The sequence below is a fragment of the Artemia franciscana genome, chromosome 4, assembly GCF_032884065.1.
Source record: "Artemia franciscana chromosome 4, ASM3288406v1, whole genome shotgun sequence".
Classification (NCBI taxonomy): Eukaryota; Metazoa; Arthropoda; class Branchiopoda; order Anostraca; family Artemiidae; genus Artemia; species Artemia franciscana.
Genome location: NC_088866.1, coordinates 17,670,147 through 17,926,213, shown reverse-complemented (window position 1 = coordinate 17,926,213; position 256,067 = coordinate 17,670,147). Strand labels below are relative to the sequence as shown.

At 35.6% G+C, this 256,067-nt stretch overlaps 4 protein-coding genes across 17 annotated transcripts in view; 2 read left to right on the top strand and 2 right to left on the bottom strand.

The window, feature by feature from the left end:
* The first annotated feature begins 13,199 nt into the window (after positions 1–13,199).
* Positions 13,200–160,774, top strand: LOC136026083 (paxillin-like). Of its 13 annotated transcripts, none has more exons than XM_065702282.1 (12): positions 13,200–13,335; positions 36,960–37,067; positions 80,374–80,468; positions 85,526–85,622; positions 89,905–89,956; positions 100,134–100,230; positions 106,245–106,430; positions 108,359–108,532; positions 110,142–110,372; positions 120,081–120,201; positions 122,650–122,748; positions 160,713–160,774. In XM_065702282.1, the coding sequence occupies exons 1-12, from the start codon at positions 13,323–13,325 to the stop codon at positions 160,757–160,759; spliced, it is 1,320 nt and encodes a 439-aa protein (XP_065558354.1). In that variant the 5' UTR covers positions 13,200–13,322; the 3' UTR covers positions 160,760–160,774. The 13 variants fall into 13 exon arrangements, with proteins under 13 accessions (XP_065558354.1, XP_065558352.1, XP_065558355.1 ...); XM_065702280.1 differs by lacking the exon at positions 160,713–160,774 and adding an exon at positions 139,606–139,813; XM_065702283.1 differs by lacking the exon at positions 160,713–160,774 and adding an exon at positions 136,896–136,954.
* Positions 126,756–154,641, bottom strand: LOC136026082 (uncharacterized). Its single transcript, XM_065702279.1, has 8 exons — positions 154,621–154,641; positions 149,757–149,820; positions 144,481–144,548; positions 140,088–140,184; positions 138,487–138,657; positions 134,632–135,394; positions 133,159–133,911; positions 126,756–127,425 (listed from the first exon to the last, which is right to left on the bottom strand). Exons 1-8 carry the CDS (start codon positions 154,624–154,626, stop codon positions 126,822–126,824), a joined length of 2,526 nt encoding a protein of 841 aa, XP_065558351.1. The 5' UTR covers positions 154,627–154,641; the 3' UTR covers positions 126,756–126,821.
* A 27,237-nt stretch (positions 160,775–188,011) lies between the features above and the next one.
* On the bottom strand, positions 188,012–219,779 carry LOC136026081 (ubiquitin-conjugating enzyme E2 G1-like). The gene is made up of 5 exons (XM_065702278.1): positions 219,601–219,779; positions 211,346–211,448; positions 206,645–206,742; positions 204,360–204,538; positions 188,012–189,843 (listed from the first exon to the last, which is right to left on the bottom strand). The coding sequence occupies exons 1-5, from the start codon at positions 219,644–219,646 to the stop codon at positions 189,766–189,768; spliced, it is 504 nt and encodes a 167-aa protein (XP_065558350.1). The 5' UTR covers positions 219,647–219,779; the 3' UTR covers positions 188,012–189,765.
* A 144-nt stretch (positions 219,780–219,923) lies between these two features.
* The window catches only part of LOC136026080 (serine/arginine repetitive matrix protein 2-like), a 77,509-nt gene continuing 41,365 nt past the window's right edge, over positions 219,924–256,067 (top strand). The window contains exons 1-4 of one of the 2 annotated variants that reach the window (XM_065702275.1): positions 219,924–220,073; positions 226,054–226,321; positions 227,948–228,058; positions 250,683–251,009. In XM_065702275.1, coding sequence (XP_065558347.1) covers positions 226,080–226,321; positions 227,948–228,058; positions 250,683–251,009 — 680 coding nt within the window. In that variant the 5' untranslated portion in view covers positions 219,924–220,073; positions 226,054–226,079. Of the gene's footprint in view, positions 220,074–226,053; positions 226,322–227,947; positions 228,059–244,167; positions 244,415–250,682; positions 251,010–256,067 lie in introns of those variants that run through there. The other variant, XM_065702276.1, reaches the window with a different exon arrangement.

Sequence of the window (256,067 nt, the reverse complement as noted above, 5' to 3'; positions counted from 1 at the left end):
CACTAATTCTTCCTCACACATCAAATCTTCTTTCACATCCAAGGAATCATAAACTTTTCAATTTTCCTCTGAATCTTTTCCTGTCACTCTATCCCAATTTAGCACATTCTCAAAATGTTCTTCCCACCTCTCTTGAACTGTATACTTAGCACTAATTGTGGCCCTGTTCCTGTCTTTAACTGGATCAAATCAAGATTGACTGCTCCCTCTCAGTTTATTAACATGCCAGTACAATATTTTACTAATATTCCGTCTAGCTGCATCTTCCACATCCCCGATAATTTCATCGATAGCCTACAATTCACACTTCCATAGTTCGTGTTTTAAATCTTTCTCCACTTTCTTTACATTCCTCTTAATTTCGTATGATCTATGACTGAAATAATTCTTGTCCAAGCCCCTACTCTCTATTAAATATGAGCTATTTTCATTAATATCCTTGCTGTGTTTCTAACTTTCTTCCCTAAGATACCATCAGTGACTTCACAAACTATTTTCCTAAAATTATTCCATCCATCTTCTACATTGTCAAATTTTTAACTCTCCAATTTAGTATTCAAATGTTCCTGGAAATTTTCTCTCAGCTGCTCATCCTGAAGTCTACCAAAGGCATAGCTTCCTGGGAGGTAGCTGCCCTTCCGAAACTTCACCTTTAAATTAATCCTAGACACGTCTTGATGGTAATTTCTACTTTTAACATGAATAACAGCACTTCGGTTTCCAACAACTTATTCAATAAGATTAGTTGTCTTACCATCATGTGAACATCATGTTAACTTGTGAGCCATTTTATGACCATATACTGTATTGGTTATAACTAGATTGCTATGCCTACAAAATTGCTGCAGTTTGTAGCCGTTACTGTTTTCTTTTCCTACAGTAAATTTACCTTGGCTAGGATACCATCTAGCACTATTTTTACGAACCTGGGCGTTAAAATCTCCTAATAAAATACCACTTCTACCAGGGACCATGTTTCTTTGTCCTTGTAACTGCAAGTAATGTTCTTCTGAGTCTCTACTAACTCCGTCAGTCAGTTCTACATGGGCATATATATTATGACTGATGCTCTGCATTTTTTATTCATAAAATGTACGCTTAGCATTCTATTATTGATGTCTTCCCAACTAAACAGGAGTTAGCAGCTTCTTTAGTCATCATGAACCCACTCCCTGTCTGTGTATTCCGTCCTTCCTGTCTGAGTAACTAAATTCCATACCACCTACTTTTATGTTTCTTACCCCTGGGATATAAGTTTTCGAAACTCCTATTAAGCCAGTTCGAAGCGTCTGAATCCATCAATCAAAATGTTGATACGATAGTTATTTTTTAACGTCGTAACAGTCCATGTTGCACAAGTCTAATACCTCCGACTCATTATATATTCATGCTTGCAAATATTAAATATTATGTTATTACGGGAAGTTTTTTAAATATATATACATATGTAAATATATATATATACTAGCTGTTGGGGTGGCGCTTCGCGCCACCCCAACACCTAGTTGGTGGGGGCGCTTCGCGCCCCCCCCAAGCCCCCCCGCGCGCGTAAGTCGTTACGCGCCATAATAGTTACGCGCCATTGTAGTTGTGTCCCTATGTCCCACCTGTGAATATAGATATATATATATATATATATGGTTTTAACTACGTAAAACTTGCGAATATACAACATTCTTTGCTGTCCCATTGTCTTTGCATATAAATAGATTGTCAGGTTATCCCCCTGTTTCCCCCGGTGTCCCCGTTGTAGTTGTGTCCCTGTGTCCCGGTCGTCATTTATATTCCCTGTGTCCCGGGTCCCGGTCATCATTTGTATCCCGGTGTCCCGGTCTGTATATACATTCGTTTTTTAGTTTTGTTTTTCTCCTTTATTTTTTTCCTTTTTTTTTCTTTTTTAGCTTATTTAGATTTTTAGATTTTTTAGTTTTTTTTATTAGTTTTTAGTTTTTATTTCTTTTTAGTTTTTTTGTCCCGGTCGTCATTTATATCCCCCTGTTTCCCCCGGTGTCCCCGTTGTAGTTGTGTCCCTGTGTCCCGGTCGTTATTTATATTCCCTGTGTCCCGGTCGTCATTTGTATCCCGGTGTACCGGTCTGTATATACATTCGTTTTTTAGTTTTGTTTTTCTCCTTTATTTTTTTCCTTTTTTTTTCTTTTTTAGTTTATTTAGATTTTTAGATTTTTTAGTTTTTTTATTAGTTTTTAGTTTTTTTTTCTTTTTAGTTTTTTTGTAGTTTTTACCTTCTTTTTAGTTTTGTTAATTTTTTTTTTTTACTTGTGTCCTGGTCGTCATTTATACTCCCTGTGTCCCGGTGCTTTGTTGATTGCTAATCGAACATTCCTTTTGTCCTGGTCGCTTTCTCTTTGAGTGTCGTCATTTATTTTTTTCTTTTTTAGTTCTTTTAGTTTTTACCTTTTTTAGTTTTTTTTTAGTTTTTAGTTTTTTTAGTTTTTTACCTTTTTTTAGTTTTTTTAGTTTTTTAGCTTTTTTATTTTTTTTATTAGTTTTTAGTTTTTTTGTAGTTTTTGCCTTTTTTTTTAGTTTTTTGTCCTGGTCGCTTTCTCTTTGAGTGTCGTCATTTATTAGTTTTTTCCTTTTTTTTTTTAGTTTTTTATTGGTTTTTACCTTTATTTTAGCTTATTTTTCAGTTTTTTCCTTTTTTTTAGTTTTTTTTTATTTTTTATTTTTTTTAGTTTTTTACCTTTTTTTAGTTTTTTTAGTTTTTTTAGTTTTTTAGCTTTTTTACTTTTTTTATTAGTTTTTAGTTTTTTTTTTGTAGTTTTTGCCTTTTTTTAGTTTTTTCAGTTTTTTTTTTAGTTTTTTATTGGTTTTTACCTTTATAGTTTTTTTAGTTTTTTAGCTTTTTTATTTTTTTTTATTAGTTTTTAGTTTTTTTTGTAGTTTTTGCCTTTTTTTAGTTTTTTCAGTTTTGACGTCACCTAATCCAGTTTTTTCAGGTGACGTCACCTGACACATCCATCCACACATCCATCCATCCATCCATCCACAGACAACTTATTTTTATATATATAGATATATATATATCTATATAAAAATAAGTTGTCTGTCTGTCTGTGGATGGATGGATCAGGTGACGTCACCTGAAAAAACTGGATCAGGTGACGTCAAAACTGAAAAAACTAAAAAAAGGCAAAAACTACAAAAAAAACTAAAAACTAATAAAAAAAATAAAAAAGCTAAAAAACTAAAAAAACTAAAAAAAGGCAAAAACTACAAAAAAAACTAAAAACTAATAAAAAAGCTAAGAAACTAAAAAAACTAAAAAAAAGGCAAAAACTACAAAAAAAACTAAAAACTAATAAAAAAGCTAAGAAACTAAAAAAACTAAAAAAAGGCAAAAACTACAAAAAAAACTAAAAACTAATAAAAAAAAAAAAAAGCTAAAAAACTAAAAAAACTAAAAAAACTAAAAAAAGGTAAAAAACTAAAAAAACTAAAAACTAAAAAAAACTAAAAAAAAAGGAAAAAACTGAAAAATAAGCTAAAATAAAGGTAAAAACCAATAAAAAACTAAAAAAAAAACTGAAAAAACTAAAAAAAGGCAAAAACTACAAAAAAAACCTAAAAACTAATAAAAAAAGTAAAAAAGCTAAAAAACTAAAAAAACTAAAAAAACTAAAAAAAGGTAAAAAACTAAAAAAAAATAAAAATTAAAAAAAACTAAAAAAAAGGAAAAAACTGAAAAATAAGCTAAAATAAAGGTAAAAACCAATAAAAAACTAAAAAGAAAAAAAGGAAAAAACTAAAAAAAATTTTCATCTAAAAAACTAAAAAAAACTAAAAAAGGTAAAAACTAAAAGAACTAAAAAAGAAAAAAATAAATGACGAAACTCAAAGAGAAAGCGACCAGGACAAAAGGAATGTTCGATTAGCAATCAACAAAGCACCGGGACACAGGGAGTATAAATGACGACCAGGACATAAGTAAAAAAAAAAAACTATCTATATATATAAAAATAAATGACGACCAGGACATAAGTAAAAAAAAAATTAACAAAACTAAAAAGAAGGTAAAAACTACAAAAAAACTAAAAAGAAAAAAAAACTAAAAACTAATAAAAAAAACTAAAAAATCTAAAAATCTAAATAAACTAAAAAAGAAAAAAAAAGGAAAAAAATAAAGGAGAAAAACAAAACTAAAAAACGAATGTATATACAGACCGGTACACCGGGATACAAATGACGACCGGGACACAGGGAATATAAATGACGACCGGGACACAGGGACACAACTACAACGGGGACACCGGGGGAAACAGGGGGATATAAATGACGACCGGGACAAAAAAACTAAAAGGAAAAAAAACTAATAAAAAAACTAAAAAATCTAAAAATCTAAATAAGCTAAAAAAGAAAAAAAAAGGAAAAAATAAAGGAGAAAAACAAAACTAAAAAACGAATGTATATACAGACCGGGACACCGGGATACAAATGACGACCGGGACACAGGGAATATAAATGACGACCGGGACACAGGGACACAACTACAACGGGGACACCGGGGGAAACAGGGGGATGTAAATGACGACCGGGACACCGGGACAGGGAATGGTCGATTAGCAATCACCATCAACAAAGCTCAAGGGCAATCATTAGAATCATGAGGTATAGATCTGAATACAGATTGTTTTCCCATGGACCATTATATGTTGCATGTTCAAGAGTCGGTAAACCTGACAATCTATTTATATGCAAAGACAATGGGACAGCAAAGAATGTTGTATATTCGCAAGTTTTACGTAGTTAAAACCATATATATATATATATATATATATATATATATATCTATATATATATATATATATATATATATATATATATATATATATATATATATATATATATATATATATATATATATATCTATCTATATTCACAGGTGGGACATAGGGACACAACTACAATGGCGCGTAACTATTATGGCGCGTAACGACTTACGCGCGCGGGGGGGCTTGGGGGGGGCGCGAAGCGCCCCCACCAACTAGGTGTTGGGGTGGCGCGAAGCGCCACCCCAACAGCTAGTATATATATATATATATATATATCATGAAAAGAGAAATCACCAATGCAACAGCACAAACACAAAAAAAAAAGAGAGACAGAAGGAGAAAAGGAAGACTGTTTTCCTAAATTAGTGATTAATATAGACCAGCACTTGAATGAGGCCTTAACCCTACTCATCCATACAATCACATAGGTCAAACAGCATAGCCATACACAATCAAACATAAAGAATAATCCATGGACAGGCAGTCATGTCGTCAATAAGTATAAGTCGTCATTTACACATATAGTTTTCAGTAGGGCAGTACTAAAAAAAAAAATCACTAGAGCTAAGGCTACTACTATTAATCCTAATGGTACTACTACTACTACTACTACTTACAGATCAAGAACAAACTGTGGTCGCTATAAAACGTAAAATAATATTACGAATTATACAAATTTTCTTTTGTTACAACATTGAAAATAAACATAAAAATGATAGCAAAATTAAATTTTGAACTGATAAGCTTTCAGCAATTAATATCATTACGTATCAAATATTCAGTTTAATTTTTTTAGTTCTTTCCAAGACTATTCAAGACAAATATAGTTTCGCTACAAACAAGATTTTGGAAACTGCCCACTTCCCTTACTACAAAAGTCGAAAGCCTACTGCGTCATTGGCACTTCACTGAAAACGAATTATATTGCAAATATTTTCTTTCCAGTTACTACAGCATTGAAAATGAAAATAGAAATTACAGTGAAAAAAAAATCTTGTCTTTTCAAATATTTCCTTTTGTAATTATTACAACATTGAAAATAAATACAGAAATTACGGTAAAATTAAATTTTGAACTGATGATCTTTCAACAATTAATATCATTATATATCAAATATTCCCTTTGATTTCATTTGTAGTTTCCATGGCTGCTCAAGACACATATAGTTTTCAGTAGGGCAGTACTAAAAAAAAAAAAAAAAAAAAAAAAACACTAAAGCTAAGGCTACTACTATTAATCCTAATGGTACTACTACTGCTACTGCCGCTGTTAAGGGTATTAAGTTGAAAACTTTAGAATGTATTAAAATTGTATAACATTATATCAAAACATATTATGCCCACACAAATACCACCAAGGGTGGTACCAAAGCCGTCTTTCCGAAACCAAAAAAACTCAGGTTTGGCAATTTCTGAGAAAACCAAATTTTCAGATAGAGGGATGGTATAACACATGCATCTTTGACAATGATGTGACGTCATACTGCATTACATTTCTTACCCGATTCCCTGAAATGCCCTTCTTTTATTTTTAGATGACGTCATGTGGTAGACTATATCACATTGTAACTAAAAATCATGATATGAAAAGAAGATGACGTCATGTGCTATATAAAACGGATGCACTAACACAATTCTCCTTAATAGTGATTGTTAGCAATTGGTGAAAACACTCATAAAAGACATAATGCTGTCAAGAGAGCAAGCTAAGCAGAAGACAAACCAAAACGAGCCTCAAAACAAAGCAACTAAATTTTGGTTTAATCTTAAGCAAAGAGTGATTGAATCAATGCCAAAGATTTCTGCCAAAAAACGAGAAAACAACTCATCAGTGGAAGCAATTCAGAAATTAAAAGAAGCTGAGAATATACTTGCTGCAAGACAAAAAATTTTGGAAAAAAAAATTGAAGAAGAACATATTGGCGCAAAGAAAAATTATGCGAAAAATAGGGAAGCTGCTCTGCTAGCACTAAAAAAGAAGAAGTTATATGAGAAGCAGTTGCAGCAAGTACTTGGAACATTGTCAGTAATTAAGCTTCAACAAGAAGCCTATAAATTAGCTTGTGTAAATAGATTGTGTAAATAAAGATTTTTATAAAATACTAATCTAGTTTACAGATATGTAGAATACCTCCACAGAAGGCACGAACCAAGGGGGAAATCATCCCCGGGGGTCCACAATACAAACCGGGAGACCCCCCCCCCCACCCGAGGCTGTAAACGCAGGCGGAAGAAGAAGAAGGCCCCCCGAACGCACACCCAGCCGGGTATATATATATATACATACATATATATATATATATATATATATATATATATATATATATATATATATATATATATATATATATATATATATATATATTGAGCTGCAAAATTTCATATTTCATTTTCCCCTTATTTATTGTGCGTACTTATCTGGTAAAGATACCTGACGAAAACATTTTTCCTGTGCTTAGTTGTTGCTCGTGGTATAGCTGTTTCTGAATCTGTGCCTTATTAATAGTTATAATTCTTAATCTGACGTTTATATATATATATATATACATAGCATTTGACCAGTTACCAACTTCCAAGTGTGTTGCATGAAATGCCCAATTTTCTTATAGTTCCTTATACATAAGTTATCGATATTCTTTGGTCTTATGTAAATTTTCAATAAGTTTTTTAAATTCTTGTAAATTTCCAAAGAAACGCTGGTCTTGGGGGTTTCACTAACATTTATACTCGAAAAAAACTTAGGTGGTTGTGTGAAAAGTAAGCTATATGTGCCAGTGCTTAATTCTTCTGCGTCCAAGATCAATAAACGTAATGGGGACAGTTACATTGACCCAAATTACAAGTTGTTTTACTGTGAAAAGAAAGAATGAGTCTGTTTATAAGGGGATCAAATCTCAATTTGAACACGGCTATGACACAAAAAATTCAAGATATATTGACAAACAAGTTTCTTCTAAAAGTACCTCTTGTCTTTTTGGTTTTAATTTAGATTATTCGTATTGGAATTGTACATACAAAAACGGGTTATTTGAAAGCAAAATAGACACCTTTTTGATTGATGCCAAACATAATCTTATCTAGGACAGTTTAGGTTTACCTTGGCTGTGGTGATTCGAAAGCCGTTATGTAGTTTTTTGGGTTAGATTTATAGTTCAATCTCCTTGAACAGACCAGATTTACAAGTTAATCTAACTTCTTTTCTCTTGTCTTATTTAATTCTCGATTTGTTTAGAACTTCCTCTGTTGTCTAAAATGAGTTATATGCTCTTTAGTTACTCCGCAAAAATAGATGGGAAATGGAGCTTTTGATATTAAAGCGTTTGTGATGTATCTTAGATGCCTAACAAGCTTCCCTTGTACAAATTCCTGGTCCTTAATAATAATAAAAAAGAAGATATATATTTTCAAGCTTTTCTGTTCTGCCGTAAAATCAATGTTGTGCAACGTAATGGCTTTTGAGTTACTGAGGCCTAACTCTTTTTACCGTACTGTGAAATAGCTGTTTCTATGCACTGAAACTCAGCTTTAACCCTAACCACCCCAAAATGTGAAATCATCCTCTTGCGGCACTCTTGCATAGCAAGATGCCTTAATTTGGTTGAGTTTTTCCGTCTGAATTTAGGTTTCTCTACAGGTCTAATGTGTTACTCCAAAATCATTCTAGAAAGAATGTTGTAGTCCATTTTTTCGTATCTAATCTGTTCAGCAGGATATCTGGAGTTTTTTTTCACAGACATTTCGGTATTCCTTTTTCACTTCCAGAAATGTTCATGAAAATAAAGCTTTCACGAAATTTTCAAAACTTTTGCTAAATTTTTTATCCCTTCTTGGGGGCCTTAAAAAACTTGCTTGAAAGTGATCTCCAATAACGTTTAAAAAAATGTCAATGTCTTTTTTCTATTTGGTTGCATTCCTGTGAAGCATTTTCTTTCAGTAACTGATCAAGAGAGGAAGGGGTGGAGTTTTCACGTAGCCATTGACCGAGGTCATAAAAAAAGTGCGTGGGCTTGTGAAAACACATAGCATGGGTTTTTAAATGGTCTTCCGAATTACCCACTTTGATACAATTTTTTAATTTGATTTGGCTTTTTGCTTAAGTTTTAATCGGGAGGGGGACGCTGTAAATAATTTTTCCCAGGGCACCACTAAACCTAAGAACGGCTCTGGGTATTATGAATGACTCCGAAAAACTGCGAAATCAACATGTACTATGGAATGCGTAATGGGAAATTTTAAATGGACACTTTAAGATGAATGGACCCTTCTGCAGCTAAGAACAGCACAACACAAAGGATGCATTTTTTTCACGTAGGAATGTAAATATTTGCTACATATAAAAAAAAAATTACCAACAACGTATCTTTACGTCTTAGTGAAATTGATCAAGTGAAAAAAGATAAATGTATTCGGTTGACTAAAAGCAGTGGTGAGTGACGGAAAAAAAAAAGTTGAATTTAAACTACCTACTACTGCTAAAAACTCACCGTAGTACCAAGCCGCTCCAGGCCAACACAGCTACGCACTATCCTCCTCCATTCCAATCTATTTAAAGCTTCCCTCTTTCCACCCTCCCAGGAAGTTCCGATTTCCCTTAAATCTTTCTTTATGACATCCTCCCACCCCAACCGTAGACGACCTGCTTTACGCTTAAACCTTGACGGTTGGCCAAAACCGACAATCTTCGGCAGTCTGTCATCCGCAGAACGTGCCCAAGCCATCTCAACCTTTCTCTCATTATAACTCTAGAAAGCGAGATTGAACCGCATTTTTCGTACAGCCGACTGTTTGAAATACGGTCAGATGTCCGGGTACACAGAACAATCCGTAGGCAATTTCTCTGGAAAATATTTAGTATATCTTCATCCGCTTTTCGGAGCGCCCATGTTTCAGAACCTATTCTAGTCTTGATTTGCAGATTTGACTTTCTATTCTTCTAACCTTCTTTCAACTGTGAAAAAACAACCTGAGCGTTGGCTATTCTACTTTTAACATCTTCACTGCTCCCACCGTCTTTACTAATAATACCACCAAGGTAATTGAAGCTGTCCACCTGATCAATCTTTTCGTTACCCAGGGTAACCTTCTCATCTTCACTTATTCCTAGCCTTAGGGACTTAGTATTCTTAACATTAATTTTTGAACCTGTTATAGAGCCCTGAACTCGCAAAACCTCTAAAGGTTCATTTATTTTTCTTACACTTTCATCTAGGATACTTAAATCATCAGCATAATCTAAGTTCAGGAGAGTTTTTCCTTCCCATTTGATTCCGTGTTTTCCCATGGTCTTTCCTGTACTCCTTAAGACAAAGTCCATCAAAATGATCCATATAAAGATGGATAGAACACAATCCTACTTAACTCCTGATTTAATACAAAACCAGCTGCTAACCTCATTTCCTACTTTAACCACAGCAGTGTTATTGTCGTACATAGCACTAATTACTTTAATGCATTTGTCTGTTATACCATACAAGGATAAGACCTTCGCTAAAGCTCTTCTATCAACAGAATTGAATGCTTGCTCATAATCTATAAAACTAAGGCAAAAAATACTGATTCTTCTTTCTGTATAAGATTATGCACGATTCTTATGCTGACATCATACTCCAGGCCAAAAACAAAACTGATCATGTCCCTCATATATATTATCAGTCAAAAAGAGTTCAAGTACATATTCAAAAAATTTTTCAGAAGTCTTTTTCAAATTTTTTGCGAAGTTTTACTATTCTTAATTTTTGTTAAGGATTTTCATTTCTTTCAATTTGTGTCGTAATGTCTTAATAATTTACGTTTTTTGTCGAGAAAATTCACTCTCGAATTCACTTCTGTCGAGATATTTCCAGTTAAACCGAAAAGGTCAAAGGGATTTGCCTCAGCTGTTGCATTGAAAAAAATAAGAGGAATAAACTATATGTAATTAGTTTATTAGGTATAAATTTTGTTTATTTTTATTCATGTCTTTTAGTTTTACTGCTGTTGATGAACACTGTATATGTGTTCGAAATATCCAGTTAAATAATTTTATATCTATTCACTGTCAATAAAAAGGTTTCATCCCTATTTTGAACTGTTTAACTTTCTTAATGTATCGAGGCTAATAGTTGGCGATGGACTGCCAGACGCTATTGGGCTATGTGAAATCTTTTGGATAACAGCAATGAAATGTTACTGGAAATACCCAGATATAGGATGGAACGACAAAGCCGGCAGAGGATGGCAAGTGTTGGCCCTGCGTTTTGCATAATCGAATGACTTGTACATTTTCAGGAATGATCTATAAAAGAATCCGAAAGAGATCTTTGGAAAAAATCGGAAAGAGATCAGTAATGTGTACCTATTTCCAAGTGGTTCCATCCCTTTATTTTTTTAAAAACCCTTGGTTTTGTAGACAGTATGAACTCGTCCGTGTGAGTTTATAGTGATCGGAAGGTTTAACCTTAATTTATCTGATCTTGCATTTTCAGTGACAGTGGGTTTTCTATCATCTCTTCTCACAGCTGAAGCCTTACGAATAGTTTGTATTCTGACATATGTGGCTGTGACTACGGCATTCATAACAGATAATGTTTTCTCCTCTCTTAATTTGGTGCAGAACTTAGTACCAGTAAATGATCTATCGGACCATTTTCCCGTCTTCCTGTATTTATTACTAAGAAGCTGGTGAGTTAGTGGATCCCTACTTTGAGCTTGGCTTCCTTTAAATAAGGTCAAGCCCGTTTCTTAGATTTTGATTAGCAGAGGTGCCATGGGGCATATTTGACAGAGATATGGATTTTTGTTTCACAGTTTGACTCCTTTTATGAATCCGTCAAAAGTTCTATTGTCAATGTGTATACTGCAGCCACATGTGGATCCAGATCTAAAAGATCTAGTCCCGTGAATCCATGGATATTCCCAGGCCTTATGAGAAACTGGAGAGAAAAACTAGCCTTTGGAAATTTTACAAGTCAACAAACTCATCGTCAAGTCACCTGTTGCTCGCCTTCAATGTTTCAAAAACTACAGATAACATTTACAATTTACTTATTCGGAATTCTAAACTCCTTTATAATTTTCAGGAATTTTCAAATTGCAGAAAATGTTTTTTGGAGAGTATTGCAAGTGATTAATTTTGACCTCCATCCTTTGCCTCCGCCATTTAGTTTCTCTCCCAAGTTTTATGATTGATGGCTCGTAGTTCAGTAAGAATTTAATTTTCAAGAGGTAAATACTTACCTCCTATTTTACAAAAGTGGGAAAGGCAACTGCTTCTTCAGTAAACTCGGGTCTTTCTAAGCCTGATTTCAAATCTTATCTTGGTCCACCTTAATTGAAATCAATAGCTCTGGGGCCTGTTTCTGATGCTTAGACAAGTAGACTTACCAATGGGTTAAATGATTCAGCACCTTCTAGTTTTGTTTCTGATGCTTAGACAAGTAGACTTACCAATGGGTTAAATGATTCAGCACCTTCTAATTTTAATTGTATGCCCATCTAGGTAGCAAAATCCATTTGTCCTTCAATCATTTGACACGAGCTGTAGATCTCTTTTTGAGACTAAAATTTTTCCTAGTTCGCTCAGACAAGCTTTAGTGATTACTTTATATAAAGGTGAATCTCAGAAAGATCGAGATGATTATATGTCGATATATTATTGTATGTATTTAGCTAAATTTTTGAATAGGCTATACTTTACCGTGTACTTTCCTTATTAAAATTAAATTTCAGAACTTTTTTAGAACAGAGTCTTACATTTTAAAACCTTCTGTTTGGAGAGTAATTCTGGGGTTCGATGCTAATTTTCCTGATTGTCCGAGCTTCCTGATTTTCCCGCAAATTTCTCAGACTTATCCCAACTTTCGGGAATTCATCTTTCAAGAGCTCGTTACGTTTGGTATTTTGATTGATGAGTCAGGCATCATATTAGCCAAATTAAAATTAAGATATCAAGGGATCTCGGTATTCTTAGAAGGTTCAAACACATTTTCTCCTGGACTGATTATAAAAATTTCTCGTATGAATTCACTATATGAATGTCAACTCTTTCTTCCTTTCTGATGCCTCTTTTAGCGTATATGAAAAGCAAGAAACCTTAATCATGATGCAAATAATCTTATGAATTAGCTGTTACTTGATTTGAAGTCACATTATGTTGCTTCATGCGTTTGTTGCTGAATATTTTTGACCTTTATTGCTCGATATTTTAGTTTTTGTTGTATTGGTAAAATCTTATAATTACAATTATTTTCTTGAAATACCCATTAATTTGAGAGGGCAATGTCCTCTTGATACCCCTCTGCTTACGTCAGAAATGGTAGAGCTAAGCCACCTGAAGCCAACACAGCTGCACACCCTCCTCTAACCCTATTTATTCAAAACTTTATCTGCCATCTATATTCTAAAATAAATAGATCTTATCCAGATAGAAAAACACAGAGAAATATTTTTTAATTTTTATCTTTTGTGGTTTTGTTTTCAACAAATTGTGGTTTAATTTTGTGAGAAAATTGCGTGAGACGAGCTGATAGACTTTATTATCATATAGGAACAAATGGATGAAATTGGTGAGTAATTTTTTATTGTCATGTAAATAGCTTTATCCACTGTTGTTGGCTAGCCTACTCATAACATACCCCTTCAAGATTCTGTAAAGCTGTTCCCTATTGAATACTTTTTCAGGTAGTAGGCCTGAATGCCGCAAAATATAAGGATCTAGGAAAGTAGCTCTTCAGACAGAGATGTGCTAGAATAAAAAGAGAGACACTTTTAGATTTTTAATTCCATCTTCATTTTTATGGGATACCACCAGATGGCTGATATATATATATATATATATATATATATATATATATATATATATAAATATATATATTTATAAATTTTTAAATTAGCCAACCAGTAGGCCTATTATAAGCCTAGGAGCCCAGCTGGACATAAGGAAACTTGTTAAGAAAACAATTCTTACTCTATACTATAGAAAATAATCATCATTAACACGTTTTGTAGGTAGAGAACCTTTATCTTCACCTTCTTCCAGTTTTTCTAAAAAGTTCATGAATTTCTTAGAACCTATATATTTACAGAGTATATACCCCACCCCTAATGCACATCCATACACCCCAAATTGCTTCCTGAATCTAAAATATAACATATTTACATCACAAATGAACTTTACTCCCATATCAGCCATGTGGTGGATATCCAGCATAGACCTGTCATGTAGGTAAATTTCAGGGCTCTCTTGAGAGAGAAGAAGTGGATATAGGCTCTTCAGAATGTGTTCCCTACATATACTATAGCCTGTAAACCTTAAATTGTATTTGCCAGCAAGATAAGGTGGTAGATCCTCCTGCTGGTTCTCACTGGTGGTGAGTGATGTAATTTTGTTGGCTTAGCTTCCCAGTCCAGCCTCCCCTCAGCCCTCTCCCAAGCCTTCAAGGCTAGAGTCCCTGTTGACTCCAGCCTTGAAGGAGTTGGGAGTCTCAGCTTGGGTGGTTGACTTGGATAGGCTATTCCAGAGGGGGACCACCCAAATGGAAAAGAAGCCACATTGTTTCCTTCTCTGACATCCAGGCAGGTGAAGCTTCAGACTGTGACCTCTTGAAAAACCCACCTCTGAAAGTTTCATTTTCCTAATCTAGCCTCTTTCCAAGATAGCCAAAAGTAACTAACATAAAATTTTACCAGCAGTTGATTAGAAAACAGGTAAAAATGTCAGAAAAAAAACAAGGACAATATAATTCATTGGTTCTTGTTGCATATTTTAAAGTAAAAATTTTGTAATTTCTTTGGTTAGTTTTTTAATATAGCCTAAGGCTAGATATTGCTTAAGCATAGACTTAGGGCTGTTGAGAAGGAAATATGTCAAGAAAGCAATTTGTACATGTAGAAAAATTGTAGGCCTAGTTGAAACTTTTTGACTGTTAATTTCACTATACTCTACCCCCCCCCCCCCCCCCCAGTGTGAAAATATAAGCCTATTGCCCAAATTGTGTATTTACCATGTGTCACTCTTGTTTCAACTATGTACCAATAAATTGAATCAACATGTGGAAATATAAAATTTGAGCTATATATTTGTACATTGGGGTAGGGCAGAGGATAGTAGGATTGGAGTCAAAATGTGTTAACTACAATTATTTTGCATATTATGAAGCTAGTAGGTATTGTTTTACAAACATGTTTTGTTCTCAACAGCTCTAATTCTAGGCTTACATCATAGGGCTATTTGAGACTATTGGAGGGGGACTAAAGATGAATTGGCAAAAACAAAAGCAAGACCATAAAATTGAGCATAAAATCAGCAATCTAAAATGTCTTTCTTTTTGTTCTAGCATGTCTCCTTCAGGAGATGTTACTTCAAACCTTTACCTGCCAAATTTCTAGTGTAGAGGCTGCTTGCTATCTTGGAAAGTAATTGACTTAATGAATAAAACTTTCAGGAATGAATCCAGGGCTTAGAACATCCACTTAGAAGGTATTGTCAAGCTGAGGGCCATAGCTCTAGCATGTATATTGGGGGTGAGTAAGAGGAGTCCATATCTAGATAGTCAAGGGGCATGGGCTATATAATGATTGCTATCCAAATTATTGGGGGGAGGGCAACAGGAAGCAATGTGAAACTCTCTAGATTATGAGGGAGATGGTGGCCAAATGATCCCCCTCCTACAAACATAAGACTCCAAAAAATTTGAAATTCAAAAGCAGGTTGAACATACTTAGGGAAAGAGATTATATCCAGTAGCAGGGGTGGGTGGCTAGGATAATAAAATGAAGATATATAATAATGTATTTTAAATCTAAGGGGGGAGGGTCTTTTTTATTTTTCAATAAAGATGAAAAGAAATCAAAGTTAAAAGGGGGGGGGGGGAATTACCTATTACCTTAAATCATAGCTTGGATTAAGTTAAAAATTTCTATCTGTAAGATTAATTTTTTGTCCAGTTGTTAATTACTTCCTGGTTGAGGATCCACCTACCTCTCAGTTGAATAGGAACCCTTGATGTAGCCATTCATTTTCAGTTTTGCAGTTAAATGCATGATTTGTATCAGCTGATACTGTGTCTTCTGACAGCTGGTTCCATAGGTTAGCAACTCTGGCTGAATAACTGGCTTCTTTCTCTAGTGGTGCAATGTTATGTTGAAAGTTTTCCAAATGTCCTCTAGTCATATAATGCAAGGGTTGGACAAATAGATCAGGAAAGGTATTTTTATATCTAATTTTATGGGCTAGAATCATATCTCCTTGCTTTCTTCTATATGTAAAAGTGGGGTGTCTAAGATAGTGCCAATGCTCTTCAGAGACACTTGGTGTAATCTACTGATCATTTTAGTTGCTCTGTACTGCACTTTCCCAGGACTTCTTTGTCCTTGTTAAAAAAAAGGATACTACAGACATTTCAGCCTAAAGTCATGGCTAAACCTATGCCTTACACAGTTTCAAGAACCCTTTAGGATACTGGTTTGAGGTTGTCTTTTTGATAATGGAAAGATATCAGAAGGCAGACAATGATTCAGTCCTGGCATGGGTGCTGAAATTCAATATGTTGTCAATGATAACTCTAAGGCTTCTTTCTTCAGAAATTGTATAAAGAAGATTATCTTAGAGGAAATACTGCTGGTGAGGATTATGTTTCCCAAAATGGGGCATGTGAGATTTATCGGTATTGAAGGCAAGGAGCCATGTATCAGCCCAACTTACAAGACTCTCAAGGTCAATCTAGATAAATTGTAAATAAGGAGTTGTGGCAGCTTTACCCTCTAATTTAGAATCATTGACATTAAGAGTGATGAGGTTTGGTAGAAGATTTAGAACATCATTTGTCTAGAAGTTAAGGAGGCTTTGTCTAAGAATAGAACCCTGGGGACACCACTTAAAATTGTTGCAGGGGAGGAAAAATGAGGAACACCATGAGAAGTGTATCCATGAGGGTGTATGCGCAGCACTTTTTATTGGAAGATCATCAGCTTCTTTTTTTTTGGTTCATTGAAAGTAACCATCCAGGCACCAGCCCACTTTAGATTTCCAAAATATCTGTATGATAAGGCAGGGAGACTTGGATTGGGATAACTACAAGTGTTGTGGCATCATGAGCGAAGTGATGCAGATGGTTCACAAGATTGTCTCCCATGTCATTTATGCAGAGAATGAAAAGTGTAGGTCCTGATACACTGCTCTGGGATATGATGGTCTTTATTGTACATTTGGGAGAGTAAACCTGTCAATACAAAAACCTAAAAGCTGATACCATGAATTTTTTTCTGGAAAGCTATCATATTCATTTCAATTCACTATCTTAATTATGTTACACTGGGGCTCTAAATATTTTTGCAGAATTCTACATCTATTAGTAGGTATCTTAACTCTGTAAATTAATAACTTTGTGTGGTAAGACTATAAATAATGAGGACAAAATCAGAACAGCTTTAAAAATGAAACAATATATGGCATTTATCTTCAACTACCTAAACAGTTTACAATCATTTTATTTCAAACTAAGGGTTTTTATTTCTTGGAAATAAAGACATTAATTGTACTCTCACGTTGGAACTTTTGCATATTAGAACTCCAAAAATATTTCTGAATAATAGAGTATTTTCTAAGAAATTTAAACCTAGTTGTTTGAACTAGGTTTGAACAGTTATTTGAAAACTTTACAGATTGATATGATTATGTACAAAAACTAATGTCAACCTTAAGCAAGTTATCTGTAGTTAGAAAAAGAGTTTTTTTTACACCTGAATATCTGGGTCATACACAAGCTATTTGAAAAATCCAGAACATAAAATTAATTCTACTGCCTTTTAATGTCGGGCAGGGGTTTACTAAATTTATTTTAAACCAAAAACTGGCAGCATTCATACAAGATACCATGTTATATAGGAGATCTGTTCCTCATCCTAAAAGTAAATCATATCTTCAAATAGGATCTACAGTTGATTTCCTGCTGAACTTTACGAAGGGTAATTACCTTTGAGGCAGTTATGACAGTGCTTTAGACTCCAGCGTGTGAATTTGAGAGGAGCTTTAAATAACAGCCAGATATGGATATGAGAGTTTACCATTTGATAATTTAGAAGATGGATGGATAGATTTGGCAAATAGTTTCTAAAGTAGCCAAAGGTGTATTAAGAAGGAAGCAGCTAAGAATATTGATTTAAACCCTTTTAAGCTTGGAAAAAGGTGTATTTTGCATGAGACATTTCTGAACAATAGATTCTATGAGAGTAAGTGCAATGCAAAGGGCAGTAGTGAAGGGATTAAAGTGTGAGTTATGGAGATGTGAAATTGCTAAAAATTATATAGAAAAGAAATAATATAGAAATACTGTTCTCTAGTGTCCTTACAATTACCTTAAGTCTTTATAGTGACAGTGATCAGTTAATAATGATAGGGCACTAGGACATCTGCTGCCTGCCATCATAAGAGCCTTTTCAATTGATAGGATATGAAGCTGTCAATCATCAGTGAATTCACAATAATCTTGCTTAGACCATTCTACACACTTTTGATCTAATTGAGGAGAAAATGGTCTATCAATTATGTGCTGTCAGTCTTGTAGAGCAGGTTTGGTGAATGACTTGCGTTTCTTGACAATTGAGCAGGCTGGAAAGGTTCTTTATTGTTGCACCAGAAATGTTTGTAGGTCATTATCATGTCACCTCTTCATTGACAGTATGCTAATTTTGGTTGCTTGAGGCTCTGCTGTGGATACACATATTTTTTAGCTTTAAAGACTTTACATATTTTGCTGTCCATCTTTGGATAGGTTTGAGAGCCATCTGGTCCATTTCATTAATTGGCATGACAACACACTTCCTGAGCTCTAATCTTCATCTCACCAGGATCTTGTAAAGCTTAGTTACATTTGCAGGAGATCTACGTGTATTTGCGCGTTTGGTGATACCAAGTTTTTGGTTTTCCTTCGCTACTGCAGCTTTGGTGTGGCAGTTGAATTTAAGGTCTTCATCTGCAACGTTTCCCAGATATCTTCTTGAAATATTCTTGGGAAGAGGCTGTCTCACACCACCATCTCTTGCCATTGAGTATGGTAGTCCTAAGTTTTTTGTTTTATTTTCCAAAGTAGAGAACCTTGCACTTTTCAGCATTAAACTTGAGCCTTCACATCCTAACATTGTCGAGATTTTATTGTAGAGTTTGCACCTTCCTGAGTATCAACAGGCCTGATAAGTTTTGAGTCGTCAGTATAAAGGCCATTTGTTGTAACGTTTCTTGGAACATTATCAATGCATATATTGAAGAATGTAGACCCCAAAATAGTTCTTTGAGGGAACCTGTTATCACTTAAGAACCCTGTTACTCCAGAAATGTAGGGCATACCAATCTCACTATTAACTCTGACCCGCTGCTTTTGTTGCATCAAGGCGAGCATAGTCCAGTACACCACACCCCTTTCAATTCCTATTGCCTTCAGTTTCAAATAAAGACTATGTTGGACTTAATCAAATGCTTAGCAATCTACCTGGCCCATGCCTACTGGAAGACCTTGGTCAAGGAGCTCGGCTGTTTAATTTTACGAGCAAAACAGATTTGTTTCAGTTTATCAACCTGGACAGAAACCATGTTGTTGTTTGACTGTTTATGGCCAAACGCTTGAGAACGCCAGTATTTCCAATCGTTTTTAAGGATTTTTCCTACAGTAGACGCGGTGCTGATTGGACAATATTTGTAGGCATTGCTCTTGTCTCCTCCTTTGTGTTTTGGGGAGATATTTGCTACTTTCCAATCTATTGGCTTGACTTTCGTTTCGATGGATTTTTCAAATAGCAGTAATAATTCGGTACAAGCTTCCTTTAGTAGTTGAGAGTGTGTGCCATCCATCCTAACGTATTTTTTGAGGGATTTCCAGATGAACAATGATTTATTTTGCAAGACCAATGCTGATGGGATGGTTGTAAGTTTTTGAAATATGGTGGCTTTGAGCTTGAAGATAAAATACGGAAGATTACAGTTGCAGTTTCTGATAGAAGGGAAGAGCCTAACAATATTTGGAAAGCCTGAATTAAACATATATTTAAGATTGAATATAGTCTCTATCAAGGCTTGATATCTGTAGGAAGCAGATAACTTAGTGGGGATATTTATTAGATTTAAATATAGTGTGATTAAGGTAGTAAGAGAGATTAATTCTTGGTTTGGTGTGGAATCAGCAGTTAAGCAAGGTTGTATCTTATTCCCGTTTATATGGATTATTTTGGTAGACTTTGCTTTAGGGAACATAGAAAATGGCTATTGGAGAACATGGTATCTATTGGGAAAGTAAAACTCTCATAGACCCAGAGATTGCATACATGGCTTTACAGTCCTAGATGAAAATGCTTGTGAAATGAATGAATTTTCAGAGTTTTTTTTTTAGCTCACAGGGCAAGCAAGTTTTCCAATGAAGAGCAAGGAAGACAAGTTGCTTAGACTAGGAATCAATGAGGACAAAGTAGGTAAATAAAAAATCTATGAAGTGGATAGCTTCACTTACCAGGCTAGCCCCATTAGTGAAAATAGTGGATCAGTTGAAGAGGTAGCAAGCAGAATAGCCAAAGCATAGAGTGTCTCTTTGTAGTTGAAAAAAAGTTTGGAAGAGTTGAAAGATAAGTGTCTTTGATGTAAGATTAGGATAGTGGAAGTCACCATTATGACAGCAGTCACGTATGGCACCGGAACGAGAAGCTTTTGGTAGGTTGAACAAGATTATGGTAGATATCTTCAAGAGAAATCTTCCCAGGATGGTTTTAGAAACTTGTCTCACTGACCTTATATCAAGCTGTAATATGAACAAAAAAAGTTCGATCCTGCTTTCTAGGGTCATAATTAAAGAAACAATAGGAAAGATGGTAAGTTACTAAAAACTGCGCCTTTTTGGTCCAAATGAAAAATAGGGTCGTCTTCCAATGGAGTGTGAATCATATCTAATATCTAAGATGTGAAAAGAAAGGATATAAGGGGAATTGGAGCTTAATGGGTGAGAGTTATGATTGAAACTTTAAACAGGTTGGCTTGGAGAAGGCACAGCTGTGTTGGCCTCAGACCGTTGGCTGCTGTAATGAGCTGTTAGTAGTGTTAGTAGTTGTACCCTATTGTTGGTAAACCGATCCATTAGTGAGATCAAAGTAAGAAAACTCTTGTCCACTTCCCCGAAGATTCTACTTTGGCAGTATGACTTGGGAAGCTTTCTAATTTGATAGCAATCTAATTGAGATAGCATTGGGAATGCTATCTCTTTTAATCATGATAAAAGTGTCTCGCATCACAAATCAGGATTTGTTTTTTACCCTCAAGGCTTCGTTAAGCAAATCTCTGGCAAGGACCGCTTGTCCTTTTGATGCTAGATCTTTACCCCCTCCCCTACTTCTAGCTATGTGCACCTAACAATTCCAACAAAGAATACAAATAAACATAGACAGAAGAAAATGAGGATGAAACATTTCCTAATGGGCGTCGTAAAAATGATTGACGCATTTCCAAAGTTTTACGGGCATCTAAATGGCCTGGTAGAAATTCCGAAAAGAAACGAGAAATGTTCCCAGGATATTATTTATCGATGCATGAAATCACCTCTATTATCGAGCGTGAATGGATATACTGTTATTGCCTTAATTAAACACAGAGCATTTTTGTCTTGTTGATAGAAGCAGTTAATTGCACAAAAGTAGGACAGACACTTGAGTTTCGTTAATTTACGGCTGAAGAAACGCTGAAGTAATGTTAGAAATTTTTTCCGTGTGGGGGAGGAGCTCAGGATTAAAGGCATTATAAGCTGTATATACCAGTGTTTTGTTTGAAATGAAATCAATGAGAAGGGTTGGAATATTCTATGGAGACCTCATTTGCCACCATGTGATTTAAACTGTAAATCAACAAAAGTAAAAAAAAAAGCAAAACTCTTCAGCTTTGTTTGTTCATTGATTGCAGAAAAACTAAAATGACTGAAGATGAAGTATGGCCAGTTGGCATTGTGGAGTTGGACTCCTGCTGGCACGCAGGAGTAAATGATGCAGTTTCCCTCTAGGCTGGTATATAGGACCCTTCCTCCCGAAAAATTTAAATGGGGAACATTTAAGCTGACTTTCTGGTTTGACGCCCGAGTAAAGACCTTGCACATCCTCCCTCCCCCCAACGATTGAACTTTCGTGCGCCTGTGTTGAAAAAGACTCTGATTTTGTTCCCAGGAAACATTGATGAAACTTAAAATTTTGACTGGCCTTATGTTTGCTTGTCAATATTAAAAAAAACTTGATTAATTATAGACATTGGAATACAAGAAACAAGGTGTATATTTTAAGTGAATCAGCTATAATAGTTTTTTATTCCTTATATTGACTTTTAATTATAATTTCTTTCCTTTTTTTGTGTGTCTATTCCTTTGCACCTGTTGATGACACCGATTGCGTTGAATTGTGTCTGGATTTTGGAAAGCTTTCGAATTTCTAGTTTTTAACTTCATCTATTTAGTCCCCACCTTGGCACTTGTGTTTCTATCTAGGTCAAAAAATAAATCTTATTTATATATTACCAGTTGCAGCTAGTGATTCTGTTGTTTGTGGTTTGAAGGAGAGTTAGGCGTGGTATTGAGAGGAGGCCTAATGACGTGAAAATCCTTTTAACGCGGCAAAGGTGTTGAAAGGTCCTTCAATAGCTGTAAAAATAGTTAGCTTTTAGAGTATGAAAAGCGAAGATTGATTTCAAGATTTATGAAAGAGTATCATAAAATTATTGAAAACAAAATTATTGAATTTTTTTTCTCCAAATGAACTTAAAGATAAAAAGTATTAATTACGTAACGAAGTGAGCATCCTTTTAACAGGGTAAGGTCTTAAAAGTTTCTTATATAGTTAAATTTTCGGTTACTATCGGTCTTGGTTCGTTCTAAAATAACTTTGGGAGTATGAAAAGGCAAAATTGATTACAAGATTTACAAAAGAATATAATAAAATTATTGAAAGAGAAAATAATGAAAACAAGCTTATTTCTCTAAATGAACAAAAAAGTAAAATAAAAAAAAGTAATGTTTATTCCTATTACCGGAAACATTCAAATTTTTGAAGATTAAGATTGAAAGCATAGGATGGTCATGACATTAAAATTCGTCTTTGAGTATTTTTTAATGTGTCATGATCAATCCATGCTTTCGTAAGGGTAAGGGGAAAAGGTCTTAGGTGAAAAGTTTTCTGCTCTGCGCTTTTGGACGTAAACATTCTTTTTTAGGTTTTTGTAAGTTTACTTTGTGGGTTCGTTCTATTAGTGGTTGAACAAACTGCCAATTTACTTACAAACATCTCGTATAAAAGGTTTCGTTGCTTAGAATTGACATTGATTACAAAGATCATGACCAACCTTGCTCTGCCGTGTCCTTAGAAGCCACAGTTTCCACAAGAGAAGTTTTTACTTAGTAGATATAATGTCTTGAGTTCAAACATGGTTACTGTCACTTTAGCAGATTTTTCATCCTTGCTTCTCTCTCGATTTTAAACATTTCCACAAAGGCATCTCTTTATCCGAGAGTTAACAACAATTAGAACAATAGGACAATTTTTATATAAGACAGTGGAATGCAACTTTCAATGAATATTTCGATTCTATATCCAAGGGCCATCCTCAGCAAAACAAATGAAAAAGAAAACAAGAATATATAAGAACTCACATTAGAACATAATCTTTAAAACTGAAATAATTTCTCAAAATAGTCCTAGCATCATTACTTGTAGAAAATTCAACCAGGACTCTGAAGTCCTGGATATAGGACGGCCCTTGGATATAGGGTCGAAATATTCATTCAAAGTTGCATTCCACTGTTTTATATTGAAAAACTTCCCTATTGTTCTACTCGTTGCTTATGATGGAAAGGTGGTGCGGTTTTCGTTGCCATCCGAGAGTTCAAGATGATTTTATGTTGAAATTAAATTAATTTTTGACCTTTTATTGAAACCCTCATTATTTGTACCATTTATTGAAACCCGCTGCTCATTGGTATTAGATCTGTGATGACATGTTCAGAGAATGTGACATTCAACCATGAAACTTAGGATTTCACCCATATTGACTCGCCAAAATACGTTTCTTACAAGTGTGACTTAGCCGATGTACCAATGTGGAAGAATGCACAATGCACATGGTTTTTAGTGACAAAGGATGTTTTGTATCAGCACCGGTCGCTACAGCTTCAGAAAGCAGGGCTTTCACCCTGCTTTCTATTCTGGTCTGAGGGGAACTCTTTCATCTTTGCACTTTCTTTTACTTTTATGATAAGTTCGCCCAATTAAAAAGTCGCAAACATTTTCGACTATGTATTAAAGTAGGAAATTTGGACTATTTGAAACAATTTTGCTATCTAGGACTAGTACACAAAGCTAGCGAAATACAGAGTTTTCTTGGGGGTGAGCGGACTGCAATCTTTTTTTTTTTTTTATACCAAAATGAAGTTCCCAGAGATGAATTTAGTTGAACTGGACCTGGTTTAGCTAAGATTTGTCTAGCTATTGAAAAATCAGTTATCCAGAGGATGACAGTAAGTAGAGGTTGAAACAGATCCATTTCTAAAACTTTCGCTGACTCAGTCCTATAACTTTGCGGGTTAGCGACAAGTTGCTCCACCACACGTTATATCTGCCTTTTCAGACAAACCTGGCTTAGTATAAGAAATATTTTGTATTTGATACCCACTGAGACTTAACCCCAACGATTTGGAGGGCCTTGGGTACTAGAAAGAGACTTGGCGTAGTTTCTTAGGTTAGAGTTTACTGCCTTCTCTGCTTCATCACAACACCAACCCTATCGCAGAAAATTAAATGAAACAAGAGCTAATAGCTCATATGGAACTTGTGACGAGAGATTGGACCCGGTTCGGTTATGTCAATCACACATCTAGAACTTGTGCTTATTCTCGAACTCGCCAAAGCACTAGAAATCCCCCCAACTTTCCCAAAGAAATCGGATCTGGACCGGTTATGTCAATAACGTATCTAGAACTTGTGCTTATTCTTCCCATTAAGTTTCGACTCGATCTCTCCACCCTAAGTGTTTTCCAAGATTTTCGGTTTCCTAGATTCCTGTTTCCCCCCTCCACCTCCAATGTTCCCGGATCCGATCCGAAATGAAAATAGAGTATTTGAGACATGACATCGTTCTATATATCAAGTTTCATTAAGATCCGATCACCCATTAAAGCACCGAACTTGCTAAAGCACTGGAAATCCCCCCCCCCCCCAACTCCCCCAACAAGAGAGGGGATCCAGTCCGGTTATGTCAATTACGTATCTAGGACTTGTGCTTATTCTTCCCACCAAGTTTCATCCCGATCCCTCCGCTCGATCTCTCCACAAGCGTTTTACAAGGTTTCCGGTTTTCCCCTCCAACTCCCTCCTATGTCACCGGATCTGGTCAGGTCTAATTTAGGAGCTCTGAGATACGAGGTCCTTCTAAATATAAAATATAATTAAGATCCGACCACCCGTTCGTAAGTTAAAATACCTAATTTTTTCCGAATTAACCGTCCTTCCACTCTCCTCCCCCCCCAGATTGCCGAATCGGGGAAGGGGCTATTTCAAATTTTATCTGGTCTGGTCCCTGATACGCCTGCCAACTTTCATCGTCCTAGCTTATCTGGAAGTGTCCGAACAAACAAAACCAGGACTGACAGACATACAGACAGAAATAGCGATCGCTATGTGTCACTTGGTAAATACCAAGTGCTATAAAACCGAGTTTTTTTTTAGCTGAAAGTAAGGAGTAACATTAAAATTTAAAACGAACAGAAATTATTTTGTATATTAGGGGATTTGCCCCTTAGTCAATGCCTCGCTCTTTACGCTAAAGTTTGAATTTTGTTCCAATTCTTTAAGAATGACCCCTGAATCACAAAGGCCTTTTATTAGAATGAATAGCTCATATGAAAGTTCTAAAAAACTTTAGTGTAAAGAGCGAGTTATTGACTAGGGGTTAACCCCCGTATATACGTAATAATTTCTGTTCGTTTCAAGTTTTAATTTTGCTCCTTACTTTCAGTTGAAAAAAATTGTTTTTTTTTATTTGATTTCTGACCATTTTTTCTTAATAATGCTAGGAAATCTGGCGCCCCTTCATAGAAATGTCCCTTCTCTCATCAAAACTTCCATCGTGGAAAGATCCTCTTACGTAACCCCCTCCCCTCCTGCGAAAACGTCTGTATACTTTCCAATAACCAATACTATATGTAAACAATGGGCAAAGTTCATAACTTGCAGCCCTTCTCCCGAGGAGTGTGGGGAAAGTCATCCTCAAAGACATAGTTGTTTGATTTTTCGACTCTGATGAATAAAATAGCTGTCTCAAAATTTTGATGGGGGAAAATGAGCGTGGGAAGGGTCCTAGTTGTCCTCCAATTCTCTGGTCGCTTAAAAAGTGCACTAGAACTTATAGTTTCCGTTCGAATGAGCCCGAATTTCCGTTCGATTTTCTCAGACTCGTAACTTTGATGAGTACGACTAAACTTGATGAAACATTTATATTTGAAAGCAACATAAAAATTCAATTCTTTTGATATATCTATTGGTATCAAAATTCCGTTCTTTAGAGTTTCGGTTACTATTGAGCCAGGTCACTCCTTACGCTCAGTTCGTTATCACAAACTGTTTGATAAAACGTCTTATTGAGCTCAGAAGGATAAGAAGATAAGAAGAATCTTAGTCAGTCTAAAAAATGTGCCTTTCCGTGTGTTCTCAACTCAATTCTGTGAAAAAGACATTACAAAATTGCTTTACAATTTATTGGAGAGCTAGTATAAAGACCCCGGCCCCTCCTTTGGACTAGCAAGCAAACATTAGCCTATTAGAAAATAATGTGTTTGTCTGTTGAGTACTCTGAAGGATGCTGACTTGTGATTTGGCTTTGGAAGCAATTATTATAGATAAAGAACTTGAATTTGCTGAAGTTGAGCCCGTGAAATTGAAGAGCAAAAACTGACTAATGAGAATAGTTTTGTTGACGATGTAGATTTTCAAGGCTTTTCTTTGCGATCAAATAATTATAATAATAATAAAGAAGTTCAACCGAAAGTAAGTAACAAGATTAAAACTTAAAGCAAACGGAAATTATTCCGTATATGAGGGGGTCTTCTACCTTCTTATCCCTCACTTCTTATACTGAAGTCTGAAAATAAAAATACTCATCATTCAAATTCAATAGCCCTTGTGTTTAGAGCGAGGGATGAGGAAGGGGCAGCCCCCCTGACATACGAAATGATTTTTGTTTGTTTTAAGTTTTAATATTGCTCCTTACTTTCTGTTGAAAAGAAACTTGTTTTTTTTTTAATTTCTGACCGTTTTTCAGATCATGCCAGGAAATCCCCCTCTCCCATTTAAAACTTCCATTGAAAATTCCCCAAAATCCTATCCGTAGAAAATCTCTACCCCCCCGGAAAACTTCCGTATATTTCCCAATAACAAACACAATATGTAAACAATGGGCAAGTTGCGTAAGTTACAGCCCTTTCCCCAGGAGCTATGAGTGGTTATTTCATCCCCAGAGGCATAGTTATTGGACCTTTCAACTGTGCTGAACCAAAATTTTCGTTGATATGTCTTTGGGGAAGAAAGTGGCGTGGGAGAAAGGCTAGATATCTTCGAATCTTTTTGGTCACTTAAAAAGCTTGACTTTAATTCTTTAAAAACTTAAACTTTTAATTTCTTTTTGAATGATTCGTCTCCCAATCTTCTAGGACTATTGGTTTGGTACGATCGTCCCAGTTGTTTTCCCCCATGGAGAAAACAAAACAAATAAACACACATAAGTGATCTTTCTTCTGGCAAAAATAGAAGAATTTCAAAGTTTTGTTGATAGGAGCTCGAATCTCTACAGCAGGTTTTTTTCATGTGCTGAATTTGATGCGGGATGTTCATTAAAATCCCTTGACTTCTTGAGGTTGTTTCTCTCCTTTTCAAAAATCAGGCAAATTTTCTCATTCTTGTAGCTTTTGATGACTAAAATGGAGTTTAATGAACTATATATTTTGGAATCAAAATAAAAAGCCATCACTTTTGGTGTATCTATTGTTATCGAAATTCCTTTTTTTAAGAATTTTGGTTAATATTGAGCCGAGCTCCTTGCTTACAGTAACTTACTTATAGTCGCTCCTTACTTTCAGTTCGTTATTACGAACTACTTGATAAGACGCCGCCAATCGCTGATTAAGTTCTTACATCGGTGTTGTATTCCTGGGGTGTAGAGGCTGACTTGGTCACGGCCAAAGAATTCCAAAGATCACCCCGCAGTACCCTTATTTAGGCATAATTTATATATATTTATATACGTTTTTATATATACATCTTTATATATATATACACGCGAGATATTAATTTCTACCTCCATCCTTTTCTATTTTTTGTGAAGGCTCATGCAGAGTTAGACAATTTGGACATTGAAATGCCCTATTTGATACGTCTGCCCCCCCCTGCCTTGAATATGATCCACCGTTCCTCCTTAATAGTAGCTGATGCGCAATTATATATCAATGACCATTTATGAAGAATCAAGAGAATCAACTTCGTTAAAAGTAGTATTAAAATAAACGTCTATATTACCCATTTATTTTGTTTGAAATTCAGGACTTTTTAGGAAGGAATATCATATAGTTGTGTGTAGTCGTATAACATTTCCAAGTAGTCGTAGCTACAGGTAGTTAGAGTCGCAGTGGCAATTAGCCAGAGTTTTAATTGGTCAAAGTCCTAAATATTCGTAGTCACAAATAGTCTCAGTCGCTATTAATCAAAGATGAGAGCAGTAACAAGCAGTTACAGTCATAAATAATCGCAGTTGTAGTCATAATTAGTCACAGTAGCAGTAGTAGTTGTAGTAGCCCTGGAAGTTTTGATTTAGTACCCTTTGCCGTTCTTGAGATATTGTTGATATACCCTTTTGACAACCTGCAGACACAGTTTGTGTTGGTTTAGTTCAACGTCCACCTCACCATCAATTAAAAGATTCACCTTATAGCCCTTTGCCGTTCCAAAGATATTGCCGATATGCCCTTTAAAAATACCATTGAGTTAAACATCCCCTTCATCACGTCCTGAAAGTTTCAATTTATTTCCTTTAGCCGTCCCTGAAATATCGCAAATACGCTTTTATGACAAACTCGGATGCACATAGTAAATTTTGATTTCAACATCCCCAATGTGGCTCTGAAAATTCCACCGTAACAACCCTATCTGACCGGGATATTAAAATACGCCCTTTTGACAATGTGGATGCAGATAGTATCTTATGGTTTAGTTTTATACCCCCCTCTCAATTTTTCCTGAAGGTTAAAACTTAATACCCTATTCTGTTCTTTAAATATTGTATCTACGCCAATTTAACAACCTAGATTCACTTAAACCCTTTGGATCTAGTTCAATAGAAGTAGTTTAGTAAGAGCATATGTAATAGTAGTAGCACAGAGAGTTTCAACTTAATACCCCCAGCTGTTCCTGAGATATTACTGATACACCCTTTTGACAATCTGCATGCCCAGAGTGCCTTTCAATTTCGTTTTATATCAACATGAACTTTCCTTGAAATTTTCTACTTATTATCCTATTCTGTTCCTTAGATTAAATAAAAAAAACAAGTTTTTTTTAACTGAAAGTAAGGAGCGACATTAAAACTTAAAACGAACAGAAATTACTCCGTATATGAAATGGGTTGTCCCCTCCGCAATCCCTCGCTCTTTACGCTAAAGTTTTTAATTGTTTTAAAAAGTAGTTTTATTGTTTTAAAAACTGTGGCAAAGAGTCATATTTTAGCGTAAAGAGCGAGGGATTGCGGAGGGGACAACCCATTTCATATACGGAGTAATTTCTGTTCGTTTTGAGTTTTAATGTCGCTCCTTACTTTCAGTTAAAAAAACTTGTTTTTTTTATTTAATTTCTGAATGTTTTTGAATTAATGCATGTTTGATTTTGGCTCTCCGCACATAAATTATTAAAATGAAATTTGCATATTAATTCTTTTTTTGGCTAAATGGCTTTCTTTTAGTTTTGATCAGACGATTTTGAGAAATAAGGGGTGGGGAAGGAGGCCTAGTTGCCCTCCAATTTTTTGATTACTTAAAAAAGCAACTAGAACTTTTAATTTTTTACAAACGCGTTTATTGGTAAAAAATATACGAAACTTACGAATTAACTTATGTAACGAACTTCTATATTCGTATGTTTTTATTGCGTATATGAGGGGGTTCAACCCTCGTCGATACCTCACTCTTTACACTGAATCTTAAGTTTTGTCCCAATTCGTTAAGAAAGACCCCTGAATCAGAAAGGCCATAGAATAAATAGTTGAAATTACTAAAAATACTTTAGCATAAAAAGCGAGGTATTTATCTCCTCCTAAATACCTCGCTCTTTATACTAAAGCATTTTTAGAACCCCTCATATGCGTAATATTCTCTGTTCGTTTTAAGTTTTAATGCTACTCCTTACTTTCAATTGAACAAACTTTTTCATGTTTATTTTTTCATTGTTTTCTTTATAGTAATGCTAGAAAATTCCACGTCTTTTTCATTGAATTTCTCTTCCTCCATGACATATTCCTCCAAGGAAAGATCCTCCCACATTGCCCCCTCTCCTAAACCCCACCCCAAACCAAAAAAATCCCCCGGAAAACGTCTGTACACTTCCCAATAACCATTACTGTATGTAAACACTGGTCAAAGTTTGTAACTTGCAGCCCCTCCCCCAGGAACTGTGGGGGAGTAAGTCATCCCCAAAGACATAGTTGTTATGGTTTTCGACTATACGGAACAAAATGGCTATATCAAAATTTTGATTGGTTGACTTTGGGGAAAAAATGGGCGTGGAAGGGGGCCTAGGTGCCCTCCAATATTTTCGGTCACTTAAAAAGGGCGTTAGAACTTTTCATTGCCGTGAAATTTTTGCTATAGGGTTCTCTGATACGCTGAATGCGATGGCGTGATTTTCGTTAAGATTCTATGACTTTTAGGGGGTGTTTCCCCCTATTTTCCAAAATAAGGCAATTTTCTCAGGCTCGTAACTTTTGATGACAAAGACTAAATTTGATAAAACTTATATATTTAAAATCAGCATGAAAATCTAATACTTTTAATGTATCTTTTAGCATCAAAATTCCGTTTTTTAGAGTTTCGTTTACTATTGAGCCGGGTCGCTCCTTACTACAGTTCGCTACCACGAACTGTTTGATATCGGATCTGTGCCATTTTGACAACCTACATGTACTTCAAATCTCTTTATTTAGTTCCGTAGTAGTAATCACAGTATTAGTTGTATTAAACCTGGAAGTTTCAACTTAATAGCCTCAGTCGTTCCCGAGATATTACTCATCCGCCATTTTGACAACCAGCGTGCACGTAGTGCCTTTTCATTTAGTTCTGCGTGCCCCTCAACTTTCCCTGAGTTTCAACTTAATGCACTATTCATTACCTGAGATTTTGCATCTATGTCATTTTGACAACCCGGATGGACTTAAACTCTTTGGTTTAGTTCTATAGTAGTAGTAGTAGTGGTGGTAGAAGCAGTAATAGTAGTATTAGTTGCAGTAGTAGTGATAGTATAAGCCGTGAGAGTTTCAACTGAATACCCTTAGCCTTTCCTTGGATATTTCTGATACACTTTTTTGACAATCTGCATGCATATAGTGTTTTTGATCTAGTTTTCCGTCCCCATTATCTTTTCTTGACAGTTTCAACTTAATGCTCCATTCCTTTCCTGAGATATCCCACCTTTGCCATTTTGACAACTTGGATGCCCTTAAACTATTTTGATGGTTCTGTGACATTATGCCGCATAACCTTTCAAACTTGCATGACTTCAGACTTTATGTTAGATTATGTAATCTTACGAAGCAAATTATTGTCTGTAACACTGGCAGTGCTAAGTAGACTCGAGCTCTGCTTGCATTTTTACGTTACGTAAGTTTTGGTTAGGTTATCAAATTTAATACTGCTGGAACAAAACGGAATTTCTGGATAACTAATAAATTTTGAAAACAAATTCGATAAACTTTCCCTAGAAAGTCTTAGGCACTTAACCAGAGCTTGAATCCCCAACTCAATTCCACGTTTTTAATTGCTTGCTGATGATGATTTTGATGATATAAAACGATGATTATGATGGTTTTACGGATTTTTTCATCGGCCTAGAGTGAAAGGACTTGTCTGAGTGTGATTAAATAAAAAAAAAACAGTTTTTTTAACTGAAAGTAACGAGCGACATTAAAACTTAAAACGAACAGAAATTACTCTGTATATGAAATGGGTTGTCCCCTCCGCAATCCCTCGCTCTTTACGCTAAAGCTTTTAATTGTTTTGAAAAATAGAATTGTGGCAAAGAGTCAAACTTTAGCGTAAAGAGCGAGGGATTGCGGAGGGGACAACCCATTTCATATACGGAGTGACTTCTGTTCGTTTTAAGTTTTAATGTCGCTCCTTACTTTCAGTTAAAAAAACTAGTTTTTTTTTTTAATTTCTGAACGGTTTTGAATTAATGCATGTTTGATTTTGGCTCTCCGCACATAAATTATTGAAATGAAATTTGTATATTATTATTTTTTTTGCTAAATGGCTTTCTCTTAGTTTTGATCAGACGATTTTGAGAAATAAGGGGTGGGAAAGGAGGCCAAGCTGCCCTCCAATTTTTCGGTTACTTAAAAAGGCTACTAGAACTTTTAATTTTTAACGAACGTTTTTATTAGTAAAAAATATGCGTAACTTAAGAATTAACTTACGTAACAAACTTTTATATTCTTATATTTTTATTATGTGTACGAGGGGGGTTTTTACCCTCGTTAATACCTCGCTCTTTACACTAAATCGTAAGTTTTGTCCCAATTCTTTAAGAATGACCTCTGAATCAAAAAGGCCGTAGAATAAATAGTTGAAATTACTAAAAATACTTTAGAATAAAGAGCGAGGTATTTATCTCCTCCTAAATACCTCGCTCTTTATGCTAAAATATTTTTAAAACCCCTCATATGCGTAATAATCTCTGTTCATTTTAAATTTAAATGCTATTCCTTACTTTCAATTGAAAAAACGTTTCCATGTTTATTTTTTCATTGTTTTTTTTTTATAGTAATGCTAGAAAATCCTGCGCCCTTTTCATTGAATTTTTCTTCCCCCATGACATATTCCTCCAAGGAAAGATCCTCTCACATAGCCCCCTCCCATCAACCCCACCCCCCAAACCAAAAAAATCCCCCTGAAAACGTCTGTACACTTCCCAATAACCATTACTATATGTAAGCACTGGTCAAAGTTTGTAACTTGCAGCCCCTCCCCCAGGGATTGTGGGGGAGTAAGTCATTCCCAAAGACATAGTTATTATGGTTTTCGACTATGCGGAATAAAATGGCTATCTCAAAATTTTAATTCGTTGACTTTTGGAAAAAAAATTAGCGTGGGAGGGGGCCTAGGTGCCCTCCAATTTTTTTGATCACTTAAAAAGGGCACTAGAACTTTTCATTTCCGTAAGAATGAGCCCTCTTGCGACACTCTAGGACAACTTGGTCGATACGATGACCCCTGGAAAAAAAAAAAAAAAAAAAAAAAAAAAAAACACGCACCCGTGATTTGTCTTCTGGCAAAAAATACGAAATTCACATTTTTTTAGATAGGAGCTTGTAATTTTTGCTATAGGGTCTGATACGCCGAATGCGATGGTGTGATTTTTGTTAAGATTCTATGACTTTTAGGGGATGTTTCCCCCTATTTTCCAAAATAAGGCAAATTTTCTCAGGCTCTTAACTTTTGATGACAAAGACTAAATTGATTGAAACTTATATATTTAGAATCAGCGTGAAAATTCGATTCTTTTGATGTATCTTTTAGCATCAAAATTCCGTTTTTTAGAGTTTCGTTTACTATTGAGCCGGGTCGCTCCTTACTACAGTTCGTTACCACGAACTGTTTGAAAGGTTATACTTATGCGAACCTACCAAATAGTAAAACATTATTTACGTTGCGTGAAAGATGCTTAACTGTGGCTCTTTTCTCTCCTCCCCGTAGTATGCGGTTTGGCTATATTTGTTTTGATATATTTTACTCAACTTGATGCAACTTTTTTTACTAATTGATTTTTAATGGAATGGACTTTGTGTATCTTAGATAAAGAATTGTCGCGAAATCAGGAATACATTGTTTTTTTTTATCATATGCTTTTTAATGTCACGTCTTTTAAGACGAGTAATTGTTTGATGGAGAAAAATTCAGCTTGATGTGACAGTTCTTTTTTTCTGACGGTTTTCTCATATGAGAGTCAGACGCTCATGGTGCATTATGCAAAGTTTGTTATTAAAGTGATGACCTTCAGTTTTGTGTGGTAGTTTGTACAGTTCGCTTTTAAAAGGTTTGTTGTTTTCTTTTTTTAGCTTTGTAGATTTTTAAGGGCTCATTAAGCTATTCTGATATAATAATAATCTGATATGAATACTGGTTGGCGTTAAACAAAACTTAAAGGATTTTTATCCTTATACTTTAAATTAAATGTAAACCATACTGCCTTGCTATTGATAGGAATCATATTATACTAAATAAAAAGATAAATGTTATTTAGGTTTTATCCTAGATTGCGCGAGACTAACTAAAAATTATATTTCGTTAAATATAGCCTAATATGGATGCTGTTTTGTAAAAAAAAATATACTTTATTAAAAAAGTTCAGTAGGTAAATTTTTCGCTTTTGTTTTAAGATAAATGTAAAATCATGCAGTGGCACCAACTAGGGGAGAGGGTAGGAGGGGAATTTGCTTTTTCTGGATTTCGAAAAACATTTTTTTGATATTTTTATTGAAGAATACCTTTTTTTGTATTTTCATTGAAAAAAGGCAAAAACAAATCCCCCTGGATTACGAGAAATAAACTACCCCCCCATATTTTTGGGAATTGGTGTCACTGAAGTCAATTAGATTGGCTATTAAAGGATTTAAATTTTACTAAGTAAAAATGCCAAATATTAAATCCTAGATTTTGTGCTTCTTGTTTTCTCGCAAAGCAGTCGGGTTAGGAGAGTGAAACTAAGTTTTAGCCCAAAATCACCTTAAAGGTCTTACCTTAAGGTTATTTTATTATTTAATTTATTTTTTTTTGTTCGGAGACTGTACTAGCTTAAAATCATTTCGACACAATAATTCAAATTATTGAACAAATACAATAGATAGGTTTATTTTTTTGGAGGGTTTTGAAAATCATAATTCTGTTTTTGAAATTTGGAGGAAGGGTATGTGTCTCTCAATTATCACTGTTAAAGTATATTGTGACTTAAAACTAAGCTTTAATGTTTTTTACTGAGGACGCTTGCATTCTCTGACACCCAGTGTTGCCAAGTAAGACTACTTCTTTGTTTGACTTACTGTAGACAAATACAAAAATATAAATATAGAATATAAAATATAAGTATCGAAATATACATTTATATTTCTCTACAGTAGTTTGATCAAAAGATTTTTTACCAAACAAACTGGTAAACTGAGTTTTTTTTTTGTCGAACATGCTGAACAAAAATTGTAGAATTTTTATTAGTTTTGTGTTACCTAGCCTTTTTGAAACCATAAAATGAAGATATACTATAATCAGACTAGGTCAAGCCTAGAACTTCAAATTGACACAAGTTACCATAGTCTAAAGGGGAATGCAACTAGCACGTGCGTAGCCATAGGTCTTGCCTTGCATTTTCAAGTGGCAGGGCGACTACCAATTTGCTCTAAAAGTGTTCAAATCTGCCTAAAATTGTCCTTGAATTTATTTTTGGCCTTTAAAAGAAAGGCCAGAATCTAAATTTAGAGTATAAGAATCTTATTAAAATAACAATCCTTAAAATTCCAACTTAAATGCCTCTAAACTAACAGAAGTCTCTGAAAATATCTTTTGGTAGATATGATAAGATAATATTAGGATAAGATAATATTTATTTTCAAAAAGGCTATCACAAGCTCTAATAGAGTCGAATTCGCTTCAAAGATCAAAATAATCATAAGCAAGCTATTGGAAAATTAAAGGGATTTTTGGTGACGAAGAACTTTATGTAGGGATTTCTGATTTCTTTGAATTGTTTCTCTCTTTGTGGGCAATATAGTTAATCTATTTCCTTTTTGGGGAGCTTTAAACTCAGATGTGAAAATGCCATTCAAATGGAACAAACTATTTGAAGCATCAATATTCCTATTTTCCACATTTTGTGGTAAGTTCTAACTCGGTAGTAAAACGGTTTGATCTAAAAAAAGGGCAGTTTACAATTGGTTTCCAAGACATGTATTTTTCATTATTTTGAAGAAAACAGTAGAGCTAGTATCAGCTCAAATTTATTAGCAACTGGTAGAATTAGCAATTTATGGAATTAATTAAGAATTGGCAATTTATAGAATTAGCAATTTATGGAAATCACTGAAAATTTTATTCTTGTTGATTGGCTACCTTCTTTAGAATATCAAAGAGAGTAGCGACCGATAATTGATACATCTGAAATTAGAATAGGATATGCCATATAAGCAAGTGCATTTTGCACTGCAGGTATGTGTTCTAATGCAATACGTGGCTGATTTGCTATCTTCTTCTTCTTTTATATCCACATTTTTTTTCAAAACAGAGACAGTTTAGATAATTGCAAATACATTGTTGAACAGTGGTTACTATGACCTTGTTTTTATTTGTAAAAAAAAAAGAAGCAAAAACACATTTTACCGGGATAAGCAATGGTTTTTACAGGATGGGAAACTGTTTACTAGTGTGTCTGAACTAACCCCTAATTTGGTTCAAACATTTTCTCCTTACCTTTTATGGGATCGTCCTGTGATGAATCGTTGTGGAGGATTGTTTCTTCCTTCCCCTTTTTGCGCTGAGATTTCTACTGGCTTCGCTGGTTATTCTAAGCGGAAATTAGGGTTTACTAAAAATTCGAATACTCGCAGATTAATTTTTGACGGATTAATTTTAGACTAGAAAATATAAATTCTCTTTTGCTACATTCTTAGTAATGACCTGGCTAGGCCTACCTTGAAGCTCACATAATTAGGCCACATTTCTCATTTATCCCATCTGATTACCTATATATTATTTGGCAGGTTACATGTTGTTTTTTCCTTCTTATTGCCTAGGCTTGTTTGTTTTCAAAACACGGAGCGAATATAGAATTAGCCTTTGGAGATTAGGACTGTAGGCTGATAAAAAGTCTTTGCTTATTGGCATTCTTTTAGTGTTTGTGAACAAGATGGCTATGGATAGGACAATGTATGGACATTTCGATCCTTCTTCAACTTATCAGCCTTATAGGCTTACTAGGAAGGATTGTCAAGCACCCGGATGTAAGTTCGTCAGAGTTTACTTAACACTTTTGGTGGAATGCGCTAACCCTCACCTGGTTTTATGCCTATTGCAATCGTTTTAATGTTTCCCGAAGACCTTCAAAACAAGGATCATTAAACTATTACCTGTAGGCTGGATATGACCTGTGATACATTCCATATCGAGAGCATGTGTCCGGTCTATCTTTAGTCTACTAGATTGTTTTTTCCCTCAACTTTCAAGCATGCTGCGAGTTTTTCTTCTGTGATACAAAACGCCTCCCTCCCCCTCCCCTATGTTTCCTTTAGCCTTCGGTGTGCGTGAGTTCGCTTACAGTGCGGCCTCTTATTAGAACCCAGCTCGTTTAAGCCTTAAGAGGTTGTTAAATGTTTGGATTTTATTGAAATATTGTGAAGAAATAATAAACCGAATGCTTGGGTGGCTGCACGCTTCATTTTCTTATAGTCTCGGGCTGGTATGTTATTGGTGGATGGAGGACATATATTCCTAATTTTAAAGTAATTAAAAAACTTGTGTCAAGCGACAAACATTTCTTGAAAATGGCGTAGCCTATAACATGCTTTGTTTGTAGTCTTTTCCGAATTTAGAGAAATTAACCGATATTAAACCCCATAAAGAAGATGGAACTAGTATTTCTGTGTTCAGACGGCAGTCCACTCTGGTTCAAATGTAAAAAGTTGGGGAGACTTGCTCCAAAAGAGTACTTTCTTGTTATTTTCTTACTCGCTTTTCTCTGTTGTCGGTCCTATGCTGTGACGAATTGAGACATTTTTCCAGCTTCTCTGTGGTTTTAATGTAGTAGGTACCGGAATTTGGGCTCCCGCTTCCTTGAAAATGCCGAAACATAAGAAATTATTCTTCGTGCATACTTGCTGGTTATAATCCATCTGTTCATCCTCATTTCTCCAGTGAATTATTTATGAACAAGGTCAACTTGTGGGGAAATATGAAAATCATGATACCTCGTGGAGAAGGGGGACAAAGGTATCCTCCCTATGCTTATTGCCTATGTTTGATAAAGCTTTATTATGTATTTCATGTAGTCACGATTAAAGAAAGTAACTGAAACATTAAAAAAAAAATTTGGTTGGTTTTTGGTTGCGTAACTGTAGAAAGGTCGAGGAAAATGACCGAAAAAGTGACGACAATCTTGATGGAAATTTTACTATCAATTTCTACATGTCTAAGAACTGTTGTACACAAGGTTCTACCCTTTATCTAATAAAACCTAAAATGTCATATTGTTCTTGGGAGTAACGGACAGTGTTTATTTTTCTAGTTCTCACCAAATCGAACCGGTGTCAGGAAAATATTTGGGGATCTCAACCGAGGGGAATAGTGAGTTCTAGTTCACTTTAAGTAATAAGATTTCGTACTGCAGTGAGGGGTTGACTGTGGCATAGCCCTACTTAGCCAATGTGAAAGAGTCGTTACTGAAGGCAGCCCTTTCAAACAGCTCGTGGTAACGAACTGTAGTAAGGAGCGACCCGGCTCAGTAGTAACCAAAACTCAAAAAAATGAAATTTTGATACCAGTAGCTACATCAGAAGAATCTCATTTTAATGCTGATTTTAAATATATAAGTTTCATCAAGTTTAGTCTTACCCATCAAAAGTTACGAGCCTGAGAAAATTTGCGTTATTTTAGAAAATAGGGGGAAACACCCCCCAAAAGTCATAGAATCTTAAAGAAACACCATCAGATTCAGCGTATCAGAGAACCCTACTGTAGAAGTTTCAAGCTCCTATCTACAAAAATGTGGAATTTTGTATTTTTTGCCAGAAGGCAGATCACGGATGCGTGTTTATTTGTTTGTTTGTTTTTGTTTTTTTTCCCCAGGGGTGATCGTATCGACCCAGTTGTCCTAGAATGTTGCGATAGGGCTCATTCTAACGGAAATGAAAAGTTCTAGTGCCCTTTTTAAGTGACCAAAAAATTAGAGGGCACCTAGGCCCCCTCCCACGCTAATTATTTCCCCAAAGTCAACGGATCAAAATTCTGAGATAGCCATTTTATTCAGCGTAGTCGAAAAACCTTATAACTATGTCTTTGGGGACGACTTACTTCCCCACAGTCCCAGTGGGAGGGGCTACAAGTTACAAACTTAGACCAGTGCTTACATATAGTAATGGTTATTGGGAAGTGTACAGGCGATTTCAGGAGATATATATAGATTTTTTGGTTGGGGGAGGGGTTGAGAAGAGGGGGATAGACTGAGGGAACTTTCCATCGAGGAATTTGTCATGGTGGAAGAAAATTTCCATGAAGGGAGCGCAGTATTTACTAGCATTATTTAAAAAAAACAATGAAAAAATAAATATGAAAAAGTTTTTTTTAGCTGGAAGTAAGGAGCAGCATTAAAACTTAAAACGAACAGAAATTATTACCATATGAGGGGCTCACCTCCTCCTAATACCCCACTCTTTACGCTAAAGCATTTGTAGTAATTTCAACTGTTTATTCTACGGCTTTTGTGATTCAGGGGTCATTCTTAATGAATTGGGTTACAATTTAAGCTTTAGTGTAAAGAGCGAGGTACTGACGAGGGGGCGAACCCCTCATATATGTAATAAAAACATGAGAATACAAAACTTCTTTACGTATAAGTTACGTATATCTTTTACTAATAAAAAGATTCGTAAAAAATTAAAAGTTCTAGTTGCCTTTTCAAATAACCAAAAAATCGGAGGGCAACTAGGCTTCCTCCCCCGCTCTTTTTTCTCAAAATCGTTCGATGAAAATTATGAGAAAGACATTTAGCCCAAAAAAATAAACCTACAAGTTTCGTTTTAATTATTCCTCTGCGGAGAGCCAAATTCAAAACATGCATTGATTCAAAACGTTCAGAAATTAAATAAAAAAAAAAACAAGTTTTTTTAACTGAAAGTAAGGAGCGACATTAAAACTTAAAACGAACAGAAATTACTTCGTATATGAAAGGGGCTGCTTCCTCACCAACGCCCCGCTCTTTACGCTAAAGTTTTTTACTGTTTTAAAAAGAAGAGTTGAGAGAAAGAGTCAAACTTTAGCGTAAAGAGCGGGGCGTTGGTGAGGAAGCAGCCCCTTTCATATACGAAGTAATTTCTGTTCGTTTTAAGTTTTCAATGTCGTTCCTTACTTTCAGTTAAATTTTTTTTTATTATTTAATCATTTTCAAAGCCTAACAGTGGTGTCGCGATTGCTAAGTAAACATATTGACTAAGGCTCGTAATAATGCAAGCTTGATTGTGATCGGTGAATTATTTTTAGCTAATTAGTCCTAGATCATTTTACATTCTTGCGTTAAATAGGTTTTAATTAGTAGTTGGTTACTTTTGTTGTTATACATTTGGAATAGGAGACAGTTTTTATGATGAAAAAAGTTATACTTTTTCGCAAAGAAATGGGGGTTGGCCCGGCAGCTCCCTCGTATCTAGATTCCTCATAAAATGTCATTTGTAAAATAGGATGCAGTTCCTTTATTGTGTGTATGTTTTGTTGCTTAATTTATACGAAAATATGGTATGACTATATATTTTTTTGATAAGGATCCATATATGGCAACCTCTGGTGCTTCATTGAAGAAATGAAACGTGTTTTGTCTACTATATGCACAACCATATAAAGTAGTTGTTGCCTTAGAAGGATATCATGTGAGTCACATGAACGTGATTCTGGTCGAATTTTCTCCAGCGTACATATTTAATTATGCCAAGAGATTAAGGCTGATTAGAAGATTATTTGTGAACTGTCTAGTTTAAAGCATTAAGAAACTTGGCAAAGTTTATGAATTACAAAAGCTGTTTATGTGTTGGCAGATTGATGGGCACATGGCAGGTACTGGAGGACATATTGGGGTGAGGCCTCGGAACACTTTTCCTTGGGGTCGGGTGTTTAAGAAAATAGCATCTTCTGTGGGTTCTTAGTATTTTTGACGCTTTTCAGGGGTGGATGAAGGGCTATTCCTTTAAAGCCATCGCCAACCCTATGCTCTGCCACGCGATGAAATATTCAATCTAATTTTAAGCTTTTTCGTGGAGAGAGGAAACTGGTAGTATTAATCCATATCCAAAGGCGAAGCCAGAAACAAATCTTGATGTAAGCAACTAAGCGATGGCTCTTCATTTATTATGAACACTTTGGTTTAATCCGAGTCTGTATACGACCTGTGTGCCTTCACCGGGCGAACATTTATCTTTAGATTACGATTAAGGCGTATACCCAGGAATTTATTTGGATGGGGGGGGCAGTTCGAAAAAGAACAAATTTATTTAAAAAAAATAGAAAAAAGCGAGGAAAGACAGGAAAGAATAGGGGGAGGAAGAGGAGGATAAAGTTGTTCAGACTTGGCTAGATTATACTATCAAATTGACTTTAAATCTTTGGGATTTCTTTGTCAAAGCGAAAGTGTTAAGTAGGATGATGTAAAAATTAGTGTCCGCCTGTCTTATCAGTCTCAAACGACTTACTAGAGCTTGTAGTAACAGATGTAGTTTTCAGAAAGAATTTCATCGGGTTGTTATCCCTTACCCTCGGATGCTCTGAACAGGCACATTTGCCGTAAAAATTTACTGATTATTTGTTATTAGTTTCTTGCAAGTCACTTCACGTTTTGGAGTGCCCACTCCTCTCAAAGGAACCTCCGTCCAATTTAGTTGTATCCCACGCTTTAAATTGTTTCGATTTGTTATAGCTTAGAACAACAATGTATAAAATCTGGTCCAGGCTCATAATCTCCTTCTCTTAGAATGCTGCTCTTCCAGAATAAAAAAAAAACGTATAACTATAATAATCTAACAGTTCGCGGTAAAGTAAGGAGCGACCCGGCTCAATAGTAACCGAAACTCTAGAAAATGGAATTTTGACACCAATAGTCAAACAGTTCGTGGTAACGAACTGTAGTAAGGAGCGATCCGGCCCAATAGTAACCAAAACTCTAAAAAATTGAATTTTGATATCAATAGCTACATCAAAAGAATCTCATTTTAATGCTGATTTTAAATATATAAGTTTCATCAAGTTTAGTCTTACCCATCAAAAGTTACGAGCCTGAGAAAATTTGCCTTATTTAAGAAAATAGGGGGAAACATCCCCTAAAAGTCGTAGGATCTTAACGAAAATGACACCATCAGATTCAGCGTATCAGAGAACCCTACTGTAGAAGTTTCAAGCTCCTATCTACAAAAATGTGGAATTTTGTATTTTTGCCAAAAGACAAATCACGGGTGCGTGTTTATTTGTTTTTTTTTTCTTTTCCCCAGGGGTCATCGTATCGACCAAGTGGTCCTAGAATGTCGCAAGAGGGCTCATTCTAACGGAAATGAAAAGTTCTAGTGCCCTTTTTAAGTGACCAAAAAAAATGGAGGGCATCTAGGCCCCCTCCCACGCTAATTTTTTTCCCAAAGTCAACGGATCAAAATTTTGAGATAGCCATTTTGTTCAGCATAGTCGAAAACCATAATAGCTATGTCTTTGGGGATGACTTACTCCCCCACAGTCCCTGGGGGAGGGGCTGCAAGTTACAAACTTCGACCAGTGCTTACATATAATAATGGTTATTGGGAAGTGTACAGACGTTTTCAGGGGGATTTTTTTGGTTTTGGGGTAGGGTTGAGGGGAGGGGGCTATGTGGGAGGATCTTTCCTTGGAGAAATATGTCATGGGGGAAGAAAAATTCAATGAAAAGGGCGCAGGGCGCAGGACGAATCTGGTCACGTTAGAAAAAAAACGTCAAATTCAGAGCTTAATATACAATGCTGGGTGTTCGGAGCCTCTCTATTATGGAGTATAATTTGAAAATAACACAACTATACGAGCGATAAAAAATATATACCACAACCATAACTCAACTAACGAAAGAACTGCTAAGAGATAACACAACTATAAAGCGAAAACGGGTGAAAACTAGCGGGAAAATAAACGAACTAAGAGGTGGAAGGGGCCCAGAGAAAAAATATAATCCTTTTCCAATTTTGAGCCTAACTTTAGCAAAGGAGTAATAATGTCAGAAGCCCCGAAATACCGAATTATTTTCTTTCAAACAGTTCGTAGTAACGAACTATAGTAAGGAGCGACCCGGCTCAATAGTAAACGAAACTTTATATAATAGAATTTTGATGCTAAAGTATACATCAAAAGAATCGGATTTTCATGCTGATTTTAAATATATAAGTTTCATCAATTTTGGTCTTTGTCATCAAAAGTTACGAGCCTGAGAAAATTTGTCTTATTTTAGAAAATAGGGGAAAACACCCCCTAAAAGTCACACAATCTTAACGAAAATCACACCATCGCATTCGGCGTATCAGAGAACCATATAGCAAAATTTTCAAACTCCTATCTACAAAAATGTGGAATTTCGTATTTTTTGCCAGAAGACAAATCACGGGTGCGTGTTTATTTGTTTTTTTTTTTTTTTTTTTCTTTTCCCCAGGGGTCATCGTGTCGACCAAGTGGTCCTAGAATGTTGCAAGAGGGCTCATTCTATTGGAAATGAAAAGTTCTAGTGCCCTTTTTAAGTGACCAAAAAAATTGGAGGGCACCTAGGCCCCCTCCCACGCTCATTTTTTCTCCAAAGTCAACAGATCAAAATTTTGAGATAGCCATTTTGTTCAGCATAGTCAAAAACCATAATAACTATGTCTTTGGGAATGACTTACTCCCCCACAGTCCCTGGGGGAGGGGCTGCAAGTTACAAACTTCGACCAGTGTTTACATATAATTAAATAAAAAAAACAAGTTTTTTAAATGAAAGTAAGGAGCGACATTAAAACTTAAAACGAACAGAAATTACTCCGTATATGAAAGGGGCTTTTCCTTTTCAACGCCCCGCTCTTTACGCAAAAGTTTGACTCTTTCTCTTAACTCTACATTTTAAAACAGTAAAAAACTTCAGCGTAAAGAGCGGGGCGTTGAAAAGGAAAAGCCCCTTTCATATACGGAGTAATTTCTGTTCGTTTTAAGTTTTAATGTCGCTCCTTACTTTCATTTAAAAAACTCGTTTTTTTATTTAATATCTGAACGTTTTTGAATCAATGAATTTTTGATTTTGGCGGTCCGCAGAGGAATAATTAAAACGAAATTTGTATATTTATTTTTTTTGGCTAAATGGCTTTCTCATAATTTTGATCGAATGATTTTGAGAAAAAAAGAGCGGGGAAGGAAGCCTAGTTGCCCTCCGATTTACGGTTAATTAAAAAGGCAACTAGAACTTTTAATTTTTTACGAATCTTTTTATAAGTAAAAGATATACGTAACTTATAAATTAGCTTACGTAAAGAACTTTTTTTATTCTCATGTTTTTATTACATATATGAGGGGGTTCGCCCCCTCGTCAGTACCTCGCTCTTTACACTAAAGCTTAAATTTTGTCCCAATTCAATAAGAATGACCCCTGAATCACAAAAGTCCTAGAATAAATAGTTGAAATTACTAAAAATACTTTAGCGTAAAGAGCAAGGTATTAGGAGGAGGTGAGCCCCTCATATGGGTAATAATTTATGTTCGTTTTAAGTTTTAATACTGCTGCTTACTTCCAGCTGAAAAAAAAACTTTCATATTTAATTTTTCATTGTTTTTTTTTAAGTAATGCTAGTAAATCATGCGCTCCCTTCATAGAAATTTTCTTCCCCCATGACAAATTCCTCGATGGAAAGTTCCCCCAGCATATCCCCCTCTTCAAAACCCCTGCCTCCAACCAAAAAATCCTCCTTAAAACGCCTGTACACTTCCCAATAACCATTACTATATGCAAGCACTGGTCAAAGTTTTGAACTTTTAACCCCTCCCACGGGGACTCTGGGGGAGTACGTCATCCCCAAAGACATAGTTACAAGGTTTTTCGACTATGCTGAATAAAATGGCTATCTCAGAATTTTGATCCGTTGACTTTGGGAAAATAATTAGCGTGGGAGGGGGCCTAGGTGCCCTCCAATTTTTTTGGTCACTTAAAAAGGCACTAGAACTTTTCATTTCCGTTAGAATGAGCCCTCTCACAACATTCTAGGACAACTGGGTCGATACGATCACCCCTGGGAAAAAAAAAAAAAAAAAAAAAAAAAAAAAAAAAAAAAAAAAAAAAAAAAAAAAAAAAAAAAAAAAAAAAAAAAAAAAAAAAAACAAACAAACAAACAAATAAACACGCATCCGTGATCTGCCTTCTGGCAAAAAATAGAAAATTCCACATTTTTGTACATAGGAGCTTGAAACTTCTACAGTAGGGTTCTCTGATACGCTGAATCTGATGGTGTAATTTTTGTTTAGATTCAATGACTTTTAGGGGGTGTTTCCCCCTATTTTCTAAAATAACGCAAATTTTCTCAGGCTCTTAACTTTTGATGGGTATAATTAAACTTGATGAAACTTATATATTTAAAATCAGCATTAAAATGCGATTCTTTTGATGTAGCTATTGGTACCAAAATTCCATTTTTTAGAGTTTTGGTTACTATTGAGCCGGGTCGCTCCTTACTACAGTTCGTTACCACGAACTGTTTGATAATGGTTATTGGGAAGTGTAAAGTCGTTTTCAGGGGATTTGTTTTTTGGTTTTGGGGGTGGTGTTAAGGAGAGGGGGCTATGTGGGAGGATCTTTCCCTGGAGAAATATGTCATGGGGGAACAGAAATTCAATGAAAAGGGCGCAGGATTTTCTAAAATTACTATAAAAAAAACAATGAAAAAATAAACATGGAAAAGTTTTTTCAATTGAAAGCAAGGAGTAGCATTGAAACTTAAAACGAACAGAGATTATTACGCATATGAAGGGTTCTAAAAATACTTTAGCATAAAGAGCGAGGTATTTAGGAGGAGATAAATACCTCGCTCTTTATGCTATAGTATTTTTAGTAATTTCAACTATTTATTCTACGGCCTTTCTGATTCAGGGGTCATTCTTAAAGAATCGGCACAAAACTTACGATTTAGTGTAAAGAGCGAGGTATCAACGAGGGTACAAACCCCCTCACATACATAATAAAAATTTAAGAATATAAAAGTTTGTTACGTAAGTTAATTCTTAAGTTACGTATATTTTTTACTAATAAAAAAATTCGTTAAAAATTAAAATTTATAGTTGCCTTTTTGTGTAACCGAAAAATTGCATGGCAACTAGGCCTCCTTCCCCATCCTTTATTTCTCAAAATCGTCTGATCAGAACTAAGAGAAAGCCATTTAGCCAAAAAAGGAATTAAAATGTAAATTTCATTTTAATAATTTATGTGTGGAGAGACAAAATCAAACATGCATTAATTCAAAAACGTTCAGAAATTACATAAAAAAAAACTAGTTTTTCTAACTGAAAGTAAGGAGCGACATTAAAACTTAAAACGAACAGAAATTACTCCGTATTTGAAAGGGATTGTCCCCTCCTCAACGCCTCGCTCTTTACGCTAAAGCTTTTAATTGTTTTAAAAAGTAGAATTGTGGCAAAGAGTCAAATTTTAGCGTAAAGAGCGAGGGATTGCGGAGGGGACAACCCATTTCATATAGGGAGTAATTTCTGTTCGTTTTAAGTTTTAATGTCGCTCCTTACTTTCAGTTAGAAAAACTAGTTTTTTTTTGTGTAATTACATAAAAAATCGCATTTTAATGCTGATTTTAAATATATAACTTTCATCAAGATTAGTCCTACCTATCAAAAGCTACGAGCCTGAGAAAATTTGCCTCATTTTAGAAAATAGGTTAAAACACCACCCAAAAGTCATACAATCTTAACGAAAATCACACCATCAGATTCAGCGTATCAGAGAACCTCATTGTAGGAGTTTCAAGCTCCTATCTACAAGAATGTGGAATTTCGCATTTTTTGCCGAGTTTTTTTTTCAGGGGTGATCCTATAGACCCGGTGGTCCTAGAATGTCGCGAGAGGGCTCATTCTAACGGAAATTAAAAGTTCTAGTGCCCTTTTTAAGTGACCAAAAAATTGGAGGGCACTTAGGCCCCCTCCCACGCTCGTTTTTCCCCAAAGTCACCGAATCAAAATTCTGAGATAGCCATTTTATTCACCATAGTCGAAAAACCTAATAACTATGTCTTTGGGGACGACTTACTCCCCCGCAGTCCCCGTGGGAGGGGTTGCAAGTTACAAACTTTGACCTGTGTTTACATATAGTAATGGTTACTGGGAAGTGTACGGACGTTTTCAGGGGGATTTTTGGTTTGTTAGGGAGAGTTGAGGTGGGGGGGGGTTACATGGAAGGATCCCTCCATGGAAAAACTTCTCAATTGGGAAGAGACTTTCAATGAAGGGGGTGCAAGATTTTTTAGCATTAATAAAAAAAGAACAATGAAAAAATAAATATGAAAAGTTTTTTTCTACTGAAAGTGAGGAGCAGCATTAAAATTTAAAACGAGCAGAAGTTATTACACATATGAGGGGTTTACCTCCTCGTAATACCTCGCTCTTTATGCTAAAGTTTTTTTTAGTAATTTCAACTATTTATTCTACAGCCTTTGTGATTCAAGGTTCGTTTTTAAGGAATTGGGCAGAATTTAAGCTTCAGTGTAAAGAGCGAGGTATCGACGAGGGGTGAACCCCCTCATATACGCAATAAAAACATACGAATATAGAAGCTCGTTACGTAGTTAATTCGTAAATTACGTATATTTTTTACTAATGAAAATGTTCGTAAAAAATTAAAAGTTCTAGTTGCCTTTTTAAGTAATCAAAAAATTTGAGGACAACTAGGCTTCCTCCCTCGCTCCTTTTTTCTCAAAACTTCCGATTAAAACTATGAGAAAGCCATTCAACCCAAAAAAATTAATATGCAAATTTCGTTTTAATTATTTATGTGCGGAGAGCCAAGATCAAAACATGCATTAATTAAAAAACGTCCAGAAATTAAATAAAGAAAACAAGTTTTTTTAAATGAAAGTAAGGAGCGACATTAAAACTTAAAACGAACAGAAATTACTCCGTATATGAAAGGGGCTTTCCCTCTTCAACGCCCCGCTCTTTACGCTAATGTTTTTTTTACTGTTTTAAGAAGTAGAGTTAAGAGAAAGAGTCAAACTTTAGCGTAAAGAGCGAGGCGTTGAGGAGGGAAAGCCCCTTTCATGTATGGAGTAATCTCTGTTCGTTTTAAGTTTTAATGTTGCTCCTTACTTTCATTTAAAAAAAAACTTGTTCTTTTTATTTAATTAATAATAAACCCGTGTTCTTACCGTTTGAAACAAATGAATTATGCATCAGTAAGACTAATTGACTAGAGCAGTGGTTCTCAAACTTTTAAGGCCGCACCCTCCCCCGTTTTTTGGGGGGATTTCCAGGGGGAAAATTTTTGTGAGGAGGGAGTTTTCGGGGGTGAATTTTCCATGAAAAATTTTGCGTAGGGGGAATTCGCCAGAATCTCTGTACGAAAGTCCGTTTATTTATTTGTCTTTCCTTTTGGTGACTAAATTTTAAATGTGAGGATGCTCCGGGGGAACTTTTCAGCGGGGTTTGATTGTCTGAGAGATTTTTCCGTGGGAGGATTTTCTGTTGGAGAAATGCTCCATTGGAGAATTTTCCTCGGGAGAAATTCTCTATAGAGGAATTTTCCGCAGGCAAAACTTTCCATTTGGGGGGGGGGGGTCCGGGAAAAATTTCGGTTTTGAAAAAAGATAAGAAATTAAATAAAAAAAAACAAGTCTTTCTACTAGTGAAATTAGGGTAAGGAGAATTTTTACCGAGCATGGAATATCCGGAGGTGAAGGAGGTTACGAGGGAGTAGGGTTCCATGGACGAATTTTCATGGTAGGGGGAATTCTTATGGAAGAGGAAGGAGAAATTCCAGGTATTATTTGAAAAACGATCAGGAATTAAACTAAAAAATAAGTTTTTTTTTGTTACAACTGAAAAACAACTGAAAGTAAGAAGCAAAATTAAAATTAAAAACGAAAATAAATTATTCCTTCTATGAAGGGGTGGCTGCCCCCTCTTCGATACCTAACTCTTACGGTAATGTTTGACTTTTTGTCCCGATTGTTTAAGAACAACTCCTGTAACGCAAAGGCCGTTTAATCAGAGCAAGAAGCTTTTTTGCAGTACTAAACGACTTTAGCATGACGAGTGAGGGATTGAGTACGGGGCAGCTCCCCCTCGTTTTCGGAATAATTACTACTTTAGTTTTACTACTGTTCCTTACTTTCAGTTGAATTTTTTAAATTTAATTAATTGATCTATACCCTACATAATTGGCACATTTTTAATCTATGCATTTTCGGAAAGTATTTGCCCGCTCCAAAACTTCGTACCTGCCTACACGTTCAAGTTTTACAAATATTGATGAAGTCTAATTATTTAGCTAGAATGCGACGAATCTGGTCCAACTGGCATCCTTCCCAACTTGGAATTTCAATATCGTTTTTACTTCTCGTAATTTGAGACTAAGTTTATTTGCGTCATTTAATTTTGTGTACCGATTCTTCAATTACTTTCCTTATACGTAGCAGACTAGGAATCATGTACCCTTTGGTGACTACAGGGAGGGGGTAGGATTATACACAGATTTACCTTCATCCTCCCGGGAAAACCTAATCTATCCCCATTGCCAAGTTTTGTGACCTTCAGAAAAAAAATGATGTGGCCCAATAAAAAATCTTGACAAAAAAAAGCATTTTTCAGGGTCCCTTCCCTCTTCTCTAAAACTGTCAGGCTTGCCCATCCCCAACAAAAAAGCTTTTATCGTGGCCATGGGTAAACTGAAAATAGTATTGATTTCATCAAAATTGGATATTAATATGATGTTTGTGATTGCTTGCGTCTTTTAAAAGCTTTGATTATACCCTTTCTCTAAGTCGAAAATCATAGAAAATCTTTTGGAATGGAAGGGGGGGGGGTGAGTGGACTTTAAAGGGATAAAGTTTATGTTAACAAAGTTATGCACTATTGGCTAGGTATTTGTGTTCTCGTGTACTTTAATGTGTTTTCTTATAATTTCCAAGAGAATGTCTGATGACCCATTTTAAGGGAATGGTCACTCTTAAAGGGTAGGAATATATACCTCAGACCTTTTTTCTGAACTTTCTAATATTCAACATTTTGAATTAATTGTAAAAGTTTATGAATTGTAATAATTTTAATTTATTATAATTGGTCGTTTGACATAAAGGTTAGAAGTTAAAATAAATCACTTGACCTTCTTAGATTTTATTTTATTGTAGATCCAAACTCGCCCAGAAAGAGGAGAACTTTTTTATTATTAAAAGTAGTCATTACTAAATTTATGTACCTCATTCCTAAATTTTATGTTTTGGATTTTTTTTATCAGTTTGCTGAAGAACGTTTAGCATATTCATCTCTTCTTTCCTTTTTACCACTGTTTCTGTGCTTGACAACACTCATTCCTCTGTCTTAAGAAAAAAATTTCCTGGTGCTCTACTTGTTGTTTGTTTTCATAATTATCTTCCCGAATATCTTAGGTTTTAACCTTGTTCTCGTATGCTCCTAAGCCGAGTGAACACGCATTGTTCTAAGAAAAATGTAGATGGGGGGATAGAGTCAAAATGTAAAATGAAAGGAATTTTTGCTAGTATCTTTTTAAAAAGTCGACTTTCGGAATTGTCTCAGAGGGGAAATCTTCTCAGCTGCGAACAAACATAGATGAGAGCTTAATGGACCTTTGTTTAATTTGTGTCAAAACTATAATGACCACTGTAAAAATACGACAAATATACCTTGTAAACACTTCTTACCTCAGTTCCAAATTAACGCCGTAAAATGAGCTATTTTGTGTGTAATCACTATTTTTGATGAATTTTCTACTTTTGTTTAGCACATTTTATTCAATTTCGAAAAAAAGAGTTTAATTTAAAAGTTAAAGTTTTGTGCTGGTTTATGCGTTGTGTATGCGTTGAATGCATTGTATGGTGACTGAGTTGTTTAGACACCGTATCATAGCAATGAAATTACATTTCAATATTTTTTTTCGAACAGTTTGCGGCAACGGAGTTTAATTATGGAGCGAATTGACCCAATAATAACTGAAACTCTAAAAAACGGAGTTTTGATAACAATAGATAATACATGAAACTTATTTTCTTCTTGTGTTGGTTCCAAATATCAAAAGCTGTGACCAAGGATCCATTCTGGACTTTTGTTCGGTGGTTGGGGTGAAAATGGGTCAGAAGTTCAATGAAAAAATAATTTCTTTGACTGAAAGTAAGTAGCAACATTGAAACTTAACGAACAGAAGTCATTCCGTATTTGAAGCGGGGCTACCCCTTCCTTATCCTTCACTTTTTACGCTAAAGTTTAAAGTTCTTTAAAATGATTTTCATTCAGATTCAATAGTCCTTGTGTTTGAGCAGTCTTTCTTAAAGAATTGCGACAAAAAGTCAAACTTTAGCGTAAAGAGTGAAGGATGAGAAAGGGGCAGCTCTCCCCTTAGACGGAATAATTTCTGTTCGTTTTAAGTTTTAATGTTGCTCCTTACTTTCGATTGAAAAAAAAAACTTGTTTTTGTTATATTTTATTGCTAAATTAGAGTACCCAAACCTCTTTATTTAAATCATGTTTTATTGAAATTGTAAATGCCTCATGATTTTAATATCTTAAAAAAATGTTGGTATGTAAAATAACTTACTTGAAATATTTTTATATTCATTTTTCGTAAAGTTTTTGAATTTTTTTTCTGTCCTTAGATCCAAGGGAGATTGGCTCATTACGAGTTTTATTACCTGCTTAGAAGAGCAGGTTCAGAACTTTAGGGATATGTAAGAGAATTCTGACCAAGGGGTTAGGATAGGCTAAAAATGATTTTTCAGCCATTTGAGAGAATAGCTCAAAACGGGTTTTTAAGTATTATTATCCAACCTCCCTAGAGGCTCCTCACATCAATTTGGAGATAGGGGAATCTTCCTGTTTATCCCTGTGTGTAGTTGCATCCACTGCTTAGGGAGTGGGTGTATGAAGAGGATTTTTCTAATGAACAGATTGTTAACACAGAATATCTTTTTATGCCGTAGGTTTTTTCCTGACTAAAGTTCTTTTAAGGCCTTTTAAATTTGAACATTTGGCACAAAAGCAGCATTCGCTGTACCGTCAGTCTTCATAGAGAATACTTAATCCTTTGTTAAGTTTCAATCAGTGCCACCCATCATTTCCCGGAACCGAAAATATTGATGGCGTTGTACTTGAATGTTCACTTTTTCGAAACAGCCTTTATGCCACTCGTCATTTTTGTCTTTAAGCTAAACCAGTCTAAGAATTTTAATTTTGAATTCCCTAAAGATTGAGAGAAGGGAACAGAACTATTGTTCCATACCAGAGAGGCTGGTCAAACGCATTTTTGGACATGTTTATTATTTCTCCGAAATTGTAAGTTTGGGACTTGAGAGCTTTAGCTAAGCTATTGCTCAGAGAGAACAAGTAACTAATTAGAAAAAAACATTCGAAATCTTATCGAGGCTTTAATAGGAATTAAAACTACCTGCATCACCAACTGTAGCGTTATCCAGAAGAACAAAACGAATTCAAAACAACCTTCACTTCAATGCATTAAAATTCGCATTTAATTATGGTCCAAGTTCATTTGCATCCAACCCGAAATTTATTTTAACCTAACCGCGTACAAATTTATAGCACCGTTTATGAATAAGTACTTCTTCATCTTCTGTCTAATGCAAATGACAAAATAAAAAAGAATTAAAGGTGATATTTTTATTTAGGTTTTTAAGATTAGCTGGTTTTTGGGTAATGCAACTAGAATTAATGAATTTGTTTACTCAATTCAATGCAATAGACATTGCAACAGGTTAAGGCCCCCCCCAAACCAACAGAGACCAGAACAGAGCTTGTAATTGTTGGGTGTTACGAACAGAACAATTTATCTCTTCAACATGAGCAGAAAGGTTAATTGAATAAATAAAGAACAAAACCATAACAGTAGAAAAGGAAAGACTAACAAGAAAGTAATGCTGGGCAAATAGTGCACAGAAAGGCAACTTATAAAGTGTCGACAGAAAAAAACTATTAACACCATATAATATGTGATGACACTTGGCCCTTTTTCAAGTTCTGTAACCATATTTCTTTCAGGAACTGAAACTAGATCTTATTACTGCCCTAATTTTACCAATTACACTGATTAGATTAATTATTCTTATTATTACGCTGGTAAAAAATACCAAGTATCGCCAAAGCTAGACGGCATTGATAATTTTTTGTCGGCACTAGCGTTGGTTTCCACTACTATGTATGCTAAGTTTTGCCACATGCTAGATGGCGCTGACAGTTTTTATTTTGTCAGCACTAGCGCCAGTATCCACTCTTGTAAGTTACCCAAACTCTTTCCTCCCTTATTTAATGCTCAATAAATAGTACTTAAGGTTTTTTTTCAAATTATATTGATTATTTTCTCTTGATTTATATTTGTTAGAGATTACCGTTCTTTGATGTCTAATCCAGAACCTTGGTCGTCAGGAATTCAGACAAGAAAGTCGATATTCTCTAGAATGCCTAAGAACCGAAGAAAGAGGCCGAATCAACCGAGATCTCTTGTAAAAATACTTACTTGGCTTTTGTATTTTAAAATGGCGCTGGTTATTTTTTGTTCAAATGAAAGAATCTTCTTCAAGGGTGGATGAATGGAGGAACTATGGTCTTCTTGCAGATAGATTTGAGTGTGAAATTGTCCCCTATTGTCCTGCATTTGCTTGCCTTTGAGCCATTTCCGTCCCTTTTTTCTCCTATTGATATAAATCTTCAGCTTTTGCCATTTGCTCCATACCGAAAGAAAGAAAAAGGGAATGGTGTTGCTTCTTCTGAGCACCCTCTTCATGCTCATCTTATATCACCATCACACAGCCAAACATGACGTAATCTAAGTCATATAGAACGATATTGGCGCAGTGTATTATTTGGTGCTAAGTGTCTACCCCCCCCCCCTGGGGATTACCACCACGGAAAGTACCACCCGGAAAATACCCCTCCCCCGTGTGGAAAATACCCCCTCCCGGAAAATACCCTCCGGGGAAAATGGCCCCCGGTGAATACCCCCCTTGCCCCGGAAAATACCCCAATGGAAAATAGTGCTTTTCAAATTTGAGCATTTATTTGAGTTTTGTTTCTTTTTTAATTTTCTTAGGGGGAAGGAATTTTGGTATTTGTATATTATGCGTTTACACATAATACACTCACTCAAGTTTACGGTGTGTAAAACTCGACAACAAACCGGTTTCTTCGTTAGTTTCTTTGAGCTTAGCGCGAGACAAGAAAAATACAAGTGATATATGTTTGCTTATTGGGGGGGGGAGTAAAGTATTTGGATAGTTTGAAGTAAAAAAACATTTCTCACTTCATAATATGCAGAATAATTGTACCTAACACATTTTGCATTCAAACCCACTATACTTTATCCCCCCCCCCCCCTATTGTTCTTAATGTTACCCCCTACAGTTCAAATTTGTTTCTAAAGTAACGAAGCAACTAACGAAAAAATCGGTTTGTTCTCGAGTTTTACACACAGCGTAAACTTGAGTGGGTGGCGCATAATACACAAGTACCAAAATTTCTTCCCCTTACGGAAATTTGGAAAGCCATATTTTCCACAGAGGGGCATTTTCAGGGGCATATTTTCGTCGGGGGTTATTTTCAACGGGGGGTATTTTCCGGGGGGGGGGGGGGTAAATGCTGGCCACTGTATTGTTTAATTTTTTTTTAGACCAGGGCACTTCGTATAGGAGTTGTCGTAGAATCTTCGAAAGAGACTCATTCGATTGGAAGTTGAAAGGGATAGTGCTCATTTTAGTAGACGAAAGTGATTGGTGGGCAAACAGCCCCCCCCCCCGATGCTAATTATTTCCCCAAACACATCCAATCAAAATTTTGATATAGCAATTTTATCAGCGTAGTGGAAGGCCCCAGAAAGTGTATCTTTGAGGATGACACCCCCCCCACAGACCTCAGGTTAAAGGTTATAAGTTGTGCCCTGGGGTATATTAGGTTTTTTCTATAGAAAGGGTGGTCGTATCTGCTACAGAGGGGCTCATCGGATTGGAAGTCAGACGTTCTATTCCCCTTTTTAAGAGTCAGAGTGATCAGAGGGCAGCTACCCCCTTCATCCCACACGGCGTCTTTTTCCGAAATGCATCCTATGGAAATTTTGAGATGATCATTTTGTTTAAAATAGTTTAAAGATCATATATCATAGCTTTTGGGGCTGATACAAACCACTTGAGCTGGGGGGCAAAGGCTGTAAGTTATGGCCTGGGGAATTTAAGGTTTTTATGAAAGGGATGGTTGTGTAAACTGTAGAGCTGGTTCATTTGGTTGAAAATTCAAAATTCTAGTTCCCTTATAGGAGTCAAAAGTGATGCAGGGCAACTAGCCCCCCTCCAGCTACCCCCCTCTTTTTCAGCAAAACCATCTGATTGAAACTGTGAGATACATATTTCGTTCAAAATAGTCTAAAGAACATATAACTATGCCTCTAGGGTTGACATAGCCCCCCAGACCCCTAGGGCAAGCGCTGTAAGCTATACCCTGGGGACATATAAGGTTTTTAAAGGAATGGATGGTTGTATAAACTTTAGATGGCGCCCATTTGATTTGAAATCGGAAGTTATAGTGAGTCAAATACTCTTTTTAAAGGTTAAAAGTGATTTGAGAGCAACCAGCCCCCTCCTCACGCCTATCATTTCCCAAAACAAACATTTAAACAAAGTTTTGAGATATCTATTTGTTTTCAGCATTGTTTAAAGGTTCAGTAATTATGCGTATGGGGATGTCCCCCCCCCCCGGTCTCAGGGCAAGGGCTGTAAGTTAAGGCAACTTGTTCGTTATTTGCATATAGTATATGTTTTTGAGAAAAGGTATGCATGTTTGACTTTTAATTTCTCAAAATACAAAGGGTAATAAGGTCAGTCTTTCAAGGAATGTTAAGGGGAGTGTTTAACCAAGTCAAAACATGTGTGCATATGGGTTGTCAAAAGGGCGTAACTCAGAAGTGACAAATTGATCAAAAAGTAGTATTTGCACGCTACTACAAATACAACTACCACTGTTTAAACTGCTTCCACAACTACTACTACTAGCAATACTATCACCAAAACTACTAATTCTGTAGTGAGTACTACTGGGGCTGATGATATTGAAATAAACATCTGAGGAGGAATGTTGAGGGGAAAATAGAAAATAAATCTAAACGTGCTTTGTGCATACAGATTGCTGATACGGGCGTGTCAGCAATATTTTTGGAAAGGCTTATCGTGTCAAAAGGAAACTTCAGTGGCATCATGAGTGGCATGTTCAGTTACCAAAAGGCAAAACATACCTACCAATACTGCTATTAATACTGCTTCTACTGTTGCTACTACTAATAATAATGCACCATTACTGCTACTATTACCACTACTACTATGATACTTGCACAATTAAAGTTACGCGTATGAAGGTGAAAATTTGACAGGATATTGAGGGGGAATTTGAAATAAGTCAAAATACACTGTGTTTATGCAAGTTGTCAAAAGGGCACATCTCAAGAATGAATTTGGTTATTAAGTTGGAACTCTTAGAGAATGCTTAAAGGGGAAGATTAATTGACCAAAAAGCAATATGTGCACACTGCTACTAATACTACTATCACTGCTACATTTACTAGCTCTACAACTTCTAATATTAATTCCCCTCCAACTACTACCTCTATTGCAACTACTTGTAAGGCGAAGAGCACCAAGGTGAAAATTTCAAGGTAAACGAATATACCACTACTACTACTAGCACTCACCGCAGCACCAAGCCGCCTAAGGCCAACACAGCTTCGCACGCTCCTCCTCCATCCCAATATATTCAAACACTCAATCCTTACACTCTCCCAGGAATTTCCTGTTTCCTTTATATCTTTCTTTATGACATCCTCCCACCCCAACCGCGGACGACCTGCTTTCTGTTTTGTTCTAGACGGTTGGGAAAAAAGACAATGTTTGGCAGTCTGTAATCCTTCATCCAGAGAACGTGCCCTAGCTATCTCAACCTTTCTCTCATTATAGCCCTAGAAAGCGGGATTGAGCCATCAACAGTCATCTGGGTACTCAGAAAAATCCCTAGGCAATTTCTCTGGAAAATAGCTAGCAAATCTTCATCCGCTTTTCGGAGCACCCGTGCTTCAGAGCCATATTTGACAACTGTCATCACTCTAGTTCCCAATATTCTAATCTTGGTCTGCAGACTTATCTTACTATTCTTTCAAACTTTTTTTAACTGTGAATAAACACCCTGAGCCTTGACTATTCTGCTTATAACATCTTCACTGCTCCCACCACATTTACTAATAATACTACCAAGGTAAGTCAAGCTGACCACCTGATCAATCTTTTCGTTATCCAACATCGCCTTTTCATCTCCATTTATTCCTAGTCTCAGTGACTTATTCTTCTTAACATGAATTTTCAAACCTAGTCTAGGCCCCTGAACTTTCAAAACCTCGAAAAGTTAATTCATTTTGCTCATATTTTCATCTAGGATGCTTAAATCTTCAGTATAATATAAGTCCAGGAGAGTTTTTCCTCCCCATTTGAATCTGTGGTCTCCCATTGCCTTTCCTGTGCTCCTTAAGACAAAGTCTATCAAAATGACCCATATAAAGATGGATAGAACACAACCCTGCTTAAATCCTGATTTAGTACTAAACCAGCTGCTAACCTCATTTCCTACCTTAACCGCAGCAGTGTTATTCTCGTACATAACACGAATCACTTTAATGTATATGTCGGGTATACCGTACAAGGATAAGACCTTCGCTAAAGCTCTTCTTTCAACAGAATCGAACGCTTGCTCATAATCTATAAAACTGAGGACCAAAGGTGGTTGATAACTCAGGCACTTCTCAATTATTAACGTAAGAGTGAAAATTTCGTCGTCACATCCTCTACTTTTTCTAAAACCGCAGTGTTTTTCTCTTAAAACTTAGATTGCAGCATCTCTCAGCATAAAACGTGTTATATTACTAAGTAGTTGGCTGCCTACAGAGAACAGACTAATGCCTCGGTAATTACCACACTCACTCTTATCACTTTTCCTATACAGTGGTTTAATTAAGGTTTTCCTAAAACTGCCAGGTTCTTCCCCTTTTTCAAAAATCATATTCATGATCTTCAGTAACTTATTTCTAATCTCAGAACCACCATATTTAAGAAACTCATTTACCACACTATCAGCACCTGGACCCTTATTATTTTTTAATCCTTTTAGGACTGTCGCTAATTCTTCCTCACAAAACAAATCTTACTTCACATCCAAGGTATCGCAAACTTTTATTTTCCTCTATATCTTTTCTTGCAACTCTATCTCGGTTTAGCATATCCTCAAACTGTTCTGTCCATCTCCCTTTAACTCTTTCCTTATCTTTAATTGTGGCCCCGTTCCTATCTTTAACTGGGACAAGTCCGGATTGACTACTCCCTCTCAAATTATTAACATGCCAGTACAATATTTTATTATTATGCCGTCTGGCTGCATCTTCCAGGTCCTCGACAATTTTATTCATGACCTCGACTTCACACCTCCTTAGTTCATATTTTAGTGCTTTCTCCACTTTCTTTGCATTCCTTTTGTTTTCATTTTACCTGTATATGAATATACAAGTTATCAAAAGGGCATATCGACAATGTCATATTAATGACTAATTGTATTAAGTAGAGTCCTAATACTACTTCTGTGACTACTATTACAACTATACCTAAGGGTATGTAGGCGAAATTTTCAGAGAATTTTTCGTGGGATGGTAAACTGAATGACAACATGCCATCCGTATGCAGGTTGTTAAAAGAGCATATCAGCAATATCTTAGGACCAATTTTTGTGTGACTTTAAAGCTTACAGCGCTTGTTGTGGAGGATGTTGAACTAACCAAAAGACAGTATCTGCATCATACTACTGCTTCTACTACTACTGCTACTATTATCATTACTGTTACTTCTACTACTACTACTAAAGCCAAGACTGCTACTATTAATTCTACGACTACTACTATTAAAATTTTGAATAATATTGAAATTGTATTGTATCAAATCGACGAACACTATGTCCGCATAGTTTTTCAAGAGGACGTATCAGCAATGCTTCAGGAATGGTTGATGGTATAAGGTTGAAACTTTCATCGTTTGTTGAAGGGGATGCTGAAAAAAAAAAAAAAAAACAACAACCAAAGATGCTATGCTCATACTGCTACTGCAACTATTGTGACTACACAAGCTAAGAGTATTAGGGTGAAGCTTTCAAGGAATATTTAGGCGGATGCTCAACTAAATCAGAACGAACTATGACCATGCAGATTGTCAATAGGGTGACAAAGCAATATCACAATAGCGCCTTACATTATTAAGATAAACCTTTCAAGGTAAGTTGTGACAGATTTTGGAGTAGCCAGAAGCAATGTGTATACTTTTGATAGTACTTCTACAGTTACTACGACTACTGATACTTAAGGGCACTAAGTTGAAACGTTTAGGGGAATTTCAATTAAACGATAAAACTATACCCATGCAAGTATTAAAAGGGCATACAAACAATATCATAGGCAGCTCTGCTCTATCATAGCAAGTAATATCATTGATATATTGAAGGAGCTAATTTGGTTGGAAATTGAAAATTCTAGTGCCCTTTTTAAGCGTCAAGTGACTGGAGGGCAATTAGTCATCCTCTTTAGCCCATAATTTTCCAAACTCTAACAATCAAAATTTTAAGACAGCCATTTTGTTCAAAATAGCTGAATGGTCTAGTAAATACATCTCTAGGGTTATTGAGTAAGTCAACCCCCACAGTTTTGCAATTTGCCCATTATGCTTACAAACTAAATGTTGCTTCAAACTTCAATCAAAACGCACTGTGTGTATGCTAGTTCCCAATAAGACATCTCAGTAATATACCAAGAACGACTTAGGGTATTCAGTTCAAACTTTTGGGGCTACTTCTATTGCTACTTCTGCTCTTAAAATTTAAATAAATCAAAAAAGTGTATCCAGGCTAGACAGAATTTTTTAGGAATGGTATTAAGTTTTTTCTGGTCATCTAGAGGAGGTATAAAACTAAATTAAACATTACTATTTATGTCAAGATTTTCAAAAAGGTGTATGTTGTTAAGAATTGCTGAAAAAGTTTCTCCAGCATACAAATATTAGGCGAAACTGTAAATTCTTAAAGAAAAAAAACAAAAAGGTTCAAACTATTAGTTTAATTTTCCCTGAAAAAAACGAGCATAAATAACATGAGTAGGGCTCACAACCCCTGGGCCTTCTCAAGACCAGATTCTATTATAATTTATACCAGATTCTATTATTATAATTTATAATTTATACCAGATTCCATTATAATTATTTGTATAATTTGGAAAAATACGTAACTTTTCTGGAAAAAAAACCTTTCCAAACTTTAAACCTGCAAAAAGCAGTGGTTCCAAACCCGGTTGTTATCATATATCACGTTAAGCTCTCTTTCATTGTGCCCCCATTCCAATTCATTAGGACCCTTGATTCAGGAACATACAGGTGGAAGTTTCAAGGCACTCTAAAAAAAAGAAAAGATTCTGGTTTTTCTGTGAAATATTTTTAAAACTGTTTTCTTTTGCATTGGTGTCCTCTTAGCCAAAGAACTTAACGATTTAAGTTTGAAGCTGGCCAGAATTTTCTTTTATATTTTTCTGATCCATTTTTTTTGCGGGGGGAGAGTGGGGCATGCCCTTGAGTTATTGCTCTTATCAGGGTCCTCTTGGCTCGGGGACTTATAATTCCAAGTTTCAAACTGATCAGGGGCTGCAAGGTTTTTTGGCCCATTTTCGGGTCACCTAATATAATTTCACCTCCAAACAGGAAATTTATGGTCACCTTAACTAAGGCATCGATCTGTGAAAGTTTCAAGCCACTCAAAGAAAAAAACTATTTCAAGCCCCAATATTGAGGTGGCTTGTGCTTCCAAACTAATTTTTCTTTGAAAATTAGAGCCCACTTGACTAGGAACTTAAAGTTTTAAGTGCCAAGCCGTTCGGACAAAATTGCTATCGGTCCTTTTTAAGGCCCCATTTCCGTCCGGATCAATTTCGTTCCAAAATGGGTTCCCCTTGACCTAAGGACTTTCAGATATAAGTACCAAGCTAAAAAAATATATAATATGGACATTAGTTTTTTTTGGGAGGGGGGCTTGCTCCAAATCTAAATTTTCTTTTTTGTAAGAGGGTTCCCTTGGTCCAGGTACTTACAGATGTAAGTTTCAAGTCGTTCTGAGAAAGAACGTTTTATGACCCTTTTCGTGGGGAACCACAATGTTTTTTGCCTCTTTTCTCTTTGAGCGGATCATAAAAAAAAGTTCTTGCTTCTTTTTAGACTCCATTTTTTGGTGGGTGTGTTCATGGCCCCAAATGAATTTTCTTTTGTATTAGGTTACCCTGGTACTAGGGTTTAAAGCTGAAAGTTTAAACTGTTAATAAGCAACAAATTATTCAGGGCCTGAATTTGTGGGGTGAATTACCCTGAATTAAAATTTCTTTTGCAGATAAGTTTTTTTTGGCCCAGCAATTAATGGTTTTAAATTCAGACCCGTGCCCACAGTTTTTTTTTTATATTTTAGGCTCCTCTTGAGCCAAATTATTATGGCTGTAAGTTTCAGTTTGATCAGAGACAAGAATGTTTTGGGCCATTTCTGGTCCCCCTAACACTCCTTTCGTCCCAGAGAACGATTCCTGAAACATACGACCCAGTCACGCACCTAAGATCGACTATGTCCCTGCTTTCCCCTATATAGCCTAACCTATTTGTAAACATGTGACAAAATGTATTATCTACGCTTCTTGCCATAGGGGCTGTGGGATCCTGTCGTCTTTATTTGATTTTTCTGCAATTCTGAATAAAATGGTTATTTAAAAATTATAATTGGATGTCTTGGGAGGTTACATGGGGACTGGGTAACAAAAAAGACCACGAGAGGGGTAGTGATTGGCTGCCCCCAATCACTTTTGAATCCTGAAAAGAGCAGCAACATCTTTATTTCTAGTCGAACAAGCCCCCTCCCAAGTTTCTACGACCACTCCTTCCAAACGAAGGGGCTGGTAAAAAGAGAAGGAAGAAATAGTAGACTGAAGTCACATAGCTTTTTACTTAAGTAACGCTATACCACTGTCTCCGATGATGTAAAATTGGGACCGTCTTCCTGAATGTTTTTGTTATAATTGTACGGCAACACCGACAACAATTTTAAGTTTTTGCAATTCATTTTACGATTGTTATTACCCATTGTTTTGCTAATATTCAAAACCACGCCAAGGATTTGGTCGCTTCTGTATGCAAAAAAAAAAAAAAAAAAAACAACAACAGTCTTTTTGACTGTATGCTGGCAACACTGGAATCAATTTGGCATAAAAAGTCTACAACTGCGCTATTTCCAACCTTTTATGGAAATGTTGCACACACCGGGTTTTTTAAGAATCGTCCAACTTCTGTATAATCACATCCGCATAGTTCTTCGGTTACTTTAATGTTTTGTGGCCGAAGAATCTTGTCAAAATTCGTTTCTGTGGGTGTTCTAAAGTAGAGGAGGGAAGGGTGGCCGAAAAGAGATTAAAGCAACCGAGAAGGGTCACTTTTAAGTCGGATAAAGCTAACTCTGAAATTGGCCTTTCCACTTTAGTTGAAATGATCGGTCAGGCTGATCAAACTACAAATCTTGATTCGGGTAAGTGAAAATTGTGTTTATTTGGTCATAGCCTAATCATTAATTGGAGGTACTACTCTTAAAGGAAACCAAGTCCAAAAAGCTTGTCAATTATCTAAACACTGTAACTGATATTTCTCCTCAAATTTTGTCTTACTACATACTCTTGTAATTTTTTGAATATCTAGCCTGAAATAAAGTCAGACAAGGCCGTATATAGGGGGGAGGGGGGTTGAATTTTGCTTCCACAATTTGTGTTCGATTTGTAAAAACGTGACAAAACGCATATAAGCAAAATTTTCATGTTTTTGAAGTTTTTTTTGTAGTCCTCTTCCCGAACAAAAATCCTGGGTACGGCCTTGAAGTCAGGACTTGGAATATCAAATTAAATACCTTTCACTCACATAGATTGATTCTTACTCTAAGAGCTAAACCTGAGATAGCATCTATGGGGGAGAGTATAGAGGGACTGCTTCAGTTTGTTCGGCTTGTAGCTTAATTTAGTCCACGCGATTATGCCAAAATCCCGGTCGCAAAGGTAACGAACCAATCTATAAAACACAATTGGCTCTCTAAACATTTGGATATGTGAGTTTGACTCGCAAGTAGAACTTTATAAAAAAGGGAACAAATTTAGACAATCGGTTTTCGTTATGGTCGCTATAATGATAACGTTACTAGGCCTACTTAGATAAGGTGTTAATTTAATACCCACAACTGTACAGTTTTATATTCAATTTAATAAGGATTTCGAAATTCTTTTCTTTGATTTAAGTCCCATCCTTTTTAAATATAGACTTTTGGATAAGATTACTTAAATTACTGGTATTGGACAAAAAAATTAAAAGAGAACTTGGAAATAGAGACGAATATACGAATAGAGACCTACGTCAATATTACTCACAGTGCAAATTGTGATAGTATAACTAAAAACCTGTTGTTAAAACCAAACACTGTTTTTCTAATTTGACATCATATGGAAGACTCTTTCTTTAATAATAAACATCTTTGAAAACATAGAAATCTTTTTTAAAAACCTTTCTGTTATTGTGTCTTCATACTTAGGTTTAGATGGTGGAGATCCAGGGTCACTGTTACTACTATTACTGCTGCTACTAACAACTCACCGCAGCACCAACCCACCTGAGGCCAACACAGCTACACACGCTCTACATCCATCCTAATCTATTCAAAGCCTCCCTCTTTACACCCTCCCAGGAAGTTCCCATTTCTCTTAAATCTTTCTTTATGACATCCTCCCACCCCAACCATTAACGCCCTGCTTTCCGTTTATCCCTTGGCCAAAAAGGACAATCTTCGGCAATCTGTCATCCTTCATCCGCAAAACGTGCCCAAGCCATCTCAACCTTTCTCTCATTATAGCCCCGGAAACCGGGATTGAACTGTATTTTTCGTACTGCCTACTGTTTGATATTAAATAAAAAAAAACATGTTTTTTAAATGAAAGTAAGGAGCGACATTAAAACTGAAAACGAACAGAAATTACTCCGTATATGAAAGGGGCTTTTCCTTCAGTACAACAGTAAAAAAATTTAGCGTAAAGAGCGGGGCGTTGAGAAGGAAAAGCCCCTTTCATATACGGAGTAATTTCTGTTCGTTTTAAGTTTTAATGTCGCTCCTTACTTTCATTTAAAAAACTTGTTTTTTTTAAATTTAATTTCTGAACGTTTTTGAATCAATGCATGTTTTGATTTTAGCTCTCCGCAGAGGAATAATTAAAACGTATTTATTTGTTTTGGCTAAATGGCTTTCTCATAATTTTAATCGAATGATTTTGAGAAAAAAGAGCGGGGGAGGAAGCCTAGTTGCCCTCCAATTTTCGGTTAATTAAAGATGCAACTAGAACTTTTAATTTTTTACGAATCTTTTTATAAGTAAAAGATATACGTAACTTATAAATTGCCTTACGTAAAGAACTTTTGTATTCTAATATTTTTATTACATATATGAGGGGGTTCGCCCCCTTGTCAGTATCTCGCTCTTTACACTAAAGCTTAAATTTTGTCCCAATTCATTAAGAATGACCCCTGAATCACAAAAGCCGCAGAATAAATAGTTGAAATTACTAAAAACACTTTAGCGTAAAGAGCGAGGTATTAGGAGGAGGTGAGCTCATATATCACCCCTCATATGAGTAATAATTTCTGTTCGTTTTAAGTTTTAATGCTGCTGCTTACTTCCAGATGAAAAAAAAAACTTTTTCATATTTATTTTTTCATTGTTTTTTTTAAGTAATGCTAGTAAATCCTGCGCTCCCTTCATAGAAATTTTCTTCCCCAATGACAAATTCCTCGATGGAACGTTCCCCCAGCATATCCTCCTCTTCTCAACCCCTGCCTCCAACCAAAAAATCCTCCTGAAAACGCCTGTACACTTCCCAATAACCATTACTATATGTAAGCACTGGTCAAAGTTTTGGACTTGTAACCCTTCCCACGGGGACTGTGGGGGAGTATGTCGTCCCCAAAGACATAGTTATAAGGTTTTCGACCACGCTGAATACAGTGGCTATCTCAGAATTTTGATCCGTTGACTTTGGGAAAATAATTAGCGTGGGAGGGGGCCTAGGTGCCCTCCAATTTTTTTGGTCACTTAAAAAGGGCACTAGAACTTTTCATTTCCGTTAGAATGAGCCCTCTCGCAACATTCTATGACAACTGGGTCGGTACGATCACCCCTGGGAAAAAACAAAACAAATAAACACGCATCCGTGATGTGCCTTCTGGCAAAAAATATAAAATTCCACATTTTTGTAGATAGGAGCTTGAAACTTCTACAGTGGGGTTCTCTCATACGCTGAATCTGATGGTGTGATTTTCGATATTATTCTATGACTTATTAGGAGGTGTTTCCCCCTATTTTCTAAAATAACGCAAATTTTCTCAGGCTCGTAACTTTTGATGGGTAAGACTAAACTTGATGAAACTTATATATTTAAAATCAGCATTAAAATGCGATTCTTTTCATGTAGCTATTGGTACCGAAATTCCATTTTTTAGAGTTTTGGTTACTATTGAGCCGGGTCGCTCCTTACTACAGTTCGTTACCACGAACTGTTTGATACGGTCAGTCAGCCGGGCACGCAGAACAATCCGTAGTCAATTTCTCTGGAAAACATCTAGAAAATCTTCAGCCGCTTTTCGGAACGCCCATGCTTCATAACCATATTTGACCACTGTCATCACTGTAGCTTCCAATATTCTAACCTTGGTTTGCAGACATATCTTCCTATTCTTCCAATTTTTATTCTGTGAAAAAAAACACCATGAGCCTTGGCTATTTACTACCAAGGCAAGTGAAGATCCTCTACCTGATCAATCTTTTCGTTACCCAACGCTACCTTGTCATCTTCACTTATTCCCCTTAGTGACTTAGTCTTCTTAACTTTAATTTTCAAACCTATTCTAGCACCATGAACTCACAAAACCTCTGAAAGTTCATTCATTTTGCTTAGAGTTTCATCTAGGATACCTAAATCGATGCCAAGATTCGTGGCACAAGTAACTCCGATTTTATGATTGCCGAAACCCTTCTTAAAGAGGTTTAGAAGCGCCTCTCTAATGATTATCTCTGGAAGTCTGTTCCACCACAGCTGATGACCGACTAAACCTTTTTAATGAATATACCTGCCCATAAATACGCACAAGAGGAATACCTCATCCGGAGGTTGACTTCGATGATTCCCTTTCAGGAAAATCGAAAAATCTGGTTCAATACTTAATTTTTTTTTATGTTTTTGACCCCAGCCCTCAAGGGTTGGATTGATATTTTTTCCTGCTCATTCTCGGTTGAAGGAATTATTTTACGAGTGGCTTAACGAGTTGGACTACTGGCCTTAGCTCTGCAGGATTAAAGTCGAAGTTTTGTTCCTAGAAAAAAATCATGTACATATATAATACTCATATTTGCAACGTTAAAAAGCTCCTGAAGTTAGTAAGAAGTTAGTGAGCAGTTGCGGTTCTGGCCTCTCTTGAGCCCGGGGCATAATCTTGATCCCCCCCCCCCTGCCTCCCAAAATTTTCATGCCAAATTTTAACAAAATTTTCATTTATGAACGAAATATTTGTTTAAATCTGACTTTTCTTACTTTATCCTCTACAAAATTATTAATTATCTCGTCACAATTTTTGCTTTTGACTCTTCATGTTTTATGCTCATTAACGCCAAATCATTTAGTCACTCCTGGCCCATAGTCGATCTGACTTTTTTTAATTGATGTACGTGCTTAACCCCCCTCCCCCCAAATACCAAAGAAGTGAAGACAACTGTGAACAGTTTGAAAAATGGATTTGCATATGGAGTCGATCGGATAACGGTAGAGATGCTGAATACATAATTTTGTGTCTGCATAACTGTTTAGACTGCTCTCCTAGTGGTTGTCTGGAATAACAAAGCTATCCTAAAAGATTGGAACAGGGGCATACTGGTCAAAATCTCCTAGAAGGGCGATGCGCTAATCTCTGACATTTGAAAGGGCATCAAATTTTGACCTGGTGGGTTTTGCTCTGATCTTGTTTTCATTCTTGGACTAATGGCTGCACAGTTTCCGACAATATATATATATATATATATATATATATATATATATATATATATATATATATACAAGCTTCATTGATTTTGAAAAGGCATTTGATTCTGTTGATCAGAAGATTCTATTGAAGATTTGGATTATTACGGATTGCCTGATAAACTAGTCAAAATGAAAATTCACTCTATGAAGATACTGAATCTTTTGTGCTCACAGAAAATTGGGATGTCCTTTCTTTAAGATAATGTCTGGTGCCAAACACGGATGTTTCCTATCCGCATTCCTGTTTTTTATTGTTATGGACTACATTCTAAAGCAGTCTTCAGACTCGACTGAATTTTTGCAGCCGACAAATCTCTAACCTGGACTTCGCTAATGACATTGGTTCTTCTCGGAAAAGTGAAAGATTGACTGTAGGAAATATTCTATGCGCTTGAAGTTCCGCCTCATCAATATCGATGTGATGTGCATTCTCATCTATTCAAGTGAATGCTGGAAACTAAATGTCCAACTAGAGAAACGCGCCTTACCCTGTGAAAGCATGTGCCTTAGAAGAATACTGAACATATTATGGCAGGAAAAGGTCACTAACACAGAAGTTTGTCAGAAAACCGGTCAACCATAAGTAACTGACCCCTTGAATCGTTGGAGATGGGCGTACCTTGGTCACTTCCTTTATATGCCAGAAAATCGACTCCCGTGTACATGTACATTTTATGAGTGGTGCCCTGAAGGGAGGCGCAAAAGAGGTCGTCCGAGACACACTTTGTGAGGACAATAGGAGCAGGACTTGACTTTAGGGGAGCTGTTTCTTCAACCCCAGTAGGATGACGTTAGGGCTGCAGCTCAGCTCCGTGATGTCTGGCCAGATTTCGCAGATGCCCTGTATGCCATTCCTGGATCTGAAGGGTCTTAGGTAAAAAACCTCTCATTACTGGCCACCGACACAGTAATCACTGATACTATTTGATTGGTAACTCTTACGTTTGCGAAGACTCCTTCATCTCCGCATTGCGGAATTAATTCTAACAGATCTGAAGGTTTTTTTTAATGAAATGTGTCGATTTCGAATTATTTTCTTCCTGTCTTGGAGTTTGTGGAATAACTGAAAGGGATCTAAATTATCGCAATATTTACTTTTACTGCTACTTACTTTTATTTTCAAGGAATGGTGACGAAGATATAAAATTGCTTATATTTACTTATTATTACTGCCAACTTATTATTATATTTACATTATTATTTACTGCCAACTGCGCCGTCTGCTTTATTGTAATAAAAATAATACTTCATCAATTACAAAGTAATTGCAGCTGGTAGATTCAATTTGCAAACGCTTGATTGTAGTTTATAAGTCAGTGGTGCCCCAGCAGAAGAGGTTATTCATGCTCGATCATTGGCTTGACGCAGCCGATGTTCAATGGTATTATTATAAGTATTAATAATAATTGTAAAATAATAATAATAAAATAAATGAATATTAAGAAGACTAAGTCACTAAAGCTAGGAATAAGTGAAGATGAAAAGGTGACGTTGGGCAACGAAAAGATTGATCAGGTGGGAAGCGTCACTTACCTTGGTAGTATTATTAGTAAAGACGGTGGGAGGAGTAAAGATGTTAAAAGTAGAATAGGCAAAGCTCAGGGCGTTTTTTTTTCAAAGTTAAAACAAGTTTGGAAGAAAAGGAAGATAAGTCTGCAAACCAAGATTAGAATATTAGAAGCTACAGTGATGGCAGTGGCCAAATATGGCTCTGAAGCATGGGTTGTCCGAAAAGTGGATGGAAATTTGCTAAATGTTTTCCAGAAAAATTGTCTACGGATTGTTCTGGGTACCCGGCTGACTGACCGTATTTCAAACAGTAGGCTGTACAAAAATGTGGTTCAATCCCTCTCTCTGGGGCTATAATGAAAGAAAGGTTGAGATGGCTAGGGCACGTTGTGTGGATGAAGGATGAAAGATTGCCAAAGATTGCCAAAGATTGTCCTTTTTGGCCAACCGTATAGGGCTAAACGGAAAGCAGATCATCCTCGTCATGGGTGGGAGGACGTCATAGAGCAAGATTTAAAGGAAATGGTAACATCCTGGGAGGTTGTAAGAAGAGGAACTTTGAATAGATTGGGATGGAGGAGGAACGTGCGTAGTTGTGTTGGCCTCAGGCTGCTTTGTGCTGCGGTGAGTTGTTAGTAGTAGTAGTAATAACAACAGTTTATTTTAACTCACTGTAGAGTATGTGTAAATAATGGACTAACACTAAAAAGGAAGAAAAGCAGTCACTAATGAAAAAATCTGGATTAGATTTTGATTTTGGCCCAACCGAAAACTAGCATCCTGACTGATCTTTACTTGCCAACTTCAAGCAAGGACGAAATTGCTGCTTCACCATAAAGACCCGCAAGGTGCCTAATCCGCTAAACAGGCGCCAAATAGTAAAAACTCGCAATTTCTAAAATAATCAACCCTCATTTGTACAAAATCTTGCTTAGTAAAAAGTGCATACAGCCAAGAAGCAGATAAAATTGGTTGATTACAAAGACTGCATTATAGTTTAGCGAGACCGTGCCGATCAAAACGGTCATGGTTTACAATAATTATTTTCCAATCACCAGCTTTAAGCTTATCGTTTGAAAAACAAATGAAATTACATTGAATGTTGTCTACAGATATCACGTATGGATATACCAAGCTATTTAATGAGAGGGTCACTAGGTATCATAAAAGTAGTATAAGCAAGGGGAATAGCAGTAGCACGTCAAAAAGTAACTTCACATTTTGAAGAACTCATGACAGGTCTAGACCTTCTTTTAGAACGACTAATCAGAAGGTCATCAGCATATGCTAAAATATAAGCATTTATTAGCCAAGGTTTTGCAACGTATGACAACTTCCGGCTTAAAAGTCAAGATGATCTCATTGTAATCAATTGACAAGGTGAGGAAAGATTTGGGGATATGTAGCAAGTTTAGAAGGCCTGAAATTCTGGTCTTACCAATGGATTCGGTTTTGAAAGTGAAATTTTTGGTTAATTTCTCACCTGTTCTGCATTACGGAGCTCTATCTTAGTACCCAGGCTTTCTTTTGGCATATATCTGGTTTCTTAGTCAAACTATTTTAGTTTGATGGCTCTGGCTCACCTAGTGGACTTCATTAAGCCATAGCAGCCATTTCTTACTGCTGAGGGGTTCAGACAACTTCTTCCAGAACGACTTTCTTTTGGCACCCCATCACGTAACTTTTTTATATAAAATTATTTCTAAACATTGTCTTGACGGTGTATCTGTCTGTATCTAAACTTTTAGTATATCTGCCTCTTCTTATTTTAGCCGTTATGGCTCTGTGCTGTACTTAGCAGCCGAAGGCCTTATGTTACTAGTCCATAATTGTGAATAAAGCTACATTATTAAATACGAGATTATATAAATTCTCCATGGGTAGAATGCACAACCTTGGCTTTATGCTTATTCTGTCGTAGATATTGTGTGTCCTCAATCTTTTCTCTTCTTATCTTATGTTGTTTTCTATCAATAAATAGAAGACGCGTGGAGATCGGTCATAAGAGCTTTATTTGGTTTCTTGTCACTAGTGCCCAATTCTGTATCCAGAATTTTTGGTCGGGAGTGGGAGGTACAAGAAAATGCTTCAAAAACTTATTTATATGCATTTTTATGGGTCGGAAAACATTTCGGGGGGGGGAGGTTCAAGCTCCCAAGCCACCCCTTTCGATACGGTGTTGTTGGTGCCTTAAAAAAATAAGGCAATCCATAAGGTATTAATCAGAAAAGGTATTTTAATAAGCTCTTCGCAATATATATTGCATTTGAAGCTGATTTAACATGTTATCTGCTCGCCTAATGATATTCCCATTTTTTTTCTTTTTGGCTTTTCTACGTGGCAAATCACACTGATTGTTACGTCGAAAATAATTTAGAATTTCTTGAATAGTTAAAGCACAAGACTTAATGTTGTCTTATTTCTATACCATTTGTTAAAAGAGTCCCATCGATTAACTCCACTTGTTAATATGTGATAGATTTTAGTATCAACAAACCGTTTTTAACTTCTTGTAATCTCGAGGAAATTTCTTTCGAATTAGATTTAATTATTTAAAAGTGCGAAAAAATGGCAACGGAAAATTAAATGGCGTTATTAGCTATTTTGACTAACACTGCAGCGAAAAATTAAATGGTGTTATTAGCCAATTTGACTAACTCTGTACTGAAATTTAATAAAGATCAAATTTACTATTTTACTACTGAGTTTAAATTTGAATCAAAGTTTGCTTAAAATTTAGTCCATACCCGAATACAAAAAAACGAAAAACACAAGTCTAATTTTTTTTCTAGATTATTGACACGGCATAATGAATACAAGCAATTTAAGGTCTTTGTCCATTTTCTCTAATATTTGCTTTAGAGACCCGATCGATTTTATATTGTACCCCATGCAATATCAAAGAGGGGGCCACGGAGTTTGGATCCCCTCCCCAAAACATCCTCTGACTTGTCAAACCGTAACAAAAATGCATATAAACAAACTTTTTAGGTGTTTTTAAGGTTTTTGAAAACACTTTAAAGACAAGTTTTTTTTATTGCCCCCCCCCCTTTCCTCACAATTTCTTGGTAGTTCTAAATAATTGTACTGCTTATGAATAGGGTATATTCTTGTATGAAAATCCTTTTTTTTTTGCTCTAGAAGTAGAAATATTACATCCTCAGGTAAACTATTTTGCCTCCTACCTCTACCTCTTTGCCTCCTACCTCTTGAGTATAATTCAGAAACGTTTTTTTGGGGGGAGGGTAGGGGGAACTTGCTTGGGGCGCAAATTTTAGAGGAGCAAAATTTCAAATAAATAATTTAACGGTTATAATAATTTTTTAATTTTTTAAATTGTATTTTTATTAAATAAAGTAGAGGGCGCAGTTATTAAATGAAAATAGTTAATAAATTATTAATTAATTAATAAAAATAATTAAGTAATGATAATTGTACAATAATTAAAATAATTAACAGCGATTTATAATTTAAATAATAAATTAAAAATAATCAGAAATAATTTATTAATTAATTAATAAATTGAAAACGGTTTTGTTAACAAATGTAAATTTTTGTTAAAATTCGGGCTGAAAATGTTGTGGGTGACAGGGCAGGGGTGCTAATCAAGATTTTGCCCCGGGTGCAGGAGATGTCAGAACCGCCACTGGTATAATCCTGCCTGTCCTCATGTATTTGAAGAACAGGAATCATGACATCTACTTAATTTGTTTCTTTGAACTTCTGAAGCGTTCCTTCTAAGGCAATTGAAGCGCAAAAAGAAACAAACTCATGGGAGGAGTCAATTGATTAGAACATTTAGGTAGTTTAGAAAAACATTATAAAATGCAGGGGTGTTGTCTCGTTTTTTTTTTTACGACTTGAGATCTGTTTTTGGATGTGAAAGCCATATAGTTTTCAGTTGCATCCTGGATATCTTATAAAGAGTGTCTTGTGTTTCAAAAAGTGGCATTGTTGAAAGAAGTTACTGAAGGTTTTGAATTAAGAGCCGTTTCCATTAGGGGCACTATTTTAGATGAAAGGGAGTGGATCTACGAGAAGTCTTCTGATCAGGCCTGATTTCATGGTTACGTGGATAAATCTGTCCCTGGGGGAAATTATCATGAAAAAAACATTTCCAGGAGGGGAGGGCGTTAGGTTTAGAAACGTTTTGTTTTGCCAGAGAAGTGACAAATCCTTCTCGAATTTTACCTAATACTACACCTTTTCTATATTTTTAGTCTTATGGGCCAACAACTGGTCTACCTTACCCTCTCCTTTTTTAGTGCACAGTCCTACTTTGATGTATTTATATGCTCTAATAGCTGAAAATCGCATTTCAGCTTCTTTTTTTTAGTAATCATTACAAGGCATACTATGAAATTAAAATATTTCCCAACTTTGTCCGTTGGAGACTTCCCCTCGAACAGGGGTGTACTCAATGGCTGTTAGGACCGGGTCCAGCCCCCAAATTCTAAATTTTCCTGATTTTCTGGGCACCTCTTATTTAAATTTGTCAAATTTCTTATATTTTTATTATTGGATCTTCAATCTTTTACTTGCCCCCTCTCCTTCTGAAAAATCCTGGGTGCGTGTCTGCCCTCCCAGTGCTTATATTGTTATGATTCTGTCTCTATTTGCCGTATATTGCACTAACTTTAGGGGGGTTTACCAATATGATCCTTATCCCCTAAATATGAGCTCCCCTCCAAGGAAAGCTTATACACAAAAACTTGAATGTGTTATAGTTAAATGCTTCTTTTATTTATTAAATTTTATTATTCGCAGATTAAACTTAACTCGACAGAGTGCATTGACAACCCAAAACCCCCTAAAACCCTAGGAAAAGGCTTCATTGTCCCAAGTCCGTAACTACGGTTATGGGAAGATAGTTTCCACAATTCTTTTTATGGCACTTGGTATTAACCAAGTGACAGATAGCGATCGCAAATTCTGTCGGTCTGTCTGTCGGTCTGTCTGTCCCGGTTTTAATACTTTAGGCACTTCCAGGTAAGCTAGGACGATGAAATTTGGCAGGTGTATCAGGGACCGGACCAGATTAAATTAGAAATAGTCGTTTTCGCGATTTGACCATCTGAGGGGCTGGGGGAGTGGGGGGTCGGTTAATTCGGAAAAATAGAAAAAATGAAGTATTTTTAAATTACGAACGGGTGATGGGATCTTAATGAAATTTGATGTTTGGTTGGATATCGTGTCTCAGAGTTCTTATTTTGAATCCCGACCAGATCCGGTGACATTGGGGGGAGTTGGGGGGAGAACCTAAAATCTTGGAAAATGCTTAGAATGGAGGGATCGGGATGAAACTTGGTGGGAAAAACAAGTAGAAGTCCTAGATACGTGATTGATATAACCGGAATGGATCTGCTCTGTTTGGGGGAGTTGGGGGGACGGGGTTAATTCTGAAAATTAGAAAAAATGAGGTATTTTTAACTTACGAAGGAGTGATCGGATCTTAATGAAATTTAAAGTTTGGAAGAATATCGTGTCTCAGAGTTCTTATTTTAAATCCCGACTGGATCCGGTGACACTGGGGGGAATTGGGGGGGACCTAAAATATCGGAAAACGCTTAGAGTTGAGGAATCGGGATGAAACTTGGTGTAAAAATAATCCTACGTCCTAGATACGTGATTGAAATAACCGGAACGGATCTGCTCTCTTTGGTGGAGTTGGGGGAGGAGGGTTAATTCTGAAAAATTAAAAAAATGAGGTATATTAACTTACGAAGGAGTGATCGGATCTTAATGAAATTTGATGTTTAGAAGGATATTGTGTCTCAGAGCTCTTATTTTAAATCCCGACCGGATCCGGTGAAGGGGAAGTTGGGGGGGGGGGTGGCGGAACCTAAAATTTTGGAAAACGCTTAGAGTGGAGGGATCGGGATGAATTTTGGTGAGAAAAATAAGCACAAGTCCTAGATACGGGATTGACATAACCGGAACGGATCTGCTCTCTTTGGGGGAGTTTGGGGGGGGGGGGAGGGTTAATTCTAAAAAATTAGAAAAAATAAGGTATTTTTTACTTACGAAAAAGTGATCCTATCTTAATAAAATTTCATATTTAGAAAGACCTCGAAACTCTGATCTCTTATTTTAAATCCCGACCGAATCCAGTATCATTTTTTTTGGGGGGGGGCGGAAAACTTGGAAAACGCTTAAAGCGGAGAGATCGGGATGGAACTAGGTGGAAAGAATAAGCACAAGTCCAAGATAGGTGACTGACATAACCGGACCAGATCCGCTCTCTTTGGTGGAGTTGGGGGGGGGGGGAGTAATTCGGAAAAATTAGAAAAAATGAGATATTTGTAACTTACGAACGGGTGATCAGATCTTAATGAAATTTGATATCTAGAAGGATCTTGTGCTTTAGAACAATCATTTTAAATCTCGACCAGATCCGGTGACATTGAAGAGAGTTGGAGGGGGAAACCGAAATTCTTGGAAAACGTGAAAATCGAGGTATCTTACGAATGGGTAATCGGATATAAATGAAACTTGATATATAGAAGAATCTTATGTCTCAGATGCTCTATTTTCAATTTGAATCTGATCCGGGGACGTAGAGGGCTGGAGAGGGAAACAGAAATCTTGGAAACCGGAAATCTTGGAAAACCCTTAGAGTGGAGAGATCGGGATGAAACTTAATGAGAAGAATAAGCACAAGTTATAGATACGAGATTGATATAGTTAGTACAGATCCGTTCTCTTTGAGGGAGCTGGGGGTTGTTAATTTGGAAAAATCAGAAAAATTGAGGTATTTTTAACTTAAGAATAGGTGACAGGATCTTAATGAAATTTGATATTTAGAAGGAACTCATGTCTCAGAGCTCTTATTTCAAATCCCGACCAGATCTTTAGACATTTGGGGGAGTTGGAGGGGGAAACCGGAAATCTTGGAAAAAGCTTATAAATATCGTAGATACGTGATTGACGTAGCCGGACTGAATCCGCTCTCTTTGGTGGAGTTAGGTGGTGGGGCTCAGTGCTTTGGCGAGTTAGGTGCTTCTGGACGTGCTAGGACGATGAAAATTGGTAGGTTCAAAAATTACTTCGTATATGAAAGGGGCTGCTTCCTCATCTACGCCCCGCTCTTTACGCTAAAGTTTTTTACTGTTTTAAAAAGTAGAGTTAAAAGAGTCAAACTTTAGCGTAAAGAGCGGGGTGTTGAGGAGGAAGCAGCCCCTTTCATATACGAAGTAATTTCTGTTCGTTTTAAGTTTTAATGTCGCTCCTTACTTTCTGTTAAAAAAACTTGTTTTTTTTTTTTATTTAATATTCCTATAGGTCAATCCTATTTAGAGACTCAAAGTAACATATAGTGGTTCTCTGATATTTTTAGATTTATAATTGTGTTGAAGTTCATTCAAAGAAACTGACTCAGAGGAAATTGTTTATCATAAGTCCTATCTGGCACGTGCCTTGTCCCTAGGAATTCCTGGCACATAATCTTTTTCAAAACACCTCAGTAACTTTTTCCATTTTAATGTCATCAGTTATTTTGTTGTGTTACGTTCTTTTTGTTAGAATATACCTTGTACGTATTGTGTATAGACCATGAATGGGTGTAAAATGACCGAAACTTATGCTGATCCAATGGATGTACTTTGTAGTTCTCCGTTTGAAAAGAATCTTAGTAAGAATTTTTCTATGATTGGTTGAACTTTTTTCTTTACTATCGTACTTCAATGCGAAAGGCTGCTTTGTCAGAGACAAGCACCATACTCTACTTCATCTCCGATCTTGTATTTGATTTTAATTCAGTTTCGGTGCAGTCTTAATATTTGCGCTCAAAAATAATATTCGTATAGCTAAGTGACTGCAATTTGAATTCTAATGATCACCAGGCACGTTTTCGGAAGGAAGAGCCTACCATTGAAGTTGGTCTTTTTTATCGTCCAACAGCAAGCAAACTGAGGTTTTGGTTTCTTTCATTTAACCCTTGATTCACTCTGCTGCGTTTTCGCGCAGAAACGGTCGTTTTTGTGCCACCCGTCAAATTTCGTCCGTTTTTTTTTTGCTGCAGGTTTATGCGTCATAACTGCTCAACGGCTGCCCTGAAATATTTCTACTGAGCTGTTGAAAACGCATCCGTTATTTTGAATTGAAAGTTCTTTTGAACCTTACAATACACATAACTGAGAAACTAATTGTATTTATGAGAAGTCATCCATTAATATATGGCCGAGGACATGGGGATCTTTCGAAGAAACATTTAATCCTCAAGGTCTTGGGACCTAAATTAATTAAGCGCAACTAGCCTGGGTTATTACAAGCTAGCATTTTGAATACTTTTCTTGGTTTCTAGGACTTGATTTAGCATTTTCCTATGCCTGTGTTGTTTAAATATCTCTTAATAGTTTCCACGCTTCAGCATAAAACAAGTAGGAATAGTCACCCATTAGAGCTTTAATTAAACCTTAAAGCGCTATTTGTTGAGGTTGTTTTTCTTGTGAATGAGGTGTTTTCTTGACAGCTAAAAATCATCAAGTTATCAAGTTGTAACTGTAGATAATTATTTGTATAAGTGTTTGGTTTGTAATTATTTTTCCAGTGAAGTGATAATTTCTCAAATTTTCGAATTGACCCTGGATGAATGAAATATAAAAATAATGATTGTAATAAAATTTTTGCGGCTTGGATTTATTTTTTGACGTAAATGATTTTTTTTTTCATTTCTTTAATGCTTCTGTACTGCTAAAAATTCTTAAATATTAAACTGCTCTAAGTTAATGTCAGTAAGTCAGAATTCCTCAATTATCATATTGTAACTTAAATTTCAAATACATACAACCGACATGTACAAATTATCACATTGTAACTTATTTTTACATAATTTTAAATGATATAGCTTGTAATTTCTTTTCTGTGGGTTAGATACTTCCTAAAATTTCTTTTTTTTTGTGACTGTATCTGAAAAGTGAATATTCTTTTAAATTAATATTTCAAGCACGATAATTATACATAGATATTTAAAGCTTGTATGTTTTTTGTGTCGGAGGCTTTCTCTAAAGCTAGAATTCACCAAATTGTACCATGTAGTTTGCAGTAATTAAACAACAGAATGTCAGAGCTATTTTTTGGTTATTTTTTTGGGGGGGTGGTGGTGGTCAAACTTGCCCCCTAGACACGGTCTTGATGATTAGCCAAGTATAAATACTTTATAGTCGGTATTTTTTTTTATCAGAGAAGGAAAATAAAATGTTTCCCTGTTTTGTTTTTATGGGCTCCAGCTAAAAGAAAAATTAACGAACGGGTCTATTAAAAAAGGATCCATTTCGGTATTATGAACTTTAATCTAAAAGAACATGTTTTTTTTCTTGATCTTAAATTCTTTAAATTTCCTTCGGGTTTCTAAAATTTATGCATATTCCATATAGGAAAAAAATTCATAAAGATTTGAATTTTTGGCTTGTTTTCCTAAATTCACTGACTTTTTTGATTGAATCTTAGTTTGTCAAGTTAGTTTTTGGTATTTATTTTTGCCAGGGAGCAAAACCTCGGGAGGGCAGCCAATGTGATAAAGGTGCCAATAATTGACCAAATTGACAAATTTATTCTAAAAAAAATAATAAAAAAAAGAATGAGTGCGCCAGAAAAATCTTGAGGGTCAAGACTCCTTTTCTTCAAATCACCCAACCATTTTTTTTTTATTAATGCAACTATGGCTTAGATCAATTTGATATCTATAAATAATAGTTCGAGTAGCGATATCTATGCTATGTAAAGCCCAGTTTGTTTTGCGCCCCTTAGATATACGTATAACAATCTAATTCATAAATTCCCCCAAAAAATATACTTTTTAGTATATTTTTATTGTGAAAACGAGTTTAAAAAAAAACACATTAATTATTAGTGACTTGAATGGTTTCTTTATAGTCCCACTGTCTAGTGTAATAAGAGTCTTATACATTCTACATTTTTGGAAGCTTGTATGTAAATTACGGAGAAATGCTTTTGCTTTTTCGCGATTTATATATTAAACGAATAGGAGAAACCACGCCTCCTTATTCTTTGTTAGTCCTCCTGTTTGTAGCTGATGTAATACGGGTAGATGAGAACACGCATTCCCATCCTTCCAAACCTATAACCATTTTGAACCTCTTGTCTGGTATGTCTTCAATGCTAAGCTGTAAAAGAAAATAGAACTGCGATTCACTTTAGTGTTAGTAGCGCTATTCAATTTATTCACACAACTGTTCAAAAGTGAAGAACACGCATTATTGTTGGTTTCAGCTGAGACAAGTTACTACAACAAGCCTGGGACTCGCTTCATAGCTATGAAACGGGAATTCCTTCCTCTTAAAGCTCGGAATAAAGTGGTCAGTCAACTAACGAATTATTTGTTGAAACTCCTCCTACTAATGTTCAAGGCTTTCAACTTTGAAGGGTCTCTAATTTCAGTAATCAGACGATTGATGAAAAATATTAAGGGGACTGGTAGATGAAAACAAATTTTCTGAAAATCATTGCCTGTCTAGATCATTTTTCTCACGGGAAAATGGTAGCATACCAATATTCAGAAAACTATTGAGTGCTGTTTTTGACAAAGAAACTACAGATAAATACACAATTACCGCTCGTTTAATAAGATTAATAATCACCTCTTTCAACTCACACTCAGAGATCATTTTTTGGGACTGCCCTCTAATGATTAAATGTTAGTCATGTATATTATTTCTATGTTTAGTTATTCCTATTTTATTCTTATTTCTATTCTATTCTTAGCTATTCCTAATTATTCTTATTTCTATGTTATAATTAATAAGATTAATTTGTAACTATATTTTGCAGGAATGAAAGTTTTCTGTATTACTAATTACCCAATTTTTGAATTGCAAATAAGAATAACTAAACATAGAAATAATATACATGACTAACATTTAATTATTAGGGGGCAGTCCCAAAAAATGATCTCTGAGTGCGAGTTGAAAGAGGTGAAAGTCTGATTTTGACACAGTGAACTTCTTTCGATCCTTCTATTGTAAAACGTTTCCTTGATGGCTGTTTTTAAACAATCTATTTTCCCTGGGGCTACACACTATGTGTTACTTCAAGAAAAATTCTTTTAAGGGGCTTTTAGCCGTTCCCTATTAAGATGAGTCTCCTCAAATTTATACATATTGTAACTTGGGGTCATATGTGTGCTTAGGATAAAAAGGGTATTAGAGTGCCCTCCGCGACTGTTTGAGGCTCAAAACAGAACTATATCTCATAAAATGCGTTCGATCGAGACCTCTCTCAAAATTCTGTATAGTGTGGCGTGAATGTAGCTAAGAACGGTGGAAAATGTTGCTGCGTAGTGGGATTTGGCGTAGCGTGATGGAATGCGGCATGGAATGGCAAGGCGTTGGAGAGTGTAAAGGTGGCAATCGGAAGATGTGTACCAATTTTTGGAGACAGGGCAGCCCCTCTTATGGATGTTAATAAGCATTTGATCATAAATTAACAATTGGCTTGCATAACTATAGTTAGAGACCTGTAATTATTTCTCACATTTAAAGGTACACAGTGATTTTCAGAGGCTTTCCTGGTAAACCCATAAACCAAAATAGTTTTTCTCCGTGGCTTATTATATTTACTCAATCTTAACTTATTTAATAATATTTTAGATGCATTACTTGCTGATCTGCAGAAGACAGTTGAGCCGAACGTAAGTGGTAAACATGTCTTATCGGAAACGTTTGAGTACCGAACCGGTGAACAGGTAAGTTTTTTCCTGTTTTATTGCGGTATACTGGTCATGCGCTCGGTTATTCTGTAACATATTGTTTGTAAATGACGACTTGTATTTATTGACGACATGACTGCCTGTCCATGGATTATTCTTTATGGTTGATTGTGTATGGCTATGCTGTTTGACCTATGTGGTTGTATGGATGAGTAGGGTTAAGGCCTCATTCAAGTGCTGGTCTATATTAATAACTAATTTAGGAAAACAGTTTTCCCTTTCTCCTTCTATCTCCTTTCTTTTTTTTTCTTTTTTTTTTAATGTGTTTGTGCTGTTGCATTGATGATTTCTCTTTTCGTTATATGATATAGCATGTCTTGATTAAGTGGAGATAAGAAATCAGGGATCATGTTTACTGTACCATAGTGTGCCTTACCGGCTGATCGGATTCCTATTGGATACGAAAGAAAAAAGAAGACTTTAAACTCTTCTTCTTTTAACAATAGGTCTTTTCAGAGTGTTTTTGTCTGTCATCGCCGAGAGCAGTGGTTCGCAAACTGTGATATGCGTACCCCTTGGGGGTACACGAAATTGTTTAGGAGGTACGCGACCGGCCAACAAAAAATAAAACAACCCTTTAACTCTAAGACTGGCAAAGTTGTCAAAATTGTTCCTTTCTGACTCTCAAGCGGTTTCAGTTGGGACACGGTGACGTTTACGTCCCACTGAGGCTTAGTCATCAGAGTGGCTGTGCAGGCCAGCCAGTCTCTCGTATCACTGTATTGCCTGTTGTTACAAGCTCGCTCTCAGTATTATGCTATTTCTGTGTTGTGTTGCGTTATTCTGCGGACAGTCAAACCTGTTCAAACTCCACTCCAGTGTAATTTAGGTACGTAAGTTAATTTTATAATAAAGATTAACAATGGATAAATGACTCCTGATGAAAGTAGTCCTGAACGCCTTGTTACTAATAAGCAGTCCAATGGAAAAAAAAAACAAAAAAAAAACTGGCAAATGAATCTAAAAGTAAAACAAGAGAATACGACGAGTTGTACTTAAAATTAGGTTTTACTTGGACTGGAAACTAGGACGAGCCTAATCCGCAATGTGTTGTTTTTTTTTATTTTTGTACATCAAATCTATGAAACCTTCTGTCTTAAAACGCCATTTTGAAAGCAAACATGATGATTTAATAAAAAAGGAGTTACAGTACTTTGGACGTCTTTTGAAAGACTTTAAAAGAAGGAAAAACACAATAAAACAGTTTTCTGGCGCAGAACAAAATGAAAGTGCTGTGAAAGAGTCTTACAAAGTTAGTCATTTGATTGTGAGGGCTGGTAAAAACCGTATTATTGGCGAAAACTTAATCCTTCCTGCCGCAGCAGAAACTGTTTCTTGCATGTTTGGAGAAAAAGGGGCGAAAAGAATTGAAACAGTTCCATTATCAAATGATACAGTTTCAGGGAGAATTAGTGATATGGTGTATGACACAAAAGAACAACTTGTCGAAGAAATTCGGGGTAGTCCTTGCTTTTGTATACAACTCGATGAAACCACGGATATCGCTGGCATAGCCTAAATGATCGTTTTTGTACGTGGCATTTTTCAAGATGAAATATTTGAAGATATTTTATTTTGTAAGACATTTAAAACATGGACAAAGGGTGAAGATATTTTCAAGTTGTTAGGTTCTTTTTCTCCCAAAAACCAGCTCGAGTGGAAAAACTGTCTGTCAGGGTGTTTGAATGGTGCCAAGGCTATGAGCAGTCACATCACGGGGCTTGCAAGTCATGCTAAAGAGGTTTCAACTGAATGTAAGCTAACTCATCGTGTTCTTCATTGAGAGGCTTTCATGGCTAAGAACCTCTATGATGAACTTAAAGATGTCCTTTAACAGTGTTAAAATTGTAAACTTCATAGAAACTAGGCCTCAAAAATCTTGTTACTTTAAAATTCTATGCCAGGAAATGGAGAGCCTCCTTGATAACTTACTGCTACATACTGAGGCACGATGGCTTTCTCAGGGAAACATTTTGCCCGTGTATTTGAACTCCACAAAGAATAATTTTTTTTTTTACCGAACACAAATCTCATTTGTCTTCGGTACTTACTGAATTTGATTGGCTTTTGAAGTTGGCTTATTTAAGTGATATTTCTGAAAAATCCAACATCTGGAATTTTTCCATGCAGGGCAGTGTTTCTGATATTTTTTGTGTAGAGAAGGAAACTGATGCAATGGTAAAAAAGATCACTCTGGGAAAAACAAATGGAAAATAACAACTGCGAGCCGTTTGAAAGATTACATGCATTTTTGCAAGATAATGAGAAAAACATCGGATTTCACTGAACTCAAGACTCAAATGAGCCAGTATTTGAATGCATTGAAGACCCGTATAAAGAGTACTTTCTGTCGTTGGAGAAACAGTTAGACTGGATACGTGACCCCTTTTAATGCTGTAACTATGGACACAAACCTGAATACCTTTCAAAAGGAGCCCCTCATTGAAGTCTCATGGGATCCCACGCTGAAAAATAAATATTTGACTGCCGGTATTATACTGTTGGATTTCTCGATCGGTATTGGGAAGGAATACAAAGAACTGTCAAACACTGCTGTTAAATTTCTTGTAGGGTTTTCCACCAGTAATTTATATGAAAAGGGTTTCTCAAGTTCAACCTTTCTGAAAAGTAAATCTAGAAACAAATTAAATATTGAAGATGATTTAAGATTGTTTTTAACTAATTTAGAACCCAATTTCGAGCTCAATGACCAACAAGCTCATCCTTCTCACTTCTAAGAGATTACTCTCTCTCAGATATTACTATTAGCGATTACTATTACATTCGAGAGATTTCTCTTTGAAAGTAAGCACATTTTGTTCTTAAAATTTTGTGTGTTTGTTTTTAAATAAAAATGGTTAAGAAGGATATTTCTATGTTTTTATTTAAAAATGATGCATAATTGAGTTTAAAAGGTTAAGGCTTTTAGATGTGTTTAATATTTGAGCTGTAGTTTCCTTAGTACCAGTAACTAATAAGGGGTACCTAAAATGTTTAGTGGGTAAAAAGGGGTACAGTGTCTAAATAAATTTGAGAACCACTGGCCTAGGGATTGAACGTGAAGGCCTAGCGAATGAAGATCATCGCCCTGTAAACGAGCATGAATACCGATATCTGGCCGAATGTCTTTTAACTCGCTTTCAAATGTAAATTGTGTCCTAATTTATGCATATTGATGTTGGTCACAGTTTTTTATCCGTATTTCTTAGTATACACGCAATGAATGCAATTTAGTGCGATGACTGCCATCTATAGAAGATGCTGGTGTGAGAAATTTTCCAGTTTATATAAATTCCAAATATGCATTTTTCATCAAGGTCAGAGCTACCAGTAAAAAATCAATTGCGTAATATAATTTCCTTATATAAGGGATTCCCTTCACTATCTTTGAAAGCTTTTTTGGAGACAATTCCAAACAAGTATTTCCTATCTGATACAAGTTGCCCATTTTGAATTAGCGGAAATAGCGAAATTTTTCGCACTAAATCTTTTAGGCGGGTTCAGCGTCATTCGTTTTATTTACTCAGTGAAAACATACACTTGAGATTCACAAGATAAATTAAATTTAGACGAACGTAGTTCAAAGGTTAAAAGGAAACAGTCTCTTTCTGTCTGCATTGAGGAAACAAATTAGCAATATTTTAGAACGAAACATTTTTTGAGCTAAGGAGATAAAACACTAAATGATGGAACAATATTTGATAAGCCCTGTCTTAATTGGTGAAATAGGGGCCTGGGGTGGACTAGGGGGACAGGTTGACAAGGGTTACATTTCTCCCAGAAGATCGGACATTGGATTAATTATAGGAGTAGAGGAATAATAAATTCCAATAGGGGAGCCCAAGCTTTGCTGGTGCGCACCGCAAACGCAAATTTTGTATCTGCCCTCTAGGGGTCATAAGAATTCAAAACCTTACGCAAAACTTGAGAAGAGTAGATTATGCTTTGTCGTGATTCATGAATAAGACAGTTAGGAGAGACCACGTCCCCCTCTCCCTCTGAAACAGTAGCCATTCTAAGCCTGTATCTGGGCATTGCTTCATTACTAAGATGGATAAGAAAATAGAACGGCATTCTACTTTACAATTTTTGGCACTGTTCGTCCTCTTCACTTTAATGCTCTAAAACAAAAAATCTTTGCTATCAAAAATTTCCTGTTATGACTAGTCACTACAACAAAAATTGATATTAAACTTTATAAGGAATGTAATAGCAGAAACTATAGCTAAATTAGTTTTATTTGTATTTACAAATTCAGTCGACGTTAGTCCCTAAATTAAATCAAAGCTTAACAGCTCCTAAACTAGCAGAGATCGGTGGATCTGCGTAGGAATGAAATTAATCTTCATTGTTCCCTCCTAGCCAAGTGGTTAGCGCTCCAGACTGGAAATCCTGAGGTCAGGGTTCTGAGTCCTGGTTATTTGGTTTGGAACGGGAATCAGTGGTGTGAATCTGTAAGCTCAGCCAGGGTCGATCCAGCTCTAAATGGCCACCTTGAGAAATCTGTGGTAAAACATGGGAAGCGTCAGATAATGTCCCCCCAATCATGTATTGAACGTTCGGTCGTAGACATTGAATCAGGAGATCGGTACCTTTGCAACGCAGACCATTGGTCAGCATGCGAAAATTTTAAAAGGTTTAAGTTCCTCTGTCATCCCGCCATAATTTATCCTAGTTGAAAGGAAGAGATCTAAGAGCGTGGGTAAAGTATTAGAATAGAAACTGCCACTCGTGCCATAAGAGATCACCAACGTCATGCACTGTTTGGCATTTCTTGAAATTTTTTGGTTATTCGTAATCGCATTACACTTGAACTGAGATCAGACAATGAGCTTTGCTAATGTAATTTTGCCAGCACCAATTTTGCCTTTATATTCTATTAAAAAAAAAATCAAGTAATGCCAAACTTTAGATGGCGTCGCTCTTTTAAATTACCTATACCCGTTGGAAAAAGACTGTATAATCGAAGCATCCAGGTTTTACATATTCATCTATTCTACAAGGAATTGGTCATTAAAGTTATATTATTTCAGGCCATCTATGAAAACACTCACAGAGCAAGAGGAGGCAATTATTCTTCAGAGTTGGACACGCTCCTAAATGACCTTGACAACGTTAGACGTAGCAAGGGTAAGTGCATGTCCTGAATTTTCGTTCAAATATGGTAAGTAATCGTTTCACGTACCGTACTTTCTTTAATATTTAATCAAATTCATATAGCTAGGCAAAGAAAAAAAATGAGAAAAAGATTTATATGCCCGTACTACAGCCTCTAACATCCTCTATAATAGCACAGTTTTTATCTCCAACACTTTTAACAGATTAAACCACTTTTTAATTTAAAAATACTCGACGAATAATTTAGCGACTACTCCGGATTACGAAAAAAAATGGACAAGGGGAAAAATTTGGAGATTCTTTTGGACAAACGAATTGCGGTGTGGCTATGCTTCGATGTATTAAAGTTATCTGGTAGATGGTTGAGTGTCTTTCTGCTGGGTCTTCAGTGTGTGGTATAGTGGTCTCTAATCATTGATTATCTCAAGTTCGCCTGTGGCTTCATAATCCTTTAATCAGCTTCAGCTTCGTCCTAAATGTATTGAGCCAGGTCTTTGTTTTGCTATGCCCAATTCTTCTTCAAATAAACCAGGGATTTTGTAGTCCAACGCCTGCTCTGTCAGCGTGATATCTGGCCTCCGAGTAAGGTGAGCAAACCAGGTTAGATGGTATTTATTTTACTAGTGTCCCAATGTCTTATTTCTGGCGGCAATATTTTCGATTCTTGATGTCACTGCAACTACCTGATTTTTCAATTCGAAAACTTAGATACTTGAACCGATCTACGTCTTCTAAACGAGTGCTGTCGAGAAAAAATAGCATTTACCAGCATGTCTTCAGTGCTCGTCAAGATTGTGGTTTTGTCCTTCTTAATCTTCAGCACAAGCGTATCTTCCCTGACCGCTACAGCTCACTGCAGGACTTCTCCATCGTCTACCTAATTTACCAACAGGATTATAGTGTCTGCGTAGTCAGGGTTGTAGGTGAAACAATCACGACTGGCTTCGACGCCTTGCATGTTACACTTCATCATTTAATCAAAAACCAAAATGAACAGCATGGGGACAAGCATTAAAATCTCAGAAGGATAATTTCGCGACGACTGAATAATGAAATATTTTCTATTTTCAAAATTTAAAGTTAACTTTTTCAAGAAAACGGAGATCACAATTTCTGTAATTTTTTTCCTGTAAGTTTTTGGATTTTTTCACAATGGAACTTCTCAATGAAAAAAAGACTTATAACTGCTTTCTGGATTTTGATTGGTTTAACATTCGATAAATATACCTATGTATTCAAAGGTTCCTTTTTAACTGTTGCTACACCTTGTTGTCTAAATAGCTTACTATGTTACTTACTATCCTGCTAAATTTTGCTAAAGGTTCATTTTAAATTGTGCTCGGATGTTGCTATTCTTTGTTTGAAGCTATCCTGCTAAATTTTGCTAAAGGTTCATTTTAAATCGTGCTCGGATGTTGCTATTCTTTGTTTGAAGCTTGTTTCTGCCGTTGTCCAGAATATGGTTGCGTCATTTACGAATGCCACCACAAAACTTTTTTCGTCGATAGTACGGATTGGTCGCACTCGTGGCCGGAAGACGGTTGCATCCGAAAAACGATTGTTTACATTATTCGGCTCTAATCCTAGTCTCACAAACAAAAGAATTGCTGCCATAACCAGTATTTTTTAGTAATTTTATAAGCAGGCTAGTATCAATGAACAATTGTGGATGCCTTTTTATGTTTACGCAGTGTTTTTAAGTAATACTGTTTTTATTTGTCTGTCCTAAGGCCGTTGCTGTTGTTTTGAAAAAGAAACTGCTCGACAAAAATCAGATCTAATTTTAATCAGTTGCTTGACAGAGCAACTAAAATCGCTAAAGTTGGCAACATAGCAACTAAATTATTGCAACAAGAGGTTATTAATCGTATATGAACATAGGCCTTTTCTACTCACACAACGGAGTGTAAATTCATAATCTGGATTGTAAAAACGTCATTCCATTGACAACATAGATCGTGGAAAGCTATCCCACTGACAGTCCGGATTGTGAGTACATAAGCTTTATTGTGAATTCAACAACTTAGCTCGGAGACATCTTGTTTATTAGGATTGCTGATTTTGCTGTTTTGTGGGTTTTGGATTGCGGGTTTAATAATAATTGGAATGTTTAATTAACTAGGGAATATACCTGTTGCCAACAAACTGCTGGTTATGTAACCAAATCGCATATATTTATATATTATCGTTAATTATTAGCAGTATTTCGAGCTTTTCAATGGTTGCGTGTAGATAATGAGCAGAGAGCATCTACTTCGGGGCAATTAAAAATTAGATGGCACTCTTGTTTATATAGAAAATTTAAATTTCACTTCTAGTATGTGCATTTTATAATGGTATTTTTTTTTTTTTTTTGTATTGGATCTTAGTAAAGCATAAGTCAAAGTCAAGTCAAAATATCTTTATTAACCATCGAAACCATATTTTAAGTTTAACTTACTAATTACCTTATGGATATTGAATTATACTATTTAGATTTGATCAATAAATGGCAAAGAAACTAAATAATTTAAGTTTAAAACGCTGGAATTGTAATTTGAAACATTTAAGTTTCTGTTTTAAAATAAAGGTAAAGGTAAAGAGTATGGTATTAGACTTTACAGTCCCTACCGGCGGTTCTGATCTCTGTTTCTTGGCCCTTCACTCAGGAAGTGCAATGGGGGGTTTGGGGCCAACCATCCTTTGCTTTCGCACACCCTTCCTGTTTATCTTCCCCAGATTTCTCTAGGTACCCATTTAGAGCTGGGTCGACTCTGGCTGAGCTTACAGAGTCACGCCACTAACCCCCCGTCCCAAACTAAATAATTGGGTACACTAGGATTCGAAACCTCGCCCTCTCAGTTAAAGGATCCCGAATCCAGCGCACCAACCCACTCAGCCAAGATGGTTTTAAAATAGTATTGTGTAAATTCTCGTGTACAAAGTTTTTGAGGTTTTTGAACTAAAGCAGCGCATTGTCGTGTTCTCTTTATGAAAAGATATTTTTATATCAAAACTTCAATTAGGTGACAGTTTCTAGAAATGCCAGTAAAATGTATTTCTAAAATACTTACAAGGGCTTATTAATTAATATGTGCAGATATCTCTCGAACAAAAACTTCAATTATGCTGGAAATATTTGGCGTCGCTAACGATGGAATTGTATTTCATCTGGTTTCTACGAAACTGAAACATTACGACCTGGGACCCCTCATTCCTCCCTCCAAAATTTCTGGAATTTAGATAATTTGGCTGTGAATGTTCCATTATTTCCGTATAAACCGCCTTTTCTTAATATTTTTTCTAAACAGCCCCCCACTTGTGTTTCTTTCTAAATTCTATTATACGTGCTTGTGCTGTAAACCTTCTATTTTCTATTTTACTTTTTTTACTTTTTACTTTTACGATTTTACTTTTATTATTTTCTATTTTACTTTGACTATGTTGTGTGTAGTTTCCCTGTATCGCAGTCTTGAATTTCACTATTTCTGCCTAAAAATTAAAGAAAAGAAAAAAAACATTCCTGACAGCTTGTGAACAGGTTATATATGTCGAAGGAAGATTTGTAAACAGCATAGTTGCCATGTATATATTTCTTTCATAGCTTAAAAATTAGATGACCTTGTTTTTTTTTTTTTACGTGATTTCGCAGTAACTTCGGAAATAGGCCTTTCCGTAAATTACAATGTGTACTTTAAATTGACAATAACCTTCAAGAAGAAGTAGGAAGTTGGAAATGAAATTATTCTGAACTATAAAGCAAAAATAGATAAGTGTGCTTAAGACAATTTATTTATTTAAAAGGACCCATATAAATAGAGCTATCTTAGGAAAAAGAAATACTGACTCTGTCTTTGTTAAATTCTAATGCTGGGTTTAGTTTTTTTTTCTAACACTTTTGTCTTTTCTCCAGAAATCCTGGAAAAAACAATGATTTTGGCATAATCTCTAGTTTACCGAAAATTTCTTGGATTTAGTTGGAATTTGAGAATTTACCTAGATTATCATGTCGCTGACTAAACAAAAATTTCAAGCATTATTAGGTAAAACCCTTGACTAATAGAGGATGTTTTTGAATCTAAAAATCAAAATTCTATTTGGAGAAATATCCTAAATAATTTAACATTTAGAAATCCTAAACTACAAGATTCGCAAAAAAAAACTGTACAAATTCCAAAAAAATACTAACTTTTTGAAATAAAGAATAACATGTTTTCATTGCAATAATTTAAATCAATTCATCTTGTTTTAAGGAACACATCTATTCGATTAACACTTTGAATCTATTGATTTCTATTCATTTATTCTATTTTAGGCAGTATATCTGGCAGTGTGTATGGAGGGGGAGAAAGACTTAGCGCAGGAAGGTAAGTTTTGGTCTTTATTTTACTTTTCCTGATGCTGAAGCCCGTGTATTTGATATTTAAAGGTGAAAGATCCTACACATGAAAACTTTACAAGTTCATCAATAGTATAAAACTACTGCTCTCACTTCTAGATTTTCTGTCCTAACTTTCTTAAGTGCCAATGACAGTAAAAAAGAAATCTGATTCGTTAAATTTGTTAAGAGGAAAGTTACACAACCATATACGTCTTGAAAAATTAGGGAGTTCCGGAAACTCAATTTTTAATGAATTAAATAATAAAAAAACTAGTTTTTTTTAACTGAAAGTAAGGAGCGACATTAAAACTTAAAATGAACAGAAATTACTCCGTGTATGAAAGGGGCTGTTCCCTTCTCAACGCCCCGCTCTTCACGCTAAAGTTTGACTTTTTCTCACAACTCTACTTTTTAAGTAGTTTTTAACTCTCTACTTCTAACTACTTTTTAACTCTACTTTTACGTTCCTTTTAAGTTTTAATGTCGCTCCTTACTTTCAGTTAGAAAAACTAGTTTCTTTTATTTAATTTCTGAACGTTTTTGAATTAATTGCATGTTTGATTTTGGCTCTCCGCACATAAATTATTAAAATGAAATTTGCATATTAATTCTTTTTCTGGCTAAATGGCTTTCTCTTAGTTTTGGTCAGACGATTTTGAGAAAAAAGCGGTGGGAGAGGAGGCGTAGTTGCCCTCCAATTTTTTGGTTACTTGAAAAGGCAACTAGAACTTTTAATTTTCAACGAACGTTTTTATTGGTAAAAAATATACGTAACTTAAGAATTAACTTACGTAACGAACTTTTATCATCTTATATTTTTATTATGTATATAAGGGGGTTTGTCACCTCGTTAATACCTCACTCTTTACACTAAACCAACTCTTTAAGAAAGACCCCTGGATCAGAAAGGCCGTAAAATAAATAGTTGAAATTACTAAAAATACTTTAGCATAAAGAGCGAGGTATTTACGAGGAGATGAACCCCTCATATGCGTAGTAATCTCTGTTCGTTTTAAGTTTTAATGCTGTCCTTACTTTCAGTTGAAAAAACTTTTCAACTTCCTCCATGACATATTCCTCCAAGGAAAGATCCTCTCACATAACCCCCTCCCGTTAAACCCCCCCCCCAAAAAAAAAAAAAACAACAACAAAATAATCCCCCTGAAAAACGTCTTTACACTTCCCAATAACCATTACGGTATGTAAACACTGGTCAAAGTTTGTAACTTGCAGTCCCTCCCTCGGGGACTGTGGGGGAGTTAGTCATCCCAAAGACATAGTTATTATGGTTTTCGACTATGCTGACTAAAATGGCTATCTCAAAATTTTGATCCGTTGCCTTTGGGAAAAAATGAGCGTGGGAGGGTGCCTAGTTGCCCTCCAACTTTTTTGGTCACTTAAAAAGGGCACTAGAACTTTTCATTTCCGTTAGAATGAGCCCTCTTGCGACATTCTAGGACCACTCGGTCGACACAATGACCCCCCCCAAAAAAAAACAAAAACAAACAAACAAATAAACACGGACCCGTGATCGGTCTTCTGGCAAAAAATACGAAGTTCCACATTTTTGTAGATTGGAGCTTGAAACTTTTACATTAGGGTTCTCTGATATGCTGAATGCGATGGTGTGATTTTTGTTAAGTATAAGTCATTCTATGACTTTTAGGGGGTGTTTCCCCCTATTTTCCAAAATAAGGCAAATTGTCTCAGGCTCGTAACTTTTGATGACAAAAACTAAATTTGATGAAACTTATAGATTTAAAATCTGCATAAAAATCCGATTCTTTTGATGTATCTTTTAGTATCAAAATTTTTATGGCACTTGGTATTAACCAAGTGACATATAGCAATCTCCAATTTTGTCGGTCTGTCTGTCTGTCGGTCTGTCGGTCCCGGTTTTGCTACTTTAGGCACTTCCAGGTAAGCTAGGACGATGAAATTTGGCAAGCGTATCAGGGACCGGACCAGATTAAATTAGAAATAGTCGTTTTCCCGATTTGACCATCTGGGGGGGGAGTGGGGGGCCGGTTAATTCGCAAAAAAATAGAAAAAATGAAGTATTTTTAACTTATGAGCGAGTGATTGGATCTTAATGAAATTTGATTTTTGGAATGATATTGTGTCTCAGAGTTCTTATTTTCAATCCCGACCAGATCTGATGACATTGGGGGGAGTTGGAGGGGGGGAACCTAAAATCTTGGAAAACACTTAGAGTGGAGGGATCGGGATGAAACTTGATGGGAAAAATAAGCGCAAGTCCCAGATACATGATTGACATAATCGGAACTGATTCGCTCTCTTTGGGGTAGTTGGGGGGGGGGAGTAATTCTTAAAAATTAGAAAAAATGAGGTATTTTCACTTACGAATGGGTGATCGGATCTCAATGAAATTTGATGTTTAGAAGGATACCGTGTCTTAGAGCTCTTATTTTAAATCCCGACAAGATCTGGTGACGGGGGCAGGGAGTTGGGAAGGGGAAACCTAAAACTTGGAAAACACTTAGAGTGAAGGGATGGGGATGAAACATGGTGGGAAAAATAAACACAAGTCCTAGATAGATGATTGACATAAACGGAACGGATCCGTTCTCTTTGGGGTAGTTGGGAGGGGGGGTATTTCTGAAATATAAAAAAATGAGGTATTTTTAACTTACGAACGGGTGATCGGATCTCAATGAAATTTGATATTTAGAAGGATATCGCGGCTCAGAGCTCTTATTTTAAACCCGACCGGATCTGGTGACATTGGGGGGGGGGGAGTTGGGAGGGGGAAACCTAAAACTTGGAAAACACTTAGAGTGGAGGGATCGGGATGAAACTTGGTGGAAAAAAAACACGAGTCCTAGATACTTGATTCACATAACCAGAACGGATCCGCTCTCTTTGGGGTAGTTGGGGGAGGGGGGGGTTAATTCTGAAAAATTAGAAAAAATGAGGTATTTTTAACTTACGAACGGGTGATTGGGTCTCCATGAAATTTGATTTTTAGAAGGATATCGTGTCTCAAAGCTTTTATTTTAAATCCTGACCGGATCTGGTGACATTGGGGGAAGTTTGGGGTGGGGAAACCTAAAATGATGGAAAACGCTTAGATTGGAGGGATTGGGATGAAACTTTGTTGGAAAAATAAGCAGAAGTCTTGCATACGTGATTTACATAATTGGAACGGATCCGCTCAATTGGGGGGGGGGGGGTAATTCTTAAAAATAAGAAAAAATGACGCATTTTTAACTTACGAAGGAGTGATCAGATCTTCATGAAACTTCATATTTAGAAGGACCTCATAACTCAGATATCTTATTTTAAATCTCAACCGGATCAAGTGTAATTGGGGGGGGGCAGTTGGGGGGACCGGAAATCTTAGAAAATACTTAAAGCGGTGAGATCAGGATGAAACTGGATGGGAAGAATAGAAACCTGTCTAAGATACGTGACTGACATAACTTGACCGGATCTGCTCTCTTTGGTGGAATTGGGGGGGGGGGTAATTTTGAAAATTGAGGTATTTGTAACTTACGAAAGGTGACCAGATCTTAATGAAATTTGATATTTAGAAGGATCTTGTGCTTTAAAGTTCTAATTTCAAAATCCGACCAGATCCTGTGACATTCGGGGGAGTTGGAGGGGGAAACCGGAATTTTTGGAAAACATGAAAATTGGGGTATTTTTATCTTACGAATAGATGATCGGATCGTAATGAAATTTGATTTTTAGAAGGAATTCATGTCTCAGAGCTCTTATTTCAAATCCCAACCAGATCTTTTGACATTTGGGAGGAGTTAGAGGTGGAAATCTTGGAAAAACACTTGGAGTGGAGGAATCGGGATGAAGCTTGGTGGATAGAATAAACAAATGTCCTTGATACGTGATTGACAGAATCGTATTGGATTCGCTCTCTTTGGGGGAGTTGGGGGGAGGGGTTCAGTGATTTGGCGAATTCGGTGCTTCTGGACGTGCTAGGGCGATGAAAAGTGGTAGGAGTGTCAGGGAGCTGCACAATTTGACTTGATAAAGTCGTTTTCCCAGATTCGACCATCTGGGGTGCAAAAGGGAGAGGAAAAATTAGAAAAAATTAGGTATTTATAACTTAAGAGTGGGTGATCGGATCTTAACGAATTTTGATATTTAGAAGGACTTTGTGACTCAGAGCTCTTATTTTAAATCTTGACCGTCATCAAGTCTCTTATCTTCCTTTTTAAATCAATCTATTGATTCATAGACTTTTGTTAGAGCTCATACCATATGATCTCTTGGCTCTTAGCTCTTCTCGCCTCGTCACAAGTGTCATATGAACTCTTAGCTCTTGTTTAGAGTTTCGTTTACTATTGAGCTGGGTCGCTTCTTACTACAGTTCGTTACCACGAACTGTTTGAAAAGACCTCCATATGTAGTTAAGTAGTTTGACTACCTAGCGAGCGCCAAGTTTCAAAAAAGGAACGTTTGTGTAAAATCAGAAGAAAATGAGCGAAAAAAAATTGTCTTGGAGTAAATTTTCTAATTGCTACAGCAAAGACAAATTTTTGATATAAATCTAAGTTACGTATTACTATCTATATTATTAACATTATTCAAGATTGAGAACTTCAAATTAATATCTACTTGACTTACCTACATTTTTTTTTTATAAAGACCAATTAGGCTATCCTATTCTGTTATATGTCTGTAATAGTCCTTTTAGTTGACTATTGACAGATCAATATAATCCTTATTTCCTTCTGATGTAAAAATGTTACTTTTGTTCCTTTATTTTTAGATATTCCCATTTGCGTGCATATAATCAATAGCGCAACTGAAAATAATGGCGGTATAACCCTGTTTATTTTTGCATTGCTTGACGATCAGTTGCACGTAAATTGGGTGTTATAAACGTTTGGTCGGGCTTGTTTGTAAACATGAAAAATTTCTGCTTGCCACTTTTCACCGTTCATTTGCGGCAACAACGTCGAGAATTTATGCATCAATAAAATCCAAATAGTTGTATAACAGCCAAAAGAATAGAAAATCCCAGTTTTCAGATATGGATAGACGAAAATGGTACCGGCAAGCAAAATTTTTTTCCTTTAATGTCCTTGGTACTCTAAGAAAACACTTTTATGCATGCACTAAAAATTAACCCACTACCCGGGAAAAAAAAATCAATTTAAAAATGAAATAATAGGATAGCCAGGCTTGTATTTTTAGTCCTAAAAAACTGAAATTTTTCCTGTTTAAGGTGGGGGAGGAGAATTTTGTGCTTTTGATGCATTTAGAGATAAAAGTGTTTTTAAAAAAGTTATTTCTTTAAGGCTTCATTGTATATGATATGTTTCGATCATAAATTCTATTCTATCTCTCTTTTTTGGCGACCAAACAGATTTAATGATAGTAGTAGCTAGGAAATGACGATATTTTGGTGGTAAATTTATCTTCCAAAATGATCGTTTACGAGACACAAAATTACGAGACACAGACATCGTTTACAAAGACACAAAATATATTCATCTATATTACACCAAATTTATCTATACCAGATAGTGCAGAAAACGCATTGCAATTGGCGAGCAGATAAACAACCACCAGCAGTGGCGGCTCTGGCTTCTCTTGTTCTCGGGACAAAATCTTGGTCCCCCCCCCTTGTCTCCCAACAATTTGCAAGCCACATTAAAAAAATATTTATTAACAAAATTTTCATTTATTTAGGTATGACTTTTCTTCCTGTGTATTTGAAAAGATATGGGAAACATGAAATTTTTGTATTCAACTTGCTTATACTTACTACCAATTGCGACCTTTGCTGTATATTAATAAAAATAAAATTACAAAAATTGGAAAATGATTACAAATGCTGCATTATTAGTTTAAATTTTGTGCCCCTAAAATTTTTGTGCCCGGAACAAGTGCCCACTTCCCCCTAAAGTAGCTTCTTACCACCACGAATCTAACAATCAATGATAGTAATAGAAAATCAGACCTAAACAACCATTTTCATGGGTTTCAAACTTCGTGCAAAAACTTTTGCTGGTGATGAAAGAAAAAAGTGTAAGAAGCTTGCCAAAACTCATGCGTGTTGTAGCTCACTTCTATGATGAGGGGCCAGGAAGGAAATTCTTTTCCTCTTCTGTAGCCCAGAAAATCTCAAAGGTTTCAGTGTGATTCTTCGCATCCGCCCCAAACACGACTAAAACAAATGTTCTAGTTTCCCGCTAGGTTACTTGTTTACTTCTTAGTCGGTAATTGAGCTAGATTCGCTTACCTTCGTTGGCAACCCTGTTTGCTGTTTTATCACAAATAATAATTCTGATGATTTAAATGAAAAATACCTGAACAAGGAAAATAATAGCGAAAAACATTGCAAATATTTGGATGTGAGTATTACAATCCGTTCCCAGCACCGACAAAAAAGGAAATATAGAAAATACAAGATTTAAAACACAAAGAATACATAACCATGAAATAAAGACTGAGACTGAAAAGTCTTAGCTGCTTAGACCTAAATTAAGGTTAAATGATTAATTTTTTGGTGGATTTGGTGGAGGGAAGAAAAATGTCAATGATAACAGACTACTACAATTTTGTAGGTGCTATAATCTAACTAGTAATAACTAATGTGGCATTTAAAACATAGTAAGTTTAGCATAGTACTCGTAGTAAGATAAGACGGTGAACCTAGTCGTATTCCTTTGCCTCTAGATCAGGGGTTGGCAAGAATTTTTTGCTGCGAGTCAAAATCAGCCAAAATACAACTATTAGAGGGATATTTGGGTGGTGAATATTTTCATTTATTCTTTTGCTGAAAATGTTTTCATCAACTGCACTGCTAGTTAAGTTTCTAGATAACAAATTATCATTGACTTGTTTGTCAATATTTTTGGTCATATCTTCAACGCAACTCTGAAATGTTATAGCTAACAACGACACTTCTTTGATTCTCCCATATTTTTTTTATTTTTTTGAATTTTTTTATTATTATCTTTTCGTTTTGCAACGTCATTAAACAATCGTTCAGAGCAATTTATAAAGTCATTTTTGTAAACTCGCTGTCTGTATATGGTTTATGTTGGTACCAAGGCTGAACTGCAGGACAGCTGGTAGATGTATTGTGATTGTAATCGGTAATCAAATTCTTTAACAATTTATTACGTTTTCCATAATTGAATAGACGTTTAGTAATTTGTAAAGATTTCTCTTTTGTTATTCACTAACATTTTTATATTTTGAAAAGAAGTACCGTTCAATATTATAATTTCTAGCGGTAAATACATCTGTAAATGAAATACATGTTAATTTTTCACCATTTTTGATGCATCCTTACTTTTCTGTCCGAACATCTTAAAACGATCTCTTTGGCCTTTTTTTTAATAATGTTAATTATTTTTCTTAGGTACCCGCGTAGTAATTGTTCAGTTGCGTAACTTGATTGCTGACATAATGGATCCAGCCGCTTTTTGCTCAAAACCAACTCTAAGGTATGGACCCAATACAAAGAAAGCGTCCATGCCAAGTCCAAAAATAGATTTACTTAAACTTAAAATAGGTAAAAACTGCGAACCTTATGTCCTTGAACTTTCTAACCGCTTCGTCACCCTCCAAGACTATGTCCAAGGTAATGATCAAGAATCCAACTCATGCGCTAACAAGATACGGAGAAAATGGAAAAGCAATCCACCATCCTTTTGTAGAAAGCAAAGGACAGGGAGCTGGTCACAAGCAGGGAAGAACGTATTCAGAGATGGCGGGCACACTTCCAAGTGATTGCTGAGACCGGGAGTTACTAATAGCAAAAAACAATACTAATAATATCACTCAACCCGCCAGAAAATCTTTCTTAGGAAAATGTGTGTAAGGGCCTGCCAACTAAAGAGAAATTAGTCAAGGCAATCAAACTGCTTAAAATCAAAAAGTTCCTGGAACATATGGGGCTCCTGCTGAGCTGTTGTGAGCTCTGCCCAAGTCAAGTGCAGACGAGCTCGTAAATTTGTTACGGATGTATAGAACAATTCCGATGGGTGGAAGATATCGATAATTGCCTCCACCAGGACGCCATATGGTTAGCAAATTCTCGACTGGCCTCCAAACAAGTGTGCCGAAGACGAAAACGCTGCGGACGAATGGGATGAATGACACTTTTATGACCCTAATCGAAATTCAAATCGAAGACGTTCAATCGTGTTTATCCTTTGCTCAATGCTCAAAGTTCAATGATAAATGCAATTGGGAAGTCCTCAGAGGAGATCTGGAGTTTGTGTATTCTCTGAATGGAACGTATTGCTGTGACTGAAGGAGTCTGCGAAGCCTTTGTGCTCTGCCCTGCTTTACGAATGTGAATCTTAGCCATTGAAAGCAGTGGGAGCGTCCAACTTGGACATATTCAATCAGAAGTGCCTGCGAAAATATACTAGCCTTTTGCCTTCAGACGGAGTTCCGAACGATGAAGTCAGAAGAAGATGTAGGGATCGCATACTTGCTACTGTTGTGGTCATAATAACTCGTCTGAGGTGTTTTGGCCACACCCTGTGGAGATCAGAAGAGTATACGAGCCAAAAATTCGTCGAATGGCTTTCACTACCATCTTGGGAGAAGAAAGCAGGAGGACGGGAGAAAACGTAGCTCGCGCCAGTCATGTCCTACCTTAAACCTATTGGTGGCTTCCAAAAATTTGAGTGACGCTGGGATCATCACTGGCTTGAGATCAAGGGGCCTGTCACTCTCGAGCGAAGTCTATGGAAAGAGGCATCTTGGCCACTGGGCACCACAATGTATGTGGATACGATTGGAATATGTAACGGGTACAAGTACAGTGAATATAACGGAGAGAGTGACATACTCCGCGCGCCTAAATTAGTTTGGAGAATGCCACTGTGTTCCGCCTATTATTGTTTCCACAACTTTTTCATTGGAATAATGTATCGTTTTTTCTATCTAGTTTTGTTTTTTATTATACTCAAACTATTTATTTACACTTATGCTTTTAAATTCACTCTTATATACTGTAATTTTCCTCGAACTAACGTGGATCAGTTTAAATTAGCAAATGGGCTCTTCTCAAGATGTTTCTACACCTAGTAGTATCTAGACTTATTTGAGGAGCAGAGCTGCTTACCAGGTAGTCATGATGTCGTTAAACTTTAGGAAGGGAATTTAGAGGAATGTTCTAGAATCTATTGGATCTGAAATTTTGATCGTTTAGGATTTTATTATGTAGAAGATTCTATTTCGTTTGTCTTGGTAGTTTATTTTAAAGTTAAAGTGTTCTTGGTAGCTGATTTATTTTAGCAAAATGTTCTTTTTGTGAGTTTTATTGCCTAATAAATTCGATCAGTGTAGAAAATAGATGAAATGCCTTTATGAAAGAGTCAAAATTTGGTGTTGATATCATGACTTACCCTGGATTTTACAAATATTTTTCTTGACTTAAGTAATAATACAAGAGTTTTTGATGAAAATGCATGCATCAATAAAAGGAAAGAAAAAAACAGCTTTTACTGCTGTATCACAACTGCTTGTCAGTAAAATACTACGTTGATAGTGCGTGTACACATAGGAAATATAAAAAGATATAGCATCAAAGGTGAAGTAAGTAGTCGAAATTTCATTTTCAAGCTTCGGTGAACCATCAAAGAAGCGTCCTTTTTCAAGCATAACCATAAGCATAACATAGCCAGACCCCACTAAGTCGCTCCATTTTTAGCAATATGAAAAAAGCAAAACCTTCTACCTTAAGAACAGCCTGGAACAGATCGGTTATAGTGAATGGAAACTTTTTTCTCTATTTATATTTTTTTAAATATAAATAGTAAATATAAATAATTTATATTTTTTAGTCACTAAAAAGTCTTGTAAAAACTGGTGTAAGTCACGAAGCGATACCGAATTTTCACCCGAAAATAAATTTTGAAGCAGCAAAATGTACCTCCGGGATTAAGAGATTAAGAGAAAAGGGGGTTTGTTTTTTATTTCTATGAGAGATAGATCTTGCGAGAATTAAACGAAAATAATGGGAGTAGAGAAGGTACTACGGTATGATTTAACGAGCTACAAGTCCAGGCTATGGATGAAATTGTTGACGATCTCAAAGATGCAACCAGATAGAATAGTTATATCTGTTCTCTGTCTGCTCAAACATTATAATTTTTTATTTTTCCATTCAAGTCATCTCAAATCCCTAATCGCCTTATGTTTTCTAGGGATATTCTTGACAGTCTTCAACGAACTAGTGCTACAGCGGCATCAAGTGCCACCCAAGAACTTGACGATTTAATGGCTTCACTTTCGGATATGAAGGTATTCATTAATTCACATTTTGCTATGGTAGAAGAGTATAGGCTCTTGTTAGATAGCAAAACATTGATTTCGATACCCGTTTAAATTAAGTTAAGACTCATCCCCAAACCGCCACAAGGTTTGCATTGTAAGCTAACAAAACGTCTGACTCTAGTTTGGTAAGTTAAAGCTGTTAGACAATAGAGACACATTCATGCCTTTTTAACCCCTCAAATCGTATCTAAAACTATATCTGGGGTAAGTTTAAGGCCAGGGCCATTTAGAGCCAGGGCTGAAAATTTCTTGATGTCCCATCCTCTTATATTTTCTGCAATGTAGTAGCAGTGCAAATGAATGTGACAGGTCCTAGCAGTAGCTCTGGGTACTGGAAGTGAAGAACTACTTCAATCTTTTGGTCTTCTCTCGAAAGTCATTATCTATGTTGTATTTAATAGGATAAACTGCTTGAAGTGTTTTGATAGCAGATGCCTTTTGATTTTCAGTTTTCTATTTACTATAAAAAAGAAACCGTAAAGATTTTAGATAAAAAATGCTCTCTTTGCAACTTAAATTAGAGAGAAGATTTAACATAAAGTGCTACATTAAGGAAAGGATTTGCACTTTGGTCTCTTTGAGGCTCAGACTCCAAAAACAATGTGGTTAACCTGATATTGTGGTAAGGACCGCTTTGAGTTCAGTGGTATGTATCACGACAATAACATCTATGTATTTGCAGTCACTTAGAACATCTGTGGTCATACTTTATAAGTGCTCTAGATAATATTTTCAATGACAGAAACTTGCAGAAAACAGTTTTTTTGGGGGGTGGGGTGGATTTTCACTTAATTTCTGTACTCCGGAAAGCAGTGTTAATACTAGACATAATACTGCTCAAATATCTTCCTCGTCTTTCTTCCAAACGGTTTATTTATTTCATCAAAAACATTTTGTTTTATAAGGTCAGGTTTTGATTGATATTCTACTTTTTGAAAAAGTCGCGTTTGTGGTTGAAACCATTCTGATCAAATATCGTTTCCCCTCTCGTCTTGCCTCATAAAATGGCCCTATTTAGCCATTTGGTCAAATAGGACCAAAACTATTTGGTTTCAGGAGGTGGGCTTGGGTTTTCATCTACAACCTAATTATTAGAAAAGCGGCGTTTACGCTGAATACAACACTGTTACCCTCCTAAGCTTATTTCATCTAAACAGTTTTATTTTAGCGATTTCGCTTTTGACTTGTGCCGTACTTTTTCTGAAAAGCAGTGTTTGCGCTTGAGGTAATACTGTTCAAGTACCCTCAACCCTCTCCTTCTCCCTCCAAAAAGGGTCATTTCATCAAGCCCGTTTTCAGGAGGTGTGTTTGGGTTTTAACTTCCAATCTGCTTTTCAGAAAATGAGTGTTTGCACTTGATATAACGTTACCATCCTTTTCTTGCCCTCAAATAATGACCGTCTAATCAAAGTCTTTTTAGGAGGTGGGATCGGATTTTGATTTCTGATTAGTTTTAAAAAAAATTCTCTTCGAGAGATAGTTTATTTCAATCAACAAAATAATTATTTTTATCCTTTTTTTTTTACAAAGAAGAACATATGCAATAGTGATTAGAAAGGATATATTAAAATGAAATTGGAATGCTATTTTTGCATCTGTCAATAATATATCTCATCTGACTTCTATTTGGACTGACAAGTTTTAAAAACAGTTATAAAGATAAATGGCCAGCAAACCTTTTTTTTTCTTATTATTTTAACTTGGAACATATACTGGCAAAAATGCGCACTGGGAGATAGAAGACATTCTCTCCTTAAATGGGGTAATCCCCAAAAATTATATATTGCAAATACTTTTTAAATGTAAATATTTGGCTCTATTTGAAGTTCTATACAATAGTTAGCTAGCTAGCTAGAATCTACCTAGTTTGTGCACCTATTCGTCATTTTTGTAGGGAAGGGGGATAGGACATAGAACGAAAACTTGTTTTATGTTCTTTTCTCTCATCATGGTTACAGCAGTGCTGCAGGGGTCATTATTTAATTGAAAAAATATAGGTAATAGCACAAGAATAACGAGATTTTGGGGGTAGAGGCAGATGGATTTAATTATGTATACTTGTGTATCTAAAAACACAAATATATCAAAAGTGTCTTTAAAACACATTTTTGTTTATGCTGTGTAAAAATTAAAGCATTAAAGAATGTTTTGTACCAAATTTCGTTCATCATATCCTGTATTTCGTTAATTACTTAGTGTATATAAAAATTTTGAAGGAAGTAGGACCTCTGATAGGAGAACTAGACCCCTCTCCAACCCCTCGTAGTACATGCGAAATCTCTGGTGAGAGGTTATAATGCATAGATGTACAATTTTCAACGTCACAGGATAAGAAACCTACTAACTACCTAAGCAATGATAAATACTCCATTCAAGTGTATAATGTCACGTGGTTGTTTTCATTAGTGATTAGTTGGAATTTACGGACACTTACTAAATTATAGAGGTAGATATGAGCTAGAAAATGAAAATTTTGTTCGTACCATTACAGGACAAAATATTTAGCCAGGGTGGGTGGTCGAAACAAATTGCTTCAAAAGTGACTTTGTATGTTGAATCAATATTTTTCTTATGGGTTTTCAGATGAGTTCATGCAACGAATTTTGAAAGAAAATTGAGACCTGAAACAGGAAACTAGGTCTATTTTTGGTCATATGTTTTCTCTAAGGATGTGGAATTAGAATCCTCCCTACACCCTCCCCCTGTTTATGTCTGTGACTTCTAGACCCGCAATGTTTGCAACGAATTCCGGTGAATCCAATCTCAAATATTTTCCACGTATTCTTTTTAAGTCCAAATTAGAATTAAGGGTAGACACCTTCAAACACAAATTAAAATAGGGGTGGACACAAGTCCAATTTGCAGTGGAAGACACAGAAGATTCTTTCCTGAAGGTTTCTAAAATACATAACATAAGATTTTTCTTTGGCCAAAATTTCTTCGAATGGGTGAGTCCTTTAGACCAATATCAATGTCATCACCTCCTCTATTCTAAATTGTTGAAAATCAATTTAATTTTCTTGAATCAGAATTTGCTTATCAAAATTACCTGTTTATAAGAATTTGCATTCCAAAAATTATTCAGTACTGGAATGAACAGTAGTAATTCCCAGTTGGAATTTTACGTTTATTTGATGATTATTTTTTTTAATAATAAACATATTGAAAACTACTTCTAGGTTGGTTGATAGGTTTTCTAGGTTGGTTCGCTTTTTGTGCATCAGCCTCCGTCTCTAAACAGAGATTCTCCAGGTTACCTTATGCTTAATTTGTTTCCTCCAAGAAATCACTTTTTAGGAAAGTCAGCACATCTTCCACTAGGGAGATTCTTTCTAAAGTCTATCGATAAAAGTATTTTTTAGTTATTAATTGAACCATTGAATTTTACAGATTTTATTTTGTGTGCTATTTATAGATAATAGTTATACCTTTTTGTTTAAGGTTTTTTGTTTTAAGTTCTTAAGGTTTGTTTACTTTTCATATGTGTTTATTGGCTATCGTTTCTTTTCAGAGCTATGCATATCAGTTTATTTGTGTTGAAATACACCTGCTGTGTTATATATTTACTTCTTACATTTCAGATATCTTCGTCCAAAAGAGCTAGAAATATAGATTATTTCAAAATAGATTGATGAATCATATTTTTTAATTCTCCTAAAAAATTATTTAACTTTGAAGAGATGACATTTCATAAATCCCTCTACTTTTTCCGATATATTTAACGTGCCAAAAATATGTCTTTCAATTTCACTCCAGCCACTGTTTGGAAATACTAACAGTTGTCAAATAAATACTAGGAAAATTGATTTTAGAACGCATGCCCTAAATGCTGGTCAACTTAGCAAGTATAAATTTGTGAATTTCTGATTTGAGAGCCTCAATTAGTTAGAGTTGTCTTGTCTTGTGCAATTCGAATACTGTGTTTTTGATATTTCATGCTTGAGAAGGTTCAAAGTGAGACAAATATTGACTTTCAAGAATCATCCTCATCATATATATAATATTTGAAAATAAGATTGGAGGAAATAGGGAGTATATACAGAATCATGACTGCAAGGGAGGGGCTAGACTTGTTAGAGCTTGTAGGCAGAAAACTAAAAAAACGGTCGTTTTGGCATCGTGAGGCTAGGAAGGGGGGGGGTATTTTAGTCAAAATGAAACTGAGTTTTGGTCTTATGGCCCCAGAGTTCCGATGCATTATTATTTAGTAATTGTTTTTGTTAAAAATTATTAAATTTTAACTTTTCTTCACTAGTAAGTAAAACTAGGATATGGTTACAGTAAAGAACATATAGTATGTAGTGTAGTTGTAAAAGACATAGCATATAGTTGCAATATAAAGAATTTGGTTTGGGTATTCAAAAGGTTCTAAGTTGATTATGTATCATACTGAGATTTTTACAAGTTCTTTTTGAACTATGGGTTTTTATTCCTCATTTTCGTTGATTTCGTTGACAACTATGGGTTTTTATTCCTTTATTTCTCCATTTTCGTTGATTTTCTCGTTTCTATAATCAAACTTAGGGTTTTGTGGGCGTGAATAAATTTTAAATGTGACTTTGGGGGTGTATATATATATATATATATATATATATATATATATATATATATATATATATATATATATATATATATATATATATATATATATATATATATATATATATATATATATATATATATATATATATATGTTTATATATATTATAAAACACCGATTCATATTTCTATTCAGTGCACATTGTTTATTATAGCTTATCATGTCTTTATGTAAATAATTTTTTAGACCACACTGCTCTTCCATTTATGAAAGATTAAGAAAGAAAAACGGGTTTCATTTCATTGTCATTGTTTTATTTAAAGTAAACCCGTTTTTCTCTCTTAATTTTTCGATCATGTTTTTACGTAAATAATAGCCTACTTATCACTGAACTTCTCATGTCCTTTGAAAGATCAAAATTTGCACCCCTCTAAAGTAAATTTAGGGTCTAGGCTATTGTAAACCAAATGATTATATCAATTGCAATGTAATAATAATTAATGTAATTTAAATAAATAATGGCATGCTACTTATTTTGCCCAGAAGAAGTGTACACATCTTGACAAAGGTGAAGCTGGAGTCAGTTGCACCACCTCCCTCCATACTACTGATGATATTGCTCCTATTAATCGTTGGTTGAAATTTTAATTTATGCTTAAGATCCCTCCCTCCACCTTCAGTCATTAATTGTATGAATCCATATCTGTGCGTTTTTACCCTTGTTTATACTCCAGATTTGCAGAGCCTTGTGCCTCACATTTTCCAATGGTTTAATGCAGATCATGTAGCGAGTTTTAATGTCAAAATTTCTTAGAGTGCCAAGTTTTTTTGTTCTGTATAATTTTGATATGAGTCCAAGATTGTGTCATTTTTTTTATTGTTATTAATATTTAAATTTTGCTTCCAGTGTCGCCAACTTTCCTATATTTTGTTTAATTTTTAGGTTGAAATGGTTTGATCATAGGAGAAAAGCTCAAAGCGACATGGGACGTTTATTTTATATCATGGTTCTAGTATTGTCTTTGTTTCTCTCGATCCTCTGTAAGATCCTGTTTTTGCTTGACTTAATACAAGAATAACTACACCTGTAAAAAAAAAGAATGCTACTCTTGAATGGGTTGTCATATTAGGGAAATATGCTGTAAATTGAATGAGCCTTGGTGTAAGTAGCATCAATTCACAAAAAATTAGGGACGGGGGGGGGGCAAACAAGTTTGTCGTTTTTCAGTTCTTCCAATGCAAATACCAGAAGACGGTAATATTAAATGAAAAGACCCCGAAAAAGGTATTTCCTGCAAAACAGGTAAAAAAAAAGGTGTAATGCTATCTATTTGAGTTAGTCTAACTTGGGCTTTTTTCGCTTTATCTCTGACTTTACCATGACCAGGACTAAGGCCAAAACCACTTGAATCTTAAATTTCATTGCTTTTTTTCTTTCTAGGTTGCCAGCTCGCCATACACTTCAACTCCAGGTGGTGACTACGCATTGCCAGTTAAATCTCCTGTGGCCCGGTCCGATCCCCTAGACTCAATGTTGGGGAGTCTCACTGCTGATATGCACAAACAAGGCATTGTAACAACTCAGAAGGGATGTTGCAGCGCATGTGAAAAACCTATAGTTGGCCAGGTACGGTTTTTTTTTTTCATGGTGGTTTGATCCTCCAAACCATTGTATGGCTGTCATTCGGTGGTGCAGTATATAGGGACTGCAACATGGGTTAAGACTAAACCATACTGTTAAAAATCTTTTTTCGTCCGCTTTTGCTTTTTGCATTTCTTAGTTTAGTAAATATAGAGTAAGGACTTGGGACGGTAGTTTAGAAATCAGTATTTGACAAATGATTGCCTCTAAAATATGATTATCTTTTCTTTAAGTCATTGGTTTGCAGTTGAAATTTTGTACTAACTTCTTTTTACAGACTGCAAACTCGAGGTAAGGATTCGATATTTCCCGTCATGCTACAATATCCTGCTCCATGTCTTGATGCAAATTGAGTGAAAGCCGAAACTGGACGATCTGATCAGTAATTTTTTTAGGCAAATCATAATATTTTTTTGATGTGTATGCAGTGGGGTGTATATCCCATGCAGTACCGCCCTATCTCCCACAAAATTTTTAGGCCAAGTTTTAACAACATTTTTATTTGTTAGCGAAATTTGTTTCAATTTATTAATTAATATTTTTATTATTATTTATATTGTTTAATTACTATTAGTTGTTTTAATTTAATTATTTTAAATATAACTCTCATTTAGTATTTTAAAATTTGTTTTAATTAATTAATTAAATAGTTTATTAATTATTTTCATCTATTAACACTTTATTTCAAAAAATTACAAAACGATCATAACCGTTAGATTATTTATTTGAAATTTTTTGTCCTAAAATCACTGTGCCCAGGGCACAGAGAGAAAAAAAAAACTGAACCATTTTTTTTCTGAATAGACTTCAAATCAGAAGCAATCGAAAGTCCAAGGTAGCTAAAATATGCCTTTGAGCTTTTAATACAGCTCAACATTTTTGGATGTATTTGAGCGTGGTATTACTTAGGGGCTAGTCTAATCAGGGTCTTTTTAGAAGCTTCTGTTGTTTTTTTTTTTTTTTGAAAATGTGTTATATCCTCTTTTGCCATTGAGTATTTTCCAAGATCTCACAGCCTTTCCATGACGTTTAAATAACAGTACAATAGGGAAAATCCTTTTATTAGACAATGAACCACAACAAAATAATCTCTGGATATTTTAGTCGCATACACTGTGTGACCAAAAACGGTCATATGTGACCAAAATTTCTAGAGATTATTTTGTTGTCGTTCATTATTTATTAAAAGAGTTTCTCAATTGGATTGTTCTTTATACCCTTAGGGCGCAATAAATCATCAAAAGTAAACAGCTCCAAAGTAAGCCCACCCATAACCATGAAAAACATGAGCATGCTTATTACAGCATGCTTAGCCAGTGTATATGTAAGGCAACATTGCTTCTGTCTTGATTTCATTCTTTTACCTCGTCTTGTAATTCGAAAGTGATTGCTTAAAGCAATTTTTTTATCAGTCCAGTCAAGATAAGAAAAAATAGATAACTCCCTTCTAAGACTGTTAGATAAACTGGTTAACGGAAAAGCTTTCATTTGGCGGTATTTAGCCATTGTGGGTTGTCAAAGCAACTTGCTTCAAAATTGAGTTTTAGGTTGTATAAAGATTATTCTTATGCGTTTTCAGACTGAATAAAGATTATTCTTATGCGTTTTCAGACTGAACTCACACAACGACTATCGAAAATGAAATGAGACCAGAAACTAAAAACCAGTTCGCTGACTTTGTAGAATTTTGTGTGTGAACTGTTTCTAATAAAAATTTCTTGAATGCATTGTATACGACATGCATCAATATGTTGATAGAAAAACAAAAAGTAGTTGCTCAAGTTATATTTTTAAAGTCTGTCAGATTTAAGGTAACCTAAATTAGGCTTCAGACCTGGGCATCCTGTCAATTGTTATTCTCTGTAATCATAACATTTTTATTTCTGGCCAAAACTAATACATTTGGTTTACAGGTGGTCACTGCCCTTGGACGAACTTGGCATCCTGAACATTTCAGCTGTGCGCACTGTCAGAAGGAACTTGGAACTAAGAATTTTTTTGAACGTGATGGCCAGCCATATTGCGAGCCAGACTATCATCATCTATTTTCTCCAAGATGTTCTTATTGCAATGGCCCTATTCTAGACGTAAGGCAGTTTTATCTGAACAATTGTCGTCTTTTTGCTCTTTTAAAAGCTGGGCAGACATGTTTTTTGTCTTTTTAGGGGGGAGGGGGGCTAAAAACAGTCCTATTCAATCATTAAAATTGTTCTTGGCCAGCTTGGCATCTAGAAAATGTGTCTAGAAAATGTGTATATATATATATATATATATATATATATATATCGCAGAATGGAGTGCGTGTGTGTGTGTATGTTTTAAAATATTTTAGGGTGTCAGTTTCCCATAACTGCTATTTTAGGGCCAAGGTGATAAGAAATAATTAAACTAGTAATGATGATTGGGTTCTGGAAGAAACTCAGTGGTCACACATGGTAACAAATTTGTTGCTCTAGTAGATAAACGCAATAATTTATGTCTCAGAAAAAATGCTGACTCAAAAAGTGCTTTTTTTCATTTAGTAAAAATATAAAAAGTTCAACCAAGTCCATCAAGAACAAGCAGTTGAGAAAATTCGAAAAGAAAACCTATTGTTTTGCTTTAGCATGAATGCATCAGTAATCTTTTAGAAACAATTTCCAGAATTTTTTTTTTATGTATGCTGACTTGCTTGAATACTGATCGTGTTCTTGAGTGGACTCAAGAATGCGCATGGATGATTTGGATCCATTTTTTAATCATTTGGTGAAAAACAATTTGTTTTGTCATTTGTGTTTATGACTGCATGGAGATTTTTAAGGCTTCATCGAGTGTTGGACGCTCTAAAAAAATATTAGAAGTGGACTTGGTAAGTTGGCTTGTGAAAGGCTCAGCGTCCCAGTTGCCTATTCGGTTCAGACGGATATAAAGAGAGTTTAGCCAGGAGACTTATAGGCTGTCCAAACAAAACATCTTAAGTTGGATGCAAGTCGTTCGATGTGCAATACTATTAATCCATATGATTTAAGCAGAATCCAATTCTTTCATCCCTTAGTTCTATGACTATATGCCTTAGTTCTGCCCTAGAAATGACGCATGGAGGAATGATAGATAGACTTGTCTATCTACAAATGAACTGATATCATTTTTTACAGTCCTAATAAGAGCTTATTCCAGATTTGCCCCTATCACTCACTCGGACTATCTGTCTTGGCTTTTTCTACAATTAGCCATGACTTGATGCTCATAACTACTTGATTTTAATTCAAAATCATCTCGAAAACTTGACGCTTTTGTCCTTATATATTTTGGATTTAACACTGGATTTGATATTTGAGCTGGTGAATTGTAATTTTGGTGCTACACGGAACTTTCTGAGATGCGAGATTAAACCAAATCTCTCCTACTTTATATGTTTGTAAAAGAAGACCACCAACTTCGAAGTGGATTTCCCGGAAACCAATCTTGTATATAGGGCTTGGTCTCAAGGGACGAGCAACTGTAGATAAAGGTTTTTTATGGTTTCTAATTGTTTTCCAGTTTTTTTCCATATCGTATATTTATTTAGGGCCAGATAGCTAAATGTACAAAACATCCCTACATTTATTTTTTGCTAAACTACGTGTCTCGCTGGTTAGTTTGTATGTTTTATAGAATTGTTCTATTTTACAATTGCTTTAATCATTGTCCAGTCATAATATCAGTTTTCATGAATAGAAATGTGTAACAGCGATGGAACGAACGTGGCACCCTGAACACTTCTTTTGCTCCTCGTGTGGCCAACCTTTTGGTGACAATGGTTATCATGAGAAGGATGGAAAGCCATACTGCAGAACAGATTACTATGAACTGTTTGCCCCAAAATGTGGCGGATGTAATTGTCCAATCAGCGATAACTATATTTCTGCGCTAAACGCTCAGTGGCACGCTGAATGTTTTGTATGCAGGGTAAGAATCTTAATATATTCTCATGATCATTTTATTGCTGATGCACTATTGTGTATTTGTGTATATTATTCAGATTGAATATCTGACGCAAGTATCATGAATTTTTATTTGTAGCTTTCTTAATGTTTTGTTCATAAAGATGGACCTTTTCTATAATATTGGTATGCTCAAACGTAGAGGTGTATGATACTCTAATGAATTCACTTTTAAATTATAATCGATCCTTCATAGGGGAAGTATTAGTAGAAAAAGCTGAAAGACACAAAAAGCCCTATTGTATGTCACGGTATTGTATGGCAATGCTAGGCTCCAAGAATCATGTCTTTTTTCATCTAAAACACTAAAGAGCAGTTCAAACAGGAGTAAAATTTTCCTTTGATAATCTACTTAATAGAAACACAAAACGTAGCCATGAAGGTTAAACGGACCCAATAAGCAATACCATCTTGTTGAAAATTATACAGTGAAATTAAACATGTTTGATAGCTACGAAGTCAGTGTCTTTAGAATATGAGATTTGGTATTTTCCCAGAGAAAGATGTCACGAATGTGTGTTTGGTTTTCCTCTAAGTGGTGGTCATAATCAACTAGCAGTCACAAATTATTGCAAGAGGGTTCGCTCGAATGAAACCTTTAAGATTTAGTACCCTTATAGGTGAAATTCCATGTAAAAGTGATAACTTGCAAATCATGCCCATTTGGCGGATTCAATAAATATTCCCTATATTTTCAATTTAAAAGGCAGATAAATTGCCTTTTAAGTAGATGAGGTGCCATCTCTTATCGTCTAATAGGTGATCGCCCCAAAAATTGATGCGTTTTTGCACTCCTAGACTTTTCCTCCTGCACGAATCGATACAATAATCGATTATTGATTATTTCATCAAAACCGCATGGTGACACGGAAACACGAAAACACGTGTTTCCATGCATCGTCTAACCGCACTATAAGAGTTCCTTCAAATTCCCATTGCAAAAATTGAATTGAAATCCTATTACAAAAACCCACACAATTATGACCGTTTAAATTAACGCAGATGCCGAGTCGGTTCAATCAAAATTTAAATATGTATGTAAGAGAATTTGTCAAACTAAAAAAAAGCTCAGCAGAAGATTTTTTTTAAATTGCAGTACTCTTTAGTGCTATTGATATTAAAAACTGAAAACGAACAGAAATTATTCCGCACATGAGAGGGATTTTCCTCTCCTTAATCTGTCACTCTTCACCCTAAAGTCTTTTATTACTTTTAAAAAAGGTTCTCATCTTAATTAATAGGCCCTAGTTTTTCAGGAATTGTTCTTAAAGAATTGGAACAAAAAGTCGAACTTCAGCGTAAATAGAAAGGTATTCAGGAGGGGACAGACCCCCTGATATGATAGAATAATTTCTGTTCGTTTTACGTTTTAATGTTACTTTCAATGTTTTAATGTTGCTACTTACTTTCAGTTGAAAAAAAACTTTTTTTCTTTAATTTCTGGTCGTTTTTCAAACAATGCTGAAAAATCCAAATTACTCCATGGGAACTTCCTCCCATGTGAAATGCCTCCCCTCTCCCAGGACAATTCCATCATCGCTGAAAGTTCTCCCTGAAACATTTCTTGCTGACGATTCGACCTGAAAAATTCTCCCTTGCATACTTTCATTTGAACAAGACGGCGTTTTTTAAATCGTGCTAAACCCTTCCCCTCTGTGGAAAGTTCTCCAGAAATCCACACTCGGGAAGTGAAGTTCGGTGAATGCTAATGCAATAAAATAAAATATAATGAAAATACAATACTTTAGTAACAAAAATATAAAAACTACCACAAAGAATTATGGAAGGGGGCCGCCCAGAGCGCATTATATTAGATACATAACCTAACCTAACCCAAATACCAACTAAATATTTAATTAAAATATAGCTATAACGTAGTTTCCCAAAGAGCCGAAGGTAATTGTCTAATATAGGCAGCGTGAAAACCGGGTATTGTCACATCTTCGCGTTGAAGTTCTCCAGTGTGTATATAGACAAGTACCTACTTTTCTTGTACTTCATTTAAGCAGAAGACCTATTTTGCAAGGTTTCACTTTTATAACACAGAGATTTTTAAAGGTCATCAAAGGTCAGTGCCCTTTAGGGGGAGAAAGAGTGGATGTAGCTACTTCAAAATATCTTCACAGGACATACTTTAGCCTTGTAGATCCATCCCTAAAATTTGCATCTTCCTAACCTAACTCCTTTCCAAGATAGCAAAAAGTAGCTTATTTGAAACTTTAGTTCTTCAATAAGTTTTAATATCAAACTTTGGTTGGTTTCGTTAGAACTGCCTTATCCAGTATTACTATAGGGTCATACACGCCCATTAGACAGCACTAGTCCACTTCATTACTAACAGTTATCAGCCCCATATAGTCAAGTGACTAGGATAGCTGGCTCTCTCCCAGCAGGGCCGGGTTTGATTCCCAGTATGGGAGATTTTTCTGGTCGAAAACAATTAACTTGAAATTACTCAGTTTCTCTTTTTTAACATATGCAGCTAATCAGTGAATCATTTATATGTAATCAAAAGTAGTAAGGAGCGACCTGGCTCAATAGTAACCAAAACTCTAAAAAATTGAATTTTGATATCAATAGCTACAGCAAAAGAATTGCATTTTAATGCTGATTTTAAATATATAAGTTTCATCAAGTTTAGTCTTACCTATCAAAAGTTACGAGCCTGAGAAAATTTGCATTATTTAAGAAAATAGGGGGAAACACCCCCTAAAAGTCGTAGAATCTTAACGAAAGTGACACCATCAGATTCAGCGTATCAGAGAACCCTACTGTTGAAGTTTCAAGCTCCTATCTACAAAAATGTGGAATTTTGTATTTTTTGCCAGAAGACAAATCACGGGTGCGTGGTTATTTGTTTGTTTTTTTTTTTTGTTTTTTTTTTCTTTTTCCAGGGGTCATCGTATCGACCAAGTGGTCCTAGAATGTCACAAGAGGGCTCATTCTAACGGAAATGAAAGTTCTAGTGCCCTTTTTAAGTGACCAACAAAATTGGAGGGCATCTAGGCCCCCTCCCACGCTCATTTTTTTCCCAAAGTCAACGGATCAAAATTTTGAGATAGCCATTTTGTTCAGCATAGTCGAAAACCATAATAACTATGTTTTTGGGGATGACTTACTCCCCCACAATCCCTGGGGGAGGGGCTGCAAGTTACAAACTTTGACCAGTGTTTACATATAGTAATGGTTATTGGGAAGTGTACAGACGTTTTCAGGGGGATTTTTACTTTGTTTGGGGGTGGGGCTGAGGGGAGGGGGCTATGTTGGAGGATCTTTTCTTGGAGGAATCTGTCATGGGGGAAGAATAATTCAATGAAAAGGGCGCAGGATTTTCTAGCATTACTATAAGAAAATAATGAAAAATAAACATGAAAACGTTTTTTCAAATGAAAGGAAGGAGTAGCATTGAAACTTAAAACGAACAGAGATTATTACGCATATGAGGGGTTCTAAAAGTACTTTAGCATAAAGAGTGAGGTATTTAGGAGGAGATAAATACCTCGCTCTTTATGCTAAAGTATTTTTAGTAATTTCAACTATTTATTCTACGGCCTTTCTGATGCAGGGGTCATTCTTAAAGAATTGGGACAAAACTTACGATTAAGTGTAAAGAGCGAGGTATTAACGAGGGTACAAACCCCCTCGTATACACAATAAAAATATAAGATTATGAAAGTTTGTTACGTAAGTTAATTCTTAAATTACGTATTTTTTACTAATAAAAACTTTCATTAAAAATTAAACGTTCTAGTTGCCTTTTTAAGTAACCGAAAAATTGGAGGGCAACTAGGCCTCCTTCTCCACCCCTTATTTCTCAAAATCGTCTGATCAAAACTAAGAGAAAGCCATTTAGCCAAAAAAAGAATTAATATACAAATTTTATTTTAATAATTTATTTCCGGAGAGCCAAAACCAAACATGCATTAATTCAAAAACGTTCAGAAATTAAATAAAAAAAAACTAATTTTTCCAGCTGAAAGTAAGGAGCGTCATTAAAACTTAAAACGAACAGAAATTACTCCGTATATGAAATGGGTTGTCCCCTCCGCAATCCCTCGCTCTTTACGCTAAAGTTTGACTCTTTGCCACAATTCTACTTTTTAAAATAATTAAAAGCTTTTGCGTAAATTGTTTTTTTTTTGTGTGAGTGTGTTTATGTGTAGGCTGCAAGCGAGTACATTTTACCAAATGAAACAGGGGCCTTGTTATAATTGAATTTATTCTATTATAATGTCGTCCAATAAATGAAGTAGTTAACAAGATATAACAATAACTATTTTTCCGTATATGGCAAATACCTTACCAATGTTCAAATCGGATGTGGTAACGCGAAAGGTGATACTTTAGACAAAGTTAATTTTACAGGTGAAGGAAAAAAAAACAACCGAAAATACGTTTCTTTTTTTACTGTTGGTAAAGGCTTCATTTTCCTACAAGTTAGGTTTTTCCAGGCATTGGCGCTAATTTATGAAAAAGTAGAGTATTGGATGGTTCCTTTGAATGGCTGCCGCTTTTTTTAGGTATCCAAAATTTGCAAAAAAGAAAACGATTTGCTCTAAAAATTTTATATACCATGTCTGTAGGTGAGGACTGCACTATTGCTGATGATTCATGGGCAATAGTGACGTCGCAGACTGTATGGTTTTATACCATGAAATGGGTGTGCTCTACCGTCAATCTAGATTGGAAATTATTGTAGTGAAGAATTCCAGTATTAAAATCAAATATTACCTTCCATTTGTAGTTTCAAAAACTTTTCTTTCGAACAAGATGTGGTTTTAAAATTGATGGCTGATGAACTCATTGATGATCCCGTTTAGAAACAATCTCCCAGTCTTGACTACAGCTTAGTCAGTCGCTTGATTAGCCGCAACAAAAAAAAAATGATACTCCAGAGGACAATCTGAGCCTGTTGCGGTGATAAATTCGAAAGTAAACTATGCTAATTGAACTTTTGACAACTTTTCTTCGAAGTAAAATTCTGCGGTTTAAAAATAGACAATGCGCATGCTTAGTAATCTTTTAAAATAACCTTATTAGTCGTTGAGAATATCTTTAAGAATAATAGATTATATGAACATGAAAATAAAATGGAAATGGTCAAGCAGACTTTTTTCTTTACTTAAAAAAAAAATGTGAACAGCAACGTTTTACTGGTCAGTTGAGTGTTTTTCTAGGCCTATAGGTGGTTTTTCTGACCTGTCATTCAATACCCAAACTCTTTAAGAAGATAACACATGGCTGCGTAAATATGGCTGCGTTGTCTGTGAAGACTATAGCTGAGTTGGAAAAGTAACCCTATGGTTACTTTATGTTGCGTTTAAAAGTAGTTCTCTGTGTGTTAGGACTCTAACAGACTTTTTATTGTCAAATTACTAATTATTATTGCTGGTAAGGCAATCTGACTCTAAAGGTTCACTATAAATAAGGATGATTTTTTTGTGATAATGAAAATTTTCAATATTTCCCTTAGGACTGTAAGGTAACGCTGCAGGGAAAGGCATTTTACACGATAGACACCAATCATGTTTGTGCTGACTGTCTTGGAGTAAGCAGCGGTGACGAAGACCTTTCAGATAGCGAATAGAGCTTCTATTATTTTTGCTCTTTTTCTTTCTTTTTTTCTTGCTGCTACTCATCACTACCACTGGTCAATTTTGCATCATTTATGGCTGTATGTCCTTTTCTCTAACCTTTTGATTTTATAGATGAGTTATATCTTAAGCTTGATTGCATCCTTGATTGCATCCACCTAAACAAAGGGAAATGGGAGACGGAAGGCCCTTACAAGGATCACCTAAGAACATATGAACATATATTCGAAAAAAATTCATGAAAATGGAGTGGGGGGATGGGTAAATGTGTTTTTCAAAATCTAAGGTAGGGAAAATTTGTCGATTCTTCAATTTTATCAATAAAGAAGCCAAAAAAGGTATCTTCAGTGAAATCCCCAGAAAAGATGTTTTGAAAGTCTAGAGTGGGTAGGGCAAACAAAATAGGACGCCACATGCCCCCAGCTGATGCCACTAATAAAATGAATACTAGGAGTGTTTGGAAGGGATCAAGGAATTGGTTTGGACTCTCGGTTTGCCGTAACTTTGTCTCCCCTTTTCTTTGTATATTCTTTTTCACTGCTGTCTAATTGTACTTTTCACGGAGGTACGCTCAACTCATAAAGCATGAAAGATACAATGAAATCTTCGTTCTGTCAAAATTCACTGCTTCTAACAGAAACACTTCAGTCTGTAAAACTGGTTAACAAAAGCTTGAGATTAATTGGATATTTCTTCTTGAAGCCTAGTGATATTATATCATGCTTTGTAAAATCGGTTTTTGTATGTTGAAATAAATTATCTCTTTGTTGGTTTTGAACCTTTTAGGTTAAGTTAGAATTCGAATGTTTGTTAATTTGGTAATGTTGGCAAACTTTGACGGAAATTCATTTTGAGATATCTTGGTAGTTAGTGACGTATGTCTGGTCCCTTTTGGATGGATCTCAACTCGTTATGGAGAAGAATCAGTTTTAGCCATTTTTATCTGAGTGGGGGAGGGGATATAAGCAAGGGAAAATAATTGTGTAGCTATTAAATCCATTATAAACAAAAATTACAGTTAACTTTACATTTGAGGGTATGGGGGGGGAGAGGATTTTCCTTAGCCCAGCTGACTGTGTTACTGCTGCCTCTAAGAGGCTAAGAAGGGGCCAGGCTGATCATTATTTTGAGCTGACCATCTTGGGAAAGGAGTTATGCTTGGTCAACTAAATACTCTTAAACCTCCGAATCAGAAAAAATCAATAGGGAAAAAAGTACGTATTGAAAGAAAGAATCAGTACACTTAGTAATAAATCCCTAATGACTTCCAGCTTATTCCAAGGGAGGACTGTGATATAATGGAGGAAAGCTTAAGATGGTGTTTAGTTTAGGTCACAGCTTGCAAATGAATGAAGGTTTGCCAGAAATAGTATTTTAGCCGGTGTCGAATGTTCTTTGGCTATAATGAAAGAAAGCTTAACATGATGGCTGGACTACGCTTTACGAATGGTATTTCTGCTACTACTACTAGCAGCTCTCCGCAGCACCAAGCCGCCTGGGGCCAACATAGCTACGCACGTATATCCTCCACCCAAGCAATTCAAAGCTTCCCTCTTTATCCCCTCTCATGGATCTCCGATCTCCTTTAAATCCTTCCTTATTATCTTTATACACTCAATTCGGGTTTGGCCTGTTTTTTTGTTTGGCCACAAGTGAATTGTCAAAAAGCACAATCTTTTACAATCTGTCATCGGTAAAATATGTCCTAGCCAGTTTTTTTTCTGTCACTATATCCCTAGAAATGAGGATCGAACCACATTTTTCTAAATAGATCTTTCTCTGCCTTTCGAAGTACCCACGTTTTAAAACCACACTTGGTCACTGTTATTATCATAAAAATTCCCTGCTTTGCTCTGTCGTTTACGAGGCTATAATTTTCTTGAGGGCCGCCACTTCTCAATGTCACTTGACTGCTGTTTGCAGTTACGGTTCTAATTAGGCAAACTCGTCAAAGGTCCACCCTAAGGGCATGTCAACAGGTTTCCTTCCATGGATAGGGACGGAAGAAGGGGCCAGTGTATCTTTGTCAGGGGTAGGTTACCCAAAATCCTACCTTTTCAGCCATCAAGCTGGGGTCAAACGAAAAGCAGGACGTCCTCGTATGGATTATGAACAGGAGCCGCAAGGGATGGAGCAAACAGTATTGTATTGACCTCATGGATCTTGACCCTGTAGCGGGTTGTCATTAGTGGTAGTAGTAAAACGACATATTTGATTCATCTTAATCTTAGCTCATAAAGTAAAGAAATTGATTCGTGTTGCTTTTTGGTTAGAATCTTCATCTATCTGTTAAAATCATCATAACCACTATAATGCTAAAACCACCAAAAGACTATTGTTAACATCGTATGTATTGTTAATATCGAAGTTAGGGTTCCTTTGAAATCCCCACCCCTACTGGCTAGGTCTGTACCAGTGTTGTGAGATGATTTTGGGTCTCCAGCTTGTCGTAAGCTCCGTCGTCCGTCCCTATCCCTGGAAGCGAACCCTGCTTGTATAGCCTCATAGTGGCACCGATTTCGACCTTTTACGAGCTTGCCGAATCAGAAACCGAGACTGCAAAAGCACTGCAGGGTGGCCTTGAGGAGTGGCCACCCTCGAAGAAGTAGTGTGTGAGAAACGACACAGCATTGCACTGGATTTCGACTAATGGGAAATTCTTTGTTTGTTTGTTTTGTTTTTTGGTGGGCTTTTTGTTTTTTTTTGGATTTGTTTGTTTTGGGGGGCTTTTTTGGGCTGAACAACTTCTTTCTACTCAATTTATTTACAAGGAATTGTCTCCTTATTGTAGCATAATATTTGCAGCCAAAACGTTTTGTGAGTTGGTGGTAATAGACTTGAGATAGCGTGTGTAGAATGTTGGATCTTTTTGATAGGGGAGCATCGACAAGTACGGAAGACTATTTAGTGAACAAGATAAGTACTATGCTTGCACAGTTTCTTCATTCAACTGGAGATCCCGGGGACTTCTTGGTGTCTGGTTCTGAGCTGGCTTAAGTGCTTTGTGCAGACTTGAGAAGAAGTTATCAGTCTCTGACTTGCACTGATGGAATATATTACTTTTCTTGAGTTCAAACAAATTCTAATGATTAAAATACGTTGGATGACGACTTGGAACATTACGAAATTGAAATACAACTACTGTATCGACATTTTGACTGCTGAATTCAAACGTTTTCAAATAGACTTGATAGGATTTTCAGAAACTCATCCCCTAGGGCTAAGAAACAAGAAACTGAGTGATACAAAATTTATTCGTTCACTTAGAAAGGATGTGGTACTTAGACAAGAAGGAGGGCTCGTGACGAATAAAAGAGCTTCTAAGTCTTGCTAGTGTTGGGAAGGTATTCAATAATGGAATGATATTTGCTCGCTTTTTGACAAAAAACACCAACAAGGTATCAGCCATAGTGTTATATTGCCATGTAGAACCATCTAACAGAGACAGTAATGAAGAGAAGATAAATCTGCATACGGTTACTGGAATTAATCGGCAAGACGCAGGTAGAAATAGGTATTATTTTTAGATACTTCAATCCGAGGCTGGCACAGTTAGGAGTAGATAGTATCCTAGCTTGGGGTAAATTTTGTTTTTTGGAGGGGTAATAGTAATAAACTGCTAAAATTCTCTGTGTGCAATAACCTGGTGTAAACAATACAATAAATAGGTATAAAATGGCCCATGAGTTTATATGGCACTCACATGATGGTAAGATCGGCAGCTTAATTGATTTTTCATTATAAATCGAAGAAACTCAAGCATTATAAAAAATTGTAACTCAAAGTATTGTATGAAGAAACCGCATTGTAGAACTCAAGCTGTCACATGGTCAAACAAAAATATTTACAGTCCTACCTTTAAAATAATACATCTATTTTAACCGTTATAATCAATACGCCTCTATTAGATGCTTTCAGTAGTGAGGTTCTTAACCTTTTCTTTTTAGATCAAATATCTAATTAAACTCCAGGCTACTGATATACCTGAATAGGAAAACCGTCAATTTGAAGCATAAAGTTTAGCGCCTCCGTTTTATTTTATTTATTTATTGAAAGCTGAATATTTGCTTGTATTTCAGGATTGTCGTCTACCTTTTGCTGGTGGATCATTTTATGATCATGAAGGTCAACCTTATTGTGAAACACATTATCACGCCAAGAGAGGATCTCTTTGTGCCGGCTGTCACAAACCTATTACAGGTATTTGTTCTCTAATTTTGCTCAAGAAAAAAGAAAGTTCCATTAAGGTTTGTTTGCTGTATTCATCGACGCTAACTTTGGAGGAGGGATGAATAGGGTGCCAGAGCCACCCTTATTAAAATAATTTCGAACTTTCAACTTAAGTTCATAAATATTTGGTATATTAGGACACTATAGGTTTCAAAACGAGTCATCCTATAGCCAAATTGATTGCGTCCACTTTTTTTTTTTTTATATATATATTTTTTTTTATAGAAATAAGTTTTAATGTGCAATTTCATAAAGAATTTCGCTGGGATGGTACTCCCTTTTTTAAAAGGGTTATGAGTAAAAAAAAACATACAGGAATACAAACTTCAATGTAACCTACGTTTCTTTTAGAGGTGGGGATTGAAAAGATGACAAACTGCAAATTATATGAAAATAAATTGAATCATAAAGATTATGGGGGGCAGGGAGGGAATAGGGTTATCCTAATATAAGAGTCAACGCAAGCCCAAAATAATCCAAATAGTCACGGAATGATAAGGATTTTTTTTTATAATTCAATTTGACTATCTCTATATTAAAATGGTCTAAAGCAAATTTTCCGTTGTGAATGCATTAGCTGAACACAAACACCCTTAAAGAAATTTCACATTCGATATTTTCCTACTGCAATATATTTGTACTGTTTTTGTGACTTGCCAGCTTATGAAAAGAAGAAGCCCTAAAAGAAGAACCTTGACGCTCATGGTGATATCCATCCAACTTTTCAGTTTAAAAAAATTAGACTCAGCTCATTTTAAACACACTATTAACAAAAACAAAGAAAAAACACAATGATTGCAGAACTAAAATCTGAAACATCAAAAACAAGAAGAACAATAGGGAATTTCTCAGGATAGTAGGAAACAAATTAGAATGAATATTTTGGCCTTGTGTCCAAGGGCCGGCCTCAGCAATACAAAAATATATAAAAAGAACAAATTTACAACTGGGTAAAATCAATAAAACTAAAATAATTTTTTTTTTTCAAAACGGTCCCAGCATCCTTACCTCAGCGAAGTTCAACCAGAACTCTATTTCCAGGACTTTGTCGCTATTTAACAAAAATATGCTCCTAATACTCTTCTAAAAAGGAAATGGCATTGGTAATAGCTGGAACAAGCTCTTTGGTAATAGCGTCAAATACAGAGGAAAATTACAGAAGAACAGAAAATCGAATTTGTTACTGAAACAGAAGAAACGCTCTACAATAAAATATGGGCCGTTCTTTTGGCCCAGGAGTGAATTTATCCTTTTCCATACATTCTTCATATCATAGTAATGTTTCATAAATTCGTTTGGCTAATATATTTTTAGGCTTTTTTTTCAATCCGGTTTAAAATATCTCATTAGCTTTTAATTTGCTGAAAATTGATAACAAATAAGATGGTTCATCTAAGTATGTTTTATACGGTTCATATAGAATTTAGAGTACCCTGAATAATCCATAGTAAGTTATATAAGATGGGTGTATACAACGCATATAGGAGAGTGATTATATAAAATTACTTCTAGTTTCATTTGACCGAGTTGCTTCGTCTGATGCTTCATTAATTTCTGTGCAGTAGATTATAGTTGTGGACCAATTATTAGAGAAGACGTCGATGCTTGATGCTCTGGGTGGGGGAGGGCTGGTGGAACCTCAAAAGTGTATTTTCTAAATTTCTAATTTTGAATGAGAGGTTAATTAGATAAATGTAGAAGGAAAGGGGAGTTTATCTCCTAACCTCTGATTACTCTGAGAATAACATTTCAACTAAATCAGCAATATGAGTGCAGTGGCGTGACGGCTACCTTCTTGCACTGGAAAATATGGTCCAGCATTAAAAATTATAATCATGGTTGGCTGCAATAAGGATAGAGGATGTGTGTTGTCTCCTAAAAATAAGATTTATCTATAGGCCTCCCTTAGAAACGTAAAAATAACGACCTTAAGTATTTGCATTAAAGATACCACTCCCTTCCTCCTCGGTGTAAGAAATATTGTAAGGAGTGTAATTTTTTAGGACGGTTTTCATTCTCAAAGCGTTCTGATGCAAAATTTCCATTACCCCTCCTAGTTTTTATTAGGGATTGATTTGATCAGAACTAAGTGTTCAACAGGTAAATAAAAAAGGAGTTCCGACAGGTTTCTATGAAAATGTAATGAAAAAAAATGGGATCTTTAAAACAAATTCCACATAAAATAAAAAAGAAATGCATTGTGGAGTTTATCCTAAATGTGAAATTTTTAATTGTGGCAGCTCATTTTGAATACTGCAAGAGAAGGTTTTTAATTTAAAGGCAATGGAAAGAAAAAACAAATATAAATTTATTTTTGGTTCTTTTCCTCTCCTATAAATTTATTCTAGGTAATTTTTGAATTATCCCAACCATTAAAATAAGGTCTTTGATTTTATTCATTTGAACTCTTTTTTTTAGGTCGATGCATAACTGCCATGTTTCGGAAATACCACCCAGAACATTTTGTTTGCACTTATTGTCTTGGCCAACTGAACAAAGGCACATTCAAAGAGCAAGGTGATAAGCCTTATTGTCATACATGCTTTGAAAAGCTTTATGGTTAGGTTTTTTCTTTAAATTGTTTTCTTATCATGAAGAGTAACATTTGCTTATACTTTATTATTTGGATGTTTCTGTTTGCTTTTTTTATCACTGTTGTGATATAAAAGCTTTTATATAAAAGCTTTGGTATCTAGATAGACTAAAGATATTGTGCTAAATAAATTGTCTTATGCTAAAATAATTGGATTAATTTAATTGGAAGTTTAGGCAGTTTTCTGGTGGCTAAATGTATGGTATCGTCACATGTAGATGCAGAGTCGGGTTAGGATTTTTTCATGGGCAAATGTAGACTTTACCGCCTCCTGCTGCGCCATCAATGCTATAAATAATGCAATTTTAACCCATAAATATTGTAAATTTAGCCTGTTTTGCTTCCTCCCCCCCCCCCCGGGGAGTGTCATCTGGCTTCATTTAATTGCTCATTTTACGATAAAAACAGCAAGGTATCAGCCAACGTAGTATATACCCCTGTGAAGTCAACTGTTGGAGATAGTGGTGAATCAGGGGAATTTTACCTAAAGTTATTTAAAGAAATTAATAGGGTGTCAGGTAGAAAAATGGTATTTTTATAAGGTGATTTTAATGCTCAGACTGGTAGAAGTAGGGATAGATGATAATGCAGCTTAGGTAATTTTGTGTATGAAAAGACAATAGCAACGGGAATATGCTACTGCAATTTTGAAGGTATAATAACCTAATTATAACCAATATAGTATTTGGTCATGAAATAAGTTCATATCAAGGTAAAAATTCAATAGCATGGTGGGAGGTGGGGGATCAAGGGGACCTTGAACTTGAAATTCCTGGGAAGGGGCCGAGGTAAGTCAAAAGATTCCATTTTTACCCTCAAAGTAGGATTAGATGGGGAAAAAAGCGCTCATTTCTCCAATCAGCCCGAAAGATTTACACTATTAGCCGTATTGGAACTTTAAATTTGTTCACTGTAAAATAGTGAGGTAAATCGAAGGTTTTAGGTTTCTTCTATTCATCCTTTGATTTGAGCCAGTGTTTCTAAGCTACTGAATGGAAACAGGGTCAAAACAGTCGACATATGAAGATATATGTTATCTGAAGGATCCTTGACTGGAGCGAATAAAGCATAATGACATCCAAGTGGAAGGGTAAGGGGATGACTTCCTCTAAGGAAGATGAAAAGACATGTTTAAATCGAGTTTAGAATACTGTCTTTTCTCCTTAGTAAAAATGCGATATTTTAATTCCACCCGAGAGACATTAGTTTGAAAACTTTTCAACCGCTTTCAGTATTTACGCTAGGGCTCTTAAGGAATACAATGCATCATGAAATAAAATTTAAATGACTGTTGGAGCACACATAATTTAATATTTTGCTCCTTTTTTGTTATCTTGTAGAATCGCATTAAGATTGTTTGTGAAAACGTCTTTTCTTCCTTTAGGAAATAACTAGCCCCATTGTCTTCAAATTCATTATATTATAAAACAATAGCTGATCATTAGAAGTGATGGACTTCGTCTTTTCTTCCTTAAAATCTGCCAAATAGGTTTAATGGAGACGGATCTTCTTTTTCTCTATATGCTCCAAGGAATTCCCCTAAGGCTTTCAGCAAGTATTCCGTCGTTATTACAAAACGAAAATGTCAGCTACAAAGAACAAGCGAAATTTAGCTTGATCTACCGGCTTTTTGGCCTAAAGCTTATGTGGGTCCCTTTGGCTGACTCGTTATTTCTATAAAATTCTGGAAGACGGAAATCATGGCTCATTCCTGTTCAACATGTACTTGGCTTAGCGATGATTGTAGTCTCAGGCCAGAGTCATTTATTTTTCTGCCAGGAGAATACCAATATTGTTGTGCTGACATTGGCACTTTTAGTGCTCAATTTTTCTCACTGCTACCCAAGACATTGCTGTCGATGGCTGGGCAATTAATATGCTGAAAAAGGAAAATATTGGATATGTCTGTATTTTGGACAGCATTGGACATAATATTTTATATGTTTTTGTATATGTGCTGTTCATTACCTTAGAATCTGCTGAATTTTATTATAAGTACTTGAGAAGTGAGCCACAAACTGTCGGAATCTTGACGCTCCCATCTGTTTTATCATTTTGGGGGATATTTTCCCCCAGAATGATCAACAACTTTAACGTGAATTATTATTTTATCACATTTACACGATTAGTTGTATATACATCAAGATTTTCATGACAATTCTCTTACTTATTTATTTTTAAATAAGTATTAATTAAATAATTAATTAATTATTTATTTAATGAAAATAAATAATTATTTATATTATTAAATAATTATTTAAATAATTATTTATTTATTTTTAAATTCTCTTACTTATTTATTATTACTTATTTATTTTACTTATTTATTACTGTTAAATCTGAGCGGAATTTTAATTTTTTTTTTTTTTTTGTGCTCAACAAACATATCGAGATTTGAACGTTTGAACTGAATATCCGAAAATTTCAAGACTAAAAAAAAAAATCAATTAAAAATCTACCACATCTTGAAACCCTGAGAATTTAAATCACCTATTTATACCTATCAAATACGAAAATAACAAACACATGAATGTTAGTTTTTTAAGAAGTATTTCGACTCATATACGTAGTTTGAAGTGCATCCTACATGCTTCTTTAGAGTTCTCTTTTCCTGACGATTTTGTTCTTTATTTGAATATTTTAAGATGAAGAGACGAGGAAATACTAACGAAGAGCTCTAAACTGATAGGACTCTAGACCGACAGGACTAGCCATTATAAACGTTCACCGAAATATTGAGGTAGTCATCGGCCGTGTAACAAATATATATGGTGGGAGTAGAAAGAGAAAAACAGACTTTTTCTTATAATATTGTAAATTCAGTGATTTAAGCAAAATATATCGAACTCCAAAAAATGGAAAGATTCGCTACATTGTTACGAAAAGTGAAATTTTGATCATAAAATTTTGGGATTTCGTCGAAGTTGGTACTGTTTATTAAAACATTATTTAAAAAAAAAATAAAATAAAAACACTATTTTAATGGTTTATTGCCTATACTTAAAACCCTCGATTTAAATGTCTTTTATTTATTTCTGTCTTTTAATTCTATGTTTCTTGTTACACCCCTAAACGAACTAGTATTTAATGTTTAATATTTTACGCATGTATGAATGTATTCTAATTCCATTTCCTACTCTTTATTACCATTCTAATTACTAAACGATGCCATATAGTTAGGCGACATGCTAAACGGTTTGACCTATACAAACAGTAATAAAGAATGTATGACTACAAAAGATGGTTCAAGATGAATTTTTATTTTTACGCTACAAAGCTTAACTCAGTTGCTATAGTGGTCAGAAGCGCAAAGGCTAAAAATTATGCAGCATATTTTTTGGTAGATGGTTTTATTTTTGTATGGCGGGGTGGTTCTTGTAACTTACTATTTGTGCATCAATATTTTTACATCATTTTAATTTCAACAGATTTATTAGAATTTTATTCCTCACCAGATTTTAGATTAAATTTACGACCATTTCCACTTCCTACCTACGACGTATAATTTTTGAGATTCCTTTAAATTACTGGCATTTCTTTGTTTGCAAGTTTATCAGAGCAACGTGTAAGACGCCCCCTACTAAAAAAAAAATAATCCTGGATCCGCCCTTGTCCAGATTAGAGGTCCATCTTGAGTAGCGTTAAGAAAAAACCCAAGCTTTCTTTCTGCTGTCTATGAAGATACAAACACGGAATAAAAATCTTAATTACATTAATTAATCAATTAATCAATTAGATTAATGTTAATTAATTAGAATTTGTTGAAAAATTAAAACCTGTGTATGGTTTCAATATATGACTGAACAACACCAGTAGCTTTTGCGCTATATCCTTTTGTCTCTCTTATTGTCTTCCTTTTTTTCATTATCAACGATGCTACCGATAACGACTCTGGACCTTTTTTCTGCAAATGTATGAATATTTATTGAAATTAGGCTAAATATTTATTTTGAACAATATAAAAAAATAACATATTTCTTAAAGACATATAACTTCTCTAATAAGATACAACTGGAGGTTCAGCATGACTGGATTGTTGGGGAACTGGAGCGGGGTAGGATGGTACTGGTGCATGATATACAGGTGCTGGGGCATGATAAACAGGCGCTGGTGCATTATAAGTGGGAGCTGGGGCATGGTAAGCAGGTGCTCTCTGAGCTTTCATTGGGGCTGCATAGTGAGCTTTTAGAGCCTGATTAACTGGTGTCTGATATGCGGGTGCAGCTTGTGCATGATGTACTTTCATGTGAACTTGTGCTGGTGCATGGTAAGTTGGTGCGGGTACGTGATAGGTTGGTGCTGGTTTATGGTAAGCGGGTGCAGGAGCAGAGTAAACGGGTGCTGGTGCTTGGTGAACGGATGCTGGTGCGTGGTGAAGGGGTGCAGGAGCATGATAAGCGGGTGCTGGTGCGTGATGAACGGGTACTGCTGCTTGGTGAACGGGTGCTGGTGCGTGGTGAACGGGTGCTGGAGCATGATAAGTGGGTGCTGGTGCGTTGTAAGCAGACGGGGCTGCTTTATGGTGAACTGGAGCAGCTTGTGCAGCATAAACTGGTGCATGAAGAGACTTCCCTGTTTTATGTGACGGTCCTGCAATTGGTCTGAAAAAAAAAATATATATATATATTGTATATGTATATATAAAAACTAGATATATCATTTGGATGCGAATTTTGTTGAACGTGCCATTTAGCAAGATAGATGGTTGTGAAGATGAAAGCATAAGTGTTTTCAGGGTTTACTTCCAGCGTTGAAAGAAAAAACCGAAAAAAGAATCTGTCGCATCACAAGGCAAGAGCAAAATCCTTTAAGTTTGCCGTTGATATAAGTTTGCCTTTGGAGAAAAAGTTCTTGATAGCAGTGGTGATAACCCTTTAAAAGGTTTGGAGGTTTACAAGGTAAAAAACACCTACTTAGTGCCAGGTATTTACAATAAAAACTAGGAAATTACAAGCAGAATCGACAATTCCACTTTTGTAGGTACGTTTTCAGCGGCAAAAATTCAATTATTGAACCTACATTAAACAACTCTTTACGCCACTTTGCCTTTCCTTTAAAAAAAAAGTATGAAAAAGACGATTGAATGGTTAGAGTTGGTGCTGGAGACGGTTATTACTTAAAAAATCCAGTTAAATGAAGCTTCAATACAGGGCTGTGAAGTCGTAGTTGAAGTTTTCGGAAATTTTGCTGAATGTAGTCGGAGTTGGAGTCGGTGTATTAAAAATGTCTAGAAGCGGAGTCAGTTATAACTTAAAACCGAATCCACAGATCTGGAGAAAACAAAACAATTTTAAGCATCGTTTTCAGCAGCATTAAATAAAAAAAACAAGTATTTTTAACTGAAAGTAAGGAGCAATGCTAAAACTTAAAACGAACAGAAATTATTCCGTATAAGAAGGGTTGTCTCATCCTCAATACATTGCTCTTTACGCTAAAGATGTTGGCACTTTTAAAAAGTTTCCTATTCTAATTAAACGGCCCCTGTGCTTCAGTAGCCGTTCTTAAAAAAATAGGATAAACAATCAGACTTTAGCGTAAAGAGTAAGGTATTGAGGAGAGGGCGACCCTTCATGTACGGAATAATTTCTGTTTTTTTTTTAATTTTGCTCCTGACTTTCAGTTAAAAAAAATTGTTTTTTTATTTAATTTCTGTTCGTTTTTCAAATAATGCTGGTAAATCTGGCTTACCCTCCAAGAAATATACCCCCCCGTCACGGGAAACTTCTCCGTGTAAATTTCATCCAACGTGAAGTACACCCCCTTCCCGCCAAGTTCCTTGCAGACACTTCCATTCTTGTTGAAAATCTCCCCTCCCAGTAAAATTTATTCCGTATGATTCAACCTGAAAAATTATTCTTAGCATACTTTCATTTGAAAACGACTTAATATCAGATCCGTGTCTTGATCACTCCATAAATGCCCCCTTCCGTAGAATTTTTTTCTGGGAATTAATACACGCAGAAAATAGCCCCTGGGGTGTTTTCTCCAGTTCCATCCGGAACATGAAAAATTGAGTTGGAAAAGAGAATGTAAGACAATTAAAAAGAATTTTGTATAGGATTTCTGTCAAATCCCCCCCCCCGTGCAGTGGCAGATCTAGAGTGGGAGCGTAGGGCACCTCCCCCCTCCCTGATGTAGTGGTGGATTTGTGGTTGGATGCGATTGCTCTGGTTTGGGTCGGGACGAAATTTGTTTTTTTGTAATTCGTTTTTAATAGTTTAGTTTTTAATAAGTTTTTACTTATTAATACTGTTTCCTTTTTGCAAACAAGTTTGAAACAAGGTTTTAGTTACTTTTTGCGGTCTCTGTTAGATTTTACTAATGACGCATACTGCCAAATAATATTTAATCAAATTTAGGTTTATCAAGGGAATCTGTCCGTTTTACCACAAAAGCCAACTAGGAGGCAAAAATCTTCATTTCGTAATAACAATTTAAACTTTAAAATCCTAACTTCTTTAGCCTGTCAAAATGATATTTCAGGATTGTGTTGTCACAACGGAGCTGAAAAGCAAAATATTTAATTCCTTTTACTGTCAAAAATCTGTTTTCGCGTCTTGCTATGGCACTGAAACAATAAAATTGATATCATTACTTTTTTTGGTTGTCTGTTTTGGTTTTTTGGGTTTCCTTTTTTTGAGGAGCAGGGTGGTTTTAGGGGATTTGTATAATAGAAAGTAAATGTTTGTCAAAAAATTATTAATTTAAGTTTTGGATTTTGGTGAGCAAATGGTGGCCACTTTACTGCCTATTTTCATCTAATTAAAGCTCTACATTATATGACATACCACCTCTGATCATCATAAAATATTGAAATAAAGGCCATACTCTTTAGAATTTTAATAAAGGTTCGTATAAGTATATAATTAAAACTAAGTATATGAGGCAAAATACTCCTTCAAAGTTTGGAGTTTAAGAAGAATAGATTTTCCAAAAATTATTTATAAACGAAGGCAAATAATTATGTGTTTTTTTTTTTTATCTAGCTGGAATAGATGGGTCTCTGAATTCTAAGTTTAATCAGTGGAATGGCACTGATTTATTTCAAAATTAAAAAAAAATGATAAAAAGGGGAAATTCACACAACTTGAGTTAACCGCGGAAACAGAATTCAACTGTAATATTACTTCACAATTTATCACCTTCTCAATACCAACCAGTCACAAAATATAGTTATATTGTTGTATAGGGGCTGGATATATTTTTCCATAAAATTGTCTAAACTGCTATATATACCGCTAAAGATTATTATACTTATTTTAACACATACCATCCAATCATATTTCCATGACTAGTTGTTTATAAATCAAAATTTGACAGGACAATTCTCTTACTTAATACTAAATCTGAGTCAAATTTCAAGTTTTTATTTTTGTGCTTAACAGACATGTCGAGATTTAAACGTTTGAATTGGATTTCTGAAAATCTCAAGATTAAAAAAAGAATTAATTAGAAATCTCTATAGCTTGAAACCCTGAGAATTTAAATCACCGATCTATACCTATCAAATACAAAGATAACAAACACATAATTATTTTTTTTTAAGGATTATTTCGACTCATATGCTTAGTTTGAAGCACATACCTACATGCATCTTTATTAGAATTAATATTTTTCTGACGATTTTGGTCTTTATTCGAATATTTTAGGATGAATTGAAGAGGAATTGGTAACGAAGAGCTCTAAACTGACAGGACTCTCGACTGACAGGAAGGGCCATTATAAACGTTCACCGAAATATTGAGGTAGACATCGACCGTGTAATAAATAGATATGACGGGAGTGGAAATATAGAAATAGACTTTTTCTTATAAAGTTGTGAATTCTGTAATTTAAACGAAATATATTGAACTTTAAAAAGCGAAAAGATGCGCTACGTTGTAATGAAAAGTAAAATTTTCATTAATAAATTTGTGAGGTTTCGTCGAAGTTGACACTTTTTGCTAAAACACTATTTTTAAAAAGAAACAGTGATTAGTTAATGCTTTATTGCCTATACTTAAAACCCTTGTTTTAAATGTCTTCTATGCATTTCTATCTATTCGCTCTGTTTTTCTTGTTACACCTCTAAAATAACTAGTATTTAATGTTTAATATATCTTTTATAATATACAAGTTATGTCTTTATCCTCATTTCCCACTCTTCATTATTGTTATAGCTACTAAGCGATGGCACAAAGCTATGCGACATGCTAAATGTTTGACCTATATAAATTTTCACAAAGAGTGCATGACCCCAAAAGATGGTTCAAGACCTTTTTTTTTTTTTTTTTTTTTTTTTTTTTGATAATAAAAAGCTTAACTCAATCACTATAGTAATCAGAAGTGCAAAGGCAAAAATTATGCAGAAAATATTAAATATCATATTTTTTTTATAGTTGGTGAACAGCTTTTTTTTTATGGTGGGGTGGTTTTTATAAATTACTATTTTTTGTATCAATATTTTTATACCATTTTAATTTCAACAGATTTATTAGAAATTTAACCCTTACCAGATTCTAGACTAAATTTACGACCATTTCCACTACCTACCTATGACACATAATTGTCGAGGTTCCCTTTAAATTGCGAGTATTTCTTTGTTCGCAAGTTTATCGAAGCAACCTATTATGCGCCCCCCGTAAAGAAATCCTGTATCCACCCCTGCCCCAGTGTAAAATTTTCCCTGGAAAATTCACCCCCTCCCCCTTCAGAAATTTCCTTCCTCAAGGAAGATTCTCCCAATGGAAATCTACATATCTCAAAATTTTGATCAGAAAACTTTGGGAAATAAATAAGCTTGGGAGGGGGACCAGTTGTCCTCCAATCTTTTTTTCACTTAACAAGGACACTAGAACTTTTTATTTCCGTTCGAATACGCTTCTCCCAATCTTCTAGGAGCATTATTTCAATACGATGGCTCCTGGGAAAAAAGCAACAACAAATAAACATGCATCCGTGATCTATCTTCTAGCAAAAATAGCAAAATTCCACATTTTTGTATATAGGCGCTTGAAGCTTCTACAGGGTTCTCAGGTACGCTGAATTTGATAGTGTAATTTTCATCAAGATTCTTTGAATTTTAGGTGGTGTTTCCCCCCTATTCCAAAAATCAGGCAGATTTTCTCAGACTCGTAACTTTTGATGGATAAAACATAATTTGATGAATGTTATATATTTGGAATCAGCATTATAAACTGATTCTTTTGATGTATCTATTGATATCAAAATTCTGTTTTTTAGAGTTTTGGTTGCTATTGAGCCGAGTCGGTTACTATTGAACCTAGATTAAATAAGTGTTTACACTATGATGTATTCCATTTAATAAAACAAATTTATATTTTCTATTTAAAAAAAGAAATAAAAAGTGATATAAAAAAATGAATAATGGTGAAATTTTTAGTATAAACAACAAACAGCTTCTATATTCGAGATGTCGTCACATCTCGACATCTGGAAATTTTTTCAGCCAGAAAACAAAACATAAAAGGAAAAACAGGGAGGCCAAAGGATTTTAAGAAAATTAAAGTAAAAATAAAAAATTGAAAAGAGCAATAACACTCTTATCTGAACTTCCATAGCAGAGAATGTCGGTACAAAAGAAGTTGAAGATATTTATGAATGCGACAAGACTGCTCGATTCTTTCTAATGAATCTAAGGAATTCCTTTAGTTCTAGGATAATTCTAGATTCCCTAGAATCTTCTTAGATTTTTTTAAGAGGAAATACAAATATACAGCAGCCAAAGCATTTAGGCTTATAACATCAGATCTTTCTTGAATTTTTGAATATAGATATTTCCTAACTTTTTGGTGTGTGAACAGAAGGCAAGAACATGTAAATTCTCTTCAGAAGGAAAGTGGTAATCTAAAGAGAGAAAAGGCAAATTATAAACACTTATTGTAGATCAGGGGTGTAATTTCTATGAGACATGGGGACAAACCCCACGCCCCCGACCCCTGTTTGCCCTCTTTCCAGATGAAACTTAGCATCTTTAAAAATCTTACCAAAACTAATAGTACTACATAATTCAAGCATCCACAGAAACAGATCAGTTTTCTATTGTATACCTTTGCGTTTATGGTGCTATATGGCTCGTTTTTTTACTGTCATTTTTACTTGACTTCGGAAAATCAGCTCCAACTTTGCCCCCCCCCCCTCCCAAAGGATTTTGACAAAATTACGTCACTGTTGTGGATACATTGTTGCTTTCATATTTTAATTGTTTTAGTTCATTTGACTATTTCAAATGTTTTAGATTTGTATGTGCGTCTTTTTTTCAATTCGGAGCCACTCATTCCAAAGCCTAATGTTATCTAATAGACTAAAAACGGTATTAGCAGAATTTGTCTTACCTGTATACAGGCTTGGCATGAGCATAAAGAGGAAGTGGTGCAGCATATGAGGCTGGCTTCTGAGCTGGAGGAGAATAATAATTTTGAGCTGGTGCTGCATGAGAAGCTAAAGTTTGTGTAGTATGAGGGGCGGGAGCGTGATGAGCTACTGGGGCAGGTGCTGAATATGCAGTAGATTGGACTGGGGCATTGTATGTTGCTGGTGCAATATTGCCTCCATAGGAAGCTGTAGGAGCAGGAGCTGGAGCGTGATGGGCTACTGGGGCAGGTGCTGAATATGCAGTAGATTGGACTGGGGCATTGTATGTTGCTGGTGCAATATTGCCTCCATAGGAAGCTGTAGGAGCAGGAGCTGGAGCGTGATGGGCTACTGGGGCAGGTGCTGAATGTGCAGTAGATTGGACTGGGGCATTGTATGTTGCTGGTGCAATATTGCCTCCATAGGAAGCTGTAGGAGCAGGAGCTGGAGCGTGATGGGCTACTGGGGCAGGTGCTGAATATGCAGAGGGTTGGGCTGGAACATTGTATGTTGCAGGAGCATGATGGGCTACTGGTGCAGGTGCTGAATATGCGGTAGATTGGGCTGGAGCACTGTGTGTAGCAGTGGGTCCTCCATAAGAAGCTGCAGGATTTTGGTGTGCTACCGGTGCAGCATGGGCTGCGGCAACAGCTGATGATGTAGCTGGGGCAGTATATGGTGAAGGCTGTGCAGCTTGAATCTGTGTCGGCAGTGCAGCGGGTAAATTGCTGAAGCTGAAATAAAATACATTCAGTTTAATATAATTTCTGATAACTATCAAGGTTAATTATTGAGACGATTTGATAATTTTTAGACGTACCAGTAGTTTGGACTTTTAGATTCCAATTTGTTGAATGATGGATTACTTTCCAAATTATAAGAATAATACATAAAGGCGATGGAGTTGAGATTTCATGGAAAATTTCATAGGGTCTAGTCTACTTTAGGTTCTCCAACTTAAAAGCTATAGCCTACTTTTTATTGTGTTTCATTAAATTCAGCCAATAATGCCCAAAAGATTAGTCATTAACAACTAAAAAGTTGTGTTTCTTAGAATAATAGTGCTGCCAGCAATATGGTTGTGACTGAACAATCTTTGGTTGAACTAAAAATTGAAACTCAAATTTTTCTTACAGTAATTTGCATAAAAAAATAGAACGCAAGTAAAATAGGAATAATAAATAAAATGCATCCGGAGAATAAAGCCATTGATAACTCAAAAGTTATGTCTGTTAGAACAAAATGTTGATCGTTATACGGTTTTGACTAAACAACATTTAGTTCAACATATAGGTGAAATTTTAAATACGAAAACAAAAACTGAAACTCAAGTTTTTCTATAGAAGTTTTTTATGGAACTTTCCATAAAAAAGAAGGCAACTAAAACAGGAATTTATAATAGAATGCATCAAATGGTGTTCAAGAAAAATATATGGAATTTGATGTTTTCTTACCTTGTTGCTGCATTGCTGACAGTTCGGATATCTTCTTGGAAAATAGCAGTGGCAGGAGCATTAGAATTTGGCAATGCTGGAGCGGCACTCTGAACCTGAGCAAATGAACTAGATGTCTGTTGTACAGGTGCAAAGCTTTGAGCTTGGACAAAACTAGTAGCATCTTGAGGTTGTATTGGGGCAAAATTTTGGACTTCCTGAACAGTAGACACAGGCTCAAAACTCTGAACTTGCCCAAAGGAAGCAGTTTCCTGAGTTTGTACTGGAATGATGTTTTGAGGTTCCTGAGCAGGATGTACAGCTTCTTGTACAGTGTTAAAAGTCTGAACTTGTGCAAAAGAAGCAGTTTGCTGTGACTGTACCGGGGCAAAGTTTTGGGGCTCTTGGGCTGGATGTACTGCTTCTTGCGTAGTTTTGAAGGTCTGAACTTGCTCTACAAATGGAATTTCTTGAACTTGCTGCTTGATAACAGTTTGCTGTTCGATCACCGAGGCTATGTTTTGTGGTGCAGAGCTCTGGAAAGTCTGTGCAGGCTCATTAAGATGGGAAATAGAAAGTACTTCGGGAGCAGGAGCTGCTTCTTTGACAACAGCAGCAATGGCTGGTGCAGATGTTGTTACAGGCACAGTTATGTGTTCTTCTACAGGTGCATTAAAGAGAGTGGCGGAATTCTTTACTGATTGTTCAGCAATTGCACTGGAGCTACTAATCGAGAACGCCCCTTGTTGAGCAGGAGCAGCATCGTTGCTTGCTAAGTCACAACCTGAAAACAAAAAGTGCGGGATGAAACAACAGTTGCATTTTCAGATCAAACTACATGCCATTTAGTAGTGTACGAAAAAATTGTATTAAGGTTTCTCTCCCTTGTGAAACATGCGGCTCTGGGGTAAGTCTGTAGCTATGACTTGCACCGACAGGGCAAGACATTTAAATTATAAAAAATCATTAGTTTCAGGTCTTCCTATTTACTGAACCGTAATCATGATATCTTAGATAATTGTTTTAGCACTTGCTTTAAAAACAAAATAGATCCTTAGTTTTGCATGTTCCAACGTTTTTTTGTAGTCTGAAACAAAAGGCAATGCAAACGTCAAAAATGTAATTCGGTAGATGGATCGCATTGAATTTTAATGTATTAAATGAAAAAAAAACAAGTGTTTTAACTGAAAGTAAGGAGCGACATTAAAACTTAAAACGAACAGAAATTACTCCGTATATTAAAGGGGCTTTTCCCTCCTCAACGCCCCGCTCTTTACGCTAAAGTTTGACTCTTTCTCTTAACTTTACTTTTTAGAACAGTAAAAAACTTTAGCGTAAAAAGCGGGGTGTTGAGGGTGTAAGCCCCTCTAATATACGGAGTAATTTCTGTTCGTTTTAAGTTTTAATGTCGCTCCTTACTTTCAGTTAAAAAACTTGTTTTTTTCATTTAATTTCTGAACATTTTTGAATTAATATATTTTTTTTATTTCGGCTGTCCGCACATGAATAATTAAAACGAAATTTGCATATTAATTTTTTTTGGCTAAATGGCTTTCTCAATATAGCTATCTCAAAATTTTGATCTGTTGACTTTTGGAAAAAAGAGCGTGGGAGGGTGCCTAGGTACCCTCCAATTTTTTCGGTCACTTAAAAAGGGCGCTAGTACTTTTAATATCCGTTAGAACGAGCCCTCTCGCGACATTCTAGCACCACTTTTTCGATACGATCACCCCTGGAAAAAAAATAAAATAAAAAAACAAACACGCACCCGTGATCATTCTTCTGGCAAAACATACGAAATTCCACATTTTTATAGATAGGAGTTTGAAACTTCTACGTAGGGTTCTCTCATATGCTGAATGCGATGATGTGATTTTCGTTAAGATTCTATGACTTTTAGAGGGTGTTTCCCCCTATTTTCAAAAATAAGGCGAATTCTCTCAGGCTCGTAACTTTTGATGGGTAAGACTAAATTTGACTAAACTTATATATTTAAAATCATCATAAAAATTCGATTCTTATCATCATCAGATTAGTATCAAAATTATGTTTTTTATAGTTTCATTGACCATTGAGCTGGGTCGCTCCTTACTACAGTTTGTTACCACGAACTATTTGATTACGATGGTGAAATTGTCGTCTTCTGCAATCATTAAAACTGTAAAACCGCATGAAAATAAATACAAGAGCACAGAGAATATAAAAATTCATTCGTAGTTGACTTTTTTATCTAGTTTAATTGTTTGTGAATGACTAGTTATTTTACTCAGACATTATGATTGAAGGTAAAAGTGAATCCAAGAACCATAGAGGGAATAAATTGCAGTAAGACGTTCTCCCCACTAGAACGAAATGCGAATATTGTTCACTAGTCTTTTCCACACCCAATGCTATTCAATTAGCCTTTTGCCAATTGGTTACTTATGACTCAAGCAATTTGAGGAAATCCAGCGCCATGCTGTTCAACAAAGAGCAACAGGGAGTTTACAAAGGTTATGTCTAAAGTTTTCCTTTATATTCACTTACTCAATATTTTGTACAAAAGAACCAATTGGGTTCTACAATGTTTTTACATGCTCGCAGTCTTATATAGTTCCAGCAAGTAAATAAAACAGTGGGGAAAAAGCGGGGTTATTTGACCTCCCCTTTTAACATACGCTTAAGGAACAATGTGATTAGATAAAGAATGTAATATTGACGTCGCAAAAATAAATGAATTGAGTCGAAGCACAATTTTTGACACGAAACTTTGCTTCTAATCAAGCCTAATCAAGCCTTTCAAGCCTTCAACATAGAAGTAATCGGAATTGACCTACGAGAGGACGATATTTTCGGTTACTAGCATAATTTTTTGTTTTTTTTTTGTACCAAATCAATATCTACCAATTTGGATCTGACTAAATTGGCTAGAATTGGGTTGAAGCTAGCTTCTTCGCTCTATTTTTAAACAAGCCCCAATTACAGAAAAAAAAACATGTGGAGCGACATTTCAAAAAAAACATCTCTTTGAGATTGGATACCATACAAGTTTGGTTTGAGAAAGGAGATCAAATCCAAGAAAAAAAAATTCTTACTCACGTTCGGTAATTTTTCTTCATTTTTGGTACACATTTAATTTTTTTTTTTACTTTAAGAGGCTTCTACAGTTCTACACCCTACATTTTACCATGTTCTTCACCCTTGATTTCGAAAGAATACCTTTGTTTTTCATTTCTATCCGACGGCATTTTCGAAGGGTTTCAGGCACATTTAAGATGAAGCGAAATAATAGTTACCATTCTTGTATTGGTATTTACGTATTATCCAGAACACACCTAAGAAGCTTGCTTTATTTGATTTGAGTAAATATTTAATATATAGAGGTGGTCAGGCTAGGCATTTAATATAATGCGTTCTAGGCGACATGCTTTCCATAATTCTTTGTTGTTGTTTCTTTGTTGCAGTTTCCGCAATTTTGTTTCTAAATTATTTTATATACATCGTATTTTGGTATATTTCATTATGATTAAAACCTAACTTCACTTCTCGAGTGTGTTCTGGATAATACGTAAGTACACAATATCTACAAAGGGTAATTTTTTCCCGTTTTAATGTTGTTTTTTTTTCAAAATATGAACTCTTAAACTTTTTTTAAACTTTAGGCTACTAAACTTTAAACTTTTTAAAGTTAAAGTTTTTTTTAGCTTTAGGCTGCTGTGGGCTGGGATTTGGTCTTTACTGGATTGCAACTATCCCTGCTACCATGGTTTTTAGGTTCTATACGGTATTGTAGCATAATGAATATTTTCGCATCAAAAATAAATTCAGCACCAGACCTTGTTGAGACTCGAGCGTTCTTCCCCTCAATAGCCATGTGCACATGTTTTTCTAACTTACCATGACCGTTTCCTGAAGAGCATCCTAAATTTTGGACCACTGGTTCTTGAATTGCAGGAGCAGGAGCTTCTTCATTCAAGGATTTAGTAGGTATGTTATGCAAGACCGATGGAACTTCGACAGGCACTGCTGCAACGTCAGCTACAGTCTGATCAGCTGCGTTGATGCAGTCTATTAAGAAGCACATATTTAGAACGATAAATATTAAATGGTATTTTAATTCAGAATAAAGTGATATTTCGGGCCAAAATCGATATTTGCCAAATGAAATTGCAAGATCTAGCATCTCGAGATGATCAAATATTATTATCTAATTAAGGGTTACAGAAAAAGTGTAGCAAAACATATTTATTTTTAGCTTAACTAAGTTATTTAGTACATTGATTCATTGGTATAAAAATGGTGCATAACTTTGTGGAACATACTCCATTATTTTTGAATTAATGTTCTGTGATTTAATATCCGTTATCCGAGAAAACCAACTTAAAAGCAAAAAAAGGTGGCGGAACGAAGAGGATTTTGATTCCATTAACAGAAGAGAATGCGTTCATTCTGCCTTACTTGAGACCTACTAAGTTCTGTATCCTTATACCCTCCCCCCTGCAAAAAAACTTACTAACAGCATCAGTAATAACTGTGTTTCTCCGAGCTATTGGACAGTTGTTGCTACATTAAAAAATTTTAACAGTTTAAAACCTTGCTGGAGGAAATTCTAAAGATTACTGGTGGGTCAGAGCACGAAATTAAAATTCGCGAAAAAATAACACTTGAAGTTTAAGAAATAACTGCGAAGGACTTGGGTGTTTTACAATTTCGCGTTTCATTTTTATGTCAGAGTAGACCCGGCTTTGAACGGGTACCAGGAGAAATCTGGAGAAAAACACGAGAAGCGTCGGGTGATTTGCCCCCAACCATGCATTGCACTCCCGACCGAAGGCAGTGGATCAGGGGATCCCACCAGCGCAACGCAGACCATTGGTCAGCAGGCAAAAACAGTTTAAGAATTTTTTATGCATAAAGGCCTAATGAAAGACATGATAAACTAAAATCACTTATTTTCACAAAATACCCTAAATTAAATCCCCATTTCTAATCTGTTTTTCCACTTGTCATCTTCAGATGAAGTTTGCCGAGTGTCTTCAGTGTTGATTCAACCAATGCGCTCCATGATGAGGTAAGGCTAGAACAGCCTTATTTGGGTTCATTCTGATTGGCTACATGTCGGAGCACTAATTTGGAGGCAGGAATGCAATTACCCTCTCATTATTTTCAGATTACTCTTTTTGTATTTCTATTGAAGAAAAAAAACCTCCCAAATTTTGAAAAATTCCTTTTTCGTTTGCCAGGTATGACATGATGATTTGTATAATGAAAAAAAATTAGTAATTTCCAATTTATTTTCATAGATTCACTTGTCTCTGATATTTTCTTTAATTAAGCGCCTCCCCCTTCAGCTTTCGAATGTATTCCCATGGACATGTTTGGCTTCAGTAAAATAGCAAACGTTATTTCGGGTTTCCCTCTGTTAGCTCATCGAATAACCCAAAAGTAAAACAAAATAGTGGCAATAACTCTACCTTGTTACTAAGAAAAAGACTTACCACCTCCATTTAAACCACCGCATGGCAAGGGCAAAGGATTTTCAGGAACAGTCTTGGGATAAGCAATCTTTTCATCAGCACTGGCAGAAACGTCGATCTGAAATCAAATTCGATTTTACTTATAACAGACTTGTTCACAAGTCCACATTTGCAATTAGAACAGTGCTTTTTAAGATAAATGGTGAAACTATCGTGTATTTATTACAGAAAATTGATAAACAAAACGTATTGTATGCATTTTACAAAATGGGTAATTTTTAATTCCCCAAAAATTTTTAATTTTTAATTAATAATAATGAAGAATCTCCAATATCTCGGTTTTCACTAGATTATTTGGCTTTGTGTTTTAAATTTGTACTCCCCCTCCTCGAAAACAACAGCTAAAATGATAATTTGTTGTATAAGCTATTTAAATACATACAAAGCAGAAGCTATGAATCAGGGGGGATGCTGGGAGAACGCTCGGGCATAATCAGAGGTACAACAGGTTATAAAAATATGTATAGATGTTGGAAGTCTCCATAATTCTTGACTATAAAAATTTATTATCAATCCATATTGTCAGAAATAAGTAGCATGGGTAAAACTTTTAAGGGTGGCAAATATTTAATGAAAAATAGCTTGGATAAAATCTTAAAATAAACTGTACGGATAAAAATTTTTAAAGGGGGGCAAATATTTAACGAAAAATAGCATTCCTGTCATTATTTGCCATAGATTGGATAATTATATTCTAGAAATGTTGTAAGTACCGACAACAGTGAGGAACTTGAGAAACACTTCCAAATTAAACCACAAATGGCACTGATCTTGTCTAGGGTAAATAAACGCTTCTTACAGGGAACAGGAAAAATATAAGACACAGATAGATTCTTAAAAACTGAGATATAAAACTGTCGGCAACTGCCATATACCTAAGGGATAATGTGGGTTACCTTCTCCCTAAATAAAATCTTGGATAGGCTAATTAGATCCTTTACAACCTTGGCCGAGCCTCACGTAGGAATGGGTTTATGTGAAAAACGCGGGGTTAAGGGATGTTTACTTTAAAATGAACTCTCTAAGTAACTGACCTTAATTGTTATTTAGAACTAACAGTTAGTTGAGATCCAACAGCCCTTTTGGTGGATACCTTAATGACTATAGTTCAAATTCGCTAACTTTCACATAGGTTAGTTTGGTTCCTGACTCAGAAACAGATAAACTACGAAATCAGCTATTACCTCTTATCTAGTTTATTCAGATTAAATAGCCCATTCCGGTACATATTCTGAATTGAAAAACATAGTGACATTCCTCCTTGTAAAAACCCTTTGGTCGTATTTCAACCCCAAAAAGCCACAAAGTGGAAATCAACTTTCTATTTTCACCTTATTTCTTTGAAATCCAGCAGCAAATTCTGGTAGGTGTCCCTATTGAAAGAATCCATCACTCCTCCTTTTATTCAGAACTGATCTACTACTAATTTATTTACAAACTACAGTAAAATGAACATTAGTCAACGATCACCCAGAGAAAGCAACATTGTGCTGCTATAAGGCAGCTGTAACTCTTTGACTCTCAAGTAAGAGAGGTTGCCTCGGCTTTTAACCACACAAAAGCTTACATAGGACACTAGACTCTTTCTTAACATCAAAGATTTATTTTCATCTGGCCGGTTGTTTTAATAACCTCACAATGATAAGACAAGAGGAGCTTTAACAAAAGCTGATTTACGTTGGACAGACTCTTACTGTTAGCCATGTTTGATTGGAATTCTTCAACGCGTTCTGGTATATCTAGAAACGAAAAGGATTTAGGTATCCTGTCACCCAAAGAGGGGCCAAAATGGGTCCATACTTGTAAAAACGCAACCTTAACGTCTAATTCTACTTAAGACCTAGTTCGGCTGAGATCTAATGACATCTTCTAGATTTCCTAATGACGCGAATTTAGCGGTCAATTCTCTTCCCTTCTCCTATATTCTATTTGTTTTCAAGGGCTTGAATATCAGGTTTTGTTATTGTTATACACCAAATCGTTTTTATACCAAAATATTAAATTGGTCTTACCAGCTATGGCTTTTTGGCAAAATTTGTCAAAACCCCCCAAGTCTATTTGACTTAACCAATCCCAGAATTGGGGTTAGTGCATCATACATATACACAAGCTCCTATCCAGTAAGGGGAAGGCTCTGGGATTAAACCGGTAGTATAAAACTACTTAAGTCGATACTTTTTGGCTATGTATAATTTTTTCCAACTCCTATTCATTTTTTCCTCCTCTGAGATCAAGATTACAGATACAGCCCTGTTCTTAAGTAACTAATCATCTTGCCACCGAAAGGTATGTTGGTCAGTGTTAAATCCCATGTATGCACAACGGAATATTCTACACGTCTCCCGCACCGGTGATCTCTGACCTTCGATTTTCAGCCTGTTCGTCAACTATCTACATCTTCCTGTCCATGTCTGAAACCCGTTTCTTCTATATGGTGTGGTTAACATTGAAATAATATCGACGTTGCCCATTATAACCAGCTACTAATTAAGCATTATCCAAGACACGTGCACAGAAAGCGACTAAGGGATCGACCATTTTCAAAAATTCAATAAAAAAAGATGAAAAAAGGGAGTCACACCGACTGGCCTCACATTTTTGAAAAAATTCAGACCACACTGAAATAAGGTTAGTGCGAGAATATTTAGTGATTTAAGTTTCCTAACTAGATTTAAGTTTGCTCAACTCAAACTATCTTCCTTAATGGAATTCTGTTTAAAGTCCTTACATTTTTGGATACAGCTTTTAATAGTATTGCTCAGCTTAGTGGGTCCTATTTCTAGATAATGACAAGTTAATTTCTGCTTTTTCTTCAAGTTCTTTGGCACCAAGTTTTTTTTTCATTTTTTGTTTGTTCATTCTTGTATGTTGAATTTGGAAGGTTTTTCGACCGAACTCCGATATTTCATTTTTTTTTTCTTTTGCAATTCTAATAGGAGTTTTTAACCTAAATTTAGCCTCGAGTTTACTTCTCATACCCTCAAACCAATTTGATTCTATCGATTGGTTTAATCCGATTTCTATTATCGTATTTGATTCCTAAAATGTTTATAATTTCCCTTTCTTCATACATGCGCTATGCTTTCTTCTTTTACTCATGGATATAGTTGGAAATTTCAACGTTTTTCTCATTTTGGATTTCTGATTTAAGAAGCTTAAAAAAATCTTCCTTTTACAAACAACAACTACATTTTATTAACAAAATTGATAATTTTTTCATGAAGGTTCTTCCCTCCGACAAAGATAGAGAAGGGGTGCAGCTCTTTATAACCTCATTTATAGCTCTATATAACAGTCGACTGTTAACATGCCTAAATTGTTAACATTCCTTGACAGTCACCCAGACGGAAAGACTAGAACACTTACAAGCGTATATAATCATGTCAAAGTATCCAAGTTTTAACAATGAAGGACTATGGATTTGATTTCAAAATGAGGCATAAAATTTTTAATAGCAACAAAAGTGAGAATAAAATTTTGTTTTATTGTCAGTTGCGGTGTTAAGGTTTCTTTATTTTAATCAGATGTTCGTTATGCCGTCGTCTGGTTCATGCATTTTCTTTTAGAATTATTGAGTCAATCTCCCTTTGGCACTACAGTGAGAGAATACTTTATTTGTCAGAGTAAATATGTGTCAGAGTATGACCAAGTTGATTTTTGAATTAAATTGGTCAAAGTGATGAAAGGCTTCAGAGCCTAATTAGTGAAAAGCCAGGACAGATAGTCTCTGTCAGAGGGAAAGCTGGTATAACTTTTTCAGAGTATAATAAAAATGGTTATTTATAGTTCTTGATGATAGCCTATTATAGTGCCTATACTTAGGATCAACACGGAATCCACACGGGGCCCGGGGATCGATCCTTGGCAAGGGTGGGAAGCTTAATAAGGTTCGGTGACAGGCTTGACACTTTTCTGTGTAAAAGAGACCCAGCAACTTAAACGTTAATTTGAGACCCTATGCACCAGGAATGGCTCCTGAGAAGCTCTATTCCTTATCATTTATCCTCCATACGAGTCTATCTACAGATTCTGGCACTGGAATCTACAAGGACGATTAACTTCCTGAGCATGGTATTGAGTGTTATAAGTTAAAGAAAAAGAATCTATAAAAAAGCCTAAATCTAATTTCTTTGAAAAATTCGGTTATTGAGACGACTGAATATTATCTAGGCCTTTTTTTCAAGAAACCCGTTTTTAACAACTTTTAGACCCTAAAATTAGGAAAGAAAATCTAAGCTGGAGCTAACAGAGATAGCCTCTTTTTTAGACAAAGATTGGGTTTTTCGGCTTTTGTAGAGTGAATCGCCCATGCTTGCATAAAAAGATTAAAGAATAAAAAGTGAGTAGCTCATACCTCATTGTTGTCATTATGATCTCCATGATGGCTTGCATCATGATGGTGGTCATGATGATGCCCATGTTCTGAAAAAGAAAATTTATTAAAAAACTGTAAGCGTAAAAAAGAAAAAATTAGGAAAATTATTATTTTTTATCTAATTTCAAGCATCGTCACCTGACGATATGGCACTAAATTTAACAATTATAACTTTTTTCTTATGTTTAGTTTACCTAGTAGCTAAGAGAAGGTTCTTTCTGTGATAATGTCTGCTGAATGGATTTTCCACAAGGCAGTATTGCGTCAACAAAACCCTCTTTTAGGTACACTTACGGGAGGTTCACTGCTGTAGGTGGTCCTTGCGAGCAGCACTACAGCGAGTGAATCTTCCAGGTAGAAACCTGGAGCTAGCTGGATTTTTGTTGCGGAGAAAAGGCAGGGTAAGATCATCAGCCAAATAGACACGGCAAGAACAGCGCAGGTTCAGGAAAATCGTCTGAAACTGAGACCAATTGTTAAAACTGCAATATTTTATAGAAGGCAGCAGCTTGTCCTTCAGGGTATGGACGATTCTGGTCCCATTTCACTCACATATCCAGAACCATCTCAAAATGATGGCAATTTTGAGCTTTTTTGCGACTAAGTGCAAGGATTAGCGACAAATGTTTCGTGAAGCATCTTACTTCCGGAGCAGCAAATGCAACGTATGCTTCACCAAAGATTCAGAATGGCGTGATTGCCATTTGTGGAGAAATTCTTCAACAGTTCATTATCGAAAAAGTAATTTAAATGTTAATTTAAGTAATAAAATACTTTTTGGTGCTTTCTGACGAAACGGCAGACGTTTCCAATATGGAACAGCTATGTTTTTGCGTCAAATATACCTATGATGGAAATCTTCACGTGGATTTTCTTGGTTTTGTCCCAGTTACGGATCTATCCGGACAAGTTCTCACTTCGGTAATTCTGCATTTTCTGGAAAGCCCTGGGCCTGACCTAGACAAGATGGTTGGCCAGGGATGCTGGACGTCATGAACCAGTCAAAGTTCGTTGTATGTCCATGTTGTAAATGAACTTTTCTGCCTGACGCTGCCTTTGCGCAAGACTTCAGTCGGTCGATTGCGACTCGGCTGCCACTTGTAGGCACGTAAAAACTGTTTTTCTAGAACAATGTCAGTGCTACAAGATTCTGATGGTACCTTCGCTCCTCTTTTCGGCAAGGCTCAGTCATTTGCAACTACTTTAGGGCTTGACATGACTCACCTAAGAACAAGAGGTGGAAAGAAATCTCATCTTGACGTTCCTGATCTTCTCACTCACTATAGAACCTCACTGTTTATTTCTTTTCTAGACCACTCCATGTCGGAGCTGAAACAACGCTTTGAACTCAACCAGAATCTGTGGTCTCATCTCAGTATCCTTGTCCCTTCGAAGATTATATCAGTTGAGCCCACAACCATGAAGTTGTAGTCTTTGCTTGAGTCATATGGCAACATTCTTCCTCAGCCAGACTGCTTGAAGCAAGAGGTTGAGCTTTGGCGCAGAAAATGTGAAAAACTTCTTCTTACAAAAAAACCTTCTTGGGCTGTATCTTCTCTTCGCGAACGCGACTCCACCTTTTTTACAAATATTTTTCTTCTATTGACTGTCCTTGCAATGTTGCCTGTCACTACTGCTTCTCTGGAAAGAAACTTCTCTACACGTAGAAGGTTAAAAATCTGGTTAAGAAATTCCACGGGACAAGAAAGGCTGAGTAGCATAGTAATCCATAGAGACATTGATGTCTTCCACGAAAAAGTCATAACTGCCTCTTTTTTGTCCCCCCCCCCTGAACGAAAATCCTGGGTACGACCCTGATGCCTTTGTCCTGAAAAAAAGATTTATTTAAGAAATTGGATGGATAAACTAGAAGAAAAGCATGAAACTTCCTTTTTGTCAAGGTTTAACGGCACCCGGCGATATGGCACTAAATGTGCAATTATAATTCGTTTTTTTAATATCTGTTCTACGTAGAACCTAAGAGTAGGTTCTTTTTGCGATAAACTCTACTGGAAGGTTATTTCACGTGGCGACAATGTGTCAACAAAGCCCACTTTTATGTGCTTTTGGCGGGGTTTTATCCACTGTAGGTGGTCTTGGCAAGCAGCATTATGGCGAGTAGATCTCATGGGCTTAGCTCTTCCAGGTCGCTTAGCTTGCAGCAGGGTCAGAATTTTGGTGAGCACCGGCAATAAAAGGACAAACATATTAATTCAAATGAATAGTACAAGAGGCTTTTCAAGAGGTAACGTGCTAATTTTTTAGAACCAATGAAAGTGGAAGGCCAGGTTCCATAATCTAAATTAATACCTGGCAAGATGCTCTGAAGTTAGGAACTCCACCTCTTTCCTATTTGCAAAGCTTCGAAGATTATGTGAAAACATGTATCTTAAGAATGAAAATAAAGAGACATCAAGTTATACTGAATCTGCTTCTACCAGACTATGGTCCTTTGCCAAGATATTTTTAGGATAACTTTGATTTTAAGCCCAGATCTTCATTTCCATTAAAAATTAAAAAAGTCATTTCCAAACCATAATTTGGGCCTCTGATCAATTTTTATGACGCCTGAAATAGCGGTTAACGATGAAACCTTCTCCCTTACTACTACTTAGTCATAAATTTAAATCTTTCACACTCATACGCCATCACCAATCGGAGGTTTTATTTCAGCAGGCAATGGTAATCAATTCAATTCAATTCATTTCCAAAACGGACAGCGGACAAGCCGAATATTCGTTTAGTCGTCAAAACATAAATATAAATATATATATATATATATATATATATATATATATATATATATATATATATATATATATATATATATATATATATATATATATATATATAATCTATAGTCAACACTTTTGAAATAATTAAAAATAATTCTAATCATCCACTTAAAATCAGTACACAATAACTGACTAGTCAAAACATAATAAAATATAACTAACGAACTAAAGCAGCGGACAAGCCAAATATTCGTTTTAGTCGTCAAAACACAAATACATGAGGTAATCTCAGTGATTATATGTACACGAAAAATGAAACTGGAATGAAAACATAACTGAAGTTGTACAAATTTCTTTTAAATCCCCTATCGTTGGAGATAGTTAATCTTATTTATAAACCATCCATGGCAGCAAGCAATTAAGTGAATCAGTAAAAGTGAAAACCAACCAAGCAGCTTCGTTTAGTTTAGACCCTAACCGGATTGGAAGTTCGAAATACTTGTTTAATGAAACTTATCAGTCAAGAGAAAATACAAAACATTCATGAGCTACGCTTGCCTTCTAGATTTTATAGATGTAGATACAGAATTCGGTAGTAGTTATTCCAGATGCCTTTCTTTCCCGTCTTTTGACACCCTATTTTCTATTCGAGGTAGATAATAGGTTTTCTCATATGTCTGTGCTGAACTTTAACAATAGAAACTTGTGAAATCTGTTCATACCCTTTTAAATACCGTATCTCGGAAAATATCTAATAATAAAAAACATGTTATTTGATATTTGGATTAAGAAGTGCCAAAAAATGCATGAAGTTTATGGATCTTTTAGGGAGGTTGTGCCCCCCCCCCCTAGCTATAAACATTCCGGCCATAATTCCAGATAAAAGTAAGGAGTATGGATTACATTACATCTTTATAACAAGCCAAGAGCTTTGCGTGACAAACTAACCTATAACTTAAAATGAAGAACGTAAAATCTCAGTTTAGTTCCAATTTTTCGGTAGAAGCTCTCCTGAATGGTATTTTCTTCCCATCTTTTGCAGCTCCATTTTTATATTGGAGGTAAATGCTAGGTTTTTTAATGTTGGCATGTCTGTGCTCAGTACTAGTAACAAAAAATCCGTGAAAATTGTTTATACCCCTGCAAATTCCGTGTCTCAGGAAATATAGTTGACTAGAGACGGTTTTAGTGGGGGGACAGGGGGGCTACTTTCACCGGGCCAAGAAATTTTAGGGGTGTGACATTTCAAATAAATGGTCTAATGCTTATAATCATTTTGCAACATTCGAAATTTTTCTAAAATAAAATAGAGGTCGTAGTTGGCAGTAAGAATAAGCAAATTGAATCCGAAATTTTCATTTTCCCATATCTTCATCGCCATTCCTTGAAAATAAAAGTATTTAGACCGAATTTAATTATTTTCAGTTTTGTGTTATGTTTTGTATTCTAATTTTGTTATTAATTGAAATTTTTATTAATAAATGAGAATTCTGTTAAAATTTGGCCAGAATTCTTAGAAAACAGCAGGGGGAGGGTGGGCTAATCAAGAGTTTTCCCCTGGCGAAAGAGATGTCAGAACCTCCGGTGTGGTATACATGAACATTCTGAATTCGTCATTTGCTCTGCGTGAGTAGATTTGGGGAATCCATCTTTAACTTGAACACTAATTTTGTTTGGATACAACGATTTTGCATAGGACTGGTGCAATACGGTGCTATTTGGAGATAAAATCACAATTAGGTTTGATCACAGCGCCCTGTGCCTTATTTGGAGAGTTCCGTCATTTTCAAATTTTCAGCGTATTCTGTAGGACTGACTGATTAGTATGCAGGTTCAAGACATAAATTCCTATAAGAATATTTTATATCGGTATGATGGAATCTAAAAAAAAAAAAAAAAAAAAAAAAAAAAAAAAAAAAAAAAAAAAAAAAAAAAAAAAAAAAAAAAAAAAATCGAAAGACATGGCAAATTCAGAAACAAGTTCATATTGATATAATATTTTAAAGTAATACAGTTCATATTGATATAGGCTTTCAAACTAATTCCTTACTACTCAGATTTTCCGCTCCACGGTAGTGTTAGCGAAAAACACCACAACATACGTAAATGTGAATTTATCAACCGGTGTGATCATGGTGTGGCAAAGGAAGAAAAGTATATGGGTGCTATATTTTGAGCTGTAAGAAAAAGAAGTTCTTCTTTTTCAAAGAACAAAAATTTGCAATATATATATATATATATATATATATATATATATATATATATATATATATATATATATATATATATATATATATATATATATATATATATATATATATATATATATATATATATATATATATATATATATATATAATATATATATATATATATATATATATATATATATATATATATATATATATATATATATACATATATATATATATGTATATATTTATATATATCACGTTAAAGTAGTACTTTTGTACTAACCGTGGGGACAGCGTTTGATATATAAGTAATATAGGTACATACCGAGATGATCGAGTGTGCTTGCAGCGCATATTGCTAGAAGTGCTGAGCCCAACAGAAAAATCCTCTGAAAATAAAACAAAAAAATAAGAAAACGCACTTAAACTCGATAATAATTTGGTTAAGAGGAACAATTCTACATCTACGGGAGTGGTTTCAAGGTTTTTAACACGCCCTCCCCCTCCCCCAGAAAACAAAGAATTACTTACAATTTTGCGCTTTTTGGCTATTTAATAGCTAAAACACGCTACCCAAAAATGATATTTTTATGATTAAACCTTTTTATTCTCAAACCAGCTGACTGACATTCAAAAAACGACATCTTATTTTTTCTTCTTTTAAAGGTATGATATAAAATAGCGACACTCGGACACACCAGCTGAGCTTTCTCCCGGAGAAGGGGGAGAGCGCTTGGTTCTGTACCTAAGAAGAACTATCAAAACCGTATAGAATGATCCAAACATCTGTTCTATAATTAGGTCCTAGACTCTCTTTACTGCGTAAAACATACGAACATTTTATTCAGATTTTTAAGGCCCAGGAAAATTACGTTTGTGTATAATCTGCAACCATTATTTCAGTTCATCCCCAACCCCAAAAGCGAAAGTTTGCCTCAAATGTTTCTTATTCAAAGCAATGCTAACAATGAAAAATGCTGCTAGTTCAAAATTAAATCCTTCCAAAACATGGTTATTTAAAATTATCAAACAGTTCGTGGTAACGAACTGTAGTAAGGAGTGACCAGGATCAATAGTAACCAAAACTCTAAAAAATGGAATTTTGATACCAATAGTTACATCAAAAGAACGGCATTTTAATGCTGATTTTAAATATATAAGTTAATCAATAAGTCATCAAGATTACTCTTACCCATCAAAAGTTACAAGCCTGAGAAAATTTACCTCATTTTAGAAAATAGGGGGAAACACCCCCTAAAACTCATACGATCTTACCAAAAATCACACCATCAGATTCAGTGTATCAGAGAACCTTATTGTATCTTCCTCAACGCCCCGCTCTTTACGCTAAAGTTTTTTACTGCTTTAAATGTAGAGTTAAGAAAAAGAGTCAAACTTTAGCGTAAAGAGGAAAAGCCCCTTTCAAATACGGAGTAATTTCTGTTCGTTTTAAGTTTTAATGTCGCTCCTTACTTTCATTTAAAAAAAAACTTTTTTTTGTTTAATTACACACAAAAGCAAAGTTTTTAAATCAACGTAAGGTGACATTAAATTTTCCTATATACGAGGAATTTTAAATAATTAGTTTTTCGATAATTCTAAGTTGATTGACTCTAACAACCACTCAATAGCATACTGACCCTAGTTGCACGGAACATTTTATTCTGCAGCACACATTGGCAGAAATTGTCTCTCTGCAACTTAAAGGGGGCTCTAAGACTTCGAGTTTCCGCTTGAATGAATGCTTTCTCGATGATGTTCGACCATTGATTTGATGTGAATACTGAGATTAACATCTACGAAGTTACAACAACAAGTAAGCACGAATCTGTGACCTAGCTTCTCAGGAAAAAGACTTCTAAGAAATAGTGGGCACTATGTTAATTAAATGCATATATAATTCTAAATCCCATTTCTTAATTTCGGTTACTATTTTATGCGGGTCGCTTTTTACATACAGTTCGTTACCATGAACTTTATAATATTCTTTATTTACATCAACTTGATTTGATCAACTTTAAACTGAAAATGAGAGAGCAATGTTTACGCACAAAGTTTGCGTTTGGCAATGACACGCGCGCAATGACGCAACAAATATCTCTTCATTGTTATTTGCCATGAAAATAACGTCGCTATCATAGCTAAAGGTTGTACATAACATCATACTACTTGTGGGATAAATTGCCGAAAACTTTTTGCTGGGTTGTTTTCAGAAGTAGAATCAACAGGGCAATGTAGATCAAATGGATCAAAGTGTCATGCCCTGCCCTACTGCCCAGCATACACTGCACTCCTGCAACAGACCATACATTGCCCCCCTGATCAGGGGCGCAGCTCCAGCATTTTATTGGGGAGAGGTGTTTACATCCAGTCAAGGGGCAAGGGCTGTATTAAAAAAAAATTCTCCAAATTACTGGGGGATAAATGACCCAGCTCCGCCCTCAAAACGAAACCACTGCCCCTGATCCTCCCTTTGTGGACAGCTTAGCAAATGATTTCTGCGTTTATCTCAATCAGATCTTTAGTTTGACAGATCTTTAGATCTGTCAGCTTCAAAAAGCTCTTGCGTGTTAGGTTAAAGTTACAATTAATAACGAAACATTAAAATTAAAAAAAACATTGATATTTTTAATATCTTTGTTTCGTGAGGTAAATTGTTACCTTCTTCATTCTAACACAGCAAATGCGATTCGAATTGGTCATTTCAGTTAATTTTAAATTGGTACTTTGAATCTAGCTTTTGAAATGGAAAAACTAGAAAAAAGGAATTGTGTAGAAAGCCTTTAAGAATATTTAGCGGGTACCTTTTTCAAAAGTTCAGTTGAAATATTTCAAAGAAGCCAATTAACGAAGAAGCCAATTAAGAAGTCTCTTTGCATTTTTTTTCTTTTATTTATGCTTGCCCCCAAATAGTCTGAGCATTTGCTTAATAATTATTGTGGTGAGCAGCATATATTCATAGTTATCGATCCCACAAAATTTCATACTGTAAATGTTTACATCAAAGTACCAAGTGCCTGAAACATAAAATCAGTTTTTGCCCCCTGGACTCATCTTGGGTCTATTCATGCCTAAAAACGTCAATTTTCTATAATTCTTGGTTTGGCTATTTCAAAATTATGAGCTTAAAGGCCAGTACTACATTCATTCAGTATTGTCACGTTAAACCATGAATTGATTCTCAAACGACTACTATACCTTCAAAAGGGAGCTATACCTTCTTACTCTGTTTGGTACCATAAGTTGTTGCAGTTGCGAATTTGTCATCTAAGTTTTTTTTTCTTTTTCTTTTTTTTTTTATTTCGGCACCGGCTACTATCAAGATCTACATTGCTGCATATGGGTATCTTTTTAATTAAAATTAAATCACTGATCTTGACAGATAATTTATGACTGCTCATATATCTTAGAGGTACCAGGTTCTTTCGTTGGTTTTCTACAAATATATGTGAATTGACGAGCCTAGTAGGCTGTGCTGAATTTTTTTTCCAAATCTTGTTCTTACTTTTTTTTTATTATTTTGCACCTAATTAATCAGTTTCAGAGAATTGTTTGCTCGAATTTTTTTCTATGGTAACACTGTAATTCTCACAATTTGACAGAGAATTTTTACCTAAAAGCGGGTTTACCAGCGGTAAACCGTGTCTAGACGGCGAAAAAAAAAATCCCAGCCGTGAATATTCAATTGAAAGCCAAGATCCGTTACATAACCACTATGAAGTACGACTGAAAAAGTAATATATTTGAAAAGTAGCCTCGCATTTCCCATTTAACTTATCCCGAGAAACTGGCATTGTCAAAGTAGATTATGTAAAATGACTGGACGAGTTTCAAAAATACTATTTATTTTACGAAAATTGAAATTCGTTTTCACGAGTTGACACAGTATTTTAGCCAAAATGGGGGTTACTTAAGGCAAGCTGTGTCTAGTCGGCAGAAAAGTCTTACCCACAAATGTTCAAAGGACAGTGAAGATTAGTTATATAAAACCATTACGAATATCGATTAAAGAAGTAATATATTTGAAAATTATCCATACTTTCAATTTCCCAATTAACGAATCCCAAGAAACTGGGATTATGAAATTGGATTTGAGACATAATTGCATGATCTTCAAAATACTGCTCAATTTACGGAAATTGACTCACAAAAAAATATTGGTATTTGTAGTGTTTTTTTTTTTTTTTTTTTTTTTTTTTTTTTTGTTACGGCCAAGAGTGTAAAAACTTGGATTTTGCGCTAAAAACCACTAGCAACAGCACATCCCAATAGCAGGCTTTTCATGTCTAGCCAATTATTTTACACGAAGATCCATCGGACAGTTTTCTGACAGTCATGAATGTCAGATGGAAAGCTAAGCTGTTTTGACTAGCCTGCCGTATTGACAATTAAACGACAGAAAAATTCAAGCTTCATGCAGGCACGTACACAGTGTATATCCTAGATTTTCAGGATCTTCTTGGCACTTCTTATTAAAACTATAATTCTTTTTTATTATTAGCCTAATTATTAGTCTAAGAAAAAAAGCGTATGCCTCTGGCCTTGTGTTCTCCTGAAAAAGTTTGAAAAAACACAGATACACCTTAAGCAAACTAAGCTGAAAATTCTGATCGGCTCAAACCGGCACTAGCTAAATTTGGTATTTATTAATTCTCACTGCGAATGGGGCTCTAGCTATACAATTATAAATATATTTCACGTGAATATCCGTTATTGGCATCCAAAATATTGAATAACAAGAGGAACCAAAACAGATTTGAAATCATGGTTTTGTGCTGAAAATAAAGTAGTATTTTCCCTAGACCTCTAATTTCAGCGAGAGATGCAAGACACAACTCGCACAGGTGGTAGATGACTTAATAAACTAAAAAAGGGTAATGGATGTCTTGTGCTATCGTGACAATCTGTTTTTTTCTTCGTCTACAAAATTTAGGTATAACATCCGTTATAAAAAACGCCTAGCTTCATCATCACGAATATCAAACATTTGTGTATGACCCATCCTTAACATTCAATTGTAGCACGAAAATAGCTAAAGAGCCTTGTCATCACTATTTACAGTTGTTAGAGCAAAAAAATGGGTGAATTGTAACTCACCATCTTAAACCAACAGAGACTTAAAATCCACTGATTACTATTAAGTTTCTGAGTAGCTAATAAACTATGTTTTCTTTCTACAGGCTACTTACCTTCATCTTGCCTAGTTTTAGTGACCTTCGAATTCCAGCTACCCATCCCTGTACCTAAAATACTCCTTTTTATTGGCGAAAAACTTGATTATCGGCACAAAACTTGATATAGGTTTTTGACCCGGCGGTGCGGGGATTACGCATCTCTTTTTTCAATCTCTTGCAAATTCCTATGAGGACAATGTGAAACAAAAAGAATTTCTCTATTACTAATGGAAAAGCCTGCACTCTAAATTGAAAGAAATTCCAGAAGAGGCAAGGATAAAGGAGTATAAAAAGAAAGGCTAAGATGGTCAGTCTCCAGGCTAGAAAAATCATTATCCCTACTCGGAAATATCCTCAAAATAGAGAGTAAAACTAGGGTCTAACAGAAAATAGAGCACCCATCCCTTCCCCAACTTATTGGTTGCCCCCCATCCTTTGAAAAATCTATTGATGTGCTCATTAGGTAGTGTAAGAGCATGACCATAAAAAACTTAATTTGAATTCATTTAACCCGTTCAATGGTGAAAAAATTTCACATGGTAGTTCAAATCTAATGATAGCATAGAACAGTGGAAAAGAAATTGCAACAAGATGTATAGGAAAGGACAGGCATGCAAACATAAGCTCATTTCGGGAGTAAAGGGTAGCAAATTCGCGAAAGCAGCAAAACTGTTGGAAAATCCCAGAAATCCTATGATTGGGAAGGAGGGCCTGGCCCAGCCAATTTTACGATCATTGAGCATTGGAAGGGGTTTAGTGAGTATTTTCTAAATTACCATATCTGCTTTAAACTCGTGGGATAATCAAGTTGAGCAGAATATAAACTGGCTTCCAACACCTACGCCCTGATTTCCCATAATTCCGATTTTGAATGATGCTCCAGCTAGGCTTTATTTACATAGGCTTTATGGCATTTTTTAAAGTAATCTGTTGTCTGTGGATTATGAGTTATACTAAAAATTTTAAGTTAGCCCGAAAATGAGAAGCAGATCAAATAAAAAAAGTCTAAAACGTCTTCAGTTATATAGGCTAAATCAAGTCGAACAGAAGATATATTCACAAATGAGAAATCAAAAAAAAAAAAAAAAAATTGAGAGGCATAAGGTTTGGGCTGTTTACGATTCCATAAAAGATTTCAATGAAAGATTCTTCTGTTGAAGGTGTCATTTAAGGGGAGGAAAGTGGGTAGACGGGGTATTAAAGGAGGGAGAGGGGCTAATTTCTAAGATTTTCGAAATAATTTGTCTACTTTTGCTATTTTTTGGATTTGTTATCTCCTACCTTTCCAAAACGGTAGCCCTCTCCTGAAATCCATTTATGTGTGCATGCGTAATTATTAGGGCGAATTTCGGGACGGAGGTAACTAGATTTTGTAACTTTTTGATGCGTTAAAATTTCAGTTGCAGGGATCCTCTAGCACAAGGATCATTCCTTTCCTTCCATATTTGCAAAAATGTTCCCGACCCATTCTACATTATGCCACGAACATGTAGATATGCTTTTTAGATTGTTTGAAATTTTATTACATAATTTTAGAAGTCACTGTACTCAAAAATGTAGTGGTCAGACAGGAAACGGATTTTTATTCAGTTTTAGGATTTTTCCAGACTCTTTCTTTGGCATTTTAAACAGTCAAATAGGAAAATTTCTTTTGTTTAAATGAACCTGCACCTGAATACTAATAATACAGCTTGAATAGAAAATTTTGATACTACCAATCGTCACAATTTATTCTAGCTGGAACCTATTAATTCAGTAAAAGTTTATTTAGGGAGTTCACCCACCCTTCTTCCGCATATCAAATGTGAAATAACTGTCCCAGTTATATGATTATGTGACTTAGGCAAATTTTTAAAGCGAAATCAGTCCTTTCAGAGGCCAATCTCACCATGTCCACTTTTCGCAATTTTAGGTAGTACCCTGCCAAGGCTTCATTTGCTATTGGCGCCAGGACTTGAAAACCATATTATATTTTTGATATATTTCCGTTCAAATGATAATTTCATTCTTGATTCCGTTCCGTATTTATATATTTCCGTTCAAATGAGCCAGCTCCTGATGTTCTACTATCCCTGCTTTGACGCGATCATCCCCAACAAAGACAGGGCGTCAATTCTATTCATGATAAAATTGTTTTTTCCTTCTTGTTAGAGATGGAGTAGTATTACCCCCTCTGGCTTATACGGTGATTTATACGGTGTAGATCATATTACAATTTGACTTCATTTTTGAGCGATCTTAGGCACTTCTTCAAACCTCCTAAGATTTCTTTTTGTAACTGCAAAATACTCTTCAGTTGAATTTCAATGGAAATTATATTTTCAAAGTAGTGTCACATGGAGAATACTTGTCAGTAGACAATTTGTTTAAAAATAGATTTTTCAACTTTGCCTACTACTCTTCGTAGTTTACTCCTCACTTTTAGCAGCCATTGTTGCAACGATAACACATTAACAAGTTGTTCGTTTAAAAACAAAACAAAAGGTTAATGTTAAAAAGAAACTACAAAACCTTATTGCCAGCAAACACCCAACACTTTTCTTAGCAGTCAGTTTGATCAGTCAGTTGAGTCAGTCCATGCTAAAATCCATGGTTGAACTGATCTGTGGTCAAACATAAATTTGTGACGCATGTTGTTTTTGCTAACGGGAAGATTGACCAAGTGGATAGCTTCATTTAGCCATGTAGTATTATTAGTAAAGATGGTCGATATAGAGAAGATATGTAAAGTAGAATAGGCGATATCCAGGGTATTTTTTCACAGGTGAAAAACATTTGGAAAAATAGGAAGATTAGCCTTTAAACCAAGATTAGAATACTAGAGGCTACAGTGATGATATTTGTTGTCAAGTATGGTTCTGAAACGAAGGCACTGCGAAAGACAAAGGTGGATTTATCCGAGGTTTTCCAGAGGAATTTGACTACGGTCTGACTGACCGTATTTCATACAGTAAGCTGTGCGATAAATGCGGGTCTATCCCGCTTTCTAGGGCTATAACGAAGAAAAAGTTGAGATGGCTTGGATACACTCTGCGGATGAAAGATTGTGAAAGATCGTCCTTTCGGCAAACCGTCTACAGCCAAACAGAAAACAGGTTGTCCCTGAATTAGGTGGGTAGAGGTCATAAGGAAGGATTTAAGGAAAATTGGACTTAGAAGGGTTTAAAGAGGGACGTTTCGAATAGATTTGGATGAAGGAGGAGCAAGCGTTGCTGTGTTGGCGTTAGGCGGCTTGGTACTGCAGTGAGTTGTGAGTAGTAGTAGTAAAACTATTTGTAGCAGTAGCAGTAGTATTGCATTTTGGATTGATGTTTTAAAATAAGAGCATGGACCATACTTACTTGTCACATTGTAGCCAAATGTCACTATAACATAAACTGAAGGAAGTTACGCATACGCCAAAAGAGATGAATCACCGTTTGCAGCTTTTTACTTGTTAAGCGATTTCTTTGCAGATTAGCGAAATACTACAAAGAAATTTCACAATCGAAATTCTCTCATGTTACTAACTTTTGTAAGGACGGTTGGAATTCAACGAAATGAACAAACTTGGAAACATCATAAAGTATTGACAGATTATAATGACCGTCAACTGTTTAATGTCAAGTAAATCTGAGGTGAGTTAAACTTAGATGCAATGGTTTCATAGTGGCTAAGCGAGCGTAGTGTATTGGTGTAAAAAGGTCAATAAGAATGAGAATGGTGGGCTGCTTTTAGCTGACCATCCCGGACCACTTTCGTTCTTACTTGAAGTAGCTTTTTTTATGGAATAGTAATCTGAAATCATAGTACTCTAGATTATGCCTGTATACAAGTGGAGCGGAGTTGTCGCCCCTCCCACCACTGAAACTAGTGAAAAGGACTCATTGTTTGGGATCCTATTTATCCTACAAATGAAATTTGGATATCACTTTATGTACTTCAAAGGTATATTCTCATAGGCTGGCTCAGATTTTATTATTTTATGTTCTCCAATCTTTAGGTTAAAGTGAATTTTCGAAATTGTGTAAGGTGGACGCTTGGAACCTGGTGCTATTGGAAAACATTTTAGGACAAACAGTGCACCAAATTGAGAGGAAAGGGTTTACAAACCATGTTCTCGCCAATAAATTCAAGTCAACAAAAAACACCGTCCATTTAGAAATTTCACTGCATGTTCACTATGGCTTAGCCATAAGGGTCCTATACGTAATCATAAGTCGCCAAATGCGTCATTAAAGATTTAGCTAAAGCTTCCTAAAAATGCCAAAGAATTCTGGCACAGTGGATTTAGGACTTGTAATTTAGCTCATCCTACTGTTACAATAGGTATTGCTAAACTGCGTTAATGACCTCGTCGTGCATCTCAACCAAAGATGCAATATTGCCTATATCTCTTGAATCAAAACCAAAAAGGACAATTACTCATAATTTGAAGGCGAAATAGTCATAGTGCTTACACATATTTGTTAACGCTGGGAGGTTAATGGTCCAATGAGTATTAAATTTAAATATCTTGGGTCAAAGGTGATTCGATATCTTCTTCCGGGTTAATGTCAGTCTACTTACGTAAGCTTTCGGCTATGACAAAATTGCAAAAAAAAGATTTTCTTGTCTATAAATGAAGGAAGACGAGTGAAAAAGTGACAAATGCTTCGCAAACTCTCTAATATTTTGAACGTATTTTGAGTCCGCTTCGCCCCTCAAATCTCAATGTTTACTGTTGTTTCTTATATTCCTAACATATTTATGTTTTACTTGTTTAACTTTTTCAACATTGGCTTTTAAGAGACATGAGGGTCCTAAAGCAGCCCTAGCCAAGTGGTCAGCGTGCTAGACTCGAGACCCTTTGTCCGTCAGGACAGGGGTTCGAGTCCTGGTTATTTCGTTTGCACTCTGGTCAGTGGCGTAACTCTGTAAGTTCAGCCAGAGTCGATATAGCTCTCAATGGGTACCTGGAGAAATCTTGGGAAGGCAAACAGGACGGGTGCCCGAAAGCACAGGATGGCTGTCCCCCAGACCCCCCCCCCATTGCACATTCTGGATGAAGGGCCATGAAGCGGAGATCAGCATCGTCGGTAGGGACTGTAGAATCCATTCCCGTGTTCTTTACCTTTTACCTTATAAGAGTATACCAGACCACACAGAAGGCCCCAAAGATCAGATCTGGCGATCCTCTCGCCTTCCAGGGCTAATCGACAAATTAGGAAAAGATTTACTGTTTTGCGCTTATTTCTAAAAAGCTTAAACTTAAGATAACAAAAAGAATTGAATAGCTTTAGCACGTTGGCAATGATGGAAGGGCTGTCAAGATAGTATTTTGCTTTATCTCTCTTGGGTTATTATGTAAAAATAATTTTAGGCGATGATTCTGACTAAAAGTACAGTGAAATACGCCGTTAAATTTTCAGATCTGAGGTTCGAACATTGATTTTGAAGTGACAATTGTGTCATCACCTCCCAATGAATTTTTTCATTAGAATCAGTATTTCAGAAATATGGAACAAAAAGGTTGAAACTTTTAGTTTTACCAGGTGATACTACTTGGTTGTTTATTTGCTGAATACTTTGGTGAATTCTTAAAACGGTGAATTTTATTAACGGTTTATTTGGTGAATTTTATTAATTCTTAATAAAAAAAAAAACTAAGGTTTCCTTGCGGAAGTAAATATCAAACCTGAAATTTAGAATGAAAAAAAAGCTGTAGCTTCGCAAATTACACAAGATATATCTTGAAACTTGCTCAAATAAACTTACTCGTAATATCTTTCCAATAATTCTAAAAACTAGCACTCTACTGAAAACACGGAACTGATCCCCCCAAAAAGGATCTTTTCCTAGGAGTATATAATTCCACAAGCAGCCAAAAAAACAAAACCAAAACCCGCTAATTCCTAAGGCTGTATTTTAAAACCCAGGTAGGCTAACTACTGATCATGATATCAATAATTTTTTGTCAGCAATTATAATTATCTAAAAAAATCTAAAGCGAGCCCAGTTTCAGTATAGTGCTAGTTTTTAGAATTGTGTAGATATTAAAAAATATCGCCAGTCAGTTTATTTGAGCTAGTTTGTAGATATAGCCTATCTTCTATAATCTACAAAGCAATAATTTTTGTTCGTTTTAGGTTTCAACTTTGCTCTTCATTTCCGTAAGAAAAGATTTGTTATTTAATCAATTTTGTTCATTTTTATTGTTATTGTAAATATTGACAATAAACCTGACAAAACGATCCTTGTTTAACTTAGGCGAAAAACTAAGAAAGTCAACATGCCTTTTTTAATGGGCGTTACCCATTGGTTTTACTTCTTACATTCCTTGAATTTTCGTAAGAGATACATACCACTTGGCGATGTAAATAGAGTCAGAGGGGTATGTTGCTGTCGTTATCCTTAAGTATTTGCCAATAAGAAATTCTATTATTTTCATAAAAATCAAAATAAATAACTGGCTTCTCATTCATTAGATAGTTTCTTCCAAAGTTTATTTTAAGTTTTCGCTTACTAAGGGGTGGGGGTAAGAATGGGAGAGGGAGTTGATAAAGGGATGGATTGTAAACCTCTGGTTAAGGTTGTTTAATCATATTGGTTACAATAGTCCCCTTGTTATACTTTCCGGCCTTTGCAATCCAGAGATGCCGCCGTATTATTTTTTTTTTTTTTTTTAATTTGAACCATTAAACATCTGCTGGTGATCTTGCGGTAAGCAGTTAGCCGTAGCAAAAAGAAAAAAAAAACAGACCTAAATAACCATATGATGCTAACAGTAGCAACATATTGTTTTTTTACTTACGGTTAATTGCCACGATCTCTTTAACAGTCTCTTCAACTTCAATACTTGATGCAAGTTTAGCAGAAATAGCCACCAAGCCACAGTCATGTGGTTTGAAACTCCGCCTACTTTGATCATGGCTTTCAGTCGTCAGGGGTACCTAATTTCAAATTGATTGTAACAGGTTACATTAACAAAAATTCTCATTTTTCAAGATGGGGTGTTCAAACCTGCTTTTCAAGGATTTTATGCCATGAAAAATTGATTGGCTCTATTAAAATTTGCATTCCCCGGTATTTTGACTCTCTTGGGGCAAGAAACGATGTTTTGAGGAAAAACGGCGGAAATGCCATTTTGTTATGAGTTGTTACAAAGGAAGAAGGCTCAAAAGCTCCTTTTTGGTGTTTTACGCCATGAAAACTTGATGGAACTGCCTTAGAATTTCTAATCTATGACGTCTTGACAATCTTTGGATAAAAAAAATTGATGTTTGGTGGCGCGAAATGGAAGGAAAAGCGACCTTTTTAGAGTACGATCTCTTTTTTTATAATTAAAAAGGGTCACACATATAACGCTTTTAGTTCAAAGGGGCCCTCTCCCAATATTTTTCGACAACTGGTAGGACACTATCATCACTAAGAAAAAAAGGAGACATATCAGTGCTTCTCATGCAAAAAAGGGATCAAAATGTTTGTAAAATTATTTTGCTAAATCGATTGGCTATGAAGCTGCATTATTATTTTTTGACGAGCAAAAAAAATCGCGTTGATAAACAAAGAAAGAAAGTTCATTTTTTAAATGTAAGAAAATGAGTAAGAAAATGCATTTATTTATTCCCAAGAGGCTCGTTTTGCTCCAAAAGCGTTATTTTTGCACAAAACCAGTCAGTTAAAAATCTAAAAAGTAGCAAATTTCTTGTTTGCTAAAAGTTGAAGCCAAGTTCAAAATACACTAGCCGAATGGTTTTATAGAATTGTTAGAGAAGCTTTATCTTCCTCTTGGTCTAGTACGATTCTGCTACTTCTCTAAAGTGTAGAGACTTAAAATCAAAGAAAAGCCTTCAAATAAAGTGTTTCCAAACAAAAGTGACTTCTTCAGCAGGAGCCTCCTGCATGTCATCTTTCAACTACCTCAATATGGTTTAAACAATGTTGAAAATAATAACTTTCATAACTCGTCATATACTGTTTTATTGCTGATCCCACAAAAGTTTCCTTGTTTTTCACGTTTTAATCATGGTCTTCTAAGGAATGCTTTTATTTGTTTTAAGTTTCAATCTAACGTATCTTAGTGCCAATCTAACCTAAGTGCTAATTTAACCTAACTAAGTGCTAATCTAACCTAACTAAGCGCTAATCTATCCTAAGTAAGTGCTAATCTAACCTAACTTAGTTAGGTTTCTTCATAACTAAGTGCTCCATGTATTTCGGGCTGGTTCAAACTTATTAGGGGGTAGAACAGGTGGGAGCCCAGCCCAAAGATTCTCCGTATCTAGGTAAGTCCTAGCTGTAATCAGATCCCAGGGCTAGGGTCAGTTGGGCCTGTGATTCTCCACATGAAATCTCTGCGCAACAGATAACGATGACATGCTCCAACGAACTTTTCGTCCACACCCATGTCCCAGTGGGAAAAGCCGCGAGCCTAGAAAGTGTTAGCAAACCTGGGACCATCATTTTGGTCTCATCGTTCTTTATCCCATATCCTTGGCAATAGTCATAAGTCAGGTCAAGTAAGTCAACGGTTTAGGAATGTTTAAATTAACTATATGACACGTAAGGCTCCATCCATAAGCAGGTGTCCACGCTTTAAATGGTAGGAATTTTGTGTCGTAAAGGTGGGGACTGTTTAAGTAAGGCTTACATGGAAAAGTAAAGAATAACTTGATAAAACTGGTTCAGACGCAAAAACGCGTCAGTAAAAAATTGAAATGCCACATAATCCATTAATAGCCCTAAATTTAAACTAGCGACTAGAGAACTGTTGAGCAGTTGTTCTTTGTCTAAAATTTCGAATTCAAACTTGTTTTGATTGCTCTTTAAATTTTGAAGAGCAAAAGTTCAGACACGATAAAATATAATTCTAATTTTTAACTGGAAAGTTCAACGACCACTTAATTCAATATTGTCTACTTGTTTTGCTTATCATTTAGAAAACTGGTTCAACAAAATTTTGCACGTTGGTGAAACAGGTATCCAGTCAAAACAACTATATTGCCTCAAAATCATTGCAAAATACGGCTGAACCAGAGGTTTTGCAAAATCAACCAAAGATGTACATGGATTTACAACCCTAGTCCTGTGTATGATCTCATCATACGCATGATGTTTTGATCTCATCAGGGGAAGGAGGTCAAAATTATTCATAAGAGAAAAAAAAATGTGAATCATATGTTGTCTTCTGTAAACACAAGATGTTATACTGGCTATCTGCTGGATATGGTGGATACCCTTGGTTGATGTCGATTTAGAGGAGGTCCTTAGCTATGTCGAGGGTTGCAGCCCCGAGTATGGGAGTACTACTACTACTACTGCTACTACTAAGAACAGCTCATCGCAGCACCAAGCTGCCAGATGCCAACACAGCTACGCACGGTCCTAATCCATCCAAAGCTATTGAAAGCCTACCTCTTTACATCCTCCCAGGAAGTTCCCACTTACCTTAAATCTTTCCTTACGACATCCTCCTACTGGATGGATTAAAATGGTTGTGGGCATCAAGTCATGGCTAATTGTAGAAAACGCCAAGACAGATAATATAAAGACAATATAAGACAAGGTAAATTTGTATAATATAAATCTTATATTATAAAGAAAATATGAGACAGGTAATATAAGTCAATAATTAAACTTTAATAATAAAAGCTTTTTCGTTTTCAAAGAAAAGAGAGATATTAAAACTTAAGACGAGCAAAGTAAAGTCTTAAGAGAGTAGTAAAGTCGTATATTGATTGGAACTTAAACCAGCCAGAAGCAGCTAACAAAGAATAGATGGAACTCAAAACGAACAGAGATTAAAACAAATAATAGGATAAATATAAAACAACTAAACCCTCCACCCCCTAAATCTTCTAAAGGCCATTGCTTCATTCACGTGGTGCTAATAACCGAATATATTAAAATAATATAGTTAAACATCAGAAATTAAAAATTCTGTTAAATAAAATCTTGAATTGCAGAAAATTCCAGGAATTCCTGTCATTATATGTTAACTATTCAGTTTTTTCATTAGTTATTTTTTGGCTTTTTGTCAATATTTCGAAAAATTAAACATGTTGTTCAAAATACACAAAATGTTTTCAGTTTAAAAGTGTTAGTTTTCAATAAAACGCCAGCGACACAATAGCAATTAAAAGGTTTACGGGTAGGGAGGGTTTAGGGGGTAGACAAACTCCTATTTGTAGCAATTCCTGTGCGTTTAACGTTTGACTTAGCATAGATTTTAATTTCTACTCATTTTTGGAATTATTGATTCAACTAAATCAGCATCTGTTATAAATATGTTCGATGTGACTATTGATTTCAATCTATGGTCGTTTTGGGTCTAGAAGAGCGACAGAGAGCTCATTTGATTGAAAATCAAAACTCTAATGCCCATTTAAGATACAAAAAATATTGGAGGGCAGCTAGCCCCCCTTCAACCCCCTTTTTTACACAAGATTGTCCGATCAGAACTTTGAGATAGGCATTTTATCCATGATGGTTGAAACATCTAATAACTATGTCTTTGAGAATGACTTGACCCCCGACAGCCCTCAGGGTAAGGGATGCAAGTTCTGAATTTTGCCCATTGGTTACACCATGCATTGGTTATTGGGGAGTATAAAGATAAATTTTGGGAAGTGGGACGATTTCCTTTTTTGGATGCTTACGTGGGAGGACCCTTCTGTGAAGGAGTTTTCGTTAGGGAAGGGAATTTTCCACGGGCAGGAGAGCTGGATTTTTTCAGCATTAATTAAAAAATATTAGAAACTAGATATAAAAAACAGATTTGTTTCAACTAAAAGTAAGGAACAATACTAAAACTTAAAACAAATAGAAATTATTACGTTCATTTGGGGGCTGCCCACTCCTCAGTACCTCCCTCTTTCCACTAAAGTGTTTTTGAATTTGTAAAAAGCTTATTATTCTAATTAAATGGTCTTTGTGTATCAGGAGTAGTTATTAAATAATTGGAACAAAAATTCAAACTTTAGCCTAAAGAGCGAGGTACAGAGGAGGGGAAACCCCCCTCATATACGTAACAATTTCTATTCGTTTTAAGTTGTAATGTTGTTCTTTACTTTCACTTGAAAAAACTTGCTTTTTCAACGCAAAAAATGAGCCTTCTGGTGCATAAAGCGTTATACTTAAGGTTAATTCAATTGTGATTTTGTTAGTAACATGATTTAAATTGACATAGTGTAGCGGACAGATGCTTCTAGTCTATCAAAAATCAATAGCTTTGCTGGACACAGCTCGGAGATAATGGTTAGAAAACAGATGAACCATAATTTTTTCGAAACGTTTTCACTAGAAAGTATTTTTGGAATAATAATAACAACAATAATAGAATAGCTTGTTGATTCAGATGTCCAAATTAAAGCTACATTGAGCCGGCACTGTGTGCCATCCGTAGTGTGACATGGGTCGGGAACTGTTTGAAAATAATTTATTGGAAATAAGGAGAAGACTCGTTCAAGAAATGTCCTAATTCTAAGTGGTGTGCATTGCCTTAGACTATTACATCCTAACAAAGAAATCCTAAGTCCCACTGTTCAAATAAAAACAATGTTCAATTTTAGATTTATAAGCTTATTTTTGTGAGAAAAGGTTGAAAATATCCTAGGGGTGATGACGGATGCCACGTGGAAGCCACGGGGGGGGGGGCAACCGCGTCATGCCGTATTTTGCCGTATCATGAAGTATTTTGAAGGCATCACAAAAGGCTTTATTTACGAAAACATGAATCAATGTACTCTAAGCATAGTTTTTTTTTTTTTTATCAAGAAATATCTGGAAATGTCTTAAGAATGATAATGTGTATCATAGGGTTGCCACGGGGCAGCCTCATATTGCCACGGTGGCGTGAATTGGCGTGTGGGGCCATCATATTGGGGACCATCATACCTCCGTATCTGAAGTGTTACACGGGTTGTGAATTGTCGGAAAATAATAGTTTGCATCTTTTAGATTCCCTGTTTTAGGATAAAACTTCGATAAATTGTTATTTACGTCATGGAATATCTAACACTGAAGGTATGCCATCTAATTTATTCAATAGCTATCTTAACCTGTTTAGGCCCTGTTAGAACACTAATAACCCTGTAATAGGCAGGTGTAATTAATGGACCAAAAATCAATAGCATCGTAATACTTATGCGCTCTCATCCAGAAAGGGTTGGAAATCCTTTAATACAGCCAGTGAACGAACAGGAAGTTATTCTTGCGTAAAATGGGTTATTTCGGATCTATTTCCTGAAACATAATATTAGAAAGAACTATATAGTCCAGATGTCCGGGGCATCGTTCCATTGGATCGAAATGGCCTTTTCGAATCCTAACGGGAACAAAAATCATTAAAATATAAAGGTTCTCTGAGATAAACACGTTGAAAGAAAATGAAAATCCCGAAGAAAAAATCTCTTAGTAATATGTAACACCGATGTGTGTACCGTCATTACGTAACAATCACGTGTGCGCCCTCCTCAGTTACAAGTGGGGACGTCCCCACGGGTCCAAAGTCTAGCATGGCACATGTGAAGATAAGTAAACATCCCATTATTGCACAAAAACTAAAGAAATCATGAAGAAAAACCCCCTGAAGAAAAAAATTTCTTAAGAAACCGTCTTGAAACGTCTTAAAAATGTGGTGAAGAAAAATATGGCGAAGAAAAATGCCTTGGGATGTCTTGAAACATCTTGAAACCTCTTGAAGAGAATTGTCTTGAAGAGAAATGTCTCTTGAAGAGAAATGTCAAAATATCTGGGAATGTCTGAAAACATCTTTAAAAGGGACTTGATGGTGAAATTGGATGCTAGGGGCCCCAGTGGAATTGGATACTAGGGCTCCTAGGACCCCCGGTTGAAATGGGTTCTAGAGCCCCTGTTGGTTAGGTTAGGGGCTTGATGAAATTGGATGCTAGGGCCCCATTGGAGTTGTATGCTAGGGTACCTCGGCGGTTAGGTTAGGGCCAACGTTGGAATTGACAGCTAGATTGAAATGGTTTCTAGGTCCCTCCGATTGTTAGGTTGGGCTAGGGCTCCAGACGACATTGGATGCTAGTGGCCCGGTGGAATTGAATGCTAGGGTCCAGCATCTTGAAGGTCCTCCACACGGGGCCCTGAAGCCTAGCACGTCACGCGAGATTGCGTCACATCCCACGAATATACCGCTACTATGTAACACACACGTGTACGCCGTGCTCAGTCACAGGCAGGACTTCCTTATGGGCCCCTGAAGTCTAGCATGTCACGCAAGATTGCGTCACTCCCAATAAATCCATCAAATCATGGATGATTGTGTCACCCACCCTCAACCCTTATTACGAAGCAAACACCTGAAAACATTCCCTATGACGCGCGCCTGTTGGCTGTCATGGGATTACGGGATAGACGGCCAGAGGGGTACTGGTCGCTTGTATTCCGGGAGTACTGATCACTGAAATTTGTTATGCCCCCATTACTAGTACAAATTAAATTGTAGCATAAAGAGTAAAGTTTGTTCCCCGAGCGGGGTGATTTTTATTTGTAATGGTTTGTATTTTTGTTTATTATTCTAAATAAAAGCAAAAAAGTGGTCTGTTGAAGGTAGCCTCATCATATTTAGGACAATTTCTGTATGTTTAGAGTTGTAACGTTTTTGTATAGGTAGTTTGCACTGTATAAGTTTTGGCATACACCTTCATTTCATGAGAAAGTAACTATATTTAATTTCTGTTTGCTCTATTTTTTTTTTTAAATATTCTCGTCTTAAATTAGGAAAGGTGCATCTCTCCTAGGTAGATGGTGTCGTCTTCCCATCTCTGAGAGGTCGCTGGTTGTTTAGTTTGGAGCGGGGGTCTGCGGCATGACTGTGTAAGCTCAGCCAGGGTCGACTCAGCTCTAAACGGGTACCTGGAGAAACTGAGGGAAGGTTAACAGGAAGGGTGTATTAAAGCACAGGATGACTAGTCTCAAGCGCCCTATTACACTTCTTGGCTGAAGGGTCATGAAACGGAGACTAGCACTGCCGGTAGCGACTGTAAAGTCCCAGTGCCGTATTATTCAATTTTTTGACCATCTCTCCACTAAAACCCTTATTTTTATTCCTAAATTTGCGGCGCCAGGTATAATTGAGTATCGACGTTTTTGATCGTTTTTGTTTATCGACGTTTTTGAATGACTATTGAATCTTTTTTTGAAAGAGTCGACAGAAAACTTTTAGGGACAACTTCCTCAGGAAGATCATTCCAGATCGAAGTCCAACGTAGGATGAAGCTGCTTTTCAAGCACTCTGTGTACTTAGACTCAACCCTTAGACTCCTCCCCACAATATTGAACTGAAAGATTTTTCAGAAAATAGAGAAATATTCACAAAAGTTAAAATGCCAAAAATGACATAAATAGCAATTAAAACACTTTTTAACGCATCCATCTCACAGAAATTTGGTGACAAAATTCTACCACAAGGGCCCCATACAAATGCTATTAATCGTCTTTGTTTCCATTTGAAAAAATGATTATGAAAAGCCGCCGAACGATACTTTGCCTAGAAGGGCAACAGGCAATTGGCCGGCCTTGTACCCACTGGCGGATCAAGAGTAAAATATTGGGAGGGGCAATGTGACAAGAGCGCCAATAATTGACCAAGTTGATCATCGTTTTTAAACAGTAAAAAAGAAGAAAAGAAAGAACGGAATGAGGGCTCCAGAAAAATCTTGGGGACGGGTTTGCCCGGCTCCCTGGATCCACCCCTGTCCTATGACTGAATCTGTTTTGATTTCAAATTTTCGCTACGCGTTAGCAAAATTAAAAATTTCCCTAACATACGTTCGTTATATACCTGTAATAGTTATACTTTTGTTTATTGTGTTAATAAAAGTGAAAAAAAGTCAAAAGGTGAAGTCAATCATTTTTATCGATTACAGAAAGGCATGATTCAATTTTAACATTCCTTAAGCCTCACAGATATCTTACTGTCAAATTGTAAGTGGAAACGAGATTGATTAGAAGACGGCAGTAAAATACCGAACAAAATGTATTTTTAAGTTACTTGACGGGACAAAAAGGAAATTCATGTAGATGTTGAAGGTTAACAAGAGGCCAGTTTTGGTGCTCTTGTGCAATAGACTACACATAATTAAAACACAAAATAAAGGTGAGGCAAGCATAGAAGTGTCTTTCTTAAACGAACGGGCAGGGGATGAAGATTCGCCAGAATTGCTATATCAGTAAAAGCGATTTATGTCAAAATCAAGGGAAAGTACAGAAAAGGTGATTTTTCACAATCTCTGAAATCTCATGCATTGCGTGAATTGGATTTCCTAGGATGAATCTTTAGATCAAATTACTCCTGTTTCCAACAAGTCATCATAGCAATGTTCCAACTTAGACAAACCCAGCACACTACTCCTCCCCCTTCTCTTCATTACTCCCTCATATAATATTCCAATATTCCAACTTACGATATCGACTAGGGTTGAAGAATATGTTTTAAGGTCCTTACTTCCTTCCTTTTCCTCTTCAAAGCATTAACTTGTCGCAAATTTGGAATCTTCGTGCTTGGGGACTGAAACTTCAAGGAGTAAATTTATCCCCAGAATTATGCTTCGCCAGAGTGTTTTCATACTCACTGAAATTTTTTTTCGAGGTTAAGATAGGCATAGCTCTCTTCGCCAAATCTGTCCAGTACAACACACAGGAATGGGATGGGGGGGACTTGAAAACACCTTTTGAGTCACGACAAAGTCTTTAAAACCCTTTTGCAAAAATTATATCAAATTTCTTTTTGTCAACTAACGAGCATCGATTCAGTTTTGTGGGTTCACCCATAATAGTAATAAAAATCTTAAGGACTGCGAACGCTCCTCCTCCATATCAGTCTATTCAAGGCTTCACAATTTACCCTACCCTTCCACATGCGAATACAATTTTTTAAGCCTTCCTCATGACCTTATACTACTCCATTCAGGACGACTTACTTTTCGTTTGGCTTAAACTCTTCGCTGGATCCACCATATTTAATAATAATACTGCCCATAAAGGTGAACCTATCCAATTGATTGAATTTCTCGTTACCTGATATCACTTGTTCTCTCTCATTTATTTCTGGTCGGAGCGACTTTGTCTTCTTAACTCGATGTTCTTAATTCTTCCATTCCGAATTCCCAAAACCTACAAATTCATTCATTTCATTAACATTCATATCTAGGGCACTCAAATCATCGGCAAAATCTCAGTCTGAGAGAGTGTTACCTATTCATTGAATGCCATACCCTCCCATAGCTTTAAACACGTTCCTTAAGACAAATTCCGTCAAAATAACCTACATAAATGGGGATAGAACATTAACCTGCTGGATTCCTGATTTCACAACAAGCCAACTACTAGCCTTGCTTCCTGCTCTCTTTTATTTTACCCCCCCCCCCCATGTTTTTTAGTATCTTTTTTTAGTATTCCCACTGAAAAAATGACCCCTTCCCCTAAATTTTGAAAATAGCTTCTATGTCTTCATTAAAAAAAAATCCTTACCCCTTCCTCCCTAAATTTTTGTTGAATAGAGCATCTGGATAGGACCTTCACTAAAGCCTTTTTGTCAGCTGACTCAAAAGCCTGATCATGCTTTATAAAACCAAGGACTGAAGAGGTATGGTGACAAAGATACTTATCAATTATTAATCTAACTCCACCTCCGCAAAAAAATTTGAAGTCCCTCTATTCCTTTCCCTTTTATCTCCTACGATACCTGAAAGTTTTAACCTCAACTCCTGAGCTGTTCCAAAGGTACAGCAGACGTGATATTTTAATAGTCTGGCAATACACTACGTCTTTGATTTGCCTTGCTACTTAACCATAACAGATTTTAAGTCTCATAGAAGCTCCCCTTGGTTCTCCTCAAGCCTTCTTCTACAATACATAAAAGTTTCAACTTTATTCTCGAACGACTCCCGTAGTATTACATACACTATTTTTTCATAACTTAGATACTCATAGCATCTTTTGGTTTAACCTTATTCTCTCCCTAGGTCATTGTTCAACATAGACTTTTCCCCCAACTCTTTCTGAAAGCTTTAAGGCCTAGTCAAAGTCCAAGCATTTTACTCCCTAGTCACTTCTTTTTCTTAGGCGGCAACTCGGTCAAATACAAATGTATCAGTTTTCTTCGTCGTTTCAACTAAACAAACATAAGAAGGTTGAACTTAAGGGGTTTCTCACTCAAAATTACGATTAGGCGCAGGCTATCCTTAGTAATTCTTCTTGTAATTGTTTATACAATATAATTTTTTATATGTATTTATTAACCGACAATTTGATGTCTGCGTGCTACTTATTCTATACCCTCTGTTTAAACAGGTTGTAACTAACTGATACTTGACTGAATCGCTCCTGAACAATCCGAGTGGTTAGTCCCTTGGTGTAATTTATGCATTCTCACACGCTCTGATTACACCTGGATCTAGTCTTTTGAGGGCATTTTTGACTTCGGAGCACAAATATGTAAAGTATTTGAAGGGACTGCAGCCAGGAAGTATATATTGTAGAAATAAGTTTCTGATTGTTGAATAGAAAATTTTTTGCTCTATTTTCTGATACCCCACAACAACAGTGTCAAGTATAGCAATCTAGATTGCAAACCTGAAACAGGTTTTATAATTATTTTGGAATCACCAAAATGATAATTGTCGGCTTTAAGATTTGATACGATCAAAATATTCAACAGTTTTTTTTTTATTTCTATTCATATGAAAACCACCGAAATCACTAATTCAGGAGCGTCAGGCAAACTCCACATGGTTAACATGGGAGGTATAGAAAGATTCCTTGAGAGTCCGTCCTGCCTTAACTTGATACACCAAGCTGTTCCCGGAACAGCTTGGAACAGCACAATTTTGAAACACCTCGTCCCTCACTATTCGCGTGATCTTGGACATCAACACGGCGGTGTCGTCCACGTTGTCCACAGCTGCTTCGACATATCGGAGATCAGAATCAAAGAACAAAAATACATTCCTTCCTCACTTAACTGATGTCAGTTCAGGTACGTTATGAAGTAGTCTTGTCTTCAGTTTAGACACATTCACAGAACCCTCTATACCAAAGGAAATCAAACGGGTATTGTAGATAGATGATAAATTGCAGATACGCTATTTTCCTTATCTAGCAATACATGTCATTTCATTTACCTCGCAACTTGTTTGCACAGATTAAGTCCTATAGGAGCAAATGGTATCAAAATGCTTTGATGGATCGGAGAACAATAAAAAATTGAATCCCCTTCCCCCTCGCCTATATATAATTTGAAGTCACCTTGGCCTACCCTTCCCTAAGAGTGCCTGAGATTTTCAATCATCCCTAAACCCGTTCCTGACATATTGCATATAATTTGGAAACTCTAGAGCCTAATTACCATTATGTATCTGTAATTAACTTTTCAAAATAATGTTGCTGCAATTACTCTTGACTAGACACATTTGAGGCTATTGAGACACAACTGTTTATATATAAAAGCTGCGTAACTGTACGGAGACAAATTTTATTACTCTAAAATCTATCGGAAGAAAAAAAAATCTTTAAAAATTACTTGTATTAGCCTAATATGCATATTAGAAACCAGTAATAGAAACACCAATTGGGAAGAGGTGCCAGGTCTTGAATGACAAACATGGCCACGATTTAACAGGCGAATATCATTTTTAAGCCTCTACATTGTCTCGGACTTAAAGTCCGATTTTTTCTTTCAATGTGTACATCAAAACTGAAGTTGTTATCCCTTCGAAAACTATTAAATGGTGTGTCCGATGAAAAATCTTAAAACTGGGAATACAATCTTGTCGAACTTAATTGGTTCTATAAAACTTTAGCGTAAAGAGGGGGGGGGGTTGAGAAGGAAAAGCCCCTTTCATATACGGAGTAATTTCTGCTAGCTTTAAGTTTTAATGTCGCTCCTTACTTTCAGTTAAAAAAACTTGTTTTTTTATTTAATCTAACATATATCGATAAAGCTAGTGCAAGTAAACTAACTGATTATATTTCCCTATGTTTGTCGAATTATAGAAAACTTGCGCTTGACTCAAAACACAAAAGGCAGTATAAAAACAAGAATATTGATTTAGGAGTCAAAAGTGAGTATATAGCCTCACAACAACAAACTAGTTTATAACACTTTTCATAGTTTTACACAATCTGTAATATCAGTAACTTTCAGCATAAAATTAAAATTACCTTAAAGACTTAGGCACGAAATCAAATATTATCTTCAGAAGTGCTTAGTCATTAAACACTGTACAAAGATAACGGATTGATTTACCAGGTAACATCTTATTCTCACCTAGTATTACTCGAAATGAAGAACAATTAAACCCTAATATGAACTCTAGAAATTCGATTATTTCATGTAACGGAGAATTTTAAGTTATGATACAAGTCCTAAGTGAGTCATTAGTCCTTATACTACCAAGATTGGTTCACTTCGAACTTTCTACAAAATAATCACAAAGCATCCTTTTTAGATCCAAAACGTCAGTCAATTATTGGACAGAGCTCATTGTGATGTCAAATTAAATGAAAAAGAAAGAAAGCAGAAATCCTGAAATGCTTTATTTTTATACTCTTAAAAATTTCCTTAAATGGTTAATCCTAGGACTTGATACAAGTCCTAAAGTTAGTCATTAGCCCTTAAAAACCAAGATCGGTTCACTTCGAACTTTCTACAAAATAATCACAAAGCATCCTTTTTAGATCCAAAACGTCAGTCAATCATTGGACAGAGCTCATTGTGATGTCAAATTAAATGAAAAAGAAAGAAAGCAGAAATCCTGAAATGCTTTATTTTTATACTCTTAAAAATTTCCTTAAATGGTTAATCCTAGGACTTGATACAAGTCCTAAAGTTAGTCATTAGCCCTTAAAAACCAAGATCGGTTCACTTCGAACTTTCTACAAAATAATCACAAAGCATCCTTTTTAGATCCAAAACGTCAGTCAATCATTGGACAGAGCTCATTGTGATGTCAAATTAAATGAAAAAGAAAGAAAGCAGAAATCCTGAAATGCTTTATTTTTATACTCTTAAAAATTTCCTTAAATGGTTAATCCTAGGACTTGATACAAGTCCTAAAGTTAGTCATTAGCCCTTAAAAACCAAGATCGGTTCACTTCGAACTTTCTACAAAATAATCACAAAGCATCCTTTTTAGATCCAAAACGTCAGTCAATCATTGGACAGAGCTCATTGTGATGTCAAATTAAATGAAAAAGAAAGAAAGCAGAAATCCTGAAATGCTTTATTTTTATACTCTTAAAAATTTCCTTAAATGGTTAATCCTAGGACTTGATACAAGTCCTAAAGTTAGTCATTAGCCCTTAAAAACCAAGATCGGTTCACTTCGAACTTTCTACAAAATAATCACAAAGCATCCTTTTTAGATCCAAAACGTCAGCCAATCATTGGACAGAGCTCATTGTGATGTCAAATTAAATGAAAAAGAAAGAAAGCAGAAATCCTGAAATGCTTTATTTTTATACTCTTAAAAATTTCCTTAAATGGTTAGTCCTAGGACTTGATACAAGTCCTAAAGTTAGTCATTAGCCCTTAAAAACCAAGATCGGTTCACTTCGAACTTTCTACAAAATAATCCCAAAACATCCTTTTTAGATCCAAAACGTCAGTCAATCATTGGACAGAGCTCATTGTGATACCATACTAAATGAAAAAAGCAACAATCCTAAAATGCTTTATTTTTATACTCTTAAAAGTGTCCATAAATGGTTTACTTTTAATGTACCAAAACTCCCATATTCTTATGTGTTTTCATTGAGGTAGTTTACTATAATCTCACGAAAATAGGGAAATATCACCAGTTGGCTTACTTGCATCGGTTTTATTGATATAGTTTTATCCATAGGATGTGAAGTAATCATTTTTGTTTGTTGTAAGTTTCAACTTTGCCCTTTACTTCCCTCAGAAAAGCTCTGTTTTTTAAATTAATCTTTGCCTGTTTTTAATAAAAAAATCAGATAGAAGGCACAAAACAATGATTAAAAAAACCGTCACAGACACGCTTGACACCGATACACGCAGTGCCAATAGTAGTGACCTATCTTCAGGTTTAAATTCAGCCATAGGGGATCTACTATTGGGCTAATAGCCCCTCAAGAGGTTATTACATATACCTGGGTCTTACGCAATACTTAAGTACACCTGTAACAGTATAGTACGCCTGTGTGTTACGTAATAGGGTTTGTTTACTTTTGGTTATTACGTAAAAGAGAATGTTTTCTTCAAGATATATGTGCTTGTTACGTAAAAGGACTTGTTAGAATCCGTTATTCAAGTGGGGGGGAGCCTAAATAATACAGATTGTTTACTTCAGGATGTAAGTGCCTGTCACACAATGGGGCTTGTTTTTTTCTTTGATTGTTTAAAAACCCTGAGATGACCAGGAAAAAGCTTCAGAGGGCCCCAACCAAAACATGATTTCTTTGGTTGTTAGGTAATAGGGAATGTTTTCTTCATGACATTCTTCAAGATATTTCAAGACGTTTTTACAGACATTTTTCTTCAAGAAACTTTTCAAGACATTTGAAGATGTTTTTAAGACATTTTTCTTCAAGACATTTTCTTCAAGATTGTTTTGGTTGTTGCGTAATAAGGTTTGAAGGTAAATTTAAAATTTCAAAAGGATGCAGATGCATGTTACATAATAGGGTTTGTTAGAGTCCACTAGTCTAGCGGGGGAGCCTACCTAATAGGGAATATTTACTTATTTTGAGAGTGATGTAACCTTGCGTGACTTGGTTGATTTATTGGGAATGACGCAATCTTACATGATATATTAGATCTTAAGGTCCGCTAGTCAAGCGGAGAGAGCCTGTGTAATATGGAATGTTTATTTATGTTAAGGATGATGCAATCTAGCGTGACTTGGTTGGTAGATTCATTGGGAATGACGTAATCTCACATGACTTGTTTCTTCAGGGCTCATGGGAAACCCTTGCTAGTAACTCAGGAGGGCACATACGTGGGTGTTACGTAATGACGACACACATGTTATTGTTACGTAATGCTGACACATAAATGAGTGTTAAGTAATATCGTGGCCTGCGTGGGATGTTACGTAATGACGGTGAACAAGTGGGATGTTACGTAATGATAATGCACAAACGGGTTGTTACATAATACTTTCAGAGATTTTTCTTCAGCATTTCGTTTTTTCTTCAAGGTGTTTTTTCTTCGGCGAGACATTTTCTTCAAGATATTTTCCTCGTGTAACCTTTATATTCCAAAGATTTTTGCCCATGTTCGAATTCAAAAGATATTTCCCCTCATTAGAATGGAACGCTAGACAGTTGGAACAAGAAAGTCTTTTGAATATATTTGTTGGGGAAATACGGTCTATGTGAAATGTTTTTTCCTCTCTTTGAGAATTCCCTGTCCGTCACAATAGAATTATTAAATGGATCATGTGTTTTCCAATGTCTGCAATAATGGACATTCAGGGGAGAAAATCGATTACTGAAAGTTGGTTACGTTTGATATGCACCAGCTTGTTCAGTAATGCTTTAGAGGGTATTATCAGGTAATATTAGGGATTGTTCTTAGGGCATTTCTTAGTATCAGAGTCTTTTACTCTATCGGAACTTGATTGTGCTATAAGAGATGAAATAAAAGCAAGATTATCAGTTTGGCTAGAATATGGTACATCCTCCTATCTATCAAAAGAATGTCTTTGCCTCTTCACTATACTGAAGTTTACACTTATATTAGAGGCAATCTCGAACGAGCATACCTATGTACATAGGCTACAAGATGTTTAAATTGCATTAGTGAAAAATATTGAAGTTTTGTCCTGGAACAAGAAATCTGAAAGACACAAACGTTTTTGTTGTACTTACAGTTTTTATCATTAAAAACAATTCATGAAATCACACGTGTTTTTCCGGAGGAGGGGTACTGATATCTAACACTTAGTCAAAGAAACGGAGACATTTTCATTCAAAGCTCTCAAAATATCTTTTTATGTGGGTTAAATTTAGCTGTAATGAAATTATGCGAAATACGAAGAAGAATATTATTCAAATGTGCATTTGTCAACGAGGAATGTTTAGTCTTGGTTCAAAGAAACAAGGCATTTTCATTAAAACTTCGGGAGTTGTAAAAATATTTTTCGATAGAGGGGACGGAAATATAACACTCAGTAAAAAAGCGGGGTATTTTCATTAAAAGCTCTAAAAAATATCTCTTAATGTGACATTTTCAAGTCACATTAAGGTATGTTCAAAGAAACGATGTATTTTCTTTAAAAGCTCAAAAGGTGTTAAAAGATTTTTGATCAAGGTAGGGGGAATGAAATCTAACACTCAGTCAAAGAAACTGGGTATTTTCATTAAAAACTCCCAACAATTTTTCTTAAAAGGGTTAAATTTAGCTCTAACGAAATTAAGTGAAATACGAAGAACATTATTCAAACGTGCACTTGTCAACCAGGAATGCATAGTCTTGTCTCTAAGAAACAAGGCGGTTTTATTTAAACTTTGAGAGGTGTTAAAAGATTTTTTTTGACGGAGGGGGACTGAAATCTAACAATTAGTCAAAAACAGGATATTTTCATTAAAAGCTCTCAAAAATATCTCTTAATGTGGGTTGAATTTACCTCTAAGGAAATTATGTGAAATATGAAGAAGAATATTCTTCCAATGTGCGCTTGTCAACCAACCATAGCCTTGGTTCAAAGAGAAGATGCATTTTCATTAAAACCTCGAAAGTTGTTAAAGGAATTTTTCTCGAGAGAAAGGAGAATGAAATCTAACTTTTAGCCAAAGAAAGGGCGTATTTTCATTAAAAGGTCTAAAAAATATCTCTTAATGTGGGTTAAATTTACCTCTAACTTGATTATACGAAATACGAAGAAGAATATTACTAGAATGTGCGCATGTAAACCAGGAGCGCATAGTCTTGGCTCAAAGAAACGAGATATTTTCATTAAAACCTTGGCAGGTGTTAAAAGAATTTTTTAATGGAGGGAGACTGAAATCTAACACTCAGTCAAAGAAACGGGACATTTTGATTAAAAGCTCTCAAAAATAAGTCTTAATATAGCTTAAGTTTACCTCTAACGAGATTATGCGAAATGCAAAGAAGAATATTATTCAAATATGCGCTTGTCAACCAGGAAGGTATAGTTTTGGCTCAAAGAAACAAGGTATTTCATTAAACACTCTCAGAAATATCCCTTCAATATGACTTGAATTTACTTCTAAGAGATTATACGAGATACGAAGAAGAATATTATTCAAATGTGCGCATGTCAGCCAGGAATGCATATTCTTTGCCAGAGAAACGAGGCATTTTGATTAAAACCTCACAAGCTGTTACAAGAATTTGTTCGGCGGAGAAGATTGAAATCTTACACTCAGTCAAAGAAACGGGACATTTTCGTTAAAAGCTCTAAAAAATATATCTTAATGCGGTTTAAATCCACCTCTAACAAGATTATGTGAAATACGAAGAGAAATATTACTCAAATGTGCACTTGTCAACCAGGAATGCACACTCTTGGCTCAAAGAAACGAGGCATTTTCAATACAACATCGGGATGTTTTAAACCAACTTTTTTTCGATAGAAGGGGACTGAAATCTACTCAGTCAAAGAAACAGGGCATTTTCATTAAAAGCCCTCAAAAATACCTCTTACTATGGCTTAAATTTACCTCTAAAGAGACTATGCGAAATACGAAGAATAATATAATTTAAATTAGCGCTTGTCAACCAGGAATGTATAGCTGTGGCTCAAAGAAACGAGGCATTTTCATTAAAACCTCTCAGAAATATCTCTTAATATGACTTAAATTTACCTTTAACGAAATTATGCGAAATACGAAGAAGAATGCTATTGAAATGTGCGCTTGTCAACCAGGAATGCATAGTCTTGGCTCAAAGAAACAAGGCACTTTCATCAAAACCTCTCAGAAATATCTCTTGAAATGATTTAAATTCACCTGTGATAACCCCCCTGGAATTGGTTGCAAGGTTTCCCGCCTCTCTTTAATTCATGCTTGTTCTTGTTGATATTTATCTTATATAAGCTTTTTTTCACGTTTAGTTTTTCCGTCTGTTGAATTTTAATTGCTTTTTTTCTGTGAATTCATGGTTTTACAATGTTTTAACTTGTATGTACAGTAAAAAAGTTTATGGCTTTTAGATTTCTTGTTCCAGGATAAAACTTCAATATACTTCACTAGTGCAATTTAAGCATCTTGTAGCCTATGTACATAGGTACGCTCGTTCAGGCTTGGTTCTAATATAAGTATAAAATTGTTTTTAGAGAAGAGGAAAAGAAAAACTTTTGATCATATATGAGAGTATACCATATTCAAGCCACAATGATACTCTCGCTTTTATTTTATCTATGATACCACGCTCAAGATCTAATAGAGTAAAAAACTCTATTACTAAAAAGTGCGCTAATAGCAATCCCTAATATTATCTAATAATACCCTCTAAAGTATTGCTTAACAAGCAGGTGCTTATCAAATGTAACTAATTTCTAGTAATCAATTCCCTCCCCTTCATGTCAATTATTGCAGACATAGGAAACCACGCGTCTCATTTAATCATTCTAGAAAGACGGGCAGGGAAAAACTTGTTGTTTCCAAGTGAGGAAACAACGTGTCACGTAGAAAGTATTCTCCGCATACAAATATTAGAAAGACTTTCTTGGTGCAGCAGTCTAACATTCCATTCCGTTGAGGAGAAATCTCTTTTGAATCCTAATGCGTATAAAAATTTTCAGAATATAAAGGTGCCCTGAGGAAAAAATGTTGAAGAAAATATCTCGACGAAGCAAAAAACGCTCCGAAGAAAAAAGCACCTCTTAAAGTATTATGTAGCGTCCCCCGTGTGCACCATCAATACGTGACATCCCACGTGTGTACCGTCATTATATAACATCCCTCGTGTGCGCCACCATTATGTAACACTCACTTGTGTGCCGGCGTTACGTAACACTCACGTGTGCACCGTCATTACGCGACATCCCCCATTTGTGCCCTCCTCAGTTACAAGAGGGGGTTCCCGTGAGCACTGTAGAAACAAGTCACGTGAGATTCCTTCATTCCCAATAAATCTACCAACCAAACCGCGCAAGATTGCATCATCCTTAAGATAAAAAACAGTCAATATTTACAAATCTTACAATGTTAAAAACAAATCTTGAACATTTCGTTCAAGATTTGGCCATTCCCAATAAATTACCAAGTCACGCAAGGTTGCGTCACTCTGAACATAAGTAAACACTCCCTATTAGGTAGACTCCCCCGCTTGACTAGCGGACTCTAACAAGTCCTATTATGATACAACCAAAATTGAACAAACCCTATTATCCTATTTATTATTTATTTATTATCCTAAACAATATCCTATTAAGTAACAACCAAAAGTAAACAAACCCTGTTAAGTAACAACCAAAGAAATCTTGAAGAAAAACGCTTCGAAGAAAAATATCTTAAAGAAAACATTCCCTATATTATAACAATCAAAGAAATCATGATTTAGCGGGGACACCCTAAGGTTTTTCCTGGCCCTCGCGGGGTTTTTAAACAATCAAAGAAGAAAACAAGTCCTATTACGTAACAGACACCTGCATCCTCAAGTAAACATTCCCTGTTACGTGGGCTCCCTCCGCTTGACTAACAGACTCTAAGAAGTCCGATAATGTAATAAGCACCCATATCTTGAAGAAAACATTTGCCATTACGTAACAACCAAAAGTAAACAAACCCTATTGCGTCAAATACAGGTGTGCTATACCCTTAAAGGTATGCTATGGTATTGCGTAAGACCCAGGTGTGCGTAATAACGTCTTGAGAGACTAGTAGCTCCAATAGTATTACCCCTATGGCTAACTTTAAACCTGAAGATAGACTGTCCAAATTACCCTAATTCTACGACTATCTATTTTAGTTCTGATCTATGATGATAGACTATCATTAAAAACTGAATATAATCATTTTTATACAACCCTGAATATGTTATGCCAGCTTTTCCTCTCACAGAGACTATCTAGCTCTCAAGCCTATCTATATTAAAAATGAACCACAAACTAAGAATTAACTTCTAAGATTGACATTTCCCATTGATTTCCTTGGTATGTTAGAAGTATTTATTTGTCTAAAGAAGATTTTCAAGGTTTTCAAAACTTAAGCATAATTTCCGTATCTATCATAAAATTTCGTGAAATTGTATCGTATAACCTGTCATCAAACCAAAAAAATATCTGTTATTAATTTCTAATGGACTACCATTACAGCTTTGCACGTTCATTGTCTTGATCATTCAATTCTGAAGCCTGAGTCCGAATTTACCTTCCCGGTACCATAAAATACAATAGTACGAAGGGGGCATTTAAACAATACGTGAAATTTTGTCAAAAAGGTATTGGAAGCAGTTTTCTATGACTGTGAAGGAGTTGTACTTGTGGACCTTTTAGAAGGTTGAGGGGAGCTCAAGATTTTCCTAAAAATAGTCTAAAAGGATAGAAGCATCACCCGACGAAGTTATTGGACATTGAGGGAGGTTATACTGAAAAATCTATTGTAATAATAGATGATGTGAATCCATTGTACACTGAAAGATCCACTATAATAGAAAAATCAATAAACAGTGATATAATTCTGTTTTTTTTTAATACTCTTACACTAGCAGAAATATGAACAATATTCATATGAAACTAGCTGAGTATCCCTGCAAAATGTCAAGTTTAAAACAAAAAGTGCACTATCTATACTTCACATAGCAACGCATGTTCAGGCACAGAGAAGAGGAATGTAGTTTGGAACTAGCTGATTCCAACATTGGAACCGAAATTGGCTTCGGTTTCACGTTTTAAATAAGTTGAATTCCACGCAGAGCAGGGAAGAAAACATGGGCTCTTCTATATTAAAAATCAACTACACACTAAGAAATAATTTCTAAGATTTACATCGCGCATCGATTTTCTTGGCGTTCTAAAAGTAACTATTTTTCTAAGTTTAAAAAACAAGTGCATCATATTTACAAAAATAGTGAATTATCCAAAAAATAATCATATAGAAGGGACGAAACCGTGATTGTAAAAATACCCAAGCAGGATCGAACACTTGAAACTCTGATTAGAAGTCCGACGCTCTACTAACAGAGCTACAGCTTTAATGATCTAATTGAATCTATTGGTGTTTTTAAGACCACAATTGTGTGGCTCATTAAGGGGGCGAGGAGGAGGAACATACGGGAGGTGTTCTTGCAAACCTCCAGTTAAGAGTTTTGGACCATAATTATTACAATGATACCGTTTTATACCTCCAAGCTTTTCCACTTAAGAAGTGACACTAAAAGTGCTGTTTTTAGTGCTACATCGCACTTACGGATGGTAGAATTGATAAAAATCACGCAAATATGAGCAATAGCTTTCAAATGATCCATTAAGAATCACCCTAAAAAGTTCTGGTAGCCCACTAGCCCCAGCTTTTCCACTCGAGACATGACACAAAAAGTGCCGTTTTAATGCCATTTAGAACTTGCCGCTGGTGGAATTTACAAGACGAACGTAGATTTGAGTACCATCTTTTATATGAGCTATTAAAAATCTGTCTACATTCCGGTAGCCCACTAGCTTCACCCCTTGAGGAATTGCAGAAAAAAGTGCCATTTTAGTGCCATATGGCACTTGCAGATGGTGGAATTATAAAAAGAACGTCGACATGAGAAATGGCTTTTGAATGAGCTATTGAGCATCTCTCCATGACGTTCTGGTAAACCGTCAGCCCTAAAAAAAAAAAAAAAAGAAAAAAAAAAAAACGGAGAAAGATAAGTGCTACCCTTGCAAAAAAGTTTATTTTTCTTGTTATTCAAGGTAAGGGACTGTAATTTCCCTTTAGAAGGTTTTCGAATATACTTACTCCAATAGTGCATTTTTCATTTTGATCTGACACCTTTTTCGAGGGGTTTCTGGAATTTTTTCGATATTTCCGTGAATTTCTGCTCGCAATAAACTTAGACTTATAAGCAATCACTAGGCAGTATTTTTTTTCTAAACGTATTTTTAAATTTTAGTTACTATGAGCTGTGGTTCGCTCTTTAATATGTTGCAGGTACTACTACAATCGTGATAATTTGAATCAGATTTTTTTCTTACGGATACCACAACATTAATGTTGTCAACCCCTCGAAATTTCTATGATGATGTATCGCACGAACGAACTTTAGTTCGTTAATATCTTGCTTGTTAATAATAACACTTGCTACCGAGGCAGAGTAGATACAAACTTTTGTGAGACGGCTGATCTGGGGTTTGTGAAATATTGTTCTCAGAAGGCGGTCGATACGGCGTTCGCCTTTGCCACCCTTGCTGATATTTCTGCATCCAGATTTCCATTTGAGTAGTCAACTGAACCAAGGTATGAGAACTGCTCTTCTTGACTACTTCAACGTTTTGGGCACATGTTTTATAGTTGTCAGGGGGCTGCATGGTGTCTTGTCCACGGGCTTATATTTTGGTCTTGGTCCAGTTTACATTTAAACCAAGTATTTCTTCAGCAGATACTAGCGTTTCCAGGGCAGTTTTAATGTCAACAAGATTTTCACATACCAATGCAACATCGTCAGCGAAATCAACATCTGGCAGAACTCTTCCAGCAAAATCGACGCCAAGCGGATGCACCGGCTGTGTTTTGTTGAGAACAGGGTCCATGACACAGTTGAAGAGTTCGGGAGCAGCAGTGCAACCTTGCCGAACACCGTTTCTAATTTGAAAGTGTGATGAGAGATGGCCATTTACAATGAAAGCACTTTCAGTCTTATTGTATAGTTCTTTGAACAGACTGACAATTTTCTTAGGTACATCAGCAGATTGAAGGATTAGCCAAGGTGAACTCTAGAGTTTTCTCTATCAGCAGTCCAATTGTATGGATTTGCTCAGTAGTGGACCTACCCGGCATAAACCCAGCTTGCTGGTGGCGATGAAGGGAACGGAGGTACTTTGTTGCCCGCTTGAAGAGCAGCATGGCGAAGAGTTTGCCGGGTACCAAGATTAGAGTTATGCAACGATAGGTATTACATTTTGCTTTACTTCCTTTCCTCTTGTAGACTGGCACAAGTAAGCCTTCTAATGTTAGGCCACATACCCCGGTGCTTTGTTGTTCTTCAGCTTTCGTACTGCAGCTTTTATCTGGTCGGGTGGGTCTGACTTTAGTAGCTTCTTGAATTAGTCTTCCAACTGGCGGAGGCACTGTGATTGGTCGTAAATATTCTCGCCACTGGCGCTGCGGAGATGCGATATAGTTTGAGTGTATTGATCTGAGAGCTCACGGAAGATCTTAAATGTGGCTCCAATGTCCTTTTTTTGAGGCTTCTTGAAGCTCACGTGCTGTTTCGTCTATAAAGGTTCTACGGTCTTTGTGCAGCATGATGTTATGCTTTTTATTTAGTTGCATATACGCTGTCATGTCCCCGCATAGGCGGGCTTCCCGTCTACGATCAATAATGGCGGGGGACTCGTTGCTGACCCAGTCTTTTGTCTTACGCTGCTTCATTCCAGCAGCGCTAGTTACAGCTACAAGAGCATTCTCTTTGAAGATCATACAATTTCATATCATCGTACTGCGTAATGACCTGGAATCTGTTGGATATTTCAACCTGATACTGCTTAGCCAAGGCGGGGTCCTGCTGAATACAGTATGTATCAATTTTCCGAGGTGTTTGGCTGGCTTTTATAGCTTTTAGGCGAAGTCTGATTTTGGTTGCAACAAGACGATGGTCGGCGTTCCAAAGTTCAGTGCCTCGGTAGATACGACAGTTCTGTATAGACGACAATCATCGCCAGCGCATGATGATGATGTAATCAAGCATCGTCTTCGTTGATCCATTTTTGCTATACCAGGTATATTTGGATAATTTTGGGTCTCAGAAACCACGTGTTTGCAATGGTAAAATTGTGGGCGAGACAGCAGCTCAGCATTCTCTCTCCGTTGTTATTTAGGGTATCTGCTGTTACGGGTCCAACAGCGAAATGCCACAGGGCAGACTCATTTGAAACGCTAGCATTCACATCTCCTAGAAGGACGAGACAGTTACTGACGAGTTACAGGTGAGGTACTGACGAGAGCTCAGAACATAAAAGGGTATAGAAGTCATCTTTATCTTCTTCCTCGGTTTCATTTGTGGGGGCGTTACAGGTGAAGAGGGTTATTTTTCCTTGTTTACCATCGAGCCTTGCTCTCAGGAGCCTGGGTATTCTTGGTGCGAATATCAGGAGGGCTTTGAGTGCGGCACTATTCAGCACTAGACCAACGCCTCCTTGTTTCTGGTGACCACCAGACCGGAGCAGTGTACACCCTTCACCGATGTACTCCTCACTATCCCCAGATAGATGTGTTTCAGTAATTCAGCAATTATAACTTCATATTTCTTTCATTCTTCGGCTAACAGAAGCTTTGAACTGGGTTGGTTCAGAGTCAGGACATTCCAGGTGGCCACATTGATGCCACCTTGGTCAACGATATTCAGAGGGAATCGTCCTTGGGCGCTCCGGGGTCGAGAAGGGGTTTGAGATGATATATCCGAGGCTGAATTTCTAGTTCCATTCATAGCAATATAAGTTTCAGGAGGAGGGCTGCCAACCCAACTGTCCCTAGGTAAATTTGGCTCTCCAGTGGCCAACCAAATATCCAGAGGCACGTCAAGGTCGTTCTTGATGCGCCAATTTGCATGGGAAGTAACTCACGATAAGCATCTATTTTCAATAAAGTAATTATATACAGTTTCTTTTTCTAAACTATTCAATGAATATGGACAAGCCAATCAAATTGTTTTAAAATTACAAGTTTTTGCATTTATAATTTTATTCGTCTTTAATTTTATTTATCTGCTTCGAGAGCAGCGAATCAGAAAAGCAGACTTTATCACCAGCATCAGCAAAACCAAGTATCGGCTTTAGTAGAATCTCCTCGTGAATACATTATTAGCTGCAGAGACTTCTTTTGTCTCAAATTTTTCGATAATTCCTTGTTCAAATTCTAGAAAAATCTTGCAACAAAATAAGCACATTAATAGCTGATAGTAGTTGTTTAACTGACGATTAATTATCTGATAGTTTTTTTTTTCAAAAATTAATGTTCCATATTTATCTAAAGTTGATTTTTTACTCGGTACAAATCTCGGTATAAGCATAATCTATAACTTCCTGAGTTTCTAATGAATAATATGCTAATTTGTTTTTCTCTGTAAAGTTTTGTAGCTTCTCCTGGAGATGCAAAAGAAATTACGTGCGGAAATACAAAAGACTGTACGTTAAATAATGTAAATTTACAGTATGGCAGAAAAATCTTAAACCGTGTTTCAGTTCTACAATAGCTATCACTCAGCTGCTTGTGCAAGGAGGCTTTCTTAGCCATCCAGGATAAAGCAAAAACAATTTTGATACATCTTTAAATCTAAAATACTACTACTACTAATAACTCACTGCAGCACCAAGCCGCCTGAGACCAACACAGCTACGCACGTTCCTCTTCCAACATAATCTATTCAAGACCTCCCTCTTTATACCCTCCCAGGAAGTTCCCATTAAATTTAAAATACTACTAATTGAAATGTATTTTAAGTTTTCTAATGAGCCCATTCCCCTTATTTTGCGTGGAAAAATATTGTGAAAAAGAAAGATAGTATATTTAGGAAGTTCATGCCCTTATCTTATTCGAGTTATTAAGAATCCCCTCCCAAAAAAAAAGTAATTTTGGAACTCACTATTGTTTCCTCCTGCATCCAAGATGTGGTAACAAGAATTATGATGTTAGTACTCTAATTTACAACTATTTTCGTAACCTACAAAAGCAGATGTGACGAAGCTGTTATAAGTATATGAGAAGTACGAGTAAGACTGTAGCAGCAAACACCAGGGGCATCCCGAAGGAGTAAAGGGGAAGTGTCATCTAAAGGAGGGAAGGGGATGCGTCGATACGAGCATTTAGCACAACGCAAAAGAATAAAACGAAGGACTATGGGTTACTTACAAGAGTGGAAACTAGTGCAAGCGCTGACAAAGAAACCTCATCGCATTCTAGCGTTTGGCAATGCTAAGCGTTTTTTTTAGTACAACAAGAATAATTAATTTAATTTGTCTAGTTGGTAAAATTAGTGAAGTAACAAGATTCTGATCTTAGTTCTTGACACAAAAACGATTACAAAGCTTAAAAAATGCCAAGTTTTACCGAACCCTAGATGGTATTTTTTGCTAACACTAGTGCCTCTTATAAGCTACCCATACTCTTTGGATCAAACCTTGATTTAAAAGAACTAGTCATACCACAAAATTAGGGTCTTCATGAGTCGAAGCACAAATGACAATACGTTACCAAAGTATCAATGCAAAATGAAAAGCTTAAGGTTTTTGCTACCCAAAAGAATTACTCCCCCCGCCCTATCGATAATAGTTCTGTCAAACTACAGCAATAATAAATGAATATTTATTTATTTATTCAAGATAAGCACAAATTCATAGTAGTTTGCATACATAGTACCCAAAATGTAAAATGCAAAATGTCTCACAATTAACAAGAATCGATGCAAGAGCCTCTTGTTTAAAAAAATTACTATCCATGACACAACTACTTTCTAATTCTTCTTTCCATTTCATAAGAGAAACCATATAAAAAAAAAAAAAAAAAGCAAACCTCGTTAGGTCTTAACTTAAAACAAGCGTCACGATTAAGAGCTCAGGTAAACACTATATGTATGACGGTGTTTTTTCTATCCCACTTATATTTTTTTTAAATACTATCTAAATTACTCTACTCTAGACACAGTTCGCAACACATTCTTGGTCAGTACATGTCTTCCTTGTTTCGGGGCGGGGATACCATAGTCTTTATATAATTTTCACCCGGGGCTGTCTACCAGAAAGAGGTGGGAGGGGGGAGGGGAAAGCCAGACAGGTACACACGATATTTTGACAGAGAGAGAGAGAGAACTATTTTTACAATTTGAGAAATGCCCAAAAAGTCTGGAAAACTTAAAACTTTTGGAGGGCCCCAGCTAAGTTCCTGAGAAGAATTCCTTCCTATGTAAAAGGTTTTTTTTTGTAATTTACTTTAGAAATACTTACTTTTAATGCGAGTAGGAAGCAACTGAAGTTAACGCCTCGGCTAATTTCTTCTTAGATCATCAAAACTTCTAAGTAACAAAGATCTATCTTAAAGGCAACCATACTAAAGCGGGCATTTGAGATGCCTGTTTTAAAAGTCGTTCTATGAGGGACATTCCCCGTGTGTAGGTATTTTTAGATATTTTTTTTTTAGGAAAACTTGGTATAATAATGAATAAGGTATGACTAAATTCAAGTACGTTCCCAGATTTCTAAGAGCTTATCAGATACAGAGATTCATTTAAGAGCGAGCGTATACAGCTATATATTGTAATTAAAACAGTAGTATTTACCTTTCCCAAACCTCGAAATATTTTTTTACTCTCTTCGGCGTCTTAACAAATCAACCGTAAGCTTTTTAAAGAAGCTTTTAAAATATTGTGCGCAACTCATATTTCAGCAACATGAGCTCCTCCTTTTCTCACCAGCATAACTATTTACATAGCTTTTAAAATTGATTAACGTTAAATTTTACGATTTGTCCCTGCAAATCAATCTTTCCCTTAATTAAAAATTTTCCTCATTAATTGTCAATTAAGTATAAGACTTAGTTACATATTTTGCAATTTACTGATGACGACGAGAAAATAATTATACTATTTCAAGCTAACCCACTAACGGCCTTGACCTCGTCTCTACGGTTAAATGCTGATACGAAAAAAAGTTTACTATTCCATAGAAGGTGGGAGAATATTTCTGAACTTAGGTCCGCCAGTTTATCCCAATTTTGAACAAGACAAATATTTGCGTCCTTTCTTCCTTAGTCTTATTCATGATACATTTCGAGTAAAAAAAATTGACTAATCATAACGCGAGACTATCTAATTAACAGAGCTATATACATATATTTAAAAAACGACTCTATTAATCCTTAGACGAGACTGCATTACATACTTGGATATTTAAAAAAAAAGAGAAAAGAACACATTTAGCTTGTCACAAACGGGTAAAGTTTGCTTTTATCACTGAGTCACCACAAAAAAACAAAAAAAATTGCCGAGTTAAATTTGCTGAGTTAAATTTGTCCTTGTAGGATTCGCGAATTGATTTTAAACTAATAGCTTTACATTTCTTCCTGTGATCTTCTAACGCAGCGTGCCACCTTCTTCCTGAATTCGGTGTAGTTTTCGCGCCATTCTTTCTGAAAGGATAATTTATAATAAAGCTAGAAAACAAAATAGACAGATCAAGCACCGTTTTAAGCCATTTTCTTTAACGACTGCAACAACGGAGCAGTTAAAAAAGTAAACAATTCTATAAAAATTGCCATCAAGCCTAAAAAAGATTAGAAGAAACGGTAAAACACAATCAAATTACATAATTTGCACAAAATCGGAGTAATAGACTAAGAAAAATGGTAAACTGATACGAGAGGAAATTGTGGTCCATTTCTGAGAAAAAAAAGCCAAGCGCAATGTAATACGACCCAGCAAAATTATAAACAATTACAACATCTTTAAGATCCTAAATGAAAACATGCGTTTATTGTCTCTTTTTTTTACTGGGGCTAAGATTTTAAAACACGCCAAAGATAAATAGAACTTCTTTACCAAAAGTGTCATGGGAAGGAGGGAGGGGTGCACGAAGGCCCAAGGCGCACAGACTGTGTGGAATAAGAGGAGACGACATGAGGCTTATAATAGTCAGGGACTGAGCGAATAGGTGGAGGCCACAATATATATATATATATATATATATATATATATATATATATATATATATATATATATATATATATATATATATATATATATATATATATATATATATATATAATATATATATATATATATATATATATATATATATATATATATATATATATATATATATATATATATATATATATATATATATATATATATATATATATATATATATATTTATTTATATACGAGGCGTGTTTTAATCAAAGTCCGTTTGAACATAAGTAGACAACGAAAGATTATTTAAAAAAGTAAATTTATTTTCAGAAAGTGCTGACTTTACTCTGTTTCTTCGACATAAGTTAACAAGTTTTTTGAAACACATATCATGCCTCCAAACTAATTTTAAAGTAAAGTCTTTATAAGAACTTGCCACCGGCTCTAATAACCAAGCGTTCACTGCTTTTTTTTACGTCGTCATCATCTCTCTAAGGGTTGCCACTGATGTGGCAACCGGTTGCACTGGAGACGAAACAGGGGTTTCGCATTTCAGACCCAAATTAAGACAACACAACATGGAATGAAAACTCACACACTCCCTGAAAATTTGAAGGCCGAACATACTCTCTCCCAGCGCAAATTCATGGCGTCGGAGTTTGGGAATAGGCATGGTGTTCTTGGTCGACTTCATGCAACGGAGGAACCGTTATCAAATGCAGAAGCATACTGCCAAACCATCAGAAAGCTCCGCAGAGCGATTGAAAAAAAAAACAACTAAAAAAAAAAAAAAACCTGGAATGCTGACAAAGGAATTTGTCCTTCTTCATGACAATGCAAGACCTCACAATGCTGGTCAGACCCGTAATTTGTTGAACAGTTTTGACAGGGAAGTTCTTTCAGGCAATACAGAAGTTTTTTCCCACAATACAGATCTGATCTTGCTGCAACCGATTATCATCCGTTTCTCAACCTCAAGCAACACCACAGTGGCAAACGTTGCAATGATGATGACGACGTAAAAACGGAAGTGAATTCCTGGTTAATGGAACAGGCGGCAAGTTTTTATACAGTAGTTACCTTAAAATTAGTTGAGAGGTATGATAAGTGTTACAATAAACTTGGTAAATATGCTGCTAAACAGAGTAAAATATGTACTTTTTGAATATATATATATATATATATATATATATATATATATATATATATATATATATATATATATATATTACATTCTACACAAAACATAGCATTAGTGTAAGGATTGGATTTGCTGGACGCGTGGTCAGTTGCTCCACAGCAACCACAGATGGCTATATTATTACAATTGGCCGCAAGATGGCCTTCGGCGTGACAAGAGAAGCATATTCTTGGCAAAACTTGCATTCATCAACAGGAAGTACTTCGTAATTAATTTTGGTTCTGGTGTCTGTAAATTAATTAATTTTGGTGTTGGTGTGGCGCCCCCCCACACGGGCGTAAAGTCGTTACGCGCCATATTAGTTACGCGCCATTGACGTAGTTAAAAATATATATATATATATATATATATATATATATATATATATATATATATATATATATATATATATATATATATATATATATTTAACTACGTAAAACTTGCGAATATACAACATTCTTGGCTGTCCCATTGTCTGGGCATATAAATAGATTGTCAGGTTTACCGACTCTTGAACATGCAACATATAATTGTCCATGGGAAAAAAAAAAATCTGTATTCAGATCTATACCTCATTATTCTAATGAGTGCCCTTGAGCTTTGTTGATGGTGATTGCTAATCGAACATTCCCTGTGTCCCCGTCGTCATTTATATATCTCCCTGTGCTCACCGGCGTCCCCGTTGTAGTTGTGTCCCTGTGTCCCGGTCGTCATTTATATTCCCTGTGTCCCGGTCGTCATTTGTGTCCCGGTGTCCCAGTCTGTAATTTCTCTTTGAGTGTCGCGGTCGTCATTTATATTCCCTATGTCCCGGTCGTCATTTGCTGTTGCCATTATAGGTTCTTCAGTCATTTTACAATTAAACATTTTTCCGTCCACGATCTTCTCACAATTAAAAATTTGTCTTTGAAGGATTTTCTTCTGCCGCAAGTTTTTTGGCATAGACTCTTTGAGCAGCTTCCTCGGCTGTTGCCATTGTAGGTTCTTCAGTCATTTTACAATTAAACATTTTTCCGTCCACGATCTTCTTACAATTAAAAATTTGTCTTTGAACGATTTTCTTAAATACCTTTAATGACGTCATCGTCATAACAAACATGACGACAACTAACTTCATGACGACATGATGACATGCTGTCACTCGACAGACCCGCAGACAACTTATTTGTATATATATATAGATACTAGCTGTTGGGGTGGCGCGAAACCCCAAAACCTAGTAGGTGGGGGGGGGGCTTCGCGCCCCCCAAGCCCCCCCCCCCCCCCCCGCGCGCGTAAGTCGTTACGCACCATATTAGTTACGCGCCATTGTAGTTGTGTCCCTGTGTCCCGGTCGTCATTTATATTCCCTGTGTCTCGGTCGTGATTTGTGTCCCGGTGTCCCAGTCTGTAATTTCTCTTTGAGTGTCCCGGTCGTCATTTATATTCCCTGTGTCCCGGTCGTCATTATAAAAATTATATTCCCTGTGTCCCGGTCGTCATTTGTGTCCCGGTGTCCCAGTCTGTAATATCTCTTTGATTTTCCCGGTCGTCATTTATATTCCCTATGTCCCGGTCGTCATTTGTATCCGGTGTCCCGGTCTGTATATACATTCGTTTTTGAATTGGTTTATGATGAAATAAATTTTTTGTTTTTTTCTATTTTTCTTTTTTGTTTTTTTTTTGTAGTTTTTACCTTCTTTATTTTTTTTATTTTTTTTTATTTTTATTTTTTTTCAGTTTTCTTTTTCTCCTTTATTTTTCAGTTTTTTTTTTTTGGTTTTTTTAGTATTTTCTTTTTAGTTATTTTTGTAGTTTTTACCTTTTTTATATTTTTTTCTTCTTTTGTATTAATGCTAAAGCCAAGGTTCGAACCTGGTCCCGGTCGTCATTTGTATCCCGGTGTCCCGGTCTGTATATACATTCGTTTTTGAATTGGTATATGATGAAATAAATTTTTTGTTTTTTTCCTTTTTTTTCTTTTTAGTTTTTTTTTGGTTTTTACCTTTTTTTAGCTTTTTTATTTTTTTTCTTTTTAGTTTTTTTTAGTTTTTACCTTTTTTTAGTTTTTTTTTTAGTTTTTTCTTTTTTAGTTTTTTCTGTAGTTTTTACCTTTTTTAGTTTTTTCTTCTTTTGTATTAATGCTAAAGCCAAGGTTCGAACCTGGAACCTCTCTGACCTAGAACCTGGAACATAACGCTTTAGCAACTCAGCTACTTCGGCCTGAATACATTTACCTTTTTTATTTTTTTTTTTTTTTTTTTTTTAGTTTTCTTTTTCTCCTTTATTTTTCAGTTTTTTTCCTTTTTTTTAGTTTCTTTTTCTTTTTCAGTTTTTAGTTTTTAGTTTCTTTTTCTTTTTCAGTTTTTAGTTTTTTAGTTTTTTTAGTTTGTTTAGTTTTTTTATTAGTTTTTAGTTTTTTTTCTTTTTATTTAGTTTTTTTTCTTTTTACCTTTTTTTTAGTTTTTTATAGTTTTTTTTCTTTTTTAGTTTTTTTTGTAGTTTTTACCTTTTTTAGTTTTTTCTTCTTCTTTTGTATTAATGCTAAAGCCAAGGTTCGAACCTTGGAGGTGAATGGAGTTTGTCCGGAATGAGGCAGACTCTGTCTGCTGACCACGTGCCTCTGGATATGGGGTTTCTCCCCTAACTAAACACTCCGATCAGGATGGCCGCAACCTCATGTGGCGGGTGGAGTCCACCCCGGGAATCTCAGTAGCTAGGTTTAACCTAGCTCTAATCAGATTCCAGGCCTAGGGTCGGTTGGGCTAGCGACCCTCCACCCGAAAATTAAGTGCTACGAGAAGTGACAATATAGCCTCGGACCCGGATTCCCTTTTAAGATCTCGACCATCGCGCGTCAATGGACATGCTGACGACGTCAGAAAGAATAAACCTTATGGACCGAAGGGGGCTACGAATAGCCACCTGGATGTCTTGACTTTGAATGCACCTGCGTCAAAGAACCTACTCTCTGAAGAACTTCGCAAGAACAAAGTGTCAATTGCAGGTCTTAGAGAAACACGTCTTACCGGAAGCGGAGAAGAGCGAATAGGTAACAGTGACTCATTGCTCTGGTCTGGAGGAAGCTCGAGAAGGAATGGTGTTGGCCTTGCACTAAATAGCCTTACAAGAAAGGCCTTACTTTTACACGAAGCTGTATCTGACAGATTAATGAAGGTCCGCTTTGGACACAAGCATGGCAAGATGACTGTCATCGTGTGCTTTGTCCAGATGCCTTGCAACAGTACCCCCCCCCCATGATATAACTGTTCTCCTTGGCGACTTTAATGCGACAGTGCGCGATGATATGGGTTTACGGCGTGGCACAGTTGGCCCTGTATCCCCCGACCCACTTAACGACAATGGGCTCCGCTTACTTGGACTGTGCCGATCTCACGAACTTTACATTGCTAACACCTACTTCCAACGCAAAACTATGCATCAGTACACGTGGTATAGTAATGACGGTCGTACAAAGAAGATGATTGACTACGTCATTATTTCCAAACGCTGGAGATCATTGGTGAAGAACTGCAGGGTACAGATCAGCAGATCTTGGAAACGCAGACCATAGGCTTGTGTGCGCTGATCTTCGGCTTCGCCTCCATGCACAACGATCGAAAAGAAAACCCGTCGCTGCAGATATTGGGAAACTAAAGGAACCAGATACTCGCCAGAAGTACAGTATCGAGATATCGAATCGCTTCGAGGCCCTTGGCTCACTTAATAGCAGCGAAGATCTCTGGAAACATTTTAAATTGCAGAACAGTGAAGCAGCACAACTAGAGCTTGGCAAGAGGTGTTGTCCAAAGAAATCGTGGCTAACTAATAAAACACTGTAAGTCATAGAGCAAAGACGGAAGTCAAGACTTCTTGGGGACATGACCACATATCGGAGGCTCAATAGAGTGCGGAATAGACTCATTCACCGGGATAGAACCCAGTTTGTTGCAAGGAAAGCCGATGAAATTGAGCTAGCTGCAAAAAAGAAAGACATGGGCAGTCTATTCAAGCATCTCCGAGACCTCACTGAAAATAAAACTCCCACCTTGGGTCCCGTCCTGTCAAGGGATGGTGCACTTCTCTATGACGAAGGTTCTTGTCTTGAGCGGTGGAAGGACCACTTCTGTTCGCTCCTCAACAATACTGGTCCGTCTGCGCCTCCTAATGATAGTCCCAGCCAACCTTGCAGTCAAAGACCTGGAACAGATGTTCCTCCAGATGAGCCTTTCAGCCCCTTAAAAATTGGACGTGCAGTAAAAAGACTCAAGAATAATAAAGCTGCTGGTATCTGTGGCTTAAACTCAGCGCTGCTAAAATATGGAGGTCCTGCAATAATCCTGTTTCTACACACCCTGTTCTCTACAATCTGGCAAACAGAGATAATTCCCGAGGATTGGCGGAAGGGTGTCATCATCCCCTTATGGAAGAGAAAAGGCTCGAGAAGCGACTGCTCCAAATACCGGGGAATAACCCTACTGTCAGTCCCTGGCAAACTGTTTTCAATGGTCCAGCTGGATCGATGTCGGAGCATCATTCGAAAAATCCGGCGACCTGAGCAAGCTGGTTTTATGTCGGATCGTTCAACCATCGAGCAGATTTTCACGATTCGACAAATAGTAGAGAAGACCACAGAGTTCCGACAGAAAGCATTTATTGCCTTCGTTGACTTCCGTGCTGCATTTGACTCAGTCGATCGAAAAGCTCTTTGGCGGATTCTAGAGTTGACTGGCCTACCTGAGAAATATTGCAGACTTCTCAAGGCGCTGCACCATGGGACGGAGAGCTGTGTACAAATTAATGGTCAGCGCAGCCCGTTCTTTCAAATCACGACAGGGGTGCGCCAAGGATGTGCAGTGGCCCCAGATCTCTTCAATGTCATCATAGATTACGTTATGACAAAAACCACTTCACGTCTCAGCTTTGGGCTCAAATTCGGAGATCATACCATCACAGATGTCGATTTTGCCGATGACTTGGCCATTCTGGCGGACTCCATGGAGCAGCTGCTGGAAGCGCTCCGAATTCTGCGAGAAGAGGCTGCCAAAGTAGGACTGCATATAAACTGGAACAAAACTAAAATTATGGCCATAGACCCGTCTTCTCCTGCTGTTAACTCTCCAGTTAGCCTGGACAGCACCACTAGCATAAAGGTTCTTAAAGCTCTCTACGCCGAGCAGTGCCCGGCAGGAGACTTAATTCAAAGTAAGTCAAGTAAGTCAAGGTTCGAACCTGGAACCTCTCTGACCTAGAACCTGGAACATAACGCTTTACAAACTCAGCTACTTCGGCTTGAATACATTTACCTTTTTTATTTTTTTTTATTTATTTTTTTTTTTTAGTTTTCTTTTTCTCCTAAATTTTTCAGTTTTTTTCTTTTTTTTTAGATTTTTTTTCTTTTTCAGTTTTTTTAGTTTGTTTAGTTTTTTTATTAGTTTTTAGTTTTTTTTCTTTTTATTTTGCTAAAGCCAAGGTTCGAACCTGGAACCTCTCGGACCTAGAACCTGGAACATAACGCTTTACCAACTGAGCTACTTCGGCTTGAATACATTCGTTTTTGAATTGGTATATGATGAAATAATTCAGACGTCATATGCAGACAGTGACGTCACTCGACAGACACACAGACAAACAACTTATTTTTATATATATAGAGTAGCTGTTGGGGTGGCGCGAAGCGCCACCCCAACACCTAGTTTGTGGGGGCGCTTGGCGCCCCCCAAGCCCTCCGCGCCATATTAGTTACGCGCCATTGTAGTTGTGTCCCTGCGTCCCACCTGTGAATATAGATAGATATATATATTTTTAACTACGTAAAACTTGCGAATATGCAACATTCTTTGCTGTCTCATTGTCTGTCCATATAAATAGATTGTAAGGTTTACCAACTCTTGAACATGCAACATAATAATTGTCTATGGGAAAACAATCCGTATTCAGACCTATACCGCACTTTTCTAACGATTGCCCTTGAGCTTTGTTGATGGTGATTGCTAATCGAACATTCCCTGTGTCCCCGTCGTCATTTATATATCCCCCTGTGCCCCCGGCGTCCCTGTTGTAGTTGTGTCCCTGTGTCCTGGTCGTCATTTATATTCCCTGTGTCCCGGTCGTCATTTGTGTCTCGGTATCCCAGTCTGTTATTTCTCTTTGAGTGTCCCTGTCGTCATTTATATTCCCTCTGTCCCGGTCGTCATTTGTGTCCCGGTCTGTAATTTCTCTTAGAGTGTTTTTTCTTTTTAGTTTTTTACCTTTTTTCTTTTTTCAGTTTTCTTTTTCTTCTTTATTTTTCAGCGTCACTATGAAATACATATCGCCGAAGCTTTGTTTTTTTTTTAACTAAAATCTGATAGGCATTGATGACCTTATCCAAGTCAAAATCCCTAACCCAATCATCATCGCTATCATTTTCAGTTTTGATATGTTTTGACTCTCGCTGTCCAGGTGGATTTTCATCTAACTGCGCGGTTTCGCGTTCTTTAGCCGCAAGCCTGTTTTCATGCTGTTCTTGTGATTCCTCGGCACGATTTCTTTTCTTACTTTCTCTATCAGCCGCAAGTCTGTTGGCATAGAATCTTTGAGCAGCTTCCTCGGCTGTTGCCATTGTAGGTTCTTCAGTCATTTTACAATTAGAAATTTCTCTTTCAACGATCTTCTTACAATTAAAAATTTGTCTTTGAACGATTTTCTTAAATACCTGTGTCCTGATCGTCATTTATATTCCCTGTTTCCCGGTCGTCATTTGTGTCCCGGTATCCCAGTCTGTAATTTCTCTTTTGAGTGTCCTGGTCGTCATTTATATCCCCTCTGTCCCGGTCTTCATTTGTTCATTTGAGACATGACGTCACTCGACACACAGACACACAGACAGCTTATTTATATATATACTAGCTGTTGGGGTGGCGCTTCGCGCCACCCCAACACCTAGTTGGTGGGGGCACTTCGCGCCCCCCCAAGCCCCCCCGCGCGCGTAAGTCGTTACGCGCCATAATAGTTACGCGCCATTGTAGTTGTGTCCCTATGTCCCACCTGTGAATATAGATATATATATATATATATATATATATATATATATATATATATATATATATATATATATATATATATATATATATATGGTTTTAACTACGTAAAACTTGCGAATATACAACATTCTTTGCTGTCCCATTGTCTTTGCATATAAATAGATTGTCAGGTTTACCGACTCTTGAACATGCAACATATAATGGTCCATGGGAAAACAATCTGTATTCAGATCTATACCTCATGATTCTAATGATTGCCCTTGAGCTTTGTTGATGGTGATTGCTAATCGACCATTCCCTGTCCCGGTGTCCCGGTCGTCATTTATATCCCCCTTTCCCCCGGTGTCCCCGTTGTAGTTGTGTCCCTGTGTCCCGGTCGTCATTTATATTCCCTGTGTCCCGGTCGTCATTTGTATCCCGGTGTCCCGGTCTGTATATACATTCGTTTTTTAGTTTTGTTTTTCTCCTTTATTTTTTTCCTTTTTTTTTCTTTTTTAGTTTATTTAGATTTTTAGATTTTTTAGTTTTTTTATTAGTTTTTAGTTTTTTTTCTTTTTAGTTTTTTTGTAGTTTTTACCTTCTTTTTAGTTTTGTTAGTTTTTTTTTTTAATTATGTCCTGGTCGTCATTTATACTCCCTGTGTCCCGGTGCTTTGTTGATTGCTAATCGAACATTCCTTTTGTCTCGTCATTTATTTTTTTCTTTTTTAGTTCTTTTAGTTTTTACCTTTTTTAGTTTTTTTTAGTTTTTTAGATGAAAATTTTTTTTAGTTTTTTCCTTTTTTTCTTTTTAGTTTTTTATTGGTTTTTACCTTTATTTTAGCTTATTTTTCAGTTTTTTCCTTTTTTTTAGTTTTTTTTTTATTTTTTATTTTTTTTTAGTTTTTTACCTTTTTTTAGTTTTTTTATTTTTTTTAGTTTTTTAGCTTTTTTACTTTTTTTTTATTAGTTTTTAGTTTTTTTTGTAGTTTTTGCCTTTTTTTAGTTTTTTCAGTTTTTTTTTTAGTTTTTTATTGGTTTTTACCTTTATTTTAGCTTATTTTTCAGTTTTTTCCTTTTTTTTAGTTTTTAGTTTTTTAGTTTTTTACCTTTTTTTAGTTTTTTTAGTTTTTTTAGTTTTTTAGCTTTTTTATTTTTTTTATTAGTTTTTAGTTTTTTTTGTAGTTTTTGCCTTTTTTTAGTTTTTTTAGTTTTTTAGCTTTTTTATTAGTTTTTAGTTTTTTTTGTAGTTTTTGCCTTTTTTAGTTTTTTTCTTTTTAGTTTTTTTTGTAGTTTTTACCTTCTTTTTAGTTTTGTTAGTTTTTTTTTTACTTATGTCCTGGTCGTCATTTATACTCCCTGTGTCCCGGTGCTTTGTTGATTGCTAATCGAACATTCCTTTTGTCCTGGTCGCTTTCTCTTTGAGTGTCGTCATTTATTTTTTTCTTTTTTAGTTCTTTTAGTTTTTACCTTTTTTAGTTTTTTTTAGTTTTTTAGATGAAAATTTTTTTTAGTTTTTTCCTTTTTTTCTTTTTAGTTTTTTATTGGTTTTTACCTTTATTTTAGCTTATTTTTCAGTTTTTTCCTTTTTTTTATTTTTTTTTTTATTTTTTATTTTTTTTAGTTTTTTGCCTTTTTTTAGTTTTTTTAGTTTTTTAGCTTTTTTATTAGTTTTTAGTTTTTTTTGTAGTTTTTGCCTTTTTTAGTTTTTTTCTTTTTAGTTTTTTTTGTAGTTTTTACCTTCTTTTTAGTTTTGTTAGTTTTTTTTTTTACTTATGTCCTGGTCGTCATTTATACTCCCTGTGTCCCGGTGCTTTGTTGATTGCTAATCGAACATTCCTTTTGTCCTGGTCGCTTTCTCTTTGAGTGTCGTCATTTATTTTTTTCTTTTTTAGTTCTTTTAGTTTTTACCTTTTTTAGTTTTTTTTAGTTTTTTAGATGAAAATTTTTTTTAGTTTTTTCCTTTTTTTCTTTTTAGTTTTTTATTGGTTTTTACCTTTATTTTAGCTTATTTTTCAGTTTTTTCCTTTTTTTTTTTTTTTTTATTTTTTATTTTTTTTATTTTTTTACCTTTTTTTAGTTTTTTTAGTTTTTTAGTTTTTTAGCTTTTTTACTTTTTTTATTAGTTTTTAGTTTTTTTTGTAGTTTTTGCCTTTTTTTAGTTTTTTCAGTTTTTTTTTTAGTTTTTTATTGGTTTTTACCTTTATTTTAGCTTATTTTTCAGTTTTTTCCTTTTTTTTAGTTTTTTTTAGTTTTTAGTTTTTTACCTTTTTTTAGTTTTTTTAGTTTTTTAGCTTTTTTATTTTTTTTATTAGTTTTTAGTTTTTTTTGTAGTTTTTGCCTTTTTTTAGTTTTTTTAGTTTTTTAGCTTTTTTATTAGTTTTTAGTTTTTTTTGTAGTTTTTGCCTTTTTTTAGTTTTTTTAGTTTTTTAGCTTTTTTATTTTTTTTATTAGTTTTTAGTTTTTTTTGTAGTTTTTGCCTTTTTTTAGTTTTTTCAGTTTTGACGTCACCTGATCCAGTTTTTTCAGGTGACGTCACCTGATCCACAGATCCACACACAGACAACTTATTTTTATATATATAGATATAGATATACAAGGACACTGACAGGGGAAAACAGAAGCCGGGTATGAGAAGTAGTAGATTTTTTTTTCGGTTTGAAACTGGAGTACGTAAGACAGGGCAATAAAGTACGATCCTCGCTTTCTTACTTAACCACAGCAACAACCAACTAGTACTATGATAGATCCCATTTATTAATGACGAACTTAGTATTCTGATTATATTTCTAAATTTTCATAAGTATATAAATCTTGGCCCCAGAATTAGCCTGAAAGAAGTCCTACAGTCTGAATTGAAGGATGGGGTTGGAGTGGTTTCCTCAAATTTTCTAGTAAGAACATGCACCAGACGGATTGTCGAATCCAGCATGTAGCACTAGTCACTATACAATATTTAGCTACTACCGTATCCATGTTTGCAGCAATAGCTGCAATCTAGTAAAGAACAAACCACGGCCCGTAGTAACCAAAAACTTAGAAATTAAGTGAAAAAAAATTGCAATTTAAATCTGACTTAGAAATGACAACCATGATTTCTATTAATTTTAATTGTAAGTTTATTACAAAGACAAATTTGCATGAATTTTTGAAAAATAACCTGAAACCCGATCAAGGGAAAAATGGCACATTGGAATCGCTATTGTCAAAACCCCATATACGAAAGTTACAACCCCAAAACCTTGAACAACAAGGATAATCACTTTTTTGCATTGGCAGCACTGATGTTTCCTCTTCCTTTTCTTTCCTTTTTTTTCGCCGACACTAGCGGGGCACGGGAAAGTCATAAAGAGGTGTTTAAGGACTCATTTGAAAGAAAATTGATTTATCTAGTGCCATTTGTAAGTTTTAAAGACTATTATTAAAGACACTATTAAAATGAAATAGAATTTTTGACACTTGCCAAAAAGGAAAATATTTGTTATACACTTCTAAAGTATTATTCGAAAGAGTAATTAATTGAATATATAACAATTGAGAAGAAGCTCCAGTTAGGGCTATAAGGGTCCCCGAAGTTCTTTTGTACTGAACTTCCAGAATCAGTTTAGTAAGTAAACTGTCATGAGCGAAAGTAGAAGTAGATATCCTAGATGCTGCTGAGGAGACTATACCTGCTGCTAGTTTCCAGTATAACAAGTGGCAGTTTTAATTAGTATTAGCATCATATTTGGTTACCACTGAGGTACAATATAAGCAGCGGTAGTAGATGATTTGGAGTAGAGCAGTATTATCCTAGAGGGTAATTAAGTGAATAGATGAAAATTGAGCTAAGGCTCACTGAGTTGCATTGGCACCCCTAGAACCCCAACCCCTCCACATGGAACCTGAAAAATACCTTTTTTATGTATTTTCATACCTCACTCTAAACTCATTGGTAACTCAAAAGTCGTTGAGTTTTGAAAAATAACATTTGTTTTTACAATTTTCATACCCTCACTCAAAACTCGCTGGTTACTATGTCTAACCCAGTACGGATTAATTAACGAAGCTATGTCTCGTTAACTTGCTTCGATCGTTATTATTATAGCTAACTCGGTTTCAGTCCAACTTTGATGCAAGGTACCTTTTCTGCACCTTTGGCACGATTCAGTTGTACAATTCGCAATCCTTCTAAAGATCGTAATCTGCTCAATGCTACATGTGCTTGAAATTTCAAAAAAAGTTCTTTACCCCAATACTTAACCGTATAGACATTGATTTAATAAACGGTGCAATTGGAACAATCAAATAGTTTCGGCAAATTTCCATGGAGTACAAATGTACGACAATGATACGATCTCGTTGACTAACTCGCGTTATTGCATCCCCGTTGCAAGGTAGCTTTTCTTAAGCTCATCATAGATCAGTTCTTCGATTTACAGTTCGTCTAAAGACCACAATCTGCTCAATAAGACATATGCTTGGTCGTTTCCAAAAACGCCCCCAAATAGATAACCACAAATAAATATGATAACAGGTAACCAATAGATAAATGTACTTCCTTGCAGTTTATGCCCTGAACATGCCCAATAGAGAATTAATTAATTCAGTAAAATTTTGTTACCATAATAATTGATAAAAGCACACAACTGACGGGGTAAAAAAAAAAAAAAAATCAACACTTAACCGAAAACAAGCCTATAGAAATACGTTCAAGCAAGTAAAATCAAAATGTAGCCGCTTTCGAAACAACTCAGTTTTTCTTTGGATAGCATCTAAGGGGCTAGTGACTTCATATCTGGTCAATACACTGGCAGCCGAAGTAGATACTTCGCATATTTGTGGAAATACTTCCTAATATCAGTAATGTTACTTCCGAGTGAAAAGCCTCTAAAAGACGGAAGAGCAAGCAAATGCGGGACTTTTAACAGAGTATGGGTTGCACCACAATTTTTTTCCAAATCGGAACTCCAAGGTAAATAAGGGTATCCTGTTCATGAGCCACGTGTGCTTTCCGATCTACACTTGGTTCACAGAAACGATTTCCAATTTTTAATGGGTTCTGAAACCTTTCCCTCTTAGTTTTAGCCTAGTTTTCAAAAATATAATTCGGTATGTGGATAAAACTGAACCCAAGATACCGAATGACCGCGAAACTGATAGTGAAAATAACATACCAAAACTTGCACAGCCAAGCACAAACTTTAACAGTTAAAAACCATTGGAACAACAAAAGCAACAAAATCGAGCTAACTCTGCAACTGTAGATAAGCAACCAACACATAGAAAACACTTATAAGAAAGGTGGATATGCGAGTAAAGAATATGTTATTTAATTCTCTGATGTTCAAGTTAATATATACTAGAATAGGTATATATATTCTCAAGGGAGCTAGAGAGCTATTTGGGGGTGAATGATAGGTAAGCCTACCACACACCTTACATGAACAATTAGCTGCATAACGCAAATTTCTTTCTTATATTGGATTTTTATTCAGGAGAAATTCTCATCAATTACCTTATAACACCAATCAGTTGACAAGTGGACTCAACTTGGACACCCTTACATATCCGTTTGTAAGTTTTATTAGTATTTTTTCCTTAATATTTCTTTTTTAAGTTTCTAAATACTTTAAGTTAATATTGCCAGCTGTCAGGACCTGATTAAGGCAAAAAAGATTAATTTTCTTCGTAGTGTGATTTCTTTAGTATAAATAAAAACTGATATTTATTACAGGATTATTCATTAAGACATTTTCAACTTGTATCACATCTTGAGGAACCACTTACTGGTGTAACTCGAGGTAACAATGTATTATTAGCCATTTAGAAAAAAAAAAAATCAAGGAAGAAGCAATTTCAGTACTTACTGCAGCATCTACATTAGCTGGACTCTGATCATTCGGATCTGCCAGCATTGAGATCACAGAGACAAGAATTGTTTCAACCGTGTGAACAGGGAGCCACCTTTCTGAAGCCTTCTCATACCCGTACTTATCCTCACCTGGTTCATGCAAAATTGAAATACACACGTCGCCATTCTTCTCAACTATAAAAAATGTGTTTATTTATAAATAATGCCAAAGTTGAATTACCTAATCGACTACTATATGCTGGCTTTTAGGGACCAAAAAGCTCGAGCAGGATCAATCAACAGATAAGTTGTAAAAAAAAAGACATTTCAAAATTGCACCTCCCCAAATAATTCTTGCAACAAGGGGTGTAGAGTCGGGTATAAGCTATAACCGACTTCGGTTCCAGACATTTTCAATATACCAACTCCATTCAGCAGAATTTTACTAAAACTCTGACTCCGCAGCCCTGCTTACAACAAACTTTTTACTAAAAAAAATAACCCTAATTCTTATGGCCAGTGATAGGTATTCCAGAAAAGTAATGAGTCTAGCAACACAATAAGCGATATAGTAATGAAGCACTGTCGTATTTTGTAATCATGCCATGGCTCATAGCTCAATGCGTATCTCCAACCTGCCCATATCTCAATGCAAGGTTCAACTCCTGTTAGGTTGACTTTATGACTGCTATTAGCAAAGATGTGTTTTAGTTTTGTGTCGCGCAAAATTGAGCAGCAGATTTTATAGCAATGTTGTGCCAGCACACCTAATATTTTTTATTTCGCTTTTGACATGACAAGAAGTTATCAGACTTATCATAAATGGGCACAATGATAAATCATAATACTCAGCATATTCATAATACTCCTTGGTTTAACATATTTATTGAAAAAATTAAACTTGTGCAATAGCATTCCTTAACAAGAGCATATCTTGCTCATAAATAGGAGAGAATCAGATTGGAAGCTTGACCCCCCCCCCCTGAAAAACATGACCACAAAAAAAAATTGTTTGGCAATATTCAGGAAAAAATCAATTACATTATTTTTGGGAAAAAATTTCAAACGTTTGTTTCATCCCCTGAGATGTTTCTTTAATTTATTTACTTAAAAAACAGAAGTTACTCCTGTATTACCAATTCAATGCATACATAAACATAGCTACAGACATATAGCTACACCAATAGCTAAGCCAATCATAAACAGGGGAGAGGGTGTCAAGAAAAGAAAAAAAAGTGCACTTTTGGCCAATAAAATATTCAAGAAAGGCCACTTTTAGGTTGTGGCAATGTTTCCTCTTAGACAATGCTTCCTCAGAGATGAGGAGTAGAATCTTTGGAAAAGCATTGGTGGGGATCATTCAGATGTAATCTAAATTCTAAAAACTGTTTGACTATCAGTCATCAAATATTAAAATGATAGCTTCAGACACACTGGTAAAACAATCTTTTAGCCTGTAAAAACAGACACGGCAAATGGCGTCTACAAATGACGGCAAACAGAACATGGCATGATAAATGGTATGCATCATAGAAGCAAGTACATCTGGTACAGCTAAAATAAGTTTTGATATTCTTGTATAATTAATGAAAGCCATTATCTATTTTTTACTATATTTATAAATAAATTTATTTTTGTTTTACGAAATAAGAAAGAAGAGAGAGAGAAAAAAGATGAAAAACAATTTTAAATCAGGAAATCGTTCCTCATGAAATTGTACTTGGAAATTCAAAGATCCGCCATATGAGCAAGTCGTTTCTATTGTCATTCACATTGGAAATACAATTTCACTAACTCATCTCCCAACAGAACACATCAAACGCCGTATATCAGCTTCATACATTTCCATAGTCTCTGCTAAGATCTGTTTCGATCGCCATTATCTGGCAATGCTGTACAACATTGCTGCTCTCCCTCAGATCCTCTAGATTGTACCCTTCAGGAATATTCTTACAAACGCTGATAAATTGAAAATCCGCTCCACTCTCTTCCGTTTCGCAAATTACCTACTTAAAATCTAATTTGGACACGCAGTCCAAAGCTAATCAATAAACTTCATATAGCAGACCTTACTATGGCTGTTGCTAAACCTACAGGAAAACACAACCAAAAGATTTCAAAACATGCTTGGAACCAAATCATTCTACAACACCAGAATGAGTTTTGATTTTTTGCTCTTTTGCTTTTTTTTGTAGTGCTCTAACATTTTTTTTTTGTTTGTGTGAAGACCGGTTTTCAATAAATAACAATAATACTGGAAGGTTGTTTACTGTAACTTGGAACTTGAACCAAAATACTTACTATTAGGATGCCAAACATCAGTGATAAACTTCATTTTTGGAGGTCGATGTGGATATTCTTTGGGAAAATACAAATGAGCTTTGAAGAAGCCACCCTCACTGAAACAAGAAATAGTAGGTGAGCACAAATACATAGAATGGATTATCATAGGTTGCTGTGTGATAATAAATTTCCACAAACAACCAGGTACAACAATATCACATATTCATGAAGCTACAGTGTGAAGGTCAGAGAAGAAAAGAAACCAGCGGCAGTAAAATAGCATTATTAGGTGTCTACAGTATTCTAATGTGTCTGGCAAATGCCCATTCACAATTACAATATTTGTATTAATAGAATTTAATGACCCAGGCTACCTATAAAATAAAGCAATACGTAAGCAAGGCGCAAACATGGTACAAACGTAAGCATAAAGTAAGCACAAGCATTATATAAGCACAAGCATGGTACAGAAGCACAAGCATAGCAGGATACTGCATCTTCTTTCTTTTATCCTTTGAAAAAGACCCACACTTCTTAGAGGCAAACACTATGCAATCACTAGAAACCAAGCTCAGCTGGCTTACACACTATTATCGATTACCTTCAACAAAGGTATACATAAGAAGGCACAAGGCTCGCTTCTTTTATGCACTGCTACTCACATAACTACTACTTAATTCCTTTATGCACTACAACTCACATAACTACTACTTCTATGTATCTCCTAACAAATTTACTACCCACATCATGCATACATACGAAGGCGCTAGGCTTACTTCTTCTATGCACTACTACTCACTAACTATTTTCACTAATAACGCATGTCTTCCTCTTACACCAACTCTGCCTACAGGTTGAGCCTTTTAGGTGGTCTGATAGCTCTTCCAATTCGTGTTTTGGTTGGTTCAGGAAAGCCATTATCCATCTACATTATACATGTAGCGCCACAGAACCTGGCGCTACATGTTACATTAGTTGCTAGTGGCGTTTGGGATAAGGAGGAGCTGCACCATCTGTGATGTAATTCTGCTGGAGTCATTGAATTTATTCAAGCAAGTTTAGTGGGAGATTTGTTTTGTGGCAAATCTGACCTGGGAAAATGTGTTTTCTGTTCCTTCTAATCACTAATCCCTCTTTTGTTTTCACTGTATATGATCTTGGCTGCTCTGAATGAGCAACCACCGTTGCTGGATTCCAAACACCTTGAGGGGAAGTTTATCATCTACTTCAAGAGGGGCTAAAGCTTTGGCTGAACTATCATCATAATACTTTTGCCGTCATTGCATTCTCTTTCGACTTTTAAGAAATACTTCGACTTGTACTACTTTCTTTTGTAGATGATTGACCGTGCATGGTAGGGTTGATAGCACCTGCCGACCCATGAGGAGTTGTGCTGGAGAAGCAAGGCCATCTACAGGTATATTTGACACTCTAGTAATCCCAGGTAGGGGTCATCACCATTTTCTGATGCCTTTGTCATCAGGTTCTTAACAGTCTGGACTGATTTCTCAATTAGGCCATTTGACTGTGGGTAGTCTGGGTTGGATTTGATGTACATGAATCCCCCGGCTTCTGCAAATCCTTGGAATTCCTGATATGAATGTCAAAAGTATTCCATATCTAGAAAAATGAGTTTTCAATTTAGTAATTACTGTATTTGAAGTTAAGCTGCTCAACTTGTCAACTTCAAAAAAGTGGCTATGATAATCTGAAGTGATCAAGAAATCCACTCTATTCTACTTGAAAAGGTCAGATGCAACCTTCTGTCAAGGTAGAGGCGGGATAGAATGGTTGATTAAAGGATCATTCTGGTTTGAAGGCATATTCTTAGCACACGTTCTGCATATCCATACATACTCCTCAAAGTCAATGTTAAAACCTGGCCAGTATACTAACATGCGGGCCCGTTGCTTCGTTTTCTCGACACTAAGATGGGCTGCATGTCATTGGTTTTAAGATTTCAGGTTGTAGTGTTTGGGGCATTACAATTTTATCTTCTCTAAAGATGATGCGATTTTCAGCCAAAAGCTCATGCTGAATACTCTAATAACTGACTATGCTTGACTGGCACATTTTCCTGCAGCTTGGCCATCCAGACTCTATTATAAGTTTGATCTCTATCAACTTGTTGTCGCTCACTGGCACGTGTTTGATGATTTGGTGTACATATACATCTATTTCTTTCTACAGTTTGTTATCAGTATCAGGTGAGTGCAGTCTGGAGAGAGCATCAGCAACAGAATTTCTGATCCGAGACGAAAGTGGAGATGAGGTGGAGATCATAAGGCTGAGGCTGTAACATGAGTCTCTGGACTCGAGGTGGGGCCTCGTGGATTGGATTGGCAACACTAGTCACCAGTGGACGATGATCAGTAATAATATTTACACATCTTCCATACAAGTAACGGTGAAAATGCTTGCAGCCCAAGACAATTGCAAAAAGCTCTTTTCCAAGTTGTGAATATTTTTGTTCAGTCTTACTCAGTGTCCAAGATGCATATGCCACAACTTCCCCACTACAGCAAAGATGAGCTCCCAAGCCATGGCCAGAGGCATCAACTTTCAATTCTACGTTTTAACTAGTATAGTCAAAGAATGATCTGTTTGAGAAAAAGAAGATTTAAGCTCAGATAGAACTTTATCATGCTCTTGGCCCCAACCGAATTTGTCTTGTTTGGCAATTTCACATAGGGTCTTGTTTTGAGTGGACAAGTTTGGTATGTATTAATTCAGTTTGGTAACTTTCCCAATTAATTCAGTATTCCTAAAAGGGGGAGGAGCTCTTCTCGGGTCTGAGGACTAGGCATTTGATTGATAGTTTTAATTTTTCTGGATCAGGCTTCATGTATTCTACTCCAATAATATCTGTAAAGTAACAGACATTGCTAACACTGAACTGGTATTTTCGTGCTATGTTAGATATAAAAGCATTACACATCAAATTTTAATAGGGTAAACAGTCACTTTCTAGACACATTTTCTTTGATATTTGGAAGGAAACAGTAGAGCTGTTTCAATAAAAATTTGAGGAATTAGCTCAGCTAATGATTTCTGAAAATCTCAGAGAGTTTCTTTCACAAAACCTTGCTACTTTTCTTGAAATTTAAAGAAACTTGGGCAGGAAAATTACTATTTACCACAGGACAAATAATCCACATATGCAAGAGAGAGGTAGTCTGGTTACTTAACATATTATGCTATGTTGCTTTATTGTGCTATGTTAGATATAAAAGTACTACACATCGATTTTTAATAGGGTAAACAGTAATTTTCTAGACAAATTTCCTTTGATATTTGGAAGAAAATAGTAGAGCTGTTTGAATAGAAATTTGATAAATTAGCTCAGATAATGATTTCTGAAAATCTCTGGGAGTTTACTTCACAAAACCCTGCTACTTTTCTTAAAATTTAAAGAAACTTGGGCTGGAAATGACTATTTACCATAGGACAAATAATCCACATGTGCAAGAGAGAGGTAGTCTGGTTACTTAACATATTATTTTGTTCAATCCTAACATAAATTTTAATATTGGCATTATTCCAAGAAAAATACAAAGATCAAGAAAAAAGATTTTTCACGTTTGACCACCCACCTTTGATATGGGGCAAACTAACAAACAAAAAAACTTATTCACCCCATCAAACTATATGTGCCTGAAAGGCTTTCATATTAGATAGTCAAAATAGATTTGGAAGAACATCCCAGAGCCCTACAAAAACTTATAAGTAGCAATAAAATCATAAAAAACAATCATAGCCCTACAAACCACTCATCCTTGAGAAAATTATTATGCCCCTCAAAACCCTGAACAGGGAGGATATATGGCCAAAGTACAAGACAAATCAGGTTCCTCTATTATAATAGCAAAGAGATATACTTCATAATTTTTACTTCAAATGTTTCTGCATACACAGAATATACATGCTTATCACTTGGGTAAAGTTGTTTAAGGAGAATTTTAGATACCTATTTGAAAAAGTGAGCATAAAATAAGCCCTGAAGAAAAGATTTTGACATAAAAATCTAAAAAAAATGTAAACTGATTAGTTCATGTATTATGGACAAAGCAATAGGCTGATAAAAACCGTCCTGTTATTAATCCAGCTTAGACAAAACGAAAACGCAGACATCCTAAATGAAGTGAGAGAGGTATCATCTAAAGATGATAAGAATTTAACAGAATACAGTAAAGAGTGAAGATTTGAATAAAGTAGGCTATAATGGAGAAGGAGCAGCAGTGTTTGCCTCAAGTGGTTTAGTGCTGCAATGAGTTGTTTAGTGGTATTAAAAAGACTAGTAACAAAAGACTAGTAACAACATTAAATTTTATGCTTTCTGACACTGAACAGATGAAGTCCATACAAAAGGAAACTTGGGCACATCTTAGTATGAACATAGTAAGCTTAAAAAAACAAACAAAAAAACAACAACAACAATTTATAACCAAAACATCCTTATCTTTGGCATTAATTTGTATTATTATCATTGACAGCAGTAAGTTTCATGGCTTGTCAAATAAATGCTATAGGTGAAAAAAAAAAAAAAAAAAAAATCAACTCAATAATTGTTTGAGTAAACTGCTGAATTTTTATGAAGCATATATCAAACCAACTAATTCATGGTTTCCATATTCTAAAATAGTGCAATTTATACAACAAACTCAAAACGCCTTAGAAAAAAAAAATTAATAAACAACTTAACAAGCAACTGTATCTTACTATAATGTATCAGGAGGGCCAATGATTAGTACCTCCCATCTGTAAATGTCTTCATCATCAATTAATCCTGCAGAAAAACCTTCTACTGGGTTTCTTTTTAATTCTGAAAAAAAGAAAATATTAATTTTCACAGTTAAAAACAATATTACCAATAATTTTAGAAGCATCTGTTTTAATTATAAAACAAATAAAAATAAAAAGTGAACATTGTCAAAATTTAGTGTACATTAAAGACTATTGGGATCAAAATTATTTGAGAAAAAACTAGCATAATTAATAGTTTATTGAAAGCAATTTCTGTTGACAGAAGGGAGGGTGTCCTTCAATGCTTTGGTTAAGACTTCAAGTTCTTTTTTTTTATTATTTAGAATTTTCTGGACATTCTTAAGGCTCTAAGTCTAGATCATGTATGGATAAAGTTTGATTAATTAATTTTAATTGTTTGATTGAAACTTCCTCTAAATGTTCCCTAGAAGTTTCACCTTAATTGGCATCATTAGTTACAGCAATCAATAAGTAGTATAATAGTATACCCATATCACCTTCTGGCTAGTAAAAAATCTGCCACAGCTTACCCTGAAAGGTCCAACTTAATAATGTAAGCTGTTCATGAGATATTGCAGTGTCACCCTTTTGACAATCTACATGCTCATAGATTGTTTTGATTTGGTTCATCATATGCCTAATTATTCCATGAAAGCTTCACCTTATGACCTTAGCTTGTGCAATAGCATCTGTAGCAGAATACACATAGCACCTTTTGTATTCTTCAACACCCCCTCAACACCAGCTGAAAGTTTCAACTTAATACAATAAACAGTTCCTAAAGAACTGCTGATTTGTTCTCTTGAAGACCAGTCTACATATAGTGTGTTTCAATGTAGTTCAAGTGTTTCAATGTTCCCAAAATTTGTAACTTAATACCCTTAGGCCTAGTAGTGGTAGCAGTACAAGTGGAAATAATAGTAGTAGCAGTAGTATGAGTAGAAGCAGTAGTATAAAGGTGTAAACATTGTCATTCACTTTGGCAAATTGAATCCTTGTCACTCTTATTTTTTCTTAGGCCACCCTCTCTCCCCTGCAAATTATGAGCAAGATCTTGGTCTTGCTATTGACAATAAACAAAAATTCAACAATCATGCTAAGAGGTCTGCTGCTGGTGCTAGTCTAACTATGGTGCTGATGAAGTGCCATAGTAGCAGTGGTAGTAGTAGCAGTAGTAGTTATTATCTTAATTTGCACTTCAGAGCAAATTAAGATCCATCTTAATCAGTGAATTGCTCCATACTTGATGTAAATGATAACACACCAATTGCATCCCACTGGTACTTCTTGAAAACACCATTCCACTCAATATCTAATAACTTCTTAAAATTGGGTGACGAGACTGTTGTATTTGAGAGCCTATTCCAGTGGTTTACTACACAACAGGAAAAAACTATTGTCAGTGTTGAGTTTTGATAGATGGCATGAACAACTTCTTTGAATGTCCTCTCCTGCCAGTGCAAATATTTTGGGGAGTTGACAAATGAATTGGAGGAGTTTCTTGAGAAGTAAGGCTATATGCCATAAGCATATTAGCTCTTTGTTGTCAAAAAATCAGTGTTGATAATTTAAGCTCCTTCAAATGCTCAACATAAGACTTGTCCCTTGTCTTTGTTACTGCCTTTGCACCCCTTTCAGAAGCTGTATATCACCTCTGTATTCTGGGAACACTATGCACATTCCAAAATCAAAGACTGGTCTGACAAGGGCCTTGTACAACCTCATGAAATCATGGTGAGATCTACTGGATATAGTTTTTTTTTCCAAGAGTGCAAGGACAGAATTTCCATGAGACTCAGTCTTCTTGCAATCTGAATGGAATTTACACTGGCTGTCAACAACAATTCCAACTTTGCAGCTCTTAAATGTTGTTTACCATTGGATTGACCATAGTATGCTTGAAACTTGGGTTGGACTAGTCAAAATGAATAACACTAAATTTGTCAATATTGAAGTTCATTTGCCATGTTGCTGTTCAGTTTTGAATATGGTTGAGATCTGCTTGTAGTGACTCATGATTGACTGCACCATACAACTTTGAATCATCAGCATAGAGAGAGATGACTTGTAGCTAATTCAAAAATATCATTCATAGAGGTATTAAAAAGATTAGGTCCTAAGGCACTACCCTGCAGGACACCACTAGGGACTCCAAAACTCAGAGAGAGAATTGGTTCTTCTTTGTAAGTAAAAAGCCTCACTTTCTGTGTTTTATCATTAAGAATAGCTGAGATCCAGCCCAAAAGGTCTGCATTATTTCCACATAAGATGAGTTTTATCCTGAAGTGTGAATGTGCAATGTTGTTGAATACTTTTGGAAGGTCAAGCAGCACAAAATCCACAGGTAGACCCTGACCAATTAGGTCTGTTACAACATCACTAGTCCCCAGAAAATCTGTTTCTACTGACTTTCCTACATGGTTGAAAACCATGTTGCAATAGTACCCTATTAAGTTTGAGGTGCTTCATGACAGAGTCATTTACCATTCTTTCCAGGATTTTAGCAACAGCAAAAGTTATACTTAAGGTATAACAGTTTTCTGCTATGCCTTTATATCCCTTTTTGAACAAAGGGGTAACAAATCCTGTTTTCCAATCTGTTTGCACTTCCTTGGTACATAGGGAGATTTTGAATAACCAGGAGAGTGGCTTGGCAGTGCTTTCAGCAACTTCTTCTAAAAGAAATGGATGAAGCTTATTTGGCCCAACTGATTTACAACAGCTTAAGTTGAAGATATTTGAACAATGAATCTCAAAAGGCTCCATTGAATGGCAGATTTGTGTGGGTTCAACATTGGATAGGTCTGTTATTTGATGTGCTACTAAAAACAGAGAGAAACTGTGTTTCAACTCATCTACAATTTCATTGGCATTTCTTATTTCAGTTCCCAAAGCAATTACTTTAGATACTAATTTCCAACCAGGACTCTTAAAAGACACATATGTATGGTAAATACTTAATATGTTCCAGAAGGTCTTTGTTATTAAGAAAAATTAAGACTAGTAAGGTTGGGTTCCAGAAGATTCTATATCTATTTTATTTATCAACAAATTGACACAGGGAGAGGTCATGTATGCAATCAAGGAATGGTTGTTGTGTTGCACTATCTTCATGATAACCAAATCCTTCTATCCATGATGTTTACATGAAATTGAAGTCCCAAGCTTTTAGAAAGTTACCTTTATCTTATGCTTTAATTTTTTGAAAATTATCTGTTATAGCTTGTTCTGTAACAATCTTAGGTGGAGCTGAATGTCTTCTATAAACACAACATATTCATTAACAAAGGGAGTATCTACCACTTTAACATCATATTCTGCTTTAACTATTGCCAAAATTCCTCTTTTGCAATTACTTAAACTCAAGTTTGATGTTACCTGGTATCTAGGAACAGAAATATGACTAGCTTCAAATCAAGTATTACTATTCTTGGGACTCATCTCTGATAACATCACCAAATCCTATCCCTTACTTGTTACAAGGCTTTTTACTCCCTAATCTTATTGGTTAACTGATTTACATTGACTACCAGCAATAAAAACTCTGTATGTTTTTGTTTATATTCTACTTCATCCTTGTGTACTCTTCTGGGTTCTGAGACACTGTTGCCATTACACATAGACTCAAACAGAAGGGATATATTAGTAGTAGTAGCAGCAACAATAGTAGCAGAAGTATTAATAGCAGTAGTACCACATATATGTTGCCTTTTTGTCTGTTGAACATCCCCCTCTTGATACCCTGGAAGTTTCATCTTGACACAGCAAGCCACTACAAAAAATTTAGCTGATGCACCCTTTTAACTCCCTTTTCATCTTAATACTCTTAGCCTTACAAGTACTTGCAACTGCAGTAGTTTTGTAGTAATAGTATTAGTAGCATTGGCAGTGGTTGTACTATTAGTAGTAGCATGCAAATATTACCTTTTGGTCAATTAATGCCCTCTTTAAGCACCCTCTGAAAGTTCCATCTTAATACCCAAATCTATTCTTGAGCTTTTTGACAATCTATACTTGAGCCTTATGTGAGCATGCACATAGTGTGAGTATTGATTTAGTCCAGATTTCCCATCAATATTCTGTCAAAATTTCCCCTTCAACCTTAATAGTACTAGCAGTAGTAATGCTAGTAGCATGTAGTTCTGGAGGTTGTGTTAACCATTGTTACATGATCTTTGGACTATTTTGAACAAAATGGATATCTCAAAAGTTTGATTAGATACATTTCTGGAAAAGAGGGTGTAAGGAGTGGGGCTAGTTTCTTTCTAATCACTTTTGACCCTTAAAAGAGAACTAAAACTATCAATTCCTTATCAAATGAGCCTTTTCTAAAGTTTAGATGACCACCCCTCCCATAACATGAGCTAAGAGCTCATATGGCACTTGTGACAAGGCAAGAAGAGCTAAGAGCCAAGAGTTCATATGGTATGAGCTCTAACAAAATTCTAAGAATCAATAGATTGATTTAAAAGAAAAATCAGAGGCTTAATGCTGGTCAGGATTTAAAATAAGAGCTCTGAGTCACAATGTCCTTCTAAATATCAAAATTCATTAAGATCTGATCACCCACTTGCAAGTTATAAATACCTCATTTTTTCTAATTTTCCCCCTCTCTTTAGCCCCCCTGATGGTTGAATCTGGGAAAACAACTTTATCAAGTCAATTTGTGCAGCTCCCTGACACACCTACCAATTTTCATTACCCTAGCATGTCCAGAAGCACCAAACTCGCCAAATCACTGAACCCCTCCCCCAAAGACAGCAACTCTGGTACAGTTATGTCAATCATGTATCAAGGACATTTGCTTATTCTATCCACCAAGCTTCATCCTAATTCCTCCACTCCAAGTGTTTTCCGAGATTTCCCCCTCCAACTACCCCCTAATGTCAAAAGATCTGGTCAGGATTTGAAATAAGAGCTCTGAGACATGAATTCCTTCTAAATATCAAATTTCATTCAGATCTGATCACCTATTTGTAAGATAAAAATACCCCAATTTTCACATTTTCCAAGAATTCTGGTTTCCCCCTCCAACTCCCCCCAATGTCACAGGATCTGGTCGGAATTTAAAATCAGAGCTTTAAAGCACAAGATCCTTCTGAATATCAAATTTCATTAAGATCTGGTCACCCTTTTGTAAGTTACAAATATCTCATGATAATGATGCTGGATCCAGTTGAGATTTAAAATAAGAGATCTGAGTTATGAGGTCCTTCTATATATGAAGTTTCATGAAGATCCAATCACTCCTTTGTAAGTTAAAAATACATCATTTATTATAATTTTTTTCAGAATTAACCCCCCCCCCCCCAATAGGGTGGATCCATTCCAATTATGTAAACCATGTATCTAAGACTTCTTCTTATTTTCACCACCAAGTTTCATCCTGATCCCCCCACTCCAAGGTTTTTCCAAGATTTTAGGTTTCCCCCTCCCAACTCCCCCCCCCCCCCAATGTCACCAGATCTGGTCAGGATTTAAAATAACAGCTCTGAGACATGATATCCTTCCAAACATCAAATTTCATTAAAATTTGATAAACCATTTGTAAATTAAAAATACTTCATTTTTCTATTTTTTCTGAATTAAAAGGCCCCCCACTCTCCGCCAGATGGTCAAATCAGGAAAACAACTATTTCTAATTTAATCCAGTCTGGTCCCTGATAAGCGTGCCAAATTTCATTGTCCTAGCTTAACTGAAAGTGCCTATAGTAGCAAAACCAGGACCAACAGACCAACCAACAGAATTTGCAATTGCTATATGTCACTTGGTCAATACCAAGTGCCATAAAAACCTTATATACCCCCAACATATAACTTACAGTCATTAAGAGATGAAGAGGGAGGTGCATTAGGAGAAGAGGGTGCAGGGGGGGGGGGGAGTTTTCTAGTTGCCCCCAATAACTTTTAACTCTTAAAGAGGGAGCTAGATCTTTCAATTTCTAATCAAATAAGCCTCCTCCATTGTTAATACAGCCACCCCTTTGAAAAACCTTATACACCCCTAGGGCATAACTTACAGCCATTACCCCCAGGCTCTGGAGGTTTGTGTCAGCCTTGGAGGCACTATTACATGATCTTTGGAGTATTTTGAACAAGACAGTTAACTCAAAATTTTCATTAGATACATTAAGGGAAAAGAGGGCACAGGGGTCTCTAGTCCCCTCTAATTATGTCTTGACTCACTAAAAGGGCAATATTACTTCTGATTTCCAATCAAACGAGCCCCCTCCAAAGTTTATAGAACCACCAGCACTAGAGATTTAAATTTCTAATTGAATGAGCTCTTTCCAAAGTTTATAGAACCACCCCTTCATAAAAATCTTAAGCTATAGCAACTAGCATAACTTGTAGACCTTGCCCTGAGGTTGCCCAAATTGCTCCTTACTTAGACAACACTTATATGCTGCCTATGGTGTAGTCATAAATATGAACAGAACCAGGCCTGATCTACCTACTTATCTCACAGTATTAGGGGTAGATGTAAAAAAGGACACAAAACACCTTCTAAGGACATAATTTAGGCTGTAGCCAATATACATTTATGAAAAGTTTGTTACTTTAACTAGGCTACACTACTTTCTACAACAGCAAAAAGCAAAGCTCCTGGACCTGAATCTTGCCAAAAACAGTCTAACAGCATGGATGAAAATGGAACAAGTCATCAAAACATGCTTAATAGTAACACCCTTGGTAAAATTCTAGTTTAGTGACTTCTTGTTATCTCATAAAGGGGTTAAGTTAGGAAAATGAAACTTTCAGGGATGGGTCTACACACTAATGTATATCCCAGGAAGTATATTAAAGTACCCTTGTCTACTCCTTCTCCCTCTAGAGAGCCCTGAAATTTGTCTACATGACAGGTCTAGGGCCTATACCTATTGAAATTTTGAAAAAACAACATTTTACCTTAATTTTCAGTTACCAGTTGCTTTTTCTCTGCCTTTAGTTCTCAAAATGCAATCCCTGTTATTTGAGTAGAACTCTGAGCCATAGGCTGTAATGTTTTTTTTCTTCAAAATTTAGGAAATGTATTTGCATATCTTTAAAACCTTACAAATTGGGATTGAGCAAAGTTGTGAAGCTGAAAACAAACTTGTTGTACTTTATTCAAGCAGAAGATCTATTTTGCAAGGTTTCACTTTTATAACACACATATTTTTAAAGGTCATCAAAGGTCAGGGCCCTCTAGAGGGAGAAGTAGTGGAGGTAGGTACTTCAAAATACCTTGCTGGGACATACTTTAGCCTGTAGACACATCAACGAAAGTTTCATTTTCCTAACCTAACCCCTTTCTAAGATAGCAAGAAGTCACTAAACTAGAATTTAACCATATTCTTTTTATTATGGACTAAAAATATTGTTGTTATAAGATTTTTCTCAGGATTTTATATTTAACCTAGGGATATATCTGGGTCAATTAGGGGTAAAAGGACAACATTGTAAGAAATATTGTTGATTTGAGAATTAATGGTAGCCTAGGGTAAAACACCTCTTTTTGGGAAAGACCACACTTCTTTGGCATTCTAGATGAATACAGATGGTTTTTGGACTACCCCTATTTACTCAAGTAGCCTAGCCTATGATGCAATGTAAGGGTAGTAACAAGAGCCCTGCCTTCTTGGTGAAATTTTCACCAGTGCTTTTTCAGCAGAAATTAAAAATCTGGTTTTTGTTTTGACAAGCAATTGAAAAAAACAATATATTTAATATTTTTGATTTATAGAATGATGTCAAGTAATAACAGTTACATTTTCAGAATCAAAAGAAAATCAGCTTTCTATGAGAACAAATCTGAAACATTGAAAAGATATATGCTATAGCCTACATCAAAATAGAATAAGCTAATTGGTATTTCCAAAATAAGGTCCTTGTAGGTAAATCAATAAACTAATAATTTTAAGTGTTTGATCTTAAACAATATTAATGATAACCATGTCAATAACTTAGATTTTTAGCTATTCATTGACATATACAATTCTTCTCAATTTCTCTTTGGTGTGAGTACTTATAGTTTTATGTAGTTTTGCTCAATTGGATAGGCTACTAGGTTTTTACTGCAGTCTACTCACTTTGAATATTATAATGTAGCCTTAAGAAAAGGCATTAGCAAGAATGATACATTGCTATTTTTTTATCTGATTTTTGTCCAAGGCTATAAGCTAGCCTATGTAACAGCCAATTTGACTTCTGAGGCAAATCCAGTTTACCTGCAAGCTGTTTTTTTAAAAGTAGAGATGACTGAACTTCTGCCATTCCAGGAGCTAAAGTTGTGATTAAGACTATTACAGAAGAGAATAAGTATCTTCAATGCATACACCAAGTGGGGCTACTCAGCCAATTATGTTTCGAAATGGTCAAAGCGGGTTAGTCAAATATTAAAGATAATATCGACATATTTCAATGAATATTTTTCTAATAAGATATGTAATCCATACATTTTTGTATATTAAAACTTTATGCGAACTAAATTTGTTTTAAAAGGTCTTTTGGTCAAAATCTTTGGCTTAAATTTGTACTTGTGTACACTACTATTGCTGCTACCTATATATAAATTCTTTGGTGTATTAATTGGTTGAATTGTTTTAAGAAGAAACAAACTAAAACATAGACATAATAAACTTGCTAGGCTTGATCTACAAAGAATTGGGATGTTATAGAATTACACCAGTAGCCTACTTGGGTAAGTAGACTAGTTACTTCTTGAAAAATCTTTGCTGTATTAAAGAACGTGGTGTCAAGGTCAGTTATTACCTTAAATTTCAGCTTGGAGCGAATCTAAGGATTTTCCATTAGACTATAGGCTAGGACAGGAAAAAGAAATATTGGCACACCCTATAGGTTAAAAGGCCAGTAATTGAACAAATTGAAATTTTTTAAAAAGGTAATTTCAATATCTTGTTATCTTATAAGAATTGTCCAATAGCCTATAGAGGAAAGAGATAGAGGCCTATTGAGAAAGCTAGAATTTGAAAAGTTATTAGGTAAAATTCTAGTTAATTGACTTCTTGCTTTCTCATAAAGGGGTTAATTTAGGAAAATGAAACTTTCAGGGATGAATCTACAGACTAAAGTATGTCCTGGGAAGGTATTTTGAAGTATCAACCTCAACTCCTTCTCCCTCTAGAGGGCCCTGAAATTTACCTACATGACAGGTCTATATCTATTGAAATTTTGACAAAACAACATTTTGCTTGAATGTTCAGCTACTAGTTGCTTTTTCTCTGCCTTTAGTTCTGAAAATGCAATTCCTGTTATTTGAGTAGAATTTTGAGCCATATCAATGTTTTTTTTTCAAAATTTAAGAAATGTATTTGCATATCTTTAAGACCTTATAAAATAGAATTGATCAAAGCTATGAAGCTGAATACAATTTTGTTCTACTTCAATTAAGCAGAAGATCTATTTTGCAAGGTTTCACTTTCATAACACACATATTTTTAAAGGTCATCAAAGGTCAGGGCCCTCTAGAGAGAGAAGGAGTAGAGATAGTTGCTTCAAAATACCTTCCCAGGACATAATTTAGTCTGTAGATTCATCCCTGAAAGTTTCATTTTCCTAACCTAAACCCTTTCTGAGATAGCAAGAAGTCAATTAACTAGAGTTTTACCAGTTATTAGCCTAAAACACTTACATTACAATGTAGAAGCACTTCTCTGTTTCTTTTTGGGATATGATTTAGGGTAATACTAATATCACAGCTTCAGAATGCATGTGACTGCCAGGCTGCCATTCAATAGGCTACTGTTCTCCCAGAAAATAAAGTGGTTCTTTTTACAGTTATAGTGATCAGTGAGTTGGCTATCAATCATGTAATTGGGTATGCAGTGTAGAAATTCTCTTAGAAGACATCTAGAACTTTATGGAAGAAATCTTTTGTAGCCTAGTCCTATTGCCATTTGGGTTATTGGGCTACAAGTGATTATTTTGTTCTCTAGCCACAAACAATGCCAAGTGCATCTGCTGTGGATGAAAAATTATAGATATGTATATCTTGATTACAACTGAAATCAGTTATTTCTTTTCCAACACCTATGAAGATTGAGGAATTAGCTGTTATATAGGCTCCCAGCACTTCATTATAAGGCTTTTAAGCTTCTAGCCTCAGTATAATTTGCCTAGCATTAGAAACTATAGAGTAGTATTTGCTTGTCATCAGCGTTCTGGTGACCTCAGAAGCAGAAAAGTTTGCTGCAATCACATGTATTACAGATACTTTAGGCTGGATGGTAGGTTTATCCACAAGAGAATTGTATTTGCTAGTGTGTACTTTGTAAACTTTGATGAAGTAATTGAACTACTAGGTGTGATTACAAGAACAAAATTAATCATTGGGGCTTATTGCCTTCTCTGTGGATTGTGAAAATGCTACTTTGTTGGCCAGATGTCATAGCTGTTTTATGTCCTGTGGATCTTGTTTATGTGATCACTTTTAAGGTCATATATGGTTACTACCTACAATTATGACATCATTACCTTAAATTACAGCTTGGAACAATCTAAGGATTTCCTCCTTGTAGGCTCCATGAAGAATTAAAGACAAGTTGAAGACTTGTAGGCTGCCCAATCATATTTCCACTCAGCATTGCTCCATTCTGCATCCACTTTTGATTTGTAAGTGTCAAGACAAGTTGCAGAGACAGCATATTCTGACAGTGTATTCAAAGGCTTGTGACTCTGTTTGAAAAGAACTGATTTCTCTGGTAGAGTCTTCATGACATCTTAGACAGTTTCTTTGAGTGACATCTGGTAGAATTGGTGATGGCAAACAAGAATAAATTAGAGACAATGATTGTTGATATAAGTTTGAAAGCAGTTATGACATCCCAATGTTTGCACCTATATTTTGGGCTTGGTAGATTAAGGCAACAAGATGTTCACAATAGAGGACTGTTTGGAATTTGCTAATCAATTTTGTTGCTCACCTTTGGGCTGCTTCTTGGGTAAATTTGTCTTTATTGTAAAAAGAGGTTACAAATGTCATGCCAACTTCAAGTTTAGGTTGAATAAGAGCTTTAGACAGGGTTGTTATGACTCCTGGAGAGCAGCTGCTGATAAATCTCTTTATTCTTCCAAGGGCCTGGTTAGCTGATGAAGCAGCATGAGAATCAAATTTAAGTTTCTCATCAACCAAGACACCCAGATCTCTATCCTTGGGAACAGCCTCAAGTGGTAGGTCATTGAGAGTGTACCTGAAATGTAAGTTATTTCCTTCATAATGAAGAACATGGCATTTAGATGTGGATCTTACATCAAGTTGGTTTCTGATGTCACCAGTAAGTTTGGAATCACTTGTATATAAAGTTAAATAATTTTGTACTACACAAGGGGCATCATTAATAAAAATATTGAAGAGGGCAGGGCAAAGAATAGTACCTTGAAGCACACCACTCTTGACTAGCAATGAATTGGAGTAAATTCATCTCATTCCATGAGATGTGAATATTCTGACCTGTTGAGTCCTTTCAGCAAGAAATGCTTTAATCCTGCCAACAACTTACCTTAAATTGCAGCTTGGAGCAATCTGAGGGTTTCCTCCTTGTGGGTTCCTTGAAGAATTAAAGACAATGCAATATTGCATTGAAAAATATCTGCATCAAATTGATTTCTGATACCACCAATAAGTTTGGAATCATCTGCATATAAAGTTAAATAATTGTGTACTACACTAGGGGCGTCATTAATAAAAGTATTGAAGAGGGTAGGACCAAGTATAGTACCTTGCAGCACACCACTCTTGACTAGCAATGAATTGGAATAAATCAGCATTCCATGTGATGTGAATATTCTGACCTGTTGAGTCCTTTCAGCAAGCAATGCCTTAATCCACCCAACAACTTGATTGTTTATGTCTGCAGCATGTAACTTGACAATATGTCTCCTGTGGCAGACCCTATCAAAGGCTTTGGCTAGGTCAAAGAGGGCAACGTCAATAGGAATTCCCGTGTCTATTAGATCTGTAACAGGATTGTGAGACTGCAGTAAATTTGTGTCAACAGATCTACCACTTTGGAAACCATGTTGAGAATGGTGAAGCATGCTATTCTTTTCCAGATGTTTAATAATAGCATCAGTAGCTATTCGTTCAATTGCTTTGACAACAGAAGAGGTAATACTGATTGGCTTGTAATTTGCTGCAGAATTTCTTTTTCTCTTTTTGAAAAGCGGAGCTATGTATGCTTTTTTCCAATCCACTGGAAGTTGTGTAGCAGCGATTTTTTTTTGAAGATTACAGCTAATGGTGCAGCTAGGATATCTATGGTATGTTTGAGAAGCCAAGGATGAATATTGTCAAGACCCTTAGATTTATTTACCTTAATTGAAGCAAGTTTCTTATTCACCATGCATTCAGTTACTTATATATCTGGCATAGCAGTAGTGATAGGGTAAGAAGAGAGTGCAGGGGGTGGAACATTCTGACCATCAAGAAATACTAAGGAAAATTGTTTGTTCAAGACTTCTGCTTTACTTTCAGGTGTGGATATCACACATCCATTTCCCCACAAATCTGGAAAAAAACTTAGTTGTTTATTTCTGCAGCATGTAACTTGACAATCAGTCTCCTGTGTCAGACCCTACCAAATTCTTTGGCTAGGTCAAAGAGGGCAACATCAACAGAAATTCCCTTGTCTATTAGATCTGTAACAAGATTGTAAGACATTAAATCAATCTTGTACATGAAAATGCAGCTTTTTTTCTAAAAAAATATTTTATATTTAACATTGTTTTGTCTATTTCACAAGGTTTTTAAATACAGAGATTTCCATTAAAATGAGCCATTAAACAGCTCTCTATTATGTTCAAGTGCCCCACTAACTGCAGAGGAAAAAAAAGAAAGAAAAAACAAATATGCTGTCTATACAAAATATTGTGACTACATCCACTCTTGTAGTTTTCCAAGCCAAAGGATTTTCCTTGCTGTTCAAGCCAAGCTACTGTAACTTTCCCTTATAAGGGTTTGGACAAGGCAGTTTTAATAATATGCTTTGTGTTTTGATCTAACACCATTTTTAAAAGCTATTGGCTGTTTCATTTCTTAGTATGGGCCATGATCATCTCTTACTAGTTTGCTAGCTACTATTGCAACCTGGATCACATTTCTTACTAAGTTTTGTGACATTCCTTTAGAATGTTGGCATTAAATGAATTATATCTCTCGTCGATTTTGGTGACATGTCTCTAGATAGACCCTAATGCAGACATATCCACTTTAAATTAGGAGGAGGAGGTTAGTAATAATAGTAATAAAATAAGGAAGCTTTCATTTCAGTAATTTGCAAAAGTGAAAATTGAGGCTCTTATTAAATTATATTAAGCTGTTTAAAGAGTAAAAGACTGGTAATTGCAAAAATATTTGATGCATAGCACTAAAGCAATGCCTGACAGGGGTTTTCAACCTGTTGCAAACACCCCCAAAAAAGCAAGCAGTATAGCAAAAATAGCTTTATTAGATTCATTATATGAGCAATTCCTACTGTAGAAGTTTCTAGATCCGATCTACATTACAATAATTAAATTACAATAAAATTGCAATAAAGTGAAATTGTAATAAACTATTTTGCAATATAAGGAAGCTTTCATTTGAGTAATTTGCAAAAGTGAAAATTGAGGCTCTTATTAAATTATATTAAACTGTTTAAAGGGTAAAAAACTGGTAATTACATAAACATTTGAATATATATTGACAATGGATTAAATCAATTCAAAAACCTTAAAAAAGAAAACCAAAAGTTTGAAGCTTTGTAGAAATTATTGTTATGAATTGGATTTGCTTTAATAATCAAATATCTTTGAGAAAACTGCAATATGAAAAGACAGCAAATTGTCTGCGGTTAGAATACAAGGGACAATGATAATCCATATATAGAAGCCTGCTGCAAGCTGGGGCCAGCTGGCGAAGCTGCCTGGCCCCAGCTAGTTTGGAAACGAGCTGCATTAGCCAAACTTTGATTCAGCTATGGCCCAGCATATATACAAAAATCCTGACCATTTAGTTCTTTTTGAAGAGGCAACTTTAATATTTACCATAAGTGGCATACTGAAATCATTTAAAGACGCAATTGACAAAAAAACATAAAAAGAGAAATTTGGCTATAAATAGAGACACGAGCTATTTCCTTAAGCCCAATTTATAACAACTTAATATTAAAAGACTCTATGAATATTTTTGCCCAGTCTAATTTAAGACAGCCTGTCTGCATATCTAATGAAAATTGAAATTGTAGACAGGCAAAATTTGTTGCAAGGCAAAGGATACTTATTCAATCTAATTGGTAACTTCTCTTTCATTGATCTCAAGTTGGCTTTTGTTGTTTTATTCAGTGTCTTTTCTCCTCTTGTAGAGTTCACTTAAGAAGGTTAGATTTTGTTGTTGTTTTTTTTTCCTTTCTCTTATTTTTTTTTTTTTTTTTTTTTTTTTTTTTTTTTTTTTTTTTTTTTTTTTTTTTTTTTTTTTTTTTTTTTTAGAACTGAGGATGACTTGGCAGAGGTCCTTGTCAAAATATTTGCTTGATTTTCATATTCATATTTTGCTACTGACTGAGAAAATCCTCGTTTTTCACCTATTTTATTTTTCTCTTTTTGTTTATTATTTCCTTTCTTGTTTTCATACATAATGAAAAATACAAGTATTAAATCATAATAAAGCTTATTTTTCAAATCAGGAAAAGGAAGTAATTTATATCTCACTATGTACAATGGAATTGGATTAGAAACAGCCCGTGGATCCGGGACAAATGGCTATGTTCAAAGAAATCTTGCATTTGTTCATGAGAAGAAAGAGAAGGTTCGTTACAAGAATGAGGCAGACTTAGCAAAAAATGATGCCTCCTTTGCAAATAGGCAACCAAATAAGGAAATACTTGAGCATGAGAGAAAGAGGAAGCTAGAACTGAAGTGTTTAGAGCTTAGAGAAGTTTTAGAAGAACAAGGGTAAGTGTTTTAAAGCTGTTCAAGATATATATAATTCACCTGCTAAACTGAGAGACTTGAAACTGAGAGAGGGCTGAGAGAACCTTCCTTTTAGTTTCAGGGTGCTCCTCACTAATATCAGGCATATCAGAGGATAATCATTAGGATAATTGATCATTCTATATGATGACTCAAAGGGTCATCATACTCTGCCAAGTGTGCTTACAGACAGATGAAAAAAATTCCAAAACAAATATCAGCCAAGTCATTCTAAAAGGGATGTTGGTCAATTGACATATAAAAATCATGTATTGACCATTAGGCCATTCTATTTGTACAAATTTTATGGCTATTCTCATTTACAAAAACATAAATTTTTACGTTTATAAAAACAAGTTTTCTTTTATATTTGGTTTGTAAAATATTTTCAAATGTTTAATTTTGTAGTGTTTATGAAACCAACTTTCCAAGTTATTATGATTGGAATATTAAAAGAACTTCCTGATCAGATCATAATTAATTCCTTTTTTCAAGGCAAATTCAAAGTTAGCAGACCCTCACTTGCAGCTGCAATCACACTTGCTATGCTTGATATTGACTAGGATAATTCAAAGACATTTAACAGTCTTAACTGGAGTCCAACCAATTGTTTGCTGGACTTCTCTGCAGGGACTGAATACCTGAAAAACTGAATTCCTGAAATAGTTAAGTAAAGTGTTATGTGAAAAATGGGTAATGTGTATGTTTGCAATCCAAATTCTTGAGTGTTTCTTGTATAATACATAAGTACCAAAATGTTTGTTGTTGGCTTTCAGCCTATCAAACATTTCTACATTGTAAATACTAATTCTTGTTTGCCAAATTTGAAACGGGTAAAAGTTGATATCAGACTCTTGGGTATCCAGTTTTCTAGCAGCAGGCCTCTGTTAAAGATGAACTCAAAGACTGCGAATATCATGATGAAAGGCAGTCTCACATTTCTACAGTGCAAGAGCTACAATATTAATTGAAATACAGGGACTTGTATTCCAATTGACCAGTAGCTGAATTTGCAAGATCACAAGGACAGGGGCTTGAATTCACAAAAATATAGGGGTGGGGGAGTAGGAGGCAAAATAATTTTTCAGATCTAGGGTGGCAGTTTTGTTCCTTTTTCTATGTTTTCAATGAGAATGCGCAAACAAGACTATTTTTCGAAAACAATGTAAAAAAAAATTCAATGAAAATATCAAGAGAGCATTTTTTCAAAATCTAGTATGGGAGGGGGCAGACAAAAATTCTAGGATGAGTAATTGCCTTATAAAGGAGAAACTGTGCATAGAATTTGCATAGAAAGATGCACAGAAACTTTTTACAAGAAGTTGTTGTTTTTACCTCCCACCAAACAAACTGAGTCATTGGCTTTTAAAATTCTATCTTTTTTAATCTATACAAGCAGAACTGAACAAAAGAAAAAAAATGGTTCAGTTTTCGTTGAAGTAGAATTTGGGTATGAACTTTTCCATATACTAGTTTCATCAACAGTTACTATTCAATTTATTATTATCTAAATTTTTTATTTGGGGGGGGGGTGGCCTGGTCTTTTATTTTTAGGCATGGTTAGGTCTATTTAGTTTAGCTTTTTTTAAGGGCCAATATTATTTTTAGGTATGGTGATGAAGAGATTGAAGAAAGGCTAACAACATACAGGGAAATGTTAATCGAAAAGTCTGAAAAGAAAACTTCCACTATTGAATTTGATGAAAATGGAAGACCTATGTAAGTTTTTTTCTCTGTTAATTTTACTGCAATATCAATTTCAAAGGAAATTTATTCTTTTGCTAAATTATTAATATAAATTAATAGATTTCAGGTTTTGACCAAAGAAGCTGAAGAAAGAGACATTGGTTATTTTGTCATTTTTTATATTTATTATTTATATTATATTTATTATATTTTTTCATATATTTATATATTTGTCATTATTTTTGTCATTGGGCCTTCGGCCTCGACCTCGATTTGAAAAAAAAAACTTCGCGCACACAGGGAGAGACATATACGAAATCTAACCTGACTTTTCCCACAACTATTCCCTTTTCAATTAAAAAATCAACAGACTCGGTCCGTTTCCTTATATTTTCAGCATTTTATTTGGATATTTAAAACGTTATATTTGTATTATATGTGTGGCAGAACTAAAAAGAATTACTTATTACTTATAAAATATAAAAAAAAAATTATAAAGAAATTTTTATTTAATGTTCTTATGGGAATTTTTCTGCAACGATACGTAAAACTGCGACTTAAATCTGAGGTTGAAAAGCGGCTTTATCTTGAACATGAAAAAAGAACCATGGCTTTATACAACACGAAATAAAGTAAGGCGTATAATTTCTGACTCTATGACAGTTGCTGGTTACGAAGTATAAGTAAAGTGTGAATCGTGCGAATAATAACTAAAAGTCTAAAAAACGCATAAAAGTCATTTCTTGGAAAATTGTCGTTTACCAGTTCCGAGATATGTTTTACGAATGCTTCATGTTCAGGGTACCTGTATATTTTTTTTTAATGACATTTTTCAAACGCTTCCAGTGATAATTTGTTTTCCTGACAAATCAGGTGTTTCCCTACTATTGTTTGGGGGCTCCGCAAGTAGGCACTGACAGAAATCACATCCAACGTTCATAATTTTCCCTCCAATGGCTGTATCATATTTTAATTCATTTTTTGCACTTTGTTGCTTTGAATTTTATTTATGCTTAATGTACCCTTTCATGTTGGTTTTTTCGTCTTTCCTTTTTGTTTCGTTTGTTTATTATCTTTTTTATGTCTTATATAACTAGCTTCCATAGTGCTGACTGTGTTTCTCTCATGTCCTTACATGATGCTGAGAAAAACCATCTGACTTGGTATCTGTAGGGGTCTCCTTAACCTGGACATTTGGCTAATAACTGGGGATGTCTTACGTTTAACTAGAATTCAGGGGCACCTGGCTGATAGCTGGGAGTAATCTTCGTGAGGACAGATTGTGAACAGATTGAGGCGAATGAGAGACTGCCTGGCCCTGCAGTGAGCTTTATTAATCTATATTAGAGAGTATGGGAGATAGATGCTGAGGGCCTGAGACTAAATCTTTTGGGCACTATTTTAGGTAATAAACAAATTGGGGATTTTTTAATGATAAATGATGAGGTGATGAGTTTTGGGTGTGGTGATGAACTATTTATGAAAAGAGTGGTTTAAATGGACTGAAAAGAATGGCCCACATGTCATGAAATTAAAAAAAAAAAATAGTTGTAAGTCTCTATATAGGTGAAGACAAGTGGAAGTTTTTAATAAAGTACAATGCAAGAGAACTGGTTGCTCATATTTCTGAAATAGATGACTTGACTGTGTAATGAATTTGTAGTGGCAGTGATAGCATACATTAGTTTTAAATTTGTGCATTAGCCAAGATGTTTCTGCTGTTCCAGTGCTCTTTGTTTCATAATTACTGCCAATCAGTCCATCCTGACTATATTATTGCTTATTAGTCTCAGGCTTTAAGTTGAGTATTTGGAGCTCTACGAGCATTGAGTCTTGTATTGGGAAGGATTGGGGTTTTTTTTGAAGGGGGTTAGAAGACGTCGATGATAGTCAGAACTAAGGCACTTGTGCCCGAAGTTCATGGTAAAGAAGTGACCTTGTGATTCCAATGTAGTGAGTTCAAGTCTAGCCAAACCTTCATCATAAGTATTATAGGAAGTCCCCAGTATAATTTTTATAGCTCTTTTTTGAATGCTTTCAATTTTAGAACATTGGGATTTGGTCAGTCCAGGGTGCCAGACAGGGCAAGCATATTCAAGACAAGGTCTTATATAAGAACAATAAATTATTTTAAGGTTCTGGATTGATATGGAGAACCGTTTAAGAAGGGAGAAAGACCTAAGGAGAAAACCACCTGTTTTAAATAAGTGAAAAGAGTGAGATTTCCATTTAAGGTCATTGTCCAAGTGCACACCAAGTAGCTTAACCATGTTTAAATTTGGGATGCAAAGGTAATTATTGATTGGGGGTATATTTTTTAAAAAGGAGAATAGCATTAAACTGCTTTTCGATATGCTCAGATTGAGTTTAACATCGGCAAGATCATTCTTTAAGTTGTTAATGAGTGAGTCAAGTTTAACGCCCAATGTGTTTGAGGTTTGACAAAGGTTAAGTAATGTCAAATCATCCGCAAATTCAAAAGTGTTGTTAAAGTTTGGTAAGACATTGTTAAAAACAATTAAGAATGCTAAAGGACCCAATTTAGTCCCTTGGGGTGCTCCACAGGAAATCGAGGTAAAACCTGATGAATCTCCGTTAGGGAGGACTACACATTGCTCACGACCAGATAAAAAACTAGCTACTATGCGTAAAACAAAATCTCTGACACCTAAAGCCCTTGCATTATCAATAACTGTCTGATGATCCAAGTTGTCAAAGGCTTTACTAATATCAGCAAAAACAGCCTCAACGTAGGAACTACTTAACTCAAGATGTTTGAAAACAGTGTCAAGTATATAACATAAACAATGGGTGGTGCTATGATTCGGCCTAAAGCCAAACTGATTTGGGTTAATTTTATCTTGAATATCATCAAAGAGGAAATTGTGAATAAAACTTTCAAAAATTTTAGAGAAAATAGAGGTTTTTGATATTGGTCTTAAGTCAGAGGGGACTTTTGGGGTCTTGTTTTTCGGTATAGGTGATATAATAGCTCGTTTAAAACACACTGGAAAAATACCATCTACAAAACATTGGTTAAAAATTGCAGTTAGAGGTACACTTAAATAATGGGCACATTTCACAATCAATTTGGTAGGGATATCACCCGGGTAAACTGACTTATTTGTATCAAGATTTTCGAGTTTAAGCTGGGTCTGATGTATTCCAATCACAGGAATGTCACTCACTGCACTGTTGGCCGGCATATTTTGGAGTGGCGGGTGAGTTTTACAAGTTGAAGTAAAATAATCGTTATGATGTCTGCACTCACTGGGTTGCCATTACTATCCAGTAAGAGAAACTTAGAAGAGACCTTTCCCATGAGATCTTGGATACATTTGTGGAAATTCTTAGGGTTAGAATACAGTAACTTATTGAGCACGTGAGCACCATGCTCTTTTCTTGCTTTACGAATTTCACTAAAAACAATGTTTCGAAGTTTTCGAGATTCCTGGAAAAATCCTTCTTTAAAGAGTCTATCACGTTCATTTATTAGGCACAAAATTTTTTTATTTATCCGTGGTTTACAATTGGATTTGTAATTGACTTTTTTCACTGGAAAGGTGTCACAGTATAACTGGAAAAGTTCAGCTGAAAACTTAGAAGCCATTTCATCACCATTGGTAAGACATAGGATATTGGCCCAGGATTTGGAGCTAAGTTTTACTTTGAAATGGGCAATCTTCTCGTCAGTAATGGGTCTATATGAATAACTGATCAATGGTTTAGGGGGAAAGGATGATAAAGGGGTCCAAAAGATGCATAGAAGGTCACTTGCCCCTAATGGAGGGGCTATTTTCAGGGCACGGTAGTAATCTTCAATGTTGGTAAAAATCAAGTCTAGGGTTTTATCACTGCGTGTAGGTGACTTGACTACCTGGTCAAGACTAAGAGCAGCGCTAAGCCACTTTTGGTCTAGCTCATTAAAATCACCACATAATGTAATTGCAGCATAGGGGTACTTGTGGCGAATTCTGTCAGTATAAAGTTGCAGATATGCCGTCAGCTCCTTCTTAAATCCACTACGGGGAGGGTAATAAATAATACAAAAAATCATGCAAGATACGTCTTTTGGGAGGTTTTTGGATCTGGTCCAGAGCCATAAAACTTCAGTTTTGGAGTTGTTCTCTATTTCAGAAAATGATAGAATCCGATAAGGGAGGGTACTTACAAAAAAAAGCAACTCCTCCACCATGAGATAGAGGAATACCATCTTTGTTCAATCTGGGCTTAAAATGGGAGTCATAATTAGGAATTGAGCAAGAATCTTCTGTAGCAGACCATGTTTCTGTAAGGCAAGCAATATCAATATGGTTTTTGCCAAGAATAATTTGTAGTTCCTCCATTTTATTTACTAGTGACCTTGCATTCGCAAGAAGGATTCTAGGAAATGAGTAGGAGTGACGAATCGTACCAGGGTTATTGGCAAACACTTTCCTAGCCGGGTTTACTTTCCCTTTGTCAGCAATAGAGCTGCTGCTCATGGTCTTATGCTCAATTAGTTTTTTGGTCCTCTTGAGAGAGGTTCACTAATACTACCAGCTGTTCTAAACCGTTTGGGTACATCATTGCGAAAGAATGTTTGTAGGCTTTATCTTTTCACATAAGACATTTGTACAATCTGTATTTTCAGAGCAATTTCTGATTCTGGCAGCTGAATTAAAAGGGGCTGGTATCTTGAAACAGAGTTCTGAGTGGTTGGTTTTTTCTCCCCCAGCCTGGTTGCCTTTAATATTGTTGGCACTGGAAGTTGAAGCTGGTTTTGAATTATTTGCTTCACTTGAGTTACATCATCAACTCCTTCTTGTTCCGGTAAATTTTTTACAATAATGTTCATTTTTCTCCGTTGTGCTTCATTATGGCAGAAGGTTTCTTCCCTTACCATTTCTCGTATCTCATCAGTCTGCTGGGAAGTCTGGGTGTATTTTTCTTCAATTTTCTGCAACCGAGAGTTAAGGTCCAGAAATGCACCATCTACATATTTATGCATTTCTTCATAGCTAGGCTTCTGGGCAAGCTCAGTTCGTAGCAGAGCTATTTCAGATGAAATCTGTCGGACTGAAATATCAATTCTTGTAATCAAATCATACAGCACCTGGGACTCAGCAGAGAGTTTGGGTATCGGTCTACCAGGTAAAGTAGATGAGGGGTTTGGGTCCTTTCTCGAATCAACTGGGTTCCCATCCACTGTCTGGTGTGATGTGGTGCTATTTGAGGGATTTTTGCCCCTGTTTGTAGCACTGAAGGCTGGACTGTAAGAATTTGTTGCTTGCCTGATTCTGGTTGTTCGGGTCATTTTTATAATTTACTTCGTGAGAGTTTAACAAGAAAAAGGACAATATAATGGGTACAGTAAACTAGCCTTTGTTTCTTGGTTTTATAAAATAGACAAGACAAGACTTTCCTCTATCAGAGTAAAAACAATGCTGGTTGTAGATATGGATCTGATCAAGATAATCTTGACTTCTTCTTTACTTCTTAACACCTTTCTATTCACCTCTCACCTTTATCGTAATATAATTGTCTATAATATCAGAAATTATAATTATTTTCGCAACTGATTAATCCTGAGCTATGATATATAAGCCATGAAAATATCAATAAGAGAATTCACAGTTCCCAAGGGAATTTTTACTCAAGTTTCAAAATAATCCGCTTCTTTATAATTCATTTGGTCACTGAATTAGTTATTATGAATATATTGGCTACGGGTCAGGTAGTGACGATAATCCTTTACCAAATATTAGTTACAGGTTCAATCCAAAAATAGGTCCTCATACCTTGAACTCTGAATCAATACTGATTGATTCAGAATATGTTTATATTTATTTATATGGAAATTAGGAATACTGAAAAAATCAATACTGATTGATTCAGAATATGTTTATATTTATTTATATGAAAATTAGGAAGGGTAAACAACACGTGTCTTTGAAAATCGGGGGAAGGGGTAATTTACTTGTTTTCTTCAACTATGTCAATTAAATTCAGAAAGTTCATTTTTATGGCACTTGGTATCTACCAAGGGACATATAGCAATCGTAAATCCTGTTGGTCTCGGTTTTGCTAGTTTAGGCACTTCCAGGTAAGCTAGGACGATGAAATTTGGCAGGCGGGTCAGGAACAAGACCAGGTTAAATTATAAATTGTCGTTTACCCGATTCGACCATCTGGGGTGGTGGTGGTTAAATCAGAAAAAATAGAAAAAAATAGGTATTTTTAACTTATAAGGGGGTGATCGGATTTTAATGAATTTTGATATTTAGAAGGACCTCGTGACTCAGAGCTCTTATTTTAAATCCCGACCGGCATTAAGCCTCTGATTTTCCATTTAAATTAATCGATTGATTATTAGAAGTTTGCTAGAGCTCATACCATATGAGCTCTTGGCTCTTCCAGCCTCATCACAAGTGTCATATGAGCTCTTAGCTCTTGTTTTAAAAAAAAATAGCAACAAAAGTGTATTTTTTAAAATCTGGGGAGGGGTAAAAATCTTGACTCTTCTCCCGATTGACGACACCGGTTACTTTACCGTATGTGATCCACCAAAGGATATTAGACGCTAATGAGAGCAAATAGAGTGTTTACCTGACAAAAAAATAGTGGCTAGTGCCATTTAAATTTCTTTCGCGCAAGGTTGTAAAACATTTCACACTGTTCTAACTAAAGATTATATTATGTTGTGTAATTCTCGAAGCAATTTTGTCTATAATGTATACAATGCTGAGCTGACTTGAACTCAGCGTAGAATTTCATTTTATCTAAGAATGCGTTACATTATGTAAAGTTTAACATAGTAGCGTAAAATTGAATTTCTGGACAATAAATTAATTCATTTTGAAAACAAATAGATAAACTTTTTCTAGAAAGCCTTTCATGATTAATCTGAGGATAAATCTTCATTTATATTCCACATTTTTAAATTTTAAATTGTTTGCTTTAAATGATTATGATGATTTTAGAACACTTATTATTACAGTTTTATTTATTTCTATCAGCCTAGTGTCATAGGACTTGTTATAGTGTGAAAACTTATGCTTGACATAACTTACAACTTAACATAGAAAATTAAGTGCGTAGTGTGAAAGCCATTTTAGAGCTACCCAACAAATTCATAAAGCCAGTAGATAGAAAGTTGGCAAAAGTAGCCTGAAATGTCATTTTAATTGTTCTTATTCCTTTTTTCACTTTTGCTTCGCTTTGAGCTGGGGATAAATTTTGAGAAATAGGTATGACAGGTATATTTCGCACATTTCTTTGTACTAGCCTATGTTTTACGTTTAGCTTAGCCCTGACTGTTTTAAAATCAGTATAAAATAAGTTAATAACAATAGAGTATCCTCTTAAAACAAAAAAAATATGAATGAAAACTAAGCTTGTTTTCATTTTGTATTAATGCAGGCAACGCTACAATATTACTAGGTTAGTTATTCGTTTTTGATTCCTATTAAATAAAAAAAACAAGTTTTTTTAACTGAAAGTAAGGAGCGACATTAAAACTTAAAACGACCAGAAATTACTTCGTATATGAAAGAGGCTGCTTCCTCATCAACGCCTCGCTCTTTACGCTAAAGTTTGACTCTTTCTCTCAATTCTTCTTTTTCAAACAGTAAAAAACTTTAGCGTAAAGAGCGGGGCGTTGATGAGGAAGCAGCCTCTTTCATATACGAAGTAATTTCTGGTCGTTTTAAGTTTTAATGTCCCTCCTTACTTTCAGTTAAAAAAACTTGTTTTTTTTAATTTAATTTCTGGACGTTTTTGAATCAATGCATGTTTTGATTTTGGCTCTCCGCAGAGGAATAATTAAAACAAAATTTGCATTTTTTTTGGCTAAATGGCTTTCTCATAATTTTGATCGAATGATTTTGAGAAAAAAAGAGCGGGGGAGGAAGCCTAGTTGCCCTCCGATTTTTTGGTTAATTAAAAAGGCAACTAGAATTTTTAATTTTTTACGAATATTTTTATTAGTAAAAGATTTACGTAACTTATAAATTAGCTTACGTAAAGAACTTTTGTATTCTCATATTTTTATTACATATATAAGGGGGTTCCCCCCTTGTCAGATCCTCGCCCTTTACACTAAAGCTTAAATTTTGTCCCAATTCATTAAGAATGACCCCAGAATCACAAAAGCCGTTGAATAAATAGTTGAAATTACTAAAAATACTTTAGCGTAAAGAGCGAGGTATTAGGAGGAGGTGAGCCCCTCAAATGGGTAATAATTTCTGTTTGTTTTAAGTTTTAATGCTGCTCCTTACTTCCAGCTGAAAGAACTTTTTCATATTTATTTTTTCATTTTTTTTTAAATACTGCTAGTAAATCCTGCTCTCACTTCATGGAGATTTTCTTCCCCCATGACAAACTATCGATGGAAAGTTCCCCCAGCATATCCCCCTCTTCTCAACCCCTCCCCCAACCAAAAAATCCTCCTGAAAACGCCTGTACACTTCCCAATAACCATTACTATATGTAAGCACTGGTCAAAGTTTGTAACTTGTTGCCCCTCCCACGGGGACTGTGGGGGAGTAAGTCGTCCCCAAAGACATAGTTATAAGGTTTTTCGACTACGCTGAATAAAATGGCTATCTCAGAATTTTGATCTGTTGACTTTGGTAAAATAATTAGCGTGGGAGGGGGGCCTAGGTGCCCTCCAATTTTTTTGGTCACTTAAAAAGGGCACTAGAACTTTTCATTTCCGTTAGAATGAGCCCTCTTGCAACATTCTAGGACAACTGGGTCGATACGATCACCCCTGGAAAAAAAAAAAAAAAAAAAAAAAAACAAATAAACACGCATCCGTGATCTGCCTTCTGGCAAAAAATACAAAATTCCACATTTTTGTAGATAGGAGCTTGAAACTTCTACAGTAGGGTTCTCTGATGCGCTGAATCTGATGGTGTGATTTTCGTCAAGATTCTATGACTTCTAGGGGGCGTTTCCCCCTATTTTCTAAAATAACGCAAATTTTCTCAGGCTCGTAACTTTTGATGGGTAAGACTGAACTTGATGAAACTTATATATTTAAAATCAGCATTAAAATGCGATTCTTTTGATGTATGTGTTTGTATCAAAGTTCAATTTTTTAGAGTTTTGGTTACTATTGAGCCGGGTCGCTCCTTACTACAGTTCGTTACCACGAACTGTTTGATCCACGGTCTTTGGTGGCCGTTTACATAGAGGTAAAACCAAGAGTGATTGCCACCGCAAACATGTTAAGGCTGAATTTGTTTGTAATCGAACCGTGGGTATAATGCCCTAGCCATATTATTGTCACATATCTAGATGAACAAAATTAAGCATTACCACTGTGCAAATAATTCATCTCGTTCGTAATTTAGTGACTTGGTTTATGTCAACATAAAGAAGATGGGCAATTAAGAATGGAAACTGGCGGTAGCAATGGAAAATGATTGCCATGCCATCTGACATTTGGCGTTTCTTGGCATTTTTTCCAACTTTACAGTTTTGTTTTCCAAAAACTAAGATCAGACACTTATTACTACACTAATGTTGCTCATTGTACTGATTCAACTAATTTTGCTTTACTATTACACTAAAAGATAGCAAACGTCAGACGGTCCTGGTGATCTTTATTGGTGACACTGGTCCCAATTTCGATTCTTATAAGTTACCCATACTCTTTGGTTCAACATCCAATCATATTTTTTATTTTTTTTTTACGATGGGCCAATGAGGGTGAAACTATCAGACACAATATGAAATTAGAAAAGATGAAAGCGCAACATCTTACTTCAATCGTAAAAAATTTTCGTAATTCATCCGTAACATCTGGATTTCAGATGCAAATTAGTGTTGAGGCAAAACTTTCAAACCGGTTTCCTTCAATTCCAATTTCCCGCCTGTTTAGTAAAAAGATAGCGTTAAAACCAAGGAAAGATCAAACCCAAAATATGGTGAGTGTATAGCACGGAAACAAAAATCACATTCCTTGTTTGCATCTAAAATTATTTTACCCTGTTAGATATTGAATGCTATCATTTAGCTTTTCATTATTTAAGAAAAATAAATCTAATTATTTGAGTCTTTAGAATAAAACTTTAAATATGGGAAATTAAAATATATATTTTTTAGACGATCCGATCAGTTATAGAGGGAAGATGTTGGCTATCGAATTCTTAAACTTTTTATGGAGAAAAAAATATAAATTTTTTTATGGAGAAAAAATAATTTTTAACTTTTTACATATTTCTTGCCATAAATCATAGAATTTCTAGCGGAGACTTGAACGTTGGATGAACTATAGTTTCTATAATATGTAACTATCACAGCAAGAAGTATTGCTCCATCACCAACTAATTGAAAATAAAAGAAAAAATGACCTTAAGACAATTCAAAACATTGCTCGGTTATTTCTTAATTTGTCCGCGTTTAAAAACAACATTTTTGCATCCTGACCAATGGTCTGCGTTGTGCAGATACCGTTTTCCTGATTTTCGGCCCTTTGTCAGGAGTGCGATGCGTAGTTGGGGGCAAATCAATCCGACGCCTCTCTTGTTTTTTTCACAAAAATCTCCACGTACTCATTTAGAGCTGGGTCGGCTCTGGCTGAGCTTACAGAGTCATGCCGTTAAGCCCCTTTCCAAACCAAATAACCAGTGACACCAGGACTCGAGCTCCGTTTCTTGTTTAGCAGTGTTATTTTGTTGGCCAATAGGGTTTTAGTGATCATTCTGGCCCCGCGTTCAATATAGCTTATTGCAATCGATTGTAAGTAATTACTATAAGAATTATTAAAAGTGAGGCCTGTTCTACTATTGCTTTGGTTTTCCAAGCAGTGGAGTCATTAGGTGACTTCAGATTCCTGTGTAAAATTTAGCGCAAATAAAATCGGGGATTCGTCTTAATCATGGTTGAGACAGTAGCTGCAATCTAGTGAAGAGTGAATATATATTAACTGAAAGTTTAAAAACACGCTTAAAAATTATATTCACTGAGAACAATTTGCCGATTAGAGCTAATTTAGGAATCAGTAAATATTATGTCACTTTATTTTAATAGTAAAAACTGCAAAAGAAATTTACGAGAATTTCAAAAGTAGAGATTTGAGCGCCTTGACAATCGCAGTAGATCGAAATAAGAAGTGGAATATTGGAAAAAGCATATTAAAAAATACCAAACCTATGGTTTTGTGCCCTCCCCCCTAATTTTGAAATCCGAGAAAATTATATTTTAGACCGTGTATAAGTAATGTCTTTGGTTTTCTTCAACGCTGGTGGGGCACTGGAATAACAATGAGAGCTGTTTAGGGGCTCGTTTAAAGCCTATTCTTATATTCACCTGCCTTTTATAAATTTGTCATGATAACACCAATTTAAAGAGCCATATGGCACCAAAAAATAGGACTTTTCACCGTCATCCTGGAGTGGGGATGCTGAGAAGCATAACAAGAGTACCATTAGAATCCATATGGCCAAAAATCCTTATCCGGTGGTTTAAAATCCCTTCTCTCTCCCAGCATCCTTTGTAAGTGAAAGCTAAAAGCGTGTTTTAAAAACGCGCATAATAAAAAATAAAAATGAAAACCTCCAAGTAATGGCAGGACGGAATTTCAAATTTTGTGATAAATAATTCATATCCAAGTGGCAGGGTAAAATATAGGACATTGTGGGACGCGTCTCAGAGCGTCTTTGATGTCTCTGGAATGGCACGGGAATGAATTTGAAAGTTTCAAGTGGTGTCGTCAGGTTGAAACGAACCTTTATTTTTGAATTGGAGGGAGGGGGATAGAGGGGTTGAACTAAAAAAATTTCCTGATTTGTCTAAATACTTGTGCACTATATGCCCCTATAGAGCCTATGATCTATTCAAGGTTAAGTGTGGCGTATGTGCAATATCCCGGGCACGGCTTTGAGGATCAAGGTGGAAAATTCAGCGAGTGTCATGTGACTGCGGCAAGCGAACTTTGAATCTTGATTTGGGGCAGGGGGTTAAGGGGAAAGGTACAAATTTTTCAGTCTCCAAACTGTTGAAAAAAATGGTCCTATGAACTCCCATTGGACTAAAATCTTTTCCTAGTGAAGTGCTCGTGTAGAGCGTAAGTAACCAGGTTTATGGGGATGTTGGTGGGACAATTGGAATTTTAACTATGGCAGGTGGCAGATGTAAGTCGAAGGAGACCATGTACATAGGTTATCAACATAGGTTATCAACATGCGTATCTACAACATTTTTCAAACTACTTATTGGAATCAATCTAAACTCTTTTTGGTGAGGGGAGGTGTAGGCCATGGGACTTCATGTTTTATATTTAGAAGGATGTAAAGCCAACAAATGTGTGTCTCTGATGGGCCTAAAGTTTGTGTCGGTCCCCGTGGAATTGTCAGTCTATACATTGGGAAGTACTTAGGTAAGTTAAATGACAGTGTGTCCACCCAGCTTGAAAGTAGTGTATATGTAATTCCTTGAGAAGGACTGGGTGGGGAATTGAGTTGGAATTTTAGAGAGTATTCGGGAAGAAGTATGTACTTCTGTATGTAGGGAAATATACAAGAGTGTCAAAACACTTTATCTCCTAGATGTTAGGTCGTGTAAAAAAGACCACTTATTTATTCTTATAAGCCTGAAACTTATACCCGTAAGCTATTGATTCAAGGTTTCCTTTGCACGGGGAAAATCTAAATAAAATTGAATCAGCCGAAAATGAGGTCAAAACTTTTTTCTCTGATGGGCGAGGACTTGTAATATTATTGTTTAGCCCATTTGCTTGACTTCAAATGTTTTGATCCTTCCAGAACAAAGGCTAAAAGGTTCGCGGGGGATTAAATGGGGTCTCAAATTTTTTATCGCTCAAATCGGATCGACAAAACATTCATCGTTTCTTAGCCAGGGTGACCCCTATGCAGAAAGCAAATTTAAGTTCAGGTTTAGTCAATCGGTTTGTGGCGCCAGATAATGGACCCAAAATTCGTTTCGCCTCTGATAGTGTTGTAACTAGAAGGGTATTTAAGCCGGATCTGGTAGACCTTAATGGAAACCAAGTATTGTGAAGAATGGCTGTATCGATATGTGACATATGAAACTGTGTGACCAAATTTTATTGTCTCAGAAGGGTTTAGACTTATAGCGCGTATATATATATATATATATATATATATATATATATATATATATATATATATATATATATATATATATAATATATATATATATATATATATATATTTATATATATACATATATATATATATATATATATGTAAATATATGCATATATATATGTATATATATTTATTTATGTATATATATGTATATATATATATATATATATATATATATATATATATATATATATATATATATATATATATATATACATATCTGTTAAATTCGTAAGGCTTGTTTTGTCTTCGATCGCCTAGCAACTTACTAGACTAGACGGGCCTAAATGAAAAAAATTCTCAGAAAGTCTACTTATGAAACCCCAAAATAGGCCAATCATATTTTTACTCCGATCGGCATGAATATTTCTAGATAAATAGACACGACCTTGGGGAACTCAGAGAGGACAGTACATTTTGGGGGGGGGGGATATGTCAATTCTTGGCGCGAAAAATTTGAACTCGTTACCTTGATTTGCTTAAAATTTCAGGCCTTGTTGATACCTCAATTAAGATATCAGGACCAAAGGGACCTCAATTAAGAATAAGAATTAGGAATTAGGAATCTGGTTATATTGATTTATACGTCTTTTTTCTCTTTTTTTAAGATAACAGAACTCTTCAAATAAATAACCGCGATATACATTTATCTGATTTAAAAACCAAAGCTACTGCAAAATATAGCAAAAACACTCTTTTAATAAAATAGTGCGTAAATATACGTGTTTATACCACCCGTGTTTAAACAATAAATTGGTTTAGTAAAATATTTTGTTAAATCATTTTAATTAAATTTGAGCATAAATAATTAGTGAGCACTCCCCCAATTCCCTATTCAAAGAAATATTATTATTTATTTTGAGACTAATTTTGATTGATTCCCGAATCACTGGTCTTATCCCCAAATCATTACTAATGAGTAAAAATTGTACCTTGGAAATTGGGTATTAAATTCTTATTTTTAAAAACATGTCAAGTGGGGTCGCTATATGGATGACGTAATTTCACTTGGAATTGTCGGGAAGCTGAACTTCGGGGTTTCTTACATCATTTCAATACTTATGAAAGAAATTTGCAGTTTACCCTTGGACATAGTGTCGAAATATCCTCTGAATTGAATTCCACTGCCTTGGAGAAAAAAATTTCCTATTGTTTCTACTTTGTATTTGTTTGATATGGAAAGACAGTGTGTTCTTCGTCATTATTTCCCTCCCCCCTCTTATCCATCCGAAATCCTATAAAATTTATAGCACAAAATTGCTGCAAAATCAAAAATTTGGATGAATATTCAAATTTTGTTCGAAGTCTAAGCTATAATTCAATATTTTAATTCTTATGTTGGAAATATGAAAATTTTTAAAATTTTCATATTATTTACCAATAATAGCAACTTTACCAATTAAAAACGAACAGAAATTAATTTAAAAGAGTCGAAAATAGTAGCTTCTCAAAGAAAAGTAAAGAGCCATATTAAAGTAAGATGATCAAAAATTAAGTTATTGAGTGATTAAGAACGAACAGAAATTATCAATTAGAAAATAAAATCTTTAATGAGAATTAATTAAAATCAATAGTAATACCACTTATAAAGATTGTAGATAATGCTCTAAATGGACAATTATTAAATGGATTGGGGAACTTGTCGCTTTCTCAGCTATCGACACACTAATTACTAATATAGTAAGCTTCATTTTCTATATATGTTACCGTGAATGTCCGCAAATTGATGAATGTCGATATTCACTAGCGAATTTCCGAAATACTCTTTTTTCTCCTTGGTTTTAGTCAGCGTTGCCAGTCAATTTTTTCTATTTAATGCAAGGTTTGATGATGACAGGTTTAGTGAGGATAGGTTTTGTTAGGTTAGGTTGGTGTAGCTTAGGTTTTTAACCCATTTCTGATATTAAGAACCAAATTTAACCTAACCTAATCTAACGCATTCTAACGTAGTCCTAATCTAATCCAACAGAATTTAACGTAACCTAACTTTAACTTTTACCATCATAGCTTGCATAAGACTGAAACAGCTGACCTGCAAAGATAATTAAATCCAATTAGCCCCGTCGAATGTCGATATTAGCCAGATTTCGGACATTCAAGGTAACATATATATTATAAATGCATAGCTATACCGATGAAAGCTTAAATTCGTAGAGCATGAAACGTACCCTTTTTGAACTCGTAGTGATTAGACGGCCTTACATCTAAATATTAATAGTGATCAAAACAATTTGATAAAAGAGCGAAATGTTGATCCGACTTATACAGGTTTTTTGGTGTCTAAGTAGAATTCTCTAAGATCTTAGCAGTAATCCTCTAAGATCTTAGCAGTTAGTTATCTCTTGAAGCTAAGCTCATTTTAAAACGCTGGTCGCTACCACCAATTAACTCGAGCTTGGCTTGGTTGCCATCCCAGTTGCTCGGATCATTATACCTTTACTATAATTACTACGACCGTTGAAATATCGAGCATTGGTCGCCTCATGTTGTTTTGGAGCATTGTAATCACCATTTATTCTTGGGCTGCTATTATAATGAAAAAAAAAATTAAGACTAAACAAAGCTAAAAATAAAACGATTTGGAAAAACCCTAAAAAATGATAATGAAAAGCTGAAATATATTCCCAACTAAACATGCTTTTAAAAAAGTTTATTGCGCATGTTACTTTTCCGGATCATATTAGTCTTCCAAAAATTTTAGTATGGACTTAAGCTCTTTTGTCATAACACTAAAGTATTGCTGATTTGAAGTTTTTTCTTCAGGGTAAAGGAAATCTTTCGTAATCCCTAGCCCGCGATTGAAGCCCCACAAGACATCTTCAGAGATTCATATGAGTATGCGGTACCTATTGATTTATTGGTTTTTTCGCTACGCGTGCTCCGTTAGATCTATCCCCTTGAATCGATTGGAAGACCCCCTTCAGTTTCCTATAGCTTGTGATTGTGTACACACGGTTTCAACAGTTGACACCCACTATAACAATGTAGGTAGACATAATCACTTAGTAAAAACCGAAAATTTTGTGCCTTTCAAAGTCTTCCAAAATTATTAAATAATGTCTTCCACAAGTGTGAATTTGTTTTGTGAAAATTTGTTAAAATCTGTTTTTATTGAACATCAAGAAAGTCAATTAAGGATTTTGGCTAGATTTGAGCAAATTTTTGAAATGATGAAATGTGGTGATTTTCAAATTTCAAAAAGACGTCGAAAACGACGGAAGAGGCTCAAACAGAGGAGGAATCGTGCACTCAAAAGCCTTGAAAGTAATAGGTAGGCTCCTTCAACTTTCCTGCTTAAAATGTTTGTGTGCACGATTTCTTCTTCTCCTTTCATACAAACGACTCTGGTAAATCAAAGATTTCGAGTCACCAAGTATAAACATTAAAATATAATAAATAAGCATGGGAAACGTTTTATATGGGGACCAAGGCCGAATTTAGGGGAGGGGTAAGGGAGTGTGACCCCCCCCCCCCCCCCGAAATGTTTATCCGAATCATAAAAATTTGATAAAAATGCATAAAAACACATTTTTGACGTTTAAAAAAAATTCACCCCCCATCCCTCCGAAAAAATACTCCCCCACCCTCATCGAAAATCCCGCATGCAGCCTCGCTACACATTGCACCAACCCCCTTGATGTGCAAATATATGGTTGAAATTACGTATTTCCCATCTAATTCTCTCAATGCGTCTCTTTTGTTTCTACCCGTGTAAATTGTGTGTAATTTTAACTTATGTAAATTATAAACCGGTAAATTGAATCGACCATGACGGAACAAGAACCCGAAAAACAAGCGACGGATGGCGGAATGCAATAAAACATATAATTTAGGCTATATATTTGCACATTAGGGGGAGGGGTAAAGTATAGAAGGGTTGCATGCAAAATGTGTTAGCTACAGCTATTTTGCATACGATGAAGTACGAATTGTCTTCCTAACATGTTTCCTTCTTTAGAGGTCCTTCTCTAAGCTTATACAAAAAAAGCATTTTTTGAGAACCTCATGGTATGGTTAAAAAACGGCACAAGTCAGTCTCCCGGAAGGCTCACTTCAAGAGTTCTAGGTGTAGTTTTCATTTAGACAAAAGATTTACATAGCATCTTTTGACTTACCATAGCCGTCCTGTAGTCGCTTAACCAGAAATAGAAGAAAAGACTTTCCCAGGCTCACGAGTTGGGATGGCGTAACACTTAGACCAAATTCTCCTAAGTCTTAAAGACTTGTATAATTTGCAATATTTGACATTTATCTTCCTGATTTTTCGCTCTTTTCTGAATGTACTCCCCCAAGCAGGAATTTCTGTGTGCGGAGAGGGGGTAAATCTTTTCGAAAAGCGATAGAAAGCCAACAAATTTTGTGGGCACTATAGGATAATGTAAAAAAAAACAAAAAAAAACGGGGAATCCTTGGGATTTTGGAGATGACATTTCCTAAAGCCTCTTAGCTATAAATGTCTATCGCATGATTGCATGATCTTTAGGAAAATTGTAATTTTGATTGAAAGAATATTGAGCTTTATGGTGCCTTCACGCTATGCTGTAGAAGGTTTCAAACAAGCATAACTGCAGTGTGAAAACTGCTATAGTTTGAAAACTACTATTATATAAAATTCACCCTAGTTTTCCAGTTTTGTAAAGTGACTTTCGGAATACCGACATCTTTCGATTTACGAGAGCCTTTGATCTTGATTTATTTAAATGTTGGGTGAATTTCCTATATAAGTCCGGTATTAAATATATAACGGTTCGTGGTAAAGAACTTCGGGTTAGGTGTGACTCGGCTCAATAGCAACCGAAAAAACAAAAACAAAAAACGGACCTTTATATCAATAGATTACATACAAAATGACCTTATGCCGATTCCAAATATATATGATTCATTAGTTTTGGCGTTACCCATCAAAAGCTACGAGCCTGAGAAAATTTGCTCAATTTTTGTAAAAGGGGGAAACACCCTCGGAAAGTCAAGGAACCTAAATGAAAACCATACATCAGATTCAGTGCATGCCAGAACCCTACTGTACAGGTTTCAAGATTCCATCGGCAAAAATATGGGATTTAATTTTTTTTTGCCAGAAGATGTTATTTCTTTTTCTCTTCAGAGGTGATCTTATTGAACCAGTGATCTTAGAATATTGGGAGAGGGTTCATTTGAACGGAAATTAAAACTTCTAGTGCCCTTTTTAAGTAAACAAAAAGATTGGAGGGTAACTAGGACCCTTTAACGTTCCATTTTTCCTTAAAGTCGTTCAATCAAAATTTTGAGATCATCATTTTTGTTCAGCATAGTTGAAATGTCCAATAACTATGCCTTTGGGATAACATGACCCCCCACAGCCCCTGAGGAAAGGACTTTAATTTGTTAAACTTGCCCATTGTTTAAGTATAGTATTTGTTATTGGGAAATACAAACATTTTCTTCTTTTGAGGGGGGCAATTTTCTGTTAAGGGGTAGGCTATTTTCAACGAAGAGAATAATTTTTTTAGGGATAATTTTCTGTGGAAGAAATCTTTCACGAGAATTTTTTTTCGCACGAGCCACTTTCCATTGGGGGGGGGGATTTCCAGCTTGATTTGGAAAAAGATCGGAAATTAAAGTCTTTTCTAATGAAAGTATGCCAAGGAGAATTTTTTAGCCAGAATCATCTGCAAGAAATTATCCGGGAGAAATTTTATTGAAGATACAATTATCTGGGCGGTGGGTATTTTACGTGGAAGAAACTTTCCACGGCGGAATTTCCGTGGCGCGGGCAAAGTTTTTCATGGAGGGAGAGCCAGTATTATTTGAAGAAGATTCAGAAGTTAAATTAAGAAGAACGAGTTTTTTTTCAACTGAAAGTTGCTTAAATAGTGCTTAAAACGAAAAAAAAAAATCATTGAGTACATGAGGGGAGTTGTCTCCTCATCAATACATCGTTCTTTACGCTGAAGTTTCAACATTTTACCCAAATTCCTTAAGGACGGCTCATGAACCACAAGGGCAAAGCTTTTCTAGTTGTACTAAAAAGCTTCAACGTGAGAAGCGAGGTATTGATGAGGAGGCAACCCGCTTCATATACGGAATAATTTCCGTTCGTTTTAAGTGTTAATGTTGCTCTGTACTCTCAGTTGAGGTTTCCGTGTCTCATGTGTACAAAGCCTTCATTGTTAACAGAATAAGGTGCATATATAATGTGTGCCGAGAATGCATTTATATAAACAGAGTACGGTACGCACTTAGGGAAGTCAAAATAGTCACATCTATTTCTGTAATTAGGTGTAAGTCTTCTTTTATGTCATTTTAACTGTTCCCCTTCCATTGGCAATAAATTCCTGTGTACATTCCTGCACTGGAACCCCCTAAGTTTTTCTAGGGACCTGACCCAGAATGTTGTTTGTTGTCTGAAGAAAGGTAAAAATGCTGAAAAAATATTTATAGGCATAAAATGCTTGTATTAAAGCCAGGGACGTTCCTCTTTCCCAAAAGAAGTTTTGGCTTTGTGTATTTGTGTACAACAGGCAGGAGAATCAACCAGGCGGTTATACTAGGCTATACCTCCTTCTCCCTCATCGTAATTTGACGAAGTACTCCTAAGTGTGGAAGTTCAGGCTATTCTGGATCTTTAAAGGACCTATAAATGATATGTATAGTTAGTTTCTGTGTTCCAAAGAGTGGTCATACAATCTTCCCCTATGATCAGTATCTTTGGTACGACCCTAAAAATTCCCCTAAAAACTGGAGAAATAATTGCTATTCTTGATCGTTGAAAGTTATTTTATTTACTTAATAATAAAAAAAGTTAATAATAGTTTTCAATTTGTTAAGCTCTTTGAGACTAATTAGAAGTGAGAATCTTAAGACATTTACAATTATAGAATTTTCTCTAAATTTTCTGGAAAGGGTATCGCTCTCTTCCGTGGTTTCCGCGGCTCAGTCTCTCCTCCTTTTAATGTAAAAAATGGAGAAGCACCAAGAGTCATCTAGGCCACAGTCTTTGATATTAGTAAGAATATCCAATTAGAAGACGCTAAGGTTGTTAGAGGGAAATATAACAGATGTGCGTTGGCCAAACTCTATCCGATTTCCTGTGATCGTTCAGTTCCTTTTGCTTCTGGAATTTTTCCCCTTCTCAAAGTACCAAAAACATCAAAGTGAAAGCATTTTTTTCCTGGCTCCGTCTTAGGTCTATTCATTCCTGAAAACTGGAATTTCCTCTGATTTCTGTTTTGGTATTATACGACTCTTATACCTTTGTCATTTCTTGAATTATCTCCTTTATTGTCACACTGAATCGTCAAGATAAATTGCCGCAAACTTTTGCTGTTAATAAAGAATCTAAACCAAACGATTGCACAGCCCAAATATAGGCAAGTATTTCCCTAATGATTTAATAATTTGGGCGATACAACCGTTTCGAATCAAAAGAAAAAATTTATTAATATTTCAATAGTTAGCTATTGATAGTCTATTGAAATATTACAATATACAAAATAGGGTTCCAATTGGATTCCATATTCCTTTATATTTCTATCTTATATATTGGATTCCTATACAAGATAGGATTCCGATTGGAATAACCAAAAAGGGTATTTTTCAGCGAAAATTCCAAAAAAGGTATTTTCCAAAATATAGGGGAGCAAAACAATCTTGGGGTGGGGAATGCCCTCTCCTAAGTGGCACCACTAGCTGGGACAAGTATTAAAGCGGACTAATGAACTCAAATTTGGGACTTCCGGAACTAAAGTAGTCAACATTTGGAAATGTTTTTTCTACAGAAGGTTGTACCCACACCACCCTAAATTAAAATTCTGGTATTTTGAAACTATTTCAACTAACCTTAAAATTCACTTTTGTACTACCGCAATTTACTACCGGAATACAATTAGGATAGTGTTCCCTAATTGTATCCTAGGTGAAAATGGTATTTTTTACTTTGCATAAAACACTAAAATATTAACGGGGGAAGAGATTCCTCGCAAAAACTTATAAGTTAGCTTTCGGGGAAAGATTATAGCAACAGTAATATGTTTCTATTTTTTAAGCCACTATACGAGACTGTAAAAGCTAGCAGAGTAGCAAAAAAAAGAAGAAAGGAAAAAAGTGCAGAGCAAAGTTTCAAAAATACTGGGGGAAGAAAAGTTTGAAAATCACGAGTTCTTGATGAGGCTGATAAGTCTGTGGTAAGGCCTTAAAGTAAAATTGACATCTTATATGATAACGTTTCAAGGACACAATAATATTAGTTGCTCCATATTTGGCAATAGTCAAACAATTCGTGGTAACAAACTGTAAATAAGGAGCGACCCTGCTCAATAGTGACCAAAACTCAAATAAAAAGGAATTTTAATACCAATAGGTACATCAAAAGAATCGTATTTTCATGCTAATTTCAAATATTTAAGTTTAATCAAGCTTAGTCTTTGCGTATCAAAAGCTACGAGCCTGACAAAATGTGCCTTATTTTCAAAAAGGGGGAAATACACCCTAAAATTCATAGAATCTGAATGAAAATCACACCATCAGATTCAGTGTATCAGAGAACCCTACTGTAGAGGTTTAAAGCTCCCATCTGCAAAAATGTGGAATTTTCTATTTTTTTTTACCATAAGAAAGATCATGGATGCGTGTTTATTTATTTTTTTCTCGGGAGTAATCGTATCGACCCAGTGGTCCTAGAACGTCTCGAGAGGGCTCATTCGGACGGAAATTAAAAGTCCTAGTGCCCTTTTTAAGTGACCGAAAAAATTGGAGGGTAACTAGGCCCCCTCTCACGCTAATTTTTCCCAAAGTCAATCAAACACAATTTTGAGATAGCCATTTTATTCAGCCTTGTCGAAAGGTCTAATACCTATGTCTTTGAGGATGACTTAATTCCCCACAGTCCCCGGGGGGGGGGAGAAGGCGCCGGGTTTCCCAGCATCATTTAAAAAAAGATCAGAAATTAAATGAGAAAAAAAGTTATTTCAACTGGAAGTAAGTAGCAGCATTAAAACCTAAAACGAACATAAATTATTATGTTTATGAGGGGGTTCAGCTCCTAGTCAATACCTCGGTCTTTATGCTAAAGTTTTTTTTAGTACTTCAAAAGAGCTATTTTTTCTAATAAAAAGGCCTATGTGATTCAGGGTCATTCTTAAAAAACAAAATTCGGAACGAAATTCACTCGAACAAAATTCGAACTTTATCGTAAAGAGCGAGGTATTGACTAGGGGACGAACCTCCTAATTTACGTAATAATTTCTGTTCATTTAAAGTTCTAATTTTCCTCCTTAGTTTCAGTTGAAAAAATTTGTTTGTTTTTTATTTAATTTACCTGATACGATAACGTCGAGGTAAATACACCAAAAAGTTACAGTAGTGAAAATAGGCAGGTCGTACCAACAGTAAATGATTACCTAATAGCAGAGGTCGGACTCGCCGAATTAAAAAGAGGAAAACGGTAAAAAAAATAATAATAGGATTCGGATAGTTCTTAAGCTATTTTTTAGTTTTTTTTTTTGTTTTTTTTTTTTTTTTATTTGCATAGTTTGTGTTTTCAAAATGTACTTTCTTTGCAGTGTTCGCGACACACACGAAGTGGCAGCTGCCACTCAGGAGCGAAATATAAAACTGCGTCAGGCGTTCGGTGTAAGCTCAGATTTTGTCGAAGGCAGCAGCTTTGACCCAAATCGAAAAGCAAAAGCGATTTTAAAACAACAAGAAGAGAAAGCAAAAGAAATGGCAGAAAAAAACAATCGCTTTGGCTTAGTCAGGTCACCGACTCCTGAAGAGCCTGAGGCAATTCCACCGTCGCCGAAGCGCAAACAAAAAAAGGATAAGAAAGCTAAAAGCAGAAAACATAGGCGACATGATTCCTCTTCAGATGATATTTCTGATATTGACAGGTATTTTCCGTTAAATACGCGTTTTATTTGCCTTATAATTTGGATTTATTTCGAGACATCTGCTTTTAAAGGAATTGTTGGCTTTCGGGGAATGGTGTTGGAAGAGGTAATAAGTACAGAACTAAATGATGATGAAATTTCATTAAAGGGGGCCAAGAGTAGAAAAAAAAAATTGTTATGGTCAAGAAAGTTCGAAAATTGTAACAGCCGTAAGTGGTTTAGAGTTGCGATTGCAGCAGTTTGTCTCGTTCAATCGGTGTAGGAAATGCTTGATAATACTTATATTACATAGCATATTTTAAAAGCAAATATTTTAATTTCTAACAGCTACCAAAAAATTTGGAAGGGGCTGGAAAGGCTTATAAGAAATTAGCCTTCAGATTTTGTATCCAAGCGGTTCTGATTTTTTAATTTTTGTGCATTTTTGGTCCTTCACAAGATACTTACCATCTATTGTAGTTTTAATGTGCACCAACTCGTAAGACACCTCGGAGACACTTAAGATCCATAGATTAAAAGCTTTTATTGAGCATGGAAAATAGTTGTGTTAGGTGAATGGAACTTTAAGGAACGAATCCAGGGAGGATATTGCCAATATACTATCTCTGTCCTTTTCTTATTTCTGGTGCTTTCGTGACTGCATACACGATAAGTGTGAATATCTAAATTTAACCTAAAAAAAATTTTTAACTTAATTTCAATGGTTCTATTTTTTGAAAAGGTAATTCGTATTATTTTAGTAGAATTTTAAGCCGTACCAAGGTCTTTTTTTCAAAATTAAAGAAGTAGATTAATTTATCTTTAAAACCTCATAAATTAGAATTGACTTCTCTTATGTCTCATTTGCGCAGTACATTCATTTCTCAAGTTTTCACTTTTGTAACACAAAAACTATAAAAGATCATCAAAGTTCAGTGTCTTTTGGAGGGGGAAGGAGTGGACGTAGGTACTTCAATTACATTCCCAGAGCTACTAAGGCTCGCTCTGAATCCATTCCTGGGAGCTTCATTCGCCTAACTCAACCACTTTCTACGATAAACATAAAGCCCTTAATCTAGAATTTTACCTAAAACCTACATGTGTAATTTTTCTAGATTGAATTGTATTGATATTCATTTATTTTTTGCTTAATTAATGAACTGCATCCAAACTATACGAATGAGTAACAAACTTAATTTAAAAAAAAATCCAGTCCAAAGTAAAAATAAATTTTGGTTGAATATCTTGCTAAGATCGCTCGCAATGTTCAACGAGCCTCTTGTGTCAACCTGGAAGGTTCAGTTGACCTGCAAGGAGGTTAATTAATTAAACACACGCTGCATTTGAATTTGATACAAATAAGAAATCAAATACAATGTAAAATTAATCCATATCGAGTGAGGTTGATTTTGCATTGTATCTGGTTTCTTTATCAGAAATCAGTTTCTTTATCAGTACCTTCCCCTTTTGTATCTTTGTTTAAAAAGGATGGAAAAATACCGTTGCCCCTTCCCCCTCCATATATTTTTGTGAATTGGCTCCACTGACTCCCGGCTGTTGATAGAAACTCGGATCTGTTGCTTTTTTTTGGCTATTTGGGATTTATTTTCTGTTGACTAAGCAAAAAAAATAAAATGAATGTCAGTACAACTAAACCTAGAAAAATAACACTAAAATTTTTTTTCGGTTTGAATCAAGGCATGAGAGGATTGAATTGTGTTTATGTCAATATAACTGAATCAAGAAAAAATATTCGAGAATGTTTTTCTTTTGTGTAGATTAGGGTATGTTAGGATTGCACTTTGTTTCTCTTAGCGAGACTTCCTCGACTGTAAAATCGAAATAGTATATAGGCTTCACGGAGTTTTTATGTTGAAATTTACCGTTTTTCTCTTCTTTTGCTCATATTATGGTTTTGTATGTGTAGTATTTTTTTTACACTGGAGTGACTTGCCGAATCTATCAAATATTTTTTACTCCCTAAAAGGCGCCTTTTTGCAAAAGTAATTAGAACAAAAATTTACCAATTTAAGTTTTGCAAAGAAAAGTATTGAGCCATATTGAAACTTAAAATGAGCAGAACTAAAGTTCTATAACGATTAAAAATTTTTAAGGCCTTGCCGAAGTGCTGACATTTTACTCCCCAGTCAATTTTTTTCAGTTGCGGCAAATCAGTCAAAGACAAAGTTATCAGTTTTCTTCGTCGCTTCCACTAAACAAAATATGAGAAGGTTGAACTCAAGGGGTTTCTCACTCAAAATTACGATTAATGCATTGTTATCTTAGTAATTTGGCAAGTAAATAAGAAGATTTATTTGCAACAGGACTATTATTCGAGGAGAAAACTAGAGAAATTATTATTCGAGATTTTCTTTTTTTGGGGGGGGTGAACTCTTAAAATACCTTAAAACACAGGAAAATTAAACTTTTCGCAGGGGAAATCAAGCATTTTGCAAAGTTTGGGGGGGGGGTAATCCCTTCCCTGCGTGCGTGCTTGCGGTCTGTTCATCATTACTTGTCAGGGTAAGGTAAAAACTTGTGGATATTACAAATAAAAAGTACATGTTTTCAGGTTTTTACTTCATGCAGACCTATTTACACAAATAAAATTCAAATAAATGCTTGCAGCGAAGTGACCAATTTACTTTCTTTTAATTATCTACACTGGTCCATAAAAGAAATTTTAAAGCTTGAATGCTGCTTGTGTATTTGTATATCTGAATTTGTGTTCGGATAAGACAGTAATTACATATGACAACTACCTACACCTAGCATAGTTGGATTCATATAAACGGTTCCTTCTTGGCAACCTTTCTGTCGGCAATTAGTCCCTTCGTCTTATTCATGTATTCTCACGCACTTCGATAACAGTTGCATCTAGTCTTTTGAGGGGAATTTTTGACTTCGGAACACATATGTAAAGTATTTGAAGGGACTGCAGCCAGCAAATATATATAATAGAAACAAGTTTTTGATTGTTGAATAAAATATTTTTTGCTCTATTTTTTGATACCCCACAACAACAATGTCAAGTGTAGCAATCTAAAATGCAAACCCGAAACAGGTTTTTTTTTAATTATTTTGGAATTGTAAAAAAAATCGTCGGCTTTAAGATTTGATTAGATCAAAATATTCCCCAGATTTTTTTCTATCTGTTAAAATAAAAACCGCCGAGATCACTAAGTCAGAAACGTCAGGCAAACTCAAAATGTTTAACATGGGAGGTATAGGAAGACTCCTTGAGAGTCCGTCTTGCCTTAAACGATTATAACGGCCAGAAATCACTATCTAGGAATAAATAAAACAGAAATCAAATTGACTAATCAAACATAAAGATAACAGGTCCTAGGTATTTACCCCCCCCCGCGATCACCTCTCCGGAAAATACCCCTGAGGAAAATAAACCCCTCTCCCGGACCTCCCCCCCCCCCCCCCCGTGGAAAATCAGGCTTTGAAAATTGGAGAATTTTATTTGACCTTTTTTTTTTATTTTCCGTGGGGAGAAGGAATTTTAGTACAAGTGTATTATACGCCACTCACTCAAGTTAACGCTGAGTAAAACTCGAGAGCAAACCGGTTTCTTCATTAATTTCTTTCAGGTTAGCGTCAGACAAGACGACAAAAAGTCAAAACTTTAGCGTAAAGAGCTAGGTCTTGTGGAAAGAATAACTCCTTTGATATACGTAATAGTTCTTGTTCGTGATATTGCTCCTTACTTTCAGTTGATAAAACTTGTTTTTTTTTATATTTAATTTTCTGATCGTTCCTAAATAATACCACAAAATCTGGCTCTTTCTTCATGAAAATTCCCGGTACTTGTATATTAGACGCCGCTCACTCAAGTTTAAGATGCATATAACTCGAGAACAAACCGGTTTGTTTGTTAGTTTCTTCGTTAATTTAGAAATAATTGAGAGCTATATATTTGCACATTAGCGGGGGACGAGGAAAGTATAGCGGTTCTGCATGCAAAATGTATTAAGTACGATTATTCTGCATATTATGAACTATGAATTTTTTTTCTGACTTTAAGCTGTCCAAATACTTTACCCCCTCCCCTTATGTGGAAATATATAGCCCAAATTATATATTCCCCATCTATTTTGTCACTTGTTTTTGTCTTGTCTCACGCTAAACTGAAAAAAAAACTAACGAAGAAACTGGTTTTTTCTCGAATTTTACGCAGCGTAAGCTTGACTGAGTGGCGTCTCATACACTAGTACCAAAATTCCTTCCTGTTATGGAAAAAAACTCAAACAAAGTTTTCTGGAAAGTTTTTTGGATAAAGTTGGAAAGTTCTATTCTCCATGGGGGGGGGGTATTTTCTGGGGGGATTCCCCTCACCAACCCCTTGACATTGGTACATGCACATGTTGTACATCTTTCGACACACCACCATTAGAAAATTATTTAAAGAATGGCTCAAATAAGTAAATGGTATGTCTCTAGGATCACAGCAAGACTGTCATAAATCAAAACTTACTAAGTACATTCCTCACAAATGGTTTTCGAAGGCCACCAAAATTGGTAATTTATTTTTTTAAGATTCTTATTAAAAATGTGAGGCTGAGACTTAACGTGCCATTTAATAACGTGGCACTTAATGTGAGCCGAGGCTGTAATTTATTACGGAAGCCCGAAATCAAAGCGTATGAAGTGTGTATATCACAAATGGTGTTTGGTTTCTTACCAAAGTGGGAATTAAGATTTTATGATTTCGCTGATTACAAGTCTGGGACTACTCTGGCAATAGAAATTTCAACAGTTGAAACACGTCTTGTCTATATCCCAGAAATGGTGGGTCTGCTACACCTTGTTGAAAATCAATCATGCAAGTAACTTTACTCTGTATGCTTGGAAGCGTGTACACAGGGCCCAGGGGCATTTGCCTCCTCTAATTCCCTTCCCCATTATACCTTTGTATATATGGGCATGTTGTACCTTTTTTGACTCTTGTCATTATAATATGAAAAAAACTTCGTTTTCTTAAAGAGTTAAAGAGACTGCGTCCCAAAGTCGAACCTTAAAACGTACAGGAATTAGGAGAGGCAGTTGGGGGGCTGCCGCCCCCCAAACCCC

Bases quoted from the DNA above. Each gene is read 5' to 3' on its own strand.
- LOC136026081 (XM_065702278.1), bottom strand. From the start codon at position 219,646: ATGGCAGAAGTTCAGTCATCTCTACTTTTAAAAAAACAGCTTGCAG. The intron at 211,449-219,600 runs GTAAACTGGATT...TCTTTTTTTCAG, and splicing joins TTTAAAAAAACAGCTTGCAG to AATTAAAAAGAAACCCAGTA. The intron at 206,743-211,345 runs GTAAGATACAGT...TTCTTGTTTCAG, and splicing joins GGCCCTCCTGATACATTATA to TGAGGGTGGCTTCTTCAAAG.
- LOC136026083 (XM_065702280.1), top strand. The intron at 106,431-108,358 runs GTACGGTTTTTT...TTTGGTTTACAG, and splicing joins AAAAACCTATAGTTGGCCAG to GTGGTCACTGCCCTTGGACG. The intron at 110,373-120,080 runs GTAAGAATCTTA...CTTGTATTTCAG, and splicing joins CTGAATGTTTTGTATGCAGG to GATTGTCGTCTACCTTTTGC.
- LOC136026082 (XM_065702279.1), bottom strand. The intron at 135,395-138,486 runs GTAAGTTAGAAA...TTTTGTTTTCAG, and splicing joins CTCTTCAGGAAACGGTCATG to GTTGTGACTTAGCAAGCAAC. The intron at 133,912-134,631 runs GTAAGAAAACAT...ATTTTATTTCAG, and splicing joins GTCAGCAATGCAGCAACAAG to CTTCAGCAATTTACCCGCTG.